Below are 285,727 nucleotides of genomic sequence, written 5' to 3' on the forward strand. Positions count from 1 at the left end.
GGCAAACATTGCTAACCACAACCCGATATCGTAGCACGCATGCTGTTGAGTGATGTAGATTGATCATGCTGTAGAATAACTTTTGCTGTTAAGCTCTCCATTTACGCGGAACGATTCCCTTGACGATACTGAGACCACATACCCTCAAATAGAAATTGATCACCCAATCTAATTACAAGCTTGAGATGAATATAAGTCAGGCACGTATAGTTCAGTTCATTGCAACTCGCCCATTCACCAGCTGATGAAAATGAATGGGCCATGGAACTATGTAATGAATTTAAATCAAGCAAGATACGTATTATACGTGTTGATAATCGATATTTCTACAAGTAATGTCAAATTAGTTTTTCATTTGCTTGTCCATTAAGTGAAGTCCAGCCAACTCGATAGTTTGAATTTAACAATGGTTCGAATATTTCGTACATCACCTAGCGGCTTGTTTTATATATAATTTGACTCCGGCAAAGTCGAACGAACCCACCAATTTTGTAGTATTTTCAATGACTCATAATGGATCATTTCAAATTAAAATAATTTATTACACTGCAACGATGTGGATAAATGATTTTCGTCCTTGCCAACTTCCAGAGTAAACAGACTGAAAAGAACTTCTGTCATCTTATTCATGTATTTAGGTACGAGACATATAATTAACGCAAATCGGAAAAGTCTAGTTTTCTGCCGTCATGTTGAATCTTCTTACCAAATATATACCAATATTTCTCCTTAGTAGTTTGGAACAAACATTCATCGCAGATCCGGCATGCTTTTTTGTGATGTAGTCCTCCTATGATAGAATGGGATGCTCACACTTTTCAAAGCCAGACTTCTTTGGGGGCAGTAGTTTCCACTCAATAAAAAATAATTTTTTTTTACCTATAAACATTTTATTTGGAATACCCCTGACCCTGGGATTGCATTTCACTATATTTTGGTTTAGGCTACATGAGCAATCGCCAGCCGCCCACTGACTCCTTCATAGGTCACATAAGCACACAGACACAATGATGTGTTACCACTGCATCAGGCTCGTCGCTTATAAATCACCATTAAAGAAACAATCCCGAATAACATAGTTTCATTGTATTCAACATACTAACGAGAATATCGGTCACAGACCGAAGACTTATCGATCGAAAGTTAGGGTAACCCCCAAAACAGCGCTCTTACTCCATAGTGACACCTTGTGTCCCATCACTAATTAATTAATAACTCGCTAATTATACGACATAATTCATCCAAAATCAATAGGCTTCTGGTACGACATATGATGAATGTACATGCAAAATCTGGAGCAGATTCAATCTCGCTTTCGTGAGATATCGCGTGCATCTAACAGACAAACAAACAGACAGACAAATACCTATCAACATACTTACTGATTAAAATCGATAAGTAATAACACAAAAGGATTGAATAGAATTAAAATTCATAGTAACCATTGCACATTCGCTACGCTTGTAATTATTATATTTCCGTAAGGATTCCAAATTTTAACATAAACTTTATGAAAACCAACGAAGATCTTCCTAAAGCGGCAAAGCACAATAAAAATACAAATTGAAATACCAGAATGATTGAATTCTTGCGTTTTTTGTTGAATAATTAAATCTACTTAGCACAAATTGTACATGTCCCTCGTTTACGTTTTTTTTTGCATTTATGCGTAAAGAGTCAACATTTCACGAGTTTCTTTGATTATGATAAAATTATTTACAGTTTGTGAAAATAACGCTGCACGACGCGAAGCGCGCACTGTTGTTTTTGACGTGTTTCGTGTTTCACAAGCTTTTGTTGCATCAATTTTCAAATTCTAGACATTGAGGTGTCCCGGAATGATTTAACACAAAGTTGGCAACCCTATCCAATTGCCCGACGCTAAGCGAAACTTTGTGTCCAAATATATATTTGAGCATAGATTTTTTATGTTATTATGTTGTTTTTGTAGGTATTTTTCTTTTCATTGTTCTCATTAACTACTGGACCAACTGCTTTGGAATTGTTGGTGGTTAAAGATTGTATTTTTGCTAGAAAGCTGTTACTTTTATTTATTTTTAAAATTACTGTGGGCTCTATGAAATTCGTCGTTTTTTTGACGTCGTCAAAAATTGCGCACTTTGTAGCGGTTCCACTTTGGCGTTAGTCGTGAAGATTGTCGTCAGGTTATTATACTGTGACAGATTGTATACCCGTACTATTTCGTTTTAACCATCTTGTCTATACATTTGAGCATCGCTCTCTTGTTACTAAACACAAAATGGATCGTTTTGTTATTATGCTGTTGTGCTTGTTGGTATTTTTCTTCTTGTTGTTACCGTATGAAAAAATTCGCTTTGCTCAATAACTACTGGACCAATTGATTTGAAATTTTTAGTGGTTAAAGATTGTACTTTTTGCTTGAAGGCTATCAATTTCATTTATTTTGAAACTTCCTCTGAGCTCTATGTGATTCTTTTTCGCGAAATTTGGTGTGATGACCTCTTAAAAATTGATACAAATTATTTGTAGTGTTTCCTCGATCTCACTCGCTTTCAGAAGTTTTGTGAAGGTACTGGTACTGTAAAAGGTAAGATAGAATGCTGCTTCGCTTTGGTTTTCGTGTCCATATATTTGAGCATCACTCTTGTGTGTTCTTGTTCGTGTTGGCATATTTCTTATTGTTATTGCTTTTCTCATTACCTACGTGTCCAATTGATATGTACTTTTCTCTAGAAGGCTATTACGTTTATTTGCTTCAAATTTTTCTGTAGGCTCTATGGGATTCGTTTTTTGTGTGCGAGAAGCTCGACAAAAATTGCGCTCCTTGCGGCGCTTTCTTGTTTGTTTTCTCCGTGAATACTGCGGTAGTCTACTGCGACAGATTGGATATCGGTACTCCCGTAGTATGGGTACCAGATTGGGCCATAATTTGATTCCGATTTTCCTTATTTTAGTTCTATTACGAGTTCGGGGACTGTTTGTGTTAGCCATGTGAATATGCCCATAGGCGTCCTTCCCTTTACGCATTTATGGCAAGACCATAACAAAAGTCATATTCAGGACCTGGTGAAGATAGGATAGTCCGGGTACTTGTACAGTAATTGTTATACTACTGTTCCAGCTCCAGCTTCCAATTTCAGCTTCGTTCAGATCCAGGATATGATTTTGTTATGGTCTTGCCATAAATTGCAAGTGGTTAAATTGCTTCAAACAAAATTATGTTTATGATCATGCAAACCGGTTTGTAAGCACTGATTCACGATAAACACTCAAAATGAACTTCAAATATTTTGCAATGGTCAAGGCTCTGGAGACAAGCCTCGGAGAAATGTTCATTGTGAAATACTCAAATCCTGAATTGGGTCTTTTTTGTCCACTAAATTCAACTGTGTTAGTCCCAAAGAAACAAGGTAAACATATGAACAAGTTAGTATAAAAACAAATAATTCCATTTTTTATTAAAATTTATCAACAGAAAAAGAACACAAGCAGACAAGCAGTCTCAACATTTGCTGCTTCTTTTTGAAAAATCTAACAAAAAACTTACAAGAAACGCATTGACTGCGTATACATTATTTACACAAGTTTACTCGAAGCGATGTTTTAAGCATACCAATAAAAGTGAAAATCGATGTGGAAAGATTCGCAGGCGACCAGAAGCGCAAAAAAGCTATAAATACATTGCTGAAATAGAGAAGTAAATAGATACGGGTTGAAACAGAACTTCAAACGAATAACACTAATCTAAATTAAGTATGTTCAGAGCATTTAAACGGTGCGCTACATCTATGAAATTCTTGTGGCTGATGGACAAACTCATATTGATTAATATTTTCGCATTATTTGTCTTGTTTCCATCCAAATAGGCTCCGCTGAAAGCCAATGTTCTCTGAAAATAAAGAAATCACTTCACGTCTGGAACCTTTCACTATTGATTTTTATTAAAGCCCGGGGTGATAAAAAAATTCTGATTTGTACCTGCTGAAATTCCCGAAGTTTCCCGTTGAATGAAGGGCGTAGATGAATGAGAAAATTTGAAATTGAATCTGGGTGTGGACGACGAGCTTCTAGGGTGAATTTGGCCGCCAAACGGTGATGTGCTAGGTCTAGGAGAATGATTGGCAGAACCACCTAGAAAAAATTGATTAACTCAAATGACATTGCCATAATTACATGCATTGAAGAAGAAACAGCGTCAAGTTTTAAAGACACAATTCTTGAAACTTAAGCTCAATTAAAAATATTTTGATAAAGTATTTTCCTAAATCAGATAACGAATAAAGTTCTTTAACGTAATTTGATTTTCCCAGCAAATTTTCGTAAAACTAGGACTTTTTCTTTTAATTTATAAACTGCTTGCTTTTACTAATGATATAAGTTACATAGTACAACTTCAAATCTTCAAACTAAATAATACGCGTGAATTAGTGACAAGGCAATTAAAATATATTTTCACTTAACCTATCGCATAAAAATCATAATCAAGTAACAAGATTTGAATCATACTAGTGAATAAAATAAAAACGCAGTTAAACTAAATAGCTATTGATGCACGTCTGAAGTGGCATAAGTCGCAGACAAAGAAAGAAATCCGTTACCAGCTGCCGGAGACGATAGATATCCGACTGTTGAATGGCACGAAAATTTTTGTTGGTTGGTTATCTGTTTAAATAGGTACATCCGCACAGTCTACCCCCTTTAGACAAAGACATTTTTAAAACAAAAACTTCCTTAGCTGCTTTTTGATCAAGTTTATCAGAACTGCTCATACGCTCGCGTCAACGGATATTTACTGGCGAGTAATGCACCACTATAATTCAGTATGGCTTCAATGCCTCTCGGCATTTTAGTGGTCGCCCTTTATTTGTGGGTGAATTTTTCCTAAAATAATATCGTACATACCAACAGGGATGTCAAAAGCTGAGAAAAAATCTTTGTTTCTGTCTTTGATACCACAATCCCCGAATGCCGGAGAACATCTATTTTCAGACTGCGGGTTAAGTGAACTTTTCCCGTTATACCTTGTCAGTAGCTTTTGATACTGCCTTGTCTTTTCGCGCAGTTTCTCTGCAAGCTGATGAAAGTCAAGCATTATTCGTAATTTACACATACACTCACAATTCACAGAAAACGAATTATTTGAGAAAGTCAATTGATTTATAGGTCCTTGAATAAATATTGTGTTATATACGATTAAATATGGTAAAACAGTAAACTAAATTAACCTCTACGTTCAATTTTTTTGCAGATTCAATTTCTGATTTTGCATTTACAAGTTGAGATTTCATTGCCTTAGCCTCAAGTTCCCAAGATGATGCCATCTGATCACAATATCTTTTGAGATTGCTGTATTTTTCCATTACTTTATTGTGAAGATATTCCTGCAAAAAATATAATCATCAGTGTCAAAAAAGTAACAAGTATCGTAATAGAGCAGCACATTTTTAAGTTCTTGCTCTGAGGGCATCGAGAAAATATTACCCTGTGCATCTGTTCTTGGTAATTCTGATATGACCAGGATGACATAGCTCTGCTACAAACATCCAGAATAACCTCTGGTCGTTGACCAACCAAAACCATTGTTCGGTAAGCTTCAGACGGATTTGTATCAATGCGAACAATATCAAGTTTTCCAGATAATTCTTTTGAACATGCCGTACAGATTCTTTTGGCTGTAATGAAAAAGGGCACGTAAAATAGATTTCGCAAGAAGTCATCAATATATTGTTCTTTAAAATATGAGTCGAGCGTCATGTAGAATAAGTTATCAGCAGACGAAAACTTCGCTCCAAAAGGTTTAATAAATGACTATGGATACTGTTATGGTGTTGTACCTGGCGTTATTATGCCAAGCCAAAGAATTTAGTTTGAACCACGAAATTAAAATATTACAGTAAAGTCTTAGTTAATGCTTGAATACATATTAAAATACAATTAAAAAACGCTAATTATTCCGTTATGGACATCACTTAAAAAGTATACGAGGTATTGCTGGTTTCGTAAGACTAAATAAATGATTTGGAAGTATCCGAAGAAAGACAGATACAAATAGAAAATGGTGAATAGTACAAATATTTTAAAGTAAGCAACAAAAGACGAAGTTTGGTATTAATTTTATCAATATAGAGCAAGATCAGAACAACAATATGTTTCAAAAGTCACTGCTTCAATATTGAGAATACAATTTATCAGTGGCGGCTCGTCAATAGGGCCAACCGGGGCAATGCCTCGGTTGTTTTTTAGGTATAATAAAAAATATTCGAAAAATACCTCAATATCGGTTGCACAGACTGTCTACACTAGCCATATTCTCCCGACATGGTTCATTTTTCGCTCGCAAAGCCTTCGCCGAACGTCGACGGGGCGACGCCGATTTTGCCCCGGTTGCTCATTGTATATCGTATTCTCTCTTTTATCTTCCACTCGCCGCGTTTGTCTCGTTTGTTTTCTGTTTCTTTTACTAAATCATCGGGGCCGATCGGGGCTAGCCCCGAAATTATGACGACACAATGCCGACGTTTCTTACAACAACGTGTTGACATATTCACGCATTCCTTCTCGTTCGTTGGTTGCTTGAAGAGTTGATAGTTTCCTCGCCTTCGTTTTTGTCGCTTGTTTCGCTATTTGAATCAGTTAGAGACCTTTAGTCCATTTGCTTGGTCCACACATGGAGTGCTTCTTTACGCCGCGGGCAAACAACGCAGCGTTTGATTTTGTCAGCAAAGGAATGCTGTGACATTCTGGTGAATCAAATAGGCGATCGTCTGCGCACTGAACACCTTGCCGCGTTCTCTTTGATGAACCCCCAAAAAATTTTCAAAATTTGCCCGTCAATTTCCCATCCATTTGTTGGCTACTGTCTCCAAATTTTACCCCATGATAAACGTGGGTAAATTGGAAAATGAATTGCGATGTATATACACCAATCAAAATTTTTTGAACATCACATCAACTTGCGCGCTCTATGGGTTCCTCATAGATAACACTCTAGTAACTACCTTTGCGGCGTCTGCAAAATTTCTGAACATCATTTTGACGACGCCTATTTCTTCCGCCGACGCAGAGCGAACATTCAGCACGCTGAAGCGTATTAAAACGTATCTCAGAAACACAATGAAGTAAGATAGATTAAATTCCTTGGCTGTTTTATCCATTCACAGAGACGTTATTTCTGGGATGCATGACTTTAATCAGCGCGTTACTGAGCATTTTGCTTCCAAGAAACCGCGGCGTGTTGCATATATGTTCAAGCAGTAGAAGTCTAGCAGCATATATATCTATGAGTGAGCGACGCATGTCCTTATCTTTGCATTAACTTTCCTTTCTTCATAGTAACGTTTTAAACCTTATTTTAGGTTTTGTCTGCTTTCCCGAAGTTTCTGTTAATATGTCATTGTATTTATCTGGGTAAATATTGCCTTTCCTTTTGAAAGAGGTTTCAAAATAAACTATGTCTATATTTATTAATCCCTTGACTTGGACCGGTTTTAAAGACACTTTCTTATCGTTAAAAATTGTCGCTTTTGCCGATTGGTTGTTACCGATGGAATGGTTTTTATGCTCATAAAATGATGGGAGAACTTACAGCGCTCATCCTGTCCCCGTAGATGGGGGTGACTTGGTCCCGCAGTAGCTTGCCCCGGTTGTCAAAATGACCACGCGCCGCCACTGCAATTTATGCAATTCAAACGAAACAACTCAATATCCTACAATCTACATTATAAATAATAAACCAGTTTCAGAGGGTTATCCATCAAGACATAACTTACAGATTATTTTCTGTCCATCATCATCGCAAAATATATGAGAGCATGAAGTCGCCCACGCAGTTCCACTTGATAATCTTTTACGACAACTCTTGACATTGCAGAAAAGATCGCCTTCCATTGCTATCTTCTAACTCAAGTTAAAACAGAATCTAGAAAACTGATAATTGTAGTAGTATTTTATAGTTCTGATGTAGCCAACATATTCCAAAACAAAATAATTTGCAATTTGTAGTAATAGCTCGAATAAAATGCTCGTAATTTTATATATTTGTTTTATGAATACATAGTTTATATTCTGCCGAGGAGGAAGGTTTTATGACAGTTACTGAAATCGAAATATCAACTATTATTCTCTTTTTTAATCCATCTTAGTTAGAATACGGTATTTGTTTGTAATACTGTATTCTTGACGATATGTTTTCCAATGCAATTGCTCAAAGAATTATTGACTAACAAAATGATCACGCACTACCACTCTTTCTTAATTTTATTTATTGACTCAAATACCAAAAAGAGTTCTAACCCCTCACCGATAAAGTTAGCTGGATTGGTAGGCTACAGCCTACATTGCGAGCGTTAGCAACACGATCGCGTCGCTGATTACAGAGCTCGATTTCACAGGTTCGAACATCATGCGCTATGTTTGAACTCTTCGAGTTTACAGAGTGGCTGAGGTAACTGCCAACTTCGTGCCTATATGAAACGAATTACTAACGTCAGGCCTATCGCAGCGCCAGCTTCATACTGGACAATAGGTCATCGTTGGCCGTGATATGGGCTTTACGTTCCCAGGAATAGATAGGATGATTCTTAAAGACAACCTCAGAGCATATAAACAGACCTGTTATGCTAAAATAATACATTTATGGAAAATGATCCATTTTTAACAAAATCGAATGTTTCACTAGTTTGATCTCGAATTTTACTTGTGAGTTAGTCTATTGGTAACTGTTTATCATGGTTTGATCAGATGTGTATCGCTATTTTGTATTTAGATTATGTTTAGTTATTTATTGCATAAAATACTAACATGTGGTATTCAATAACCTCATCCAGTCATATAAAATACCGGTAGCCTGGTAGGAACCACAAGCTTTTGTCTGGTAATATAGTCTATTCTAACTTTTTCCTGTCATGTTTGGGTACAACAGCAAAAATACTCCAGATGAAAACATACGGCGGTGTAAATCAATTCATCTGGTTATGAAATCACTGATCTGTAGATGGAAGCCTGCATCCAACGACTAACATACCTGCCTGCATTCTAACGTAAAGTAACGAGTAACGACAAAAATTTACAAAGCAAATTGATAAGTGTTCAATTTTTATCAAAGGGAAGATCACGACCATGACGTAATAATGCATAAACAATGAATATTTTGTAAGATATTTGGGTCTGGCTGGTGTAGTTTCGTACCTCAAGTACTTCTATGGGCGTAGCATGACAATTTTTGCAATTGTCAATACTAACCATCACCTGACTACGCCAATTACGTCACTACGACGTCATAGTTGCCAAACTGTACCTACAATCGCCCAAAATGGCATCTGCGCCGACGATAAATAACTCATTAACGGCAGCGACCTCTCTCATATCGGGATCGCTGCGACGAGAGAAATAGCTTTCTCGATTTCGGGTGATCGTGTGCGTGTTTTGGAATTTGGACGATAATTCGAAGGGCCTTATTACGTCACTGTTACGTAATTTTTGGTTGAGACAGTCGGATGGGGGTTAGGATTGACATATGCAAATACTGTTATGCCACGCCCACTAGAAGTACATGAGGTACGAAACTACACTAGACCCAAATTATTTATGCATCGTGTAGCAAAGTGGGCCCCAGCCCTTTCAGTGACTTCGGCCTCCCCGTAAGTTGTATACCCCGTTTAATAAAACAGATGATATTATTATATACAAGTGTTTCCCACCATAACTGCCTTGGATATATACGATGTGCTTCGCTCTGCCAATCTCCTTTGCATGACGTTCTATTGAAATTGATTACCAGATTGCCGAGTTTATTGTGTGACGACCCTAGTTTTATCTGTTAAATGATTAACACTGAAGACACTGAGGGCGCTGTGACACTGTCGATCTGTCCTTTGGTATCTTGTTAGCGTGTGCTGTGGTTTGTACCCGTACAGTGTGGTTGGATGTTTGGTTTTGAGTGTCTGAGGTAGTGCCTCTGGTCTCCGGTGGGTCATCGGGGATTTTTGTTTGTGGTTTTGTTATTGTTGGATTGGGATTGGTTGGATGTTTTTGTGCTGGACAGTGAGATAATGTTGGGACCCTGTTGCTATTTGCGTCTAATGCCATTGCAGTTCATTTATTGTTGTATTTTCAGTTTTATCATGGAATTAGCTATCATCAGTACTGTTCAAATGTTGTGCACATATAGAATTGTTTATAGTTTTTTTAAATGCCTGTCATAAGTTATTTTCAGCCTATTTTGCAAATTGTAGTAGCTAGTTCAAGGGCCGTCAGTGTTTTTATGGTGTACAGTATATTGATTTCTTACATTTAACTGCCTGGTATTGTTGTTTTTGTTGTGTGCTTTTCGTTTTTTTTTTTTGAGTGTTTGGTTGTGTTAACCGTTTCATTCAACGACTAACATACCGGTTTCATTGGGGGACAATTAATAAATAGAACAAAATAGCATAAATTAAAGTGAATATTGAGAGGAAACTTGACGTCAGACCATATTGGAAGATATTCTGAACTTGGATAATTATTTCATAGACTGCCGGTACGCTACAACTGAAATAGAATGAATGTTTCTGCAATATTACTTGGACAAAAATGGAAAGCGAGTTTACACGTTGAAGAAAATAGCTTTAGATGGTTCACGAACATAGTAACTCATCCAGCCAGGTTTTTGCTGAATCACAAGTTTTCGAAGCAAAGAATCGTCAGCCAAAACCGTTTCGGACTATTATTAAACTCAGCAACCAAAGCCTGCGACGTGAAAGAACGTGTTTAATGAGAATTATAGAGCAAAATTTGAACAAACTCTTAACTGCGGAATTGGCGAGAAGTGTACGATATTTTGTATGTATAGTCTAGCTCGATATTGAAATGAATTAGGTTTGTCGTATTACAGAAATAGCTTTAGATGGTTCACGAACATAGTAACTCATCCAGCCAGGTTTTTGCTGAATCACAAGTTTTCGAAGCAAAGAATCGTCAGCCAAAACCGTTTCGGACTATTATTAAACTCAGCAACCAAAGCCTGCGACGTGAAAGAACGTGTTTAATGAGAAATATAGAGCAAAATTTGAACAAACTCTTAACTGCGGAATTGGCGAGAAGTGTACGATATTTTGTATGTATAGTCTAGCTCGATATTGAAATGAATTAGGTTTGTCGTATTACAGAAAAAATACTACAGTAGCCTATCTTATAATCTATTAAATTTTTACCCTGAAATTGAAGAGCATGTTTATGGTAATATTTAGTGTTTCGTCACATTTTATTGCTGTACGTCTTCGCCTGGAATAACTGAATAATAACTTATTTGATTTCATCAAGTGGGCTTAGTCTAGTCTTAAGTATCTCGCACAAAAAATGGCAAGAAATGTGGGTCGCGAACTGAAAAAGGTTGGGAAGCACTGCTCTAGAGTCTAGACCAGTGATTCCCAAAGTGGGCGATATCGTCCCCCAGTGGGCGAAAACGATACAGAGGGGGGCGAAAAAGTTGAAGGGGGCGATAGGGGGGCGATTTCGCGAAACTTGTTTTATGTTCGGCGCACCTAATTCTGTAATCTGTGTGCATTCGCAAGCTTGAATCACGTGGGCGATTATCACACGCGAAAGGATTTCAGGACTCGTCTTCGCAGTAAGGTACGGTAGTTGCGTATCCCAGTGGTCGGCAAAATACGGCCGGAGTAAAATATTCTGGCCCGGGACGATTCACTGAATGGACCTTCCCCGACCTTTGATCGCAGAAAATTCTTCCCATTTTAAAATTTTCGGTGTTTATTTTAAGTGTGGTTTCGCGAGTTGTTGCCTGTAAAATGGGGTATTTGTTTCAAACTATCATTCTAATACACACCATTCAACAATCTGTTTTTTAAAAGTACCGATAAAGAATTTGAGACTAGTCTATCACAGCTATTTCTACACTAATTTTTGATTCCTGTAATTTAACTGAAACTCATAAGAAGACAAAGTAATCATTGATTTATTTGATTTATATTTAAATTTCCGAAAAACAACTAAAAACTAACGAACATTATTCAAAATCGCGAAACTGAGGTAATGTTCACGACCACGCCTGAGAATCTGTCTGAGTGAGCGTGTCCGAGCGGATGTGAAAGGGGGCATTGTCACGTTTTTTGCATCTTGCTGATTGGCCAATGTTACGAAGTAAACAAGGAAGTCTATGTCCGGGTAAACATTCAAACGGTGGTTTTGACGTGAATTTTTTTTATTTATAATCTACGCTCGAGGAGTAAATTACATTTTTTTACGTAACAGAATTTATCGTGAGACACGTTTGGACTAAATTTTATTATATCCTAAAGCAAAGAACTGGGATTAGTGATTCCCATTTAGAAAATATTCCAATCTTGGCGTCGTAAAGCTATCCAGCGTGATGCAGCAACAAGACAGTGCCACATTAAATGTCATTGTAATATTTTTTTAATAAGACGACTGAGTTGAGTTCACGAATTGTCGCAGTTTTCGCGCACTGTTCCGTTTTAAATTTCAAAAAATTTATGCGACCCGCAAAAAAATGGCAACCCTGAATTTTGTCCCGCGAGCGACATAAAATTTGCCGTCCCCTGGGCCGTAGCCGATAGTCGATCACGGCTTCTTCCATATCCGAGTCCATGAATCCGAAAACAAATAGCTGATTAATTATGGACTGGTGATCGGACTGGAGGCCGTGGTAGGATGAGGAATCGGGGATGAATTTTACCAAAGTATTTTGGTGCATGTCATCATGCTGTACGAATAAATGAGATGTACAGAAATCATTATTATAAGTTTGGGAAAATTAACCTTGTTTTTATTATTTTAATGTGAAATAGAGTGAATTTAGGAAGTGAAATACTATAAGGCAAGAGTACACGGCGGTGTTTGAGGAGGTAGAACCCTGGATTCTTTCATTTCCGACCTATTATATGGTGACAAAGGGGTTTTCAGCCGTGCTACTATTGCTATCAAAACAACAAAATAGCTTTTCCACCAGTAAACGGGGTAATTTTAGACACAATAAAAAAGAAGCTAAAGAACACCAATCTCATCTATTTCATTAAAAAACACTATAAACTATGATTTGTCTTCTTATTGGGTCTGTAATATATTCGTTTCTGACTTTACATTTTTTTGTATTGCCGGGGGGGCGATGAAGTTGTATAAACTACTATAGGGGGGCGATTGTCAAAAAAGTTTGGGAACCACTGGTCTAGACCACGACTTTATTATTTTGCTTTCACCTTAGGCAGGAAAATATTAGACCCACTGAAGTTCGCAGGGAAGCGATCCACAGAGTTCCGGTAAAGTCTCGAAGTGGTATGATGTGTTTTAGTAGCCAAATTTACTCAATAATCAATTACAAAAAAAAAATAGACTAGACATCGAAAAAAATGTCGGAATATATGATTGCCCTGGGTATTGATGGCGCTCCTTGGAGATGTATCGATATCGGCAAAAATTGACCGATATTTCCCATACCTATACTGTATATAAATTCAGCCGTTTGATCTCATTTAAGATGTTGAGACAGGCAACTTCATTTATTCGACCGTAGGTAATTTTCAAATCTTGTAAACGGTAAATGTTTATCGGTTTTGTGAGATTTTTTTTTTCAAAAATATTCTGGAACAACCCTTTACAATTTCAAAACTGAGTGCCCATATGCCTCAGTCTGCTTTGTCTAATGATCGATTCGTAATTTGTTCCGGCTATTTGACACCCACGTGTCGTCTTATCTGTTTCCGCTGTAGCCACTAAAATGCGTCACCAAACTTTGCTAACGAAGGAGGTATTACTTGTCCCAGCCATTTTTTCGGAAATTGCAGGAGCGGAAGAAATGCATTTGCCATTCATGAATGATATCCAAGCATCTACTGTATACTTTTGGCACCACGACGCCATTAAAGCGAAATTTCAGGTTTATCCAAATATATTCTTGAAAATTGGAATATGTGAAACCATATTAAGTAAACTCCTTGGTTTATTACAAGTTGTTATCTGAAGTTTTCAAAGATATTTCGATTTTATTGTGTGCTTATTTGAGTGTTTGTTAACATCCAAGTAAAAAAAATTTGCACACTAAACTCAATTACATACAGAAAATGCGATAATTAATTGCAAATAACAAGTTTATTCTGGTAGCCAATTGTAACAAGAAACATTTCCGCACATCATTTGGTTCTACACAACACTAAGTGATGTGGCAACAAGTGGTGTGGAAGTGATGTGTTGTTATGTATTTCCAGCTATCCCACTGTTATTTAATCTTGTCATTATCATTATAATATTTTGGCTTTTAGTTTAGCTGGGGGAGAAAAAGGACCATAAAAAGCTATAATAAAATAGGCTGAAATCTAGCTGTCATTCATTTGTAATCGAATTTTTTGCCAAACGTCCGGGAAACATCAATTGATTACTAAACATATATTTTGGTTCCGGCCCACTGATCCAGAGAATAATTTTGAGCACATTCATGTTTACATTCAATGAAATTGGGAAGCTATTGTGGTATGTAATATATATACGTGTGATATATCAGAACGTAAGGTTTTGGCAATGGAAAACTATTGACCCACCACCATTAAAAATAAAAAATGTTGAACCTCGCATGTTGGGAAATGTGTATTGTTATTCAGGTGTGAGCCTTGTTCTTTGGTCATCTACAGTTGTCAGCAAGGTTGACTAGATATCAGAAAATATATCGCATTTGTTTGGTATTTTATGTGTTTTATTACCATTAATACAAATAGACAAAAGGCAGCGTGGAACTATAGTCAATTCTGTCTTTGTTCACAAATATTATACATGTTACGTGTCGGAAATTTGATACTTCGAAACACGAGTTTTGTTCCGAGTCCTTAAATTCATGTGTTATATTCACGCCAGGTGAGTGTAACAGCGTCCTCAACAGTCGCGTGACGAAAGGTGTAATGTTATGGTTGTATGTCTGGAATTACTTTGTGAGATCATTTCAAAGGGAAGAGGAGGGATTCTCGCAAACATAGCCGTTAAAAATACCGTATCATATAATATATCTAATTTCAATAAACATGTACTGTATCACGAAATTGCGAATACGTATCTTCAATCATTCTTAGATTTCCCCTAAGACTGCGAGTAAATACAATGTGGCGATTTAAAATGTTGGGGGTAAGTGTATTTTTATTTTATTTCAGAAGCGTCATTCAACTTCATATTAAGAGGTATAGCCTTTAATTAGATTAATTCATAGCTGCAACGACTTTCTGCCATATTGATCAGTATATAACAACACAAATTTGAGGTAACAACGTTATCAATAATACCGTGAGAATAAAATTATCGCGTAACTGTACTATCGGAAAAACATTTTTGGGAGGTAAATCAAGATATAATTTATCCAAATCAGTATCGTTCCTGATACCGCTGTGAGAGTAATTATTGATTTTTGTTCATTTTGAGTTAGTTTGCTGGGTGTTCATTCTAAAATACTCATTTGTTTATTATTATTGGTACGGGCTATTTTCAATGTTTATTAATATTCTACATGTCAACTAACATATAAAGCATAGATCATGAGTAGCATGTTGCGATTGGCTGTTTCTGGAAAGGCTGAGTCACATTGTGTTGATGGAGATATAAAAAGAGTTGCTGGCAACATAAACGAAGCTACACTTGCTTATCTTAACGCCCACATTGCTGATCCACAATTCACGACTGTTCATTTGAATGTCCTGGAATCAGAGCATAAATCAGAAATCACAGCAGTATTAGAAGAATGGTTGAAAACAGATGATGAATCTCGTGCAATCAGGTATGTCAGTTTCGACATGCGTGATGGGTTTATGGACTTTTAAACATTTTGATATTTTTCCGGCAGATGGCAGTTTTTTCGGTAGGTGATCTCCGTCTTAAAAGAGTTGTTTTAGTTGTCGCAAACACGGATAACCACAATGGCACATCAAATGTAATAATGATATATAAAAATTTAACAGGAAAAAGTATGGCGTGAGAGCCACACCAGATGAGATATGGAGCTTCATTTTCAATCTTCAACCGCAAGCAGTAACAACTTGCTTTGCAAGGATAGAACCTTTATTGAAAGAACGTCGGTATCAGCAGGTGACATATTAGAGTATTCATTAGATGGTTTAAAATAAATGAGAGCTAAAACGGAGGTAATGTGTGACTGAAAGGAAAATCGAGTTATGATGGTAATATTGGAATTCTAGGAGAACTCGTTAGAAGAAGAACTTGAAGAACAATAAACTAATTGGTTTATTAAATTGACATTAGTGATCACAATGATACGTAATTTTAATAAATCAGTTTTTACTAAGCAATAGATTTTCATACTGCATGACTTGGCGACCTGGTATAATTTTACAGAAGTGAATATCTCCCGCTACTATGAATATAATTTAGACATGGTGCAGTAAAGTTCTACTCAAAGGCGGGAGAACTATGCAAAGTTTTTAAATAAACCTATAATAAAAATTTACAAAAGGAAAATAGACATTGTTGGATGGTATGGGGCCTCACAAATGTGCTTAAATGCACCAAGCCCTTCACAGAAAGATGGTTCAAATGAGGATTGGGACTATATATCCATTCCTGTATCATTTATCTTATTTTTATTCACACTTTCAACATACAGGTCATAGACAGCTGCACAGCAATTTTGAATCATTATTCTAGCGACACAGCTCCTATTTTACTCCAAAGAGCATTAGCATATACGTTGATGGGCAACCATGAAAAGCTAGCAATATCCGATTATCTCAGAGCATTCATCAAGGATAAAGACGCTACAATTCAAGTAACAATGTTCATTTGTATTACTTATTTATTCTTACCAGATGCGCTGATATATATTCAAAATGATGAAATCTCAGTGCCATTTGGACGTTTACTAAAGTACGAAAACATGGCGAACTGGGACAGGTTCTCATTTTTAAACAATAAAATGATGGGGGAACTTACTGCCGACTTTCACTTTGATCAATACAATTTCTGATTTTGATGATACATTTTTAGGTGGTACGAAGTAAGCATAGCCAACATCTACCACAAATTACAGACACCCTTCGTGACTGTGTTTATTCTCAAGCACCAAATACTTCTCTAGAAAGCAAGCAAATGAAAAAATGGCTTCAACTTACTGTGGATTGCTGCAAGTATGTTATGTCGTTGACGTTTATTTCGTTTTAAACTTATATACTAATGCGTGGTTGATTTTCGACACTTGGGCATAGGGATACCACTTATGGATTATCGATTCGGATAGTCACTATTTCGAATTGATTCGAATCAGATTTCGCGATTCGGAGAAAAAGAGCGATGTACCGACTGAAAACAAATATTGAATGTTCGCTCATCGCTGTTATCAGTGGCAACCAATCTACCGATAGCGTTTATGCGACACTCCCTTTGGGATCACACGAAATAACGGAAAGAATATCCCGAGCGGAATTGCAAATAGATTCCAAGGTATTGACTTTCACCGTGCCGTCGTCATTTATTTTTAAGTTCCGCACAAACACTCCTTCACGCATCACACGATCATTCCAGTGTTGGGCGATTTTCGCCAGTCCAGTACTTCATTTAATGGACTATATCAGGGATGGCGAACCGCTGACCCGCGGGTCACACCTTGTTTTTTTGCTTACCTGCCTAATGACGACAAATGTAAAAAAAACTAAACAGGTTATTTATGTGATAAAAATTGATGATAAGACAGTCATCAATTCAATCTAACATATGTGAACTATAGTATGCCGTTACAATGTTTATGAGATAACCATACATTTATTTTGAGCGGGACAATCGCATTGTGAGTTCATTTAGTTATAAACTGAACGTTTAAATCACATTTCAGGTTGCTGCTCACTCTGGATCCCAATAATTTTCAACTTCAAATGACATACGTTGAGCGATTGACGAAGTGGTCAAAGATTGAACAAGCGGTTGCTGCTTTGAATGAATGCATAGGCGTTCTTCAACTTGACTTAGAGCCGGACTCAAGGAAGCTGGCAGAAGCTTGGCTTCGACTGGGGCAATGTTCCATGATAAAAAATCAAGCTGACCTTGCGACTACCCATATTACGCGAGGACTGAACGAAGCTACAGATAAACAAGTATCTGTTTTTAATAAAGCAGCAAAACAAGCAACTTCTGTGAACTCTAGTACATCAACGAGTCATAACGTTGAATACGATATCACGATGACCTTCTTAGAAGACAATCATGAGGTGCAACATACCGCTAAATTAGCGCGCGAAATACTTGGGGAAAAATCGGGCGAACTGACTGAAGTGTATGTCATCCTCGATAAAGCTGCCTCCCGACTAAACCCTTCGGACAAATTCGGTGGCGTAATGAAGCTGGACAACATACGACAAGCCTTGGATATATACAGAGCAATATTAGTGTTTAAACCAAGACACAGAGAAACACTAATCAGGCTTGCTCTGTGCTACTCAAAGCTAGGGCGACACAACTATGCGATTAAGATATACGACTTTTTGCTATCGAAAAAAGATTACGCACAGGACAACGCCATACTATCTGCCAGAGCAGCATGCTATCGGGAGCTTGGCAAAAAGGTACGTTGGTAATAGTTCTCTAGAAGTAATTTCATCGTGGCTGTTCGTACATAATGCCAGATAGCACAGCTTTGCTTTAAAAATTGATGACAATTCAGAATCATTCACCCCAAAACAATCAAATTAAATTAGTTTACCTCAAATTGCAATTTAATATTTATTTATATGTTATATATGTCATGCCACGTATTTGTAGGTTGAAGCACGCAAGGATTACGACACTCTGCTCAAAGACTCGCCAAAAGATGCTTCTCTACTCTTTGAGCGCTCTCTTGTTCATTTGGAAAACAAAGAAATAGACTCTCTTGTGAATGACTTACAGGTGTTTAGACGTATTATTTTGTCGACCTGTTCAAGTTATATAGAATCAATCGAAAGTGTCAACGGCACTTTTCGACGTAAAGTTATAAATTCTAGCATAGTTGAATTGATGGTACAACATTCAAATGGACTTTAACATATTACACTGTTGTTGCAGGCTGCATGCAAGTCTAACCAGCGAACGGTTTCTATTTGTATGAACAAGCTTCCTCTCGCACAGCGAACGAAAATACGACAAATTTTGTTTGAACATTCCAAAGCACTCCTACAAGAAGCGCAAATGCCTGATATCGGTAATGAAATTCTATGCAATTTAGTAGTCATTTCTGAAGTATATGCAAAGTAAAATCTCAATTCCTATGGCACGTGATGGCGATCAAACGATTTGAATATTCTATTCGATCATTTGTGAAATATCAAATATTGTCTTTCTGTTTGCGTGTTAGTAAAGTTTTATGGGTTTTTCCTATATTTGTTTCAATAATACTGCCAGTGGTCTCCAGTTCTGCACACTGAGACTACAACAAATGCGCAATCCACTTCTGCTCTGATTGTTGTCCAAGTAACAAACTGAACATTATTATTTTATAAAGGGAAAAAAGACAGCATCGATACGAGTCCTAATAGTGCTGGATCGATGGCGCTCACAATATCACAACTTTTGACAAAGCTAAACTCGGCTGATCATGCTTCTCATATTATCAAAGCACATGCTTTATTTTTCGTCGGGAATTTTAGCGATGCTGAAGTTAGTTTGAAACGATTATTGCACGATAATGCAGAAGTGAGCATATTTTTTTTTTTATCAGTTTTCGCGTTCATGTTGTTATTAAAGCTCATTTTCCATATCATCACATTCTCCCTGATTCTATCCTTTGTCGATAGCAAAGGTAAACAAAATCGAGTTATCTCATAAGTTGGCACGCACCACTTGTATTTGCATCAAAGTTAACAGATTGCCCGTGAAACTACAATTTATTAAAAAGCAATGCACTGCAATGATTTTTACCTTATTCTGTTGATGTATCTCTGAATTAGTGCCATTTGAATATTGATCCCGCGTTTTTGTTATCTGGATACGTCACCATCTATTGGAATTTGGAATGATCGTCGGCTGTGCCCCTAACCCATTATCAAATGATGTATAAATTTAATACATTTAGTTTTATCAATATTTTCACTAACTTTCTAAGAATCCGGATAATCACATGATCAAACTTCACCTTGGTTTGTTGAGGATTCTCACTAAAAGAACAGGCGAAGGGATGACATCGCTAGTCGAGGTAGAAATTTCAACTCCATAAGATAATCAATATGCGAACGAAAATAATATTTGTAACGAGAATGCACTTGACCTCTTTTTCTCAATTAATTACAGTATGTATAAAGTGCATATGTATAAATTGCGGTTCAGAACCTGATAGGCAGGCTTGTCCATGGGGCATATTTTCCTGTCCCATTCCCATCCCATCTCATGGGATTCATTCCCATTGAAATAAAATCCAATAAAAATTGTTAATTTAGGTTTAGCGTCTACTAAATAAGACTACATGTACGAAGAGACATGCAATATAACAAAACTTACATTACGTTGACTTTGTATTCATAACGATTATACATGTGTCCATCAGCCCCTTCACGAAGTATTTAGTTAATGCTGAATATTTTTTGCTCTTTATAACTAAAAAGAAAGCTATGCTGAAATAAATGGACACGAAATCCATTACGAAATATTTTACAATCATTTCCCCGAAAATCATACGGTTTTCGTGTCCCATGTTAAATACAAATGTGTGCTGTCCCATCCAATCCCATTCCAGTTTTGATTACACAAACCCAAAATAACTTACCAAACAATAACTGTTCTCGCTAAAGACAGAATACCTCAACAATAATTCAAAGAAATACATTCGTATTTGTCAGGTCTTGTCGTCTAACGGCGAGAGACTCGTTTCAAACCTGCTGAGGGACATCCCGGTTTCAGAACGGGGTCGACTTTCCGAAGAGTCTCATCAGTATGCCATCAATATTCTGCAAAAGAGGAGAGATCAAGACGTTGTTCGATTTGCTGCACATTGCTTTACTATAGCTATTTTGTGTTGTAGAGGAACTGAGCTCATTTTAGAAGGTAAGGTTCGTAAGAAATGTTCAATTTTATATTCTTCGAATTTTGCGACGTTAAGAATAAACGTTAAAAACGACGTTCTGTGATGGTCATTTCGAGAGGTTAAACAAAGCAAGCTCATGAACAATGATTTTAATCGTAGATAAAATATTTCGGCGCAATTCGCATATTCAAAAACTATAGGCTTATTGGAAAGATTCTGCAATTACAAGAAAACATAGTAGTCTTTTGCATACCCTTAACTGTTCCCCAATGCAGACCGCTGGTAGAGGCGATTGGGTGAATCATCATAAAAGGTAAATTTCAGTTGCAATTCGGTCTATGAAGCTACAAAAATGCAATATGGATTAAAATGTCGGACGTGACGAAAAAGAGAAAATGTAGCAGCGATTTTATATCATGTGTAATAGACATTAAAAAACTTTGCATACAATTATTGAAATACTTTAAGTAGAATCTTTTTCTGAGAAATCTGTGGTTATATTTTCGTCGATGCTTACTGGTTTGAGTGTTATGAATGACAGAAATAAGCAATGTTCGTTTTATATACTGACAGTTACAGCATTTCGCCATTTTCGTGTAGGTATGTGCATGAAGAATTACATAAAGTAATGAGCCTCTTACACTGGAAAGCAGCAAAGTACTATAAATTAAATTCCAATTATACTTATGCAATGCGAAAAAAGTATTTTCAATACGTGGAGCTAATATTTTTTAGCATTGGGATTAGGGTGTGGTTTTCTATGTTGAGGTGAGGAAATTTAACATATCTGTCGATTCCACTAGGACTCGGGCCTATCACTTGATTCATGTTCTCTTTCGCTTTAAATTTTCGCTCTGATCTAGGTTCACAAAAATCAGATACGCTTTGGAATATACTTGTGGATTCAGAATGTCTCGTTGGAATAAGGAAAAAATCTAATAAAATGACAAATTCAGCCTGGGCTTTATCATTCGTTGACGTTTATGACGAATACAGACCTCCAAAATGTTCGATATTTTCCGGTGCTAGAGAACGGAAATTAAACTTCAACATTGAGCACATTTTTCCGAAAAAATCAATAATTCATCGTAAGATGCGTGTTGTTGTGCGATTGCTTGCGCTCGTAATCATAGAAAGTAAAACACGATTTCACGATGCGAAATTAACGAATATAAAAATTATATTCGATTTTCTTGCTGTGCTTGATTGGCTTTTTACATAAAGCGGTAGTTTATGTTCCAATTTAAATGATCAAATGACGTAATTTTTTCCGAAGGCCAAAAATACCTGAAAGGGAATGGTGTTTATAGGGTGAATATCAAATACAAAAATCAGAGCAAATTTTGTTTGTATTCAATATGGTGTAATCTCTGATCTCTTTCATATGTAGCGTTAGCTACGGTGAATTCTGTTCTGAAGTGCATAAATCTTCGAATAGTACCAAACCAGTTATATATAATTCATCAAAGTGAATTTTTACAGGTTTAAATGGAGTCACCGGCGTTTGTAGATCGTATTTGGCAAGAGCCGAATGCATGGCACATCTAGGAGATCAACAAAGTGCAGTACTTGACTTTTCAGCTGCCTTGGAGGTTCGAATTCTTGTTTTATAATCTTGTACAGTCATCAGCTTCGTTCAGCAACGTTCGTATTACACTACAGATGCATTCAACGTTTTCATACACCACTTGTTTTTTTACATCGCGATAGTAATTTTATAACAGGAGAAACTTTATAACTTGTCAATTTTATACAATTCGAAGAAAACGTCAAACTCCTCATCACGCTGTAAAAGAAAGGAAGTCTAAAAGGATCTATTAATACCTCATCATCTTTTTTTTGTTAGGTTAATCCAAGTTGCGTGGAAGGATTGTGTGGGCGATCTTTTATGCGTTTGGCACTAGGAGATGAAAACGAATGTATCGACGATATTGCAGTAGCTTGTGAGCTTGACATATTCACTGTTACTGCTCATATAAATGCTCTGCCCGATGAAGCAAGAAATTTGCTCGAATTCTGGATAGGTTCGTACTAACTAATATTTAATCATGCATCAACATTTGAGATACTCTACACTACAGGCTACTCACGAATATTTTGTTATCGTGAATACTTTTGTCAGGTTCTGTCTTCTAATCTTCGTATCTCTAATGTATAAAAAGTGACCTCAAACAGTGGTATCCAATCGACTCCGTTGGTTCACATTGTTGCATGCTTTAACTGTAGCTATGTGAGCACAGCGCAATCAATTTCAGACGTTTATATCCACAACTTACAATATAATTCCCATTTTCAAACCTTTTTTCGCGCATACGTCATTATAGGTATTTGTAGAACAGACAACGTAAAAGAATAGCGCCATTTTATGAAGGAATAAAAAAATTGCAATGTAAAGCCCATAACGCTGTAAATTTTTATTACCGGTAATTATTTTATTTTTATTTAATTAATATTGTACACACCGAGGATTAGCAGGGCCGCGTACTTACATCGTCTCGCTAATTCTCACTACTTTGTTCACGTCTTTTAGATCACAGGGTTGTTGCTCTTCTTCTCAATCACGGATACAAAGCTGGAACTTACGATCGTTTGAATACAAGTGGATCACTTTCCACTATCAGGTATAATATTACATATCATTATCTAGTTTAATATTAGGCTTAAGCACTTACACAGGTTTAGTAAGAGTATTGCATTTTGTTTTAGCAAACAATTGTGATAATAGCATTAAAATATATATAGTAGGTCGGGGGAGAACGGACAGGCGGGGTAATGCGAACACCTTTTTTCGATTTGATCCTACAGCGACACCAAAAGAGCTACGGCCGCGGTTTCACTGCTCGTTTGTTACGTAACTAAGCATAGTTTCGCTGAAGCGAATACGTCGCCATTGCCTCAAATCTCGTCAACATGCTTGCGATTTTCTGAAGGGGTCGATTTTGGAGGGGCGAAAAAGTGGGTATTTACTATCATATTGAGTTTCAACGTCAATTGTGGGACCAAAACACCAAGTATAAGGTAATAAACAATTTGTTTGCTTTTTTACTTTACCTCGTGAGGTTTTAAGGGCGTTTGCATAGTTCGACTGCGCAGATGATTGCTTGTGGGAGCTCGAAATAAACCTCATGACGTCATGACAATTAGGGGGGTGATTTTTTAATTTTTTATCGTAGGCTCTGTGGTTATGCAATTACAAAATAAAAATTGGTCAGATTTATACACTATCTGAGTGGTGTTTATTTGGGATATAAGTTGTTTCATTTCAGTCTAACAGTATAAAACAATATGCTTTCTTATTTTTAGTGTCCACTGACACTGTCTCAGATTTTGAATTGTTGTTCGAGTAATATGTCTCGTAAATGGAAGAGAAGTAGTAATAGATGTAAATGGATGGAAAAAACATGAAAAAAGCAATTGAAATGGTACGAAGCGGAGGAAAACTCCTGACTGAAGCAAGTACATATTCGGTTCCAAGGGCTACACTTCGCTGTCATGTTTATCGAACGCTGAAGAAGGCTTCAGTATCACGGAGTCTTGGTTGTTCTCCTACCTTGGGCCAGAACAAAAAGGATCATTTGCAACATATACTCGAATTTGAAAAGAGACGCTTCCCATTAACGGTTAAAGACATTCGAAAGTTGGCTTATGAATTTGCAATGGTGAACAAAATTTCTAATAAATTTTCAGAATCTGCTAAAATGGCAGGAAAGGCTGGTTTCGGGAACGATATATGAAACTTGATAAATATACGAAAACCGCAGTCCCTGTCAAACTTTAGTAAACCTCGATTTATTAGAGCCTAGCAACATCACTTCCCAACCACTGCTCACCATTACTATCTCGTCGACAAGAAATAATTTTGTTGCATGTGGTTTGCAGCAAGCTGACAATGATTCACCTTGTTGCAGTAAAACTATTCAGCAAACATCAGGTCCCAAGTTTAGGCGGCAAATCTCTACAGAACAACAGAGTAGTTCACCAGCATCTCCAGAGGATAGTTTATTGGATTCGAGTGACACTTCATTTGAAGAGATTCTGCCTTTTCCGAAGGCCCCACCTCGACTAAAACCACCTCGTGATCGTGAGAAAGCGATCATAACTTGTATGAGAATACTCACCAGTGAAGGATATAAGAAAGAACTAGCAGTTCTAGAAAATAAAGAGGACTCTGATATTATAACTAAGAAAAAAAGCAAAAGCAGGGTCCAAGAAAATATAGGCCAGCAGTTTGAATAAACCTCATGTGAGCAAGGTCAAAGTAGGAAGAATTATAAACAGGAAAGAATCTGCCGAGGCTGTTAGAAATAGTGATGTTTGTGGGTTTTGTGAAAGCAGTTTTTACGATGATGAGGAGTATACAATGTCAGCAATGCCTCAGATGGTTTTATGACATTTGTGCTGGTGTTTATGGAAGAAACGTTCAAGCTTTCACATGTGAGGAAAGCCAGTAATAATTTACATATAAATAACTTGCCTGTTTCATTAGGGTAGTTTCGTTATGTTATTTATGGTAAAGGACATTCAGTTGATCAACTAAAGCTTTTGTTCAGTTGCAAGTACATGCCTGGATGATTAATAAGTTTTCATGTCTGATGGGGTAATATGAACATCGTTGCTCGCACCCACTGTAATGCTCGAGGCTTATTATTTATGATTTTTTTAGGCGTTTTATACGCATTCAAATAGTTCAGTAGTGTGTTCAATTAATTTTGTTTAATGTTCGTTTTACCCATCCATGTGTCCGTTTTACCCGAATAAATTTTTTGGGAAAAAATGCTCATATCTAACAAAATATAAAGCGGATTGCCGAAATCGACAGTGGGCTGTAGGGCACGTTCAATTTGGTTATTTTAATACGGGAGTCACGCTCCTATATGGTATAGATTACGAGAAATTGAGATTTTGCTATAGTAGTGTCCGTATTTGACGGGCCTACTATATTAATTTTACTAAATATTATTGCAGTATTACTGATGAAACTGCTTATAAAGCGGAATATCAAGACTGTTCTAGACAATCATCGCTAACATCAATGGCATCACCGACACCGTCCAAAACTAACGAAGCAAACAACGTTACAAATAATCAAACAAGCATGGGAGAAAATGTACGTAATACTGTGAAGAGGTAAAGGTAGAATAGAATATAGAAAATGTTATTGCATGCACTGCGTATCAGGCTGCAAAATCACGTGTTAATATGAGATGGGTTTAATAATTGTATAATCAACTAAATTAGTTCCGTGCTATCTTTTTATTGCCCCGCCACTATGATAAGTTTGGCTAGGATAAGTTATTGTCCTCGACTTTCTGTAAGATAAACAGAAAAAGGAGGGAAAATATCCTAAATTTTAGTTTACATCATTCCTATAAGGTAAACAGAACAAAAGACAACCGATCATAAAATTAGCAGTGAAGCAATAACAGGATGCAGTACCTGGATCTTTCAAAACAAGTATAGTTGATCTTTACTTCAACTGCGTACTCTAATTTTGCTCCGAGTTCGTTTGCATTTTGATCTTCGTTTAGATAGCACAGAATGAATCCCCCAATGAGAATAACACTGGCCCTAAGCCTGTAACTACATTGAAAAAGAATAGCGGGACGGAAACTGTAGTAGCCGATGTACATGCCTCAGATTTTCTTGACGCAGAAACAGGCCTGAAAGACGTGCACGGACGCCAAGAAAATGGATACGCTAACAGACGACTTCATAGGTATTTATCAGTATTTTACAGTTACAATTCTACGTCATTTATACTCGTTTTTCTGATGTAATCCTATACTTCTGTGAAATGAAAAGCCTTCTCCCAAAATCTTTTAAAATTTTACTCTTCTGTTTAAGTTCCTGTAACTTTTCCACGCGTTCACCTTCTAACTTGTTTGTTTACATGAAATTTAATCATGCGTGACTGCTTTCGCCGACTCATTTACTTGTATATTGGAACAACTTGTCTCTTGATGTTATCTAAATTTTGCTATCTGTAATAAAAATAAATTTGAATGCTCTAATTTGTTCAACTTATTTCTTTCAAACAGATCATCGACGAGCTCGAGACATATGGATGAAGAACTATTGAAGAGTAACCCACCAGTGCTGCATGAAAACTCAGGCGTTAAAGATGAAATGTCTGCTCAATGTGGGTATATTAGTAGATTACCATCAATGTGTCTTATTGTTGAAAACTTTGTTTCGTAAAATCTTGGCTCCCCATCGTCTCATCCTCACGACGATACGCGAATTAAATTTCCCATGGTGGAGCCATTGGCACATATCGTCTTTCAGTGGTTTAGTGTCTCTATAACCAAAAATACGACAAAAGAAATGGGGGACAAGTAGTGAGAAAATGCCATGGATTTTAGGCTTTATCGCCAAATTCCTTATTATTTTTCAATGCTGTGTATGAGCGGATTTGCCCTCGAATCATGACGTAGACAAAAGTCCTAACTTGTCCCAATGCAACATAAGCGTGAAATAATTATACAACTTTATTTTACTTCTCAATTATATGCGATATAGAAGTATTGAATTATGGCAAAATTGTTGCTCTACATCTTACCAATATGAATAAAATAATGTGTATTGCATATGCTGGTTGTGTTCGCAGTCATTCTAAATGTAACATCAATCATAGATTCTAAGGAAGACCAGAAATTACTCAATGACAGTCGACAATCAACTGTAACAACTAACGCTTCTTCTTTCGGATATGATGACTTGATATCTGGAATGGAAAAGGCGGAATTGCTCAACAAAGCACAGTTGCTTGGAAAGCTGCTGATAACTCTTGATGGAGCTAACGCGTCCTGGCATGGAATGTATGCGGATATACTTATAGTTAAAGGTTAGTTATTTGATATTGATGCAATTCAATCGTTCAGTTTATTTATACATATCGTTGAGATAAGAGTGAAATAAATTACGTTGATCGACAAGTATAGGGTTGAGGATGTATAGAAACTTTTGATACCTAATCGCGAGTTGTTCGAAAATCTCCCTCCCTGATGGACTGATTCTTAACTATAACTTTGTCTGCCGATATGAAGATCAAAATTTACCGCGTTGGTATGCAGCCATTGCAACTCCATAATAGCGTATCCCTTTAAGCCTTGTATTGTTTCTATTAAAGATTAACGATTAAAATATATATTGTTTTCCCCAACTTCCAATGATTTGAAGGTCCGATTAGAATTAGAGCAGGAAATAGCCATATTCTGGAGTTATGTCTGTATGGTATAAATAAGCTATCAGCAACATGCTGGCATCCAACAGACTATAACAGTGGTAATTGTTTTAGGTGAATTTGACGACGCATTGAGGCACCTACAAATTGTTCTGCAGATCACTCCTTCCGATATTACAGCAATAGCTCGAGCTGGTCTAATAAACGTAAAACAAAACAGATATCGGCCTGCTTGCGCATTACTCAGTGTATTGGTGGAAATTGACAAAAATGGATTGGCTTATGTTTTAAGAGCATTGGACAGATCAAGGCAAAGAAGACTGGCGGAGGTAATTTTTGATCTTCGTTGGTGATAAATTCTACTTTTCGTTGGTCTTTTCATGCATTTTTTTGCCGTAGAGTTATAGCATGGGAGTAACGGAAAATAATTATATTCACAAGTTTGATATTTTGTGGGTTAATATACCAACTGCCTGTTCATAGCAACAAATAAGTAAAAGTCATCCATCACAACGCGACTCAAGTGTTAATCTTATTCTTGTATAATGTGTAATGAGCTTCTGCTCTTACCTTATGTCAGGGGTCTCAAACTCAATTTACCTAAAGGCCACTGAAGCATGGTTTGTGTCGGTCTGGGCTACATCAGGTTTTCCACAATAAAAGCTTAGTTTAAAAAATCTTCTCAAATTTCTTTATTTTTTAAACACAAAACAAGTTGAAAACACATATGAACAAATTATGACTATATAAAGAAATGACTGAAGGCGCGGCGGTGTGGCTCAACGGGCTAAGCTGGTCGGTTGCGGCTTCCTCCACCACCAAGTCCATGCTTCCGAAGACAAACAATATAACTAATCCCATACCCGACTTGGAATGGTAACCGGACGAGAGGCCGTGGTTCACCATATGGATAAGTCGTCTTATCGGCTTTCCTCTCCCCCGGGATAAATATGTAAATCCTATCCTATATTAAGAATTAATATATAATTAGTGATCGTGCCGCCAAAAATCCGAGTACTTATAACTTATATTAAATGCGAACTTAGCTAAGTGGCACACTAACATTAAACTCCCATACCAAGGCGGGGACCACAAACTATCGTCCCACAGGCCGCAATTGGCCCCCGGGCCTTGAGTTTGAGACCTCTGCTTATGTGGTATAATCTTTCAAGTTATGTTGATCCAGAATTTCCGTAACTTTATTCTCATGTAAACTATTTGTCAACAGGAAGCGTTAAGTATCGCCAATTCATTGAGTGCAAATGAGAATTATAGCAAAGCAATCGATTATTACGGACTAAGCTTGTATGCCAGTGGAGATAAACGTGCTGAAAAATTACGTATGAGAGCAAAATGCTTCACAAAAATTCGGGAAATTAGGTAATATCTCATATTTATTTGTATTTCCAAATGAATAATTTCTGTAGAGAATTTTTTTTTAATCAAATCTGCCCTATCTTTGGTTTTGTCAGTTGCCAAAATATGCAAGTACGTTTTCAGGCATGCAGCATGGAACTTAGCTCTCACTGGGAGGTCGCCTTAATACCTGGACTTGGTCGCATAAGAATATAAAAGACTATGTGTATATCCTATAGAGTAGAACATTTCGGAAGTGTGTTTTGAAATTAGTCTTCTAAATTGCACAGTTTGATTCCATCTCAAATGATACTCGTGCGATTTAAATAGCATTGACCAAATTGCGCTTCAACGTTTGCAAACTTCATTTCTTACCCAACGATCAGACCAACTAAATAATTCGATTTGCCATGGATTATAGTATTTTATTCATTCGATTATTGCGTATAGTTGCTCCCTGTATAATAAATGACCTCACAGCACGACATTCCATATTTCCAAGAAGTTTAATGAAGAGCCATTCCAAATCTGCTTCGACGAAACTCCGATCTTCGTCCTTTTAAATAAAAAGGAAAACATTAGTTCCGATCTACACGAGGCAATTTACATGAACTTCGAAAATCTTCTGCACTTGTTCATTGCATAATACAACTACACAATGGCTGTTAATGTTAGTTAAAATGAATCGTCCGATTAGTGATTCGAACTATCTGCAATAGTGCAAAATCAAATATTTACGCTATGCACTGTTAGTTCTCAAATGGGACTTGTAGTTGGATATATAATCATAATCTAATTCTCGATGCTATGAGGTATTACACATTTCAATTTAGATCTCAAATCTTATAACAGTATTTGAAATATAAAACGTTCAAATCGCCAACATTCCCTGACTATAATTTGCAATTTAATTTATTAACACACAATTCGTCTTATTTGGGAAGAGAGAGCGTCACTATAGACATTGTGAAGTATTTCAACTGGTTAATTTGTATACGCGACTGTTTATTATTCAATGACACTCGTGTTCTTAGGAACTCCGATCCCTATATTATTGCTTGTCTATATATATAATATGGTAAAATAAACAATATTTGCTGCCTATGTTACTGAAATGAAGCGAAATTGGCTAAACTTTCTTGGTGTATGGAATAATATGAAATACTTACCTCTCAGAGATTCTACGCCGACTAATACCATTGACACAAGCATCATGAATACAACTAGTTTTCTGAGCACGGTTGATAAGTTTGCCATCTTGCGTCTCTTCGGTTGGCTGGAGAAGTTGTGACACATTCTGTAACATACGTACTCATGTAGGCGTTTCTCAATCAATCAAATATGCGTTTAATATATATGTTTACGCACGGAAGGAAAACCGTTACACAGGATAGAATTATAATATATATGTTAACTACATAACTGTCAGCTCAAACCGTTAATCTGGCATATATGTCATGATGCCAATTTGCCATGATCGCGATTTGTCATTAATCAGTTTTCACTACGCGCTGCGCGACCACTCAAATGGCTGATATGAACCGTTTTCTAATTTAGAAAACGCCTTGTTGAGTGGTATAATAACACAGGCGATGTCTATTTGTGGTATCTGTAAGATTGTGACCATTGTGCAAAATAAATATAATTTCACGACATAGTAACTTTAAATACCATTTATGGCTCCGGAGGGGCAAATGGGTTTAATCTTCGACGGACGAAGGATGAATTCATTTTTATCCGTAAATAAATACAGTGCTTATATGTTACGGCTCAAATAAATTCGGATTATGATTCTGAAACTCAAATTTCTCATCTAAAAAGATTTCCCGTTGAGGCTAGGAAAAAGGATATTTTTTTTTTTTTTTTCCTGGGAAATTACAACTTTGCGAATATTTTATACTGAAGAATCTATTTTTCACCCGAGATTCTTGTCCCAATTAGGCGTAGAGATCAATACCTGTTGTATTTCATTTGAAGTTAAAATATTTTATTAACGTAGCGACTGAAACGCTTTGTATATACGGTATAGCAAATAAAATTTTCTAACACATACTACATATTGTTTTGCCCAAAGGATTACCGTTGACGCAATATTTTATATCTCAATATGATTTTATTTCGTTTGTTATTCAGAATTTTCGAATCTCTGTGGATATTTGAATATAAAAAACTAGTAAGTGAATTGGCCTTAATTTGTGTATGTCAGGCACGCAATTGAAGATATCACAACAGTCATCAAGGAATCTTCTAGAAATATAAAAGCCGGGGATTATTGTACAAGAGCTCATATCTATCTTCTTGATAATAAGGAACGCGAAGCATGTTTGGATTATATGAAAGCTTTGAAGATCGACAGGTTGTATTTAATGTTTAACAAATTCAATTAGGTTTAGTTTGGACCGGTGGTTCCCAACCTTTCTACCTTGGCGGATCGGTAAAATTAATTAAATGTACTCGCGGACCGGCAAAGAATAATGACATATATTTGCGTAATATAATGCAATGTCGGGCACCCAATATGCTTCTAGACAAAAAAGGGCACACTTAAAAACATTTCACAATAAGAATAAATATGAAATAATGTGCCAGCCAAAATTGAAATGGATGAAACATAAAATAATACTATGTATATTTGCGTAATGAAATGCAGTGCTGGGCACCCATTACACGAATAAGAAAGGCACACAAAAAACATGTACATAAAAAAAATTTTAAATAAATTTTTACATAAATAACATATACATGCCAAATTATGTTCGAACACAATTAACTCTATTGAGAATTTTGCTGCTGTTTCGTTTCCAATATAAGATTGCAAACGGTCTTCAAAGAAGTTTCTGCAATACGTATAGCTCTGCAGCGGCGTACAGTCGATTTCTTTGCTTCGTTTTAATTAAAGCTAGTGATAAAATATTTTTTCGCATAACACATAAGTAACTGGTTGAAATACGGACAACAGTTCGATTGCTCGATTAATTAGCGAGGTTGGCATTCGTTATCAAGAGACATCCAAAATTGTTTATTTTTTTAATCTGAACTGTATAGTAGAATCACAATTTTAATCAAGTTTTTTTTTATCCGTCTGCAGTTGATCGAAGCCTCAAACAAAATGAATTCACATTACAATGACAAAGTCGTCGGTAACTTGGCACCAGGCTCAAAATACTGGAAAAGATCTTAGCGGCCCATGCTTTTTTTCGCGCGTCTCGTGATCATCTGCAGGGTCGCAACAAGTTCATATCTTACTGGAATATTATACTGTTATTGACTGTTTTCTGGTTTGAACAAAGAAATATTCAAAACGTTTTATATGTTCATATTAGGCAGGAAAAGCACGCAGAACAGAAAAAGCACGCGTGCCGATTTTTAGGTTTCTGAATCTTGCGAGACAGCGGAAGAGAAATTGCGCAATAAACCAACTCAATCTCGTCCTCGGTTAAGCGATGCCGCGGACCGGCAAAAAAGCTTCGCGGACCGGCGGTTGGGAACCACTGGTTTAGACAATAGCATTTCTACGTCGTTATAAATTTCCCTTATAAAGTCGATTAGTGGAGATGTTTCGTGATGTAAAATATCATTCATTACATCTCATATTTGGTTACATTCAAATTCCGTTGCCTATATTCTTTAAATTGGATTAATATTTTTTTGAATATACTTTTAAATGTCTTCAATTGAAATTTGTTCTATTAAGCCTTTGTCGATAGAAGTTCAGCAAAAATACAAAAACACTGAAACTTATATTCTTTAATAAAATGCTATGCTTCTTTCTGCTGAGAATGTTTAATTTAGAATATGTTTGGTATTCTATGCACCAAATGTCAGAATGTCTGTGGTAGCGTAGGTATTACATATTCCCTATTTACAGAGATGAGGCTTGCCTACAGATTCACAGCAGGCCAGGCCGAAGCGCATTGGCGCGGGTGTTCTATCGACAGGCGCTGGATGAATATGGACATCACCATTATCAGGTACGTTAAATGAAATATGTTTTTAAAAGCGAGACTTCCTATGTAGCTGCCATGTACGCAAGTGTAAGCAAATACCACGTGATTACTATAATTTGTAATTACTTTCTCACTGAAATAATGCGGTGTTGCATTAGCACAGATGAGTAGAATCGGGCTTAGCATCATATTTGCTGCAGTTCATTTTCTAATTTAAACCCTCAAAACGTTCAATACTCCATGATTGAATCATGTTCTTACTTCGATATGCCGAAGACTACTCATTTTAATAAACCATAGAGTGTGATGTGTTAATTACTAGTGGAAGCTTGATTTGTGGCCTAAAACTTCAAAATCTGATCACCTTTTTTTAATTTTAAAACCTTTGTCATAGGATTCTTACGACTTGTGTGAAAACGGTTTGCTCATTGAAGACAACAATATAGATCTCCGTAAGCTACGAGCAAGATCAAAACGGGAGATCAGCAGTTGCACTATTCAGTAGTCTCGTGTAGGCAAACAAACTAATGTGTATACAAGAATTTGTTGCCAACCGTAAACTGGTATAATTCCGCAGACTCATGCTTCACTTCTCAACGACGAATTGCATTGTCATGCGTGAATAATATAACATGACTTGCCTATTCCTGGTGACGATATCAATTTTGGGATTTCAAATAAATACTTACTTTAATATTACTTTATTTCCTTTTTAGTTATTTTTTAAGAATCCAAAATTCCAAAGTGCTGACCATCATTATCATGACAAATATACCTGTATAAAACAGGCATTGCATTTCAATGAACTGTCATTGTTCTGATTTATGGAGTCTATACAAATTTTGCAAAAGATACTAAATAAAGGAATGCGGTTGCACATCTTTTCACTTCCCTATTTCGAAATGAGTATAATCTAATTTGTCAGGATTTGTGTTTCCGGGATCGTACACAGATAATACGGTATTACAGGCAGTGTTATTTCATATTTGCTCTTGAAATATATGTTTTCTATCCTCAAAAATATTCGAGGAAATTGATTTAGTGTATTAATCTTCTTTTGTTAGGAATATAGATTGTGGTTCGCCCGCCTTATATATGTGCGAGGATCGTCTTATTTCGTATAAAGAGGGGGTTGTGCCACATCTTGCCTGTATTTCGGATGTATTCAGCGCTTTATTGTATTCAGCAAAATCAAAATCTTATAAGGTTTATTCCTTGTTTGATTTTTTTCAACTTCGTTTCGATCTAACAGGTATCCAGGCCGGATAGCGACTGTCAAAACAGCGACTGTTATGATAGCGACTTAACTCGTGTTAGGACCTCTCTACACACGTATGTACGCACAAACAGGCAAACACTGCGTAGTAAAAGATTGAAACCAAAAGGGACTTTAAAACATTTTATTGGACTAACCCTAACGCTATCATAACAGTCGCTGTTCTAATGCGGTCGCCATTATGACAGTCGCTGTTTGACAGTCGCTCACTTGATTACGTCGCTACTATGAAGTTGTCATTATGACAGTCGCTGTTTCGACAGTCGCTATTTGAAACCCGAGCCATCTAACATCATCAATAAAGACTGAGTAGCATCTTTTCTCTTGATTATTGTATCTTCTTCAATAATGAGATGATGATTCACGCTGTGTGTGAGGTGAAATTAAAAAAAATCGAAGAATCCCGTGATCAGCGAAGTTTTTAACATCCAACAGAAAGCGTTAAGTTTCGCCAACTCATTGAGTGCAAACGAGAATTATATCAAAGCAATCGATTATTACAGACTAAGTTTGTATGCATATGGAGATAAACGTGCTGAATAATTACGCATGAGAGCAAAATGTTTCACAAAAATTCTTGAAGTTGGGTAATACCTTACATGTATCTGTATTTTTGAATGGATAATTTCTGAAGGGTTTTTTCAAATCAAATTAGCCCTTTCTATGGTTTTGGGTGGTCCAAACCCGCGAAGCAATGTGGCCCGGCACTTCATTATCTGTCGCCCGCGTCGCATTCGGAGAAAAATTAAAAAATCGCACTTCGTGTTGTTTCGTCATAAAATTACCCAAAAAATCTTTTGACATATTGTTGCATCACCAATGTCACTGAATTGACTAGTGTTATGGCTTGCTGAGGCAACTAGCAAAGCTAAACGAGCGAAGTTCTTGGCACTATTATGGCCCGCGAACAATGCAAAAGTAATTTTGTGGCCCGCGGAGCTGCCAATCTTGTACCACCCTGATATATACTATAAAATAAAACAATTCGTGAGTGTGTCTGGAAATAGTCTTTTAAGTTACACAGTTTGATGCCATCTCAAATGATACATACTCGTGCAATTTAAATTGACGGAATTGCGCTTCATCGTTTGCAAACCGCATTTTCTAACCCACAATCAGATCAACTAAATTATCCTTATTGCAATGGTAGTGGTATTTTATTCATTTGTTTATTGCTTATAGTTTTGCTCTGAATAATAAATAACATCACAGTACGACAGTCCAGATTTCCAAGAAGCTTAATGAAATATTTTCGCTTTAAATGAAGTACAAAAGGTATTGATCCCCAAACCGAATTGGGACAAAGATCTTGTGTGGAAAATAGTTCTTTCAGTATTAAATAGTCGCGAAAAATACTCCTTTTTCCTAACCTCAACTTGAAATATCTTTTCAGATGAGAAATTTGACTTTTAAAATCAAGATTCGAATTTGTATGAACCATAACATATAAGCATGAAACCACTGTATTTATTTACGGATAAAAAATAAATTCATGCTTCGTCCATCGAAGAATTGACCCATTGGCTACTCCGGAGCCACAAGTAGTATTGTAAAATTATTATGTCATGAAATTATCTTTATTTTGCGCAATGGTCACAATCTTTTGAGAACACAAATAGACATTGCCTGCGTTATTATATCACTCGACAAGGTGTTTTCTGAATTAAAAAACGACTCATATCAGCCCTTTGAGAGGTCGCCTAGCGCGTTATGAATATCGACTACCAATGATATATGATCCACATCAACGGTTCGGGCTGACAGTTATGCAGTTAACACATTATACTGCTATCCTGTGTAACGGTTTTCCTTCCTTGCGCAAACATATTAAACGCATATTCGATTGAGAATTGCCTACATAAGCACATATGTTACAGAATGTGTCACAACTTCTCCAGTTGACCGAATAGACGCAGGATGGCAAACTTTTCAACCCTGCTCAGAAAATTAGTTGTATTCATGATGCTTGCGTCAATGGTATTTCTCGGAATAGAATCTATGGCCTCTAGTAAGTATTTTATTTTATGCCATAAACCGAAAATTTTTACCCAATTTCGTTTCGATTTTATCTGAAAATGTGGATACATATCATGTGTAATAGCTTATAGCAACGAGAATTATATTATGATTATTTATTCAAATACAAGTTCCATATGAGAACTAACAGTGACGTAAGAATTCGGTTTTGAACCATTGCAGATAGTTCGATAACATGTTGTAACAGCTACTGAACATTAACAGCCATTGTATACCCGTATTATGCAATGAAAATCAGAAACAAACGTAGAAGATTTTAGAAGTCTCTATACAAGTGTATTGAATATTTAATGTTTTCCTTATTCAAACAGGACGAAGAAGACACATGGGCTGGGAATTACGCCGAAGTAGATTCAATATGCCGCTTCATTAATTTTCGTTATGATTGGCAATATCGTGCTGTGATGTAATTTATTATTCGTGGCAAAACTATACGACAAAATCAATTGAATAAAATGTCATAATACATTGCAGTAAGAATTATTTATTTGGTCTGATTGTTGGCTAGGAAATGAGGTTTTCAAACGTTGAAGCCCAGCCCGGTAAATTTTAAATCGCACGAGTATCATTTGGGATGGCATCAAACTGTGCAATTTAAAGGAATGATTTCAAAACACACTTCCTAAATGTTATACAGTATTCTATAGTCTATCTATAGTATAGTATATTCACATGGTCTTTTATATTCTTATGCGATCTTACAAAATATCACGGTATTATTTTTACTTGAAAGTGTTTCATTTTATGTCAATTTTTTGACAAGTTCCTTCCTTTGCTAATCTTTTCTCCAGTCTGATAGATTTATATTTTTAGTTCGAGTTCCACGATGATTCATTCAATAAATTACTTTGAATTACTTGAAGTTTGAATTACTTTTTTGATTTTTGTTCTTATTCAAAATTGCCTCAAAATGTCTAGTACGCCACATATGCCACAGAAGCAATACAGAGTTTTCAGTGGATACGAAGTGTGATCAATAATAGGTGCTGACGATTCTGTCTTTATCAAACAAATAGTTATGTTTTATTCTGTGGGGGGCCTTTTCTGCTGTGGCCTCTACTTTGAAGTATAATAAAGAAAAAAGCAATCTGTGACATTAACACATGTCTCAGAACAGAAATTGCAACGAAACATTTCAGGTTTTCATTATGATGTAGTTATTATAACAATGTTATATTTAGTTAAAGTTTTGACCCCCCAGCCGCTTTAAAATCCAGCAAATGTATTTCAATGGCAGTTAAAGCTTTTTGTATAATCTCAAAACAATGACTAAGATGTAGTAGAAATCATACACCTATACTAACCAACGCCATAAATATATATAAATACTTATCAGTCGCTCTGATGAAATTTTCAACAAAAATTGGATTCTTAAAAAAATTAAATAAAGTTTTTATTCAATTCATTCAACACCCCTAAATCGACATTGTCACCAAGAATAGGCAAGTCATATTATATTATTCACGCATGACAATGCAAGTCGTTGTTGAGAAGCGCTAATCTAGACTAAACTACTGAATGGTGCAACTGCAAAGTTGTAAGTTCCCAGGAGGAAAAACAAATACTCTTTTCCCCTGGAAATTTGAGTTTCAGAATCATAAACCGTATTTTTTGAACCGTAACATACAGGCATGCAAGCACAGAGATTAAGAAAGAATTCATCGTTCGTCCTTCGAATAATTGACCTATTTGCCCCTCTGGAGCCATAAATAGTACTGTAAAGTAACTATGTCATAAAATTATCTTTATTTTTACAATGGTCACAATCTTATAGATAAATAAACATCGCCTGTGTTATTATACCACCCGAAAAGGTGTTTTCCAAATTTGAAAAAAAAACGGCTCATATCAGCCTTTTGATTGGTCGTCCAGCGCGACGTGAAAACTGATCAATAACAGATTGCGAAACTTTATTTGGCATCATGACATACAAGCCACATCAACGGTTCGAGCTGAAAGTCATGTAGTCGACTTATTATAATGCTATCCTGTGTAACGAGTTTCTTTCCTTGAACAACAAAAACATATTAAATGCATATTTGATTGATTGAGAAACGCCTACATAAATATGTTATTATAAACATGTTGCTACCACTTCTCCAGTTAACCGAAGAGACGCAAGATGGCGAATTTTTCAACCCTGCTCAGAAAACTAGTTGTATTCATGATGCTTGTGTCAATAGTATTTTTCGGAGTAGAATCTATGGCCTCTAGTAAGTTTTTTATTTTATGCCATAAACCAAAAAAGTCAATTTTGTTCCGATTTCAGCAGAAAATGTGGATATATATCATGCGTCATAACTCATAGCAACGACAATTATAGTACGATTATTTATTGGACACGTAAGTGGTCCCATGGGTCGTTTTAATATTTATATTATGTTGTTGTTCTTCTTCTTGTTGTTCTTTGTCACACACGCTTCTCTCTTTGATTACTGGACCAATCGCTTTGTAATTTTCAGGGGTTAAAGAATAAATTTCTTGCTAGAAGGCTTTTATTTATTTCAAATATTCCGGTGAGCTGTATGGGATTAGTTTTTGTCTGATATGACGCCATCAGAATTTGCCACTATGTGGCGCTACGTGTTCAAAATTATATTTGAACATAGCTCTCTCTCAAATACGAGTCACATTTGAGAACTAACAGTGGCGTAATAATTTGTTTTAGAACTATTGCAGATGTTTTGATACCATGTAGTTAATAATTGTGATTTTGGCATAATATCGAAAATGGTTTTCTCTTCTCTCATAACATGCCTTTAGACAAGAAACTGCGTATATATTGGGGGCGCTAAAATGTAAATTTGCGTATTGCCAATGGGCAAAAAAGCATTCAAGGTGCATATACCTAGAGCCGCATCGCTCACCCAAATTATTGCGCCCTTTGATTAAAACTATAGGATTTAATGTTTTTCCCCATTTTAACAGGACGAAGAGCGTTTCGTCAAAGCACAATCAGAATGGCGCTTCATTAACGTAGCGACTGAAACGCTCTGTATATACGATATAGCAAATAAAATTTCCTAACACATACTACATATTCTTTCGCCAAAGGATTACCGTTGACACAATATTTATATTCCAATATGATTTTATTTCGTTTGGTATCCCGAATTTTCGAATCTCCGGATATTTGAACATGATAAACTAGTGAGTGAATTTGCGCTAATTTGTTTATGTCAGACAAGCAATTGAAAATATCACAACAGTCACCAGGGAATCTTCTAGACCAGTGTTTCCCGAACTGTGTTCCGCGAGCATCTTCCTATAGTGTTTCATAGAAAAGGGATCAAAACTACGACTTAATTGATCGCCATGGCTATCTCGGGATCGTGAAGTTGTCGCCCAACTGGCGACCGTTCAATATCGCGTCACCGTAGGCCTAATCAAACTAACTATTTGAGAGTAGTGGCATTTCCGTTAACCGTCGGCCTACCTTTTTGACTGTCAAGTTCACTATCAAGTTTACAGCAATCTTTTTGGTTTTTCTCTATGCAAACGTGTAACTGTAGGCCTAAAGAATAAAGGCAAAAGGTCAACTTTTCTTTCTCCATCTCAACCTGGTTTTATATTAAAATGCTGAAAAAATCACTCTTGTTCGCTAAACTCGATCAGCAGATAAATGAACTGCAGCAAGTACGTCTCCATTGTTACGTAACATTAGAGGCAAACCTACCTAGAAAGTAAACGACATAGAATGGTATATGAACTTATTGATTTATATATACAGCATTTAAAATAAGAAGCAATAAAACATTTATAATAAATGCAATATGTAAATTATTCATTCAGATTTTAGTTATGTTGAACACAATTCTGTTAGTTTTCGCGGCGCATTTGGCAACTCGCCGCGGAGCACTAGTAGCGCACTCTTTGAGAATCGCTACATCACACCATTTTTCTTGATCAATTTTACCCTTTCTTTTATTGGTGTTTCGCGAGGCGAGATAAAAAGCGTATTGTGTTCTGTGGCCAAAAAAGTTTGGGAAATGCTGTTCTAGACAAATAGAAGCCGGAGACTATTGTACAAGAGCTCACATCTATCTTTTTGATAAGAAGGAAAGCGAAGCATGTTGGGATTATATAAAAGCTTTGAGAATCGGCAGGTTGTATTTAATGTTTAACAGATTTAATTAGGTTTAGTTTAGAGTAAACAATAACATTCTCACATCGTTATAATTTCCCTTATGCTTTGACTGTAATGTCAATGGGTGGAGAGGTTTCGCGAATGTAAAATATCACCAAATATTCCGTTGTCTATATTCTTTATATTTAATAGATAGAATTTTTTCGCATGGTTTGTCAAATTTGGATAGAGTTTTCCTTCAAGAAGATAACTTTTCATAAAGATCAAGTAGTGATACATCTCTCGAATAGAATATAGATTCATTTCTCCATTGCATAGCACCTCAAAAAATAACGTATAAATATTTTCTGCGTCATTAAACCCTTTGCACTTAGCATCATTTTTTTGCGTTTTGTTGTCATTTGTCTAATTATAATGAAATTATAGGCTTAACAAACTACTAATTGTGAATTATATACTTGTTAGGTTACAATATAAATTAGTCTACACGTGTCTCACAATTCTGTTACGTAAACAATAGAATAGTCAAAACAGCCGTTTTGTTACTATAATACAGTCGCGGGCCGAATCTGGCACGCGGGCCGTAGGTTGCCGACCCCTGGTATGGGTTATGTTTTGTTATAATAACTACATCGTATAGAAAACCTGAAATGTTTCGTTGCAATGGGTTCTGAGATATGTGTCAAGTGTGAGTGTCATAAATTGTTCTTTCAATATACTTAGAGGCCACAGCTGAAAAGGCCCTCACAACAAACAAAGAAACGTAAATATTTGTTTGATAACGACAGAATCGTCAGCACTTATTATTGTCCATATACTTCGTATCCGCTGAAAACTCTGTACTGCTACTGTGGCATATATCTGGTGTACTGGACATTTTGAGTCTATTTTCGATAAAAACAAAAATTAAAAAAAGTAATTTAAACTTTTATTGAATGAATGATTGTGGAACTCGAACTGGAAATATAATTATCAGACTGGAAAAAAGATTAGCAAAGGAAGGAACTTGTCGAAAAATTAACAAAACAACACTTTCAAGAAAAAATAATAACGTGACATTGTCTCAAATATCCAATTCATCAATATCGTCATATACTGTTTGTCTTCTATTTAGTCAGCACGCTTTGCACACTCGTTGGTGCATTATGACGTCGGTTTCAGTTGGTTACTCACAGCGGAAATGATGACCAGTCTATTAAAACATTCTATTTCTTCTACGTAACCACGAATCTTGGGTGAATATCAACAGCGCATGTACGTGAATTCACTCGTCACAAATCTGTGGGTGTTTATCAAGAAACTCCACTTAATCCCGATTTTTTCATCATCGGAGTATGAACAGTTTCGCGCGTTTTTGATTCAGCAGTACTTTCATTTATAGAGTTATTCCCAAGTTGAAATGAAAGTTTTCTTCTTGCTCCCATCAGAAACCGGACGTTCAGGAGCGAACCACGTCGTACTTGATTTGGCTTCACTAAGAGTTCACTTTCGGCAAGTTCGGAATCCTCTGGAATAGAATGTGGATAATCAAGAGATTGAGTTCGTCTTGCAGGTCTCTGAATCTTCGGACTGCGTGATTTTACTCTTTCAGTGTTTGCTCTACGCAATCGCAACATTTTCTTTTCTCTGAATACAATGATAAATTGCATTTAAAATTGGGTAGTAAATACAAGCCGATACTATACTACTTATATAATCTCGTAAAATACTGCCTGACGACATGCAGCTATATATATATATATATTTGAGAAAGTGCGAACGCGAAACCTTAACATAATATAGGGTTAGTTTATTATGTACTTTAGCTGGAGGTATTCTATATGAGATATATACGATGTATATTTTGTAAATCCTAAAGACGTTCTATGGGTGGTATTTTTGTCGTTGTATAACAAACGTCGTATTTTTATGAAACAAATAGATAATCTAATTTTCATACTTGCGATAAAAGTCCTGAATAGTTGGTCCTCTCTTTTTGATGTGAAAAACTATTATTGCTAGTCCAATTGTTAATCCTATTGGAACAAAAACAATCAAAACAATGTAGTTGAAAATTTCTCCTGAAACAGCTCTGCTTTTTGGCGTGAATTTTCCCATTCCCAACTCTCGATGTTCTTTCATTGTGCTCGACCAAGAAAATGCAGAAAATCTGGCAACAAATCCCTGGAAAACAAAAAGTTTGGCGATAAATATAGATATATAATTAAACGATGTAATGTACATTGTTGCCGTTTTACAGGCTTATCCATGGGACTTATTTTTCTGTCTCATTCCCATCCCATAGCAATTATGCCTGTCCCATCCTATCCAATGGGATTCCCATCGGAATAAAACTCAATGAAAATGGCTAAATTTAGGTTTAGCGTCTACTAAATAGGACTACTGTACAAATAGACATACAAAACAACAGAATTTACAGACTTTGTTAACTTTATATTCATAACGATTATACATGTGATCATCAGCCCCTTCACGAAGTATTTTGTTATTGCTGATTATATTTTGCTCGTCATAACTAACAAGAGGGCTATCCTCAAATATATGGACACGAAGTCCATAACGGAATGTTTTGCCATCATTTCCTCAAAAATCATACGGTTTTCGTGTGCCATGGGAAATACAAATGTGTGCTGTTCCATCCCATTCCATGGGACGTTTTCCATGGGAATCCCATTCCCATGGACAAGCCTGCCGTTTTCATAACACTAACATTATTCCCCGATGTATGTAGTGCAAATTTGAAGTATTGAGTTAAAATACCATTTCGTGTCGCAAAAATTGAATTGCTGATCTTGATGAGCATAATTATATTGTCGTTCTCATTTTTATGCCTTATTTAATTCTTGAATTGCTAGTTGCGTTCCAATAGTCGAAAATGAGAACTGATCATTTTAAATTAATTAGTAAATTGAATAGTTAATGCTAGAGGTTGTTGATCATTGTCCTAAAAATAAGATATGTGCAAACGTCTGGTATGGAATGATTACGAACAAGATGTGAGTATAGAATTCTTCAGAGGTGTATAGCAGACAACAGGCATGCAGAAAAGCGCTTGTTTTGTCAAATAAGGCCTGTATGATAGAGGGCAATAAGATAGTGAAATTAAGTTCAAAATATATTTAGTGAGGTTCATATTTTGACCGTGTTTTCCCAACTATAATTCATGAGTCTAATACAAAATCTCATTTCTTACATATTTTCGAACAGTGTGGTGTTCGGAAACAAACGTCAGAGTAACATTTTCGCTTCCTCGTCTCCAATATAAAGTTCTTTTTGGCTGATATTTGTCGCAATATTTTGTGATGACAACGGCATGGATTCCAGCTCTTGGATTCTTTCTCGCCTCTTCCTCAGAGATTTTGCTTTCTCGATAAAAATATGCATTTTTATTTTCATCGCTTGTGAAGTTTGACTTGCCTTTCGTTAACTCCTGCAAACAAAAGTTTGAAATAAATTTTCTACATTTCAGTATAAGTAATCAAGAAATGTACTGGTTCAGATTTTTCTTTGATTAATCTCGCAGATATTCCTAAGTGTTGACGACCATTATAATCACAAATATATATATTGTTTGAAGTTTTTACAAATTAATAGAAGGAACCTAAACCGCCTAAAACAGGCATTGCATTTCAATAAACAGTCATTATTTCTATGAAGTCCAAACAAATTTAGCAGAGGATATTGAGATAAACGAATAAAGTTATACGCCTTTTCACTGCCCTATTTAAAAATGAGAATAATCTAATTCGTTAATCTGTATTTGTGTTACCGATTTCCATACGCAGATCGCTCGGTTTTACAGGCAGTGATATTTCATATTTGCTCTTGAAAGTTATGTTTTTTATCATCAAAAACATTCGGGAAAATTGATTTGGTGAATAAATCTTTTTTTGTTAGAAGTACAGATTGTGTTTCGCCTTATATATGTGCGGGGATCGTCTTATCTCATACAAATAAAAGTTGCGCCACATCTTACCTGCATTTCAGATGTATTCAGCGCTTTATTGTATTCAGCAAAATCGTAATCTTGTGTAGATTCATCCATAGTTTGATTTTTCTCAACATCGTTTTGATCTAACATCATTAATAAAGACTGAGTAACATCTTTTTCCTCGATAATCGTATCTTCTTCAATAATGAGATGGTGATTCTCGCAGTGTGGGAGGTGAAATCGCGAAAATCGAAGAATTCCATAATCAGCTGAGTTTTCAACATCCAACATCCAAGTACAAGTAACGGAACCGGTGTAAGGAATTTCCTCGTCGGGAAATATTGGAGAACGAATATCCCCTGAAATTAACGCATATAAAAAACTAATCATTCTGACAGATAAACATACCGTTGTTCTAGGGAGCTTTGAAAGGGCAAAACTACAAGATGAAGCCCGGTTTAACCTTGAAATTTATTATATTATCCAGTTGTTGTTTTTTGATTAGGCAGGCCGAATCGCGCAAATTAATCTACCTTTTTATCTAAATTCGAAAGCAATCTATATGCAACAATGTGATGTGTAAATCAGCCTTGACCGCAAAATTGTTCACGCGATTTTTGACGCATATATCTGCCACCTTAATTGTCTTTGTACCTCCAAATCTATGTCCACCACATTCATAATAATACATGCTGAAAGGAGTTTTCTTGCTCGTTGTATCGTAATCATATCCGAGACTCATTGGCGTATAGACGACATCAACCGCTTTTCCAGGTTCCGAAATAAGAGAGTATCCAAATATGTGGTAAGTCATCTGCATATTCTGCAAGATAAATAAATAAACTTAACTTAGCTTGCAAGGTACACTCTAAATGAAAAAAGTGGTAATTCCCACCGAAATATTTGGTTCACAAGGTTTTCTACTTCTTCCACCCTTTGGGTAGGTGTTTAACATTTCCACCCTAACAACCCCACCCAAATCGATAGGAAAATAAACCTTCTTGCAAGCCTGGAAACGTACTATAACCACCCAAAGGGAGCATGTAACCACGACAGGTTTTCATGATTTAAACAATTTATTAAAACAGTAAATATTCGGCGAAATTGACTACTAAAGGTCGCAAATAAATACAGTCGTAATGAGAAAGTCAAGTTACGCCTTTTTTGTTTTTTGAATGAGAATTCTTCATTTGGCAGTAGCAGTAGGCATGCTGTGATGAATGTCAAGCTTTTCTGCTACCTAATGGTATTTGTAGATTGACAATCCTGTAACAAAGAGTCCATCACGGCCATTGCTTTTGTGTAATTAAAGCTTCCATTCGAACTGTGATCTAGTGATGATCCAGAGTTCATCATTGGAATGGGCTTACAATCTAAAAATACAAAAAAAGAGATTAGATGAGTATGTCTTTTGCAGTAGAAAAACGATCGCATGATAACTTCGAACATATTCAATAAAAATGTTTCCAACGGAATTGGAGTCCTTGTACTGGACAAGTAATTTATGATAGTAATTTATAAAAGTGCTGAACAACACAGACTAGCTATTTTTTCAGTTTGTCTTCTTTTTACCAAGGTCATATTGAAATAGACGAATTTTACTAAACTAAGTTATATCCCAATCCACTAGGGCTAGACATAAGTAATAAGTATTGATTCCAACTCTTCATGAGTTTAAAGCATAGAGTGATATCATCATACATCTACATATAGGCTATATAGAATCAAAAATTTCAATAAGTTTGTAATGGTGACATTATTTCATTCATTCTTAACACTGTATTTTACACCCAAATACAACGCACTAGATTTAAAAACATGTACCAACCTATCAGTTGTTCACTGCTCATCTGCTATATTTCTCCTATTTAGTTTCTCTGCTATTAGCTACTTGTGAGTTCCAATACTGTGATCATCTTCATTTTCAAGAAAATCAACATCCTGAATAGAAAGTTATTTTCAACAATATGTTTGTAATGGTGACATTATTTTATTCATTTTCGCACTGTATTTTACACCCAAATACAACGCACTAGATTTAAAAACATGTACCATTATTAGACTTGCATGTCGCCGGATGAGAACAGAAGGGGCCTAAGTCACATTTTTGGAAAATCCATCTTTTTTCAATATTTTGGGGGTTTGAGCCATGCTCTACAAGGTGGATGGTCTTGAAATCCTAAAAAATTGCAGCTGGACCTAGGACTATAGTATTTTGTAGAAGTTAAGAACAGAATGGGCTTAAGTCCAGCTTAAATTTATATTATTGAGAAATTCAGGATTTCAAGACCACCACCTTGTAGAATGTAGAGCATGGCTCAAAACCCCAATGCTTAGAACCCCAAAATATTGAAAAAAAGAGTCCTAAGTTCCAGTATGATGAGCATGAACATCAGAAATGAAATGTCCGAAACTTACATCCCTAAAAAATTATTCAGTGCAACTTAGGCCTAAGTCACCTTGTTTTACTTCGCATCCCATACAAAAAATTCAGAAGTTGTTGAGAACAGAATGGGCCAAAATCCTTTATGGGGGTAAAAAAGCTGGAAGGAATTGAAGCTGAAGTGCCAAAAAATATCGATTACAAAGATATTCTCATCCACACTAAAATAACCAGAGCTCAGGTATTTACTAAGTGTGAATATTTAGGAATTCGAAAATAAAAAAATTAAAAATTGTTTTTTTGCATTTTACTTACTCAAAACTCGAAATTGTTACTTAGGCCTGTTCTGTTCTCATCCGGCGATATATTTATTGCATAAAATAACAAGACTCACCTATGAGTTGTTCACTGCAGCACTGCTCATCTGCTATATTTCTCTCATTTAGTTCCTCTGCTATTATCTACTTGTAAGTCCCAATACTGTGATCATCTTCATTTTCAAGAAAATCAACATCCTGAATAGAAAGTTACGTGCTCAGTAGGCTACTAACAAAATGTATGATAGCTGTTAAAATTGTGTAATTCCAAGTTAAGCACAAAAGAAAAATAAATTGTTCCCGCTCGACTCACCAAACATGTTATAAACAGATAAATAAGCCCAATACAGCAATAGCCTGTACAGAATCCCTTTGGCAAGTTTGGCAAATCAAGATTAGTTGAGATAGCTCCCGTTACTGGTACCGTACAAAGTTCAGAAGTTAGACTCGCAATATAAGTTACTGATAACGTTATATTTCTGTATTTATATAGTCTTATCGGGTCTCCTGAAGTATGCGCCGCAAGTACTTCTAGTTTTACATATGTAATTTCTAACCCCCACATACAGACATGACTACGTCATCCGAAAATTACATCACTGCGAAGTGGCAATGACGTAATACGGCCCTCAAAAGTATACGGATGGTTGCACAGACAATCATCCGAAGTTGAGCAAGCTAGCCTATTTCTTGTCGTCGGAACGATATCGATACAACGATAAAAGAGAGATCGTCGCACAGATGCCATTTCGGACGATCGTAACTATACTTTAGAAAGCTCTATGACGCGATGATGATGCAGTGATGTAGTTTCCGGATGACGTAGTCATGTGGGGGTTAGAAATTAGATATTCAAAAATTGTCGAGACAGGCCAACTATAAGTACCTGCGGCGCGTACTTCAGGACACCCATCTTATCTAGGCCTAGTACTGGTGGCTGACGGACAACTCGACTACACGGACAACTCACCAGAGACAACTCGACTACCTAGAGGCCTGGTGAGTTGTCCGTCAAAAACGTCGAAAGACGGACAACTCACCAGGCCTCTAGGTAGTCGAGTTGTCACTGGTGAGTTTTCCGTGTAGTCGAGTTGTCCGTCTCCCGTACTGGTCACTTAACGTTAGCAAACAAAGCTTGACAAGTTCTGAAGTTTGGCAAATCAAAAGTATCTGGGCTAGTTGAGATAGAATACCGTAGCTCACGTTACTTGTACGAAGTTCAGAATTTACGACTCACGATATAAGTTACTGATAACGTTAAATTTCTGTATTTACCGGTTCCGTTATAGGCTACCGTATAGCCTAGTCTTATCTAGTACTGGTCACTTGACATTAGCAAACAAAGCTTTGGTTTGCTTGACTGGCAACGTTAGCTGAACGCAATCTGAATCCACATGAACACTGTAGGCTAATAGTAGAAGTGGATTGACTGATCGATTGTTTAATTATGGCTAGATTAAGGTACGGTACCGTACCGGTACTATAATTTCGCGTTTGTTTATCAGCATCAACTTAATAATTCGAAATCTTACCTTTACCAGCAAGCCCAAACCTCCTGACCTCTCCACACAATGTAACGTTAAGTTTTCCACATATTGTAGCTTGAGACAAGTTCAACACAAACTGTGCCCACCCACTTATTCTATCTATTGAAAACTAGAGTTGTTTACCGCAGAGAGTCTTTTATGCACAGAGTTTCATCGAATCCTCGGCAGAGTGATAAGTCAAGTCACCGCGCATAAAAATATTCGAAACGATTTCAGCCAATAGCGTCCAGCCTTCTCACATCGTCACAGTCACCTCGATATCACGTGACATGACGCGTTCATGCATTTCCACCAAGTTTAGTGGAGAAAGGGTTTGGTAACACACCCTGTGAATGCATTAGCACGGTGTATATAAAATTATGCAACGAAATAAGGCGGAAAATTTATCACCACACCCCAATGGAGGGGTGGAAATGGCAAATATCCTCTTTTTCTGTTAAGAGTGTAGGCACTACTCTCTAGCCTTAATGTTTAATCAAATTAAAAACCTGATGTTTATTAGCCAGTGGCTAAGACCCGTGATTTGAGAACATTGACGGTGACTAATGGCATGGTCCTATGGTCACAAGCGAATGCACCTTGTCGTGCTCATAGAATATCTTTGGCAAGGTACTGTTCCCAACATTATTGGTATTAATATTAATAGGCTACAGTTAATTTAACATACCGCATCGCAGGGTAACAACCTTTTTTCGTGGCACCAGGACGATTCTTTCTGTATGGTGGTGCCATTGAGTTCACTTTGGAATATTTCAAGATCGCCACAACCTCCGAGAAATATGTCGTCCGTGACTACGTTGTCTCGTTTGGCAACAGTTACCTATTGAAAAAATGGTATCTCCAGATAAGCCATGTTTGTCAACGCACAGTAATTGTAAACCGTTGGTACAGTCTTTTATTTGGTGATTTGGTAGGTTTCTCAAATAATGCGCGATCTTATTCTTCTAGATGTGTATGATTTTTCTATCCGTGGGTTAGATTGAATATATTTTATTTGATTAATTTTAAATAAACGGAATTTATAAATCATAGTGATTTAAAAACAATTTTGTGTTCATATCAAACACTTTTTTATTTATTATTTATCATTTGTGATGGTGCAATTGCTAAATTTATAATTACACGGAAATACCACAGAAATTCACCAAATCATTATCGCCGTTGTTTGAAAATTTTCGGGCTTGACCGGCAACACTGTGTTTAGTGTATAAACATGACATGTTTATGTTGAAAATACGCCTGCATCGTAGTAAAACCACTTGCTGTTTTATGTATGACGGGCGAGGCTGATTATTATCAATGTATTATCTAATATATCATTGCAAAAATCCGTAATGCTACGTAACTACGATAGAGTGATTCGCACCGCGTCATACACTACGACTTTTGGCATTTGTGGTTAGTAAATGGACCAGTACACGAACCGGTGCGCTTTATCATCAACCCTCGCTTGGGCAAGATATTCACAAGGCTCATTTCATAGGATGACAACAGAGACACAGTAGTGTAGTAAAATGAATATGTCTTTCAATCACTTTGCTATTTAATGTGGGTTTTGTCATTTAACTGATACAGCAAACTGTGACGTATTTAATCCACCTGATTGCGAATACAAGACCTATCGTTTTGTTTGTCGTTAGGAATGATTTTGCTGCTATATTTTTATTAGATGAAAATAATTTTCAAAATAGAAATATAACTAAATGATGAAAGTTACATTATTAGTTTATATTAACCTAAAATTATTCATTTTGAAATTACAGTAACAAAACCTAAAATCATCCCTTTTCAACAGTGAACGACGTCCAAATACGTCACAAAGCCATTGATTTTCTAAAAATAATCCTGACTCGAGAACGGAAGAATCTGATGTTACCTCACTTATAAAATAAACAATGCTCAAAGATTAAGTGCTTTATGCTCGGAAGTTAATGTTGATAGAATATGGTACGTCAATGAGACTTTCCCAATGATCATGACCGATTCTATTAGAGAAAAAAATTGTTGTTTTGAAATTTTTTTTTTTTATTCATTCAAGACGTTTGGCTTTCATAAGCTGTATCTATCTATTTCATTAATAATTCAGTTATTCATAGACCGTAGATAAATCGGGCATCAGAGTCGCGCTTGACCTGCGGCCCATGCCCATTTGTGCGTAAATTTCTAAATACATAGTTTTTGGTTAGATTTCTCGAAATGACTAAAAATTCGGGAATTTTTTATCACCCAATATAGAATATTATATTTAATATAAATTGATTTTAAAACCGGGCTACTCAACTGGCGGACCGCGGTCTGAATTCGAACCTTTCGGGGGGTATTCGATTCGGACCGCGCCTAATTCTTAATGTTGACCATTAGACCCACTTTTAAAGTTTCCTTCTATAAAATCACTTTATTATAGATTCAAATATATATATATGAAAAGAGCTATAACGCCATAATGAACAATCTTGATTAGCTAATAACCATTAGTCGACTGAGAGAGTGCGTGTTTAAGGATGCCGAAATATAATTTCTGGAAAGACCGGACCCAAATATTTTTGAAGTTTTGTATGCCGATCTTCGGTAAAAATAGTTGAGTTGCCCTATTTTAAAAGTATATATTTATATAAAAATGCATTTTGTGTCCCATTCGTCTGTGACATTCAGCTCAAAATTTTGTTATTTAAAGTTCGTTGTTTGTTTATAACATTATATGGTATATATATAGCATATATAAGTATTTACATTTATGACAATTTCAAAAATATGACTTTTCCATACATGGGCAAGAGGAACATCAGTATTCAATTTCATATAACTTGTTCCAAACAAAATTAGGTAAAATAGGCAGTGCGTTTGGATAGAAAAACTTTCTTACCATATTTGTTAATATTACTGGAAAATAGTATGTTTGTCATTAGGGTAAGATATTATGATTTTGTGAAGAAATTAGTTTTATTTCCATACATTTTTCGCATCATTTTCTGCATTTTTGTACATTACGTTCTACAATATCTTGAAATCTACAAAATCGTGGGAATAATTCTGCAATTGGTCCAATCGTTCATACAAAAGTTACGAATGACAGGACAAAACAAAATTTCAATGTTTTTCTTCTAATTAAACAATCTCATCAATCTTAATTTTCATCGTTCAATCTAGGTAAGAAATGAATCGGTTTATTCCTATTACATATGGTATTTAGATCACGTCAGATACAAACGAATAATAGTTTGCCGACTATCATTTGAAGGACAAGAGGCTACGATGAAACAAACAATTTTTTTTATGTATTTAGGTGTTTTTAAATAATTTTAAATGTTACAGATACTGGATGAGAAACCTGCATTCTCCAGTACTTTCATCTTAACAAGGGTGTGTTAAATTTGGAATAAGATCATTCAAAGATATCTACTGTAGCATAACCTTTGCCTGTGTGTTAAACATAATCCCTTCATCAAATACTTCGGGCCAACATGGATCACATGACATCACATCATATGCACCGCAACTAAAGCTACTAATTAATATCTATATTGTCCAAACTAAAAGTTGAGAAATTGTATATATCAAAATACATACCGATCCGCCTCTATACCAAGGTGCAATCGTCCAGTGATTTAAAATTGGCGTTGATACATCAATTTCAGGAGAGAGAACTTGAACAACATCTGAAGCAGTTAGCGCATTCGATGAACAAATTCCATACGAATCGAAGTATTGGTCTTCATAAAGATAATCATCATCAGAAGGTAAATTTGAATAATTCTCGTCAGTTTTATTATAAGTAATGTCAGAAGTTCCGTTCGCGACATCATCGTAAGCGAAATTAAAGCTTGTGCTATTTTCTAGGTCGGGCGACCCATCGTCTGGTGGTATATCATAATAATAATAAGCGTTGTAGTCGCTGTCATTTGAAATATTTTGTACAGTTTGTTGAAGCAGAGGACTTGATGAGGTAATGTTTATTGCTGCTTGAAAAGATTCATCGAAGATGTATGCAAAGGTGAGCACTGAAAAAGTAGAATATTCTTCAGGTTAATCGGATTATAATTTGGCCTAATGGACGAAGGGCCTTGAGGCGTTAAGATTCGCTAATCAAGGACCGGTGGTTTGTTTTGACGCCAGAATGTCAAAAAGTTCAGCCAATGGTCCAATTTCAATAACATGAAAATTCCAAGGTTCTTATTATCATGGCCTCTGGAACCACTCAACGTGGCAATAGTGACCGTATGACAAATCTCCAAACGACCAATTACTTGTGTTTGGTACTGAGATTTAAAAGCTCTATATTGATTCTTACATTCTGATTGACCAACCATCCATTAGGATTAGAAGCAGCCGTGGAGGTATTCAGAACCCGTTCTAGCAATTTTGTTGTGATCAGCTAATTCAATTTTGTATTTTAGAGATATGATTTCTTCATGCTTATCGGCAATGAGGGAACCCGTTGCTAGTGAGTTCGATACAAAAGAACCCGTTCTTAAAGTTTTGAATACCATCACTGCCCAGTCACCTTAATACCAATTCAGTGGACAAAGGAGCCTGGTAACTAGAAGATCTGGCGCTGGCGTCACCTTCCACATAAGATATTTTTTTGGATTTTTGAATTCTATCCCATTTTATGTATTTTACAAAATACTGCAAGATAAAAAACATATGAAAAGATGAATGATGTTCAAGAAAATATATTTCGAACATTTCAAAAGTCAGTGTTGTGTGGAAATCGTTTGTATTCAATTATTGAATCATGAACTTTTCCTTTTTACCAGATATTTTATACAAGCCACTTAAAATATTAAATTAAAACAAGAAAAGGAAGAAACCTGTGCTTAGGCTGACAACAAAAATGTATAGTTCATTGTCGCTTTTTCGAATAAAAAAAAAACACTACAAAAAAATTCGCAGGCTTTCTCTACGTACAGTTAAATTTAAATGTATTATCTATGCCGCAGTTATGTGACGTCACCTATAACTTGTTAATACGCAAATTTCAGCTTGATCACTTTGGCGAGTCCATGCGGTCAAACATATGCAGAACAAACACTAATTATAGTACAATTTTTTTATTTTCCTTGTCTTGAATTTTGACTTCCTAATGATAGTGTCCGAAAGAAATTGGAAATTCGGAGTTACTTACGCATTTATTCATGAGGCTGATGCTGTTGTAACAGCCATTGTATATACATTTTTTCCGGTTACGTTACTTTAAAAACTTAGACTCTATGACTTACCATATATAAATGATTCCATTGTTGTACTTTGTTTATATTTTAAGGTATTCTTCATGGCGTGACATCTGACTGCTGTGTCGCAATAGCTTTTAGAATTACTTCCTGAATTATTGTTGGTTGCTATAGAAATTCAAAGCAATTAAGTTTAAAGCAGTTCTATAAATGCATTAAAATTTTCAAAACATTTGGGTAAGAAGCACAGTGTTCTTTTATAAATGGTTGCATATCGTAATAGGTTCTGACTCTTGCTCGTGCTGCGTGCATTTTAACGCCGTTTCCAGACTTCACACTTGTGGCCAAACTTAGCTACACTCAAAGTTTTCTAACTAATCACTACACTAGTGATGCACACTACTACTATTTCATGATGCATTTCTACGTTATGCCATGAGATAGCTATGTAAGAGGTAAACACAATTTAGACCGAGAAAGTCACCTTGTTGGGACATTGTATTAATTTGATTAATGTTATATATCTATAAGTAAATGAATGCTGCATTTGTTATTTTGGTGAGAGTTCACTCGTAAAGGGTAACTAAGAACAATCCATCTGACAGTACCAAACAAATTTGAGAAATTATTTACACCGAATAAATTATTTATGACCATTCGTGGTGTGCGGTACATAATATCCGCTCGTAATCATCTAACTTTAAACTACTTTCTGCGGATTGCGTACTTTGACATTCCGAATGGACGCAAATCACGGTTCAAGACATTTTGATTTGAGACCCTGCGGTAAAATATTTCAAACCCCCTATACGATGAATCGTATATAATATTCTCTATACATAATCTTTCACTGCGAAAGATAAAATAACAAAATGATTTAAAGAAATAACTTTACATTGTTTTAAACCATACCCATTAATATAACTCACAAATGTATTTGTTACAAACATTGAGATTCGCAATAATTAGTCGCAGCATTTCGAGCACGGCAAACTCATTGAGGTTGTTAGTAAGATATATCTATCCACAATAATTACTTCAAAATTATATTTTCTTCTATGGAACGCCTCAATTTGTATACCTATGACAGAAGATCATTAACCATCTGATTTTATATTAAATCAGTCTGCATTTACAGGTACATTTTTTAGGTTTAGAATCTTGATGGGCGCTAGATGCTTCCATTCACTACTTCCACTCCATAGAAGTAAAAAATCTGATCATCTGACATCCAATTTTTCGGTGAGAAGTTTGAATAAACTACTCATGTCTTTTCTTAGTTTCTAATCGGTAATCACTAGACCTGCATATCAAAGTAAAGATGCAATTGCACAAACCTGAAAATATGTTTTTGTTATAAAGGTCCTAGCGATCGATAATTCCAATAACTGATTTACGGGTCGCTAACAATGAATGCTTTGGCGTTCTACTGAATTGACGAAAAATACAAGAAAAATTTATATTCAACCAAATTTGAACAGTGTATGGAGATCGCTAAGGCGTGGCAAATAACCTGCGTCCCAGGCTCGTAAAATAATATTATTTCTATTACGATGTGTGTTGTAAAGCAGAACCCACGATTATTGTAAATTCCTAGAGCGTCTATCGACAGAACCCTAATAAATAGGGAAAATGTCAAGAATATTAAAATTCGCGTATAAATAAACACCGTTGAATAAAACCATAATATACATACTGTTAAAAAAACTGTAGAACAAATCGGAATTTACTATAGCCTCGACGGTATTTGGTATACAGTTATATGTACTGACATATTAGGAATTTTGTTAAGCGTTTATATCCTGTATTTTAAGCCGATAATCGTGGCATATGGTGTTGTATTGGCGAATGATTGAATAAATATGAATTAATGTTTATTTATGTCAGATTTATTTTATTATGTAGTCGTCTCATAAATATAATGTACACTAAATATGATAACATATTGTCCATGGAACTCTGTATAAATAGAACATATTTCACACACACACACACACAGATCATGAAAATATATTTTTAATATTATCGGCCGGATAAAAAATTTTATGCTGTAAATTTAGCAAGCCCGACTGTTAGGAATTAACGGACAGTCTACCCAAGATCATAATTTCCGCTTTGAGTTAAACGGTAATCCTATTCTTCCATCCGACATCGGTCTGTCTGAGTAATGGTTACAGGTAGAGAATTAGGTTTTGGTACCAAATCTTAGGATTTCAAAATACTGAAATTTACATCTTTACCGGGAAGAATTACAGGCTTAGTCTCAATATCCATTATTTTTTAAAGAATCATTCCTTCCTATAAAATCTGATCAGTATAAAACAGGGATGGCGAACCTTTTTTTAATGAGTGGGTCGAAAATTATATTAGTATCACAGAGAAAAAGACTGTGAGTCATAGATATTTAATCAATGTCTGTGTGAATGAGAAACCTACTGTTACATATTATTCTCTACAAGTCATACTAATAATTGATATTGAGTAGTTTTAAGGTTTACACATGTAGCACATTATCAAAACAGAGGGGATTTCTGGAAATCGATTTGACGAAATTCATGCGCGGAAACACGGATTTACATTAATATAAATTACCGAAAAACGCTTATTATATTTCTTAGGCAAATTTTTCCAACGGTTTCAAAAGATTTTGTAATGGAATTCCACTTCAATAAAAAAATTCTCTCCTGTCGTTCACTCGCATCAGATACTACCATCCAGCTCAATTGTTATTTTAGATTTCTAGCAATACATTTTGTTTTTTAAACGGCATTGTATGCAGGAAAATAATTAAGTAGTATTCACTTATCGTACATCTTCCAAAAGATTGATTCGTACACCTACGAAAGTTGACCTCTGCTACAAGATAAGTCACTTTGCGGGTCAGCGAAAAAACTCGGTGGATCATTTTGTGACCCGCGGATCAGTGGTTCGTCATTCCTGGTATTGAACAAGGACACATAGTTCTAGTATCAAACAAAGGCAGCTAGTTTGTTCGGACGGTTGTAACGTAAAAGAGTCAGCAAAATAGCTCGCCACGAGAAAATTTATATATATATATATATGAATGTCTCCGATTCCTTGAATTTTAGCGCGTCAAGGAAAAATTCGATTTGCCTGGATCAAATACATGTCAACCTTCCTTTTTTCTCACTGATACGATTTTACTGAAATATTTAAATCATACGTTAGTCCCCACCTGCATTATTCATAACGAATTTAACGATTTATTTGATAAACTTTCAACTATTTATACTTTTAATCTTTTTTGAATTGATTTCTTTCGTTTTGTAATGTTTCCTGAAGATATATTCAATAACAATGTAGTCTGGTAATCCATGAACATTGATTTGTAAAAAGTGCTTCTTAGAAATTATCGGTAAACATCTGAATTTAAATATTGTTTTTTAAATCATTAGTCCATGACGTAATTATGAACAAGAAAAGAAGCAGAATCCTCTTAGTTAAAAGCTACTTTCACATATTCTGTCAACTCAATGAATTAATGATGAACTGAATTGATTTGACTGAGACATGGAATCAGTTATACAACGGAATAAGACTTCAGCGCTACAAAGCATTGTAATTATATTAAACATTGCTTAAATTATATTACGTAAATGTCAGTATATACACTAATCAATGTGTCAAATGTTAGGTCAAGCAAACTTTCTATAACCCAATGAGCATCGATTATTGCAATTCGATAGTATATCAAACTTATATTTCAGGTTTTTTTATTTTTAATTACCATCAGAAATCTGGAAAAAACGTCGAAATACGCTTTTACCTGTCACACTAGATATTTATTCAATATGTTTTCTACGGAGAATGATTAAAATTAACGTTGAAAGTAGTCAACTTTAACCACCTTTATAATTGTATTAAAAATAAAAAATTAAAATTAAAAAAGAGGCAAATGTGATATCATGTACAATGATTGAGTTCTATGGCTTGGGTAGGATATATGAAAATGTTTCGGCATTCGTTTTAGCTTTTTAGCGAGTAATTCTTTACTTCAAAAACCCAGCACTCAAGAGGCAAAATTTTCAAAAAGCTTGAGAAAAGTGATAACCATCACAAAAAAAATGAAAAAATCGAGTTTTAAACTCAATGAATTTAACCATAAACTATATTTGAGAAAATTATTTGTCGACACAAGAGTTGTTACCGAGTTCGCTTTTGTAAAATTTAGGTCAGAAAATTTTACCATGAAACTGATATAGCATTTAGAGTTATACACTATTCCCAAAATGGCATTATAGAATAATAAAACCGTGGTTTTATCATAAGCGTTTTAGCGAAGTGTTCAAATATACTGTAAAGCGTTCAAATATTTTACCATAAACAAATTAATATTTTTCAAATAGAAGGTAAAACACTTCGAAATGCGACTGTAAATAAACCTTAAATTCTTATATAATTTTAATAAATGGGAAGATAATATTTGAAGATGATTTTCAAGACACAAACACCTGCTAATTTCAGAAGAAAAATCGTTATTCGAAAAGGTAAATCGATATCCATGACCCTTAGAAGAGATTATGTTGATTAGATCTATTTATAAGTGACACTTATTGCTTATGGTAATCGTTTGGCTCGGAGATCGATGCGACCAGTTGCCAGTTGGTCTTAAAAGAATCCAAATACTTGGAAACAACAAAAATAAAATAGTAAAACAATGACAGAGCAATAGGATTAGGAGGGAAAAAAAATTATTTACGAATTTTACAATCACTTGACTTCATCTAGACATCTATTTTATAGTGTGTTAAATTATTTGACATTTGTCCCAGTATGTGTTCTCTTCTATTATCTTCACACTCAGATAAATATTCTGTGGTGCATGAAATAATCAAAGTAGATCTGTATTACACTGTTTTGTAATATGTCGAAAATATGATACATTATTCATAAATGTTTTAGCACGTTTTGGGTGAGAATCTATACTTTGTTATTGAAGCATCGCGATTTATTTTTAAAAAAAAGGGCTATAGCATATGTCAAAAAGTAAACGCAAAAAAAAAGTTGATGATTTTTACTATTTAGTATTCTTTCTGGTAGCGCGGCAAATGCTTGATTTATTTTCTGCGAGAAGCAAAGGTGGCGAAATCTGCCGTGTGGCGTCACAATATATGACTTTATCTTCGTTAGAAGTATACCGAAGATTGCGACTGTGATTTTAAAATTTTGGACGAAAGACGAGATCTTCAGAATAATGAATTTTGATACACTAACCCCAAAGAAAAATTAATAAAAAACAAAAATAACATCAAGCATCCGACACTTTGTTTGTTTTGCACCAATTGTGCCACGAAACAAATATGCTGGGTAATTAGTATAATCCGCCTAGCCTGCTAAAATTTCTACAAGTGCCTTTTGTTTTTACGATAACATCTTAAATGCTGCAGAGTTAGGTTAGAGGATGTCACCCACAAAAACAACAAAATACAATGGGATAAAAATCATGCAGTGTTGCAAATTGAATACATACCGTAGAAAATTTACACATTTGTATCGCGGTCCAGAGCGAAAAAGTTTATCAGCCTTTTTGACTGTATCTTCTGGCAAGGTCGATTCATCAGGCACAAGTGGTTGTGAGGAGTTATAACTAGTTCAACTGTTTCGCAACTTGATTGAAACGGTATAGACTACATACGTTGTATCTATGTGGGTACACAGTGATTCATGCATGTAAATCTAATATGCGTAATCTTTTGGATGCAGAAATATTAAACATAAAATTGTGCAGTTAAGTTGATGAATACTGACCAGTAAAAGGTGTCACTGTTAATGGGTCGGTTTCCAATTGTATTTATATTTTATATCATTTCTAATTTGTTACAAACTACCGGCAAATTTTGCAAACCTAAAGCAAAGATACTAGTTGCGTGAATCTACAATAAGCCCATGCTGAACTGATATAAAGATTTCATTGTTTCAAAATCCGGTATAATGATTCAGTCTAACTCTAAGAATGCGTGATATGATCCTTGGAACGTTTCGCATCGTTTGATTCTAATTTTCCAATGTATTCCGGGATTTTATTTGATCCTCTCATTATGAGTGCTAGCTTTTCAAAACCTATAATTTGATCGTGATTTTCACAGCTGTGTTAACAAAAAGGGAATTTTTAACCAAGCTACATATATACTCAGAATCAAACTTTTTGGCTTAGCTAGGCGTACTGATGAAAACATTGTACAAATAAATATCAATAATGTCCATGTAAATATTACATAAATATATCACGGCATGTAAATTTAAAAATAGACGCTGCAATTTTACACTAATAAATATACGTATTACGAGTGGATTCCAAAATTTGCGTTATTCGAAATTATGTACAAGAATAAAATTTGTGATTAATTCATACATTCAGATACGCATGCCATCGCAGTTAACATCTACAACAACCATTAAATTAATGAGTTCTTATGGAAAGTTCGTAAATTTATGTGTTCGTTTTCATAGTGATAAAAATCGGATTGGGAAATCTGATAAAGGACATTTTCTCATTTCAAATGATAATCGATGATTTTACGGTATATATAATTCGATATATATAATACCACAGATACGTATAGTTTCGTATTAAGAGATTAAAAAGATTTAAAGTTTATGTCTTCGCGGATGATACAATAAACGAAAACATATGTAAAATCAGAACTGCATACAATTTCGGAATAGCGAGTAATAATTTTTCGGATGACATCATGTTATGAGGCCTGGATAATATGATAAAAGTTTACAACTGCAAAGCATATCATGATTTTCGCAATATACAATCCCCATTACAAAGCAAAATGACCATACAAACTTGTCGTGTAAGTTATGGTCTCATGTTATAGAGTTATATATTTAATATACAAAAGATCTTAGGCAATGACAATGCATATTGTTGGTAATTATTATGAGATTGAATGCATGTGTCAAATATATCTGTTATACGTTATTTTTGCGTGTTAGTAAATGTAACCTATTTGCTGTTTCTAGTTTAATTTTCTTGTCATGTGCGTGAAGCGATAAATAATTAAACTAATCTTCTTCATTTTGAAAATGAAAAGGGTTGCCGCCCACGAAGTTTACATAAACATAGAGTAAAATAACCACACAGATGACAAGTTATATCGCTTAAAGCAATAACGTGGAATGCATAATCTCGTTTTAATACGTATGCAAATCTAACGAAACACAAAACAAGATTAAGGTTTCTGCCGTGACTCCGTAGGTAATTAGGTAAATGCTTAGGTAAGGAAATGTCATTGGACATGATGAAAAATATTAATACAACTATTGCAAAAAGACATGCAGAGTTTGAGCTTGAAAATTAAGCGGTTAATTATAAAATCCTAATAATATTTATTTCTAATAAACTGTCAAGACGAAGAAAACAAACCACCTCATATGGATCTGAAGGAAAACATGAGAATAGTTTAATAAACAAATTGCTCAACGTTGGTAAATATGATGAATGCTAGTCACTTAAATGTAACTACAGTTCTTTGTGCTATGCATAATTATTTCTAATTACTTAGATACTAATCCGATTACGTAGCGCAAACATTTGTTTTTGTAACAAATAAAGTTTTTTCATTTAATCATGTATTCAAAAATATGGGGTCTTAAGACAATAGCTTTGCGTTATTTCTACGGCAATTAATGCTTAGAACCGTGCATATGGAAATATCACTTCTTCTTTCCCCGACACCGCTTTCACCACTTAGAAAATCCTGTTTTCAAGTTAAAATATTTGCATCATGTCCATCAACGGCCTGTTTTGCTCATCGAAATATCCGCTTACTAAGAAAACCGAGCCAGACAAATGATCACGACAAGCTGATAACTTTACAAATTATGTTCTCTATTTCATACAAAATTTCCGACGAGTAACGTCGCACTGCAGAGAAACTATAAAGAGTAAACCTCGAAAAGAAATTCACCAACGTTAATATTGTCCAATTCCAATTGAGTATTGCAAATGGCTTCTCTTTCTATTAAGACTGCTAATTTCCTGCTGCAGCTATTCAAACGAACGTTTGCTGTCGTAGGCATCTAATTACCCTGGTCTTAGAATTTGATGAATACAACACATCATCGCGCCCGCAAATATCATGTCGTGAGCCATAGCTGACCACTATTTGTCTTTTTATTTTTCGGCTTCGTCTAGCTCTCGTCCGCAGCCATGTGGTTAAAAAGTGCAGACAAAAATTAGTTTAATTTTTAATTTGTTTACATCGAAAGACACATTATAGCGAGAAATACATTTTCTGTTATTTGGTCCAAGTTTTCGAATTAATACGTACATATCGTCAGACGGACAATTTAGTAATTGTATGACAACCGAGCTTCTGATTATATGTAATATTTATATAATATGTCAATGTGCAGTAGCATGTGATAAAGACATAGAGCCGTGACTTCTTCCGTGTTCTGAAATATTGTTGTAATCGTGGCATCTGCGGTTAGTGTGCCCCGTAGTGATAATATGTTCGTTAAATAAACAATAGACCAATGCTCAAATATATGGGCACGTAAACCACAGCCAAGCAGTCTCTACCTTTGACGTTACCGGTACCCTCAAAAAACTTCCGAGTTTCCTGTAGCAAGGATTTTCAGAATCAGCCGTCACGCTTGGCGGAAGCGCTTGAAATAAGTTTAAAACAGTGTTCCCATGCGTAAAAGTCAATACAGCGAAATTTTGAATGAACTATCGGATCTCATAGGGTTCATAGAAAATTTGAAAATACATAAAGTAAAAAATTCCATCTTAAACCACGGGAATTTTAAAGCAATTGTTCGAGTAATCAAGAAGAAACGCGATTTTTTCATAACGATAGGAAGAAGAATAACATGATGGACAACAACAGCGTAAAGCAAAACGATCGTTATGTCCACTAACGTGTCCAACAAATTATTCTGCAATCTCTCATTGATATTCAGAACAATACGCCTTTGCATATATTCTCCACGCTGGACAGTAAATGAATATGCATCAAAGGCCCCACATCGCTTAGTTAAACGTGGTGAACCCCGACTTCCTCATGCAGTGAAAATTGGTGAGCAAGGACCTCATGAAGTATTCATCATTTTTAGTAATGAAATACCCAAATTACGTTCATGATAATAATACCAACAATGGCCTTGGTACATAGGTCATAGATGCAAGTCTTACCACATAATAACGAAATTGTTTGCTATGACAAGTGTAGTGAAGCGGTTGTTACACAAATAATAATTTAATCATGTGGTAGGCTACAGAATTCGTGCGTGGGCACATTTCTCATATTTCTTCTCGTATGACTTTTCCAATTGTTCATCTGCTTCCAAATCTCCCTCTGGATAATTCCTGGGCGTATTCATGGTGTGTCATTCTCAAATCGAGCATTATGCAATCACATTTTTAGGCCTTGTGAAACTACAAAAATTCAATTACGTACATCAACTTACATATCACACAAAGGTTCATCGCGTAGTTCAAATAACATACACGAAACAAAAGGGTCGCAACAATATATTTCGCCCTCACAAAAGATTAATTATCTTTACTTATTTTACTTAAATCTGAATGTTTTCTAAAGTTGATATCACACAATTACGTTTGCAACTAAGCAACTCACTAATAACATTCTATAAATATTTATCGAACAATTGTTATATTATGTAATGCGTGGGCATTAATCACAATGTTTGAATAAAAACTGAATACAATGAAATACAATGATTTAAGTTCCTCTAAGCCAGTTGGTATCCCACACATGAAAGTCCCCTTGATTTTTGTCGATTGTGGCCGATATCGAACATTTAAACAGTCTAATTGGTGATATTTTTTCATGTAGCTTAAACCAACATTTTTCACTGAAGCAACTTGGCAATGCTAGTAAATAACATATACTTTACATTCTGAGAATGGCGGCACTCAGCATGTAGAATTAAGAAGACTTTCTTAATTCATCTTGCAGTGATAATGGGAACGAGTGAATCTTTCGCAAGAATGCAAGCCCTAATATTTATTTAGAACTATGAAGTTAGACCCACATGTGTATATATATATTAGCAAAACAAATGAATAACGCTTATCTTTTTGGGCGTGTGTGTGTGTGTTACCTGTACTTCAACATAAATAGATCATTTAAAATACGAAAATATAAAAGTACATTTCACTGATATCCATTCTTAAGCATGATATAGTTTTAAATTTCCAAGTTTGAATGGAGATGCATGTAATTCTTCAACATTCAAACACACACAATATACAGGGTGTCCATAAAGTCTCTTTACAGTTTCAATTTTGTTAGGAAGTCAGTTATCAATATATCTTAACCAGGTTTGTTGTTTTTCAATCAGTAATTGTTAAAGTATTTTTGCTTCATTTATTACACTTTGAGGGCCAAAACAATATGTCTATATGATATCGATAAATTCCCTTAGTAATTTTTGAAAAATTAAAGACTTTATATACACTATATATATATATATATCTGTAAAGTTAAACCGTGTAGTGTTTTGTACATGAGGAATTATTTAAATAGTTTAGATTTCATAGCCTATAAGATACACTTCGAAATACAGATATGTGTGGTGTGGCGTATCCATTAGCCGGTTAGAATACGAAAGTGGGTGCAATATTTGTATTAAACTGTACAACATGATTAATCGGTTTGTCCAGATATAAAGTTGCGGGTCCACACCACAAGAAAACGTGCCTTTTACGAGTAGAGTGAAGTTGCTAGTAAGAGTTACCCACTTAGGTAATAATTTCACATTAGTATGGGAAATGGGTATCGCGTTTCATATGAATTTTCAAGATAGGCATAAATAGCGTCTGCATAACACACGGAAAATATTCTGTTTCCAAATGAACTGATGTTTCTATCTAATTTCTGATGTCTTTTATACACAACTATTTTTGATTCGCAAAGCATTCGGTTTCATCATCACTCACGACATTGTTTAAACTCGGGGCCCATTTCAAATAAAATGTCATACAAGTATCAAACAATAGTTATAAGAAACAATACTATAATTGATTAACAAATTCCTCGGGAGATTATCATTTCATATTGTATTTTATCCAACACGTTCTTCCATGGGAACCGTTAACTCTTTTGCAACTTGCTTTAGATATCATCCTTGTTTTAAGGCCATCAATATCACAAACGTTAGTCATGTACTATGTATGCACTGCTGTGTGTTGAGGATGGTACAAATAGTACGAGCAGTAGCTATGAATATACAGAAAAAAAATCATTGATTATTTATTTTTAAATAAATTTTAGCTAAATTTAGGTGACAAGCTTTTAGGTTCATGGGATCATTGGGTCAATATCGTAATGTTTTGCACACGCGCCAATAATAAAGTTTGGGACGCAATTTAAATTGCTAGCTTATTCATTACGATATTCCTTTTCTTTGTAAAATTGATATCAGATACTTTAATTATTCAATCCATTTGTTCACGAAGATTTAAATCTATTTCTATATCATACAACAAAAGCATAGTAAACAATGTAGATTCCATTATGCGATCAGACGATTTGATCCGCCTTTCTTACTGATGATAATTCTTGACTAAAGAACGGGGTTGGAGTTGTCATAAACAATTCTAGATACGCTGATACGGGGTATTTTAATTAGTTATGTCATTGGTTGTCTGTAATATTTTTCTGTATTTTGGCTAAATATATGAAGAGAGTTTTTCGTATAGGACAATGTTGCGATATCAACTCAAATGAATCCAAGTTTCAGATCGTAGAGCTCTTGTATTTATATATAAACAAAGCTTAGAGGATATCTAACAGAAAGTTAGAAGTAACTCTTGAAGTGATTAGCAATTTTCTAAAATTTTAAATTCTACAAAGTAGCTTTTTGACGCTGTTTAATAATATTCGTATTGAAATACGATAGTTTATATGCTCTTGATTTTATTATAATATTTAAAAAACCTATTTCATGTTTTATTGGGTAAATTGGCTTTAGTAGTGCTTGTCAAAGACTTGCCCTTGTTTAACTGTAAGATTTTAATCCATGCTAAACTAAAATAAACTAAATAATTAGCAAAATATTTTCAAATAAAGATGCACCCATTTTTATTTACATTTATAGATGAAATAATAGATGTTTTTATGTATTTACCGATATAGTTACTTTATCCATCAGATTTACAAGCCATGCTAGTGTTATATGTTTACCTATAAAACAAAATAGGAACCTATTATAGCTTTTATTTTTCTGGAAACACTAAGTTCTATTTAAGAAGAGTAATATTAGTTAGTTGCAGAAGCGCTTGCAGATCGTAGATACCGCAATTAAGAATTGCACAAATGAAACGACGAATCTTTTCCGATCTGTTTAACAAAATTTTTCCAAATAAAGCTTGAAAAAAACTCTAGATCTAGACATTCGTCATCCATTTACTTTCGAAATGTTTCAGGTTTTAGTAAAAGTAGAATTATGTGGAAAGTTATTCACTTCCCCCTCCTGATTCTACTGTTTGTAGCCTTCCAACAACCATGTTCAAGTCAAGAAACTGGACCCGAATTAGCGAATATCACCGTCATAGGTTACATATTAACGCTGATTTAATACTAGTTCTTAAGCAAATAATGTCAATAATTTTCGAAATACATATATGAATAAAACATTAAATCAATTAGGATTAAACTTCGAAGCTTAAAAAAATAAATATCCTAAAACTCACACATGACGATAAAGTGAATAAATCGTAAATAAACGTCAACATTATCTGCAATTTGTTTATTAAAATTTCATCTTGAAAAGTTTAAATCTTATAACGATAAATTTTTGTTTTCTTTCAATTTCAGTTAACGGCGAAGAACGTACATTTGCAGTGGAGAAACAATACCTCCCATTGTTTAGCGAATTAGCAAAGGCAATTGTCGAAAGCTTGAATGGGGGTAAGATACGTATTCAACTTGGTAATATCATATTTGAGAGAAATAATAATGCATATTTTAGGTAGAGTTGAAAATTTTGATTTTCTTGCGAAAGAAGTATTAACTATCAAGTAATCATAAAAATAAATAGTGATTAATGGGACTTTGTTGGTGTGCTGACTATAGCTGCGACGTGTGCGTGTTATTTATTGCTATTTAAGGGGAGCACAGAACGTAAACGCATTCTAACCTGTTTATACCTCCCATAATTTGAATGAATCATATTTTACTTTTGACCAACTATCTACAATTGATGTAAGTTTGTAAAGATCAATCAAAAAGCATTCATGAACATCAGTTTTTCATTAATTAGACTTGGACGAGTGCAAGTCAGGAGTTCATACTTGCAACCTTACAGCTGAGCATTGTGTAAACTTGGATGGAAATTTTCATTGCCCATGTAAAGATGGATACGTCCGACACACAACTAACGCGACATGCGGTAAGATCTAAGTTACCAATCGTTGTTGTGCTAACTTTTGTAAATATTACAAAATAATCGATTACTTTTATCTGGAAAAGTAGGTAATTTTTTTTATTGTAGTAAATTTTTCGTGTAGCATTACGGTCGGGTTACCACTTGAATGTAAAATAAGCAAAGCATCATTCTAGAATCTAGAATATATACTCATCAACAACGTTGATTAACCCCGCTCTTTGTTTTGGCCTATTTCATCTCTCTTTGTTTATTTATATGAAATATTTTACAAAATATACAAGTTTAAAGCTCAACTATTTATTAATTATTTTTACAGAATTGGATCTTTGCAAACAAAGTGGTACAAATTGCACCGGACTAAAAGTTTGCAACAACGATGCTGCTGATTTACGATGCATATGCAGGGACGGGCATGTAGAGAATGGCACCGAATGCGTGGGTGGGTTGACGTCAATTTTTCGATATAAAATAATTGTTCAAGTCAGTCTTATATATAGAACCATTATGGTTGATGGTTTATTAATTTTAAATGTTATCCAGTCTAACGCTTGATGATTTGAATATGTTGAGCATCAGAAAACTTAGAAAAAAAATGTGTGTATGGGGTGTATTCTCAGAGATACAATAATGTACTTTCTTTGTTTAATAACTTTTTTCAGCTGGTAAAAATCTGAGTTATCTTACTTATAAAAAGATTCTTAGTATTTAAATAAAGGATACTATGATATTGTGTATTGAACTACAAGTACTTTCTATCTGTTTGCTTCTTACCTCGTACCCGTATGTGATCGTTCCAAAAAGGAGGATTGAACGAAATAGTGTTGATAAATAAAAATAACATATATATCAATTCTTTCCACGAAATAGCAAATATAACTCGAGCATCGGTTCTAGATCATATAGGTGATGAACGTGTTCTAACTCAACTGTTATCTAACGAAAGATTACAAATACTTCTTGAAACGAGACTTCATTATTTCCCTTTTTGGAAAATTAGCAGCAATGGTTGAGCTCGCTCATAAAAAGAAGCTTGAAAGGAAGAATATTAATAAAATGGTCTGCCCGAATTTTACTCAACAAAAGTAAAAATGAATATTTAATATACGCCAGAAAACGGAGTCGTCTTAACCGATTGGGAATAATCATTTTAAATACATCCAGATTTTCAATGATTATAGTCCTTTTTAGTCGTTACGAAAGTATTTATTCGTCGTAATGAACTAATATTATTTCACGCTTCCCGGTCTTTACACACTATGCAAAACTTTTTTACAAAAGCTACGTAATCGGACGTTTATTTGATATTCCTTCTCCCCATCAACTAAAAAGTTTTCATTTTTTCAGTGATAACTTCGTGCGACGCAAATGACTGTCCAGTAAATTCTACTTGCGTAGAAGACGGCCAGTCTTATAATTGCATTTGTAACAGCGGGTATGAACTCGAAACCGCAACGGGATCTGGTGGAATGCAGAGTAGTTCGTGCGAAGGTGGGTTCTGTAAATATAAATCATCAGTCTGATTCATTGTGGTTTTATATTTTGTAGGTATTATTATTTTTGAGTTAACATTTTGGATTTAAAAGTATTACCTCGAATTATTGATTGAAATTAGTATAAGGATCAGATTATTAAAAATGACCCGAATCGGATTTGATACATAAAAGGGGTCGACCGAGTTGTCCGCAGATTCCGTCTGATATGATCTCTTCAATTCTCTCGGTAGAGACGGACAAATTGGCATACGCGGTATCGATTCGACAAACATCTCCAAAATATGTATATTTATTTATTTATATTATAATATCCTTAGACATCGATGAATGCACTGTTGGTACTCATTGCGATAACAATGCTGATTGTAGCAACACAATTGGTTCATTTACATGCATGTGTCAGTCGGGATATACTGGAAACGGGAAGAATTGTACAGGTACATTAACTAACGCCAGAATATCAAACCAACAAGTACTGCTAAAATTGTCTGTAAAAACAGATTTGTTTCAAAATTAATTTATGTGTTTCAATTTTATAGATATCAATGAGTGTGCTTCAGATCTTACAAACGACTGTTCACAATCATGTACAAATACAAAGGGAAGTCACACTTGTGAGTGTTACGATGGATTCTCTGGCGATGGTATTAACTGTGAAGGTAAAGAATTTCATTGTATACTCCTCATTCTTCGTTACTGCCATTTAAGGTATCGGATATACTTTAAGACAAATGCCCAAGAATTATTATATCGCGGTTCCATTCATTCAATCACTGGTCAATACAGCTGTTGCTGAGGCGATTTCAAAAATCTAAAGTCATATCATCAAACATGAGATTCGAACTAGTTTTTGCAGTATATTCGCAATGATCTTGTTGCATGAGTCAAAAAAATAAAACCGAAAAACTTTAAAATAATCGATAGTAAATTATATTCAGATATCAATGAATGTTTAAACGGGGATGCGAATTGTCACGCCACACTTGCAACGTGTAAGAATACACAAGGCAGTTCAGAATGCCATTGTAATGAAGGATACTCAGGAGACGGCGTAACGTGTGCAGGTACCCTCTATGAATATGGATATATGAAGATATTTCGTATGATATCCATTGCATGAAAAACGAATTTCACTTAATTAAAACAATGTGTCATGGGATTATTACGAGATATTGCAAAATTAGCAAAATGAAATAAAATATTAATGTCGTGCTCGAAGACAACGCAGCTTTTTATTGCGTACCAGGGTATTTTTAGCGTTTCAAAATTATGATTGACGAGCGTGATAGATTTTTCTATGTCTATGGAAAAAAGTTGTATGTTTTTGTTAAATAACAAAAATGGCTTGTAATTGAAGTTAATGTTGATCATATAGTGATCGACGAGCCGTTTCCAGAAACGATGATTATCAGCTATATGATATTATTACAATTGTCCTTAGATATTTATGTCCCGTATATATAAGAAAATGAATCATATATTCAGATGTTAACGAATGTACGACAGCACAAGACAATTGCAACGATACTCTTGCAACTTGCGGTAATACAGAAGGAAGTTTCGAATGCACATGCATGAATGGGTATACAGGAGATGGAGTTGACTGTCAAGGTATCACATTTGGGTCACATATCACAAGTCCAAAAAAGATAGCTGTGCAGGCCTACGAATAGACATGTAGACAACGGAGGAAGCACGCTGAATTTGTATTCAGTCTCTGTCTATAAATACGTTATGCTGTTAACTTTTTTATTGCCGAGAATTTTCAATGATTCGTGTCATTCATGTGTTTCGAAGGGCTAATATTTGATTAGTGTTGAGATTATATTTAGAGGTTGTAACTTTAGAGGTTGTTGATTTAATGAAACGCATTTGCTTTTTCATGCTTAGATATTAATGAATGTACAGACGATACGCACGACTGTAACATGCAAACAGAAGTATGTGTCAATTCACCGGGTGATTTTTTTTGCGAATGTGCGCCAAATTACGAAAGACATAGTTCAGGTCTATGCGCAAGTAAGTATATAATAATGATGATTTGATAAAAATGAATTATTTTCTTAACTTTAAAAAGTCGCTTGTTTTTGTTTGTTTTTGGACTCTTTAATGAAATAATTTTTTGTACCATAGGTATTTTTTTCAAACAGCCATGGAAAATTACATAATAACGTGTCCAAAAACGATACTATTAAACTCCTCGCACACGGTCATCTTCAATTATACTTATATTATACATGGCTTAATATGTAAAACTACACTGCATATTATTTTCAACATATTCCACCTGAAGCATAAAGCCTCAGCCCAACTTAAAAACATATTGTCATTGAGCATTCCGCAGTGATTTTATCTATTAACAGTAGAGGGGTTTGCGACAACGGCATCGATAACCACTCGGCTAAGCTCAAGTTCAAGAAAACGTCGACAGACCTCTGATATTGCAACAGAAGTAAGTCTAGTCTGGTATTAACATTAAATGATATAGTGGTGAATTTTACATTCGCATCTTCGGTATAGTTACTATGTACTGTATCTATGTTGAATCTGTCAATATATCATCAAAGTAAATGTTAAATACCAGGGTAATTAAACAAAATTAACTGCTTCTGAATATATCGGTATACCTACAGTCATTCACCTATATATAGTCACGCCATTGCGGAATACGAAACTTTGCATAAACGTAATAAAATCATCGTTTCAATAATAAAAGACCGCTAATCAAATGCCACATATTGTACATATGCATATTTGACCTAATCAACGATATTTTTTTTTAAAAAATAGCCCGAGCTAATGATGGAATAGTCGTAAGCTAAAGTTTATTTTAAGTAATTGTTTTCGTTGAAATGAGTAAAAGAAGAGCGTTTAGTATTTTTTTTGAAATGGACATCAAAAATAGACAGCTCGGCTCATTTCTCATCTATGTAGTTTAAAATTCCGACATTCACAATTCTATAATTAGCTTTTTTAGCACACACTTTTCGTTGAAATGAGTCACTAGCCTAATTAATACACATACTGACTATAGAAACGGAAATAAAATTATATCAAATCCATGTGCAAAAATGATACGAACACTAAATTTGACTTTAATTAAAGAACTGAAAGCATTCGGCAATTTCTCAATTGTTCTCGGGTAAGTCAAAACTCCCATTTGAAACGTCGTCATTCTGACAAAATTTTAATTGTTCTAATTGTTATATCAGAAAATTCTTTTCTATTAAAATTCCTTGAATGCTTATTTTCTCTTTAGCTTGAAAAATTCCTTACGAATTTGTTGAGTGTCAGAGGACTTGACGCCGACGTGAGTGTGCAAGTGATAAGCGAAACATTTAACAACGCTGACAATTCAACTATATACGAACTTTTAATTTCGGCTGATCCTCAATTGGCAACATTTCTTCAAGAGGCCTTTACAAATTTGGAAGGGCAAACTCTTGGTGGCCTGACTATTGCAAAAATATCTTGTAAGTAGTAGTAAATCATTCATTTCAATTGTGGCATTGCGTATAACTGACGTTGTAGCTAAATGTGAGACTTTTTCTCATACCACAGACAAAGAGTTAAGCACTGTAATCGATTTTAAATCGTAATCGAAAAATGTGAAGTTAAAAAGAAAGCCGAAAGAAGTGACTTACCTACGTATAGGAATCTAAAAGTTTTAGGTACTCGTGCTCTCCATTCACTATATTCGATCAACGTATTTATGTTGATGTAGGTAAAATAAACGACAAACACGAAACCGGCGAATGAAAGTTGAGTGAATTGTAATATTAAATCCTAAAAATAGTGTCTTATCGACTTTTAGGTGTATAAGAGCCGCTTTATAATACGTGGACAAATACGCACCATGCGCTCAAAGTCTAGATAGTATTTCTATTTCTTATTAATTTAAATCGCCGAAAGTATCGTTTCATGGCACACCTTGATAGTTTTGGTGCAGCGTTGTAAGCCTTTAATTTTTTGAGCTTAATTATTTTAAATTCTAAATTAAGAAGAAGCTGGTGGAAAATTAGAGGAACATTATAGCGTCATTCCAGGGAGAGAGCAACTTGACTTGTCCCATAATTGTCATACCATTCTCTAGGAGCATAAATATAGTTCATGCTATATGTTCTTGATCAAGATTGATACGTTACTTTGGCAGAATAATATAGTGTTCATATCAAGTGAGATTTATACAATTGGGTGCTGAGACAAGTTTAGAGCATGTGTGAGAAAAAGAGACAATTAAGATCAAAAGGAAAAAGAATTTGGCATGTATAAGACAAGTCTGGGGCTAGATATTTTTGAGACAAAATACCGATGAAAAAAAACAAGCTGTGTTTATTGAAAAGTTGAAGAACTATTTCCTTGTCTTGTTCTGAACGCATAATGGTATAAATACGTACGAGACTCCCAAGCCTGACATTTTCCAACGGTTACTTACCAACTTCATTTCCCACTTTTTTATCAACTGTATTCGATAGTTTCAAAATGAGTTAAGCTTGCCAAGGACTAATACAATATTAAAATGCTACAACACATGACGTAGTTAAACACGTTTTTATTCGGAAGTTATTCCCGCATCGATAGGTCGGTTTATTTGACATCTGAGGTATTATATCAAACTCTTTCATTTCAGACAAAGAGACACTGACATTTGAAGGAAGCGTAAATCTTGCAGGGACTGGTTTAACAGAGGATGATATTTGTACTCGGGTCTGTTCTTTTTCTGTGCATTGTAAGAAAAATTGCAATACCACAAGTTGTCGATTTTTATTTGTTGTTTCTTAGGTTGAAGATTATGTTCGAAATGATCTCACGTTATCCAACACAATTACGGCTACCACCGAAGTTTTCTGTAATTCTACTGCAACGGGGAATGTTGTTGATTTCAACCTCACAGTCGCTGGTGCTGATTCCGGAACTGTAGATCTGGGATTGATTTTGCAACAATTTAGCAATTTCACTATCAATGGTAAGATAGCAAGATTGAATAAATAATAAAATTAACTACCGTGTTTCTTTTGTTTCAAACAAAATTACAAAGTAGAGAATTACAAAATTTTCTAATATACAAAATATGAAAACCGATTTGAATTTACTAAAAATTACATATTTTCTATTGAAAAAAATTACTGCCAAAAATAGATTATTCAAAAATGAAAAATGATTTTCTGGAATGTCTTAAGTCACCATATTCATAAATTTCATCAAACATTCCATTTAACTGAATTTTCGGGCGAATTTTTGCACCTGCAGTTTCACGTCGAGCAATAATTCTTGAAAGTTTTCCTCTTTTACACGTTTTAGATTAATCATTTAAAACGTGCAGGAGAAATTTCTTGCTATCGTACAAGTCAAACAATAAATAAAATTCGTGTTTTCGACTAGGGGTTATTTTAAGGGTAGGGTTCAAAATCGTTTTTAAAATTCAGGCTAGGTCTTATTTTGGAGGAAACATGGTCTGTATATATAGCAAGATAAATGTTTGAATGGCAATGGTCTTCAATGTGGTGAATATTCAATTTACAGCGACGGTGAGTTGTCTGTTGAGCCCTTGTTTACCTGACGCAACCTGTACAGATGTAGGATTCGGTTCAAGAAAATGTAGCTGCAACCTCAATTTGTATGATAACGACATCACTGAACCCGGAACAAATTGCGGTAAGCATTCGTTTTCAGCATGAGCGAATGAACTCACCAGATAGAAATTTCACAACAAGATATATTCTAATTTCACAGAGACCTACATCAGCTTTACATATCCCCCTATACTATATGTCAATAACGATATCACCATCGTTTTTGCGAACAGTAATCTTTCAAAGCTGCTTCGATTTTATTTTACATACTTGACATTGTGCAATCTCATGTTTGCGCCTGACTTGTGATGTTAGGATCGTTCTCTTTTGCAAGTTCAGTGATAGTAATAATTGACGTTGTCATTCAGAAGGCATATTGTCTTTTTCACATGCGTATTTGAGTAACGCTATGCGTTTGATTCGAAACTTACGAAACAGGTATCGCACAGAAAATTTCTTGTCCTCACATTGTCAAAGCATTCCATCAATTCGGTGCATATGTTGATGTGGTAAAAAGAGGGTAGGGTAGTTAGTATCATGGCGCAATTTTTTAATTTACTAATTCAAGGTACTATTTATAACGATAAATCTAATTTGTTTCTAAACCTGAACTCATTATTTTTCATAGTTAACCCGATCCACTCCGTATACTGCAACAAAGACCAAATCGGAGTCGAGTTATACGCTGCATATTTCACCGACCTTGGTCTCGAAGCAGCTAATATTCATCTGATCGATGAAACTTGCACTGGAGTAGTTAACGTTTCCAACCTCGTCTTTCGCAATAATTTGGGAACTTGTGGCTGGGTGACGGTAAGTTTGCTGAATAATGATAATTATACAAACAAATGTCATTTTGACGTTCAAAAAACTCAAGATTAACTATAGCATATTGGACGTGGAAGTGGACGACATTAGCGGTTGGACGTGTTTTAACTTGAAAGTGTTTCTAATAGGATACCAACACTAAAATTAGAACTAAACTTAAGTCATAACACACAAAAATTAGACGACCTGTCGTTCCGAGTAATGACATTACAGCGCCCTGTCCTCCGAACGCCAAAACAATCATATAAAATGCTCATTGGTTCAGTAAAAACAAACAACGAACGAGTCAGCAGAGAGACTAATTACTACGACTCGGCGGCATATGTCCATTGCAAACTGGATTTTGTTTGGCTGTCAGCATGATTTGAACTGTTTACGTCGTATTCAGAAATATATAGTGTGTCCAGGAAAGCTTGAAGTTTTCAAAATTGCAAAGGAAATTTATCGGTACCATATATTGTTTTGGCCCTCACAGATGTATTAAATGAAGTAAAAACTTAACTTAACAATTACTGATTAAAAACAACAAACCTGGTTAACATATATTGAGAACTGACTTCATAACAAAATGGAAATTGTAAAGGTACTTCATGGACCCCCTTATATAAATACATGTCTCCGGAAACGGTGTGTATGCAGTATCTTCGTAAGATTCAGAAATAGACATCACCAGGAAATACAACAACAGTTTAGCAACCACCCATCAGCAATAGATTTGCTACATAACTTTTCCAAAAATCTGTTTCGTGCAAATTTGTTCTAGTGTCCGTTATTTTTTGTTGGTTGCCACTTCTATATCGATGGCTAGAAAAGTACATTACCAGAAAATCTTTTCTTATTTGCAGGAATATGACGGAGATCAGATCATCTATAAAAACAATGTAACGAACGTGATAAATAGTGTTGCAACACATCAAATAGCAATAATATTTCCAGTCAGTTGTTCATATTCGCGACAGTTCGGAACTGGAGACAATGATCAGACATCACCATCGATTACTGTTCTTCCATCGTGAGCACATTTTATTAGAATATTTTATATGGCCTATGTATTTGATTTTCTGTTGTACAATATTGTTTAATTTTTCAACGTATATCCAGGTCCTCACGAATATACAAACCCTGTTTGTAAATTCTTTGACTCCAGCATCAAAACACTTGCAAGCGCAGGGTAACATGTTAGGGTCAACACAACAAGTTGCTTCCTGCCATAAAAGTGTCATTATTTTGTTACTTGTACAGTTGACGGTATATTATACTGGTACAATATGTGTATTCTTGACATGCAATCTACCTTAACCTTGACAATCATATGCACACAATCCAACATACGATGCCCTTTACTATACCTTAGCTACCTCACCACGACAACATTGTGAGACTGTCTTGCAATATAATATCCATGGTTACGTAGACTGTGGTGCTTGGAGTCGACCTTTTTTTTAAACGGCGACTGCCTGGCATGTACCAGGTCGCCTTAAAGTACCTATTGTTTTTTTAATTTATTTATCAAATAACATATTTTGTTCGACTAGATTGTATTTATCTCGTTTTGTTATACTTCCCCAAAGGCGCCGCCGCTAGATAACCAGTTTTGGTTTTCGCGTCTCCTTTCACCCTGAAATGTGTGTATGTTCGTATTTTAGCATGGTGAAGAAATAAATTATTGATTACTGATTACTTGATTCCTGGGAAACCACATTATACACATAATATAACATTCTCCGGACTCCGGAATCCGGAAACGCAATATTTGTTCGAAACAACCCCAAACTCATTGTCAATAATTTATTGGTACAAACTTTTAATGTTTTTATGCCACGACACAATTAAAATGCCTTATTTTGCGACAACCGCTTTTTACAATTTTACGACTGGAGTTCACTGAAGAACTATGTAAGTTAAGAGTTATTTTGGTTTCAGAACATTTTCAATGCAGGTATAAATACTTAATTAACCAATCCATTTTCGTGGTCATTAGAGTAAAACAATCTTCTATTTAAACACTTTATTATTGTAATTATATTTTGTTGAAGGACGGTAATTATAACTGATGCATCTGGTACGGGGGAACTAGAGGTTACGCTAGCAGTTTTTGATAACGACAATTTTTCATTGGCTCTGGACAGTAATAAAGTTATGGAATTTGGCGACCCACTGTTCGTTGAGGTATGTGTTGCGTGTCAGAATTGCAAGCTTTCCGGTTTATAAAATACACAATACATGAATCTTGTATTATTTAACATTATGAAGTTTTAAAACAGAATTTCTTCTGTAGCTCACCCATTCCGCGTCAGCTACGGATAACTATTTGAAAGCAACAGACTGCTGGACCACACCTTCCGACGACCCAGATGATACAACAAGACATGATGTGATTACGGACGAGTAAGCTTGACTGATGTTTGTTTGTGGTTCATTCATTGCTATTTGAAACGTGTATAAAATTGGTTCGTGTATCTTGAAATTTTTCAATTGTCCGAATATTTCTTTTTTTCATTTTTATGTGTGAAAATCCGTTTTACGATCTAGCAATATGGTTTATCAACTCGTGTGCTGTATCTATCTTCAAAAAGCATTCAGAATTTTAAACCAATTGTATTCTGAAGTTTTACCGCAAAGCCTGGGATGCTGATTCGTTGAAATGCATTTACTGGATTTCCTGTCACCAATATCACCAAAGTCTTGGTGATAACAACTTAAATATCGATTTGTTTATCAATCGCTTTGGTGAATGAATTTAGCTAAACTTTGTTATGTTACCTTTGTTAAATTGTTGTTATGTTCAACGCACAAGTGTTATTGAAAATTTGAAAAAAAAGCTGTCTACAGTCTCTAATATGAAAATATATTACAATAATGTGTTCAGAACTAAGCTAGATTCTTTTTAAAATTTTACTTAATACACTTCAAATACATTTACATTATTTTAGAAAAAAATCTTTATTGTCTATATTTTTAACAATCAAACCAATTCGAAAGGTAACCAATCTCTCCTAACCAGTCTCTGCCCCCCAGCAGTAATCAGTTTCAATTTGATTCAAATTTGATTTCGAGTCACAAAATATCTTTACAACATAAATGGGTCATTAACATATACCGGTATATTTGTCATCAACATTCTTCAAAATATTTTTCTGACATCTTACCATGCCTCAATTTTTATGCCATGTTCAAAGCATCTGAGCGAATATATATATGTATATATCTATAATCAATAACATAAAGGCGCAACATGGGCTTTATCTGTACAAATTCATCTGGGATTTTCAGGTGTCCAGCTACCTATGCTTCTGTTGACATAATATCCAACGGAGACGGACAGACGGCCAGGTTCAGGGTGAGCGTTCAGCCCTTTGTGGATGAAGATAAACTATACGTTCATTGTAATGTCGAAGTCTGTCAGTCATCCTGTCAGAAGGTAAAAAAAATAATACAGATTTTTTTAAATGAAACAAAAGTATGTAGAAAAAATCAACTCTCTGTTTTACTGATAGTATTTTACTAACACACCTCGAATAGCATAGAAATATAGAATACTATAATCGAATTAATAATTGAACAAGAATACAAAATAATTTCTCAAAAGTATAGAACATTATCATTTATCTTATTGCATTGGTAATATTCCCAGTGGTTCTCAAACGGTGAGCGCGCCCCACAAGGAGGGCGTAGACATTTTTTTTGAAATGTTGTGAAGCTAATTAATAATAAAAATATTTGTTATATTTGACCTTGTCCGCCTTATTTTGGATATATACATTTCTTTATTTTGAATATTTAACTTCAAAGATTTTTTTTAAAACATACTTTTGCCTTACTATCTGTTAATTGTAGTTTATTGTTAGCTAGTTATTTTTGAAGTGGGACACGAGACTTGACAAATTCTAAAGGTTTGAGAACCGCTGCTCTAAACACTTTTATCATAGTTGGCCAAAAGATGTACAAGTTCGTCATTATTACTTTAGTTTTGCACTGACGATTTCTTGGGTCTTTCCAACATTGTGTTTTTTCAACACAATACTTAACTAACCATGCGATTTGTCTGATACAGACCTGTACTACAAAAAGGCGAAGAAAGCGAAATGCAAACGATGGGAAGTCAAATACCGTTTCAGTGGGTCCGATTACAACCCAAGGTAAGCCCTTGTTGGTGAATACATAATACTAAATTCATATGAAATAAATATATCACACTATAAATAATATAGAATACAATTTTTAATCCTGCAATTTCTTCCTCTTTTTAGAAACAGAGGATAATGAAAATGTGTCGGCCACAAGTTCCAATACTGCGGCTATTACATTGGGGTGTATTTCGGCGGTTCTTCTCATTGGCCTGACCGTGCTTGTCGTTCACCGAGTTCGAAAGAAATCCAACGAAGGAGAAGGCATAACAATGCGAAGATTTTGGTGAAGAGAATTAAGTGAAAAAAGTTTTCGAGATTTAAAGTATCGTTAAATTTTGAATGTTTTTTTTATACTTCACGTAGCCATATGTATTTTTCTTGTATAACATTTTCGCTTACGTTCTAGGAAATTTACCTAAACTGTCAAATACAAATACAAGAAAAACTTTTTTCTCTGTAATGTGTTACATATAAACCGTGTTTGCCTAAAAATAAGACCCAGCCTGAATTCTTAAAAGGTTTTTGATATAAGCCATCCCATTAAAATAAGACAATAAAATAAGTCGATAGCAAGAAATCTCTCCCACGCGTTTTGAATGATTAATCTAAAAAGAGTGATGGTCATTTTTGAATAATCTATAATTAGATTTTTTTTTAATTAAAAACGTGTTATTTATAAGTAAATGGATATCGGATTTCATATTTTGTATATTCGAAAATCTTGTGATTCCCTACTTCGTATTTTTGTTTTTGATAAATGAAATCACCCCAAAATAAGCCCTAGTGTTTGGAAGAAAAATGAAATAAGACACTATCTTATTTTCGAGAAAACACGGTAGCATACATATGACATCACAACTATATGTATATAGTATATTTTTATCAACCTGTTGTTCAGGTAGTTTAGAACTGAAATTTGTTTCAGACCGTTTCACTATTGCACGTAATCTGTCATAATCTATCACATGTATATACCCATATAAAATTGAGATATTTTTTTTTATTTTTCTTGCATTGTAGAATTAAATAATTACATGTTTTTTGTTAAATCTGATAATTAAAAAGTAAGAGTGGAAAACAGAATTGAATTCCTTCGATATTTGTCATATATAGGTCTTTGTTTGATTCATTGTACATATTTGCAGACTTGAGATAAATTTGATATCTGTTTTGCTGAAAAATTGCATGAAAATAGTTTTGTATTGAACTAATAAGCAAGTACATTACAATAACTTTCAATCTGTTTGTTATGAATATTTGATGCAAGGTATTGTTGTCTCGTATATGATATTCATTCAAATTTCGTATCAAGTCTTTTTCGGGTTCAATCCACTTAACTATACTATAAGTTTACTTCAGTGCTCAACAATATCGACCAGTTACGTAAAAAGGCTGCCAATAGCCCGGTAAAAGTTTCATAAAACAAAACAACAAAAAGTTGAGTCGATTATTATTTCTATCTGAAATAAGAATGTTTTCGGTGTAATACATGTGTTCGAAAAACTTACCATAAAATACTACAACAAATACGGTGATATCGTTTTTTTACTTACATCCATCCACATCTTCAATCCTCCGGCGGTCTACTTCCGCATCTGGCGAGGGAATAATTTTTTTTGAATTGCATGTCCACGCACCTGTTTCAAATTTTCTCATACCGTACAGGCTAGCGATAAAGTGTTGAAATTCACAACACCCAGTCAACAGTTTTCAGCGTCTAGGAAACGGAGCGTCAGTGAAATTGAAAGCTTTTTCGATCCATTCTTCTTCCTGTCTTACATGAAATGAATGCCGGAGATGTTGTTGTTATGGCGAATCTAGCGTTTATTTAGTAATCGATACTATACTGGCAGCGATTCGAAGACGCCATTCTATACCCAGAGCTGATTCATTGCCAGTTGGCTCAGTTGAACGGAACTTGTTGTTTTCATGTATTGTTTGAATTTCGTGTGAAAAAAATGAAAAGTGAATGAATTAACTGCTGATCGATTTTCAGGGGGGCTGAACATTGTTAAAATGTAATTGCTTTTTATAGGCAATATAATCTTTATAGAGAATTATTAGTTGTTTTGTTAGAAAAATAGTATTTTCCGACTTAGGCCTATGTTCAAGGGTTTCGAAGACTTATGTTTCGAAAGCAAGTACACCTCCACCGTATAAAATGAACCGGTATCTGCGGTTGTATTTCCCACTGCATCACTGAAACCAACCAATCAAGTTTTCTATCTTGATAATGATCACACTCATATATTTTAGCAGACATAATACATGAGAGCATTTGAAATTCAAGTATGAATATGTATGAAACAAGTATTGGTTGGTAACAAGTCACCTGAGTCGCCAATAGTTGCTTCAATTACATGTTTGCAAAGTTACAAGTGAAAGTCAGAAAGCAAATTTAGGACATTTGTTGTTTGTGTCATTCGTATCCGAAATTATCCTCTTCAAGGCTTTGTATTTTCAACCCGACGACAGATTTCATTGGTGCAGCATTTCGTTTGATTGCGAGGCATGCGATGATGCACAGCGACACCACGAGTAGAAACACAAGGGACATTGTGACAGCCCAGAATCGAACGTCTAAATGCAGAAATAGCACTCTTGAATTTGAAATTATAAACAGAGCATTTGACGGAAGTTCAGTATTGTATAACATTTGATTAGAGATTACGTAATAGCATGAAAAATAGGTGGAAAACAAGCTGTTACGATATTTGATTCTGCGCCTATATATTGTGATGATGGTGCATTCTATTACACAGCGATTGTACAACAGGCGTGACAGTGACACCTACCAAAATGTCACAGAGGCTCTCCACAGTAACCTTTTTAATAGAAAATGAGCCTAATTAAATCTATAATAAGATTGTTATACTGTTGGACATGGTAGCAGGCTCGGTCGCCTCTTCAATCACGGCTTATAATTTGTGTGATCATAACTAATATAAACTATTCAGTTAATTAATAGTGAGAGACATGGATTTGGGCATTTTCATGCAGAATATCATTTTTGTAACCATAACAACGTACCTATTATTTCATCTTCCACACGATAGAGAGGCCCAACAGTCTTGTTATGTACTTTTGTTTCTTCTGAAGTTTCTCGTCTTTGTCGATATAGCGATACGTAAGAGTAATCGCTATAAATAGAACGCCTTCTTCGGCTGTCGCAAGTCTAAAAAATTTGAATGAACATCATTTTTGGTGCAAGAAATAAAGAAAGTTAAGATTGGACTAATTTAGTTAAGAAAAAAATGAGGTAATTCTTCCGCCTTGTTCCTATTAAAAATAGCCAATATATTAAAGTGTTTGTGATGTAATATGAAAGTGTCCACCATCTTTTTGATCTGTAGCTATGGAAAGAAAGATTTTGCAGTCACTCGATGTTTACGCCCAAACCGCTAACAAAATAAGTCCAGGTTCCACACAATTGTAATATTGTAACATACTCCTTCTATACATTACGGAAAATTCATACATACTCTCGACTTTCGGTATTTTTTGATACATGTTGGAATTTGATACATCATGTTAGGATTAAATATTAAATTTAGTCGTTAGGCTATATTAATGTCGATCATGAAAGCAGAATTGCCGAATTTGGCAAATGTAGCTATTTATATTTTAACCTTTTTGCGTCTCATGACAGTAGCCTGTTCTCTTTTAACGATAGGTCATTGAACATTGGACATTGGTAAAGAAAGAAATAATCTTATAATAAAACCGGCTGATAACAGTTTTTGGAAATTTCTGCGTCTGGATACTCACTGGTCTGCAAGAATTTCCGTCAGCAGTGGAACAAACGACTATGCGACAATGAATGTATGTTGTACTGGCATCAACAAATTTGAAAACTTGAACACTGAAACTTGATTTGCCAATGCCACCGTTACTGAATACATTAACTGTACCTCTAACAGCAGATGCATCTTTACACCTGAAAAATACAACTTTGATTTCATTGCCAGTAGCGAGAACATCTCCTTTAATACCTGTCTGTAAACGGCCTATATAAAAGTGTCGAGAAATAAAAGAAATTTATGAAACAAAAGGTCATAGCAACGATAGGTGAGCAAAAAAATTATATTTCAATTCAAGATTCATAAACTTATATGGCGATTGCTATGATTGAAAAGTAAGAATGACATGCGATATAATTATAATTGCTACTCAATAAAACTTCAAAACCAAACATCCAAACGTTTGCTAATCAGAAGTGGAATGAATAACATAAATCCATAAACAACGATGATAAGTTTTTCGGTTTAATGAACATTTGACAAATTTATTTTCTAGAATTCTTTCTAATACAATCGCATACATACATATTTATATATATATATATATTCACTTATTACCCGTCCTTGATAATATCATAATGTATTGAATCATTGATTGTAGAAGTTGGTGTTGCCCAACATCTGTCAAGTACAACGGCAAGGATTGTGTCTTTAGAGTTCAATTCCGCTTGCAAATACAAAGTATCCGATGTCTGCAAATAAAAATAATCAAGTTATTGAATGTATAGGCGCAGTATAGTCTATCGCGGTGATAACTGATCATTTTCGTGCCATGGATCTCCGTTATAATTCATGTATATATAACTGATAACCCCTTCCTTTCAATGAAAGTTGTTGAAAATGCTATCTGCCCATAAAAAACAGGCAACGGTCTTCATAAATCATAGAGTATTTATAAATCCAATCAATATATTCGTTTTTCAAGCCTTTCATTAGAAGTTTTGACTCGTTAAACAACTCATCTATCTCGTAAATTAGAAAAGCATAGTCAATAGTTCAGACGAGCCCTAAATTAATTTTAAATATTATTTATCCGATTTGGGCCTGCAACCCGGGACAGGAACATCTTGTTATGCAATTGACCTTAGGTAATTCATCATGTATACTTTACGCTACAGGATACACAGAACTCAATGTCTTATATTTCCGGGGTTGATTCTGATACTTATCCCTTGAACAATTTGCAATAGCAATTTATAATTTGAGAGAGATTATGTTATAGATTAAAACCCTATTTTTATGCGCGTCATGTGTTGATTAACTCTAACCCCCGATGACAAATTTGGTTCCGAATGTTACCAAAAATTATTCATAGAACTTGTCGTAAATTAAGTGAAGCACCCCCAAAATTGTATGCATTCTGGTGAAATATGAGCACAATCAGTACCTTGAACTCGCGTTTCTTTTCTTCCACTTCAAATGAGGATGATTTGTACATTTTGAGATCGACGAAAAACTTTCCTTCACCGGCAGTTGACGAAATGTTGATCGAAGATACCTCGCCCTGTAATGCACCGAAAGAGCAAAATATGGATGTATATCCATGGACCATGGTACCGGTATGTTTGAACGATATATACATTTTATATTTTAAGATATTTCTATATTTTGTCAAAAAATGTGTGAATATCAAACTCAATTCAACTGTTAATGAACATTTTAACATAGACCGATGTTTACTAACTGCGACGAAATCGTTTCATGTAAATTGATACGTTCCATATATTTATATATATATAAATACACTGCAAGGTTGTTTTGTTAAGTAGACTTGGTTGTCCGTCACGTTGCTATAGTTTATTCCAAGTGCATACGTACAAACTTATAAATACAAAGATTTAAAGACAACAAAAAAAGTGAATTTACCTCGAATGACATGGAAGTTGTGATATTCTTTGGATAACTACAACTAAAGGGAATAGACAATTCGGAACCTGTCATAATAATGGCTGTTGATTTCGGTTTGTTGCTGAGAACATTGGAGTAAGTCACGTGAGTAGTATTGTCCTGGAATAAAATTGGATTGGCAAAAGTTTAAGTAATCACACATCCCCAAACGATGCCAAGTACTTAATCTGTTCCTAATACTTACCTTCCTAATACTCCCACAACTTGCTAAATCTTTGGTGATGGCAAATTCGTATTCATTTGAGGTAGAGTTGAGAAAACCGGCACAACTTTCGTTCTGTAACCGAAGATCACTCAGTCGAATTGATAGACTTTTTGCGTATTTATATTTGAGTCTCATTTCCATCTTGTCGGATTCGCAATTCACCGATACTGGAGTAACTAAGAAAATCAAAAGTAAGCATTTCACAAAGTGTCGAGGTAGGCCGTGTAATACAGTAGCCTACTGGGAAATCACAGACAATCACGCGATCTCACAAAAACATGCGGTGGTGAAAAGAAAGTGGAAGTGATGAATGGGGAATTGTAAGCGGTTACTCTAAATTTTCACTTTATTCTTCGGAAGAAGTTGCTCAGGTCTGGGTGATGTCCTGTATAAAGATAGATAGCAATATGATTCGACAGAACCGTATATTGTTATATCTTACCGCATATTGTCCCGTTGCCTGATTGGTCGAAATATTCAGCAGAGCAGTTACAAATAAAACTGCCTACAGTATTGACACATTTGGCAAATTCACTGCATTCTGTTGAAGTCTCTTGACATTCATTCAAATCTGCATAAGAAAACAGCACGAAAGGAATCGAAAAAAATCTTTACATTCAATATTTCTAGATGAGTTTATTCGGCAGCTACAATTTTTAATAAGCGCCAGCATATTGAGTCAACATTCACCACTATCCTGAAATCTCACGATGAACAAAAACCTACAAACTTCGAGCTTCGATTTCCGAATTGGAAACGAAGTGTTGTGGAGAAAACAGAAAAATTTGGTAAATATATTATTAAGTAATCATTCATATCACCAATTTGTTATACTCGGCGGAAGGTCGTTGTAACCAAGCAGCAGTAAAAGTGATCTGCTAAGTGCTAGTGAACAGTTGGTTCACACGCGACCAAGTGACCCAAAGCTTGGCTTACTCCGCACGAGATGATGTTCATGATGATGACCTTACTATCAGAATAAAAATTCAGATATCAATCTGCACCCCTGTATAGAATACATACTAGCCTGACTTGTTGTAACAGACTAACCGTCGGACCACTGCAAAGGTTGGTTGATTTATGCAGTGGCCAGTGGAACAAAACCTACATACAGTTGATAAATATATAATATGGAGTTCCGAATTACCTTCAATTTGACTAGACGAGAACTTCCCAATAGTAGAATCCTCGGTGGCACTTCTGGCTGCTTCCAACAATTGCCTAACCGTCATGGACGTCCCATCAATCACCAAAATAAAAACTACATTAACACTCCCACTCGTGAAATTTTTGACCTCGGCGGTTACTTTAGCGAAAGGATACCGTTTCTTCTGTAATTCGCTCTTGATTTCACCAACCAACTATAATGTTGATAAAAATTCTTAATAATCAACTGTAGTGCAATATCTAAATTTTGAATGAATTAATATCCAAAAATGTAGGTTAGCCTGAAATGAAAAGCAGAGGACGAAAAGGATAGTACGAGATAAGTCTTAGTTACATTTTATGTATAACATGGAAAAATTTTGTAGTTTTACGACGGAATTGATCTTCAGTGATTGTCTTAAATATTATTATATTTAGATCCATCGTTTTCACAAACTCTATGGTCTGTAAATCGATAATTTTCATGCATATCTCACATACTCAGCCAGACGTCAGCCTTGTACCACTATAGTTACCCCTCGCAATAAGCTTGCATTTTGGTATAGATACCTGGGATGAAAATCTACGTATATGTTTTACATAGTATGACGTAGAATGTTGACCAAATTGACGAAACGCTTGAAAGTATTTGAATTCACTACCGCCTTGTTATAGCCAGTAGCTTTGAAATCCATGATGATTTAACAGAAAATAAACTTAAAAATTTGCAATACGGTAATTAGAAAAAGAACTTACTTCGTCCTCGAATGAATCTTTCAGAGACATGTAAACCTGCGACTGTGGATCGTTCAATTCTGAAGTGAAGGTCTCTTTCAGAAGACGAACTTTTCCAGTGAAAGAAATCGATTTCAAATTGTCTTCTTCTCCACTCTGTGCCATCACTGTTGTAATCACAAAATACTTACATAATTGATTTGTTTTATTGTGGAAAACTGCATATGGCAGAATTTTGAACGACGAAGAATTTAATGAAAATTTTCCTGGCAATTTATGATTCTACAATATTTTACAATTGCCGAAAATAGAAGATGTTTGTGATGGTGAAATAAGAGTAAGAGGCAGTTTAGAGACACATAGTACTCTGATGGAACGTTCTGATAAATTGCTTCAATGGTTGTTGCTATCTGGGAGACCGTTGTTGTTGTTGTTGTTGCGAAAAATTCGCTCTTACATGGAAACTAATGAACTAGCTAATTTCAAATTTTCTTTTCCTAAAGTATTGTTTGTCCGCTTTTCTTATTGCCAAACCCGCCGTTGTCAGGCCCTCGTAACATATTTGAACAATATCCTGTATCGTAGTTACATTGGTAGCACTTCTTCGTCATCGTGAAATGAAATTACAATTTTTTGAGTATTATTTTGAAGATATATATAAAACATTTTTCCACGTTTCCCATATTTTTCCTAAATACGTTTTCTCTACAGGTCATTTGTTGAATGTTGATTCAGTTAAGGAGTAGGCAAATATTCGATTAATCAAGCACTTTAAAATTGTAAAGACAGCATGATCATTCATCAAGTTGAAATAATAATCTTATTCGAAAAAACCGCATACACGTTACATCATGAATCTATTATCGATGTTATTGTGATGTTGGTGAATTTATAGAATAGAAAGCATATTAACTTTATCGTTTGTTAGAATATGAATCCCGTACTGAAGTGTTAAGATTTGAGAAAAGGTTGTTGGTTTTACCCAAACACATGCATAGTTTACAAAACTAACTGTACACTCTGTACAAAATAAACGATTGACAATTCTGTTTTGTGATGATACCAAAATAAGACAATATGTTGTACACGTGAGTGAAAATATCTTACACAAAAGTTGGGCAATTATCTACATACCCCTATTATATTTGTAGTCTGAAGTAAGTGGGCGGAAGAAATATAGGGGGATTTCCTATTAATACTTTTTTAGGTTTTAATCAAACAAAAAGTTTTCGCCTCCTGTAATCTGAATGAATATGTTTTTACAGTTATTCTTCATTTTGCGGTAACCTATCTCTGATTGCTGCCACACACGTTGTTTACCGTTAATCGTCTTTCATGCTAAAACGTCCAGTGAAGATTAAAAATAATGTGTCCTCGATGGGGTCCCAAGATTGTTATGTAATATCACTCAAACGCAATGAAATAGTTTATACAAGAGTGGCACTCGTTTTATTTAATATATAATGTAATGATAAAGATATGTATATGATCGCTCAAAGTAAAACTAACGTTTTTCAAACCCTTTTAAAAAAATTCTGTTTGTCCTTTGTTGTCATAACCACAAAAACACAAAGCCAGTCATTGTATGCTGCCTACTGAAAAACACTACCATTTTATATATATATCTCCCAAACCGATTATATTTAAATTGGGTAAATTTAACTGGGGATGAAATAGTATACGTACTTGATATTTGTAAACATTTAGACTAGAATGCGCGACATTGCCTATTTTGTTTTGTCTCATTTCCGTTCACTCACAAATCACAATGTTCAACGCGATTTGAAGTGTAACGATGTTACTGACTGTAAATGTGTGTATATAGAAAAATATTTTAGAATTCGACATGTGTAATAATCGTAAGAATTCTGTGTCATACCATTGGTCGATGAACTTCACTTAAACTTCTTGCTGAATATTTATTTCATGCCAAAAATGAGCTACGGATTACACTTCAAACATCACGCCATGCACCCCGAATGTCAAGATGGTTTGAAGACTTGATGCGTTTCATTTGATTTTTGAAGCTCGTCCCAGCCTCCCATTGTCACTCACGCTCGCTGGTGAATATACTTTGCCCATTATAATGAGAGTAAATGTGTGAATAACGTTTCAAATCTTATGGCATAGTTTTCGCTAAAGGTTTTCGACTGTACAAAATCTCTATATCACACATGGGCAAAGTACGGCCCGCGGCCGAATACGGCCCGTTGTGTTACTCAATCTACCCCGCCTGGTGCTGCTACAGCCAAACTGAAATCATATTTTGATATTTTAGCTAAAAATAACTCAAGGAATTTGTTGAGATTGCGGTTAATTTAGTTTCGACACGAAGCGTATTGTTTTCCACCTTTGCTTTGTAATACTGTACATAAAATATAATGTAACTTCTTACGTCACACTTTTATGGCCCGCCAGTCTGAGTGGGCAAAATTTTTGGCTCCTCGTTTAAAAACCGTGCCCACCCCAGCTCTATATCCCCTTGCCCAGAGCTTAGTGTGAAAACGAACTAACGATAAAAAAAAATGGACTATATACAGAAGGAAGGAATAAGTTAATATAATTTTGACTGAATAATGTATTAAAAACAGATGAGCACCATTAGTACGTATCTTCGTATACTGAGTTGTATTTAGCATCATCCACTCAACATAACTTGCTATTACAATTCAGATAACTTATTAAAGTTGTGTATTTTATCAGAGATAAGTTTATAAACAAGAGAAAGTCGTTACAGGTGCGACCGCATATGTGGCATATTTTGTGGACTAAATAGTTGAAAATGTATCAATTCAATTTTGTTATTTTACGACCAATCGCCGCGGTTGAGCGGTTGTACATGCTAGACCATATATGATAATATCGTTGTTTTTCTCGAAAGCTTTGTATTACTGAACGTTAGTCACAAAAGCGATCAAAACACCATAATGGACGTTATGAACGCCGTGCCAGAACAGACTGCTGTGTCGTTTTTGATAAATACCAATAGCATCCAATAAACATTTTTTGAGCATTCATCATTTTCTCTCTATGTTTTAAAAAGATATTGAAGCGTCTATCGAAAATCATGATCTCATTCCTATACGCGGTTCTTAGTGTATGAATCAACAAATAATTAATCGTCGGAACGGATTATATATACTAGTTATGAAAACCGGAAATAAAAAATTTGGCAATGGCGCGATTGGGGCCGGCATTTCCAAATATGTGATATTGAAATTAAATCGAATTACGGAAACACATATTTGCCAATTACAATTACACCAGTGAACAAATATAAAATAGGTATTCTCCATCAAACTTTTTAAATCAAAATATTACGATATTCGGGAAAGAATGTAGATTGTTATTTCATATAAAGAACACCGGTCTATAAACGCCAAACATTTTATTGACCTTGCAATAAAAAAAATGTTTTGAGAACCACGGAATGCAAATTTATCCAATGCTAATATGCCAGAAATTTTATTCAAATTTGATACATAGTTAAAATATTTGATTATGATTCCAAACTTACCGTCGATGCATGCAGTGGATGCCAAAAGTAACACTGCTGCCAAGTACATCATGTCTTTGCCTTTGCAAGAAAATCTTCTTCGTTTTTGCCTATTCAATAAATTCTTCTTCCGACTTGGATATATCTTGCACAAAATTGTAATTGATGCACGCCGCCCACAAAATCAAGTGAATCGTTTCTCCGATGGAATCTTCTTTTTGTCGAAAATGTTGATGGTTTTCTCACAACGTTTCTGTTATTATTAGCCATTGTGTTTTGGATTTTTAATAAGAATCTCACTTTTGGTGATTTTCGTTTATATGTTTCGCATTTCAGTGAGGAATTTTAATATACTCGATTTTATGGCGGTTTGAGGAATTCGCTACTCTCTTTCTCTCATATTCAAATAAATAAAATGCCATCATAATACTTAAAAAAATATTCAGTGAAATATACTGGCAATAATTTTTAATCGATTTTAGGGCCAAGTATTCAGTTATTTGAAACTAAGCTCATTTACTGTATAGGATGATTAATAATTCGGTTAATTCAAAATACGTTTTGAGATTTGAGGATCGGGTCTTATTCAGTGAAGAAGTACATTTTTGTAAGATGTTTACTCGCATTTCGGTTCTAACATGTCTAATCATTCGCAAAACTGAAAGCATGTAACTATTCGCAGTTGAAATGACTGAAATCAATCCATATATTCACTAATTCCGAAACTATAAATTAGTTAAAGGAAAATCTTCTAAACAGTAAATTAGTCGTGGAAGATGATCTTCTTCGAATAGCAAACTAAGCTAATGGCAATATTATACGCCGGTGCATTGTAATCCTATCTGATATCTCAGAATGTCGGGATTTTCTCTATTCGAGATTGGAGGTTGAAGCCAGAATATTTTGTATACATTTTAAAATTGACATTGTCTACCAAAATAGATAAAGCAAATGAAAATTTCCAGACACCCAGATATATTGCGACTGACTTTCGCTTGGCAAGTTTAATCTTGTTTGGCAGTTTCGTCGCTTCTCGCCACGCATTATCTGCAGTGGTTCCTTGTCGTTCGTGTGTATCTCTGTTTTATGTTAGCTGGGACTTAATGTCTCGTTATATATCCATCAGCCCATTATCAGACTGATTATTGACATTACATAACTGCCATTACCTATTTCGCAGGCTTGTCCATGGGGCATATTTTCCTGTCCTATTCCCATCCCATAGCAAAAATGCCTGTCCCATCCCATGGTATTCCCATTTGAATAAAATTCATTAAAAATTGTTGAATTTAGGTTAAGCGTCTACTAAATAGGACTACATGTACGAAGAGACACGCAACACAACAAAGTTAACTTTATATTCATAACTATTAGTATTATGCATGTGTCCATCAGCCCCTTCACAAAGTATATTGTTAAGGCTGAATATATTTTGCTCTTTATAACTAACAAGATAGCTATGCTCAAATATATGGACACGAAATCCATAACGAAATGTTTTACCATCATTTCCCTGAAAATCATACGGTTTTCGTGTTCATGGGAAATACAAATGTGTGCTGTCCCATCCCATCCCGTGTGACGTTCCTCATGGACAAGCCTGCCAATTTGTAATGTAGAATTTGAGCAAGTTATGATTAAATTGGTTGATTTGGGGTTCCACACAGCATTCGTCGCAACGCGTATTCGAATGATTTTCCAATTAGATATTTCAATCGCCTGCATTTGTCAGTACATATACTTGGAAAATAAGTTACACTTTCCACTAGGCATACAACAATATGTCAGTAAATAGGAATATATTACTCAATACTGGTACAAATTGGGTTAAAATTAATAAAAAATAAATAAAAAGTCAATATTCATTTTAATTGAATTTACATGTACATATAACAAAGTTTTAATAGCAATACAATCGGGTATTCAATAATTCAACCTGTGTTGGAGATGAGTTCAATAACGGGATAGTCAACGAAATTATGTGACGTTGTTGTGATAGTTGTTTGTGATAGTTGTGATAGATGTCAGATAGCTGTGATAGTGATTGTTGCTTGTGATTCTCAGTTCGAAATTAATCTCGGATTTCGACATTTAGTTCATGTGCTTGGCTGGTAAGTCGATAGTGCGAAGCAATGACTTATTGCTTTCAATTTATTCAATCCTGTGCGCCGTTCTCAGTAGTTCTTCGAGTTGCATGATGGGTAAAAACAACGACCCGGAAGTACAAGCCTGAGATTAATTAAATCCCGCACATTTTTATCCCTAATCTGCTACATCAATCCATAATTCTGTGTGAACTGTGGAGTAGACGATGTCACAAATATATATATAGCCTATAGCGTGCTGTGATGCACAATATCATGCTGCTTTCATATGGTTTGGAAAAGACATCGGCGGTGTTTCGCTTTTTATGTATGATAAATAAACCTCTGATATGACTATTGAATTGCTCTACTGGCACTGCCGGATGTACGCTAAACTCGTATTCAAAGGTGATGTTCCTTTCTTCTCTCCAGCTAATTAAAAAACAACAGTTATATATATATACATGATTACTGATAATATACATGTAATCATTTTTCGGGGAGTTGCCGATCTAAATTTTGATCATGTGTGTAACTATAAACCAATGCCTGAGAAACTAACCATTAAGCGCTTTTTTATTTCTGGCATATGCAGGTTTGGTAATTTAAATTTTGTGTGTTGTAACCCATTGCCCGAGAATTTTAATTGCTTTAGGTTTATTCATTTCTGGCTTATGCAAGTTTCGTGCCTAAAACAATGCTAGTTGGTAAATAACGTACACAATAAATTTTCGAAATCGCCATTCACACAAGTCGTTCATACTAGAGATGTACTGGTGTATTGGTATCGGCCATGTATCGGCCGATATTCCCGATATATTTACCTTTTTGATATGATCCAGAATGTTTTAAAAGATAAGTTGGAATACTACTTTTTAATTTATTTTTTTTGTCTGGAGAGATCGTGAGCTATGAGCCATACATGTCCCCACCCCCGCGAGAGGTGTATAGGATTCACGTGTTTTTAGCTATTTATCAGCCAAACTGGTTCAAATATTTTGGCTATTTTCGCTGTCAAATTTTTATATTGACATTTTTAATAATACATAGTAATTATGAAAAAAATGTATCAACCCAGCACATAACAAAAAGCAACTAAGCGCCCAGTTTCAAATCATACAGTGGAATTGGGGTCCTTATAAACAGCACCTGGACTTTTGGCACGGATATAAATTCTGACTGTTTGTCGTCAAGTACGAGTGTCATTTAGTCCATCGACATCGATAAACTAAATTCCAACACAATTACCCCTCTACGCAGGTATTAATTTTAATTTTGTTTAACTACACAATTACTTTATAGATATATATATATTGATATGACCGCCTGGCCCTAGAACCAGGGGTGGGCAACCCCTGGCATGCGTGCCAAACTTGGCACGCGAGACCATTTATTTGGCACGCAAGTGAGGCCTCGGAAACGAGATCATTCTCCTACAGATAAAGAGTTTCAAGACTCTGAATTATCTGATGAAACTAGGTGTTCGTTAATTCGTTATCGTTTGTTAACAATACGTTATTTATTTAAACTCTTTTTGTCCTTTCATGACATATGGCTACAATTCAATCAGTTATCTTAATCAGTTAAAGCAAACACCAAACATTAATTTCATATTATGTGATATATCTTTTTTTTCGATCTGAAATAATGTGTACTATGTATGAACAACGCTCAAAGGCCATTGTTTCCACCCGTCTGCCCTACACAGCACACCTAATTAAGTAATAATTACATAGTATCGGTATCGGAATATCGTTAATATCGGCCTCTTTGTAGTATCGGCATTGGTATCGGCGTTTTAGCTGGTATCGGTATCGGCGACAAAAGTGGTATCGATACATCTCCAGTTCATACAGCATTCGCGACATTCGAACAAGATTACAAAACGAGAGACAGAAATTAAGAAAGTTATGTCGAAGCCCGTCGCGCTGTCGGCCTCATGGCCTAATGGATAAGGCGTCTGACTTCGAATCAGAAGATTGAGGGTTCGAGTCCCTCTGGGGTCGTGTTCCCTGTTTGACTTTCTTGCACATTTCAATTTCCTATCTTATTTTAATAAAGACAGTTTTTCAACAGTTTCATCGTTCAACTTTTCAAAATTATGTTTTTGAATCGAAATGAGTGATAATGATCGTAGCTTTAGAAAATATCATACAGGATTTAAAAGACCAGCCAATATTATAATGTTAGTGTGACGTCACAAGCAACAAGCAAAATGATAAATCTTCTTCAACAGCTGTAATTTTAGTTAGCTTATTGAGCATATCATGTCGTGAGTAGGTTTATTTGGGTATCATTAATATGGAGGTTAACTCGTCAAAATCTGCGACTAGTATTGATGAAAGAACTCGACGAAACTACACAATGATGGTTCCTTGTCTGAAGAGAACCTGTTTATCCGCAGAGAGTGCCTTGACCGGACGGCCAAATGTGGAAGATGTTCCCTTGTGTGCTAAGTTGCCTATGATTCCTGGAAATAAACTACTGTTGTACACAACAAATCTTTGCGAAAAGGTTCGTAATTTGTTTGTAAAAATATATATTTCAAAGATTATGTAGTTATACGCCAGACAATTAATGGCAATGCTAAGGTCTTTGTTCTACCGGAATCTGAAATAAGAATCGGAGCCATGTGTTGTTCGACATTCTGCCTTAATGTAGCCATATTTTCTTTCTTGAATATGACTTACCACACAGCTTCACCGTCCGTCCTGCGACTTCGATAGAACTTATCCAAGTGACGTATACGTTAGTAATGAATATAGATGTTTGCATGATCCACATTTGAGAAGTTTTTTTCTTGATCGACCTGCGATGAGAAGAAGACTACGAAAAAATAATTATATCACTCCGGAACAAAAGGTGAACAATCGTTGTAATCAGTTTTGTAGTTATTCTAAATGACGACAACACTTCAGACTATTTCCCACATTTTTTGTAGGTTATTTGTTCACTTCGAGAATATAACCTGTATCGCCAGTACCTGAAACATCTCAGTATTGAATATTTGAATAAGAAATATCTAGAGCAATATGAAAAAGAACGTCAGAAAAATAAAGAAGAGGCAGCTCGGACAATTGAAGAAAAGAAAAATGTAAGTATAAATCTCGACCCTAATGATGCAATAAGTATTAAACCTATTGGAAATTCATGATTATATAATTTAAAGTATATAAAATACATACCGAAGTAAAATTCAAAATGAAAATTCGTTGCGGTCATTTATCTTAAACATGTACCCTTACCCAATGTCCTCAGCGAATCCAGAGAATTTTGATACACCAATGTTTTAATAGGCCACGAAGCCCGCCCTAAAGCAGTGCTTGGTTTTACCCACATTTGCTTGATATCAGGAAGTCAGTAATAGGGCCCGACCGATATATCGGCCTTGTTTTTCGTAAATTTCGAACTATCGGTATCGGCTAATTTTACCGATAGTTATCGGCCAATTACGTGACTGCCGAAGTGTTAAAATTGCGCCGGGAAAGCAGTTTTATCGCTTGCTCATCGGGAGCGGTTCAACCTAATCTTCTTTTTCTTGACTATTTTCATTTCTCCTTTATCAAAAAGCATTCTCTCGCCTTCATTTTGCGGTAGAATTTTTTTCTCCTGGTGCCCGGTGGCAAGAAAATAGCCATTTCATGCATGGTCGTAACCTAAAAGTTTTTATCGGTAATGACTTTCTGAGAAAGTACACAAAGCGAAAAAGGCAATTTAGCATCGTAGAAAACGCTAGTTCTATAAATGGAATCGATTTGGAGCTGTTGAGTTAGTAATCAAAGGAACATGGTACAAGCAGCTCAGGGCTGAAACAGGTATTGTTGAATCCTTATGATGGTGATACCTTCTTTCAATGGAATTTCTCATGATGGCAGTACTTTGTATTATCCATCTATTTACCAAACCAAATAATTGCCTTCTTGCATTTGGATGGCTGTTGTACAGTAACAATATTATAGTCATCAAATAAAAATTTCATCAAACTAGTTCCGATTTTGTTCAATGCAATTTTGAATTTCTTGAGCAACAGTTTTATCTATATTTTTGGTTGTTATCATTTTGCTGAAAATTACACACAAAAAAAACAACATGATAATAGGATTAAAATAGCATCTACGAGCTTTGCATTGAAACTGAATCCATCAGAATCAAGTAAATTCCGTATTGAAAGTCTGTGCAATGTTCAACTCTCAACAGTTTCCGAAACCCTGATTTTGGAGTCCTCTAATTTTTTTGACAGTTCATAGAGGCGTGTTATCTGCTATTATAATTCTGAAAACATAGTTAAAGAAAATATCAGCTGTAGGTTTGGTGTAACTGCACATACGTTATCGCAACATTGAAGGGGAAGCCTTAATAGAGACAGATTCAGGATTGCGCAATATATATGGTTTGATTCGACAAAAATATTCGATTCGAATCGAAAAAATATTCAATATGGAAAGAGAATACCCTCATTTGAATAACAATAAAAATATAATAGAATTCGATCAACGTTTTGTTATGGATTTCATTCCTTTTGCAAGAAAAACACAGAATTCTCAGAGTCTTGTTTGCTACTTGTATCCATCTATTTATGCGAGGAAACATCGGTATCGTTACCGGCTTATCGGTCTAGTTTTAGAAAACTATCGGTATCGGGATCGGTTTAAAAATGCAGTATCGGTCTGGCCCTACTCAGTAATACTCTGCATGTATTAACTTTAGGATGTTGACAATCCAATAACAGTAAGGATAGAGAAGGCACGTAAAATCCGAATGGCTATAGAAAAAGAACTTGAGGGTAAAAAGAGAGAAGTTTTGAGGGAATCACAAATCTATAAAGAAAGGAGAGCCAGAGAGAAGAGAGAAGAACGTATGCTGAGAATTTTGAACGAGGAAATGAGAGAAAGAGAAAGAGAAAATATAAAACATCAGAAGGCAGCAAAAGAAATCGAAGTGAGTAATCTCCATTCCAGAACAACGGTTGAAACAAGCCTTTTTTACCTAAAATTGCTATAGGCACTGGCAGATTTATGAGCGAATTTACCAATCAAGACACTTGGATGAAACAATACAGGGATATGTATCATATGCTATCTTCAAGGTACAGCCTCTCAGACGGAAGACGATTTGTTCCAATATACTTAGCCCAACCCGTATACGGCCTTTTCTTTCAAAATTCAGTACATTTTGGAATGTTTCATTATTGAATAAGAAATAGAAGAACGAATAAAACATTCGTTTCAATGCCGCCCAATTCGGAACCAATTCTCTATTTTCTTGATATATTTAGAACATATGTATGAGGGAGGCACTGTTGGATTGGAAACATAAAGAAGACCTGAAGCGAAGGAAATTGTTTGAAGAAAAGTTGAAAAAAGAACGGAAACACAAAGAAAGGTTATAAAGTGTAGAAAAATTTCACCTTTGCATATCTTCGTCCCAATGAATCCGAAGTGTTGAAATTATATCATGGAACAGCATATGACGTTTTTCATTTGTCCACGTCTGACGTACTTTTCTGATATATAGTTTTACTACAAAAAAACACTTTTTCAGAATCCTGATAACGAATTATGAAAAAAAGAAACAGTTTCACCATCTCAAAATGATCGAGTTGAAAAGGATACTTTTCGATGAAGAAACAAGACGAAAAGCGAGGGTTTCTCGTTGGGAGAAATATTTTACAAGAAAACAGAAAGCTCTATCTGGTAAATCTTGTTCGATCTCACGTAAACTTCAACCTTCATTCGTCCGACTAATTAATTTAAAATAAATTTGTATTATGCTTGGACTGTCCGCAATAACAAACCATCAATACGATTTTTCATCTAATTTTCTAACAATAGAATTAAAAATAACCTGTTTCGCGTTTATCATCATATGGCGGTATGTGGTGACCATACATAATGTATTCAGCCGCCCTGGAAGATTTAAAAAAGAGAGAAGCAAAAGCTAGAGAACAAGAGAGAAAAATATTGGATGAAAGATTAAAAGCTAGGGGGTGGACGGGCATAGCATGCAGACCGAAGAAACCTACATCGATAGATGGGCAAAGAAGGTATACTTACGATTGAGTTTTCAATTTTGACTAACACTTTTTAGTGGTGCCCTCTACATTACACATTGTCTCACAAATTCAATTCGCCTATTTGTTACTAACGTGACATATCGATTGTATCATTTACCATGGCTTGGTCGAAGAATTTATATATTTAATTAAGACAAATAATTGGAGGAAGTCAAAAATTGTTTTGATGAATAAAAAAAAATTGAAACGGGCATATATAAATAACACCAATTCTACAAAAATACAAGTATTGCCTACGGATTATATTTACTTAGTAGATCATAGCATTTAGTGCAAGGTAAAAGCAATCCAGTATGAGGTCAAAAACATCGCGAAATCTGAGTTCCTTCTTGGTAATTTGTTATTTATGTTTAGTCTTTCCGAATCGGCCATTTACAAAGTTGGCGATGGAAGTAAAATGGCGAAAGCCGATCTTGTTCGTCAACTTAGTGCAATGGGATTTCATAACGTCATGATGACGCCTGACATATTGAAGGCGATGTGGAGCGTAAGCAACGAAAAACTACTGGGTATGGTTCACGAATGTATACAGTAATCGAATTTCTATAATATGATCTATCATCATTTGAATGATGGCCAAAATGCTTTGTTCGGATCTTCTGCGACGTAGTTAATTTAATGCATACGAAAAACACAAATAAATAGTAAGGAAATTTGCAATCATTATGTCTTGCATAAAGAATTAGCATCAAAGTGTCAAGTGTATATATATGCTTGATATTACCACGGAAATACTAATATGAATATAGGTGTTTTAAAACATGCCTTTCGCTAAGCATTCTTCCAACATTTACTGGCAAATTTGATTGATATGCGAGCAAACGAATCTCCAGCGCAAATGTTTTTTCGTGTATCTCCAAAATTGTGGTGTGGCAGTACTCCAGCCTACGGAGACAACGATGCGCCGCTGAGAGTTGATAGCATTAGTACGCAGGGTCATTATACTAAATAAACAAGCCAAATTTAGTTCACTTAATTATTATTGGAAAAAGAACTGTGTAATTCAGTCAAAAGCATATAAAATAATGTGTTTTCATGACTTTCATGACTGACCGTGAATTTTTATTGGTGTTTGCAACAGGGATTTAGAGGCAGTATGTGACCTTCTGAAGGATGTGCAGTCGACTTTTCCTTCAGATCTTCTTTAGTTTGGTGCCTATGCCTATCAAAGCCAATTAATTCCATTTTCTCAGTGCCTCTGTTGATATTCTGATATTATTTTAAATTACAGAAAATGGGTACAAGTAAGGTAATGTCCAGACTGCCTGACTACCGAACCACGGGTACCCTACTGGTATAGACTTTTGGTATAAGGTTATGAGGGTTCACCGGTACTGATACATAGCTTATTTAACCTATGGAACAGGTAAGTTGATAAGACGGCTTAATTTCAAGCACTTTGTACGCGCGTTAAAATGTCGTTCGTTTGAATTACCTTAGTATACCAAAAAAGTCATGCAATGTCCTAACGATACTGAAATCTACATTTTTGTGGAGCGCCGATATTATGTTCAAATTTTGCCTCGGTTTTATTATCAGACTCAAAATTTATTTACTATGCAGAGGATGCACGCTCATCTGGAGACGCCGTGCCAGTGAGGCGAACATTATCACAGCAGGCTCGACAATTCTGTGACGAACTGATGAAGCACGGCTACGCATCTGAGTACGTACGTCACGTCATTGAAATCGCCCATGAAATGGAAGAAACTTCACGCAATGTTGTCTCACAGGTTATCGACGTCAGTAAAAATGTTCTACTACCGATGCTTGAAGCGTACGAAGAAAAGACTGGAATCAACGTATCCACTGCGCAGGTATAAAACAGGTCTCACACCGAGTAACGCTAAGAATTTCTGTATTTGCAACGATAGTTCATTTGGGTTCATATTTGGTGAGTATAATCATTACATGTTTCACAAATTTGCTTTTGTAATATTGAAACAAGGAAACCCGAACGACAGAATCGATAAAAATCTCAATTTCTTATAATCAGATACCAGAAACCTTACACGATTTATGCTCTGGTGTTTTCGACGAAGAAGAAGATTTTCTTCCACAAATAGTTTCTTTCAACGATCTAGGAAGAGCAACTATGAGAGCGGGACAAAAAGATTCAAATGTTAGGTAAGCGAATAAATATGATATATTATCCCACAGACTAATCTGCAACCAGTCGTAGTATAACAAGTCTTGTTTCCCATTTTCATCAGTCTGATATATGTTTAGCTTTGTATCATTTGTCACGCTTTTTCTCTGCCTAAATTGAATGCTATCAGTTTGCACATTTACCGCGATTTCACTTTAATTTGGAACGCATTTATCTAATTAGAAAACATCAGCTGCACTAAAAATCACACTATTTTTTTTACCTTGCGCTGAAATAATTTTTCGGCTTTCTATATGATTTTGCATATTTTTTCATACTCAGCTTTTCAACTTTTTTGCGTGAAACGCGGCGAAGTATAGTTTCTTGATAGATCGAAAAATAAGGCATCTGAATGCTGTCCCAGGCCGGAGAATCTATTCAAATATAACGACTAGATGCCGTTCTTATGTTCTTTAATCCTTACTGTTATATTCAATTCATAGGTTCGTTGTGTCGAACACGGATTTACCTTTAGAGTTGAAAGGTCACCGCAATCGACCACCGACTCCTAAGAGGCGAGTGAAGTTCTCAGATGACTCTCCTGATGAATCACTGGTATGTTTTATGCTGCTACTTATGTCTAATTGCCAATGATTGTTTCAAGGCGGGAAATAAACATTTGAATTAAAGTATCATAGGAAGTATTAGGTTGGATGAGAGTGCTGTAATTCAAATCCTCGTGAAGTTAAAATCTAGTAACATTTTCCGAATATGCGTAATATGTTTGTTGTTGTCTTCCTACCTATATTTTAATGAAACTTTGTCCAGATTTAATAGTAATGCTCTTGTAGATTCATATATAGATATATATATATATTACGTAGTCATATAAATTGAGTTGAGTTGCAGTGGAACATTCGTTTTAAATTTTTATGTATTTCAGAGTGATTTGGACATTAGCGGAGACACTCACGTAGTACTTGAGCAGACTATCAACAAATTATCAGAAAAAATAGTCAGAGAAGTTTTTGTCAATTGCAATCTTATTCAGCCTGACATGACAAGGTAAGAAAATGTACTAAAACCCCACAAGGCATTGATCACTGTTTACTCCTGGCTTCTAGTTGTTAACAAGTTGAATGATTGCTGACAGAGGATTATTGCTACCAGACTCATGCACAGTACACAGAGAACATAAATAGTAAATCTAATGGACTGAATATCATTGCCTCTCACCCCCCCCCCCCCCCCCCCTTTCCCTGGTTACGACTATGTGTGTTACACTTAATCTAATATAGAACCGATGAGGAATTTGGAAAGCCATTGAGCATCGTCCCAGGGCTGCGGCTGGAAGTGCCAAGCCTACCAGCACCCCGGGTATAGGGTGTAATGAAGCATCTTTCTTGATTTACTTACCATCGTTATGCATGGTCGCTGTTTTTTTGCTGATTCTTCGGACCTCAATCGGCGGGGCCCGAACTCACGTTTCTCTAAGTTTATTCATTACCAATCTTAAATAGGATAGGATTTACATATTTATCCCTGGAGAGAGGGAAGCCGATAAGACGGCTTAACCATATGGCAAACAACGGCCTCTCGTCAGGTTACTATTTCATGTCGGGTATGGGATTAGTTGGTTATTTGCTTTCGGAAGCATGAACTTGATGATGGAGGAAGCCGGTTATGTAAACCACCCTGCGACGACGAGGAGTTCAGCAATCCTCTCGCACATAACCATCCTTGCATGGGGCTCGAACCTGCGAACCCACGCAGATAAATCAGTGGGACGGTGGCGAGCGTATTCTTAACGCTTAGCACGATGAGCCACATTGCCGCGCACCGCACGCTTTCGTCGCTCCACACGGCCGGATATTACTTTATTATTCTTAGCATCCTCCCAGTTTTTTGAATTATAAAAAGTTTCTCATGAAATTGATCATCTTCTCACTTACAGAGAAGAAATGCAAGAACGTATTAACGAAGTGGCAAAATCTATTCTTGACGACGTTTTAATTTTCGGAATAAACAATGTAGAAACCAAGAATGAAGTAGTCGAATCCAGTGTTGAATCTGTTAGCGACGACTCAGGGCATTCATTAGAAGAAAAAATCAGTCATCTTGCTCGTCAACTCATCAACGGCGTCATTTGGGAAGCCAAAGAACCAAGAGGTGATTCTGATTCTGGTATTCAAGTATAGGAATAGCCTTTCATAAAAGTTGATAAATTCAGTTAGTGCCTAAGGTATATGCAGTAATGACGAATATTCAATAATTAGGCCGCAATGTAAGTAATCAATCAAACAATAAAGAAACTCAGTGACGTCGGTAATCCAATTTTTTTCTAAAGTCTTGAGATAGTGGTTTTTAATCGGCTTTTCGGAGCCAATGACGCTTTTGACGAACTTGTCAAAAGTACTCGTCCAAAGGCCACACTTTTTCAAAAGACGGATGCGCCCTCAGATGAGTGTATGTAACAACATTCTCCCGAAGGACTTTCACATGAACACTATTGTGAAACTTGACAATGTTTCTTATGTAATAGTGAAAAAACGAACACTAAAGTGTTTAGAAGTGTAATAACATTTTTATTCATATGAGCTCGATCTTGTGTTATCATGTATTTTGCTAGACCACGTTGGCGGGTATTTTCGTTTTCATTTTTTGAACGCTTGTGAACTTGGGGTGATGCTGTCATCGTCACACAACCAGGACAATCTCCAAATGTTTCCCTTCAGTTGTCGTCGAATAGTGTATAATGCGAAGTAGGGAAGTATATATAAAAATATAAATGCTCAACATTAAGGGGAAATTTATTTATTTCCTATATTTTAAATTTCAATACTTTGAACTCGCATGACATGCCTACGTAATGAATACAGTCTGTGATCTCCTATACTTATTTTCAAGTCACTAACCTTATTATCATGACGTGCTTTTTATTTGTTTACAGATGTAGATTCGACTCGATCGTCTTCTGGAAGTTCTTTCGTATCTACAGGGTCAAGTATGAGCGTTTTAGCTCTCCGTGTTGTCAGGTCCATTCTAGGAACTGTTGACCCGAACACTGGAAAGTCGATTAAAGAGCACACAACATCTTGCGAAAGCCTTCAAGATAAAGTTGCAAAATTATCTGCCTTAGTTGTGGAAGAGGTGCGCATCGTATAATATTTTTGAAAGAGCGTTAAATATATTCTAAAACTGATAGACCAGCTGCCATTAAAGCAAAATCGTGTTTTTGTATTCGAGTTTCCTTTCCAACTCAATTTTTTGGCCACATAGTTGTACGCTCGACCATTTTTCTTCAGTGCTAAAATTAGGCCCTTGTTCCAGCAAGCTTATTCCAGTTAAGATCATTCCATTGATGACATTAATGTTTTTTTGTTATAGGGACCGGAGGATAATAACCTCAATGACAATAATAATTCATATATCATCATTTGCTATCAAACTCCATGCCATAAATGCCATTTCTGCTCCCAAAGATTTTTTCGCGGGTAAAGTCAAGACTAATATGCAATACCCTGAGCACTTCGATCACGTAACCTGTATAACAACTTTTTTTTCTTGTAATAATTTATATTGCCCCCTTCACAGGTTATCAAAGAAAAGCGAAAGCAAACTGGAGTAAATGTTGATTCGAACGGATATGCTGAACTAGAAGAAAAAATATCGAAACTTGCTCTCAATATTGTGACGTCAACAATAGAAGGTATTCGACAAATAATAGTACTAAGTGTCTGTTTAACTAAATTTTTACGTTTTGATCGTCCCTCATCCTTCATTAAAGTCAATTCGAAGATAAAGAGTCATTAAAACTTGGTTTACAAGTTACACTCTCATAGATTACAAAACATAGCCAACTGGGTTTAGATATATATAACATTGAACATACATCGCTTCGTTTGATATAAAAAAAAAACTAGAATTCTAAGAGTGTATATTGTCGCGAATAATAGTAACAAATATTATCTTGTAATTACCTTATCAATCAAAATATAAATTTTACTTGACAGGAAAGCGTCCTCATTCAACATCATCCACATCTTCATTATGCAGCGCCGAACTGGAAGAAAGGGTTATTGAATTATCAGCTCACATCGTAGGAGGAATCATATCCTTGAAAAAAATCCTTCCAAAAGACGGCAGACGCAGGGAATCATCAGATATCAAACCTAGTAAGTAATATTTCAAATCATATTATCAAGTTAGAGTATAGGAAAGCCTCAACTGCGTCACCATGAGTTTAATACCATTTTGTGCCTTTGTGCGGATTCCGGTTCGGTATAGGTTATAGTGAGAAATAGAGGTGGCCTCAACAGCCATTTGGATTGCCTCCTCCGTGAAAGACTATACTATACAGCTGCCATAAGACAACTAAGATAAGACGGCGGGCATTACCTGAGACAGAATCTATTCTCGGTTTTGATACATTCAAACAATTGTTCGGTTTGTTCGTGCGAACCCGTTCTTGGAATGTTGTTGCTATCAGCGAACCACAGCGGACGACAAGAGTTCTATTTGACGTTTCGAATGTTATGTATTGATTTATATATATATATATCGTAGTAAAGCGTGCTATGTTAATGTAGCTTATGTAGTGGACAAACATGCGTTTTACGAAATGAGGAAATCAGTTGTTAGTACGTTAGAAAAACTGTTATTACGATTTTGAATCACATCACTGCGAACAACCATTTATTTTAGGGGTGTGCAACCTATAATACATAAATGCCAGATACAAATAACTGGGTAAAACCGCGGGCTGCAACTTTATTTAACATAGGCTTTCTAGTAGTCACACAAGTTTCGGTTATTGATCTTATGACATGCGTTGTTCGCTTCGCACAAGCTAGCTGTTAGGCCATTGTAACGTCATAGGCATAGATAATAAAATGGACTCAGGTATAGACTTTGCAACGCAAAGAGATTGGAATTACTCGCACATACCAGATTAAACTAAATTAAAAAGCTCATTTCGTGGGCCGCACACAATTCAAAATTGGCACTTCTTCGCGGGCCACACAATTATTCTTGTGGGCCGCATTTTGCCTGTGGGCCGCAGGTTGCACACTCCTGATCTAGTTTACCATTTAGTTTGATGGCAATATCACTTGCTGATTTATCTTGTACTGTTGAAGGTAATAGTGTTGAACGTGTCCTCAGAGAAATATTCAACTTGGACGCATTAGCAAATGCACCAACGAATGTTCTTCAGAGAGTTACGGAAAGAGATGTTCGGAGATTATCTGATGATATTGCAAGGTACTTACTTTATTGATGCAATAGAAATAGAGACGTGTAAATATTTAACATGGTTTCTATGTCCGCCAAAACGACGAAGGATACTCCGTTAAGTTGGCATTTTCACCTCAGACCGCAATCGGCATGTAAGTATACAGTAGTTTGAAACGAACTTGCTTTTCAGACGTAAATCCGATTCAACACCAAAATAAATTTTCTTACATATTTGAATCTCTGAAACGACAATCATTTATGAATAAATATGACTTCTGTTGCAACAAAATGCTGGGTTAAATTGTTTGTGTGTTCGTTTAATTAATTAAATTACAAATCGAAACCGGAACTGGATAGAGCCGACGTGATTTTGAGATTTAGAGTTTATTTGCTGGCGTGAAATCGTTTTTAAAATCGGAATCGTAAATTAAAAAAATTGGGAGCTAACCTTGGGACATTCAAATTAGTGAAACGTTAGATTCGAAGACTAAAAATTTCTTAGTCATATTTCGTAGTAGTACCAAAGTGGTGATCTAGAATCAAATCAAAAATTTTTCAACTTGATGTCGAAGCTGACAGTTTTGCTACCGGAAGTCGGATGAACGTATTCTCCAATCTGGTTCCTTGGTGAATAGCCAGTTACGATTTCCCATTCCCAAATTAATGTTTTTCTCATTTGATTTGCCAACTTTTAATGTACGTTGCGAAGCTTGCATAGTAATAACATTTCGCTGTTACATTTCAGACGACTTGTACCTCCCAGAGATGACTCCTCTGCTATGTCATCGGGAATGAGCAAACTAGCTGAAGCCCTAACCGGGGAAGCTATGGCAAAATTAATGGATAGTAATGAAAGTACCGTAGGGTCGTCTATGTCCAACGCAGTAACTGCTCTAGCAGACACTATTGTCGTGGTAAACTTTTATGTTATTTCTAATACATATTCTTCATTTGGATAGATACGAAATCTTTTCAAGCGTTGTGTAAATTCTAATCTTAACTGAATCAAAAATGAAAATCAAACGATATTTTCTTAATTAGACAACAACCAACTTTGTTGTAGTGGGAATGGAGTGAATTGTTTTCACCTAGAGCAGAGTTTTGGACACGAAGTGTACATTTTTATTCGAATTCGCGTGCTTTAAGTAGGACGGACACGAAACTGCCACGTGTTTCCATGCAATCGAATATATTTATTACACACTCTTGTGCTTTATGTATGGCGTCATGAATTTCTAAACACTGGATGCTAAGACTCCCTACGCAGACCCAACAAAGAACTAGAACTCACATCAGCGCATTATTGCATCAATCTTTCCTAGTAATATTGGCCATGAAAACACATTTTACCAGTCAAAGATTTCCACAGCGGCTGTTTGGTTGCGCAGATATAACTGTATTATAGCAAAATGCGGGTCACCGTTCTATTTTCTTATGCTCGAGAAGTAAGCGTAAGAGTAGACCACGCATTGCCTTATATATATATATATATATTACTTTAATGAAATTTTTGTTCTTAAAATATTAAAATGATGTTTGAATTGTACTCACAGGAAACACTGACTGACCAACAACTACTTTCTGATGAATCCAAATTGAGTTCGGCTATCAGTGAAATTGCACAAGTAATAACCGACAGTGCATTGGAAAGCAAACTCTCTTCCCAATCTGCCATAAGTTCTGGAGCTAGTAGACTAGCTGGGGCTGTCATTGGAGAAACAGTGAGCAATGTAAGACAATATAACTTTAGAATACTATTACTCAAATTAACTACGTATAGCCAACTATTTTTGAACTGGCTTTATATTCACAAACTCGGAAGAAAACTTCTCATTCACTCGATTTAATCATTTAAATGTTGGTTTCTAGAATTGTTATAACTGGGAAATTTATGTTTCGTATTTTTGACTTGGATCTGGTATATTTTATATCCCCTGTCAAGTTGTAATTTGCAAAACTAAGGCCCCAGCAGCAGTAGCGCACGGATTTATGGTCAAACCCACCATTTGAGTGGCCTCTCCGGTATGGGAAATTGGGGTGCTATATACACATCGGGTTTGATTTTTAGCCAGTTAGAAAAGACGTGTAACGCGAATGAAGCTCACTCTTTGGATGATTTCAAATGAGTCTAGCGCAAATGCAAAATGGTGATAAATGGGTACTCCCGCAGTATGTGTACCAGATCAGGGTTAAACCATAATTTTATTTCGATTTTCTTTATTTTAGTACCATTACGAGTTCGCGGACAGTCTGTGTATGCCAAGTGAATAAACTCCCTGCTCATAGGTTTCGGTCCCTTTGCAGAACTTGATGTAAAATAGGCGAACAAAATAAGTTACCTCCATATTGGTACACAGACTTCTGGAGCGGCGATAAATGTGCCCAAATTCGTGTTAAATTCGTCGTAAAGATTCCGGATTGAAAAGAGAGCCGTGGTTATATAAAGTGTTGAAAAGTATAACAAAGATTAATACAATCGAAATCGAAATAAAAGTAAAGAGAAAGGGGTGAAACAGATCACATGCACCGAAGCATATTGAAGCCAAATAAAATCTCTCGAGACCACAAAATGTTGACTAACCACGTTTAATATGACCTATATTTTGCCTATTTAGCAGATATAGCGACTTGAAACCTGGACTTTTAATATTATAACAGGCAATTGATCAGACGGTGAAAAGTTCGACTGAATCAGTTATCAATAGTGGAATAAGCGATCTTGCTGATACAACTGTAGATGAAACTGTACATCGGGCTTGTATCGTGGATAGTTCAACTAAATCTGCAATAAGTTCTGGTATAAAGGTTAGCATAAGTTCTAATAAGTGTGTGGGATTGACAGCAAGCCCTTGGATCCATTTGCCACAAATCACTTTCTCTTCAAATATCGTTTAAAATAAATATATTTGATCAAACTTGAGAGTGTACAGTAGGGGTTTTCGTGAATTCCTGTTGAATTACTGCCTATTTTGGAAATATTTATTCTTACTCCCCCTTATTCATAAAAATACTTTATTTGTTCAATTTTGATCTTTTGCTAATGTTATTCGCAAGTCACTCTCCCGTTTTTGTACAGTTTAAGTATTCTATAAGGTGTTCACGAATAGGTATTATACTAATTATAAAAAACTAAAGAATGTTACTGATACTACAGCGAATACAAAGCAAAATCCCCAAAACGGCCTCCATGTGAAATTTTTCCCCTGTTGGGAAACGTTGGTGTATAGAGATGAACTCAGAGTAGCATTCCTTACAATGTGAAAGGCTAGAACAGGACCAATCCGTTGCTGATGGTTCTTTTATCATAAATCACATTTAATCAAATAATGTCCTGAGCGAGCATTGGCAAATAAGTAATGGTCACGCAAATTAAAAAAATACTCATTCAAAAATATTTAACATTGAAGAAAATTTTAGCGTAATTTATGCAGATGTACAAACTTTGCTATTGTTTGAACACCATCCTACTCACTGACAAATAAGAAGTAGGTGTTCTAAAAAAATTAGTAAAATATACTTAAATTGAATACTACTGCTACGTATAAATACAATTTGGAGATACACCTCACCCTTTCAATATCTGTATTGAAAAAGTTCTGACCTGTCAACTTTTTTGTAGATGTTAGCAGAAAAAATCACTCAACAAGCATTAGACATGGCTGCCGCAGATCCTGAAGGAATAGGAAGTTCAACTCGTTCAGCGATTAGTTCAGGTGCAAGTCAACTTGCTCTTCACATTGCACAAATGATAACAGGACAAGGAAGGTTTGTATGAAATTGTATGATCATTGACAAGAAACAAACTATATTGAAATTTTGATAAAATATTGATGCTTGATATATATATATAAATGCTTGATAAAATATTCGGTCAAAAATTTAATAAAAGATAATGATATTTTACTTTAAAATCGTTTCATACGACACTCGCGTAGAATTTCAGTGTGCTCGATGACCCTGTGGGTAGAGCGCTGTAATTTAACTGTGTTAGCATCACTGAATATCCTCGCATATGAGACTCTCTAAAAACGGTCATGAAACAGTGAATTCATAAAAATTCGCATATAAGCCGACCCTAAAATTCGTACGCTCTTATCGTGAGAACTTATTATAATACTCTTGTTACATTAACATACACGCTGCTTCATATTTAGGTATCTTTTTATGCTCTTAGTTATAATGCGACACTGATTCACTTACTCAATATCTATTCTACTTACAGCATTTCTGCTTCTACTCTGGAATCGGTCCTCAGTTCTGCAGTGAGTGATCTTGTAGCGGACATGATTACTCGACAGGTTCTTCAGAAAATAGGCGAGAAAGACAATTCAATACAAACTCCTCATCTTGGTAATGAAATAACAAGACTCGTGCAGAATATTCTTGGTGTTCATACAAGGTAAATATATTTTACAATATTTTTGAATGATTACTAACCAGAAAGACTGAAAGAATATTTAGAAATTTGAATACATAGAGCAGCGGTTCCCAACCGGTGGCCCGTGGCTTCCCAAGGGGGCCACAATGCAGTTGGAGGGAGCCACCATGATAGGCGCGAAACTGATTTTACTTTTGCCTTTACAAGAAAACTTCCTTTTCTTCCAAGTTTCATTGCTTGACAAGGTTATTTCACCGAGTGTTTTCACTTTTTTGTGCAAGAATTGGTTGAAGATAATGGGATTCAGAATCTATAATATTATAATATATTAAGATTCAGAATAAGCTGGACAACTTAATTAGGTTAGGCCCGGATTTGGAAATTTGAAACTATTCGTTTTCCAAAACTGGTGATATTGAGCTACGGGAAAAATGAGAAGTTTTACCAGTTTACAGACTCGGCGATATAATATACAATATAACCTTTTATTTAACTAACCTTTTTTCAATTCTCCATAATATTTACGATATCTTACTCACTTCTCATTTTACATCTTTCATTCAGTGAAAGCAAAACATCAAAAACATCTTTGGACACGAGATCAAGCAAAGGTAAATTTTAAAAATATTTACAACGGTATTCGTTCAGCATATTTTGCATTTTGAATTTCAGCACATTGAATCATTTCAGTTATTCACTTGATCGTAATTACCTGATACATAAATCATAATGGTATCACTCCTTCATGGAGGAGACTTAATGAGAATACTTAATGAGAATAAGTTCGTTTATCCAGCCTTGTTCTATAAACCCTCCTTTCCTATTTGCCTCTAAAATATAGCTTTATATTTTAGGCTTAGGTACCTTAGGTGTATATACAGACAGGATGGATCTTTTGCCGCTAATTCACCGTTGAAAACTTATATATAATAAAATACAAAACCACACGCGTGAAATACCATTCACTTATGCGAACTCAAGACAATAATCTTCGAAACCGCATATTCGGTTTTGTTTTGATCTATAATCAACCAACCGTGACCAGATTGTTCACGTTTTGTCCCATTTTTGTGTTTGTATGTTTCATTGGTCGTAAAGGTTGAGCATAGTATTTGCACAATTTTGGTTGTCGTATGGTCCGAGGTCTACCAAGAGCTTGCAGTGATGACAAAAAGTAACATAGTGTTGTTTTCACTATAACTGATCAGTCACATACGATTAAATGCACAGCTTACCTCAACACGTTTCTAATTACCTATGAACTTAGCTTGTATTCTACCAACATTGTCTGAATAACATTCTACAAATTAGATATTGTACACTTTAATGCTGTATTGTAATATGGCCCAAATTTCTGAATCGTTTTAAGAAAACTTGTATACTACTTGTAGAGCATTATTGTATTATAGTTGTTTGTATTGCTAATATTACTATAATACTTAGCATGTCTTGTTTTGTCTATAACTTGATAGAATTTGTTTTATTTTTATCAGATGTGAGCAGTTCAAGTGCACTGGAATCTGGAGTTAGTGATCTGGCATCTGATGTTGTCAAAGAGTTATTGTTGACTAAAGATTCAGAGGAAAGACGTAAGATTTACGTTTATATAGATCGAGAGAAAATTGGAATAAGTCAATTTAGTTTTAATTGTGAAGTGTATCAGTTATCCATGAAGCACAAGAATACAGGTTAATGATGGCAGAAGAGGCAGGGGTTATGATGATTTATATAGAAAACAGTTGTAAGTGTTAAGGACAATACCAAATCTGCCCTACATCTCGGGTGTTTGTGCCCATCGTAAAAATACAGTTTTATAAGAAATGCTCATTCGTGATTGCCCAGTTGTCGAGCGATGCAAAGAAAAAAATCCTTATGTTTTTCTTATAATCCAAAGATATAACGCCCATAATAAAATACCCAACAATGTTTAAACAGTCGACGAAGTGCCGTAAAAACTTCTAATGCAGTATACTTATGAACAAATAATCAGTTATAACTTGTACTAATGTTGATAAATTTATTAAAATTCAAACAAATAACTAAAATATATTTTCATCCTGGCCTCGCCCCACGAATTCACATTCGCCAACAGGCGAACGCTACCTGTACAAGTTAAACCCGTAAATAACTCGGCGAGCTGATTATAACTGAAGTTCTCGGTCTTTCTGAAGTCGCGGTCTTTTACGCTTGAGTCTGTGCTTGCTTAGAGAACCGTTGTCAGGCGCAAACTTCTAAATTTGTAATTTTCTGTAATTATAATTTAAGTATTGTATTATTTTAGCGTCTGATGAAAGTGCTGCTTCTGCGATCAGTGCAGTCGCTGCTCGATATGTTCATGAAGTACTTGGTGTTGTAATTGATGACATCAAAGTTGAAGATGATATCATTCCCGTTCACGTTCAAGTAAGTACATATGGTTTCAATAAATATTAGTTTACTGAATTTACTGTGATTTTATTTCGGATGTACTGTCATATAACAATATATAAGTACACTTGAAAAATAAATTATAAGTTCCTTCAGTTCATGGGCATAGCTATTGTATCATGGGCGAACCTATAGCCAGTTTAATTACTTCGAAAATTGAAAAATTTACCCGGTCAAATTCCACAGTTTTAATCAAGTGGTAGTAATACTGAACAAGTATTCGTTGTAGACCACTGTTTATTATCATTTTTTATATTTTTAATTTTTTTTTTATTCATTTACACTTTCCATAATTTCACTTCAGAATTGAATTAAAAACAAAACGCTGCATATCCAGTATTTTGTTACTTTTGTCCTTTTATAATCTGGTATGTCTTAGAAGTATAGCATTTACCTAGTATTCCATAACTTCCTTTTGGTGTTATTCATTAGCTAATTTTATGGCCATAGTTCACCACATGTGACCAGCAATTGGGATGACTTGAATGTTGCATTCTTTTCAATCGGCATCCCCATCCAAAGCAGCTACTGGCGCTAGATCAGGGGTGGCCAACCTATGGCGCATGCGCCAAACGTGGCGCATTGCATGATTAGAGGTGGCGCATTGCATCTTTAACCCTTTTCATGCCAAAATTGTTAATTGCACTTGGCTTCTCCACGCCAAGCCGTTTTTTTTGCGATTTACATGGTGACTTTTGATTGTACCTAAAATCTATTCTCCTTACTCCACGTCGCCCACTTACGGCTTGTTGGAATTAGAAACAACAGGCGATTATCGACGTTAGCTTTTGGACGGACTTTATGACATTCATTCTAATTAGTAAAATTTACTATTTTTTCCCTACTGAAGTAAAAAGTTCAGAACTTTTGGAAAAATTGAAAATCGTCATTTATCAGCTTGAAACATGGATTTTCCATTGCCCAGACTTCCCAAATATCTCCCAATAACCATTGAACAACCAGTTGAATTGCCCAAGCCTAAAAAATTTATTATAAATCAATCCACAACATGCTGAAAATGACCCCTAAATACCACCTTTTTCATCCAAACTTCAAATGACCGTTGTCAACAAAAGTGGAGCGTAAAATCGCTTGCTGTGACGCAAGTACTAATCTCGAAGAAGCCTGGAGTAAAATCACGCGACGCTAGGCCAAACAGCTGATTAGCAAAGGCCAATTAGAATCGAGGGTAGAGTAGAGTAGATATAAGTATAAGTATAAGTATAGTATAAGTTTATTTCGACTCCATAATCAGCATAACAATACATTTGACAGATAAAAACAAATAAATAAAATCTGATTATGAAATCAGGGGAGCAAACAAAACCTTAGATAAGGTTTATAACGTACAAAATATAAGATGAAAGGTTTTGCCAAGAGGAAGTGGTACGTGTTTACTCACCTAAAATTATCAAGTTATTTCACACACGCTCACATGCACCCACCAGCCACACACACACACAACCACTGAGAAGTTATTTAGGTAAGAATGAAACGCGATAAATTTAGGGTATACTATACAGTAAACAAAAAAATAAATAAATAAATACTAGAAAAGAAAATTATCTGCCACACCATATTGATATTTTTGTAATGGTTGCCATTGCCAAATTGATCGATCTTCTAATCGTTAATTAGGTATATAAAAAGAAGATTCTATTGAAAACATATTGCCAAGCTGATTATAGTTGGAGTCAAATGCCAAGTTGCCCAACCAAAGTTGCCAGAATTGGGTGCATGAAGAGGTGGGCGAGACCATTTCATTCCCCAAATTAGAGCCTATTATTGCCAAATTATAGTCCAGATTGTAATAAGTAATTAAGTTACCGGTAACAGTAAAATTACTATAATTAAGTAAAGTAGGATGTGGAAATAAATTGGTTACAAAGGGTCTAAATGAGGTTTTTCATTCTTGGTATTGATTTCAGACAAGGATATGGGAATGAGGTTGTTATTTCACAGGATATCGGGAGTCTTTTTTTGTTTTTTTCCTTATGTGTTTTACTTCATTTAATCACTTTGAAGTAACCTGAAAAACAAAAAATAAAACTGCGAGTAGATGTTTCAATGATTGGGTGAAGGGGAACGCTCTGAACTATTTATTACAGGCAAAAATAATTGTTTAATTAAATGGGATGTATTGTCATTATATAGCGATGGATAGATGATCTATGATGACATTCTGCTTGGGACAGAGAAAAATTTATCACACCATGCAAAAAACACACAAAATTTTACTATCTATACCTTGGCCCACAAGTCAACTCAAACACCATGCCTTAACATAAAACGCATGCATACATAAATGATATAAAAACCACATCCAATTACAATGACCCACAGCAAATAAAAATCTGAAGGGGAGAATCCAACATAGCTCTACTGCTCGCCTAGTTGCAATAATTAGTAACCTTGCAGGAACAATATTGTACTATCTACAACCCTCATACCACCACTCAAACATAAGACCAAGCGTGTATGATAGGGACATCACAGCTAGAAAAAGATAAAAACACGAGCGTGAAGTGATAGAATGTGTGCAGTTATTTAAAGAAAATATCATCCGAGTACGTTAGCTACCTATATATTTAAAAAAATATATATATACTCATGCATGTCACAATACCATTTCTTTGGTGCTGGACTAGTTCTGGCCAAGTCGTGGCAAGATATTATTATAGTCGTGGCACAATATTATTATAGCTGTTCAACATTTTCATTAAAACAATAATGTGCAAGTGTGGAGTGTCCCAAGTTTTTGTCATCGAATACCACCAGTAGTAATTTTTAATATTTAATATTTGGAAACTAAATGAGACTTGACTTGTTTTTGAAAAGATTTTTTGGACTTTAACGTCTTCAAATTTAAGGGAAGAGAATTCCAAAGTTTGGGTCCAGTAAAAGACAAGGAATGCTGACTCACGGATTTACTCATGAAAGGTACGAATAAATCAGAACTACTTCTTCGGTTGGAGGTATTTTTGACAAGTATGTCATCAAAGCAATTGGGCAGCGCATTATTATGGAAGTCGTGAGCTAGAGATAATATTTCAAATTTCATCATATCTTCAACCTTAAGTATATTTAGTGATTTGAAGTAAGAGTCTACACTTTCACGTTTTCTTTTACCAAAAACTATTCTTAAAAAATTATTACAAATACTCTGCAGTTTTGAGACAAGTGTTTTATTACCATGAAGCCAGACTGAACAACAATATCGAATATGGCTAAGTAGTAATGATTGAAACATTGCTAGTAGAGCTGATTGGTCAACACACTGGGATACTTTGGCAGAAACTGCTAGGTTTCTTTTTGTTTTACCAATAACATGCATTATTTGTGATTTCCATGACAGATTTTCATCAAAGATAACTCCTAGAAATTTTATTTCTTTCACTCTTTCAATTTCATTGCCATTGAGCAGTAGTTTTTTTGAACAACTCACACTTTTATGCTTGCTTGGATGGAATAATACAAATTTAGTTTTGTTAGCATTCAGAGATAATTTATTAACTAACATCCAGCTATGAATGTTGGTTAGTTCTTGGTTTGCAACTGTGAATAGATCTTCAAGGTTTTCCCCATGAAGAATCAAGTTAGTGTCATCAGCAAACATGATCGACTCAGAGGATTTCAGACACCTGGACATGTCATTAATGTAAGCTAGAAAAAATAATGGGCCAAGTAAAGATCCTTGTGGAACTCCGTGCTTCATGACACAAATATTTGTAGAGAATGAGTTGTAATATTGCACAATTTGCTTCCTGTCTTGAAGGTAGCTCTTGATCCAATTGAATGGAACGCCTCTAATTCCATAGTGATAGAGCTTACTTAAGAGGATGGAATGGTCAATGGTGTCAAAAGCTTTTGAGATATCAAGAAATATTCCAATTGCATGTTGTTTGCATTCAAACGCATTGGTCAGTTTGTGTACCAAAACATTAGCAGCCATAGCAGTGGAGTGATGCTTGCGGAAACCAAATTGATGCGAGTGGAAAACATTGTTAGTTTCAAAGTAGTTTGACATTCTACTATACATTATTTTTTCAAGAATCTTAGAAAACGATGGTAAAAGACTAATAGGTCTATAGTTTCCAAGATCTGAAACACTACCTTTTTTAAACAGAGGAAGAACTTTGGATGTCTTGAAGCTTTCAATGAATAATCCACTAGATAGTGAAAGATTAAATATATATGTCAGGATATCAATAATATGTTCTGGAACATATTTCAATATTTTAAATGGAATACCATCGATTCCAAAACTTGACTTGGGCTTCATATCGCGTATAATATTTTTTATTTCTAATGATGTAGCTGGCCTTAAGAACATGGATGAGGATTCTTGCTTCCCAAGATATGAAATGTAATTTTTGTCACAGCCAGCTGGTTGTGGCATACAGTCAAGCAGGCTTTGTGCCACTTGGGAAAAGTGTTCATTAAATTTATTTGCAGTTTGTGTATTACTGCAATCAAGTCCAATCAAAGGACAAGAATTTGTTTTATTTTTACCAATAAGCTCATTAATTGTTTTCCACACTGCCTTGATGTTGCCTTTGTGAGAAGCAAATTTAGATTTGTAATAATTCGATTTCTTTTTGTGGAGCAATCGAGTATAAAGGTTCCTGCATTCATTGAACTGTAATTTGTGCTTGTCATTTATGTTTTTATTGTTTATTAATTTCTTATAAAGTTTTTGTTTGACTTTGTTGAGTTTGCGTAACTCAGTATCATACCAAGGTTTGTTTGATCTGTTTGTCTGTTTTTTGTAAGGAAAAGATTGAGAGTAAGCAGTGGAGAATTTTTCAAAAAAATTTTCAAAGCAAGTGTTGGGATCCTGGATGCTGCTGAAGTCATCAATATCAATAGAATTCAGTTCATTCTTAAACGTATTCAAGTTGGACGAACGTATTCAAGTTATTCATATTGATACTAAAGAACTGAGAAAATTTGCCCAGGGTTTTATATGTCGTTTCGGAACGACATATAGATGTGAACAAACATTTTCTGCCATGAAACTAATTAAAAGCAGAGCGAGGTCAAGACTTACAGATTTAAATTTGAAGAATGCACTGCTCCTCTCAGTAACAAACTTAACTCCAAGAATAAAAAAAACTGGCGAGAGTAAAACAGCAGCAAAAGTCTCATAAAGGCGGTACTTAAATAAAATTGATCAGTTTTATTTATTGTACTTCCTTGCTTAATTTCTATTCATGTGAAGTTGTAAATTGTAAAAACTACATATACGTGTGTATATATGTGTGTGTATTATAAATTTATATAATTTCAACAAGAAGCGGACATTAGGCGTGGGAATAAAAGAGATTTACGGCGCATCTGAAACATTATGTTTAAAACGTGGCGCATGGTATGTGAAAGGTTGGCCACCCCTGCGCTAGATACTAAGTGCGCCTAGGATTACATTAAGAAATTGTCGTTGTTGGAACTAAAATTAGTTTTTCCTTACCTGCTTGACCAACTTATCCAATAGGTGAAGTGGGTTTTTCCCAACTAAACTGTCTGGGCCGCCGTTTTGCCCCAACTCTTGCTAAATTTTTGAAATTTCGTGTTGTACGATTTTAATGAACAAGTATTCAACTAACAAAATATGATGGTACTGATACCAGCTCTGGTCCATACATTTTGGCATCTTCGATTTACTGTCATATACATTATTTTTCAGTCTTTTCATGCTGTTCCTCCTAACCGCAGCTCAGAAGATTTATCAAATACACAGTCTGTTGTTCAGAAAAGATCGACTGATCAGATACCACACCCCCCTAGGACACAAAAAACACACCACCGTAAAGGTGCAAGAAAAGTTCGAACTAAAATGCGTGGAATGTCGACAGGGAGTTTGCTACAAACGGAGAGTAAACCAACTCGACGTCACACTAATTTTGCTTCATCTTTTACGGACTGGCGTAATAACGGTTGGTTTTATTGATGCTTACGACTCATCTCACAACTCTGCTGTGAACAAGGCTATCTACCATAATATTATATGTCTCAGAATGTTTCCGTCACAGCCATCTACGAATTGATAAACAAAGAAAATGTTGTCATATATCTTTCTGTGGCACTCCCATAGTATGTGTACCAGGTTGGGGTTAGGCCATAATTTTATTCCGATTTTCCTTATTTTAGTTCTATTACGTGTTCGGCGACTGTCTGTGTTAGCCAAGTGAAGGCTCATAGGTTTCAGTCCATTTTTACAACTTGATGTAATGTAGGCGAACAAAATTAGTTACCTACATATTGGTACATACACTTCTGGAGCGCCCTTTTTCTTCTACTTTCCACCGAATACATATATTTATCATGAGCTGCATTGAATCTATCTGACGAAGAATGAAATTGTTTGAAAGTTTTACTTTTCTTACTAAGATGATGTTTTATATTTACAGCTAACAACACCAGAGGCAAATCATTGAATCAATTGCAGGAAAATCATGCACAACAATATAAACTGAGTAGTCAGTGAGTAAAGAGTATTTTAGTTCGTATATTTGTAAAACTATTTAAAATTGTCAAAAGAAAAAGCATAAAATGAAAAAATGTTGTTATACAGGGCATTCATAAAATTCCTTTACAGTTTCAATTTTGTTATGAAGTCGGTTCTCAATATATCCTAATTAAGTATATTTACCTCATTTAATACATCTGTGAGGGCCAAAACAATATATGGTATCGATAAATTCCCTTTGCAATTTTAAATTTCAGACTAATGGACACCGTATATTACCCTTGTAACACTTTGGGGACACACGGTAGACTATTCATTCACAATAATCACTTTTGTTTTTGAGACTTACATCACTTATTGTTCTGGAGAATCAGTTGTATTAGATTAGGAATTTTGATGTTTAAACTTTCATTGTATCAGTGGTGGCAACCAATATCAACGTTTCGTAATAGATATTTGTGCTGAGCAAGTCTCATCGGAATTAGTTCGATAGCCTATTTTGAACGCCTAAAATTGTACTTGTATTTTGATAAATATTTGATTTATAGTTATCACATTAGTCTGGTAGGTTTGGAATCTCAAACTCGGTTGTGGGATTTTCGAAATGCCATTTTTAAATCATTGTCAAGCTTTCGAGAATTTTCTTTAAATTGCATACCCAAATTGTAGTTAACTGAAATCTTTATTTACTACTTGAATGCTACAAGACGCGTAACTAATCCATCACATATCTGATATTGATAAACATTTTCTATACCAGAACCCAATTTGCTGGAGATCTAGGCGCAGGGACAACTTCATCCGAAGACTTCAACAATGTCATGGAAAGTCTGGCTGCACGTATCGTTGCGTCTGTTGTTTTAAGACACAATGAAGGTTTGTATGTTTGTTATTTTAATCTAATTTTTGTACTTTTGTGTAATTGTGTAATTATCAGGGATTTTTTCTGGGAATTCTAGAAATAGATTCTAAGTTTGATAATTATGATCATGAGGGATTTCGATGAATAAACTTCACAAGTAATGTACGAAATAACTACCAACATTGTCTAAATAACATTTCACAAATTACATATTGTACACTTTTATATTGTTCACTCATATATATGCTTTTAAATAGCCTACTTTCAATTTGAGAGTTTTTGAAAGACTGGTCGGAAGAAGAGACCCGAAAGACCCGACCGATGCTTATCAAATTAAGCCTAATAAATTTCAACCGGGTATAACTCTTGCATGTATATACACAGATGAACAACCTCAGTCAGAAATCGCTCAAGACTTGAACGAATCTAACAGCGTTGAACATTTGGTTGGTTCGCTCGCTTTGGGGGTTGTGACGTCACTTCTAGGTCTCGACGTGTTGAGCGAAACTGGCCCAGTTGATGCAAATTCATCACCAAGCCGGGATGACGGCACACAACAGTCGCATCAACATATAGGAACAAAGTAGGTAGTTCAAAAACGCAATAGAACTGTATTCTGGATATGGCAGTCTATTTTCACCTACAATTGTTCACGGACTTGACAGTAAAATTTAAAAAGATTTTATGATATATTACAAAACGTATACACGATTATTTAGGTAATGACAATAATTGATGTTTATCAGACAAAATTTAGAAAATTTGGGTTGCAGATTTTGTAGAAAAAACATCAATTCGAACTCATGAACTCTTTTTGGAGCTTTACTGTGGCCGGTTCAATATTACTTGATAATAATTGGGTAATTAATTAAGTAGGTATAAAGTTGATAATTTACATTGCTCATATCGATGTATGTGGTAATGATTCACTTAGGAACTATTTTTGGTTTTTCTTGTTCAGTTTACTAACTTCCAATGATTCATCGTACTCGTACAATATTTATTTTAATCACATAAAAAAAAATTGGACGAATCTGACCTTTTAAACACCGTAATTTCAGTGAAAACGAAGCTGAGGGTGCACCTGGACCTTCAGCAGGCAGCAATATCAAACAGAATAATGTCGCAGAACATATAAACAACGTGAAACAAAAGAATGAAGATCATACTCAGCCCATACCAAAAATATTGAGCATCCTTTGTTCGGAAGATGGCGCTGGTAAGTTAGCTAAATTTGCACTGGAAAGCGTCCCTTATCCGAACATAAGAGTTGTGCGTCATCATTGGACTTGAGATGCAAGCCAAAAATACAAAACGGAACATTGTTGTGTATTATTTTTATATTGCATTGTTTATCATGACTCGGATGTTTAGGGTTCGAATTCCAGACAGGAGTCACACTTGGTATTGGAATAAAACAAGACCGCATTAGGCCGTTAACGGCGATGTTACGCAACTTTGTGACCAGTTTTAAACTTCGAAACCAGTTACGTTGATTATTTTAAGACAAAACCATTGTTTACACCAAATAATATTCATTCATGTTCATTCAGATTTATTTTGCTATGAACGAAATTTTTTATATATTTCTGAAGTTATTTTTAGCAAATTATAGGTTTTCTAACATTTTCAGAACTTTCAACTCGCATAAGAGATAATTTTGCACGAATACGAATAATTAATACTCTTTTTCAAAATATTTTGTGAATGTATAGCCAATATCTCGTATTTTCTAGATTTAGAAGACAAGAAAGAAACTGGTATACGTTACTGTGAAGACAGTGCTGTTGAACATCCACACAGGTAAATGTTTCAAGAAATTTAGAAGATTGTATTACCTCTGTGATAAATTATCTATAAATCTAATCCCAATCCTGGATGGATGAGTGAACTAGAAGGTCTCTGGAATCAATGATGCCGTCAAATTGTGTGAAAAATTATTAGTATAATTCAGTGGTTCCCAACCTTTTTTTCAAGCGACCCGAATCATTTGAAAAAAAATTTTTTGTAAAATTTTGCGATATGTAATGCTTATTCCTTATATGGTCTTAAGACCTGACTAATATGAAAATCATTTTTACATAAAATTTCGTTTTTCAAAAATTAACTCAAAGTGAGAAATCTGCGCAAGTTTTTGAAATCGTGGTGTGGCTTTAGCAAAACAACAGATGCCAAATTTTTACGCTATGATATTTCTTTCATATACAATTATTATTGAGCAACACTCCAATAAAATATCGAAGAAACTACAAAATAAAGGCAGCAACCTTTGGGTTTTCGTTGAAGAAACACGCGACCCAAGAAAATTTTGGGTTGCGACCCATAGGTTGGGAAACACTGGTATAGTTCATGAATTTATATTTGCATTTTTATGACAAAAAGAATATTTTATTATATTGTGAAATGATCGATATTTTCAATATATCAAGCGTATAAATATTTTCACTTGACACTGTGTGTAGTATACGTATATATATATATATATATATGATGCCGCCGTTCTAATGAAAAACTAACGTTATCATGGCGAATAACGTCAAAATTTCATGTCTTTGCGTGAAACCCTTAAATATCTTCTGTCATTTTGCTAAAACAATTATCCAGTTGCTATATAACGGTACATCTGTGATGTTCCAAAACGTTTTTTTTTTACTTCAGAGTGCGGAGCCCGTCGACTAAAGACAGAGAAATGCGTCTTCGCTCCAAAAAGAAAATTGCACCAGGTGATAATGTGTTCTCTCTAGATTATTTCGCATTCGCCAAATTTCCTGCATTCTTGTAATAAATCCTACCTTATTTCATTTACCTTGTTGCCAAAATCGTGTTTATTATTATGTTGTCCAATTTTAAAGGTATATTTAAATTTGTATGCTACAACAGTACACAATGGGACATTTATAAATAAAAGTTTAAATCGATAATTTAATAGAATATACCTAATCTAAACAGTTTTGTCTGTCCTATGACACATATTTAGTTCTTATTTTGATGAAATTCTATTTTCAGTATCTGGCAACACTACATTCCAATCTTCTGGTAAAGATAAAACTATTTCGAAGGCACACCGACGTAAAAAATCCAACTCGAGCCCATTTGAAAGTACGCCCCTGAAACCTTCTGCCGGATTTATAAACAGGTATATTGGATTTATCATGACGAATTCGTTTCAAGACTGTTTACGGAAGCTTTCAGACGGTAGTTTTGATCATGTCGATTTCCTGGTTGTTACTCTGATCAAAGCAACTGTCAACACTACAGCATCCATTTTTGGAAAGCTACGGATAAAGAATTCACAAAATGTTACAGGGACATATTATTTCAAAATTGAAAATCTATTTAACAAATCCTTTTTAATTCAACTCCCAAATTTATACTAATATAAGTGCACGACTACTATGTAGTTATGATGATGAATCGTCGGAAACGTTTTCATGAATGCATTTTGAGTTGTGGTTTTAGGGCATAACAGGAAAATAAAGTTGTTTTTGGCAATACGGGTTTTACGATAAATCCTATATCGTGAAAATTTGGAAATGAATTGAAGTCGATTGGGATATTTGAGTTTGGTATCGTAAAATAAACGTTTTATTCGAAACACTTTTAAAGTTCACCATTTTGTTCAGTAGTCATCCAAACTATACGTTATTCAATTAATCGGGTTACTCCAATGTTTGACATAGTTCTGGTTTTCGAATAAATAATTCATCGACCTGCATTTCCAGATCTATATCCTAATATGACCTCTTGACAACGCAAGATAAATTCAAAGTAAATTTTTTATTATCAATGTTGCACGACGGTTTAACCAAATTTACCCAACTGTTAAAGGTACTTGGTTATTGACAAACTTTGATTTTTTTCATATATACTTGAAGACAATCGATTGAAGATAGACATAGCAGACATTGTCGTCCAAATGAATACTCCGACGCAAAATTCTTGAGAAAAACCACGGAAAAGTTGTGAAAGTTGCACTTGATATATTTTATGTTTTTATTTTTATGTAGGTATAAAGATATTAATAGTAATAAACTTAGTTCCGCGTTTGGTCTCGGGTTATATTTTCATTTGTATTTGAATGCCTGTTGAAAATGGAAAAGCTTTAATTGTTATAGAAATAGAAGATAGATTGGTTACTCGATGTTTGACTCCAGAAAATATCTTCCTTTAGTTTATACCATTGCGAAAGTATTTATGTTCATAATCACAACTGTGATTCGAAATAATCGCTCACCGTTAAAAAGTACCGACAGCTAAATTTATCCCAGTATATCGCAGCTTTCTGGGGACAGTTTTTTTGGTTAAACCGTAACTCTTCCAGAGACGAAACGATTCTTAAATTATTTGATTTGTACCTGAATATTTGATATATCTCAGTTGAAATGACAAAGACGAGTCAGCATTTACAGCCATGCTTGAAAATGTGTTCGAGTGAAAAAGTGCATGTGCGGCAGAAGAGTTTTCTGTTATTACGTCGCCGTTAAGTTGTTATTGATAATTACCCACAGTCAAGGAAATGGATGCTAGGGGTAACACACGTTTCAATTCATTGAGGTGTTACGACATTTTTGTTCGTATTCACTTGCATTGATTCCTTGACAAGGACGACTTCAAGGATAATGTTAAACTAAATTTACGTCGGAATATTAATCCCGAATAAAGCATTTTTCATGAATTTATGGAAGATGGTACGAAATAGGCTAATCTGTAAAGCATTGTCTAGGCGGATCGTATAGCATCGTTTATTTCGACGATTCACATTCCACTTGCTGCTGTATGATCCGAGTGAGTTTTTACAAGAAGAAATTGTATATAATCGTGATTTGATTCATATAAAATGAAATCTTTGAAAGTTGTATGTTTTCAAAAAAGAAAATCATGCATACTGAGGTTACAGTTTATCGAAGCGTATTTTGGTCTAGAATTAAACCCATAAAAGGCCCTCTAACAATCTTGGAGACAAGAAGAATTGGACCGAGAAGACTTATTTTAGCTCAATTTTCGTTCTTCGTCGTTATTGGACAGCATTCAATAAAATGTTGGACGAATTTGAAAGAGTGTTGCATCTGAGGAGCAGTTTTTCAACTTCGTGAGCTTTCTTGACGACTTTCATTTTGTTGACCGGTGTGACAGCATCAAATGGACACGATTTTGCATCACGATATTCTATCTACGTTGATGTAATATGTTGCAGTCCGTTTTGTGGTATTCACTAAAATAATTCAGGGTTCAAGATCATGTCCGATACTCGTATCAATAACTAGTTATATGGTCTCATTACTTTTAGTACAACAAAGGTAAATATCACACACCTTAGAACTGGTTAATCCGTGGGATGCGAGGCGTGTCGTCGTGCGTTTTCCCCGCGTGACGACGAATGGGTTGTGGGTTAGTTTAGATCCGATGCAAAACAATGCCGGAGAATCGACGAACGGTCTTCGGCAAAACAGGTTACACTACAGGTAGTCAGAAGTGTTTTGTTACATAATGCGAAAATTTTCAGTGGTGATCGTCAGCTTTAATATGTTATAAGAAACAACTTTAGATATTAGATCACATAACCATGTCTCTTGACGATAAATTCGTTATTCTACCGATATTCTCAAGGTAACGCACTTTTGTATATACATGTATATGATAAGCCAGGCGAGCAGGCCAGTTTACTTACAGTTCTTTATTCAAAGAATCTTGGTGAAAAAAATGATCTTTGGAAATGATTCGAGCGATATTAAATATTATACGTCAGTTAGTTGCGTATTACTCTCTGAACACAACAGTCCTGATGCAATTATTGATAAACCGTTAAATGGCATTTAAATTACACTGCATAATATGTAAACGCGAAGCATTGAAAAATTTCAACAATATTTGCTTATGATATTCATTCTGTTGAATCTTCATCACTTTATTGAAGTAAATTTAGTTTATCTGCTATGAAACAAATTTATCCGCGCCATCCGATTGCGAAAACGACTGAATCTACTTTCTAAATTGATTTCTCTCCGACTCGTCTTGTCTGACTTGAATTCAATGGAACTGTGTTGACATATTTTATTTTCACGTCATTTTATCTTTTGTTCTGATTTTCCACTTGATAGCTTCCGACTAATGAAAAATATATTTTTATCTGAAGAAAATGAGATACATTCAACGTAGGATAATTAAAAAGAAATAAAAAGGCCGGTAATTAGTGACGTGTACAATTGTTACATGAGCAAAAGATTTTTTGTTTTCATAATTCGAATAAATAGAATTGGTGGTAACTTAGCTTTGCCTTTAAGGTAAAATATATCATGTTCAAAAATAATACATTTTTCAATTCAATAAACATCCTAATACCCTACGGCCCACGCTATGAGAAAAATAGTGCAATGTACCACCTGGGCGACGCATCTGTAATAAAGTTAAAACGGTCATGGTGTTTTTGTCGCCATGTTGTTATCATGTTCACGTATCAAAATGATATAACGTAAAAATGGCATTTTTAAGAATATCAAGTTGCGTTTATGTATAATTAATCGCCTTAAGAAGCCATTGGAGTCATCATACGTACGTTTGTCAAAAATAAAGATGTTTTTCTTAGATGAAATTCTGGATATACTGAGAGATTTTTATTTTTCGTGGCAGAAAATGAAAATTTTTTTATGACTCACGACAGGAAAACAATTCGTTATCGTTAAGCGCTACACCTCCACGTTGGTATTTGAAGATTAACACTTAATTTTATTCTATTTATCCATTAGTTAGGAATTTGTTGTTTCGAAGAATTTTTGCAAAGATAATATCGCCCACGAAACATTATCTCTTGTGCGGCCTTCTTAAGTAGCGAAGATTACAATACCGCAAAGCACGCGTCAATTAGCGATAAATGAACAAAATGGAAAAAAATTGCATTCGATCCCGCAGCCGAGGGCAACTAAATTCCAAACTTTTATACGTGGCTATTGGGCTGAAAATCATTTAATTGCAACTGCTCGCTTCGTTTGAACAACATAGCCCGAATTGAAATAAAAAAAATTGTAAGTTGGATGGCGATGATGGAATATTCGTTGGGGTATTGTTGTGCGTTCAAACAAATTAGCAAGCGAAAGAAGAATTTTCCAAGATAGTTTTGTGGAAAAACAATAAGTGTGGAAATGAAATAAATAAAAAAGAAACGGTATTAAACTGAATAAACGAGAGAATATCCAGGTGGTCTTAGTTCAGCTCGGGTTTCAGTAAGTCAGTATGCATATTCGTCATCGGTAGCAAACATTAATATTTAATGTAAGAAAGGTATCCTGGAACCCTAAATTAGGAATTTTCGAGGCAAATATACTTGGGATAATACCGCAAAATTTGCATGTACAGGCATCCTGATAATGGTATTCTGTTATTTCATTTAGTTTACTAGATGTATCATCGTATCGGGTGCTCTTATATAACAATACGGTGACGAAACCTTATTGGTAATGTAACTTTGATGATATCAAGAAACAACCACCTATTATCTTGTATCTGTAAATCTTCGAAAGTGTGGAGCGAGGTTTTATCAGCTGATGTGGCCATGAATCAACACAAAACGTAGACGACACGCATAAAATATTCATCGATTTAGAGCACAATCATTAACTTAAGACCACTTCGAGGCAGACGAATATACATGATGTATTTAAACTTACCCTTCGTATTCAAATTGTATTATTTTGCCAAAGAAATAATTACGCCATCTTTTGCCTCGATCTATCTTTCAAAATATGACAATGGGCGATTAATATTTTGAATAAAATCTCAAGCCAGTAAAAATAATTAATTCGTCCTATTAAAAAATAAAGAATGAGAAAAGAGTAAATGCATATCTATAATTACTATGAGTGATGCCAATGTTCCGTTTTACAGTTGAAGAGATTTGTTTTTCAACTTTGAAATATCAATTTGGCAATAACTTGTATACCTACCCCCGTATTTATCTACAAATAAAACTGGTCTGCCTTGAGCTTTACGGGTTTAGAATGAGTTTTTTTAAACGTCAGCCACCTGACATTACTCTGTAAACGCAACCTTCATTTATGAAAGTTCTGGTCCAAAAAAATCGTTCGGGTGCTCAACTGAATTGTAAATAAAATAGTTAATATCATTTTCTTATATATATATAATGGTGAGTAGTTGGATACCTTTTGTCGTGAAATAATAGCAATGTGTTAGAAAATAATCGTTTGTAAAGAATATCATGACGCGGAAGTTAACGACCCACAAACCAACTTAGGCGATCCGATCTGGGCCGCGCTGGGGTTTCGCAACAAGGTGACCTTATTCTGACCCGCGTTTTTTTTTAAGAGAATGTGCATTTTGCCACATGTCTTCTCTGTTAGTCAATGCTATTGAAAGCTCTGATTTCACCGAGCAGTATTTAATTTTTTGATTTAGATTGCAATTGGTAATCTCTTTTATGAAAAATTTAATTTTAATGAGGCAAACCTTCAACAATTTTGATATTATTAGTAGAGTTCTGTGTATTACATATATATTGTATTTTGTTGAGGTTGTTGAAAAATCTTGCTTATTTTATATTACAGGGTTGTTACGTACGTATTTACAGCCCAAAGCTAGTGTGTATTTCTCGCCAAAAATATCTTGCTCGCAACAAATAGCGAATATGGAAAATGAAATTAAATTTATTGACAGTGCTAACTATTAGTCCACCATACTATCATTCGCCATATACTGAAGTTCGAGAAGTCAGCAACATATTTAGAAAATAGCGTGCCAGAGGAATTAGAGGAAAGGGAAGTTAGAATTGATGGAGTGTCAAATCATGAAGTTTTGCTAGAATAGCCACGCTTTCATATTAGAATATTATAAAATGGGAATACTTTTCAAGTTTCATACATTATATTGTTGTCAGAACTTTGACGTGTGTTCGTGTGAAAATTGGAATATGTTCTATTGATAGAGTCAGTGACAAAAGCTAGTGAAAGCTCAAAAGGTTGAGATTATATTCAGTAATAACATGTTATGTCATAAATAACGATCTTTCCAGCGCACCATTTATTCGAAATGTGTTATTTTAAGATTAATGAAGTCTTGAAATGGGGCGATATAGAAAATCGACCGATATCTATGTATGCGTACATATTGCCTAAAGAATATTTTTTTGCAATTTACCTTTATCAAAAGCAGTTTCAATAATCTTTCTTCATTTAATGTTAAATTTTGTTACATTGTATAAGTGCATATTTAGCAAAATTTATCCATTAATTCACCTTGCAGAAAAGGTTACCAGGTCACTTCCGTTCTAATGCTATTAGCAGTTTTCTGCATTGAGTCACAAAAAGGACTTGAAGATATACGACTTTAATCAACAACACATCTCTCACATACATAATTAATTCACCACATCAAAAATAATCTCAAACCCCATTAGAGAATTGAATGAAATATCATTCTTTTGCAAAGATAGTCATGAAATATGTATCACATCAGAAGGGTGGTGGACATTATCAGTCTTGGAATATTTTAAATTGAATTGTTGCGGGGTTTTGCCGTTATTTTGATTGACAATTTGAGAAACGAACATCCAGACTTGTGCATAAATATAGAATAGATCGGAATGTAAGAAAACAAGACGATGAAAAAGTAACAATGACGCTCTAAAATATATCACAGAGAAATGGGATAGTCACAAATACTAATGATAATCAACACAGAAAACCAAATCGATTAATTTTCAATTCGGAGTGTTGAATTGAAGTATTACTAACAGACAGAGTGTTACATGTTATTATTGACAATCTGTAACAAGACTTTAAAAGCCAGACTATTTTGCGACCAAACGGTCTTGAGCGATCATGTTTAGTAAGGATTAATCTGTTACCGATATCATTTTGTGGAAATGAGATACGTCGTAATGGATATGGTGGATTAACCATGATCGATGAAGTATTACTGACGCCACGGTGCAGATTTCGTATCCTGTTTAATTTTTTACAAATTACAAACAACTATTTTACTGTCTTTAATAGATGTCTCGTATGCTGAATGGAAAATTAAAAGAATACCAATAACTCGAAAATGAGTAAATTGAATATTTGACGTTCTACCCAAGGTAAACTTAACTACAATATGAGTTTAACGATGTTGAGAATAAAATACTAATATTAATTAATATTTCCAACCTTGACCCCGAGTTACGAGTTACAACTTTTGTTCCATTCATTTCTGTCTTATAAAACATCCAAGCAACGGCGAAAAGGTGGTATATGGATGACGGTGCACAATGCCAATACTGATTTTTTTATATCAACTCACTGCGTTTTAATTACCAATAATTTAATAAAAAAATCGACTTTTCATTGAGACGAGTAATTTCATGATATGTTACTCCAATGCGATATATATAAATGATCGATATAATTTATAGGACCAGTTTTGTTTCCTGGACTCATTATCTGTGGAAATCACCCCCGTTTCGAAAGTGTAACAACAACGCTATTATTTTGAAAATCATATTTCAAAATAGAACAACGATAAGATTCGAAGGAATTTGCATAGATAATATCTAATCGTTACGTCTCAAGCACGGAGGTTCGCATCATCTTACTGCAGTGCGGATAATAATTAGCAATTGGGAACAGATTCCGAAGTTAATTCAATTAGTGAACCCATGATAAGACCGAAATTGTGTCAAATTATGGTAACTATAACACGGCTATTGACTTAAACGTGTCTCGTTACGCACAGTTTCACTCATTTCTGCGTATCTGAAAATATTTTCATGCTCACACTTGTTCGTGGAAATAGATTGTTGAATCAGCATACTTATGAGGGTAAAAAATCCATCGTCCTATCAATATTTCGATTATTTATATATCCTATTCGGTCTGATTATAATTAATGACTGATTACTCTAATTACTCAATCTTACTATTGATTTCTTGCAATGTTCGTTGCAAATTAACATATTATAAATTATTTTTTACATCACGTGTGTCATGTTAGCAATGTCTCATACGTTTTTGTCGTGATCTAATGATCTAATCTTTTATAATTCTCCATAGCTATCAATCTTTGAGTGACAGTATGAAAATAATATTCTGGACGAGGGAAAACGCGTAGTTGCCTGATAAAAAGTGAATCGTGTAGACTGTAGAGATGTATAAAAAAGGCTCGATTTTTAGATGAGCGAACTTGTGCGCATACTGTTTATAGGACAGGCAGATTGATAGTCGCTACACGTCGTCAACGATTTTTGAGCGATGCCGCTATTTCTACGTTTTAGCCATATAATCACTTTTTAGGTTTCTGGTCTGCCTTAAATGTCCATTTTAGTGTTCTAATCTAATTTGAACAGAAAAATAACATACAAATTCAAATTTGTTAGGGCTATTGAAATAATTTGGATAAATACGGGCCAATTAATTAGTGGTCAAATCTGAAATTGCAGTAATCTGAGCCAGGAAACACTCGTTAATAAAGTAACATGTTGCATGACTTTTCGATGTTTTCAAATTGCTGGTGTAAATTCATTTTAAATACGATGGATTTTAGCAATAATTGTGTGATTCACTTTACTGTGTTTTTTCTCTTATTCTATCGAAAGATATTGGATAATTTATATTTTCTTTACAACAATAATGGTAAGATCTTTAGCTATTACAGTGCCATGCGCTACATAAGTCAGCGCCGATTTTCTCAAATAATATAATCTTCACCTAATTTTTTCTACAGCGTAATATACTAGTCAAAATTTACGTATGGCTTAAAATTTCATTTGTACATTGTAAAATATTTGAAGGTTGCTTCTGAACCAATTTACTTTCGGAGAACGAGGGAATTATCGAGTAAGTCTTCGGGAATATTCCTAATGTGGAATTCGTGGATAAAAGTGATTCTAATTTTGTTGGCTTCCATCATCAATCAAACGCACGGTAAGTACGGTACTTTCGTTTCAACGAAGTGTTTTAATTTGACTACAAATTATCACATTTATCTGTATTCATTTTTTGGACACGTAGTGGATATAACGATCGTTTTGTTGTTATGTTGTTCTTGTTCTTTGACACGTTTTGAAAAAACCGCTTTTCTCTTTGATTACTGGACCAATCTTGAAATTTTCAGTGAGTAGAGATTATATTTTTTGCTAGAGGGCTATTACTTTTATTTTTAGCTATGACGTCATCAAAATTATGTGGCTCCACGTGTCCATATATTTGAGCATAGCTCTCTTGTTTTTAATAAGAATGTGCGTAGATGTATCATTTTTACCGGTTTCCGATGAATACAATTCCAACACTCTTATGTTAAAGTAAAAGAATAAATTGTGCGTCGTCCAATACTTGAGTCTCGCACAAGGCCAGAATCATTTTTTGAGAAATGTAAATGTTTTGAAATCGAAGGATGAAGAATTTGGCTACCCGATATTTTGTTGTAATGGTCGGGGCGGCCGACCATAAATACCCTTCAAATTTTTCACGGCCAAAAGTATAAGACGCAATCACTCTATTACATCGTTTCCCAACCTTTTTTGATCGCGGACTATTTTCTCACCCGCAAAACCTTTGCGGACTCAACGTGCGTTTATTGCAACCTGTGCGAAGAAGCAATAAAATCAAATACAACAGAATTGTAACGAATTTCAATATCGGAAATTCACCGCAATTACGCGTTCGTTAAAAAGAGCCGACTTTTTTAGTGTATAATTGGCTTTCTGTCGCACAATATTCAATCCAATGTCTTTCTATATTAATTTAATTGTGTTCATGGTAACTCGCGGTTGCGTCGACTTACGACAAGGTGAAAGCATTTCTTCTTTAAAATGCCATTCGGCAATCTGTGAACATGATAATGTGAGACTATATCGCCCGATTATATTTAGTTTTGTTACATATTTTTGCGATCTTGCAAATTTGTTATCGTCGTTAGAAAAATCTCTCTAGCTGTTATAAATTTCCAGAAAGTACAACTTGATTCAGTACTTAATAAAAATATATTTAAAATATATTAGTAAATAAAAAATGAATATTCATCACCTTGCTTTATTATTAATTTCATTGTGATCATTTTAATCTGTGATTGTGATGGCGAAATAAAAGCAATACTACTTAGAAAATATCATGACAATCCGTGGACACAAAAATGCGTGATAAAGGGCCCGATTATATTTTGTTTTTATTCGTATTTTTGTGAATTCAACAAATCTGAGCTGTTCGTACAACACTTACTAGACTATGCGGCGTATCAATGTTGAGGCAGTAAAGCAAACAATTCTAAGGGAGGATGCCCTAGTATACGTATACTACGGTAGCACCCAAAATTTTGCGTTTTGCAATGTATAAAAAAGCGTTTTTAATCGGTCGCGGACCATCATAAAACGAAACTTATGGTGTTCTCCGTTTTGTAATGCCGCTTTTCAATTTGGAAAATTCGGGTTATTACCATCTATCGACGCGTGTGCCGACCTGTGTGTTTTCGTCGAAAATTCGTGAGTGAGTTGTGAAATCCAATCGTTTGATTAGGGGACGCGCACAAGTGCAAGTGACCTGTCGCGTCACCTGTCACCAAATTTTCTAATATTAAATTGCTATTCTAATAGTTAAATATTCGAATATATGCCCAGCCCTACTCAGTAACCAATAATAATTATTGACTCGATTAATGTTATGTGAATAAACTTGCTTTTTATGTTTTATGTAAATTCCAACGTAAATTGGCCGATAGTTAAGTTCCGCAAAATCGTTTGCGGCTCGCACGAATTTCTGGCTCGTTGCGGACTCGGACAAACGCTCTGCGGACTCATTTGACACCGCGGACTCGGGTTGGGAAACACTGCTCTACCAGGATGTGATTTGCGTTTAGTCCATAGCGTTTTTAAGGAAGAAATGGCACGGCAGGAGTCAAAATAGCTCGCGATCGACTGATCTGTGATAAGGTCATGCACAAAAAACAAATGAGTACTGAATATGTGAGTAACTGCACACTTGTATACAAAAAAATCCACCGCTGCCAATAAGCTCGGTTCTTTGGGCGCATTTTTTTTATGAATCGCCATAATTTTGGTTTTATCTTCTATTTAATTTGTTAACTAGATTATGTAATTGTAACCGAAGTAAATGCTTCATCATTTATTTAGGATTTATTTAAATCATACAATTCTGATTCAAGGCCTGCCTAATCTTCAGTCGTAAGTGTTGAATTCCTTAAAAAACATGAATTTCCGCCGAGTCCGATTCTTCGCTCGCTTGGAATTAGAAAAATATGTCGTGAATAAAGTTTATAATACTACTCTCGGAGTGAGACAATTACTTTCGCATAGAGTGCAAGGGTTATTGTACGATCGTAAGTCAGTCAAGGCACACGATATTCGGCGAATTCATTTTTTAATATCGGCATCTGCGAAACTTTTCTTTTGTTGCGTAATAATATACTCTATCGGCCTCGACAGGGCTCAGTATACTATATATGTGTGTATATCGTATTTTGCGCATGCGCAGTACTGTATTATTCCTGTTTTAAGACACATAACATGCGTTGCATGAAACTGGTTTTGAGGCATTTTTTTGAGATATATATATATTATGTTATCAAATTTTCTCATCAGACGCGATCGACCACTTGGCCACCCCTGGTATATATGACCGACCGCCATTCGGTCACTCTAATTCATCATTCGCTTGTCTATATACAGTTGGTTATACGCCATTGTTAATTAATAGAAGCCCTAAATTGTCAATCGAATCAATAGTTTTCTATACGATGTATTGTGACTCTCAGTATGATTAAAGTTTTACTTTTCCAAATTCTATGTTTTCTTGTGTAGCTTACTATAATGTGATAATTTTCACAGTAAGTAAATGATCCATCCCCTCGTGACTCTAAATATAGTTATTAGCGTATCGTGATTACATAAAAACAGTAGGTGGACGGAATCTACTCATATTACCCATTACCACGTAAAACAATGCAAAAATGCTTCATGCGAAACTGCGTGGGTGAAAACCGCATTTCATATGTCAAGACAGTTTGCGAAACAGTTGTCACGAAAACTTATTTCATCAGATCATCTAAATAAGTGGGGACGCCATTTTCAGGAACATCATTATGCTTGAGCGTAGCGTGCAGAATCAGTGCGTTTATATTCCCGCTTCGCATTGTAAATAATAAGAACCATCGTCTATATAAAAAATAACACACATGAGTAAAAACATCAGTTTGAAGTATGTAGAAATTATTTGCAACCCTTGCTATGATAAACTATTTTTTACGCTCTGATTGTTTTGTGCACTCTGATGACCGTTTCATTCATATTTCATTTGTAATCAACAAATGTTTTTCATTTGGCTGAAACATAAGGCTGACGGTTTCAAAATTGCAGATTTCTTCAGACATTCGCTTTCAAAGGAAGGTTCCCGATTGAAGTATAAATAAATTGTCACTTTTTTACTAATTCGTATCATATTGAAATGTGGATTAATTAGGTATGGTGTCAAAACCATCTTTCAAAGCAGTGGCAGTTATTGTTCCTAAATTACATGATTCAGAAAACTAAACATTTTCAACAATCCATGCTCGGATACAACACTCTGAAATATTGTTGAACAAAAAAATGAAGGATTGAAGTCAATGATAAACCCATTCCAATGTAGCAAAAATAAACAGAATACTTACCGTTGACATGCTTCGAGTTCTCTCACAAAACATATAGAAGTTACGAGAAAGCCAAAACAATTAGTTTCCCATTAGTGCACTACAAAGCGTGACGTATAGGAGATACATTCCAACTACTGCTATAACAAATCGTAAAATAAAGTATAATTCTTGTTTTTTTTTGTTTGTCAAAAAGCTCTAAATATTAAGTAAAACACACTACAACTTGACGTTTTTTTGTAATGATTTGTTTGATAGGTAGGGTACTAAATACTGTGAAAAATCTAAAGTGGCCGATACTCGGTATGATAATGGAATATTCCCGGCAACTTTGGGTATAAACCTGCTACAACATTTCGTCAACCCACAAAGTAAAACACACTTCAACATATATGAAAAACCTTGTAATTTTTAAATATATGTTGCGTTTTATATAAAAGACGAATACACACATTTTAGATTGCTCAATGACAGACTATTATGGGCAGACACACACAATCGTTGTTTTGTCCAATTACGGGTGAGGTGATGTAAGTGATGATTGAACACCGATAATCTGTTTTAGATCCGTTTATCATTCTAGCAAATTTTCTTTGAACTTCAACTTTTCGAAATATTCTCATACGAACAATTTTACGCCTTGTCCATAAATGACGACATACAAGAATACCATTCCGTTGTTTATATTTGTAACCTAGCGACGGAATCGTTATTTTTCATTTTCGCATTCCCCGCCTTTTTGTTACATTCAAGTCCAGCCTGACGTGGAATTGTTGGTTCTATTTCGCAGCCAAACCCAGGAAAGAATCCATCGTCATAAACGATCGCCACATTAATCCCGTCCGGTGTATGTGCGTGGGTGGCAGAGGAAGGCTGGTCTAGAATGGTGGAAAAAACAAAAACAAAGTCACTGTATCGTTTTACGTGGAACTAACTTTATGGTTCATATCTGATTTGTGATTTATAGTTTACCAGTCACATTATTATAAAATAAAAAATTAGGAACAAAATAGTATTATAAAGTAGTCCATCTAGGGCAGGGTTTCCCAAACCGGGGTCCGCGACGACAACACAGGGTGTCCGTAGCGATATTAAGAGTCTGAAATATATATATTTCACTGTCACATGGACATTCGTAAACGAGATAAAGACGATCCTTGCTTTTAGCGTCTGTGAGGAAAAACTCGGTCACAGAGCTACACAGAGCGTTATTGAGTTATCACCAGTCGAAAACTTGTGCGATTTTGCCAAGGTCATTTGAGCCCCGTTGCGACATGGAGGAAGCGTGAAACCAAGTTAATTGTGTGAGCCTGTCCAAGAATACACAATTAAATTAGTTGAATGTTAGATTAAAACGTGTTGAATTAGTAGACAGTCCGGGCATCGAGGTACAAATAGATCATAATTTTATCGCATTGCCCTTAGCCTACTAATATTTAACGTTAGTATGTATGAATTCAGACTTTCATGAGTTTTATTTCGGCCAGGCATATGTAAAACTGTATGGAATCGTTGCCATGGAGTCGGGTCTATGATTTTTCTTGTCACAAATTGATTCTTCACATTAATGTCATTTGTGTTGTTGTGTTCTAAATCCAGATGAAACATTATTCATCCTCGTTGGTTAGGCACATGAATTGATACGCAGTGGATGGGGTTCCGTAAAAATAGGATTCACAAACAGGGGTCCGCGGCCCAAAGAGTTTGGGAAACATTGATCTAGGGCAGGGGTCGGCAACCTTTTGTCGCTCGCGGGCCAAAATTAAAGTTGCAAGTCATTGGCGGGCCGCACATATTTTTAGAAAGTTGAAAAACCGAACGGGTAGTACTTTTATAATGAAAATCAAGCAGTGATACATCTCTCAAATTGAATATAATTTATTTCCTCATATGAATGAATATTTTCAACGCCATTGAACCCTTTGCACTTAGCATCAACTTTTCTGCGTTTTGTTGCCATTTGCTTAATTATAATTAAATTATATGCTCATTAGACGAGTAATTGTGAAATATATAATTGTTAGTTTATAATATAATTTAGTATAAAAATATTCGTCAAAATGAATGTTTTGTTTTTATAGTTTAGTGAAGCGTTGCGGGCCGGATTATAGTGCTCCGCGGGCCGTAGGTTGCCGACCCTTGATCTAGGGCAGGGGTTCTCAAACTTTTGGTGTTGCGGAGCCCTTGAAAAGGTTGACCATTATTCACGGAGCCCCAAAATAAATGTTAAAATTGTTACTTTCCAATTAATATTCCTGAGTAAGTTAAAAGTACTTTACTTAATTTGAATGCAACACCTTTTTAATAGGGTTAATACAAGTCATAAATGAATCTAAATTTCAAAGATAAATTATATATACTAAAGCTATAAATTCGACACTTGACAAACATATTAATAAATTAGGGGTCGAATCTTTTCCCTTTTGACATTTTTGGAAGACTTAAAAGGCCGCTAAAAACGCGCGCGATTGCATTTTGTTACAATCGCTGATTGTTTTCGTCAGTATGGCGTGTTTTAAACCTTAAACATCTTTACGCCGATGTTTATTCTTCCTAAATCAAAAATTTCCATTGACATATACGTGTATTGTTCCACAATGACAACGATAATTGCTTTTTTGTTCTCGTGGGGAATTATGAGTTCAATGTAAAAAAAACATGTTATCATATTATAGTCATCGGCGACAAAATACTAAAAATAATAATTAATAAAGAGGTAAATCCGCAACTCGAATTTCTTGATTGGAAAGCGGCATTCTAAAATAATAAAACTAAAACTTAAAATGGGAGATAACACTATAAGTGTTGTTTCAGCAGACTTTTATAGACATTGTGAATCACAAAATTTAGTTTTATGTTAGGTTTACTTTGGTTATTCATCATAGTAACTGCGAAATCGAAACACAGTCAATTGTGCATGCGTTGTACCTTTTAGCCGCATACAATAAATAAATTACAATCGTTCATATTTTTCCCAGACCTTGGGTATTTTATGTTATTTTAGAATAGTATTCTTTCATTTTAGTAATCCTAATAGTAATCTCGAATCAAACGTGAGTGACGATGAGCACAATTAGAATTATTACGACAAGACACTTTAAATGCAATTTAAATGAAGAATGTTGCGTAGAAATTTCCAATTCCAACTTTGAACCCCTCCCTCTTAAGAATCCTGGCTGTGCTCCTACTTATAAATAATGTCATTTTTTAATTCCGCCTTTTTGCCATATTTCGAGGCTATATTGTTGTCCAATTTTATCAAAGCTGTTATTGCTTCTTTGAACAGTTACAAAATTAGCCAAGCCAGTATTTTGAAAAGTAACCGAATAGCTCGCGGAGCCCCTGGGGTTCTCTCGCGGAGCCCTGGGGCTCCGTACGGAGCACTTTGAGAACCTATGATCTAGGGTATAATCAAGACCAACTCCGTCAAGATCAACCAACGACGACGAATTGATATTCTGCTCGGTGGCGCACAAGAGTGCTTGTAAATTGTCGTAGCAGAATCAGTGGTTTGCGGATTAACTAGATACAGAATCCGAATCCGTCCGAAAATATTTTTACCGTCCGAATCTGGATTCTTCGCTCCTTTTCAAGTAGATATCTCCAAACCTCCGTAAATTCCCCGGTGAATGATAACATCCCGTATATTCCATTTGTGCACATAATATTATTTTTAATTAAATGGGTAATGGGTAAAAGATGACAATTATATATAAAATATTCCTAAAACACTATAGTCCAGTCCTAAACGCGGAAATAGTTATGTGTAATAAAATACTATGTTAATTAACGTGTGAATCGAATGTCAAAGTTACAAATTCATTTCAAATTTAATTATGCGGACAAACGGGGTTTGTCCCACAGCTGACCAAACAAAATCGCCGAATATATTCCAAATAACATTTTCTTTTGGTAATATTGAAACTCATTTTATTGTATTGGTGCTTCATTGATTATTTCCTGATTAATAGTAGCATTTTTACCACCATAATTTTCATTTCAGGATCAACTAAGCTTTTGTTAGAAATAACAGGATCAAATACCTCCACTGCAGATATTATTGCGTTCACGAGAAACGTTGTAGAGTTTTCGAATAGCACATCACTCAATATCTCGATTGCAGGTAAATTAGTTGAAAGTTTGTCATGAAAAAATATATAACAAGTTTGATAACTAGTGCAATAGTCGATGTTTTGGGTGTCAGTATCTTGGTTGGTAACTTCAATAATATTTTGCCCTTTTGTAGGATGAATCATTTATCAATGCATTTGATATCTGATTGATCAAAGAAAGATCACAATTACCGATTTGAAGAGGGGCAAATTACTATATTGTACCGCATTTGCCAGTAGGATTAGAGTATTTGGATCGTCTAATTCGGTCCTCAACTCATGTCCTAAAGCCTAAAGGTAATCCTATGCCAAATTAAGCCAATTCAAAGTCAAGTTTGGCCACCCAGAATAGCGAAGCTGATCTCGGGTAGAAGTATTGCCATCTCACAATCATGACTCTAGTAAAAAACAAAGTACAACATAAACATCTTCTTCAGGCCACTGATATTTGGTGTCTCCAATACATTTGGAACCGAATTTGCCACCATGCACTGAACCAAAAGAGGCAATGCGCGATCCCGCGACCACCCATTACAAAATATCAGTGACAAGCGATGAGCCAAAAAGGCCATTAGGCAATAAGCCGATCTCTATAGAAGTAGTTTTATAAGATTTTGAGCGATGAGCTTCGGTATTCTTTATTGAAATGCATTTTATATATATATGGTTTTTTTTTCAAGACGTAAATGAATGTGAAAGTCTCTCTATGAACACATGTTCCGAACACGCAAACTGTACAAATATTGAAGGAGGTTTTACTTGTCAATGTTCGGACGGTTTTATCGATGTTGGTGGAGAAAATCCAGGAAGAAATTGCTCTGGTGAGATTTTATTTGATTTCGTATTTTTTACAGTTGATATAGGACACGACGTTACCCTTATGGCTCGATTCGTTAAATTGTAGTTGTTCCTTCTGTTGTGCACTATTCCCTTGTTAGGCACGAAGTGTACCTATAGATTGTTTTGTTATTGTTGATCGTCTTGTTAGTATATCTTTTCTTCTTCTTGTAAAAATATAGCTCTTTTCATTAACTACTGGAAATTTTCGGTGGTTAAAGAATTGTATTTTTCGCTGGAAAGTTTTTACTAATTATTTATCTGTGGCCTGTATGGGATTCGATTTTTGTGTGTTATGACGTCAGCCAAATTAAGAAATGCGCTTCTTGTGGCGGTTCCACTTTCGAGCAAGTCAAATATGCTGCTCAGCTGCAATACGGTAGGCTACAGTGGCAGATTGCGTACCCGTACCATTTCGTGTCCATATGGTTCTCTTGTTCTGATTTGTGATTATGTGCTCATAATGATTGGTCACGTACGTATAAGCCTACTAAGCATCAGTTGTCGGTACGAGTAACGCTTCTTCGAGAGCGCGGGGCCAACTTCCTGCATAAGGTGTCACTTCTCACGCTGGTAACTTTATATTTACTGGAAGCACAAAATTACTGGAGCAAGAACTAAAAACAAACGTTAGGCAATGGTGCATGGGATTATTACCATGTAGCCATGCAGAAACGCATTTTTGCAGTCATTACCCTCACAAATATTCATGATCTAGCAAAAAAATTTAATGGATTTTTTTCGCCTTGACCATTGCTGGCGTGAATAAAATGGCGTATTTAATAGTTGTGTTAATAAAATTGGTATATATACTAAATTTATTGGCTTGTGAATCCGCATAGCTAAACATTTGTGGCGTTGCAAAATGCCGTGTATCAAATTTGTGCAAGTTTTTGAAAATGAAGCAGTACCTCAGTAACGTTGAGTGCATATTTGAGACGACCAACGCTTGACTCAAAACAACCCACATGGGTTCCTGAAAATAAATATGCACATATTGACCAGAAAATTGTAGTAATGATATAAAATATATCGGAATATGTTAATACCATCGAGAGGAAACAAAGACATGGTATCTCGCGCAATGTCGGATGTGCTCGATCCGAATTGAGAAGATTTCCAAACTTAGTGTATACAAACTAAGATACGCCAATTAGCAGCAACTTTCACATACAAGAGTCTTTTGGAGAAGACGCTATATTTGTTCTAATTGTGATTGATCCAGGCTTACGCGATGCTTTATTCAAGGAAAAACATGGCTCCACGTCTAAAACCTACAGTTTACTGCTATTATGTGATTCTTAAATTTCTTCTCAAAATATGTTTATTTCTTCTTCAGATTATGACGAATGCACTACTGGAATCAACAACTGTCACCAGAACGCAACTTGTACAAACACCAATGGAAGTTTTTATTGCGTTTGTAAAAATGGGTTTACTGGAAATGGGACCACATGCTCGGGTAACTATCGTATGTGCTAATGCGTGATACCCTGAACAATATAAGTATATACGGGATGAAACGATATGCTTGATGAAACGGATTGCTCGACAAGTGGTTTATGAAACAATATTGAAAAAATGTTTTATGAAGTATCCAGACTCAATGTCAGTGTTGCTTTGGTTATATTTGTATATGTGTTAAGTATTTAATAACGAGATACCGTCACCGAGCACATTTATTATTAGATTTTGCTCATATCTACAAAAGAATCTACAAGCGAATGATAATCTTTCTGATCAGGTATCACTCACACACAATAAATTGACTATGGCGTTGAAGTGCAGAAACTTTACTTGGTTTATCACAACCGTGGGAGCAAAAACATGTTCAACACAAATTTATTACACAACTTAAAAAAGAAACAACACTTCAGTATGGTGGAGTAAATATTTGTGGCGACAAGCGCTTGCTTCGAAACTCGTCGCCCCCACAAATGGCTACTTTAAAAATAAGCTGAATCATGCACATAATGACCACAAACTTGAAGCAATCATATCAAATATATCGTAATATGTTTACACCCCTGAGATAAAACAAGAACAAATAATTTTACATAATGCATATATTTCGAATGTCCTTGACCCGAATAGCAAATATGTCCAAAAGTGGGGTATTTATAGAAAACCAGTTGGTATCAACTTTCGCGTAAAGGCAGACCTTCGCGGAGCCCTGGAGTACAAGTGTAATTGTGATCGATGACTCCCATACACGGCGCCACGTCCTAAAACGTGCGGGGCCATTTTAGTCATAGATTACGGTATTACTGCGCTTGTTTACATTCTTTTCATAATATTTTTTTTACTTTTAGATTATGACGAATGCACTACTGGAAACAACAACTGTCACTTGAACGCAACTTGTATAAACACCAATGGAAGTTTCGATTGCGTTTGTAAAAAGGGATTTACTGGAAATGGAACCACATGCTTGGGTAACTATCTTATGTGCTAATGAGTAATACCCCGAACAATATAAAAATGGGATATGGCAAAATGCGCAGGATTGATGGAAATCGTTGTTTGACAATTACTTTATGAAACATTAATAATACCCTTGTTGTATTAAACATCGAGACTCAATTTTAATGTTGCATAATGTTCTTCTGTCTTTGTATACAGTATATACAGACTATTTAAGTTAGGTATTAACCAACGAAATCCTTCACCGACCATATTCATTAGATTCTGCTGATATCTACAAAACAGTTCCGTGAAACAATTAATGTGAATTGAGTTTATCGTAAACATTATTATATATCATAATAATTTTTTAGAAAAATGTAGGTTTTACGGCTCATTTTTGTATGAAGCATGATAATATATGGAATATGAAACTTTTATACGCTTTTCAGATATATCAGTTGTATATTATAGACATATGTTCATCTGCTCATATTTTTGGTTTTCGGAAAAAATTTGTATCACCCACCTTTGAATAAGAAATAAGATCAGGTTTATATTTTCGTAATCTTGTCATACCTAATTCCGCCTATAGGCGAATAGACGATGCCATAGATGTGCGCGGCAAATTCCCAAAAATTTAATCTGAAAGCTTGAACGCTGAATGAGACAGTTCAGATACTACAGTGTTATTAGTGGAACTTAGATAAGTACAAGAAAATTAGGGTTCCATTACATTGGAACCCACGTACATTTGAACCCATGACAATTGCACCTGTATGCTATTGCACCTATGGAATTTTTTTTGTTTCACGGATAGTTAAACCCATACTAACCCTAACCCATGGGTTTTAGCACCCGCATATAGATTGAACCCGTGGATATACGCATGGGTTCAAATGTACATGGGTTCAAACGCACGGTCACCGAAAATTAGTATGTTGCTGTGCTAAATTAAACATAACTTTTTCAAATTATCGTACCAACATCAATTCTATCCGCTACGATTTGTTTATCTTTTACCTTAATATGATTACTCGCCTACCTTCAAAAACATCAACCACGTGTTTCACACAACGCTCTAGAAATTGTAAAATGTCATGAAAATGACATAAGATATAGCTTCTCTTGAAATAATAAATTTCGAGATTGAAAAATTGATTAAAAAAGAAATGCTCAAATTGGCGCAACAGGTTGTCAAAAACTGAACTGTTTGTTCACATTCAAAACTATGAAGATAACCGCAATGGAGGTTGTCGACCGAAAATTTTTTTGTAATGCTGTTATTTGCATGCATCTAATCCAAGTTGAAAAATATTGTTTGATATAAATGCAGTCAACCGTTGAGGGAGATAAAGTTAGATTAAAATATATTATGAAACCGTCATACATATACATTTTTCTATTAGCTCATAATTTTCACCAACTGAATCAAACGTATGTGTTAAGCCGTCGTGACTAGTGATACATTTATATTTTATCGACGTTACAGAAAGCACCAAATATTCAAATATGAATACACATCCGCATGAATTCAAAGTATTAAAACATTATAGCTTCAATCTGAAAATAATGTATGTACAATGCACATAATACATTTTTACCAATTGAACATAAATAATTCGCTAAACAGTTACAAATTTACTGATGAACCAAATATTCTGCGCCGGTCGAACGCGATCTCCCGTTATTCAGCAATAAAAGTAAATATCTTGTCAACACACAAATTTTAGTTCAGAAGAAAAATGTTCAAAAATGCGCCCGTTTGCTTGGAATTTAGAATGTACAATAGACATTTTCACCGATATTCAGATTTATCATTGCTCACTGCGTGAGAGATGTCAGTATGCACTAACTTCAAGTCTTACTTTCATTGAAACCGTAAGGAGAAGAGAATTCCACAAATCGGTATTAACAAACCAAACCTTCGATTGACCCTGGCCCCCAAGAGATCTTTGGAATTTCCAGTTTGTATACCCGTTTAACCATTCTATGCTATTTAAATACTAACCTGCTTGGGCAGTTTATGCGGAGTAAATAGAGAATATCGAATATTCCGTATAAAATTTTCTTCAATTGTGGTGATATAAGAATTTTGGAAGGAATTTAAAAAATTTCTCACTGCGATGGAACACGATTTATTTCCTGTGTTACAATCTGGTATAGATAGAATAACTCGCGAAATGACAAACAAACAAAACGTGCGCATATATGAATGTACTGCAGGAACTAGCCTTAAAAACATTGCTTTTTAGAGTCAACGATTAACTGCATGACCGATATTAAATACTAACATACCCAAAACTGAATAACGAATCCACATTTGAATTCATTCGACGATTTAGAAATACACCCATCATTGAAGTTGATGACATACATCATTAATATGGCAGTATCATGACTAGAATATGAAATATCATTACAATAATAAACGTACCCTAACTTTATCATAAAATCTCTCAAGCAAAACATTATAGAATCCATAATAACAACCTGTTAGAAATTAGATTGCAAAAATTGATAACTTAGAATGTTTTTGTTTTATATGTTACTGTAACTATTCATTGAATATTATCCCACATTTATTGAATAGACTTCATTGACCCATGACATGATCCCAGTAAGACATCGTCCATTAGATCCACACCGAACATTATCATGCACGAACAGTATGCAATGTACATAAAAGAGATATATTTTTGAGCGCGTAAAACAATCCCCGAGCTCTTTGTGCTGACTGCTGATCACTGATACCAATTTTAATGCAGTAAAGGTTGTGTTCATTTATTATTACCGTTACGAAGAAGTATTTTATACCGTAGTACCAATGATCACTATGATGTCCAAAATGTTGTCGGCGGATTTGACTCTTTAAGACAGGGCTACTCAGCTATTTTTACCGAAGATCCGCATACAATACTTATTTGGGTCCGGTCTTTCCAGAAATTATATATATCGGCGTCTATAAACGCGCACTTCCGCAATTGGCTTATGATCATTAGATACTCAAGTTTGTTTATTAGGGTGTTATAGTTTTTTTCATTCATATTCAAAACTATAAAAGTCACTTTCAAAAAAGGAAACTTCAGAAATGGGGGGCTAATGATCCAAAATAAAGAATGAGGTGCGGTCCGAATCAAATACTCGGAAGGTCCGGATTCAGACCGCGGTCCGCCAGTTGAGTGAGTAGCCATACTCTAAAACATTTCCTAGTTATTCGTCGAAAGAATGCACAATATTATTCAGTGTCGGATCCGATCAGTTGCGTCAAATCAAAAATAAATTTTTATCGACTGTAATGTAATCTATATATATATATATACGTCCAACGGACAGTCCAAATTAAAATGTCACGGAATAAAGTTAGCAAGACAAAGAATAATAATGTTAAACAATGCAATGAAGCATTTTTAATAAATTGAGGTAGCTCAACAAGCACCGAAACCAGTTTAGCATAACCCTTTTCTTCATTGCTGCAACACAAATCTTGGATTTTGTTTACAGATTGTTGATGGTTGATAACGAATAAAAATGAGGTCAAAAAATTATCATCTTTGTTTATAGTTTTTACATAAAGCTCCTGGTATTTTCTAAATTAAAAACAAACGATTTTTTGAAAACTGAAACCTATTTTTTGACAGCAATATCAATGACTAACACCACTGAAACCTTATTGTCTACGACTACGGAAATATTTGTTAAAAATGACGCAACAACGGTATATACGACCACGACACAATCGACACTACCTCAAACAACCACATATTCAACAGAAGCGATACAGCAGTTAACGACAGTGGAGACAACGACCAGATCAACCACAGGAGATACTAACTTTAATACTTCTCTATTTTCGACTAAATCCCAAACTGTGAGCGACTTAACAACTGAAGAACAAGCACTTGAGACTACATCCGGGGTCAATAATTCAACGATATTAAACACTGATAAATTGACAGAAAATGCTACAACATCACAACAAACTACGGTTACGACCGACCAGTCATCGAGATCGGTTGGTATAACAACGGTCTTGGGAAACACTTCTGTGACAAAAACCGATCAATCTGATACAACACTTTTGAACATGACACCAGGTATTTCAACGATTACTGAAAATATGATTCAGTCTCATTACTGAAAATATGATTCCTTCGAAAACTATCGTAGCTAATTACACTGCAATACAAAGTATTGCAATGACAATGGTTACTACAACTTCAGCACCAGTTATCCGATTGTCCAAAAGTTTTAAATTGATCGAAATTATGATTTAAAACAGAAATGTCTGAACGCGACGTTTACGTAAATCTACCCAAGATGAAACCGTTCTCTTGTAACACCTAACATTTTTGATGGTTACTTGAGTTACTTTTTTTGTGTTTGACGGATTATAAAAAAATGAACTTCTATCCATATTAGTAGGAAAATGATTTCTATGTAATAAAAAAGAAGATATATTGTTATTACATAATGTCGACTTCAAATGGGATGAAATAAATTTAGCTAGACACATAATAGTGAATAATTATGTTACGCAATGCAGCCAACTATAATAAAGAATTTTTGACAACTCCAAGTAGTTTAAGAACTCTGAAACCAGATTTTATTCATTAGTTTTGCATAACCTTTAATCTTCTTTCTCTATTGCTGCAATTGCAGTTTTGGATTTGGTTTACAGAATGTTGATATATTCAACAATGGTATAAAATGAGGTCAAAGCATCTGTGTTTACAGTTTTACACAATGCTACTTGTATTCTCTAAATTGAAAAAAAAACAGATAATTTCTAAAATATTGAATGTCACCTTTTCATACAGAAATATCAACAGCTTCATCAACAACTAGCGCCAGTAAAACCTTGTCCTCAAAAACTGATGAAACTTTCAATAAAACTGACGCAACAACAATATATACGACCACGACTTCAACGCAATCGACACTACCACAAACAACGACAGATTTGACTACGGTGACACAGCAGTTAACTACAGTGGAATCGACAACTAGATCAACAACAGGAGATAATATCTTTCCAACTTCTCTATTTTCGGATGTCACTGAATCACAAACAGCGAGCGATTCATCAACTGAAGCACGAACACTTGAGATTACATCCGTGAACATGAATAATTCAACGATATCAAACTCCGATAAATTTACAGAAAAAGTTACAACATCACAACAAACTATGATCACAACTGCCCAGTCGCCGAAAGCAGTTGATGTAACAACGGACCCCAGAAACATTTCTGTGACAAAAACCGACCACTCTGATACAACACTTAGGAGTATGACACCAGACTTTACAACGAATAGTCCCTCTACTAACAATATGATTCCCTTGACAACTGTCGTATCTAATTATACTGGAATGCACAACAGTACAACAATGGTTACTACAACTTCAACTACACCGATGCAGAATACGTTCACTTTAGAAACCTCTAACAGCACACAAAGTACGTTTGTAATGACCCCAACACTTACTGAAAACACATCAAGCGAAAAGGCTGTCACGACACCCGTGCAGCCAAGTTCGACTTCAAACGAAACAACATCAATTTTACCAGAATTATTATCAACATTGGAACCTAAAACAGTATCGATAGATCATTCAACAATAATGAGTACATCTACTTACAAACCAACAACAACAAACGCAACAATAGCGCTGAAAGAGACTTACAAAACCACAACGCAATCCACCTTGTTAACGACTTCCAACCAAACAATCATACAGCAACCAGCAACAACACTACAACAATCTACTGTAAATCAACCAGGCTCGATTGCGACACAACAAAGCACGACCGTTTCTACACCAACAACAGTAATCGGGCGAGTGGATACAGATCAATCGACGGGCTTACCAGGGCAAGATTTTACGACTCCTGTTCAAACTATTTCTCACGAAGCAACGAGTTTGCTGGAACAAACCAAAACAACTCCAATTCAAATGACTATCCAACAAAATCAGCTGTCTTCAACATCGAATAATGGATTGAAAACAACATTCAGAGCAACAACGAAGCAAATAACAACAATGCAGAATCAAACCAGGCAGATGGTGGCAACAACCAAACCAACATCCCAAACCACTATGAATATAACTACATCTCAAGCACCTTCGTCGCAACAAACTAAAACCATATCGACTGACGTCAATGCATTAACGGACCAAACACCAACAACACAAACTGCACTTGTTCAATCAACTTCCCCCACAAACCAAACTACAACATTCAGAGATTCATCTTCGAGCACTACCAATACGGATAGCATGACAACTACGGACCAAACAACGAAACAATTGATTTCGACAAATCCTGAACAAAAAACGACATCGACAGATCAAACAACATCAATAGGAGACACAACGACGAAGTCAGCTCAACCTATAACAGAATCCAAACAACCAACATTTATGGTAACTGGTTTTGTGACCGGGACGATCGAGCAGACGTCCGATGGTAATAAAACAACTAGCCGCTCAGCAACCACGGTGAGCCACTCAACGTCACGGACAGACCAAACAACATCGATGGGAGACACAACGACAAAGTCAGCTCAACCCATAACAGAATCCAAACAACCAACATCTATGGTAACTGGTTTTGTGACCGGGGCGGTCAAGCAGACATCCGATGGTAATAAAACAAATAGTCTCCCAGCAACCACGATGAGCCACTCAACAGATGTTCATCCTACTCAACAGACAAGTACTATTGTATTTGCAAGACAAACAGCAACAATAGTAACTTCTTCAATAGAGACCAACGATAACATCACACTTTCAGACGCATCTGTTTCATCCTTGTATACACGGGCACAAGAAAATGTTTCAAATCCATTTTTGACGATTGAGATGCCCACAACACAATCTATTACAAATAATGCAACAACACAATTGTTAGTAGCAACAACTCTTGGTATGTCAAGTAAATCGCCGAATCATACCATGAATAATAATCTTACAATCACTGCGGAAAACATTAGTAGGACTGGCAACACTACGACCTTGCTTGTCGAAGTCGTAACAAGGCCAAATAACCTTACATCATCCGGTACAAAAGCAGATTCATTGGTTGAGGAAACAACATCTAACCAGTCTACAAATCCTACAGTGTATTGGTCGGCCCCAGTCAATAGCAATCAAACATCTACACGACTCTATTCGACTGTAAACGTAACTGGAAGTTTAGTAACTTCTTCAGTTGGCGCTACGGCAGCAAATTCACAAACAAACGTAACTGATCAACTCGGAATAACTGAGACCAAAACGACAACACAATCAACAGAAACAACTAGCATGATATCAAATATTGTTTTGTCTTCCGCGACTGTTGCAGCCACAACAGAGCCTATCGCTGGATTAACAACGCCAGACGACAGATCAAATCTGAACTCGACTTCTAATTTTTCCCTCCCCAATACTGAAAATAATGCTCTCAGATCAACCTCAAAAGTAATAATTAAAACTACTGAAAGTTCACGAGCAACCGGAACTCCTGTCCCTCAAGAATTAACCACACTCGAATTGAAGTCTACTTTAAATACAGGAATCTCAACTACAACTGGAATGCTAAAAATATCAACGACAGCTGAAACATTTGCAGTGAAATCCAAATCTACTGAACGTACAGAACAATTAAAAGAGGAAACTACTGAAAAGGGGAAAGAATCAACTACAATTAAATCGGACAATACTGAAAGAACAGAATATTCAACTACGTCTGAACTGAAAACAACTAATAGTGCAGAAGAAGTGAGTGCAGCGGAAACTGATTTTACTACAGCTAAGTTGGGAACTACTGACAGTAAAATGACTACAACAGAACCAGAATTTACTGAAATTGTAGACACCATAACTACATCTGTATCAGATGGCACTAACAATATGATGAAATTAAGCACATATGCGTTAGAAACTACAACAAACGCAGAAGACTACACTGCAAATGAAGAGGAAACTACTGAAATCGTCTACAAAACTACTGAAAGTTTGGACACTACTGAAGGAGATGAAACTACTACAAGTGGAGAAACATTTACGTTAGAATCCACAGAACACTACACTACACATGATGCAGAAACTACTGAAGAAGAGACTACTGCAAGAGGTGAAGCATTTACTTCAGTCAAACCAGAAACTACAGAAAGCACAGTGTTTCTAACTTCAACCATAGCTGAAACTACTACGAGTACAACAGAATCAATTTCCATTGCGTTGACAACTATCAGCTCCGATGAATCGACAAAGTCAGCAGCAGAAACAACAGAAAAATTCACTACACTCAAATCTGAAACGATAAGCAAAAATCAGGGAATATCCACCATGGAATCCCGGTTTGTGACAACAAGCGATTCATCAACCATGAAAGACAAATCCACTGTAGAACTGCCAACACCAGCTCAAGTTACTACATCTTTGACCAGCATGTTTTCAACAACCGAAAGTATACAGGAACAATTAACAAGTAAAGCAATGACAAATGTTGTATCAACAACTACAGCGAAAGTAAGTGTGCAACAAAATTCTTTTTACGCTACAAATGGTTAACAGTTACTCCAAGAATCAAGTCCGCGCATTCGAAATGTCGAGGTGAAATAAGACTTCATTCATGATATCAATTAGATTCCGCAGTTGATATTCGCATGGTATAGATATTGATTTTCGAGCTTTTTCCACTTCTGCAATGAGTGCATATCCGCAATTCCGACCAGAATAAACTTTTTTCAATGCATTTGGTAGGCAGATTCCATCCCAAAACTCTTTTCCCTCAAGTGGCTGTTTGAGTTAGAATCATGCTCAAAGTGAGGTTAAAGTACTTGTTGCAAAAGTATATCTATGAGAATTTTCTTACATTTTGTCCAACATTTTACAGCTGACGACAACCGGTCTCATGAATGCAACGAGCAATATTCCGGACATTACCAATATAAATATCACCTCAGAAAATATTGGAGAATTAGTCAATCAAGTTGCCAACAGTATCATCGGGATTGCGAATGAAGGTAAATAAAGGTCGTTATGAAAGTTTTGAAAATTGGACTTCACAATTGACCCAATGAGTTATATAGATAATAAATCAACTATTAATTAATTATTATTTTGGTAACGTATCAAGTGAAACCAAAATCAATTTACGCAATCCCCTTTAAAAAAATAATTTTCGCTGCAAGTAACAAGTACGAAGAACTGTCTTCGAACTGTTTTTACATTAGATTTTGCTACACGGTTAAATATCCACCACCCACGTGCTTAAATTAGGTAGTAATCAAGGTAGTAACCCCTAAGTGAATGAGATTGTGCCACATAACGTGGTAGGAAATCGTCATCTGAGTTTGTTCTTATTTCATGGGTGCACACATTTTCAATTCTAATTTAGCCTACATTGTATACATTCTCTGTGCATTAAATCCTAAATTTTCACAGGGAACCTAAATGTAGCTGATGCTGGTTCGGTGGCGGACAGTCTGGAGCATGTATTGAAATCTGGTGTTCCCATTGGATCAGATATTGCTGGGGTTATGTTCGACGTTGTCGATATGTTCTCCGGTGCAACTGGCTCAGGTGAATTCAAATTGCACAATAATTATGCCGGTTAATTGTTGGTTAAAATGAACTGGTCCCAGGAATACTACTAGCCATCATGAAATGAAACGAATTATTTAAGAAAAATTTCCGGTACTCCCGTAGTATGTGTACCAGGTTAGGAATAGGCCATAATTTTATTCCGATTTACTTTATTTTAGTCTGAGTTCGGGAACTGTCTGTGTTATCCTAGTAAATATACCCCTGTCCACACTCCACAGGCTTCAGTTCCTTTACAAAACTTGATGTAAAGTAGGGAAACGAAATTAGTTCCCTTCATATTGGTACACATACTTCTGGAGCGCCAAATATTCAAAAACTATTGTTTTAAGGCCCTGTAAAGAAATGTATTTTGTGACTTTACTTTTGTGTACACGGAAATATAAATATAGCTGCCTTAAATAGAAAGTGCAAAAAAAAATTTTCAACTTCTTCATTATGTCTACTCTACACCAGGGGTTCTCAAACTTTTGGTGTTGCGGAGCCCTTGGAAAGGTTGACTATTAGTCACGGAGCCCCAAAATAAATGTTAAAGTTGTTACTTTCAGATTAATATTCCTGAGCAAGTTAAAAGTACTTTACTTAATTTAAATGCTGAACCTTAGGGTTAATACAAGTCATACATAAATCTAAATTTCAAACATAAATTATATATACAATAAAGCTGTAAATTTGACACTTGACAAACATATTAATAAATAAGGGGTCGAATATTTTCCCTTTTGACATTTTTGGAAGACTTAAAAGGCCGCTAATAACGTGCGCAATTGCATTTTGTTACAATCGCCGATTTTTTTCGTCAGCATGGCGTGTCTTTGAACCTTTTAACATCTTTACGCCGGTGTTTATTCTCCCTAAATCAAAAATTTCCCTCGGCATATATATACATGTATAGTTACACAATGACGACGTTATTCGCTTTTTTGTTCTCGTGGGGAATTATGAGTTCAATGTGAAAACATGTTACCATATTATTGTCATCGTTACGAAATGCTAAAAATAATAATTAATAAAGAGATAAATCCGCAACTCAAATTTCTTGATTGAAAAGCGGCATTCTAAAATAATAAAACTAAAACTTAAAATGGAAGATCACAGGTTTGGTTTCAGCAGACTCACCTCAGATTGAAAACGTATTTATAGACATTGTAAATCACAAAAATTGGTGTTATGTTAGGTTTTCATCGTAGTAACTGCGAAATCGAAACAGAGTCAATTGTGCGCGCGATGTACCTTTTCCCCCATTATGAAACTACCGACGGAGCCGCACGCAATCAATTGTGCGCGTTCCGCGATGTACCTTTTTTTTCATTCTGAAACTACCGACGGAGCCGAATGCAATAAAATAAATTTCAATTGTTCGTTAAATGCTCGCATCGGTCATGGATTAAATATTTTACGCAATAAAAATCTCGTTATCCGTTTTTTTTAATCGCGAAGAATGTTGCGCGGAAATTTCCGATTCCAATTTTGAACCACCACACTCTTAAGAATCCTGGCTGCGCTCCTGCTTATAAATAATGTCATTTTTTAATTCCGCCTCTTTGCCATATTTCGAGGCTATTTCGTTGTCAGATTTTATCAAAGCTGTTATTGCTTCTTATTAGAACAGTTACAAAACTAGTCAGTATTTTGAAAAGTAATCCAATAGCTCGCGGAGCCCCTGGGTTTCTCTCGTGGAGCCCTGGGGCTCCGTACGGAGCACTTTGAGAACCTATGCTCTACACTACATATTATTTCAGCTAATTATTATTTCAGCAAGTATTTATAGCTTTTTGGTTAAATTCATTAGTTCATAACCGTTTTTACTCCATTTAAAGCAGATGAACAACAAATAGATCCAGAAGCAGCATCCAAAATGACCAGATTTGTTTCAGGATTATTGGAAAACATCGATCTTAAACCGGGCGAAGTTTACATGAAAGAAACTTCAACATTAACGTTGGAAGCAGCCGATTTTTTTCTCAATGAAACACAAACAGGTTATTGCTATTTATTTATTTCAATTAGTGTAAACCTAGTTAGACTTATGTTAGGGTGAGTCGCGCGTATGTTATAGCTTCTGTTGCTTCTCTATGTGCGAAGTTCATAGTGGAAGTGCACAAGAAAATTTAACAGTTTCGTTTATTGTTGTTTAATGTGTGACATCCATTTACTTGCTAGTTTGAGTTTTTTTCTCGAGTTAATATGAATTATTCGATATTCTGTTGCTCCATTGACGAAAGCATAAATGCGGATTCAGAGTTTTTCATCGACGGTGCAAAATTATGTGCGTGTGAGAGACCATATTTCGACAATCATTCTAACATTTGTCCACTAATTGTACCTTAAATGTCGTGGATAAATGCCCCATTCAAATTGTGAAAGCCGAAATCTTTTACTTTTTTCGTGTGGCCATGGTTTGATTACTCATAAATACGGAATTGCAAGCATGGGTGACTCACAAACGAATCCAACACAGATAAGTTAGCATAACATCATCTTACCGAAGCTTATGTAACAAAAATGAACTATTTATCTTCATCTCGTTTTTTTTAATACAGGCTTCGTTGCAACTGGAAGCCAAATAAGTATGCCAGTTGGTTTTCTTCAGCCAACCACAACAAATAGGAAGGTATGAACTAAAATAAAATAATTCTATATCTATTTTAGATTTCCTTTGTATATTCCTTTACTACGTACTTGCAACTGGCGTCATCCTGTAAACTGGCATCGTAAATTTCCAATATACCAAAGAAATATTATCAAAGGATAATGTTAACATTTGTGAAAGTGGCATATCCATTAAAATGAATTTTGATTTTATCAGAATGATTGGACTAAATCCAAATGACTACTTGACTACAAACCTCAGTCAAATGACTCATAGTCACATGGTAGAATACGGTTATTTAACATTGATTGCTGTTGATCATTGTCATGAATTTGTTAAATTGAATCAAATATTATGATCCATTTACAGAGAAGAGCACTTGGAGATGCTGAAGTTTTGAGAACAGCGTTTACAGAATACACGGATGCCAGATTATTTGTTGAAATCGAACCAACAGTAAAAGTAGTTCTTTCCGATGCTGTTCAACAAGACACTAAATTACCAAAGAACACAAGAATACTCAACACGCCAGTTATTGCGGCGTCAGTGGCTCAGCAAGAAATAAATAATTCTCAAGAAACTGCCCAGATCACGTAAGTTTGGTGGAATCTAGGATAGCACAGTAGTAAATATGTCGCAGGTTTAGTCTTTGATCAATATTTCATTCTTTATCTGCATCAATTATATCAGAAGTTCACAAGGTCCAACTGATTGCCATATTACAAAACTACGCAAAGGGGCATATTCAAATCAAGGCTAGACTCTTCAAATTTTCTCATGAACTAATTGAAACCATTATCACACTTTATTAAAAGAGAGTGAGCCGAAAGATAGCAGTCTAAAACTCCTATCCCAGTTGTGGACAGATGACTGATTAAAATCATAGTGTTTGCGTAACTACTTGCAAAGAACAAAGTCTAGCAAGGTCATCTAAGCTAAGTTGTCCCATATTATTTGCACCGTACTTCATGGTCTGGTACAAATTGTTTTCGACCTAATTTACTTCAGGCAATTTGAAAATTGTTTTTCTATACTCACCTCGAAACTGGAGTGTAAATTATAGGTTAAAGCTGTTTTTGCTCCCCCATGATGGTCATTTAGGATAAAAATTGTTTGCTGTAAAACATACAAGAGGATTTTAGTTGTCATGTAACTTGTACTTTATATATGGTCTATTTACTTCACAGGTTGAAAAAAATTATCAGCAAAGAATCTCGTGTAAATAATAACAATGGAACCTATGAAGTGACTACATATTCGTCACCGGAATGTGTATTCTGGGACTATGATATTATGACGTGGTCATCGTCTGGTTGTAAGCTTTCTGGCGAATCGGAAGATGAAGTCACATGCGAATGCAATCATCTGACCAGCTTTGCGGTGATAATGGTAAGTTTAATTATGTTGGATTTAACTTTTGATTTTTTATTCAGTGTAACCGAATAAAAAATATATATTTAAACATAATACTTGACACGACTGTGCGATAATTACAGAGATTTTCTAATTGCGTGCACATAGCAGTCTATAAATCTCGATAGAAGATATTGTAAGAGCTGACTATCCTTATTTAATGTATGAAATCAATTTCACTAATAGCTTGTTAAAATAATTTTTTACAAAACGGACGTCGCTTTTATGGTAGAGCATGTGCTTTTCTTGCGAGAAGCATGTGATCGATGCCCGGTGTCTCCAGAATATTCTGTGACGTTTTTTCTATTTAATTTTAAATATATAGCCAAAAAAATCAAGACAGCTTGATTGTAACTGCCTATCTCCCTACATGAGGGCGCCTGCGTTTCTAAATAAAATGCCCCAAAAGTTTTAATGATGGTGTTTTAGTGTGCTATAAATTACTTGTTGGTTATCTTTTTCACTTAGTTTTTTGGCCATGCGAAGTTTTACCTAATCGCAAAACCAGATAACATCTTTGAAAAATAACGGATGCTTGTTCGGGGGATGCTTTTGTCACCACTGAATTAATGTTATATCCTCTCCATCAAACTTTTTTCTATCCCATTTAGAAAGTAGAAGTGACCGTGGATGACACTATTCTAACATACTTATCCTTTGTCGGAGCTGGCTTATCAATAGCTGGTCTAATTTGGACGATCATAACTTATTCTATATTCAGGTAACTACATTACATACCAATATGCCTTTTTTGTTTTTACCTTGTTCTTATTGCTAATTATGGTCAGTGTCAAAAATTGGTAAAGGTGTACTAAAAACCATTTAAGTGGTTGTGTTTTACTATAAGACTGACTGAAAGTACCAAAAACTATATTTGAGTAAGCATAAATCAGGGATACACGACCAATGTTGCTTTGTCTGATATTTAATTCATTGGAAATTATTGGTGGATGTCAGCTTTTTCGAGGTGGTACGTCTCGAGACCACAACTATTGTTCAACCAGACTGCTTCTGCAAGATTGCAGGATAACACTTTGGATATCTCGTTTAGGTTATTACTCATTACCTCCTCTAGCATTTTTTCTTTATATATGATTTATATCTGTACTTGCGATCAAATCCCATTTACCTCCAAGATAATTAAACAATGTAACGTACAATTATTTGTTGAGCTTTGCATACATTAGCACTATACGATACAAAAAGGCGAATACAAATTAAATGCAAGATACATATCGATATCATATTAAAAAGAACAATTACATTATGAGTTTATTCGATTATAAAACGTAGGTCTTCCTATCTATCAGGTCTCTGAGAGCTCATAGGTCGAAGAAGATTTTGCTCAATTTTTGCCTTGCGTTGTGTGGAGTATATATAACATACTTATTCGGAATTGCCGTAAATTCACCAGCAGACCAAGCACAGTGCATTACGGTACGATTTCTTTTCTTATCTATCGCTGAAATTTTAAAATTACGAATTGGCTTACTATTTCTATCGATATAATTTTTTTTCATAATAGTATTTTGGATCTACTTACCAAGGCTTTCTTGTCAACGTTTTATTCTTTTACAGTCTGGATTCTTCTTACACTACTTTACGATGGCTGTAATGTCTTGGATGTTCATCGAAGTACTCGACATGTATTTTATGTTTGTCAAAATTATGTGGACTTCTTTTCATAAATATTTATTGAAAGCGTGTCTTTTTGGATGGGGGATGCCCTTTATTCTTGCCATAGCAACTGTGGGTAGCCATCTAGGATTTCCAGATCGAGATATCTACCCTGAATTTAAAGATGGTGCTGTGTAAGTTGATTTAAACTACTTTGGACATTACATGCACTAACCGTTCACGCAACAATAAAGAGAACAGTGAATGATATTTAGTGAATTGAGATTTCATTAATGACTTAGAGAGGTGTAATAACAGGAAATTTATTTTATTCACGAGATAATTTTTTTGAACTTTTGACAAACAATGAATGGATTTGCGTAGTTACTTTTCGAAAAGACATAGATCATTGATTTGGTCATACCCCCCTGTATACTTATGCCCTGGTTTTGGTATTTGTTCCAGGCTTTGAAAAATATTAGATATAAAGAGTAGCAATTTGATAAAATTTACCATATATATTATCATCGAACATGTCATCGTAGTCATGACTCAAATATAAAATTTGTGAAACACCAAATATTAGATTGTATAATAAAATTCTAGAGTAAAAGCGCTTCATTTTGTTGAGATTCACATTTTTTGCATCGTAAATTTTACAATCAAGATTTTCTTTTGGTAGTTGCTGGCTTGGAACAAGTGGAATGTTGTACGGTTTTATTATTCCGTCCAGTATAATTTTGATGACTAACTTGATATTATTTGGAATTGTGTTATATCACATCACATGCAAGCGGAATAGAAAGAGATTGAGTAGAATACGAAGTACAACCAAACAAGTAAAGGTAAGTGTAATAGGAAGGGATGAAAATTTTGTCAAATCGATAACATATCGTCTACCATGACCATGATGAAATTTGAAATCTTTTATTTGTTATTATGTAGCAACGTTAGTACTTTGGCATATTTGATTACCTACATGGAGAAGTTTAAAATAAAAATGTAAAAGTATCATATTTTATAAGACGTTTTATTCACGAATTTCGGAAAAGGATTTTTAATAATATCCATTGACGTATAAGGAGCTACTACTATTCTAAGAAGGACCAAAATGTTTCTGGCTCAACATTTCCCGAATTTAACTTCGGCATCAAATTATCGTGTTTCATAAACCACAAATTTCGCATATACCCTTAATTCAAAAACAATACATGTTTTTTTTTTTTGTGAATACTCGCCTGTACTGTGCACTATTTTCCCAACTTTTTTTTTATGATATTTTTGTTCTAATAGGCGGGTCAGCATATTATAAATGCTTTGGCATTATTATTATTGGCTGGACCGACGTGGATTATTGGTTATTTTATCAATGTTCAACCGGTTGAAGACGGTGTTTTCAGAAGAGCATTGTCATACGTGTTTGTTATTTTAAACGCTTTCCAGGTAAGATATTCTTATTGACATTAGACCATGTATGTAATACCATTTCCGCCAAACAGCTGTGGATAACATCAACATTTTACTGACAATAAACATAATTCGTTACGGTTTCCCGACGCAATGTGCTGTAGGCAAATTCATTTCTCTGACTTTTGCGATTTTTAATTACCGGTACATTAAGTTAACGCAAACGTTTAAACTTCATACTGCGATATTCAATGTCAGACATTTGAAAATTTCCAATTTATTGTTCTTAATATTCCTCAACACCTATTGTGTTTTTTTCACGTGTTTATTATCAAATAGGTTTTCTCATAAATGTCGAACAAAATATTCTCCAAAGATTCATATTGAGGGCAACTAGACGTTAGTTATCATACTTCAAGTGCTTATATTTGTTTGTTTTCAGGGCTTCTGGATATTTATTGTATTTTCAATCCGACCTGCACCGGTACGGAAGAGATGGCGCGTCTTATTTACTCAAGGGAAATTTGCAGAGAAGAGTACAAGTATATCATCTGTATCTCACAGAAACACTGAAAAAACTACGCCATCAAAAACACCCCGTTCAAGTATATTACCATCCGATAATACAGTGAATATACAAAATTTGTCAAAACGAACGGTGCAATCTACAGTTTCTAGTAATTCTTCAAACTGTAAAAATTCGACAAACGGTTCGAATTTAATACATCCTCATATATCAGTGAGAAATTCAAACTCAAATAACTCGGTTTCTCTATCTGAAGATTTTTGTATTCCCGAGGAAACTTATAGAACGAGTAACAATATTGCGATAAAATTCCAAGCAAACAAAGACTGGGACATCGACTCCGGTAAAGGAACCGAGAGCGTTAAAAGTGTTTCAGACGAATCTGAAATATCGACGACCAGAATATAGAACTTTTTTTTTGTTTTAACAGTTATACCAAGTCACACATGAACGCGTATTTAATCGGGCTGTTCAAAATGACCAATCTATGCAGAAACTCTAAGGAATCGATAATAAATTCGATTGTGGCGCATCGTTCGAGACAAACGAAAAAAATAATAGCGTTGTTAAAATGTTTGATTTCAGGAAAAAATGATTTGACTGCCACAGGTGTTAGTCTGTGATTGAATAGTCTGGTAACTTATAATTTATTGCAGATGAATATTCTTTTAAAATGAAGTTTGAATCAAATTCGACCCAAAAGCGAAAATACGAATGAAAATCGGAATAATTTAGTTATTAATAATGTGTATAATAGTTAACATAAAAGCAATACTCAAATATGTGGACACGAAAGTCAAAACGAAGTAATACGGCACGGTTTAATCTTTCATTTTACCGGCACGGTAAATTGCCGTAGTCTTCCCGAATTCGAGTGACTACCAACACGGAACAATCGTGGACGCAAAAATGGAACCGCCACAAGGTGCGCTATTTTCAATTTTGCTGACGTCATCGTATAAAAAAAAATTTCATAAAGCCCAAAGGAATCTTTTGAATAAATAAAAGTAATAGCCTTTTAGCGAAAAATACAATCTTTAACCACGAACAATTTAAAGCAATTGGTCCAGTAGTTGATGAGAAAAGCATTGTTATTTTTTCATACCAACATAAATAAGATTTCTGACAAAAACATAATAACAAATCGATCCATGTGTTCATTTCGTGTCCAATGGGAGCCCAGAAGAAACAAGAAAGAAAGTATTAAAGCAAATTAACACGCTATCTAGTAATTTATCATGTAAGTCAGTCTCTTCCGTATTACTAGATTTGACAAGACAATCTAAACATGAATCGATTCGCAATATTCACAAAAGCGTACGGATCTCACGTGCAATAAAATGCAGTATATGATTTGAAATACTTAAATTCCGGGATATTGTTTCTTGCATTATTTCACAATTAATTTTCTGTCAATACGGATCTATAGATATTCAGTGACTTGGTTGGAAGACAACACAACCCAAAATATCCTGACCTTCAACATGCACTTACATATGAATTATCTTTGTATATTTATGACCTGGAACACCGTCGCGACACATGACGGTACAATTGATACCCGGTTTTTCGCGTTTTTTTTTTCTTCTTTTTTTTTCTTAATTTTATTCTAATACAAACATTACAAATAAATTTATTTCTATTCAGTAAAACATTCCTTTAGTTTCAAAATATTTTAGCTATACATTCATTCATATGTTAGATATCGCTTTGAGTATTTTCATTTCCTGCACGGTTTCAGAAATAAAATTTAAACGATAATTTCTGATAATTATATCAATCTGGTTTATGGCAAGTCAAGATTATAATCACAATAAGTTTGAAATCAGCAAATCTGCAAAACAGCGTCAAACCTGAGCTCAAGAAGTGGTTCCCATCTTTTTCGACCCTCTGGTCCCTCTGATAAATTGTTTGATGACTTTAAATTGAACCAGTCAAACTCGATATGTATCTGTTTCTTATCAGACTTTTACGACAATACAAGCTGAACTTTTGCTGGCATATTGAGATACTCGAGAACAAACGGTGTGCCATTCGCCCTAAATTTCTCGAGTTAATAATGGCGATGAAGACCACTATGGCGAGTAATTACAATTTGCTATTTTGATTTCATGATATGCACCAAAAACCATCGATCTGCCAAAATCCTACAGTGAGCCTGAAGTTGGAAACTACTGTTCTAGGACCGGGGGAAGGGATGGCGAACATTTTTCAATGAATGAGAAGCATATTATAATTTACAACACGAAAGAGAAAATGTAGGTCGCCAATTTAATCAATGTCTGCAGATATGTAACTAGTTTTTCTGAAGCTCCAGAAGTATGAGAACCAAGATGGCGCACAATCTGAACATAGTATGTGCACCAGGTTAGGGTTCAGGTTGCGCGCCATATTGGTGCACATACTTCGGGAGCGCCGTTTTTCTATCTTGTTCGAAAGTTTCATAATCCTGGCTGTGTAGTTTGGAGCTTTTCACTTCTAGCACTTTCATAAAGACTGACACTAATTTTTATCAGTATTCCTGGTACTCGATTTAATGAAATTTGAAAGGGGAAAACACAATTACAGAGAGCCAAAAAGCGTTAACAACCACAGCTACCTTGTATTGTTGTGTCATAAACGTAGTAAAATTAATCAGTTATGGTTACTCAAGACGTTGAATTACTTTAAGTTAAATGAGGTTCGAGCCTGCCTCATTCGGTAGTAAGATAATTAATATGATCGGTGGTATGATAATCAGAATATGCAGATAAGATGAATATCGAAAAGTTTATTTGGTTTTTTCTATTGAGCCTATCAGCATATTGAAAAAGTTCGTCACGGATCTTGTGACAAGGCTCATTTGTGCGATCGAGCAATGAAAATGGGCGAATATTCAGGAAAGAAAGTGTGAAACACAACCCCGAATCACATAACTTTGAGCTATTTGTAAATTAAAATTTTTCAATTTCCATTCAATAATTTGTAATACTATTTTTGTGTTATAGACAATTGAAAACCATCTGAATAATCTTATTTTCATTATTTAATTTTCATTCCGAAACGTGCAGAGGATAATGTTTAACATTCGGATGATTGCCTACCGTGTCTCGTATTTACGCTTTGGTAAACACATATGTGAGAAAAGAAGTATTTGACCTACATGCCGCAGAAGACGTCTTTAATGCAGTAATGCATATCCTGATATCAGCCTTCGCATGCGTTTGCGTCTGATTTTATTCTATTTCTGTTAAATAACATGTTGAACGTAATGAAGTTGAAAATCGTGCTTTTGCTGCATATATTGTTAGGTGTAAATGAAGGTGAGTTTCAATGATACTAGCAGTGAGAAAGTGGTACTCCAGTAGTATGTGTACCAGGTTAGGATTCCGATTTTCCTTATCTTAGTTCTATTACGAGTTCGGGGACTGTCTATGTTAGCGAAGTGAATAGCCAAGTGAATGTTCACCCTGCCCATAGGTTTCAGTCCCTTACACAACTTGATGTAAAGTAGACGAACAAAATGAGTTACCTCCATATTGGTACGGATACTTCTGGAGCGCCGAGAATGTAACTCATTAGTGTTTTAGACAATTATATGAGTTTGGAGGTGAATACCCAAGTTGTACAAAAAAATTTGAGTAAATAATTCATAACATTGCGTGAATTTAGTATAAAAAACAATAATACGCTACGCTAGTAATTGTCTTAAATTTGTGACACGAAGAAATGATTTTGAACTCAATAGAAAACGAATATACCCGAAGTTCAGAAGTCGCATTGCATGTGAAAATGAAAGTAAATTTATTATCAAAGACAGCTATCATAACTAAAAAAAGACAGCCCATACCGAGTAATTTTGTAATCGATAAGGTTTCTGTCATTAAACTAATGCTTATTTTAATCGATTCACGCACAATATTGTTATATTTTTAAAAAATAAATCAAACTCAATTAAAGAATAATATGTAGCATAAAAAATAAATATAATAAAACAAAAATGTTCACCTTAAAAAAAAACGATAAAAATAGAGTTTAGACAATATTTGTGGCCGTGAAACCGTCTTTCGCCCCAGGAATGCATAACTTACGTCAGCATATTATGCATTGTTTGCAAAAACGTTAATTTGGTTAATCCGCGCGCCTTTTTGTTTTAGCGTTCCCCCACTGCGACATTCTCCCAAAGGTTTGTTTGTTTTGCTTTTGAAAATTTAACCTGAGTGGTGTCTGAGCGGAACTCGCGTGTGGTTTGAAATATATTCGGGTACAAAAGTTTATAATATCAAACTCAGTGAAAACCTCTTCGCGTTCAGATTTTTTTGTAAGAGTTTCTAAGTTCTGTCACCGTCCTTCCGTATTCGTGAATGAACGGAAACAAGGGGAAGTTATTCGCACTGACATGTGTAACGTCACTTTAATTGTGGAATTTATTAACCTTATGTTGAATCCTTCGCAAATACATGCAACAAGTTTGAACTGGTTATTTTGAAAAGCTCGTATAGTCTTTTATGGCAACTATCCAAAATTGTAAAAAGACACATCAGACAGTGATAAGGTATATACAAAACATTGTATATAAATGTACATCTCATCACCAATAAGTACAGTTTATGTCACATAAATTTCACGGTAGGAGCGTGCAATCTTAGAAATTTGGAGGTGGCGCATTGAGTCAACATGCGTGGGTATTTAGCACAATCCCAAGTTGAAATATCTAGGTCCGAGTCCATTTTTTTCGTCAGTCGGTTCCATCAGACAAATGTCATATTTTCAGCCGGTTCTGACACAAAAGTCATGTTTTTTTTCAGTAATGCTAACCAGTTCGCTGATCTCATAAAATTCCGTGAGACGGTTCCACTAATGCCTATAACCACCTGTGTGTAAGTTCTTTTGGTGCGCGTATTTGCTTTTATAACACGCTGAAAATATAGCCCTCATGCTAAGACCGTTGACTAAGTTTATTCGAGAAAAGTATCTTCGCTTACTTCAAATTTCATAATACACGTAGTAATCCATTGCACAAAAAGGATCACATTACCTAATATTAAGTTATGCCAGTCGTTTTAATAGCCTATACCCGATAATCAATGGACTTCTGACCAGTATAAAAAAAAATTGTTTATGATTCAGGGATTTCCGATAGTCCGTTTATAGACAAAAAAGAGGCAAGCAGATTCCTTGGTCGAACAAAGAGAAGTAACTCATTTTGGGAAGAAATAAAATCTGGAAATCAGGAGCGGGAGTGTATTGAAGAAGATTGTTCAATGGAAGAAGCTTACGAAGTTTTTGATAATAATTTTAAAGCGGTAACTATGCACTTTTACGCTATCGGTTACATAAAGCAGGTCATAAATTATGACACCTGCTGTATTCCAACAATCCTATTCAATTCTATGGGTGCAATACGCTTGTTTTTCAATAATGAAAGATAAATTAGTTTAAAAAACGTTATTTTGTTTCAACTACATTTAAAACATGACAAAAACTGAAAAAACAAATCTATGTTTATATAAATGATTTTCTTACCACGGTGATAGGATTACACGCTTCTACTACTAATACCGCTATTGTAACATATTTTCTGACGAAAATTCATCTAAAATGAATTATTTTATTACTTTCAGAACCAATTTTGGAAGAAGTATTTGAGTAAGTGCTAAAATAACCTTAATTATAACCTTAATATTGATAATATATCGCAACAACCGATCTCGAATTTTCTGGTAACACAATATGAACCGAGAAAACATAATTTGTAAACAATATCATTTCTAGGAAGGGTGCGTCTAGAAATTGTGAATGAGAAAATACAGATGAAATTTCCCTCAAAAAATTCACATTAATACGAATGTCAATAGCAATTGCTAGAGTAATTATTTCAGATCATTCAAACATTATTGCAGTAATACCGATTCGTGAACAAAATTCTCAAACAACTTTTACTAACTTTCATTGATAAATATCGATTTAAGCTTAGAGATTCTATTCTTATTTTATAATGATTGTTCCAAAGTGAATTGAAAACCACTCAACTTCATAAATTTTAACCTTTTCTCCCAGGATGCAATCAAGCTCTTCCGCGGCGTTATAAACAACAAGGAAAGATAAGAATTGCGCGCCAGGCCTCACGACGAAGCGAAAGGGAAAACGTGAAGTTGAGAGCTTGTATTTCAGGCATGTTGGATTTTTGTTTAGAACGTTTGACAACAGGTTGCTATAAAAACAAATATTTGCACAATTATGAGCACTTGGTATTTAACCGTAAACAATTGAATATTTCAAATATATTATTAGGCCAGTATAATACGTTAAATACTGCGTCCTCTAGTGTAAAACTAATGGTAAAATGGTGACCTTCGGGTATAAAGTGGCCTGGGTATAAAGAATATTTGTCGATGTCAATCAGTATGTCCGACCTATGTCCATCAGTAACCTCCCGTTTATGGTCACCATATGAAATAAAGATAGTTTTTTCATTGATTTTAAGTTGCGAAATTCGAACCAATTTAATTATAACTGTTATGTAATATACATCGCTTCATTTCGTAACTAACGTCTGACCAGACCAATTGTTACTATTTCAAGTAAATAATCGATTGTTCTGTAGAAATATATCTGACATAACAAGTATATAAGCCGGTGAGAGGCCTCAAGATAATCACCTCATGGAAAAAGCAAACATAAATTAACACATTTTGTCTTCTGTACTATCACCTTTAAATATGGCTATTTTTACTTCCAGACGAAGACCAATGCAATCCTTTTCCTTGCGTTCGCTCAAATACCGCAGAATGTGTCGACACAGTCAGTTCCTTCAAATGTGTTTGTAAGAATGGTTTTGCCGGAAGAAAATGCGAAAGTCGTGAGTTTCAAGAGTAATAATGTGATTAAATAATTAATTAGTGACGCAGGTTGTGTTATCAATAATTAGTAGCCATTGATAACAATCTCTTAAATAGTATTGTTTACGTTGACGGTAAAATATCTCGTTTGCTACAAAATTAATGGCATCTTTGATTTCGGTATTGTATTATAGATATTTGTCTTTCTGGCAAGTTAGTCTTCATAAATTCGGAGTACAACAATTCAATTTGTGATATGAAAAATAACACCACTTTATTTTATCTCAGTCAATCTGAATCTGGGATACTTATCAATAACAACAAGTCAGTAGAGCCTTCGATTGAATTTTATTGCCCCTGCTAACCTTTACGTCAGACATATTCGGAATAATGACATAAGCAGAACGCCAATTCTAAATCTTTTATGAAATTACTAGGTATATTAGTTGAATTATTCAAAAAATTTCTCTAAAATCTTATTGATTTTATGTCTTTCAGCGCTGAACGAATGTCTCAGCAATCCGTGTCAAAATTCTGCAATCTGTGAGGATGAAATAGGAGGTTTTACATGTTTTTGTGATTCAAATCACGAAGGCATTTTTTGTGAAATAGGTGAGGATCTGAATGGTAAATTATATTTGACAATGTTGCATTTATATCAGAAATTACCCAATTTCTCACAAGTTTTCACAACTTAAATAATATGTCTTTATCCATGCTACCTGAATACTTGAACTAAAATTGTAATGTACTGTTATCCTAATTTATCTAATAATATTCAACAAAATCTAATGAAACCCAAATCACCATCTCAGAAAAGATTTGATATTCATTTACAAAAAAAATGACCCATCTCAAAATATGTGACTGAATGTTATTTATATTCCAGAGGTCAACGACTGTAGGAACACGGTTGAAAAACAATGCAGTGCAGCGGGTGGTATATGTCAACAACGTGACGCAGGAGATGCATATATATGCGTATGTAACCCTGGTTATCAAGGCGAACTTTGCAAACATGGTAAGCAATGTAAATTAGCGTTTAATACAGAGATAATTCTATCGGATTGTTATAATATGGATGGGTAAATAATCTCATATTAGCAGCACCAGAAAAGTTTGGTGGCGTTGTACTACTCACCAGATATAGATAAGAAGTCTATTAGACAGACGCACGACTGTTGTATTTATACGATATTGAGTTTTATATTATTTTTATTGCTATTACAAACTTTTCATTCTTCGAAATTATAGTGGGTATTATTCAAGACAGCGAGTTATCTTTAAAATCAACACATTTTAATTGTTACTTCTTACCATTAATTAACTCACTGCGAACTTTTATGCCAGACGTTGATGAATGCCTGAATTCGACCTCATGTGAACAAGAATGCCATAACACTGTGGGAAGTTTCACATGTACCTGTGGACACGGATTTCTTATAGATACAACTACACGAACCACTTGCAAAGGTAATCACTTCTGATCTAACATTTAGAATATCTTCACAGAGTGGTAAAGCGGTTTGACTTTAAACCGTAGTGATGTAGTTGGGAATTTATTTTTCAAATGCAATATAATATTTGCATTCGGTTTTCTTTGAGTGATTTATACTTCAATGGACCTATATTTTTAGTTAACTGTTACAGTAAAGTAAACCTTTTTTCAATCGTTATACCCAATGAATAATAAATATTAAACATTTGATAATAATTAACATTTTCAAATGATTGATGAAACAGATTTCCTATTTCCATAACTTGTAGCAAATTACTATAAATATTGATGAAGCCGATATCCGATTTTCTTAGTCTGCACAAACAACAATTTATGATCGTATATATTACATTTACGACAACTTTAACAGCTATAGGTAACTAACTATATAGTATACGCTGACTTTTTAGATATAGACGAATGTAATGACGTATCACACGGTTGCATATCCCAGGATTTCTGTCACAATACTCCTGGAAGTTTCTATTGCACTTGTAAGCACGGCTTTCAACTGGATGAAACTTATAGGTAGGTGGTCTTATGACAATTGCTAACTAAAGATTTGGTTAGCCAAGCTTTTTTGCTTTGATACTAACTTTTTTAGGGATGTATTTCAAATTTTCTCGCACAAGAAAACTCCGAACAAGCTAACGAAAAGATAATAGGCTTTGAAAGCTGGATCTCCAGTGAGAGTTTGTGTTATCAACAAAAAATCATAGTCATTTAATCAACATTACTTAAGACTCTAACAGACACTAAAAATATAATAAAATGAAAACAAGTAATTTTGTTATTTTTGCCGTGTGTATCCCTAGTTTTAAAATTTTTTTACAGACGATATTGTGATGACATTGACGAGTGTGCTGACGAAAACGGAGGTTGTCCTATTATTGAAGGAGGTTGTGGACCCAATGGAAAATCTTGTAAAACCTGTAATAATTTCGACGGAGGTTTTAATTGTTACTGCCCATCGGGATTCAATAGTTATGTAGAAGGCGGGGATTGCACGGTAATGAATGCGTTTTCAAATCCTACTATTATTTTTGGTAATGACTCAAAAATCAAGATTACAGACTGAAAATGAGTATCAATACAACATATCCACTAAAAACATTTCTCAAATAAATTTACTATTAAAATAAAAATAAATTGAAAAATATATCGTTGCAAATACATATACTTATTCATTTCATCTACTTTTTTATAATTTTCTCAGATCTTCTATAGATTTCATCTATCACAGTCTTAATTGTGGGTTTCTTTCATAAATAAAATTGTGTTTTTTTGGTTTCTTCCCAGGACATAAATGAATGTGAGTCCAGCTATCATGGTTGTCAACAAGAATGTGAAAATTTCCCAGGTGGATACAGGTGTTTATGTAGCGAAGGATACATGTTGAACTTCAATGGCAAGACATGTTCAGGTCTGTATATTTTATGTTCCTGAATTGCTATTGCGACAAACACTATATAATCGACATTTCACAGTTTCATATATGATATGGCATTAAAGCCGGCGTAGTGAATTTCCGATATTCTACGCGGAGAACTGCTTTAATCTAGATATGGTGTGGTGTCCTCGTGTAGAAAAATAGTCCTGTTTGGTGAATACTTTTTGAAGTGCGATTGAAGGTTTTAAAAGTCCTGGATATACCGTGTAAAAAATTCTACATTCAGTATTTTAAATTAATGACGTTTTCGAGCTGCTGGCGCATCTTTAATTTTCGTCAAAGGCACCAATTTTATAGATACACCGCTATTGATTAAACGCATTAGTTTTCTTCATTTCATGTTTTAGATATCAACGAATGCCTAAAGGATCATGGGTGCTCATATCGATGCAGTAACAATGTTGGATCATATTATTGTACCTGTAAAAGAGGATTTGAATTAGACGACGTATGTATTATTAAAAAAACATTGTTGATAATGCATTGCTCTATTTCAAAGCATAGATGCAAAAGTTTCACGAACACATAACAAAAACTAGATTAAAAAATATGAGATGCAGGTGCGGTTAAAGTTATTGGACGAATAGACAATAGACCGGCCTTAGGTTTCATCGTGACTGTTCATTCCCAATTAAACAATATTTTCTAGGACCAGCGAACTTGCATCGATACAGACGAATGTCAAGGGGTAACAAAATGTGATCAAACATGTATAAATACCGATGGTGGATATAAATGTGGATGTAATCCTGGATACAGATTACTTGGCAAATACAAATGTTCGGGTGGGTAATCTCATCCCGATTTATTATATTTTTTTTATCTAAAATACCCTTCCTTGCACTTATGACAACTAACATTGGTACTTGGTGCCGAACGCTGTCTTCACAGCTTCAAGATTACAAATCGTTGACAAATTCTTAATTGTCTGGTGGGAATTTGGAAGTAATCAGGTTTTATGACACTATATTGTACTGAAAACTATGATTTTGCTCGAAAAAAAACGAGTTTCAGGTTTCAAAAAGAAGTCTAAAATGGGTGCAGGTTCGGATAAACCCGGTGCGGAAGCCTTAGTATCTGACGGTATCGACATAAGAGTACAAGGTTAATTCGTTTCCTTGCGATTCAAATTTTACCTTATACAAGCCTTAGTTAATTACATTTAATTACATTAATTTTATTCGGCAATTACAGTACAAAATGCCTAGACCTAGATAGATCCTTTTTTTAATCCTATTCTTAATTAATTCTTCTTAATTCTAAGAAATTGACGAATGTCGTCCAAGACCTTGCGGTAATAATGGAAATTGCATTGATGAAGTGAATGGATATCGATGTGAATGCTTTGAAGGATTTACAGGAAAATTATGCGATGTCGGAACAGATCCATGTGCAGGAGATCCCTGCCTAAATTCCGGTGTTTGTTCAGCATTTGACTCCGGGTAGCTTTTATGTTTTTATATATACGCAAACAACCACAGGACGATGAACGCTAAGTTCTAAAGCATTTTCATTATTGACATTTCTACTTTATAATTCGATTAGTGTGCTTTAAACATTTCTATATATTAAGGTACGTTTGCCGTTGTGCCCATGGTTATATCGGTCCCCGTTGTCAAACTAAACATATTGAGATGTGTGATATTGGTTATCGAAGAGAAGACGGACAATGTGTGGATATAAATGAATGCGCTGAAACGACAGGGCTGTGTCAACAAATCTGCCACAATACCGAGGTCACCTAACGCATAGATATCATTTTTTTTTTAGACGTTGAAATTTTCATTTCTAAAATGATCTGACTACTTCGGGCAATTATGTTTCATCAGTACTTTGTTTAGTTGGCTATATTAATTAGTTTAAGTTGACTTTTATAGAAACAACAAACAAGATATCTATTATTGCTATAGGAGAAATTGAGAAAGATATAAATCATGAGCTGAAATATTTTCTAATACCATATCCTACAGACTCATTCATGGTTATCATTGCTTTCAAAGACATCGATTGTTTCTACCAGTATTACTCAAACGTCCTGGTTTGACTTACTTTACCCGGTGCAGAACTATTTCAGTAAATTGAAGTCAAATTTTACTAATAATTTTTCACTATAAATTTATAGCCAAAATTTTTTTTTACATTATGTAGAGCTTGTTATCTTGTTATATTCACTCAATGGCTATAATCAAATGTATATTAATTAAGAAAATAATAAAAAACAAAATCAGATAAAGCAATGCTTATTTTTAGGGTTCATATACTTGCACATGTGATGCTGGATTCAATATGAACGGATTGAATTGTGAAGATATCGACGAATGCTTGAATAGTCCTTGTCAGCAAGTAAGTATGAATTCAGTACATGCCTTGTGCTATAATAAAACAATCCAAAAAAAACTCACGCTCAATTAGTAGAAACGCGTAGGAATTGTTTTGTTGCCAGTAGAAACAGACAAAAGTATAGATGCTATTATTATTACGTCAGAAAAAGGGAATCGACATTTTAACAAGGAAAATAATAGGTTTTGATTTAAATCGTTTTTGAATATCAACCGACTGAAAATTACAATCGTTCGTGATAGCTGGTGCAAGTAAAATAGCATATGATATTCGTGTTTCCTTTAATCTGACATATTATATCCGTCATGTTTATACTTCATAACGTTGCACTCCGGGCAGGGCAGCTATTACGTATTTACTTCTAATTAATTAATTAAGTAACATTGTGTTATTGAATTCAGGTTTGTACGAATTCGATCGGGTCGTATGAATGTAGTTGTAGTGAAGGTTATTCATTAAATGAAAGTGATGGCACTTGCGAAGAATTGTTTGCATGCGTTGGAAATTCACCGCAGATGTTGCCAGAAAAACATTTTCTGTTGGGAACAAGGAAAAACGATTATATTTCACAAACCTTCGTCGAAAGCAGCAGCTCGTAAGTTAAAGATTTTACCGATTCGAAAAATGATGTATTTGTTTCGTTCAGTAGGCCTACATGATATTTAGCGAGCTGTTTCACATCTTCACTACGGAACCTTTTCTGTACAACTTATACACGGGAAAATGCCGAGATAAAATAACAAGATTTTTGCTGCATTCTTTGCTTATTCGGTACACACTTGGTGAGGTTACTAGCGGGTATTAACTTCCCACCAATTCCCAGACCTTGTACCGGATACCCTGTAATGTCCGCATAGTTGATAGTTGGCTAATCCCTACTCAACCATCCTGCATAGCAGGTACCATAATAATTTAAACATATTCCTAACAACTGTTTAAAAAATCCACTTTAAATCCTAATATTCACAGGTTTCAAATTGGCTTCGATTTTCGTACATTCGATACTGATGGAATGCTTGTTGCAGTTGTATGTAGTGATGTTGAGCAGCACTACATTTTCTTGCTTCTTGCTGATGGGCAGCTCACACTCGCCGCATTTGTATCTTGGCCGCCTAAGATAGAAATTACCAAACCGAAAAATGCTCTTGTTTTGTCTGACGGACAATGGCACAGTGTAAGTAATGAGAATATATTTTAAAATGCACGTACAAGGCGCCAGTTACAAACGCACAAACCAAAAGAATTTTTGTTTTTTAAAATGGAGGTAAAATGGAACAATAAATTAAATCATTCAAGTTTTATTTTTTATGCGGATATTGAATAAAAAAAAATCTGATTTACGTATTTATTTCGCCAGGGAAAATATAATTTAATTTGTTTAACTTAATAAATTAACGATATACAATGTGTCGCAAAAGTCTGTGCGATTCAATCAATCAGCGACACTTAACGGTTAAGTTTAGACAGCAAATGACGACCACACAATTGAAAAACCGATTTGAATTATGTGCTTCGTAGTATGTTGATATACTTTGATTGAAGGTCTATTTATTGAAAGTCCTTTTTCTTGTTTATTAAAATCTCAAACGAGAACACGCGAAAATACTTCATAACATTGGTAATTGCCTGCCAGTAGTGGTATGTACTAGTTAGTATTTGTACTACATGATACAGCTTCAACAAAATGTAAAAATTAGATTCCATTTTTAATGGTTATACGTAAAACTACAAATTTTTAATAATACTTCAGATAATTCTCCGAAAAAGAAAAAATCGTGTGACGGTTATGGAAGGCAAAAATAAGTTACTTGATCTCAAATTCATGAAAAACAAATTTGGAAGTGCAGGTCAAATATATTACGGTGGCATTCCTGGAGATGTAACAGTGCCAACGACGATCAGAGTAAGATGGTTTAATTTTATCATTTGTGATGTTGCTGGCAGCCAAATATAATATAGTTGTATCGAAGATAATTTATTATCAAAAAAAAAGTATCGTAGTAGGGTTTTTGAATTTCAACATTTTTTTTATACCTTGCTGACCTAGGCATTGTGATTGCACGAAAGCTTGCTCGACAACAATAAGTTTTGCATAAATTTTGCAATGCAATAGGTATTTCTTATTTGCAGACAATGTTGAATGTCGGAAATTGGGGTCGATTAAGTAAGGAAGGTCAAGATGTCATAGAAAGGTTTGGGCGCACATTGTCAATGGTGTTGATGACGTACTATGTATATATATACATAAATACTCAATTCAATAGGCATATACAGCCAATCGAATTATACGCATTTACAGGCATCTGCTTGGTATCGAAGATGTCCATTGAAATCACAACGCATTCAATTGAATATTTCTTTTTCTTTTTTGAATGAATTGCTAATACACAGTCTCCAGTAAAACGTGATCCTGATGTTTTATTTTTGAAGCATTAATTTTGTATTTTCAAAATGGTTTTTCATAATAGCGCCAGGAAATAATCTTACGTGAATTTAAATACGCCAAATCATCAGGAGCGTTAGTACTGAAACCGAGGAACATTGCACCGACAGAGTCGACATTGCGAATTTGTACAAATTGGAAATACCAATGGAATTACTTTTTCGATTCGCCACACTGTCCTCCCCAATGAGTTTCATCTCGCACAAGTAAAATTTAATGTAACAACACAAATATACTAATCTATTCTCAAATGTGACAACTAAAAAGGTTGATATCTTATGTATCAGTTTCACTTATTTACACATACTATGTTACCTATATTTTCTAGAGATAAAACAATATGAGGTAAAAGTATATTTGCTGCAAGCGACGACACTCTCTGTTCGCGGACCGCACAGTCCTCCAGCATTTCAAGATTAATAATTTTTTTTGCGCTCTATATAAAGTCGAGAATGAATTCTTAACTCTTTACAGGATACGGATCTGTACTTTCAAGGATGCTTGAAAGGTAATTACACACATGGTTTCACCATTGCGGGCGATAGCAAAATGCCAGGAATTCACAATGGATGTTTTGAATCGATTGAAAAAGGAATGTATTTTGATGGATCAGGATTTCTACACCAAAGTAAGCAAATATAAAAATAATTAAATTCAATAAATGGTACTACTACCATGTTACATCAAGCAGTTCCAAATAAGAGTGCTCCAATACCCAAAAGGGTTATTGATTGCACATGGAAAAAATGACAACTCTCATCGAAATCAAACGTAGCGTAACACAAAGTTGTGACCATAAAAATCAATATAAATTTATGATAAATAAGCTGTAATATTAAGTTGTTACCAAGTCGTTTTCTGGTGATCCCGAAATCACGGACATTCTATCGGTATTTATTTTATCGTATTTTCTCTATACTTTGTTTTTGTTTTAAATTCCGTGCATGGTCGTCGAAAACAAACGTAGGCAACTCCAGTGTGCTAATGTTCGTCAGGTAGTTTTCTATCAGCTATCTTTTAAACGCTAAGCACCTTGCTCCAAGCAAACTTGTAAAAAATCGTCGAAGCGATCTTTACAACATCCCCGCCTAAAATGCTTTTAATATAATGAACCCCAATTTTATTTCACAACCTTGATAATTATTTATTCTATTTTTTTTATCCAGGCGTTGAGTTGCAAACTAATTTGCGAATGAGATTTGAATTCAAATCATTATCGGCCCAAGGAGTGATTATATTCGCTGAAGATGCACTCAGAAGTAGATTCTCTGTGACGATTGCTGGAAACCAGGTTTATTACTGATTACTTATACAGATTACTTAAAATTTTGGACAAGAATATGAATCCGAGGGGAAAAGAGGAATGTGACATTGATGGAACATGTCACAAATGGAGCCCCGGATTGAAGTCATTCATGTCGACTATGACATATTCGTTTTATTATTACAGATTATTGCAAGTTTGACAACTTCCAGGAATGAAACCCGTTCAAGCACGTTTACCACAAGTAACAGTGAATTATTATGCGATCAAATTTGGCATATTTGTGACTTCACAATAACATCAAATATGGTAGGTACGACGTCTGCGCAATTTCATTGCACTCACTTCAATATAACAAGTTGAACGCCAAATCATGCTTCGGCCCTTACCTGACTTCAAGCTATACCGGTGCCAGAACATTAGCTAAGAGATTTAATAGCGGTATACACATTTTGAAAATACTGACGGAGGTTCCATTCGAAAGCACGGATTATTTTTATATAAATTACAAGCGTAGCAGAACGTGACAATCTACAATTCCTTCCATTTTTATCCCAGTTATAATTTGTTATATGAAACAGCAGCGACACAAATGGCAGCAATAGTCTGCAGCAGCGATAGACTGCTTTTTCGAGACTCATTATATGAAAAAGTTACAGTATATAACTTAACTTAGGATATTTTCATGGCGATAGCATAATGAACGGCACTCTGTTTCATACTCAGGTGCGACTTCATGTGGATGGGGTAGCTGCCGGACAAGATAACATTTCAGATTCGAAAAGGGTCCAATTCACTGGTCTTGTCGACCTTTACATCGGCGGCCGTCCAGGTAGGTTCCAGAATATTATTTGTTAGTTAACCTATTTGGTTTCGGTTATTTGCTGAAATCATGGAATAGAATATAAAAATAGGTTGCCACTTGTGTCAATAAATTTATTGTAAAAGATTATTTTAGCCTTGTCGAATGCTTATATTTTTCGTTCTTCATTCAGGTGCTACATCAAGGAGTTTGTATACAGGAAGCCTTCGTAATATAAAAATAAACCGCAAGGATCTGAGCCTTGATAATATAGTAGAGATGAATGGTGTCCGCTTGCATTCTATACCAGCATTATAGAACCGACTCGGAGATGGCGATTAGCGTATATTACGCTTGAGGAGCCAATCACATGAGCGATGCTAATCAAAGTCAATCATCGAATATTCTTGACGAAATCTCGCGTTTTTATATGTTAAATGTTATTCTGCAAGCTTTTTCGAATTTTCAATTAAATATCGGACAAATGTAAATGGTTATTTATGTATACAACTCACCTGACTTTTTAATTATTATACAAATCATAGCATGGGTGTCATTCTTTGAACCCAACTTGTGGCTGATGTTTTTGAGCCTGAAATTCCACGGGAATACGGATTGACCAACATACGCACACATTGAAGACACAGGTGTTGCCCAGTTGAAGAAGTCAAACTGTCCACACCTATGGAACCTGTATATGTAAAGAAAGTAGCTCACGTTAGTAGTTTACGTTTGGAACCAGTACAAGCCTCTCACACTTAAATTACACAAAATCGACGCAGACACGCTAGTAGTCTTATTCTGTAACCTAACCGTTCCTGCAATCTCCACGTGTCGTAACCTAAGTTTAGTTCAGTTCAGAAGCAACTCAAAGCAGTATATACAAATAATAATGAAGCACCAACAAACATGATAAAAGCATGTCATGTATGACACAGCAGATAAATTACGGTTGCCAGTAAACAGAAAAAGTTAGAAATACCAAAATGAGCAATATTTATTACATGAAACATGCAATATAAATTAACACACCAGATTTGATCTACAACTCGTCTCGGATTTCACAAGCCACTTCTTTTACACCAAGTGTGGCGATTGTAGTTTTGTGCTGACGAGTCGAGTGAACGTGCCGTGTCTTTTCAGGCTTGCTGCATTTTTAAGGCACGCCTAATTAATTAACTAAGGTGAATCTGATATAAAACCCAAAATTCTCATGTAGCTTGTTTTCGTCATCATTACGCGGTTATTCAGGCCGTATACTATATTTCCACAAACGTACCATATTTCGCAGGTAAATCCCTCTGCACACGTATTTCTTGAACAACGAGAACGTCGATAGACGATAGTTAGTTTTTTTCTAGTCTAGAACTGTGATTCCTGCCCTGTGTGAAAAACTAGGCGACAAGACGGTAAAGAGAATTGAAGGAGTGAATACGCAAATCAAGTTTCTGACTAAAAATAAAAGAGAGAATATTAAACTGTGCTATAAAATGGTTGTATGGGGATTCCAGCGAAAGACGAACAACGATAATTTGGGATTTATCACAGATCTTGAGAATGGTCTATCGGTGAGTAGAGACAGAACAACGCAAATTTGAGGAATTCACAATGTCGCAAAAACATGAATAAAAACCAAATATATTCGGGCAGTTAACCACGCATTTTATGTCTAAAGGTTCGTAGTCCGTAGTATTTTAAAACAAATATGCTTTTATTTTGTTGCATGTCCTTTAATCGCGATTTACCATTATCACGGCAAAACAGTCCGTAATGTATAAAATATTGTAAGGGGACGACACTGCAAAAAAAATGTGAGAACCGCTGGTCAAAGATCTAGCTAGATCACAGCGCCGCCACTGTTGATTTGTGATTTCTCATGCCTACATTGTTCCCTCGGGGCTGTTCATTTTGAACACCCATTGGGAATAAGTAGACGTGACTTTACAAAGCTTCCTACTCAAAAGCCTTTGTTTTTTAATATTCAACTTGATCCGGGCTCAGTTGTGTCACCCCTAGAAGCCAATTTTTATGCAGAGGTCCGGGATATTAGCCAGATTTCCTTGCATATCAACGACGACATTTTGTTGTTGTCGCCACTAGTGATCAATACAAGTCTCCAAACTTCATTTTTTGAACGCTCTTAAAACTTGAGGAACAAAATAGCGTTTCCAAGATAATCAATCTATTTGCGATATTAATTACTGACAACTCAAATATATATAAGTACAGTGGCATATAAATCTTTGTTACAACTCCACAATTTTGGTAAGAAGTATATAGTAGACTAAATAGATACAAAAATAAATTAACAATACTATAAAAAAAAAATTAAAAAGAAACACTTTATGGAAAGTGACATGTTCAAAATTTATTGTGTTATAAAACATCCTAAAATCCTCATAATTGATCTTGGACAGTTAGTAATCAGATCAGAAAACTAAAACATAAAACTGTTAGATAGTGGATATACGAGAACATTTATCCCTAACCTACTTCTAGCAAATCTCCGCTACACGGTCTTGAGGTAAAGAATGTTGTTTCTTGATATCAGAATTTGATAACTCAGTCTGTTTGGGTAGATGTAGATTTTCTAACTGCTTATTATGCAGCACTAAAGATTCTCGATACTCTCTCTCATGTACAAATGAAGGTGAAGATTTTACTCTACTCGTACGCTGCCCAGTTTTCTTCTTGTGCAATCGATGGGAATCCGTAGTAAATTCAGATTTCTTTGAAGCGAATTTTAGTGAAGGACGTGTCAATGGACCACCAGGTTGCAATCTTGACTGAGGGGGTTTTCTATTACCCAATTCTATGTTTGAATTTTCATCAGAGGTATTGGTATTAAGCCATGCTTGTTTTACAACTTTACGTAAATGAGGTGGCGGTATAGTTGGTTGCTGAAATCGCTTTGGATATGTTCTTACATTATGATCAGAGAGTGGTTGAGTAGTCGGTCTGATGCTTCCACCAGTACGTACACTTGTCTGATCCATGAATCCCTCTGAAACAAAGACAATGAAGTTGGGTCATTGAATGAAAAAAGAATGCCACAGGTAGGTGTGTTTACAGGTTGTCGCTAAAAAGGCGGTTCCCAAAGGGAACGCGATTTGCTAAGTGCGCCCCGAAAATTAACATAATTGTGTTAATTTAAAGAAAACAAATATATGATAAAATATTTTACAAATTGTATTCATTATACATGTTTTCTTGTTTCTTGTTATAAATGCTGTCATATTATTCAATAAATCCATTATCCATGTCACCTTCTCTGTGCCGTTTACTTTCTGTTACATAGTGTTCTGTTACGATCATGAAATTTATTTTTATTTAGAGGCCGCAATTTTATTGTTTAAGTGCGCAATGAGTTTATTAAATCAGTTTATGAGTTTATTTGAAAATTAAATTTAATTCCCTGATAATTTGGCACCACATGAACAGAAAGTTTAGGAACCGCTGCGCTAAAGGTTATAATCTTTATTTATGTCCAAAATATCTATGGGCTCTGCGGGATTCAGTGGATAGAGCAGGCCCCAACGGTCTAATTATAAATTTGCAAAACAATGCAAAAGCAGCTCAAATTGTTTTGTAATATTTTAGTTTCCAAACTTCTGTTGTATAGACATCTTCACTCATTGAAAAAAATCTTATGAAACAAAATACATCTATATTGGCTGTTACAGACAAAGTTTCTTTGTTTTATTTTGCATATATTTGACCCGGGGTTATTTCGAGAGAAATCGGTCATTGCACTTTTGTCGAATGACCGCTAATAAACTACTCCCTTCAAGGCGATTGCACCATCTGTTCGTGGGTAGGAATAGGCCTGTCGGCGGGAACAAAGTCTTTTATCGATTTTTCTTTTCTCTCGTTTTTGTGTTTGTTTATTATTTCAAATCATTGCCAGTCGGCTGTTTACAATTTATTTGTGCTAAGAGTTTGCCGGTTAGTCTGTTAGTAATGCTAATTCATATGCCGTAATGAGCGGATTTATTCGCTTGTCTTTAAGTTAAATAATAGGGTTTGATTTGTTTTCATATTGTAATGTTGCTATTGTTTGCATCTTTAGAATTAAGTATGTTATTAACCTGCCTGTTGGGTTGGTCGTAAACTTTAGCAACCCTCAACCTCAACCTCAACATAACTTTATTTGGACGTCTACATTCTACAATACTGTGATCGTTTGTGTCTCTACAATACTGGAATTATTTGTTCTTATCATCACACAATTTCGTCGTTTATTTATTCGTTTATATCGTACTTGTGCATGTAGACTGGTATTTTATCGACTGCATTACATTTCGTTCATATTCAAAGTTGTGGAGTTGTTAATTATCGAGAAACCTGGCAGGTTATACATCAGGGGAAGTTAATAGCGCGAAGTGTCACCGCCCAACACGTTATAGGCTTCTTGTAGAGCCTCATCATAAGTGTTAAGTCGCTTATAATCTACATTTGTTGCTAAAATATTGGCTTCGTGACACTCGCCGTTCGTGGATACTTCGATCCTGTGAACTCTATCTTCGATTGAAAGGAAATTTAAGCGTCTCTGCATTTATCGAAATGTCGTCGTCTCGGACATCTAGAACATCGTCGTTGAAGTCTGATCAAACCATGTCCGAGCGTAATCTACGTTTAGTGCAATTAAAGTTGGAGCGGGCGAAGAAGGAAGCTGCGCTTGAGAGCGAACGTGTCGAACATGAACTTGAGCGCAAACGTGTCGAACATGAACTTGAACTTGAGCGCAAACGTGTCCAACATAGACTTCAAATCAAACGAAGTATATTGGATGCCGAAACGGAAGCAGAACAAGCGAAGATAGAATTGGAAAGCGTCGCGGCAAGATCAAGCAAAGGCTCAACGCGGGATGACGAAGAAGAAGATGTGGAATCCTTTACTACCTTATCACCGAAGAGATTGATGGAATACGTGAAGACACCAGGGGGGAAGGGACTGTTTTCTGTGCCAAGTCATGATGCACAAATAATAAATAAACATGATGATAAATCGGAAATATTAGATTTTAATGAGGATTGTAACAGGAGTATTTTCAAAATTGTAAATACGGATCAGGATAAACATTCTACTGCGGAAGAAATTGTACAGCGGCCTATTTGCATGTTGGATCCAGGCATACCTATCCATTACTCAAGCCCGGAGCATGAGGTGCCTGTGACTCAGAAGATATTGGTGAGTCCTATTTTACCTGATAATTGCGAGCAACCACTAGATCCACAGATTAGTGCGGAGCAATTATTGTTGCCTAATTACGTCAAGCCAGAGATTAAGCCTGATTTCAAATCTGCCAAGCATGATATCGTGTATGATGATGTTAGGGCAGGCATGAGGGCGCCAGATGTGGCCAAGCCTTTTGCTACTGAAATGCCTAACATGACACTGAATGCTGTAGCGCAATTGACCAGGGCGATGATGGCGGGCATGACTGATGTGGCAAATATAATCAAGCAGGGATTCACATTACCTCAGATTAAGCTTTCTGTATTTGACGGGAATTTACTAAAATATCCTGAATTCGTTCGTGAATTCAATAACTATATTGGATCATGCAAACTGGATACTGCTACAAAATTAAATTATCTAATATCTCATTGCACTGGTGAAGCAAAGGAAGCTATAAAATCATGTGGAAATTTACCATCAGAAGAGGGATACAATTTGGCTCGTAATATTCTTCATAAAAATTATGGTCAAACTCATTTAATTATTGACACACATCTTAATTTGTTGTGTGAGGGACCCGCAATAAAGGTTAATGACATTGAAGCTTGGGATAAATTGCTTACTCAAGCAAGAAGTACATTTATAACATTTTCACAATTCGGTATTAGATCCAATTTGGATGACTTAACTGTACTAAGGAAAATTCTCAAAAGGTTTCCATCTCAGCAATTGTGGAAATTTGCAAATTTGGCCAACGATCGTTATAATGCTGGAGATTTGGTAAACTTCGATACACTGTTATCATTTATGGAATCTGTGTCAAATGTCAATCGATCAGGATTTGGCAAACTTGCTCGTGAATCACAAAGGAAGAAGAAAGTTGACGACTTGGGAGGTACTCGTAGTAATCGCAAGGTGTCATCCTTTCTCATATCCGAAGAAAACTCTAGTAAGGACATTCCAAAACGTAAAAGTCATGAGTTGAAGTGCATGATGTGTGACGGTAGTCATCGATTGTGGAATTGTGCAAAATTCAAAGAAAAAGAAGTTTCATTCAGACACAGGTTTGTGCGACAGAAGAATATCTGTTTTAATTGTTTGATTCCTGGTCACTGGACAAGCCGGTGTCAATCTAAAATTCACTGTAGAGTGGAAGGCTGTGATCTAAAACATCATACACTGTTACACTTTAAGCATTCAAAAAATGGACAAACAAACTCTAAAGTTGACTTGCGTAACTCAACTGACGACACTCAGTCTGAGAAACATGAAGTCAGTAGTTATTCATCATCGAAGGAGGCCGGGTCTGAACCAGCTGAAGAGACTGGGGCTCATGTTTCATCATCATTTTGTTCATCAAGGGAGACAGCATCACATATTCGTAGGAAGGTAGTACCAGTTAGATGTTGGGGATCGGATGGCCGATCTTGCGACACGTATGCCTTTCTAGATGATGGTTCTGATGTATCGCTATGTACAAATGATTTGATGAAGAGGCTTGGCATAAAAGGTATCAAAGATGAAATTGTTTTGAAAACCTTGGGTGGTGTCGTTAAGACTGACAGTGCTCGAGTATCATTGAATATCCGTGGATTGCGTGAAGTGCATTCAATTCACATCAAAGGCGTCAGAGTTCTGGATAGACTTCCATCCGATCTGGAGATTAACATTCCTTCGAATGCTGATTCGTTAAGATGCAATCACATTCAGGACTTGAATTTTCCAACGCTGGAAAATGCCAAAGTTGAGATTTTGGTAGGCGTGGATGCTCCAGAGGCGCATGTAATTTCTGGAATGAGACGCGGGAAAAAGGGTCAACCATATGCCGCAAGAACCGCTCTAGGCTGGGCGTTGTTCGGTCCTGATGATACTTACAATCAGTGTGATGAATCTCATGTTGACAACGTTTCATGGATTTCTTTGAACAATGAGAGGCTACATGAGCAAATGGAGAAAGCGTTTGAAACGGAGTTTTCAGGTTGCAATGCATACGATACTGCTCCTTCAATAGAAGATAAGGCTGCATTATCAATTATGGCAAATACCATCTGTAAAGTGGATGGTCATTATCAAGTGAGCATTCCGTGGAAAAGGAAAGACGCAGAATTGCCAAATAACATAAAAATTGCTGAGTCACGTCTCAACAATTTGAAGAAAAGATTGCTTCGTGATCCAGAATTGCATGATAAATATAAGAAGAAAATGGAAGAATACATATCGAATGGTCATGCAAGCAGAATTTCGGATAACAAGCTGGAACACACCAAAAAGACGTGGTATCTTCCTCATCACTGCACAGGAGGAAAGTTTCGGATTGTTTTTGATGCTTCTGCTAGATACCAAGACACGTCTCTTAATGAAAATATTCTATGTGGACCTTCTCAAACTAATTCGCTAATTGGTGTCCTGTCAAGATTTCGACAAGAGAAGATTGCTGTGGTTGCTGATATCAAAAGTATGTATCACCAGGTTCTGGTCACACCTGAAGATCGTGAAGCATTGAGATTTTTATGGTGGCCAGATGGTGATCTCAAACAACCAGTAGCTGAGTATCAAATGAACGTTCATCTTTTTGGAGGAAATTGGTCGCCAAGCGTTGCATGTTACGATTTAAAACGAGTAGCTGAAGATAGTGCGAACCATGAAGATGAAGAAACCTTGAATGCTATTAGAAAGAGTTTTTATGTCGATGACTTAGAACGATCTGAGCCGACTGTTCCTCTTGCATTGAAACGAATCAAAGAAGTTTGCGGTCTATTAGAAAATGGGGGTTTCCATCTTTCGAAGTTTTCTGGCAATAGCATTGAAGTTATGAATTCTATACCGGAAGTTGACAGAGCTGTTTCATCAGAGAACTTGAACCTTGACAAAGTGTCGTCACAGAAAGTACTCGGACTGTCGTGGAATATTCCACTAGATTCCTTTGTATTTGAAGTCGATATTCAACAGAAACCACATACTCGGAGGGGATTGCTCTCAATGCTGAGTCAAGTCTTTGATCCGTTGGGTATGCTGGGCCCATTCCTGTTGCCAATGAAGAAGTTATTGCAACGCTTGTGTGCCCAGGATCTCAGCTGGGATGATGACCTTCCTATGGATGCAATTAAACTATGGGAGAATTGGATTGGACAATTATCTGAATTGGCAAAAGTGAGGGTACCAAGATGGCTGCATGGAACTAGGTATGAATCATGCAAGATGCAGTTGCATACCTTTTGTGATGCCAGTGAATCTGGTCTTGGAGCAGTTTCTTACGTAAGAGTTGTCAGCACTTCTGGAGCAGTTCAATGTGAATTTGTCGCAGGAAAATCTAGAGTAACTCCTTTGAAGGCGGTATCAATTCCTCGATTAGAACTGTGCGCAGCGGTGGTTGCAGCAAAACTAAGTGCTATGATTCAATCGGAATTGGAATATAAATTTGAAAGGATCGTCTACTGGACAGATTCAATGTCTGTTTTACAGTACATCAATAATGTGTCAACCCGATTTAAAGTTTTTGTTGCAAATCGAATTGCAACCATTCATGAACTTTCAGAGCCATCGCAGTGGCGTCATGTGGGAACGAAGGATAATCCAGCTGACGTTGCTTCGAGGGGAGTAATGCCTAGCAAATTGAACAAGTGCAACATGTGGTTTCAGGGACCAAACTTTCTTTGTGATTCGGAGGAAAACTGGCCTGAAAGACCAAAGATATTACCACAGGTTTCAGATAATGATCCAGAAACAAAATCGACACGTCAAGTGTGTGCAACAAGTGGAAAATCGAAGCCAGCTCTATTCAAATTCTTGGAAAGATATTCATCATGGACGAAGCTATGTAGAAGTGTTGCCTGGTTGTGTCGCTTCAAGAAATGTTTTCTGTGGCAGTATGGTAAGAAGGATGAACCTAAATTTCATCAAATTGGATTGAGTGTTGATGAACTCAAGATGGCATCAACTAATGTCATTCGACTTGTACAAGATGAAGCATTTTCTAGTGAAGATGTGAAACTGACTAAATCATCAAGTTTGAAGAGTTTGACACCATGCTTGATCGATGGAGTAATTTGCGTTGGTGGAAGACTTCAGCGCTCAAGTTTATCTCGAGAATCGAAGCATCAACTGATTTTACCATATCATCATCATGTTACAGACTTGATAATCGACCATTATCATCATCAAGAAGGACACAGTGGTGTATTGCACATTTTGTCTGTGATCAGGGAAAAGTTTTGGATAATCAAAGGGCATTCTGCAATCAGAAATCGAATACGAAGATGTCTAAAGTGTAAAATGATGCATTCTAAGTCTGGAACACAAATTATGGCACCATTACCAGAAGTTAGAGTAACACCAGGAAATTCTCCTTTTGCAAGTACAGGAGTAGATTTGATGGGACCGGTATTGATCAAGTCTGGCCGGAGTGAAGTCAAAAGATGGGCTGCTATATTCACCTGCATGGCTACTAGAGCTCTCCATATTGAAGTTGTCAATTCTTTGGACGCATCAGCATTTCTTGAGGCCTTTGATCGTTTTACTGCAAGACGGGGTTTGCCTTTGGAAGTGTTTTCTGACAATGGTACAAATTTTACTGCATCTAACAAATATCTGAAGGAGGGTGTGCAAAGATGGAACGAGTCGGTTCATCAGAGTCTCAGCCAAAGAGAAATAAAGTGGAATTTTAACCCTCCTGCTGCCAGTCATTGGGGCGGTTGTTGGGAACGCATGATACGCTCTGTCAGAAAAGTGTTAACTGCTCTTGTTGGGGAACGGCAGCTGACGGAGGCATCTTTCTACACATTCCTGACACAAGTAGAAAGGATACTGAATAACCGACCAATCACAGCCGTTGGAGATGACCCTAAGGATTTGAAAGCGTTAACACCTGGAATGTTACTGACTGGACGTCTAGATCCTTCATATCCATCTGATATATTTCTCAAGGCTGATGGATACAGAAAATCATGGAAGTTGGTTCAGTGGATGGCAGATCAATTTTGGAATCGTTGGGTGAAGGAGTATTTGCAAATACTACAGACTCGTCAAAAATGGCAACAACAAAAGAGGAATTTTGCTGTTGGAGATTTAGTGCTGGCTATGGATGAGAACTCTCCTCGTGGGTCTTGGCCTAAAGCTCTTGTGGAAGAGGTTTATCCAGACAAATATGGAAATGTTCGTCGAGTTCGCGTTAGAACAGCAAAGTCGACTTACATTCGGGACATAAGGAAGCTATGTTACTTAGAATCACCTTGATTTGTACATATTTTGATTTACACATTTCGTTTCGAATTGCACCAAATGTTAACTAGTGATGGGAAAGAAACTTGTCTGTATTTTGTTTAAATGTTTGAAAATAACTTTTGTTCAATTCGTTATTTTGAGGCCGGGAATGTTACAGACAAAGTTTCTTTGTTTTATTTTGCATATATTTGACCCGGGGTTATTTCGAGAGAAATCGGTCATTGCACTTTTGTCGAATGACCGCTAATAAACTACTCCCTTCAAGGCGATTGCACCATCTGTTCGTGGGTAGGAATAGGCCTGTCGGCGGGAACAAAGTCTTTTATCGATTTTTCTTTTCTCTCGTTTTTGTGTTTGTTTATTATTTCAAATCATTGCCAGTCGGCTGTTTACAATTTATTTGTGCTAAGAGTTTGCCGGTTAGTCTGTTAGTAATGCTAATTCATATGCCGTAATGAGCGGATTTATTCGCTTGTCTTTAAGTTAAATAATAGGGTTTGATTTGTTTTCATATTGTAATGTTGCTATTGTTTGCATCTTTAGAATTAAGTATGTTATTAACCTGCCTGTTGGGTTGGTCGTAAACTTTAGCAACCCTCAACCTCAACCTCAACCTCAACATAACTTTATTTGGACGTCTACATTCTACAATACTGTGATCGTTTGTGTCTCTACAATACTGGAATTATTTGTTCTTATCATCACACAATTTCGTCGTTTATTTATTCGTTTATATCGTACTTGTGCATGTAGACTGGTATTTTATCGACTGCATTACATTTCGTTCATATTCAAAGTTGTGGAGTTGTTAATTATCGAGAAACCTGGCAGGTTATACATCAGGGGAAGTTAATAGCGCGAAGTGTCACCGCCCAACACGTTATAGGCTTCTTGTAGAGCCTCATCATAAGTGTTAAGTCGCTTATAATCTACATTGGCTCTAAGGTTAACCCAAATAGACACAAGAAAAACAATGGTCAAAAAAAAATTTGAAAGCAGTAGGCATGAGGAAATAGAACTAATCAAATGCTTCAAACAACCAACACAGAGTATTATTTGGTTTCAAGAAATATATTTAACATGAATCATCTTGTATCTTTCTTCCTTGACTTCTCAAGTGAAAAATAACTGGCTCTCGTGATCTAGACTATTTTACTCACCAGACTCACTGCCATTATCGAAAGCATCTCCGCCTTTGTAAGTTTTGAGGAAAGTTCCAAGAGGATTTTTCCTAGGTACGTACAAGCCAAGTCTTGAAAACGATCTTGAATCCATAAAGTGAGAACAGTTATATCGAGCTCCAATGATAAAAGCATGTGGACTCTCATTCCCGTGGCAAGGAATAGGCAAGAGACTGAATAAATGCAAAAAAATGAAATTTGGCAATGGCAATAATCAGATAACCGGAACAAGAGGAAAATTATGATTTCATCTGTAAATACCATCCATAGCAATTATACAAATATCCAGGACTGATAAAGGAGCAAGCAATACCCATTCTGTTGGCACACAACTACCCACTCAAGCAGCCCAAATTGGGACACCATTTTAAAACAATCTTGAGTCCGGTGGGTACTATTACATACATGACAGTGTGATATAAAGTTTTTTCAGATACAAATATACTCACTCTTTATTGAGGTTTTGTCTTGTTGGCTTCATTTCCTTCATTCCTAGAAGTTAAAAATAAGCATACCAGTCATGAATTTTGACAAATTGAAGACCTTTGAATATGAATTCATGAATGCGCAAAAAGAATCTCATAAGAGATGATTATGTAGGAGGCTCAATGAGACAGTTGCTGAAATCACTCCTTTTTGTCGAAGGGTGGCTGGTTACATCTCCCACCAAACAATTTCCATACCCAACCTTAACTGGTTTCAAAGAGGCAGCGGCTTGCTTTATAATCAAGCTTGTTCGTCGTTTTTTCAAGAAAACAATGAAGAATGCCATTCAATTGAGTATATATATGTTTAAAACATACTTTTTTAAAGTTCTTTCTTATCTTAGCCTGCCACAGCTATTGCATCGGGGAGCATACATAAGAAGGCATACTTAGCAAAAGTCGATAAAATAATCATATTTCAGTAAAATGCCAATATTTCAATAATCTTTTTCACAATTTAGCATGGAACACTCGTCTCATCAAATCCTTGTAAATATCATGTCATATGCTGCGGTAGGCGGGCATGTTGGGCTATGTAATCAAAATATATGAATTGTTTTTGTTGTGTCCCAGAGCAACATGGAAATAAAATACAAGTGTTGAGCTCACACACAAATAACAATAGATTTATCTCAATGAGGAGCCTGTGGAAATTGTGTGTTTAGTCATATTGAATTACCCATGTAATTCTGAACAAAAGAAAACATTTCGTGATCAGGGCAGTTTTTGAAGTTGCGCTGATTTGACATGTTCATACCACATTAAAAAAATATTTCCAGTAAAGAAACAAGGTGACCTGTCAATGACTGTTTTGAGTTCCTGATAACAGAACATAACCAAATGGATATAAAACCTTATTGTTTTGATGGAGATGGTACTTGTAACATAGATAAAAACTATTCGGTATATTGAAATGTCGGCTAAATATAAGCTAAGTTAAGAAATGAAATGGTAGATTTCAAATTGACATTTTAAATAGGTATGGAAACATGACATTTGGTGGACACTTTCCAAGGTTACAACATTTTAGAGAGCTCTTATTTAAAAAAAAATTGTAATCATCATGCAATTTTGATAGTTTTATAAATAACTTGATTCATATTAATTAGACATTAATCGACATCAAACATATCTTACATTTCCAAATTTATTATCGCTATGAGCTAAAACATAATATCAGTACAGCAGTTAGAAGTTAGATTAATATTTTTCACTTACTTTTAAATTCATCTTTGGTCGAGTCTGATGGAACACCAGACATTACTTGTGATCTGTGTTTGTTTCGAAGTTTTGCTGTTCTCGTCATCCTGTCTTCCATTGCAGAAGCAGGACGTCGCGAAGCCTGTCAAAAAGTAGTACAGATGCGATCACATAAAAAAAGCCCAAATAATATAGAAAATATTAAGATTAGTTCAAAAATCATAGAACGTTATGTCTAAATTAAATTGCCATATATGATTAGAGCTCAATATAAAGTGAACAAATTATATTGTATTTAAAAATGGGAAAACCTAGGACATATCTCGATAATTCATATTCAGTGAACTACTGACTAATATTTCATAGATATTTAGGTATTTCTAATGTTATGGTAGAAATACTCTCACATCTTATCATACAGGGTGAACCCAAAGAAACATAATTTCTCGATAACTTGTATGTTAATTACTGTATATGATAGTACCCGAAAGTTTCAGTAATTTTGGACGCTTTGTACAAAAGTTAGAACATTTTCCAACTGATTTGGGTGCTGTTTTTTGGGTAACCCTGTATACAATAAACAACAATAATAATTACCATACCTGTAGAAATGTATGCTTCTTAGTTTGCCTATAATACATTGCACCATTGATGATCACAGGTGCACTCTTTGTTGAAATTCCAGATAATGGTCTTGCATATGTTATTTGTGAGTCTTTGATTTGTTTTTCCTAGAAAAGACGAGGTTGATAATTTGATATAATGAAACAAAAATCCTAAAAACCATGGCATAAACAAAATTTTAATGCCAACTTCATTAATTTTTTAAAAATGAAGGTTCCAGGCAAGCTTCCAGGATTTTGACAATGTTATCATACCATACAAAATTTGCCTCCTAACAAATTCAATGCACAATGGTTTCAATTGTTATCTGAACTCATCATTATAATATGTAAGTTCCAGCAAACATACCTTGCTCGGTGGCAGAAAATTTTCTGTAAATAGTGGTGCCTCGCCGCTATGTTTCACAGTACTGGAATTGATATGGTTCACCCAACCTGGTGGTCTTGCAATGTTTTCCACACTTTCTGGATTTTGTAAAATTTTCTGAACAGACTCCTCGGTATCGGGCCGATCGAATGTGTATGGTGATATTGGATGACCTTGCTTACCTTCATGAAAAACAGAAGATATCATTTCATATCAATACAATATGAAAGTAAAGGAACAAAACAGCTGCCTCATTTTTTTTACAAATTGAATACGCAATAAAAAATTATTCTCTTCAAATATGATATTACAAGTTACAAGATTCCAAAATCAAGAATTTACTATATATAAATTATATTATAAATATTATTAATATATATATAATATTAGAAAATGCAAAATAAATAAGAGAAAGATCATTTGATACCAAACTCAAATATTTAATTCTATATGAAAATCTTCAATATAAAGAAGCTATAAAATCATTCAAATCACATGTTTACATATATTTCTAAGCAAAGCAAGTCATGCTGACATTATTAAAATCAAAGCATAAAATTTTCATTACCAGACATAGGAGCCAGAACATAAATCGGCGGAAACCCCATACTTTAACAAAATATAAACTAGTTTGACGAGATCTCACTTCGAAATGAAACATTTTCATCCCACACAGAGAAATATCTGGCCAGAGTAATGTTTAGTAAATTTTGAGTCAAACAAAAGGTATCTTTTGTCTAAAAGTAATTCCACCATTTCTTGTGTAATCAAAGTAGTTGACAAGGCAAACACACCCTGAATGTTGTTTACATCATAAACATGGCCTTTCAACTTAATATCTCGCGTTAAAAACCATCAGGTCGTATGTCTGAAATCTCAATCTCCATTTTACATGAAAACAAATGATAGACAAAAAAACTTTATGATTGATGATATTATCGCTCACTGATTTATCACAAACAAAGTATCCATAAAAATTTCAATCAAAAGTAAAAATGCGTTCACCCAGTATTGTGTGATGTGAGACTTCGTTCACAAAAAATGAGATATAGAAATTGACTTTTGACATGTTGTAAAGCTTTGAAGAGATGTAAAAGAAGAAGAAAACATATACTCAACTAGACTTAAAAGGTTTAAAGTCTGATACAAATGTTAATCTCTCATCGTCATAATGTGGTTTCTTATTTATAACTTCACTTCAACAATTAACAACCTTCATTGAGTTTTCTTCACTTCAGAGTTAATCAATGCATGTGGTCTTACTATAAAATATTTACTTCAATAATACTTTTTAAAAATATTTTAGAAAATTTTAATTTAAACACACTTTGCCAGTGTGAATGTGAATCATAAGGTTGGCCTGAAAATCCTCTTTAGTAAGTGTTGACTGCAAAGTTAACTAGATATTGAAATCAATAGGCATCAAACATTATCGGTCCACTTTAAGTTGTTAGTCTTTATACTCTTTTTTTCGATCCGTCACCTGGTTACTGTCGATACACCTTTTAGGATGCATGGTCAGCATCCAATTAATTTTATCAAATGCATGAGTCTCGAAATTATTTGAAAAGCAAATTTCATGCAAGATAAGAATTGCAATAATACAGTAATACTATAAAACATAACTGATTCGTCCATGCAAGCAACTGGAAGCGAAAGCAAAATCAATCTGAAACCTTTGAGCATTGCAAAAACAAAATAACAGCAAGTGGAGGCGTGTGGCTTTTTAACGCGCAGTGCAATGATGAGCTGATGGGTGGCGAGCTATGAATTGTGCAAATACCTTTTTTAACAGACATGTTAATAACATATGGATCACCATACAGCACTGTCTCACTGTGCGCTCTGACGGATTATGTTTAAGACATGTTCAGATATCGGCGTGCCTGTCGCATGTAAACATGTTTGTTTTAGGTTTTTCCAATTCACTGATATTGTGTTGTAATTTTCGAGTATTCAATATTTGATTATGCACCAACAGCCATATGTTCATCCACAAGAAAGCAATACAGTCAATGTACTTTACAACTCTTCACCTGTTCAATGTTGGTAATTCGAAGCTTAGGCACAATAAAATTGATTTATTAGGAAACAAAATAACAATTGAAACTTAGGCTATATATCAATAAATATTCAGATTTAAACCAAAACTTTTGAACTTGATAACTGTATAAATAAAGCTGCAATAAAATAGATAATACTCTATATTATTTTCCCCATCTATGGCAGCAATATAAAACATGAAAACTCGATTATAATCATACGTACACCATACATAATCATGCACGCGTCACTATATAAATATCGAATCATCTTTAAACAATCCAAGACAATTGACCAAAGTTGGGACTAATGCCAGAATGCCACGTACAGATACAGAGATATAGTCTATGTAAAACTATTACTCAAATTGCAAATACTGAAATATATACTGATATAGCACACTTGTAAGTTACCCGTAACTGATTCGAAAACAACTCACCTCTATTTGAAACACCATGATCTGCAAGATTTTTTCTTGTTCCCCTCAGAGTCAAATCCAAATAGCGCTTCAGGGCTAACGCAGCATTTCTGTTTTGGTCATTTTTTGTTGATCTGCTGGATGCAGAAGAACATCGACTGCTTTGGTGATTAATTGTCATTCCGCATTTGTTTAACAGCATTCAGGTAATCGTACAAAAATTGCATTTGATCTAATATTTGAGTATAGTTAAATTATTCCAGTGCAGATATGTCATAATATTCGAGTCCGATACCGCATCGCACTTCTGCACTGTAAAGTGAAGAACTAGTATCGTACCGGTTAGATAACGCAGGTGATTTACTACTAATCGCTGCTTGGCAAGTTCTCCAGCGCAATGATTTCCTGGTTTAATTCCGTAAAAATGACTGACCTGAGAGAGGTCAACCATAACGTAACAATCAAGCAATCATTTATTTCTGCACTCTGGCATAAAAACAAAACAACACAAAAGGTACCGGTATACCGACAAACAAAATACAGAGATACCTGGAAGGCGAGCATAACTTGAAATAATTTTATTTAACATATTTAATCTATCGCTAAGACAGTAAGACGCTTTTTCATTCAAACAAAAAAAAATTCCAGAACGATTCTAAACGTTGATAACGCCCAGAAAATGAGTTTCGTAGCGCACATCTGGTAACTAAATAAATTCTTAGTTTGTATGAAAAGAAACATACTGAACCCATGACAGCTTGTTCCACAATTCTGATGCAAAATTGAATATAAGGGGTTCCCGGAAATTCAATAACCATGGGTTTACAACAACGCAGCATAAGAACTATGCAATTCAAGAGCCCTACAGCTGTACAGCACACTGACACAAATGTATTTCCGTAATTTCTTGCCTGACCAAAATCAGACTTCCTCAGTCAATTATAATTTATTAGGTAGATTACAAAAAATATGCCATACATGTAACCAACAACAAAAAATACTTTAATTGTGTGACAGGACATAGGTGTCGCGAGGGAGTTACCGCACCGTACCTATTTAACCTTAACAACGTCTTATGAGCTAGTGCTCAGCTAAAATTGCTATTCATGGTAAGGATATACAAGTGTTTAATATCTTACTTATACTTTTTTAGCACCTTCTTAGAATAACTGAACTACTAATAACTGAAAAAGACTATGGAAAGGCTACTCAACGCAAAAGCGAGCAGTAGTTCATCTGATATTCATCCGACCACGGGGGATCCACCTACAGCTGACAAATTTGATTGTTACGTCTTGTAGAAGTCTGCGTTCATTGGTCCATGATACCGGAAAAGCAGAGAATATAGGACCAGAGACAATGCATAACAATGTAAAATCAATGATAGGACAGATGGTAACACATATTTATTGTTGTAAAAGCGTCTTTTCCGTAAAACGTGCAACTTTTGGAAATGGGAACAAGTCATTATTTGTTACTAAATTTTTAAGGAACATTTTAAAATCATTTTCAGGTAGTTCCTTTATATGCGCTAGGAAACTGAAAGATAAACGGCCTAGTCTCGCGGCCAATGGACCTTTCCCCGACCTTTGACCCACGAAAAATTCTTCCCATACATCACCATTGCAAAATTTTCGGGTCTATTTTAAGAGTGCTTTTGCGAGTTGGCGCCTGTGAAATGGGGTATGTGTTCAAACCATCGTTATGATTCATCGCATACAACAATCTGTTCCTTAAAAGTACCGGTGAAGAATTTTAGCCTAGTCTGTCACAGCTATTTCTACACTAATTTTTTATTACTGCAATTAAATTGAAACTCCTAGGATGACAGAGTGATCATTGAATTATCTGATTTATATTTGAGTTTCCGAAACACAACAGAAAACTAACGAATAGATTTCAAAAACTCGAAAACGAGGTAATGTTTACGACCACGCTTGAAAAATCTGTCCGAGTGACAAAAGTGTCGGAGCGGATGCGAAAGGGCCTATTGTTACGCCACATTATGCATCTTGCTGATTGGCCAATGTCACGAAATGAACAAGGAAATCGATGCTCGGGGAAACATCCTTTGGAAAAGTTCGCCATTATTTTCGTGTTATTACGGGCCAGATGAAAGGACGCCACGAGCCGGATCTGCCCCGCGGGCCGTAGTTTGGTGACCACTGTGCTAGCGGACCCGTATGCGTATAATGCAGTGATGCTGTAGCTGGAATAAACAGGACTATTCTATCCAATTAAAGAGTCCAGCTGCACACTAACACAAATATATTCCTGTAACGTTTCGTCCGACTTTCTCAGACTCAATGGCAGGATTGTAAGTAGTTCATATATTGAACTAAATACCATGAACCTACACAAAATTAATTTAGGATGACGTAATATTGATTATAATCCCTAGCGAGAATGAGAGAAATTCAAAACATGTCAGTTTATTGCTTGGATAAAACAGCACTTTGGAATGTAAAAAAATTTAAAAATATATACAAAACGAACGATAAATTTTTTTATGTAAGCATGGCGTTCATTGTGGGAGCATAATCAATGGCAATACTTGCTTCTACATAAAACTAATTTGCCTTTTTTTCTTAATTCAAAGCAAGCAATAACAAATTTTAATGTTAACAAGTCTTGAAAATTCATAATTTTGCCATAAGGAAAGGAATTTAGAACAATTTACAAAAGTAAAAAGCAGTAAGGAAAGTAAAATGGTAATAAAACATCTTTGTCACAAAAAATTTTATGTGATGCTACGACATAAAATTACTTATACCATCACAACAATAAATTTCTGAATACAGCAAACATCTGACACTATACCTACATAAAATATGTATTGTTGGAACGATTCATTCGCTGTTCTAAACATGACATCCTGACACTAAAAAGGAAAAGAAACCCCTTAAGAAATTATGTTCTTGATCAAGTAACGAGTTTTTTTTGATGAACAAAATTAAAAATTGGTAGTGAAAATTGGTTTTTATCGAATAAATAAGTCACAGAATACATAACCGAAGTCCATATTCTCAATAAATTTGAAACATGTATTATTTCCACATAGATTTCAAGTGTTATTCTTTCTTTACAAATATGGATGACATACATTAGATGGACAAAAGCAACTTGATCAAGTTTAATCAAAATTTCTTAATGAGGCAGAAAATGAAAATACATATATACAAAAGTTTTGAGACGAATAAAAGTAAGATGAAGTCAGAAAAGTGGAATAGCAGCAATCAGAAACCTCATCACTAAACCTCAATCTACTGCTACTTCTGCATCTTACTTTTCACCACAGGCAACAAAAAATAATAAAACAAGGATAAAAGCAAGCAATAAACATGAAAATATAAGACTATGTGCACCAGGTATACATGGCAGGACTAAACAACACGGCAGTTTTAAAATGAAATACATTTTGGGCCAGTGAAAATTTAAAAAAAAATGATCGACTTTTAACCATAATGAATATTACAGTTGTGCCAAAAAAACTGACACATTGACATACGTGGACCAAATTAAATTTGCGATGATTGCCTCCTATGAAAATTACAGGGTTGATACAGATGACCAATGACTAAAACACAGCTACAAAAGTAAGGTAATAACACATTATTAAATTCGATACATTTTGAAATGTCAGAGGTAGACAATTTTTTTTTATATAAAATGCCAATTTATGAGGATTTACATTTAAAATTATGCAGCAAATCAACTATATACGGAGCCAAACAAAACTAACAAACACAAAACATGAGCATCACAATTTAAGTGAGTCAAGAGGCTATTTCATCCCCCAGTTGAGCCATCATTGGTGATTCTTTTAGCCTTACTCTTTCTTCTTCTTTTTCAAGCTTTTCCTTTGACAAAATAGGCGTCTTTGCAACTTCATAAAATATTGGATGAGAGTATTTCTGCCATACGGTTTGTAATTTTTTTCCTTTGGATTCCTCGACCATGCTATTTAGTCGAGTAGCTAGTTTTAGAACTTCAGATTCCATATGTGAACTGTAGTAAACAAGCGTATCTGTCCATTCTGCGTTGTCATTCATTTTGAAAGCTAACCATAACGCTCCAGCTGCTAAAAGCGAATCACTTACTGTGATCAAGTCATAACATTGCAAACTGAGTTCGAGAGCAAATCTTGCTAAAGTCAAAGTCTGCATGTTCGTTTTTGAGCATTTTGCATATCTACGCAGAAATCTGTATGAAATAGGGATGTTTATATCGAACCCAACTATATGAAGCAATGATCTTTCCAGTGACAACATTTGCTTACGAGTGTATGCATCATCACAAATATATAAAAAGTCATCAATATAAGGAGGGTGACGCTCATCAAATTTAGCAGCAATGAGAAGCGAAGTTGCTCCGATGAGTTGCAGAGCGTCCCTTGCTGTTTGCTTGTTTTGCAAATATAAATCAACTAGTTTTACAGCAAGATATAGTGTCTCATGATTCAGTTCAAAATTTTCTTGAACCTCAACCATCCAATCCACTAGAATTGCCCTCATATCTGCTGAAATCTCCTTCTGTGTTGACAAATATTGACCAATTTGAAATTGACTTTCTCTCGCACGCATATATTCAAAAATGACTAAAGAATATACTGGTGCTTCATTAGGATTGTTGATATTTTCTGCATCTAAATCTTCGTAAAATAAGTCCTTTCTCCTGGGGGACAGATCATGTTGATAAAAGGCAGTAGGGAATTCTGACGAGTCAAAGGAATCTAAAGCATCTGCAAATTCTTGTGTATCCTCTTCAACAGCATCAAGTGAAAATTCTTCTTTGGTACTTTTTTGTGAATTTGGCAATGAGGAAATGCTGCTTTGCATTTTTGGTAAGGATAAGGTTACATTTGCAATTTTTTCAATTATGAGTTTTTCTGAGGAATCTTCATGTTTGTTCTGAACTCGCAATGACTTTCGTGTTGCAACTTTTGTTTTTTTGGCAATTTTTTTCCCCATATTTTCTTTACCAAACCCCACATTGCTTTTGACTGTCAATGCATTTGTAATATCACCAAATGCAGATCGTTTTACAATGTCACCCTTTGCTGGGGAAGTCGCCATTCTTTTTTTCGACGTTCGATTATTACTTGGATCTTTGTTCGGCTTTATCGCATTTTCATTATTAACACGATTTGCTGACTGGATATCACTCTTTGACATGGCTCAGGTATCAACAAAAATATATTGCTAGCTAATCCAGGACAAGTACAGTATGGCAGAAAAAATCTGAAAAGTAGAGATATATGAATTGTAACACTGTCAACATATGCTTGGAAGTACAGTGCAGCTCACTAGGAAATGGTTTGCATTAATTGTTTTCTTATATTGTTAGATAATTCTCAACATCAAACAAATAGAAAATTAACTCACAATAAAATATGTAACATTTTTGTTATCGTACTTGGTACAGACAATAAGATTTCAAAAAAGCCTCAAGTGTTTAACTTTAGCAAAATGATTCCGGATACATTCTGAGATATCGAAAAAGGTTGGTGTTCCAAAATTATATCTAGCAATCTGAAATAGTATCTAACATTTGACTTATTTTTAGCATTCTCTTTATAATATATATATTATATTTTCGTTCAAAATCAATAAACATATAATATATACAACTGAATTCGATAAACTATTGTTCAATTGAAAAGCTTTTTAAAGCGTCAGAGCGTAAGCATATTGAAATTTGAAAGGCATATTCTGAAACAAATATTCAACAGTAACACACTTTTTTATCAAATATTCATTTTGCAAGAAAACATTAGATATTTTAAGGTAAGAGTATACCAAAACATATATTCTGATGAAATTATCATCACAAAATTATAACATTTAACTTATTTGTCCATAAACAAGAGTAAGTTGAAAAGAAACCACCAACCAACTACAACACAGTCTTAAAAACTGTGTGAAAGTATAATGAGCTCTTGAAAAGTTGGGGAAAAGTTTTTGGTAGATAAGTTTTTTTACATATGGCAATATTTCTAATTTCACAGTTGCACTGATCTAGAATAAATCGAATCGCTTAATATTGGCAGTCTATCCATTGCTGCAATTCGGCCATTTTTGAGGTAATGAATTTGTTGCAGATTTCGAGAAAATAGTACAAAACAGAGGGAAACAAGAAGGCATACCGTAGCTAAAAGAAACGAATGATAACAGCAAGAAACACACAGAAAAGAACAAAATTGTCTTTCAGATCACAATGTGACATCATATCAGTAGGGCACAATTCTGCGATTACAAGATGTCCCAATAGGGTGGCTTACCCACTTTGCGGCCACGACCTATTTGCGACTATCAACTTCATCGATTAAATTAGTGCCGAAAAAATTAACGAACCGCGACGATATTTCTCACGCGCTATCGTCCCCCATCCCTCGTAGCTCTGCGAAATTACACTAAAATGCGGCCACAACAAAAAAAGTTACGACCGAAAATCCGACGGAATAAAAAGAAAAAACGGACCTTTTCCCCATGTCGCCAACTAGCAACTACCCATTGTTCCTTTAAAAAAGCTTGAAAATCCATACAAATATAAGAGATAAAACTTGGCAGGTGGGTAGAGTTGTGTTTCTTTTAACCATCTTTAAAGCTTCGCGTTTCTACATTTAAAGGAGGGGGAATAGGGGGGTGCGCATTTCCAATACGTCGATAATATCTTTGTCGACCAATTTGCGACCACCGTGTTTTGGACTGTTTGATTGCTGTGATGCAGTGCTTTATTTATAATTTGACGAATTTGGTTCGAAATAACCGTGTTCTTAAAATATATGACTGTCAGAAATGCAATTAGACATTTATCGGTTCCCAGCGTCGCCAAATTTATTAAGTGATCGACTTCAAATTTCCATCCGAGGTTAAAAAGCAACCGAAGTTGTTAGAAAAATTGGTTTAGCGTGTAGAATAAATGCCAATGCACCTACAGTGAAAAAATTAACGGGTTAGAACGGGTTTGTAGCCTACTCACTGGTACCATAGGCTATACCAGTACCTAATTGACGTCTTTTAATGTGGGGCTATTCTTGTAATCGCAGAACTGTGCCCTACCGCAGTACGGTAAGTTATAAGTTAGAAACCCAGGGTACCGGTACCGGTACGTACCGTAGTCTACTGACATTTCTTCCGTTTGTCTGTTCGTTTTCTTTATGCTTATGCTTTTACATTCATTTTATGGTTTTGCGCTGTTTACCTTTGGTTATTTGCTGTCTTTAAAAATCGTCTAAGCGGTATTTTAAAAAGAATAAAATCGTCTCAGAACAAACTCAGACCGACGCAGGCATCTCCAGAGTTCAGAAGTTTGGATGTCGGACTCGGAGGCCGAGAGCCGCTTCCCTCTAAAATTTCAAAATAAGATTTGTTTACAACTGCGCCCTCCTTTTTATGACGTCATTTCCTCAAGATAATATTCACTTTGACATCAGAATTTGTATGCATATTCTTTTCTGAATAAGTCTACTGTAAATAAATTTAGGTTTATACTAAATTATAAAAAATATAAATATATCGTATTTATTGGAGGTTGGTGATTTTTCTCACACTCCAGTGACTACATAAGACCTTATAGAATCGGGACGTGGCGTTTCGTACTCGCTACTGCTACGTTAACCTGGGGAATAAATAATTCGAACCGAGTAAGAAATAATATCTGAACACGAGTATCTGCTGTTTGATTAAGAAAAGGTGTCTTAATAAAGAAGTTCGCCGTATATAAAACAAGGGAAAATGGATGACAATCGGAGTCAACAAGAAAGAGGACAAATACCGGTAAAGGTTTATGAAAATAGTGAACATGGACAGCATCAATCAAAAAATTTGATCAATCGAATACAATACAATTTTATTTTTGATCTTCCGTCTACAACTTGACAACAAAGAACACAAAATAAAAACACAGACAAGGGCGACGAAAAGATCGGGAAAGTGGGCAAAACCTAGAGCAGGGTGGTCCAAACCCAGGCCCGCGGGTCACAAATGGCCCGCCGACTCATTATCTGTGGCCCGCGTCGCAATATTCGGGGAAACAAAAAATCAAATTTGGTGTTGTTTCGTCATAAGCAGAAAAATATTTTGCCATATTGTTACATCACTAATGTTACTAAATTGACTAGTGTTATGGCTAGATGAGACTACTGTACTAGCGCAGTTGTATAGTTTGCTTGCCCAGTCAAAATTGTAGACTGGCTTCCTTCTCTTGTCGGGAATATATGCTAACAAAATAGGCTTCATAAAACACTAAATATCGAATGAGTAACATATTAGCCTAGGTTGGTTATGTCTGATAACTGAATATTAATGTAATGGCCGATCAATATAATTTCTGCCGGGTGTTTTTTTGCAACCAGCCTGAACAGTACTACAAAAGATGCTGCCTATATGTCAAAAAATTTAGTAATTACCTTTCTGTACCTCACATTTGGTAATCAATCAATCTGCAGTTATATGTAGGTTATTTTGTATAAATGAGTTTGAAAGGAAAGCTGACTAATTCAAACAGATTTTTGACTGGATATGGGTGAGGAAATATCACAATATGCTTGCTTAATATGTCTGCAAGTTGTGTCGGTGGCAATCTAAAAGGACATTTTCGCTTTATGACCCTTTCTCCCTTATGAAGAGTTTGAAGTCTTACGCTAGATATAGTAAAGTAAGATTTTTGCACGTTTTAGTGAGTTTTTCGGTGTGTTTTGCGTTTCTTAGCTTGATGAATATTGATCAATGTGTTTTTACCTATTCTTGGAACAATACAAAAATAATAGTGTAGTCCGCGATGACGACAACCTTGGACCACCCTTACCTAGAGAAAGGTTTATAGCGAACGCTGCAAGCGTTTGTGCCCATTGACCCACACTCACACACAAGTGGAAAACACATCACAGCAATTATACTGAATATTATTATACGGCGTGTTCATAACCACGAGAAAGTAAAATTCACGGGCAAATCTTACTTGTAGAATTATAAATAAATTTTGATGAGCGAAAGTGTTGAAAACAATTTTAAGTCATGTGACGGTGCCTGTGCCGAAAACAAAAAGTAGACAGCAAACATAAAAACTCGTTTCGGGCGTTGCTTCTTGTGGTTGGAATTTAGATAGTTTTCACTCCAAAATTTGAAATCCTGAGCATTGGCGAATGATGGTCAGTCATTAACTTAACATAGTCAGATAGATCTGACACCAGTTACCGACCCAAAGTCTCGAGTATGCATGCCTTTTCCGTGAAATACATTGAATCAGGCCTCGCTCTCCCTGTGTCCAGTTCAAATACCATGTTTCCTCAATATTATTGCCGGCACTATGTAGAATTATTCAAATTTATTTAACAAAATTCTTCCGTTGTTTATCGTTCCGAGTATATTCGGATTATTCCAAATAAAGTCAAATTCAGCAATAAAGTTCAAAGGTGATACTCTATTTTAATATTTTGTTGAATCCCCACTATTATTTTTGCCATAGAGGACTTGAGACAAAATCATAGATGAGACGACCTTACACATATCAACCTCAAGGGTGCTCGGGAAATTTTAGATAACTATGAAAAATAAATGAGATGAGGGGGAACACGTCTTACACGAAGAAGGGTGTTATCCAGTCTAGAAGCGATAAGATTTAAAATCCAAATACTGCAAAGTGCGTACATAGCAGGTGAAGATTATCACAATATTACAACTTGAACTGATTTAGGTAATTTTCAATTTGCTCTTGTATTTTTGCCATTTAAATATAGCAATTTAGTGCTTCATACCTTTAGAGTAAATGAGCACGTGAACTGGACTTATATTCGAATTCTGTCATACACGGTTAAAAGTATTAGAAATGAACCAAAATAAGTAGCCATGTTGAAATTACTTTAAAACAAAAATAAAATATAGTATCTCTACAATAAAAACATTGTGGGTATAAATTAGATTTAATGCTATGGAATAAGGTCGGTGATGCATTTTGATTGAATATTGATATCCAACAGTGCCAATTTATTGGCAATAAAGAGGGACGATTAATTTTACGCCATTTCATATAGCTGAAAATTGTACATTTATTTTAGTATATATATATATATTCACCAAATATATTGCAACATCGACGGGATACATTTATTTTGTTAGACCAATAACTTGATCAATTTACTGAGATAACAATATTTGTAATAGCTTCAAAATAATATTTGGTGGTGATTTTAAGTGTATTTGTAACTTGTTAGACAAAGAAATTGGTGCAAAACATGTTGCAGATAATAGTGTGAAGGTGATGGAAAGTGTTGTAGCCAAATATAATTTACTGTTTTTTTAGCGAAATACTCACCCACATGCCAAGAAATATAACTGGAGGCAAATTACTATCGGCCAAGGCAACCCAATAAACAAAGGCGATTGGGTAGAAGTTATGTTTCAGAAATCTTGTAATCAAATATTGAGAATGTGGTGATACTGGCACAATGTGTATCAGACCATGATATACGTATAATTCACATACATGTGAATGACAACATTAAAAAGGGTAGAAGGTACTGGAAATTGAATGCCAGACTATGTAAGGTTGAACATTTAGTAAATGGTATTAAACTTATGACAACCCAATGATTTTTTACAAAGTCATGATAACCTGATATATATTTAATAAAAGGGGGGATAGGGCTGAAAATAAAATTAAACATCGGGCATATCCTGTGGCAAACGCCTGGAAAATAGGGGAGAAGCAGAAGAACAGTTTGTGATTGATAAATACCAGAAAGCTCTAGTTGATTACAAAAATGTTAAGTTTAATAAAGAACAAAGATATGGGGTTGGATTATTATTAGAAGAGTTGGATAATTTATCCCAGAAGAGAGTGCGAGCAAAATTGTGAAAGGAGTCAATTAAGATGGAACAAGGCGAAAAATCTGCTTCTTATTTTACCAATTCAGAGAAACATAGGCGGCGAATTAAATTTTTATATACATAATTCAGGCTTAAGGAGACTTTCATGCACGGTAATTGTTGTTTAAAACAAGTAGGCTATGCGATGATCAGATAAATGAACACAAAAATGAAATAACTACGTCAATGAGCCTAACTTAGTATGAACAATGGGGATAGGGATGAAGTAACTCTATTTTCACAAGCAATTATTGTTTGCTTCGCATGCCTAATTATCGAAAAATCTTTGAATGCGATAATTGTTTGGTGCTTAGGTGAGACATTTATCGGTTCCCAGCGTCGTCAAATTTATTAAGTGATCGACTTCAAATTTCCATCCGAGGTTAAAAAGCAACCGAAGTTGTTAGAAAAATTGGTTGTAAACTGCTTTTTGAGGAAGATTGACTCTGGTCGGACGAAATGTTACAGAAATACATTTGTGTTAGTGTGCAGCTGGACTCTTTAATTGGATAGAAGTTATTAGATTTGACGGCTCAATGAGGGAAAATTGATTACGTGTCACTGTTCAGTTTCGTCATCATCTTCGTGTTTCCAAACAAGAGAGCTATGCTCAAATATGTGGACACGTAGAGTCACATAATTTCGATGACGTCATAGCGAAAAAAAAAGCAATTGCCTTCTGGAGAAAATTTTTATCTTCAACCACTGAAAATTTCAAAGCAATTGGTCCAGTATTCGAAAAGAAAAGCGATTTCTTCAAAACGTGTTGATGGAGACAAATAATAACAATAACAACAAAATTTTGAAACGATCGTTATGTCCACTACGTGTCCAATAAGCACTTTATTGCAGTTTCAAGGAAACGTACTCAAAAAAATGTAAGCGACCTTTTTTGTTATTTTATAATGTGTATCAGCCTAGTTCAATGCCAGTGCAATTTTTTATGCATTATTATCGTTCGCACCAACGACTAACATGTTCGCACTGATTAAATTGAAAAGTTACTCATGAAGCGTGGATAACTTAATTTGATGTGCTTGATCATAAACTAATTGCAGAAAAAACAAAAGAGCAATGCTTTGTTTATATGCTTAAACAAAGTATTTATCCACAGCGGCCATTCTGTAAAAAAATGCTCAAAAACACCGGATTAACCGGACAGTAAAATAAAATACAGTAAATACAGGATATTGTCTTAAATCAACATCTGTGTAGTAAACCAACGCCGTAGACGAAAATGTGGGGTTATAAAATAATATATCAGGACAGATTCAATCTGGTCAGCAGGAGGTAAGTCGCTTTTTCAGTCACGATATGTGTGCTATTTTTTTTTATCCCGCTAGTGTATATGACTATTAACTATTGCACAATACAGGAGGGAGGGTAAGTTCCTGAAACAGAACAGCGGGTCTCGTGACTGTTATTAGTTTGTCACTCGTGAGCAACTGTTGACTAGCAAAACTTATTTGACGCCCTTTGAATAACGCACGAATTGCCAGATTGAATCGTCTCTTGTCTTCTTTTGTTCCATTGTGTACGGTATGTGATGCAACAAAGGACCGAAACGAAGCTTCGTACATGATTATATAAAGAAGGGAAAGATTCGTTAGCAAGTTAAGGCCAGAAAAGTCCTCTCCTAGTCTTTGACACTTGTCACCTTGTTAGTATGTTAGTTGACAAACCCTTTTACTCTGTCACAGTTATTTTTGGTACCCTAAAGCCAGAATTCATGGATTTGTTTGGTTGTTTCTGATATCATAGACTAATATAAATTAGTAATTAGACTAATGAATTAGGATTCCAGTAAAATTGTTGGTTGTCGCGTTCAGACGTTGCCCTTTCAGCCTTTGGCAGTTCAGCAGTTACAGAGCTAAGATGGGACGGTAGGATGAGATTTACCGTATATTATTATCCCGCGGGAGAGGAAACAGCTTAAACATAGGCCTATGGCGAACCACGGCCTCTCGTCCCGTTACAGGGTTAGGTATGGTACCAGTTCATGTCTGCATGTACAGATGTGGAGTAGGTATGACTGTATACAGGTACCTAGGCTATAACTATAAGGTATGGAGTTGGTAGCCAGTCACGGTATTCTGGTATTTGTCCCAGGTGCATGGACTTGATGGTGGAGGAAATTCGAAATGTGCGATATAGTCTACTGTAAAGAGCGGTGAATTATTTCTGAAAAAACAAAACATCGTACATTTTTATAACAAATGGCAAATCTGCAAATGGGTGGATCAAAAAAAGAAGTACAAATCATGTGTAATCAATTCGCCAACTAAATTTTCAACTAAGCAGGTGTATCCAATGCCAAATAGGACATAGCGCTCCAAGCAAGAATGTCTATTTGAAAGAAAAAAAAAAATTAAAAATTTGAGCTGTGTTCTTAAATCACATTTTTGTTGGCGTTATTTAAACAGGTACCGGTACGGCATTTATTTTCACAACTCATTTTAGTTTGGCGTTCTTCAAGCACTTACTGTACGGCTTGTGCCGGTACCGATACTTCTTTAGACCCCATTATTCAGTTATTACGGTAGTACTGTATTATGGTACAATAATACCTACCTGTGCAGTATCAAAGTCAGTGTCAACAGTTTTTATATCTCTACCTGTATTGCCATCATATGCTTTCATTATCACACAATTAAAGTTAGTTGACTAGATTTTTTTTATGATATTTGACATACTTTGTATGATACAGTGATGTCTTTACAGCTTTTTATTGCAGTATTGTGTTGACAAATACATATTGATTGATTATCAATACTGCAATATGGCAATCTTGTATGCCACATACTGACAAAGGAAAAAACTGATATTTTTGAATTTTGTTTTTCCCAAGTTCCATACATAATACAATTTATGTTTTGTTTTTGCTTATTGTAAGCGAGACAGGACTGCCATGGCTGTCACACAGGCTTTATCTGTTTTATTCCACATAGTATACTTTTAAACCTTCTATCAATTTTAGCGCGAGACACTTTATTCTTACTCTAAACTTCAGTCTGTCAGTGCTAGCTTTCCTCTTGTCGGGGTACATGAAAACCACCTACAAAAATACAGCAATGCTTTATTACTGGTATTAGTTAATTTGTTAATGTTTTCCTATTCTGTTTATTGTCCGATGTTATTGATTTCAAGATAACCTAATGATTTTTAGATGTATTCATTCCTACAGTAGGCTGAGAGCATAATATGAAAGTAGTTTAACAAATGTTGTGGATCTCCTAATTGATCTTAATAATACTTTTAATCCACAACTCTTTTCTGCTTTATATATATGTTATATCTTTACGATAGTCATTTTAGAATCAAAACACTATCTTCATATTAGATATGATCGGTTCACATTTGCAAAATTAATATAGAGCTTAGTATTGTGAAATTCTTGTTGGCAACTGCAACTATAAATAAATCATGAGATAACTGCCATGAAGATAAATTGCTAAGAAATAATTCATATATCTGAATTGTTTATACATAAATTCCAATATATAATGAATTTCAGACTCTATACGTGAATTGCAAAGTTGAATATAAAATAAAACTGTTTATTTATATATTAACATAAATCTTATATAGTCAAGCGTTGAAATTGACTATTTAGTGGTAATCAATTTTCTACATCTACTCATACAATAAAAACAAACCAGATTATGTTTGCTTTATCTATACTGGTAGCTGTTTAGATGTATAGGGATTTGCCCATTGGCTTTTATTAATGTTCACCAGACAATTTGTGTGAACACCTTAACCCAGAACCTCATTATTGAGCTAATATTTTTTGTTATCTTCTTTGCTGCTACAGAAATTTATTTAAGTGCTATTTTATTCATAAAACGTTACTGAAATTTGCTGACGTATAAAAAAGGATTTTCGACAAGGAAAATACTATTCAGTACTAAGAGCCAAAGAAATGAAATTCCTCATTGTTCTTATTGCTCTCTTTTGTGTGGCAGCTGGTGAGTTCCTCTACATATTTGTATTCAACACACCTTGCTTTACAGTGGGAAAGTACACTATTCTTAATGGAACTTCGGCTGAATCGTCAATTGCTTAAAACATGATTTGATCTCTAGGAATTTTATCAGCTTTAAAAGTTGAATGTTCATTTTAGTGATAAATCATGCTTTCAACTAATTTTATACGATTCAATCATTGTATTTGATTTTGTTATAGATGTAATTCTCAAGTAATTGTGATATATACCTGATTACGTTCTACCAAGAAACATAATAATGAATTTTAACTATTGATTGTTAAAGATTTTCTGATCAATATTGATTCATAATAATTGATATCAATTCAAATTTTGCAATGGGTACAGGTTACCAGTACTATACATATTGTAGGATTAAGTTGTTGAATAATTTAGGCTAGTTTTTTATAATTTTGAAATATCACAAATCTTCTGATCCACAGGACTATCTGATACTTCAACAAGTACATCCAGCAATGGTTTCACTACAACTCAAGAACCAATTTCATCCTCAACATCTGTTAATAAACAAACTACAACTGCGGATGAAACCACAGCTGTTGTCACAACGAGTTCATCTTCTACAACCCACTCTCCCTCGATCACAACTGGTTCATCTTCTACAACCCCCTCTCCCACAACCAGCCCCATTCCCAATAATTGGGAGAGTACCAATACCTACAATTACACAAAAAATGGTACGGTGTGCTTGTTAGCTAAGTTTGCTGCACATTTTAAGAAAGACAATGTAAGTATGATTTAAGAATGATTAGATAATGAATTGATCTTTGAAATAATTTTGTTCTAATTTCGTGCATAAAGAAAATCTGGAATGTGACCAAGGATGCTGAAATAACCGATACCACTGGATGTGGTAAGCTCTCAGTGAAATTTGATGAAAATAAGTTTGAGTTGGTGTTCAACCAAACTTCAAAAGGGGCTTTCTATCTTCAGAGAGTAAACGCAGCTCTTGTTAATGGGACACAAGGTAAGAATAAAGCTGGTGTTTTGTGTATCAAATTCAAAATTTAGAGATTCAAGACATAATGTTGTTCAGAAATCAATGCGTTCAAAACTGGTCTCGCTTTGGCAAAAGCTTCAAATGGATCCTCTTACATGTGCCTATCTGGATTCCCTGTCTCACTTAGCGAGAATGTTACCATGTACCTGAAAGAAGTGCAATTCCAAGCATATTATGTCAAAGGTGCCACATTTGCCACAGGTAAGTCATGCCTATTATATTTTGGAATTGCTTTTTTCTACCATGTTTCATGTATATAAACACCTTTCAGCTCAAAAATGTGACTCGGATCTCAGCCCACTAGTTCCAATCATCGTCGGAGCAGTCCTAGCTGGCTTAGTTATTATTGTGGTTGTTGCTTACTTCATTGGCAGGAATCGTAACAGAGTCGGCTATGAAGAAATATGATGCTGGCATGCCATTCCCATTATTAAATTTTTTTTCCTCATTTTTCCACTCTTTTCATATGTTGTATTGCGGCCTTCATGCTCTTAAATTTTTTCATTGGTTGCTTAAAGGTGGCTTCACAATATGTCACAAAACTATTTTCAAGTTAAGCTATTATTGATGAAATAATAAATGAAAAAATGAATTCTGATATTAGGTTTCGGTGGTATCCAACAGTATATACTCTGTATTCTGTAAAATATGGAATGTGCTACTTCATGTTTGCTCCGTAATGTATAGTTGAGATTAACACATTGTGTAAATTTTAAATGGTTAGTTATACTATGATGCTGTGAATAAGTAAATGCCATCACATTCTATAGAATAATCCTAGTTTATATGTGCAATAGATGGCGTTTGCACTAGATAAATTTAATTAATCGGGTCATTAAATCGTTTGTGTTCGATGTTGGATTGTATATGTATTGTTTTAGCAATGAAATTTGAGTCAATCAAGCCACAACAACACTGGCATTCCTGAAACTTTTTAATTTATTGCAGCTTATGAATGCACTGGTGATTTCCCAGACAACATGTTGGTGCCGATCATTGTAGGATGCGCTTTGGGTGGACTCATCGTTGTGGTTCTACTTGCCTATTGTGTACTGCGCTCGCGAGCAAATCGCAAGTATGACCCAGTAGATAACACCATCTAAGAAACTGTATAACTGGGAAGGACGTCCTTTTCACCTTTAAATTGCTCTTCAAAGCACATTTCAGTAATCAGCTCATTCAGAACTTGTTTGGCAACTTATGATAACCAAAAGCACGTAGTTATGACTTCCAGTCACTGTGTTTGATGACTATTGATTGAAAATTATTTTTCTTTTATTGCGTGGGTGCTTGTACGATTTAGCTCCCATCGTGTAACATGTAAAATTACATATCGCAATGTAATGTGTTGATTGTTGAATACGTGTTTGCATTCTTGTGGTTTCTCTGGCTTTGTCTTTCATGCTGATTTTCTTTGTCATCCATTTAAAATGGATATGTGAAAAATGTCGGTCACCCTAATAATTCTTCTGATTATGTCTTATATCGTTAAAATCGTGAACATTTGGTCCATTTGTGGCAGAAATTAAACACGCTAGCTTCGAATTTTTAAACTATGATCGGTGACATGGTCCACTGTGTTTTCATGAATATCCGAAAATTAAATAACTGCATTGTACAAATATCAAAGGTTGCTTTCTCATCTGATTGATCATTTACAAAAAAATATGTTAGACGCATTGTCGCACGAGTTGTTTGTAATGATGATACACAGTCACGGGGTAGTACTGCACGTGTTAAGTAAATAAGTCTTTGCATGCGCAAATACCGTTGGATACCACCATTATATTTTCCCTTGCGCAATTTGTAATGTTTCTATGAATTCAGTTCAGTTTATATAGTAATATCCATTTATTGTATGCTGTGCTTTTGATTTTCACCGTTTTCAATTGAATTTGTGTGTATTATGCATAAAATTTGGAAATAAATTAAAAAGGTATATTGATGTTCTCAATACCCTGGGCATTGCGGTTTTAATTAATAAAATACTTGAACAAGATTAGCCTGGGCTGGCTTCCGCGAAAGCGAAACAATACTGGCTTAGAACTACTTTTATTGGAATAAATTTTGTTTTGCGAAACTATTCTATTCGTACATACATCCGATCCATGTATTGTGAAATACGCCGCTGATTTAAACAAGGTATTTTGAAGTTCTGTAAACAACATGATTTATATTACAATGGGACGTCACGGACTCACTTAACGTTAAACCTTCAGGTCATCTATTAAAAACGTGCTTTTACAAAAGGTACATAGGTGATTATTACAAAGGTGAAAGTGATCATCAATCGTGTTCATCATTGATTGCAGTCTTGATCGATAAGTTTTATTATTTCTAACGTTATGGATCATGAGCTAGTGTGCGAGACTGTGCTTTGCCGATGAAAACCAATATTAAATCATGCCAAATAAGAGCATTTTTATAGATTATTTTAATGCGCTATTGAGGCATCTGCTTAATACGCTCTTAAATGAAAAGCGAATAACAAACGGAATATTTTATTCGATGAAGATGTATTAAATTGTGGGCTATACTTTTTGCCGCACCCGGTATCATACCTCCAATGAGGATTTCAAAGATCGCGCTAATTTTATGCTTCCTTGTCAAAGCTAAGTTGTCATTCCTAAATTTTTGAATGTTAAAAAAAGTTCTGTACCTATATGTGTCAAAGCGCAATTCCGGATTTTAATTTATGTCCGCGAGCGAATATGCAACATTTCGATTTATTCGCATCGGCACCGTCCTGGGCGCCTAGGTAATGGATATTTGCGAGTTTGAATATACATTCAGGAAAATAGCAGGTTTGAGTCAAGTTTCCGGGAACATGACTGCAAATCTGCATTGGTTACGTTTTTGGTCTTCAGTCATTCGGTGAGTAACACTAAACCGACTTAAGTGAGCACAATAAAGCTGATGTGTTATTTCGCTATGAAGATTTTTCGGCATTGGCAGATAGTTACAAGAACGCTGGTGAACGCATCTACCAGTGAGCAGTGACTACAGCTATACTCAATATATATACTTAAAATAAAATATTCCGAATATATACCCGAGAATTTTTCTTGGATATAAAATTGTACATTGGCCATTATATATTGGAAAATCTATTCATACATTACAACATATATATATATAATTCCGTACAAATGCAGTTTTTTTCACTTATACACATATGAGCCTATATATACTTAATTCCGTAGTTTTCCATCTCTCTTTGATGAAGCGCACAACTGCTGTTGTGTCGGATTTCTGTCGTTGTCCGTCTGGTCATAGTCCTTGTTTTTGCACTGTGTTCATTTTATTTCAGTGTCAAAATGTCTGAGTGGTTGTAGAAATCTGACTGCTTAATCCGTCAATTCTACCGATATCGGATAGAGTGGTAAAATAACATATTCGCGTTGGATTGTAACTTTTGGTGCTGTGAAGGGTATTTCTAACGACTGATATCCTTTATGGGCGAGCAGAGGCGTAGCCAGGAAGCGAGTCCATATCTCTCAGACTTTACTAGTATAAAAAACTTTTAAAAAACGATCGGGTAGAGAAACGCACCGGGTGATTACTATCGAGGACTGATTGTATTCGGTTTTTTGTCTGATTCATCGCGTTTTTGTGTCGAATACCGCTTACGAGGAGGTGCTTGTTCTAACACCATGAAATTGAGAAGTATGAAAAGTACGGTAGGAAATGTGCATTTATAATTTGACATAATGTATTCTTATAATTTGCATGTTACTGCGATACTCTATTAATGAATTAAATAGTCATTAATGTATTTATATATGGATTGGATGTGCGATAGACGATGCGTCACGCTAATAACCGAATTGCGTAAGTCATTTTTAGCAGGTTTGAGAAAAACGTAGAAAACTTCCCAATGATATTGTTATGCCATTGAGAGTCAATAATTTGCCATGGTTCAATTTTTTGATCGTAGCCGGATTTAAGTTAATTTGTATGACGCAGTTAAGTGACGTCATACTGGCGCAATGTGACTTGGGCAGAAATGTGTCTATGCCTTGGGGACATACGCAATTTTGCAACTTTACAATATCCACCAGTCCTGAAAACTAAACATTCCAAAAACGAATGCAATTGTCAGTATCTACAATGTCTAATTCCCAAAATAGCTAATCAGTATCAATTACATTATTTTTTAAGTTTAAAAATATATATTTCATCAATATAACACGATCTGCACACCCACCGAAATAAAACTAAGATTAAGTATAAAGTATAAAACAGCAATGCACCCAATATAAAAACCAACCAAGGTGAATTGGACTCGGGCAGTGAATATCACAAGTGCACGTCTTCCTATACTGTAGTATAAATTCAAATAATACGCGCTAAGCTAGAATCCGAGATGCAAAAACTCGAAAATACTTCGCCTAGGTTATCTTGCCTTTGCGACGTCACAATAGTCCCGCGGTAACAATGATAATTCATTATGACAAAACAATCGCATAAATGTGCATGTCATACTAAATCTCCATTTTTATGGGTTTCGGAATTCTTAAAATAAAATCTGAGTTAACAGACAGGTGCGCAGCATTACATAAGTACCTATTTTATAAAAAAAAAACTCAAAATCGATAAAAATGACTTACGCAATTCGGTTATTAGCGTGACGCGATGTTTTTATGAAGCTGCGTTTTTTATTAATTTTGCATTGGAGTTGGGCGGCTTCAGTTCCGACGTTAAAAGTCTCAGAATCTGTGGTTCTCAACCCCCTTTCTTTCGTGGCCCAGTTGCGTTGCACTAAAATTTTGTGGCTCATGCAAGGCAAAAACTACAGGAGAAACAAAAAGCGATTCCGCAAAAATAGACACTCCACTTAATAATTAAAACAAAATTGCCACTCCCTAGCAAAAACAGCATCATCATTCATTTTTACTACACTCAAATAATATAGCAATAATATTAGAAACATTGATTGGAATTTTCTAGTAGGTTTGTGGCGCACCTGAAAATGTTTCTGTGACCCATCAGTGGACAATGGCCCACTGGTTGAAGACCGGCGCTCTAAATCGATAAGATATTGGTATATGGATAAAACATAAATTGCACGTCTGATACAGTTCGGGCATTAATGCATAACAAACACCATACTGGATTTCTACTCATACGCAAAATTTTTACTTTACAGGTTCATCATGGCCAGCTCCAACACCAGGTATGCATATTACTATTTTATATTTGAAACGGAGCCTAATATAAGTATGTGAATATTTAATATTCTATATCGGGTTCGAGTCAAAATTAGATATCATTTAATACCCATCTAAAACTTGTATTCTGAAAGTACAGATATGAAATCGAACGATGATTTCCTATCCCCTTATTTTCAGGAATATATCAATTTGTCCTAAAGATAAATAACAATTGTTACGCTATGTGACTTAAAAGTCTTAGATATGGGTATTTTGGTCTCTGTATCACTTGAGATTTGATTCAAAAATGCTATCATTTTCAGTGGAATGGGAGGCCAATGCCGATGATAAGACGTATTTTAAGGCCGATATGGCGATTCAATGGCATATCACGTACAGCAAAAATGCCACTCCAACGGTGAGTAACCGGTTATTTCATACTTTTTAATGTCTCTTGACAAATGCCTCAAATTTACTCTTAACAAAACTAAGCTTTTAATTCCCGAGATCAGGGTTGTTTCAATGTGTTTCAAATATGCGTGTCCGTGATATAGCGTGATAAGGATCTTCTCCAATCTCCATATAAGTTTCGCTATGCGTTATATACTAGATACTGGTGTGCTTTCGCCTTCAAATGTATTATTTTTTCTAAACTGTTGTTACCACGCCTGTTATTCAGATAAAATTATAAAAAATATTTTGATAATTTTTTGCCATTTTACATTTAGATGATTTTTTTTTGCGTTCCTGCGATATTCAAAAATAGCACCGTTATTGATAAACGAACATTGAAAAAAAACAAGAGAGTTTTAAATAATGTAATTTTAGGATTTGTACTTCGAGTTCAAAGATCCGAAAAAGTTGTCTGTGGAAACACAAGATGAAAATACTACCACGGTAATGTTTATGGACGATACAGGGGAACAGACCCTGACGTTGACGTTTATGGTAGATGAGGCAGGAGATTTCTATAAACTTTCTTCTGCTCAGTTATCTTTTTGTGTAAACAACATGGCTTTTCCAGATGCCGACAGTAAGTATCAATCTGGGGTATACCGTAGGCTACTTTTGCTAGAAGTAATATATATGTATTGATGACATAACACGTATGACTGTAACGCGTACATGTATGTAGTAGGCCTATTATAAAAAGAGAAAAACAACATCAATTCAAGACAACCCTCTTATAATACACATTCTTATTATTGAATATCTTATTAATACACAGTACACACATTACAAACTTTTGAGTCTTTTGCATAGTAAATAATCTTCATGCTTGCCCCATCATATCATGTATATCTGGGCCTTGTAAGAATCCATTAGGGCAAAAGCATATATCGAGGATTGGTTGTTGGTTTTGTGGAAAACTAGAACGTTTTCGTTTTAATGCTTCAATATAAAAACTTTGCCGTTTGTCAACCCAGGAAGTTATCAAGCAGAGTGCTGTCATGTAATACAGCCACTAGCGCATCGAACATACTAGAAGCGGCGTTACCTTTTTTGCACCATAACGTTTTATAACAGCTATAAGCTTTTTAACTAGTTTTTGAAGTTCAAGATCGAAGTTACCAAATGTACTTGCAGGATTAGCATACATATATGGCTGTGGCTAAACCGAGATTTCCGTGGCACCACAGGATCCCGCCAACACAGTTCAGACGTTCCGAAGTTTACCATTTAAGTCCGGGTCTTTTACATGGGTTCCCCTCGCCTTTGGGTTGTTTCATTGGGATACCGATTAACTGAAGAGATCGAAACCACTGATATATAGTTAAAATTTCATTTATTACGTCATAGTTCATTTGAAATATTAAAAGGTTTATTATGAAGTCACAAGGTGTTCACGAGACGCAATGTGGAACCACAATAGATTTTCCAAGCTTGCAAAATATCACGTATGAGGATATCACACAATTTGCATTGTTCCGTTGCTCCTCGTAAATGAAATCCTGGGTACGCCACTGAACACAGCAATACGGCTTCAAAATTCATGACGTGTAATTTCATTGTGTGTTTCTTTCGAAAAGACTGCTATTTGTGTTTGTGAGAATTTTTTAAAAATTCGCTAGTTTTGGAGGAAATGAACAAAAGTTTCAATATTCAAATTATATTTTAATAATCAATTTATTCCTATGTTTTTCGAATTAAATTAATACATATCTTCCTGATAATTTCAATTCATATTTACAATATTAATTCCAATGTAGATATGAATAAAACTATCGTTGCTTCGGCGAACTTGAATCTTATGGAGACCTCTGTGGAGATGTCGTATATGTGCTCGACTGAGACACAATTCAGACTTACTTCCAATGATACGACCAATGATACATCCATATACGTCCGATTTACCTCGCCAAGCAAGAAATCTCTTCAACTACAAGCAATTAGATTTAAGAAAAAGTCTGAGTATGGATCATGTAAGTATATATACGGTATATATATATACCAGGTGTGAAAGCTCCGAGTTCATTCTTCAGTTTAGTAATTTGAAAGAATTGTTTTATTTTGCAAAAACCACCGATTAAATCAGTTAAATTCACTGGCTTAGATTTCCTAAATTTCGCTTTGAATTTTAATAAATATGGTACTACTTTTTCATTGAATTCAAGTGTGTTTCACGACATGAAAGCAAAAACTTGTATAAATATTTCGAAGCTGCTGAAATATGCTTCTCCATAATAAACTCCATTTTTGGTTTCACATCTTAAAAATTCAATCATCTCTGACAATGTTCATCAATTTCAGCGGCCAAATGTCTCACGGATATGCCTCCGACAGCCATAAATATGTCGTACAAAGTTTTATCTGACAAAGAAAAAAACATATGTGCTAGAATTGACTCAATCATCAATCTGCTAAATATTCAGTACATGGCCATTGATGGATCGGTAAATATATATATACTTATCAATTTATCATACTCTTTTTAGTATTTGTATAACTTAAGGGCGAAAAATATTTCATTCAATCATATCCCATACAAAACCGTAAATACAATTCTAGTGGAACTGTCAAGAATTCACTATCCTCTAGGACCGATGTACAAACGTTTGCTCGAGATATTTTTCAGCAAAATATGTTGAATTTTTTAGAGGAAGAAGTTAGGTCTTTCTTTTAAAATACCATGTTTCATTCACCGTGAAAATCATATAAACTGTGAGAAGAAATGTTATATCGATAGCTTTATTTTTCATCGTAGATGCAAATATTCGAATGATTTCTATTTTTGTTTTTATTTAGAGCATGGTAGCCAACGTACCGTTAACGGCCGATGCTACTGCAACTGGCTCCTGTGAAAAGAATTTAACAACTGTAATGATTGACCTCGGGAGTAAACATGGAGTTTCTACAGGAAATTTAACCCTGTACTACGTTCTTAAATCAGTGACTTATGCATATTACGCCGATGATGTACTGGAAGCAGTTTTGGACAACATCACATATGTATATGATCCAATGTCGCCGTATTTTCCTAATCATGGATGTAAGTTTTGATATCATAAATTATCAGTGAATATCGGTAACATCGATATTTACTGAAAAAGTAGCAAAATGACAAAACCCGATTTTAAGCGGAAAAAATTTAAAAGCAGAAGTTGACCGAAATTTATTTAGTTACTACCCCAACTTGAAAACACTTGCTACCATGTTTACTTTGGCTAAGTTATATTCATTCGAGTGCCAAGTGACGAATTTTTACATATGGTTGCTGGGACAAAATCCAAGGAAACTGGATATATATTTTACGATGACATTTTTAACTCCCTTTGCCAGCTATGAATGCGAACGAAACCATAACTGCTGCCGGTCTCAATGCATTTCAAATTCCTGCTACCATGTCCTATGAATGTAGTGCCTCAACTGGAGTTAACGTCACTGAAAAAATGATGGTCAATTTCACCGACACCAAAATGCAAGCATTCAATCTACAGGGCGGAAATTACAGTACAGGTACGCGCTATCAACTATTTGGGCTAATATATTACTGGATGGGCTGTCAAGAATCATTTGAAATATGGATGAGTTTCCTTTTATCGACTTCCTCATTTCTGTAACAATCAGCAAGATATCAAATGCGATGTTACAATCAAAATTTAAACAGAGCTCACTTCTTATCAAAGACAGGTTTTTAAACATGACTGTAAAACTAGGACTCGTTTTTGTAATTTTGGTGTTAATTATCAGTTTTTCCCAAAGTTTTCGAAGGTTTAGGTAGAAATCAAACTGTCCTCGGAGCAGCTTTAGTTTAGCTTTTGTTGCAGTCCAGAAAAAGGTGTAATAAAACTAGCTTTAATTGAATATGTAAGGAAACTAGTAAATGGCAGAAAGTTCTGTATTTTGTATCAAAATGAAAATTTAAACACGTTTGCGCCATCTCGCGATAACACTTTCAAAACTGAATCAAACAATTTGTTATATATATTTTATTTTAATAATGCTGATTAGGCGTAAAATTTTCTTACAATTATCTCACTTTCATTTTTAATTGCAGCTTCTAATTGCCAAGCCACCCCCACCACCGCCATACCTGGTAAGTATGTGCTGCAGTTATTTTTATTACGAAAGTGCAGTACATGATTTTATCACAACAGACATCACATTCATCATCCAAATGTAACGAATGTAGTGTGGATACAAAAGTCAGCTAACTTGCCAATTTATGCTCGAATATCGATTTTTCGTACCATGAACACTATGTGCGCAAGATAATCTCAGGAAAGAATTTGTTTCTTATATGACGAACATACTGTTTTGTTCACTTCTATTATGTACCTGAATCAAACCTGGAATGTTACACACCTCACTTAAATCGGACTTGGTCCACGTTGCTGTCTGTACGATGATATGGGTTGAATCGGAAATTTTGACAAGAAAATAAAAAAATTTTCAGCTCTGTTTTGTTTGCGTTAAGTACGCCGTTTATTGATAACAATTTATATTTTGCAGTTACGACACAACCTATTATACCGGATCCCTCACTGCCGACATCAAGTAAGTCAAAAACTATTTGAGTAGCTTTGAAGATATTAAAGTTAGAACTCGACCGATATCACTTTTTGGCACCGATACCGATATATCGGCCAACTGGAAGCCGATAACCGATATTAATAATAAATCATATTGTAAGCCACAAAATGGGCTTTTACGATGTACGTCGTAAGCCTGTAGTTTCATTTTGATATTTATTATCATTGCAGTCAGACTTTTATTTAATCAACTCCAGTTAATGTTTGAACAAACGTTATTCTGTAACTTTTCCTATGACTTCAATCTCAGTCTTCCCTTTTCCAGGTACAAATTGATATATTTTATATAAATTGATATATTTAAAGTGAATCTCCAAAATTAGGGTTTTGAAAACTGTTGAGAGTTGAAATTTCACAAACTCTTAATACCCTATTTGGTCAATTATAATGGATTCAGTTTTTTTTTTTGTGTAATTCTCAGCAAAATGATAAGCAACTCTTAATATGGATAAAATTGTTGCCCGAGAAATTCAAAATTGCATTCAGGGAGGTCATAAATTCGGAATTAATTTTAGCTTTGAGTTTTCTGTACAATGCTCCTGTGATCACTAACTCAACAGCTTCAAATCGATTCTCTTTATAGAACTAGCGTTTTCTGTCATACTAAATTTGCCGTTTTCTCATTGTGAGCTCTCTCAAAATTGTTACTCGGATAATAACTTTTAAGTTATAACCATGCATGAAATGGCTAATCATCTTCATCATCTTATTTGGTCAATTATAATGGATTCAGTTTTTTTTTGTGTAACTCTCAGCAAAATGATAAGCAACTCTTAATATAGATAAACTTGTTGCCCGAGAAATTCAAAATTGCATTCAGGGAGGTCATAAATTCGGAATTAATTTTAGCTTTGAGTTTTCTGTACAATGCTTCTGTGATCACTAACTCAACAGCTTCAAATCGATTCTATTTATAGAACTAGGGTTTTCTGTCATACTAAATTTGCTGTTTACGCATGTGAGCTCTCTCAAAAATGTTACTCGGATAATAACTGCCATCGGGCATTAGGAGAGACACCTATTTAACGCAAAATGAAGGCAAGAGAAATATTGGAAAACCAGTTATGCACGGGCGAGAGCCGTTCAAGCACACAGCCCGACGCTGGCCCGGCTAATGCCGATATATTTCGGCGGTTTACTGCCGATATGATATATCGGCAAACACGCAATATCGGCCCAATATATCGGTCCCGCTCTAATTAAAATTAAATCGACCCAAGTCCGAAACATTCTCTTTCTTTGCCATGACCTCACATACTGATACATACGTCCAACACTGTGTCGTGTCTGATCAGTGTCGTATAAAGATTGACGAATGAAAAGTATCAAATAATTAGAGTATGCTGATTAATTAAACATAATAAAAAACGTACAGGCCCCAAATGGAAAGTGCGGACACTGAAATTTTGTTTAGTGTATGATATTTTTATCCCAGTGACGGCAGTGAGCATACTTACAGCACTTTTACATATTATCATAATTTACGCGTCGTGTTCCGTCTGATGGAGATCTTCATATCAGAAAATGATCATTGCATTTGGTAAATTTTTATTTCAGGCGAAAGGAGGATCAAAGATGGAAATGATACGTGTTTACATGCGGTCATTGGTCTGCAAATGAGAGTTTTTTATCAAGAAAAAGATAAACCAGATGGAAATCTGACGGTTTGTAATTTGTCGACGAAGATCTGCATACATGTCGTTTATGTTATGAGCGTACCATCACAATATGTATCACTTAAATGTGTTTATCTGTATATTATGACAGGCTCGGCGGATTAGCGCATCTTGCTAACCGTTAGGAATACACTATCCACCGCACCTCTGATTACTTTGCGTAGGTTCGCCGGCTCCATTCCCTCCACCATCAAGTCCATGCTTCCGAAAACAGATAACTGACTAACTAATTCCATACCCGACATGGGATGGTACCTGGACGAGAGGCCGTAGTTCGCTTGAGCCGTCTTATCGACTTTCGTCCCCGGGGGATAAGTATGTAAATCCTAACCTTATGCAGTACTATAAACTGCTAACTGGACGAGAGGCGTGGCTAGTCAATATGATTAAGCCGTCTTATCAGCTTGCCTCTCACGCGGGGTGAATATGTAAGGCCTATTATTATGCAGAACTATAAATCTTCACCAAATTTTTGAATTAACTCTCCCCTGTATAAATTTATATAATTCCATTATAACTGGGATTAGTGGCAAAAGAACATGTGGGTCTTCATTACCGAAATTAAAACTTTGAGTAATTCTTTAAAACCTAACATTGATTCACATAAAAAGACGACTGGTTGAAAGAATGTATGTTAATTTCACACCTCATAAAAAGTACGAACACAATTTTCTCAAGGCGTTTTTTGTTGTGCTTGAAATTGTTTGTATGGAATGGAATGGAAAATTGGGTTAGGGGAACATATATACCATTGAGCCCAATTGTTTTGCTTTTTTTCTAACCAAATTTTGTCAATTTTGGAAAACTTAAGATAGGTGTGATACCAAAAAGTCTTTCGCCAGCATTCGATGCCAGTTGGAATTGCGCCACATAGTGAAACTAATCATTTCATATGTCGTTGCTTACGTGCTTATGTAGAAACTTAGGATTTATATATGTAATTGATAAAAATAGACTTGGTAAGTAATTTTGTTTTTGATGAATATATATTTTAAATTTCAGGAAATATTTTTCAACTTTGATGCGGATAACTGTACACAGTCCGCAGTTTGCACAAACTCTTCAAATGCTGTCATTACTTTTGACCGAACCGCGGACTACGAACAACAGCTCGCTTTAACATTTACTAAAGATGATAAATCGAAAATGACTTATTTAAGTCAAGTTGATTTGGAATATACTATCAACAAATATTTTCCGAATGCCAAGGACACATCAGGTATATAAAATCGAGAGGTTTCCGGTACTTAAACTCCAGTATTAGCGAGTTGAGTTGTGGAATGACTCAGACCATCGTGATAGAAAGATTTCCGACTCTGACAAGTTGAAAATTCAGACTTCCGACTGTAACTTCAATAGCAGCAAAAACTTTGTAATCCGTGTCCTATTTCACATCCATCGGTTTCATATCTCTATAATGAATTGTATGTATTCTTTATAATTCTTTAAATTTACAGGAAAAAAGAAGACATACACCAATACGCAAATGTTTTTGAGTGCTTCGGATACTAAATCCTATCAATGCAACAGCACATGGACTGATGTGCTAATGAGCAATGATGATAATGTTGTTGTACGAATTGTACCTTTGAAAGTTGAACCATTTGCTACATCAGATAAATTTAGGCCAGGTAATTTTTTCAACTTTTAAACAAGACACTTGTTGAAATAACTGTCACAATATTTGAAATTGAAATTATTTATTCTCTTATCGTCTCTCATGCGAACAATTTACTGAAGAACTTACACTACTCATTCATTTCATATCCAGCTTTGTGTAGACAGTCGATGATACACGGTTCTATCACAAAACTACAGGAACATTCGATATCTCTAATCCACTGGTTCTTTTTTTTCTTTGCGGCCCATTTTCGTTGCTCAATAAATTCTGTGGTTCAATAACTTTCTCATGCAAGGGAAAAACTACAAGAAAAACAAAAAATTATTTTCGCAAATATAGACACTTTGAATAATGAAATTGTGAATTACCACCCAGAGCCAAAAAGCAGAAGCATGATTCATTTCAATCAAAGTTAAACTAATTTAACCAATAACCTTGGCAATTTTTAATAGATTTGTGGCCAACCTGAAAAATTTTGTGTAGCCCAAAAGTGAGCTATGGCCCACTGGTTGAGAACCTGTGCTCTAATCCAGGGGTTCTCAAACTTTTGGTGTTGCGGAGCCCTTGGAAAGGTTGACTATTATTCACGGAGCCCCAAAATAAATGTTAAAGTTGTTACTTTCAGATTAATATTCCTGAGCAAGTTAAAAGTACTTTACTTAATTTAAATGCTGAACCTTAGGGTTAATACAAGTCATACATAAATCTAAATTTCAAACATAAATTATATATACACTAAAGCTGTAAATTTGACACTTGACAAACATCTTAATAAATAAGGGGTCGAATCTTTTCCCTTTTGACATGTTTGGAAGACTTAAAAGGCCTCTAATAACGTGCGCAATTGCATTTTGTTACAATCGCCGATTTTTTTCGTCAGCATGGCGTGTCTTTGAACCTTTTAACATCTTTACGCCGGTGTTTATTCTCCCTAAATCAAAAATTTCCCTCGGCATATATATACATGTATAGTTACACAATGACGACGTTATTCGCTTTTTTGTTCTCGTGGGGAATTATGAGTTCAATGTGAAAAACATGTTACCATATTATAGTCATCGTTACGAAATGCTAAAAATAATAATTAATAAAGAGATAAATCCGCAACTAAAATTTCTTGATTGAAAAGCGGCATTCTAAAATAATAAAACTAAAACTTAAAATGGAAGATCACAGGTTTGGTTTCAGCAGACTCACCTCAGATTGAAAACGTATTTATAGACATTGTAAATCACAAAAATTGGTGTTATGTTAGGTTTTCATCGTAGTAACTGCGAAATCGAAACAGAGTCAATTGTGCGCGCGATGTACCTTTTCCCCCATTATGAAACTACCGACGGAGCCGCACGCAATCAATTGTGCGCGCTCCGCGATGTACCTTTTTTTTCATTCTGAAACTACCGACGGAGCCGAATGCAATAAAATAAATTTCAATTGTTCGTTAAATGCTCGCATCGGTCATGGATTAAATATTTTACGCAATAGAAATCTCTTTATCCGTTTTTTTTAATCGCGAAGAATGTTGCGCGGAAATTTCCGATTCCAATTTTGAACCACCACCCTCTTAAGAATCCTGGCTGCGCTCCTGCTTATAAATAATGTCATTTTTTAATTCCGCCTCTTTGCCTTATTTCGAGGCTATTTTGTTGTCAGATTTTATCAAAGCTGTTATTGCTTCTTATTAGAACAGTTACAAAACTAGTCAGTATTTTGAAAAGTAATCCAATAGCTCGCGGAGCCCCTGGGTTTCTCTCGCGGAGCCCTGGGGCTCCGTACGGAGCACTTTGAGAACCTATGCTCTAATCCATACGTGTCAGTTTTATTTTAAATAAACCAGTCTTCTCTCCAAATTCAAATTATTAACTTTCCAATACATTATTCTCCATTCAGGACAAAAATGCTTCAGTGACCTTCCAGTTCCTAAACCAAATACAGGAAAATGGTACGTCAACAGCACGGGCAAGAACGACTCTGTTTGCGCTGCATTCGAGTTCTCTTCATCAGTAAACATCACGTATGGATTGTTAGTCGATCCGAACGTTAGTATAGTTGTTTTACATGCTTTTCTTATGCAAATTTCTGTCGGGTTATATCAAATAATTACATATTTTTGTTGCAGCCTAAAACAGTCACTATTCCTCTGGACAGCGTTAAGCATAACGTAACTGAAAGCTTCGGTGTTTGCATGCCAAATACAACAGTTTTAATGATTCCGATGGACAATGGAATGATGAATTTTACGTTTGAATTTTCCAAGAAAAATATCAGCAAAGACGGAAAATCGTTCAAATTCGTCATGACAACCGCTACGATAAGTTATTCAACCAATACAAAATACCTTCCAAATCACGAATATGTTGGTGAGAATTTAAAAAAAAATTGTATAATTTGTAAACATGTTAAAACTGTTATGAGATTCAGTTGTTTTATTGCGAACAAAATCATATGCGAACATCGATACTTTTATATATTTCACTAGAGATTCTACATCTTACATGGACAAACTACGACCCGCGGGCTAAATCCAGCCTTTTATGTAATTCAATCTGGCCCGCCTGATACAGCCACAGCCAAGCCAAACTCAAACTAAATTTTGATGTTTTAGCTAAAAATAACTCAAGGAATTTGTTAAGATTGCGATCAAATTTAGTTTGAGCACGAGGCTTATTGTTTTCCACTTTTGTCCTCGTAACACTGTAAATATTGTTCATAAAATGTAACTTATTACGTCACAAATACATGAACCGCCAGTCTAGGTGGGAAACATTTTGGCCCTTGGTCCGAAAACCTCGCCCAGCCCTGTTCTAAATGCTGTATTGTGAACTACAAGATGCAATCCAAATATATCTCCTGCAAATATATGGGCTATAAAACTATATCTGCAGGAGATACTAATCTATAATAATGTTTTCACCACTCGGTTTTAAATATTATTGCTTTATCCTATCTGTTGTTTTCAGATGGAGGAGTGGTAATGTTGACCAACAATACTTTGGAACTATTTTCCTCTGATCAGGCTCACTCATACAAATGCACTACAAATGTTACCACCGGGGTACAAATGAAAGCATGGCTTTCTTTCAGCGATGTGCAAATTCAGCCGTTTGGCGTAAGCTCAACAGATGGTCAATTCTCAGCAGGTAATATAATATGCTCATTTTTCTTTGTTATTGGAATAGTAAGTACTCCATATAGTTCTTATTAATTAGGTCATTTTTATAATTGTTATATGAGGTTTTGTATATTACTGCTCAACGTATAATATACATTGCGTAAGAATTTTTATTCCAGAAAGGAAGATGCGAATTTATGACAATATGTGCGTCATGAATTTACATATAATTAAAATATTGTTTCGATCAAGGACATTAATCAAAAGAAAACATGTCGTTGTTACTACATATCAATCTTCACTCTGAATCGGTTATTTTTCAAACTACAAAGGACGTAAAGTTGTCTTAGTTGCGTTTACAGATGAATTTTAAATATCAATATTCCATTAAAATATTTCGTCGCTATCGTCGAAAATAATTAGTGAATTTTAATATTACGGACCAGCATGGCTATGCTATTTTAATCTTTATCGCTATTCTGAACTAAAAGTAAGTGATCAACTTAAGAAGGCGGAGAAAACAAAACGAATATCATTTGGTTACCATTAGTAACTACACATTAATCTCAGGCCTTTGTTCACCACAATAGGGCACCAGGCACTAAAATATAAAAAGTTGAAGGAGATGAAAGTGATCCTAGAAATTTTTATAATCACGAGCAAACCATTTCACTTAATTGTTAACAGCTGATGATTGTTCTGCGGATGATAAGTTATCAAAAGCAGCAAGAATTGGAATTTTATGTGCTATTGTTATAGCTGGAATTTCCTTGCTTACCTGCGTCTGTTGCTTTGCATACCGAAAATATAAATTGAAACAATCCGGCTATAAAGCATTCCGATAATTTTTGTATTATTAATCACATGCTATCAAAACGCCATATTACTACAATTCTAAGATAAAGTAATTTTAAACACAGTTAAAGTTTATCGAATATGAAGCATATTGACTTGACCGTCAGTGAGTTCTCAGCATTAACTACTATAGGATTACAGTGAATTGGCGTGTTTTGAAAGCATGTGACAAACTAAACGTTTATTTCTAATTTTACGTTACTACCATTATATGTGTTATGCATTATCCGATAATTGCCTTGCACCTTTGTCCGGCTATTTGATTTTCTGTTTTATATATATATATATTTGATCAGCACGCTTCAAAATCATTGTCCCTTTTTATTTGCTCGAATTATTGTTTATTTTGCATGATGTGAAATGACGGTGAATAATTAGCGACAGAAAAAATATTGAATAGCCGGACAATACTGCTAAACTGAACTAACATTGAAAAAGAAAAAAATTATAATGTATTTTTTTTTTATGTTTACCCGCTCATCATTCACCGTCATTCAACCCTTATCTTACTGCTCTTGCTTACTTTATGACCAATCTTATATTTCTACCAAACCGTGCTATTATATTTTGACTTTATCTGTGACCAAAACCCACTCCGATTTTCTCTATTCGAATTCCATTCTTTACCCTACACACTCCTCAATTTTGGAACAACAGCTGACGACTGTGCTGCTGATGACATGAGTCCGTTGATTCCGATCATCGTGGGCTCAGTACTTGCCGGTTTAGTCGTCGTCGTTCTGGTTGCTTACGTCATTGGAAGAAGGCGAAATTCAGGGGCTAACTACGAGACGATTTAACGAGGAAAGAGTTTCGAAAAGCTTTGGTTTACATATAGAATATTGTTCTTTGTTATCTTAACTTAGGCTTGTGCTAATAAGTTGTAAGTGTAATATTAGTTTATAGAGATGATAAAAATATTTACGACCAATTAGTTTCTGCCAATTTTGGATCAAAAAACCTCGATGAATGTATAGTTATGGTTAAATAAAATGCCAAATTCAGACTTAAAATTGGTGATATTTTAGTCTGTCAATAATTGTTATGTTTTGATTGTTATAGTTTGATTATTGCGCGCATTCTGTGAAATTAAAAAATTCAAATCTTTGTGCATTTTCTTTTATCAAGACATATATTTGTAGTGATAAAATGATTTAGTTTTGATTATACAATCCATGTTGTTTCCCAATATGTTTAGTGCTTCGATTATTCTTGCTAAAACCCATAAAATATGAATGTATGATAAAATTTTGCTTTTGATGTTTCAATATATTGTAATAAAGATCATGACATTAAGTTATATACAATAAACTTTTAATCATAAAACGATGCATGCCTTCTTTTTTTATTTGTGTAGCCATGTATGCTTTGTTAATATCCCAAAGATCATCCTTACTTCCAAACAGTGGATATTTCTCCGGCCTGTGACCCCAGGAAAATTCTTCCTATACTTAATTATTGCGAAATTGGTAATAGCTATTTTGATAATATTTTCGAAAGCGCATAGATTCATAGAACTGGTTTACATCTTTAAAATCAATATTGATTTAATTAAACATAAAACACTAACGTCGACAAAAAGTAGGATGAGTTATCTGATCTGTATTTAACATTGGGACATAAAAACTAACAAATAACAGTGAAAACTACGAAATTGGGTCAATCATGCTTGAATGCGTGTCTGTCCGAATGAAACGATATCTGAGCAGCAGATTAAGTTTCCAATTTAAGGAAATTAACGAAGAAGTCGATGCTCAAGGAAAGCATGACTGTACTTAAAAGGACGGACAAAGTGAGATTTTCATGTTGGTTTCTATAGGGTATAACTGTATCTATATAGTATAATTATATTTTCTTAAGTATTGCAGAACATCTTCACATCGTTGATTGCAGATTATTTGAATAATTTTGAAGATTACCCTCCTTCGTAAATCTTCTTTATCTGAATAATCCTATGTTAAGATGACGCAATAAACAAATCATTAAAAGCTTTACACATCATTTTATGATCAAAAGAAAACCCGCAGCATCCTTTCCTGAATTCTTATCATAACACATAAATTGGCACTAGTTGAGTTAACATGAAGACTGGTCGTGCTTTTCAACCTCATTTTATCAACTCCAAGAATGGAGACATCAAGTCTCTGGGCGAGTTTCCGTCTGTCAATAACCAATGTAATCGAATGCCTGACAGTGGATGAATAAAAATCATGTTGCCTCTTCAAACAATTATTATAACACTATAATAAGCAGTTAAGTCACCGCCTCTCCATTGAAGTCAGGATCAAAGCTAACAGTTCATATTTTTTGTAAGGACTCGTCCATAACCGCACGCCAAGAAAAATAATGACAATTCTTATTTTGAGACCAAACACTCGACACATGAGCAAACAATAGACGTCTACGGAACTGTTGATTTAAATGATATAATGTGTGAATTATGCAGTAAAATCAGGTGCGTCCACAAAAATACACCCAGAATTTTCCGAAATTGCGTGACAATTAACATAGTAAAGCCTCGGAAAGTAAAACACGAAAAAGAGAGAATTTGTTGAAGTAAAATTCAGAGAAATAGTTCAACAATTAGTTTTCAATTTGCGCAGGAAAATCAATTACTTTGTTAAACGCAGTTTTGTTAGGAATTGAAGTTGTTTGCTACGATTGCACTGATTTGTATTTATATATATATATATATATAGTATATATATATATATAGCCGCATATATTTCAAAATATTGTTGAAAACAAACAAAAAAGCTCAGTGTAACGAGATCATCTCACACCTTTTAAAACTTTTTACAATTTTAGAAACGAGCATTTGAAATGATGTTCACGTCACTGGGTTACAAATATGCTTGTAGCTGATTTGCAATTATTGAACATAATTTAGACTCAGGGGTATTTTTATGTTGTTTTCGTCCAATTTCATTTAAAATCCTTGGCCCTCTAAGTTTCACGCGTAAATGTAATTTGAGGCCATTTGTGTCGATATTTGCTCACGTCATGGTAGTCCTCGTGTACACCTTTGGCGCAGTACAAGGACAATTGCTTGAAACAAAGCCGCTTGAAAATATGAAATACGCCGCTAAACTATATCCAACCCTTGTATATTTATTTGTATGTGCGCGACCCAGATCGCCCGATAATTGAAAGTGACAGTAACGAAGATGTGTTCCGATGTGTTCTGGTATGTGATACATATTGTTCAAGTCTTTTTGTTGCCATTTCGTAAGATCAGCGCATGAGACTTCGTTGCACAACTGACCCAGAGCTATTTGTTTCAAAGAAGTGTCGTATCTGCCTTTGTTAACGAGCACGTGGGAGGTATTTATGACAAAAATAACACAAAAGACAAAGTTATATTTGCCTTGTCTTCATTGGTGGACAATGCTCCTCGGCGGAATACGAAACCTGAAACACATTGCGCCGTATTGTTTCCAAAAGTGTTCTGGGTCTAATGATTTTTGTCGTGCCCTGCCGTGAAAGGACTTTTTTTTATCGATCGTTCCTAGCGCACTCGAATGACTTGAGCTAGGTTGGGGTCGAGTACCGACATTTCGATGCGTCATTATTCGCTGCTCACATCTCTGCTAAACTTAGCACTTGTCAAGAGTTGGCTATTTTACGCAACTCTTCAATGTATGTAAGTAATTCATTCAAATGGAAAGTAAGATGAAGTCATAATTTATGATTTTTTTGCAAAGTCTTTGCGCAGGAATGAAGACATTCGTTAAGTAAATAATGTAATCTATGATTATGAATCTCTTTATAGTAAATACTATGTAACCGTGTATATTTAGCATCAATGTATGTATTGACTCAATTGTACCGAATTCCTGAAATCGAGAGTGAAGATTAAAATATACCCATGGTAATTTAGGGTCAGTTCAGTGTTAATGTTAATGAAAGTTATGTAACCTTCGGAAACGTTAGTACTGTAACAACAATAGTGACCGTCGGAAGCCGGCGAATAGCAACGTCGCAAACCGGCGAAAAAGTCTTAGCTTTAGTGTTAGTCTACTTTCTGCACTCCAGTTTGAGATGAGAAGAAACCAGACCATAACTATTATTGATTTACTAACTACAGGAAATATAATATTTCCTTTAAGGTGGATAGCAGAATGTGTGGAAAAGATTTAAATAGGATATATTGAAGTTCACTACAAGGTTCTTTATTATTTTATTTAATAGCACCTGTCCCATAGTATTAATAGTTTTTATATATAAATTTGATTCCAAATACTGCAACTGAACTAAAAATAAAATGTAAACTTTCCAATAATATAATAATAATATTAGCTTACATCTGTATTCTTTTGCTCGCAGCAATTAGAATCTTTCTATTTTGACGCCAAAATTTCATTAGTTTTGGAACTTAGAGAGTTGGTCCAATGTGAAAAAGTCGTGAAAGGAAAGGATATATATCGGCGATTGAACCTAAATTACACTAATATTAAAAATGCTGATTATAATCGTGGGATTGTAAATTTTTCGATATATGACAGTTTATTTACAAAACTTTTAGTGTTTCAGCATCTGTAAAAAGTAAAAATATTATTGCTGACGCTTTATAGATATTGGATTCTAGAATGTTACGGGGCTACACTAATTGTAAATGTTCAGGGAAGCATATAAAAGACATCGCATGTCGCTGCTATAGTGGGATGCAGGAATGTTGTATACCGTATATTCTGTTAATCATTATGGAAGTGAGTAATTCAGGTTTATTTCTGGGTTGTTAAGGCATAGTGTTCACACAACCAAACATTTTGAAAATTTGTTGACACTCTGGGTAGTTCGTCGAGCTTTGTACAATTTTCAACAGGGCGTGGAGAAAACTCAGTGAATACCAATGAAATTCGTGCATGCCATACTACCATCCTAAAAATGACAAAGTATCTAAAAAGTAACCAATTCACGACCAACAATGAAATAAAACTGACGGGAATTGCGATGTCAGTCTGTCACCATTATCCTTTCAACATTAAGTAAACTTGGGGAAGAATGAGGAGGACACATGAATAGAACTAAGTCAAAGTCACACACGAGAAAGTTGTTTCAATGTGAAACCGCAAAACCAAAATATTAGTTCGTTGTGATGGAAATATACGAGTATATTTATGTTTTTTCCTACGGAGGTTCTCACATTATTCATTACAAATTGTCTGATCATGGCTCAAAGTAACCCGGTCTCGTTTTTTTACCGAATTCAATAATATATAACTCTGGGCAGTTTCAAAAACAATTTCCATATTATAACAACAACGTGTTGGAAGTGATTCAATTCGGTATAAGCTAAAGGATTTGGTAAACATAGTCGAGTTGTCAATTTTGATTAGTCGAGTAATTTCATTTTTACAGCTTATATTCCTGTATATTCGTTTATTCAAATCCTCTTTTTCGCTCAACTGAAAAACCTGCTGCGGTATTAAAAATGTACGATTGAAAATATTTACTTGGTTTAGGCAAAAATTCCTAAATTCCCCTACCGTATGTTTAGCATGATTTGATCTTGTAAGTACGACAATGAAAACTATTTACTTCTGTCAGTGTTACAAGTTTATCTATAATTATTCAAGTGAAAATGAAATACTATAAAATTGACGTCTCGTTGAAAGTACTTGAAAATAATTTAGCCACTTGAACAGATACAACAGTGATAAGTGAATTAGTGAAAACATTTTTGTCTCGCGAATCTTGTCTGCTTGATATGGCTGAAGTAGTATTCATAAAAAATAGTAGTTGAACACAGACTTCTCTCCTGCGTGCGTTTATCTAAAATCAACTACTGTTAAAAACAATAGCATGTAAGGTAGTATTGTATGTATTCTAACGTGGCGAATCTTCGCAACGCCAGAACATTGTTATCTTCGTAACCTACTGTTTTAATATGTAGTTCGCTCTCCAACAACAAGAGTAAATAGTTTGGGGATTCAATTAGTACGGCGCGCTAACCGATTGCCACAAAAACTATATTAAAATAAAATCCTGCTTAATTCCGGTTTTCAACCAATATCGCAGAAAAGGGATACAAAATTAAATTGAAAGTCTATTACAGTAATAAAATTAAAACGAAATTTAACGTCAACTCGCTGTTTTCCAGCACGCTGGTTCTAACGCGATAATTGTAATTGTATGGGTTATCGTACCTTTGTCTTCATGCAAATAAGAAATACTTCGCGTGACAAGTCTGCATTACGTATAGAAAGACGTGAAGTTCAGTAGATATGCTTGCGGCCAGAATATGTTCTATGTAAACATTTACATTACATATCAACCACTTTCCTACTCAAAAATTATTCAGAGCAAATACGAATATCTTAATATTGACACAGTATTGTTAACAATTCTCGAGAGTACTATAAAGTGAGTCTTTTTCGCCCGCGGTATTTTATTTCAAACTTGCATCGTTTGTAGGTAAGAATGAAAAATATTTTCAGTGCGATGACATAGATATGACATTTTAATTAGTTTAATATCTAACGTGTCTAGAAGGGCAAGTGTATACAAGCAAAATGACAGTTCTAGGATAATTGCTCGAAGTACAGGTATTGGATATAGTCATAGAAGCTGCTAGGAACGAATCATTTATTACCTACAACATGGCCATATCATTCTTAATATGTATTTGCACCAAGACCATTTTAAAAAGGTAACGGGTTTGAAGCGAATTCTTGCTTATTCTTTATACTCAGGACAAGTGTTTGCTAGTTTACCATCCAATACCATGTAGATCTTATCACTTTATCAAGTTGCTTTCAACTTCACTTTAAGTGTTTTTCTTTGGAATGGGACTCGAACTCTTTTTTCAGTAAAATTCATGAAACATCAAGCTCTGAGTAGAAAATGAGATTGTATTATTATTTTTCAGTATTATTTTAAACGATTTGCCTGCGATGAACATTTAGGCACATAATATGGTAAGAATAGGCAACGTAGTTCGTGGAAACAGCAAACTCATCATGAGACGATCAAAGACAAGCGTTCAGCTGAAGACTAACGCGCAAAAAAAAGCTGGCATGAGGTCACCCAACATCTTGGGCACCACATGCACCAAAGACGATCTTGCAAGAAGAAGTTTGCACACAGCACACAACGAAAGTCCAAATCGGAGGCGATCAATCGACTGCACATATCACGTAAGATTATTTACATTCATTCATTTTTAGTATGAAGGTTGGAGTGAAACCAAATTGGCATACTGGAGATTCCTTAAATGTTTTACAACAGAATTGAGCGCATTTGTCAAAGTTGTGTTCCCATTTTTGTGGTTAGAGCTTTTTAGGTTTTTGATATTTTATTTCAGATATGGAAATTATCAGACGCTTCAGAGGGAATGAACAATCTCAAAATAATTGACGTCCCGTTGACGGCGAGGGACAGCACTAGAAAATCAACTAATATATTTCCACCAATTTCTAATAAGTCATTGAGAAATCCAAGACTCCTATCGGCAAAATCCACAAGCTCGAAAAATTCACCTCGAAAACAAGTTCCAAACGGCATCGACTATCCCAATAAGCCTGAAAACAACAATATTAAAGTAAATGATTTTATGGCGTCGGAACGAGACAACTATAATGATTTTTGCCATGGGTTGCCAAATGATACAAAACAACCTTTGTCTGACTCAAGACATGAAAGTAACAAAGCCGTATTCACTTTTGGCAACAAGAAAAACGACGCGGCAGCAAACCGCTCTTCTCACATGAGAACCTCCAAATTAAAGGCGTCTAGTTTACATTCACGTTCAAGTGAAGGCAGTTGTAATTCAACGGCGTTTAGGGCAAAATTTGCTTCCAGAAGGAGACTTTCATTACCCGTGAATCCCACAATTCCAAGCTCATTACTTGTTCCTGGAAAAAGTCGGGAGTTCCACAAAGCTATCAAAGAGCTCTCGAGACAGACTGACGACTCAAATGGGAGATTAAAGAGATCTCAAACAGTTACTAGCATAATGTGAGTATTTTTGATTTGGGTCAAGTTCAATGGGGCTCCGAGTGCACTTAAGAAACCCTTGATTACAATAACATCTGGATAATTTATGAGATAGTGATGTTATCGCCTTTCATGCGCTGAACTCAATTAACTCAGGTATTTTTGCCATTCCATTACCTAACTACAAATTAAGAATTGAACTAAAATTCTTATTATTATATATGTGTTCTGTGATTGAGCGAGCACAATACTGGCTATTGTTACTTCTGTCGTATCCACACAATATGTGTCCATACATATTGAGCAAATCGTCCTTATCCCCAAATATAGTTTCAATGTGAAGTATCAGCGAAACTTACAATTTTCTATTCCATTCAGGTCGCAGTCTGATAAGTTAAGCACACCGCCGTCGTCAAGCACGACAAGAGACGCAATGAGTTCACATCCAATTTCGCCCGGCATCCGACGTGACTCGCTGCAGCGAATTGAAGAAATTCCTACAGAACTCCAAGGAACGCCGGTGTTTTCCATAAACGAAATTCCCACAAGGGAGAGCGATCTAGGGAGTGGTGCTATGTCCTTGTCGCGTAACAATTCTCTATCTTTTATTAATGAAGATACACCATACTATAACTCTGCGGATATTAATACCTCAAGTGGAGATGAAAGTAGATTACGAGACCAAGCAGTGTCAATCCGTGCTACCCCTACAATGCCTACATATGTATCGTCATTAATCAATGGAAGCACGACTATAGATCCGTCTGTAAATGACATAGATAACATACCCGTAGTGGAAAATGATAATGTTGATACGAGCACAGACCACAATACGAACGAACACGAAGACACTATAGATGAAGTTGCACAAAACAATCGCTCTAAAATTGGAGAATTCTTGAACACACGTATACTCATAGATGACGAGGACGATGATAAATCTGTAATCGATGCATCGGTGCTGCAGGAAGAAGATGATGATCTTTGTGATGCAGATTTCAGAGAAAAAAGAATTATTCAGTGGATACTAACAGCAGAAACGGGTGACAAAGTGGAGCAGCAAGTAGAGTCATCGATCAGTCCTTCGCCAACAAACGGTAGCAGAGAAACTGCAATTACAGTAATTTATAGCGGATGACATGAACAAACCAAATACATAGTTTGCAATCGTTTCAGTCATCAGCATGCAAAGAATTTTGCGGAAAGTATTGATGCGTATTACGTCGTAAAAGAAAATGAGACGACGCAATAAAGGAACGCTTGACGCAAGAGTCAAGCATAGATGATAGACTATATTTTGACTGATATCAAGAATACACTGTGAAATGCATAAGCTTCGAAGTTCTATATTAGTGTCTTCCTAAATGGGGCTATCATGAAATCAATAATAAAGTACTACACGCCCCAAAAATGAAAATGTGTTGTTTTTAATTAATATTTGGACCTTTAAAAGTATGCGCACCAAGATGGCGCACAACCTGAATGTGCTATGTGTGTACCGGTTAGGATTCAGGTTGTACGGCATCTTGGTGCGCATATTTCTGGAGCACCTAATATTTTTTCTGAATTCATAATAGTGTTGATGTCACGTAATCATACCCAATATGGAAGGAAAAGGATATTATATTATCGAACATTTATGTTAGGAAGGGAACTCGCTGCAACGTCTCCTTTTGCAAAACATTATGTCAATCATATCATGATCTTTATAAAAATATCACAGACAAATCGAATCCATCGTCCGGCAGTTCTATAGGTCTGTGGTTACAATAGTTCGGTTTGGAAACAACGTATTCTTAGAAAGCCGACAATGAACGCTGAAACAACACGTTTGCGCGGGATCAAACTGGCAAACAATAAAACAGAAGATGACGTCTGTTCGTATGAATTGTTTAACTTGACCTAGGCGTTCGCGGAAGACTTAACCGCATTGTTATGTGAACTAAAGAAATTGTTGAATTTGGCACAATCTGCAATCTTAAATTTGATGTTGACAATTTGGCATTATTCGTTCAAACTTCCGCGGCAATGCGTGCAAAATGCGGTAAATATTATACGCTCATCGATTTCATTTTTCGTTTTGTATTGCTATTTGAATGATATACTGTAGAGCGTAGAGTATTTCATCTCGAGAAAAGTAATAACTTTTGCTTTTAAAACTTCATATGATTAAATATTTAATTAACTTATAATATTCTGAATGTTGTTGGTGGAAACAAAGCACTTCGTTATATTATAATATTCTTTTGATATAATGGAAACCTACGATATAATGCTAAAAAAACAACATAGTTTCAAGTTTTTCATTATTATACTATTTCAGATACCTTGTTAGATTTTGCTATATTTGTGTAGCAGATACAAGTCTTGGTGGGACTGGTTATTATCTCCCCACGAATTGAAATTATTTTATTTTCGCAAGTTCAACCTTTTTATTTAATAAATTACGATTAATTTTTTTTGTTATTAGCCGACATTAAATATTTCTATTACAGATATGACATACTGGTGGCGTAGTAATACAATAATATATGCATGCTTACGTTACGTAAATAAAGGTGAACCCATATGCTGTGCGTATTGTCTTGGAGAAAGGAAAAACGGAAAGCAATCCTATATTCTTGCGAATTTCAATTTCGACGTGAAGCGAGGGAGCAATTTCAGCTTAAACATTTTAATGGTATTTCGATTCTTGAAATCCCGACAATAAGCTGGCCAAATCAAGGGTCCTTTACCAACTGTTCTGAAAGCCAAGGTAATGTTCTTTAGCCCGGAATTTCGCATTGTTATTAGATACTTGACGACGAGGACACTGCCTGAACAAATAAAAGTCGGCTACAAAGAGAAAATGAGCCGTCTCTTTCGATTATGATCTCCTTTATTATTTATTTAAAACGAGCTTACAGATTGGTGGGAAGTCACGTAGGGGTGGCATGAACAGTAAATTTTGATACTGAATCCGATTTGTCTGGCCGAATGCGACAATCCCACTTTATTAGAATTATCGACCACAGGGGATATCAGCGCAATTGGGTCGTGAATATAAAACGTCATAAAACCTTTATGACTAAACATAATTTGAAGTTTCTAATTTTGGATATATTCAATCATGGGCATTCGTTGAAACGTAGCTTTATGGAGTGGCCGTATATAATTATATGCATGACTCAGTCGCTTTTTGTTAAGATTAAATCCGTCTTTTTATCTGGAAATATCAAGACATATTGACGAACAAAACGTGTCTATGGGCGTGAATTCCCATCTGACAATGTATAAATCATGTCAATGTGGTTATGAATTGTCAATCTTACATAGTTTACTCACGACGTATGATATACAATCGTACAAAAAACCAATATGCTAAGTTAAACAAAACTGCTCCCGAGTTACGCTCACGAAATCCTTACCTTCGATCCCGGACGCATAAGTAACAAAGTTTGTATCACTTCTACGGCGAAAATGATGACATCATCCCAATTTAAAAAATGTAATATGGGATATTCAGCTAATCTCAGCATCACATTTTTCAGTCATGACTGGTTATATCAATAGCTATTGTCACTTGCTAAGACATTAATATTTCTTTTCATTTTATGGATCGTGATATTGACCATGAGTCTCATGATTCATATCAAAAAAGTGAGCATGTCTTGATTCAGGACTAACTAAAGTACCTAATCTTCAGATTTATAAATTGATAAAAAGCCTCAGTGGCGTATCTAGAGTGTGGCAGCCATGGCCATGAACGACATTTGGATAGGGGCGCAAAAATGAATTCCACAAAATATTTTTATCATCAGCTCTTTGGGTTTGAACAAAATGGCAATATAAACTCGAGTGACATCTCATGTGATTTATAGTCCATAGAAAACAATACAATCTCGCTTCAATCAATTATTCTTATTGAGGATGGGAAAACTTTTTTAGTGAATTTAGAGGCCACTTCCGTGTCACATACCGTCATGATTTATACCATCCTTAACGCTTGTTCGTAAGTTTCAAGTTTTGAAGAAATAATAATATAAGAACTTACACATACAGCACACACAAATGAGATATTTAAGTCCATTGGCCCTTGAGACGGTTTAGTAAAGTATAGGCATTTGCGGAAGTCAATTTATATTGAATCTGGATTTTTCCCAATGTTCTTTTTGTAAAGCAAAGCTGTCAAGGGATTATTTCAAGTGTCCTTAAACAGGAAATGAGCCAAAAAGATCAGTGTTTACCCTCATTCACTTGTGGCTTTTGTATTACACCTAATAATAGGGTTACCATATTTTTGTGACTTCAAATCGGGATGCCTCGGAAGACAACGACCCCTTTAGCTGTGATTTTGTAACTTCACATTTTGTGATTTTACTACATAGGCCTACATTCCTACTTTTAAAGCTGTCTCGGCTGTCTTTATTGGCCATATTGTTATCGGAATTTCATGCGCATATTCTCTGTCCAAATATCGGGTTCAGTTCGAAAAATAGGAAGGAATTGACGTTAACGATACCGGTACAAATAATTCGAATTCAGACGAATTAGTATTGGTTTTACATGCGATACGTCTGCCATTAATGAGAATCAGCGGGAAACGAACGCATTCACCTTCAGTAAGTAGGCTAGCGCTGCGCTACACATAAACAACAGTAACGAGAACATGTTTGTGTATTAAGCTGGAAAAGCAGGACTTTTGGCTGACTTATCGGGACGTCGGGACAAAACGCTGCAAAGCGGGACTGTCCCGCCTAAAGCGGGACGTATGGTAAGCCTACCTAATAATCACATGGCTTTGATAATATAAATCTCAGGTTTTAAAGCACCAAAATCATTAATTACATAGATGGTGGTCAGGGAACGATAAGCAGCTTTGAATTTTTCGGTCTCATCCCGCCGTGACGTGTAATTTTGGTGCGATTTTTACGTTTTATATCTGCAGTGTGTATTTTCAGTTTGGTGAAAAATCTGATTGCTGAGTTACTGGAGTTTAACGAATATGCCAATTGCCAAACCTCATACAAAAGCCTATGTTTCGCGCCACGTCGAATCAATATACGATGCTATCATACGATGACGAATGTACACTATTAAGATTAATTGAAGCTCAAGTCCGTTCACGTTTACTGAAGATAATAGAGATTGCAATAAATCTTTGTTGATAGCCAGTATATATTAATAATAAAAAAAAACGACAAAAGCTGAAAAATCACGACCGTAAAATATTGGAGTATCTATCGCGTAGTATTGCAAATACAAAGTTGACTCGAATAAAATGGGATCTGGCGCAGCTGTCCAAGCCAAAGCTTAAGTAGAATACTTTTTTGTCAGATTACTTATTCAGCAAAAATCAGTCATATTTGAAAAATAAATACTTTTGAATCACAAATACTAATATATATATTATATATCTGAACCAGTGCTCTTCAACGGGGTATACGGTATACCCAAGTGTATACCGGACTATAAGTTGGGTATTCAACTGGTAACGGGTATACAGAGGGTGTACAGCCTAAGTCAGGGATTCTAAACTCTAATATGATAAATTATAAAATATTCAAGCGAAGACAACAATGCAAACGCGGCACACATAAAATATAAAATGTCATTTACGCAAAGAACCGACGTGAGCACATTGTTACACCACAAATTATATAGATAATGAGATCACATGTCTGGGTTGGTGATTTCGTCTGTCATGCACTTCGTTTGATTTACGTTGAACATTATTCCCGTTGACGCTAAGACCGTCAGTCAAATTTATAACTTGCGGACACTAGCATATTAGATTGCATGATGCTATTGCAGTACAATATGTGTTTGAAATTTAATGTTTATTTAAGCCTTAAATAAACATTGGTATTTGTAAGGTATACAAAGTTCTTGAAAACTTGTAAAAGATATACCACGATAAAAAAGGTTGAAGAACACTGATCTAAACGGCATTGGCAATCAGAAATGTCATCATCACCTGCCTGAATAGGGGAAGGTGGGGCACGTTGGGACATGGGGCACAGTGGAAAATCAGCTCTCACACTAATACTATATTTGGAATCCGGTTCGCGGTTTGATGTTTCAATCCGCCCTTCGGCGAGTTACAACGTCCCCGCAAACGGACAGCGGACGGGTAGAGCGACGCAAGCTATGAGGTGAAATTGGTTTTGGGGGCCACCGTCTGATATCTTTCAGCTATTGTCTACTGTGAAATATTTATAACGTTGGCGAGTGGATGTGCCTTCCGAATTTTGCCGTAGGATGATCTGAAGATATTTGTTTATTATGGGGAACAATGGACCGGGGTTCAGTGGGACATGCCCTACATGGCACAATTCGACAGTGTTTGATACAAGTACCTAAAGACCTAGAGCTGCGTCATATTTTTATGTAACATTATGGTATCTTTCGACTCATGGTCCAATATGAAATATATTCGAGAATCAAAAATATTTCTAGATTCAGATTAGGAAATAATTTAATTTGTATGCGAATTTTTTGGTGAAATATCTGAAATATTTCGGTTGAACATTGATTTTAAAAATCTCAAATCTTCAAATTTGAGGTCTCCTTGTTCTTTAGACGATTATGCTAATTAATTTCTTATTTTTAAGGGTATACTTCGTTGAATTTTGACAGAGTGACCCATTGTTTCCCAGGGTCTGTCCGAATGTGCCCACAAGTGGGGTACAGTGGGACACTTGACAAACGTTTTTCAAATCATTTTGGTGGTGAGATGTGTGTCGCAAGGGAATTTTTTAGTCGCTGAATAAAAACTACATTTACCCCTCTCTGCATTAATCCCGCAAAGTTATATGAATGTGCAGAATAAAGGGCTCAAAATATGCAAAAGAAAAAAAGTGTTCCAACCTTCCCCCTACGTGCTAATAGTATTACTCTAAAACAATATTTTTTTGAAAATCATTCGTAATAAAGAAGTTTTACTTACTATTTATGAATTTGAGAACGATTTTTGCCGTGGTAATCATACCCCACACGAGAGTGTGGTTGGCTATTTTGGAAATTTCCATCAACTTCAAGTGAGTATATAAACATTTTACTTTTATGGAAGTGAAGATCAATATTTTTTCGTAACCAACTGGGAATCTTTTCTATCAAATGCAAATTAATAGACGATGAAGATCTATTTCAGAACAGCACCACTTAGCCCAAGTGAATTTACTGATAAAGCGAAATACATCAGTTCTAGTGAAAATAATCTGGACCAAAAAACTGCAATATATACTGCACATTATAGACACTGTTTGCTTTGTCTCATTAAAAAAAAGTGATGCCCCATATAATGATTGCCAACGAATACATCACATTAAAAATCTGTCTACCATTTATTAAGCCAATTTAAACAGCGTGGTTCAATTAGTGGAAACACACCGTGTATTCCCGACAATATCATTCAATAATAAGTATCATTTATCGTAATTAAATTACTATCGGGCGTATAAGAGGATGAATATTGTATGCAACTTTGTAGTTATCGAAGGTATTTTACGGAGATCAGCTAAAATGCCGAAAATAGTTTGTGTACCAAGATTACTCGGATCTGTAATATCTCGCCTACAGTAGAATCGGGAATAACACGAAGTAGGCCGGGTGACGAAAGGAATTGAGCTCAAATGAAGAATTAAAATAATGCAATAGCGTCCCCACGTGACCGGTGACTATAATCCGGCAAATATGCATGAACATGAGCTGTAGAATTAGATGAAACTTCTGGAACGACAATCTGAAAATAACGAGTGGCCAACAATAGGGCTTACTATATATACAACACTAAATATCTGCGATGACAACAAAATTACTGGTCTGGTGGTTAGCTCTGGTTCTTAAACCTTGGAAGGACAGAACCACCCTGTAGTCCTAAATGGGCTTGTGCATAATGCGGTTAACAAGAAAACTTCCTCCTTGGTACGATACGGAAGATGTGCTGATGACACTGACATCTGGACCAAGGCAATGGTTGGAATGTGCCCCATGGCTGCATAAATGAAGTACGATTAGCGAGGCAGTCTCAGACTGTAACTCAATCTACTGCCAAACGAAAACCGTTGGCTAGACGGCGTGGCGCATCGCGCTAATCGTTATTAATACGTTCGCCATCGCACCTCTGATTGTAGGCTGTGGGTTCGCATTCCATGTGGGGTTAATTATGGGCGAGGGGATCGCTGGACTCCTCGCCGCCGCATGGTTGTTCACGTAACCGCCAGTCGGTCACGGCTTCCTCCACCATCAAGTCCATGCATCTCAAACTAAACAAGTAGATGGGTAATTCCATACCCACACGACATTGACTGGTTACCGGACAAGAGGCAGTGGTTCAGCATATTATGATTACGACCTCTAATCGGCTTTCCTATCCCGGATAAAAGACACATGCCCATAACAGAGACCCTGATGCCGAATAATCGAGTAGAAACGACGCGTATTTTTAACTACAATTTACACAGTTTTCCGGATAAGCCACTGAGAAATCACATAATTGTGCATAGCACGGGTTTGTAAAGATCTGCCAACTAAATGACAACGCTCCCAGTATTTATGTAATGTGATAAGTAACTTCAATCGTGTTAAGTTCAGGATGATACGGTAACTCATCTTCTGATGCTAGTTTTGTGAATTGTCCCGAGCTGACAGTTCATTCTCCTTTAACACAAGCATCTTGTTTACAGTAATACATCATATAAGTTACTATGTTATATCAATGGACATGCATAAACAACCTTCTAGGCAGATTTGCAAGGTGTTGAAAACTGATAACATCGCGTTCCAGGAACAGTGGCAATCATTTTTCTAAATGCCCTGTGATCAGTATGTTGCAAATATGTTACCCAAGAAAAACGAAATATTAGAATGTAATGGCAGGCACAAATGAGTTAAAAAGTGTACATCAATATACACTAGTGCAGTGGTTCTCGAACGCCACGCAAAGGGGGCATGGACAATTTTTTGAGTGGGCGTAAAGCTAATTAAAAATATTTGTTAGATTTGATCTTGCGTGCCCGTATACATTTCAAATAGTTATATACCTTCCATCCATATAGTGTTTTTGGAATAATACATACTTTCACCTTACTATCTGTTATTTGTAGCTTATTGTCAGCTATTTATTTTTGAGATGGGGCGCGAGACTTGACAATTTTTAAAAAAGGGCCTAAAAAGTTTGAGAACCACTGCTCTATTTGTTTCCCGTATTTGGGCATCTTTTACACTCTAATATACCACAAACAATGCTGGGCCACGATTGTTGGCCGAACGCCAATGCGAAAAAATATAATAAATATTCATCTATATTATGAAATATGGCTCTGAATCTGGTAAGTTTTTTTGATAATTATAGATTACAATCTTGTTGGATTAGTGCTAGATGTAAAGCAATGAAAAATATGACCTTTATCTGGAAATTGCCAAAAATCAAACATAAATCCATCAATGACCAATCAAGTTGTCCAACTCAATTGTCTACATATAAAGTCAACATGAGATAACAAAATGAGTAATCAGTGAATTAGTTGCACATTCATCAACAAGCAAATATATAACATTATATTCTTAAGAAAAAGTTAATTATAAAATAATAAATAGGAAAAACGGCACCAAACCAACAAAGGCTTCGATAAATTCATAGCAGTCTTGTGAAAACCACTGTTTGAATTGAGTAGCAAACCGTTATTAACTGATCATGCTTTAACAAACTTTTTAAAATCCAGAACACTAGAAATGACCAAAATTTGGGATGTGTATGGTGTAAATTGATTAGGTTCCACATTCAGGATTGCGTTAGTAAATGCAAGATTGCGCTGCATGTATTGGATAAAAATTGGGATTCTATGATATATATTCTTCAATACAGCAACACTTTTCAAAATCATGGAAGGAATAATGAAGTATAAAATCTGATGACGCTAATTATTGTTACGCAATAGTTTGCTACTAAACAAGGCTTACCATCTGTTAGGACGGATTTTTCATTTCAAAATTTACATCATGCATTGTCTTTGCAGGGTTTATTATATTTTCTTGTGACATTTGAGCTGAAGGTTCGGATTTATGATGATCAACAGCAACATTTTGTTGCGAGCTTGCCACGTGAGCATGCTGCTGATGTAATGATGGCCCAGGTTGCTGTTGCATAGATTTTGGAATAATATTCGGTTGACTTACACTTGGAAGTGATACATGTGCTTGAGATGCACTTCCAATATTCGGCGGTTGACCCACTATAGAAGCTTTAGTAGCAGTAGGTATTGCATCCTAAATAAATATAACAAAATTTTTTGAATTATTATCCCACATTTCATAAATAAAAAAATTTGTACTCCCGAAGTATGTGAAGCAAGATGGCGGACACCGGAACATAGTATGTGTGCCAGGTCAGGGTTAGGCCATAATTTTATTCAAATTTTTCTTAGTTTAGTTCTATTACGAGTTCGGGGACTAGCTAATCGACTCCCGTAGTATTTGTACCTGGAATTATGGCCTAACCCTAACTGGTACACATACTACGTTCCGGTGTCCGCCATCTTGGTTCACATACTTTGGGAGTACCAAAAAATTATGTCTAATACAAAACATGAAATTACACCGACCTGTCGAGTATGGAGAGCAGAAGTAGGAGGCATATTCACAGCCGGTATTTTCACTTTACCATCTGCCTGTCGTGGAACTCCCTGTTTAAAAGCCGTATCAATGTACCAAGTGTTAATTATATATAAAATTTCAATATTTCATAAAAACATACCAATTACTTACCACAAATGTAGAGTTGGTATTATCTTGAGGCAATGAAGAACTCATGCCTAAAGAAAATAAAGGATCAGCATATAGTGAAAATATAGCATTATTGGCATCCATACAAATGATTATATTATTAACTAACTATATTATTCAGTTGACCGTACCTTTTTGCCCGGGATGATCAAAAGCAGTTATGGATGAACTCGATGCAGCACCTTCAGTAATCTGTAAGCACAAAACAATGTTACCAATGTCATTTTAGAAAATGGTTATTTTGGAAAGTATTTCAAATTATGAATATTACAAATGTAACTAGAATATTCAATACAGCAAACAACTGATCTCTGATCTCGGCATAAGATATTGAACAGGGTGTATTGTACACCTTGTTTACAAGCATTCTCACCCCAGTTACTCCTTAAGTCTTGTGGCCGAGATCCATCCATTCATAGAGCAATTACTAACCAATGCCTGGTATCATTTCTCCATTCGGTACTCCCGAAGTATTAAGGCCTAATCCTAACCTGGTACACGTCCTACATTTCGGTATCCGCCATGTTGGTTCACATACTTCGGGAGTACCCCCCATTCATTAAACACACCATCATGAGATTGTATTGATAAAAAATGAATTATATATTACCATATTTGAAGATTCAATATTTTGCTGAGCTTCTTTGGGAGTATCCTGAGAAATACAATTACACAAACTATTACGTGAATTGTAATAAACACAAATCACTATATAATGTAACTCTTTAAAATTGATTGTAGCTTGAACAGTGTAATTTAAAAAAAACTTAAATTACATAATTTATGCTGCATGTCAGCAACAGCTTTAGAATTTAATTGTAATAGCTATTTTGTTTGGTTTTTATGTTTTAGGAAAAGATTTTGAAATATCAATATCGGAATAAATTCGGAGCAAAATCCTAGATCAGTATATGAACACTAAAGGGCGCTCCAGAAGGTAACTAATTTTGTTCGCCTGTTTTACATCAAGTTGTGTAAAGAGACTGAAACCTATGGGTAAGGGGTATATTCACTTGGTTAACACAGACAGTGCAGTGCCCGAAGTCGTAATAGAACTACTAACACTTAGGAAAATTGGAATAAAATTATGGCTCCAATCCAAACCTGGTACACATACTACGGGAGTACCCAATAAAGTGTATACAGTTTTGAATGAAGTGTTCACAAATAAGTTTTCAGTTTATTCGCATGAATTGCAATGGCAGAAGCCAAGAATTCTCACCTTAGATGCTACAACAGAAGTTTGAATCTGTGATAAAACATCCGTTGGTAACACTGATCGTAATTCTTTATTTTCACTTTTCAACCTATTGGTTTCTTCAGTGAGATCTTTGATTTTCTCTTTGAGTTCATCAACTTCATCGCGGACCGCTGACATCAGGTGTTTTTTCACCAGATCCTAAAAATCCTCCTAGTTAACATATGTATACACTGATAAATAGATGGCAGAGGACTGGACAGATTTTGCTACTTGTGATGAAATTAAACAATACTGAAGATTCATAACCTAGAAACCAGTAACAAAAACACAAAATATAATTTGTAAATCCTTGCAAACAAGATGGCAGAACAGATACTCCAAATAAAGATGAAACGAATCCAAAAAATTCCCCTCTAAAGCAATCTGTGGAAATATAAAATGAGATTTAACTTATAAAGCTAATTTCCCCTACATAACCTTCGCAATAACAAGATCTGAGATAGTTATGCTCTATAATATCAACACATTCATGATGGAAAATTAAATTGTGCATGAAAACCACATATTTGAAAGAGGTGTTTGTATAAATAAATATGGAAAACAAAGTCATGTTATGAGTCCCATGACATTCTATCGCTGCTCAAGTGATTCATATACCAGAGAATGACAAAATTGTAGCTTCAAATAATAAATACAACTTCTGCTCTCTTACTACTATTATAATATATCCAGCAAAATATTACCGGTAATAACGAGTTGTAATAACAGATTGGAATAAAGTCAGAAAAATACTTGTGCAATCACATACCATCGCAGCTTCGATCTTGTTGTCAATTTTAAGAGTTCTTGAGGAAACACTGAAAAAATAAATATTTTGTTTTGTAATATAAGATGGATTATAAAGTGGAAATTATTTTGAATATTTTAACATGTTACTAAAAATTGACTGAGATTTAGGAAACTTATATTGGGTACCAATAAGCTGTGGATTTTGTATATGGACCAAACCTGTAGCAATAGATATTCTATTTCCAGGGTAAGAAAAATGCATCACAACTGAAGAGAGAAAAACTAAAAAACTGTACATGATAAAAAGTGGTAGAAGTCTCTTTTCAGGAGTAAATATATCTATCAAATGAATGTATATCTAAAAAAATTTGTGTTGTATGAGTTGATGAATATAATTGGTAATTGCCTCGAGAACAAAATAAATAAAAATTCGAACCAATTTTTGGTCACTTGAGGATGCGAATTAATGTATGTATAAATATATAGTTGATTCAAGATGATCACAAATTAAATAATATCATAAAAATAGAAATAAATATTTTCATGTATCGATGGGTAGGCCTTGCTGTCCTGAGTCACATGATTATAAGTCTCCATAATTATATAATATATAATTGAAATATGAAGTATACAAATATCTGATATTTGGTCTCAAAAATAAAACAAAATAACAGACATAAACATTATTTAATCATTGTATATTAGGTACATTATTGTATTGTACACTGTGATTACCTCATATCACCAGTAGATGGATCACCAGATGTTCTTGTCACATAATCATTCATTGCACTTCTCAATGGTCCAAGAGACATTAATGGCACATCTCTAATTAATAAAGCATGAATGTAAAACTGATTTCCAAAATACACATGAGATAAGCCAGTACTACTGATATAACATGAAGACATTATGATAACATATTTTCAAATCTTGAATGTTCAACAAGAAACCTACGGTAATATAAAGCAATATGGAATGGCCGGTTCAAAATTGAAAAGTTGGTCAATTACAATAAATGAAGAATTCATTTTTATATGCACATGGAACAGGACAGCTGCCTGAAATCCCTCGAATAGTCAGTTAATTACCCGATTTAAGATTTAACAATTTTGGTTGCGGAAAAATTAAAAATAAAGTGGTCAGATGACTTACCATGAAGTGACCAGATTTGTGTTTATGCTAAACTTTACATATGTTTGCTCAAAGGTCTACTAACCTTCCATCAGTTTTCAAATGTTTTGCTGCGAGTACGGCTTCCAAGTTGATAGATGAAGAAGAATTGTTTGAGGGAAAACCGGCAGAATATAACTGTTGCTTAAGAAGAGATGAAGCGCTGTCAGATGGTTGCAATGAAAAAGGTACTGCAGTTGGTGACATTAATGAGTTTGTGTATGAGAAAGTATGAATAGATGTAACATCACTTGTAGTTCGTGTTTCACTAATAGATTGAGCAACTCCAGTCATTGGCGCCTGTGTGTCTGAAAAATCATACCAATTCCATCTGCCACGCATGCGCTTAACTGGGTGTGCAGTCTCTCTTTTTACCACTTTATATACTCTTGTGCCAGGTGCTTTTACACCAGTCACCGTAGATGGAGTTGATACTGGCTTTGTCGTTGCTGTGATGGTCGGTAATACTGTAGTTGTAATAGGAGCTGGCACTGCTGATGATTCAGTTGTATCAGAGGAAACCTTTTGTAGTGACTGAGAAGAAACTGGAATATTTGAAGAAACAGTGGTTGAAGGTTTAGAGTTTTGCTCTGGTGTGTTCTGGTCATCATGAGGTGACACTTTCGAGGTAACTGTGGCTTTATTCTGAGATGATTCTACCTGAAAATTTACAGTTGTTGAGTGAAACAAACATTAGTCATCTGATAAATACACACTGTACTTGCTGGAAAATGTGCAAGAATACAGTGTTCTCCCCAAAGAGTTTTTGCTCTCATTGTTAAATGGGGCTTAATAATCCTCTTCAAATAAACAATTTTATTTGAGGTGTTTTAGGTTTATGTACCAACCTAAAGTATTTGAGCAATTCTTATTCTAGCAACTTATTGATTGCTATGGAACTGTAAAAAAGGAGAGCATAATCTCTTTCCACAAAATAGCAAGTATGTTACTAATGTTAGTAAGCTTTTGTTAGATCATTGTCTAACTTCTTCAGACAAAACAAGATATAACTGCAAATATGAAAGATCAAAATTGTCAATTCAAGTTTCTATAATATACTTCCTAATATAGGCTACTTGATATTTCATGGAATAAGGATTATGCTATTCCTATTTATTTTTATATTACCATCTACTCCAAATATCCTTGTGGCAAGAGACACACACAAACCCAAAGTAGGAAATAGACAAGGAGAAAGAACCAGCAGTTCAATACAAAATACCCTGGTACCCCCTGTATCAGAACTTTCAAATGTAATGCTAAAAAGTCAATACCATTTTCAATATTTCACAATATCATTCAATTCGTTTTAATATGATATGGGCTCGTTTGCTTGGTTGATTTAGAAAATTTTCAAACGAGACGTACCCTTTTGTCTGAATCAACCAACTTTTTGTCTTTCACCACAGAACCAGTTGCATTGTCATGCGGTAATTCTTGTGGTGATTCCAAATGTTCACTGTGTTGCTTATACAAAGTTGAGTCTGTGGAAATAGTTGTAACAACAGCTGGTAGTTCATGTACTTTTTTGACATCATGGCTAACATCCTTTTGTGCAACTTGCTTGCTCGGAATATTAAAAGTATCATGCATAGTCGTCTGTCCCACGTGAGATGGTTGCTGTAAATGGGGATGGTGAGCACTATAGTGATTTAAGAGTCCACTGCCATCGGGATGCACTGCGATTGCACCATCATGTGCACTGATGTTTAATGTGTCTTCTGAAGCAGTACTCTCTTGATCATGATCGACATCAGTCGCTCTGGAATATGAAATGTCAGAATACGATGCATGTGACTCATCAAGGTCATCGGCACTTTCTTCTCCATCTCGAACAATTGATGCGGGCCGACCGTGGCCACTGTCAGTAACACTGGTGATTTGAAATCCACTTTTCTTTTTAGTTGTTGGATTGGCCTGCTGACTGGAACGACTGGATGAAATGAAAGATGAGTATATTTAATGCAGGATTAGGTAGGTAGTTATTAGGAAACCCCTATTTCACTTTTTACTCCGAAATATTTTCTCTTGGGTTATACTAGATAGGTGTGGACAACCTCATGCTTGACAACAAGGTGATCTACTAAAAATACTTTTGCATATAATTCACTGACACTGTATATACTCTAAGCATATTTTAAGCAGGCTTCAACTAAAAGTAGAAAGAATATTAACAGAATTACTAAGATTTCTTTTCTATACAAAAGATGTTACTACTAAGCTAGATTATCTGAATAGTATTGTGCAATTCTTCAAAATTACTTCAATTACTACTGGTTATTAAGAATATCATTCAAACAACAGCTATCCTATAACGAATATTTTCAATTTATATAAAAGTTAATTGCTCATGTTTCATCACAAGCAATGTTTTAAAATAAGAATAATAATATTATCTTACTTGGAGTCAGCCTCATCCAAGACAATTTCAGGATTATGATTACTCATGACATGCTACAACTAATTCTACCAAACCTGAAAAAGAACAACAACAACAGAGACTGTCAAGTGAAACATACTTTGATTCCATAGCTATACATGCCTAATTTACATTACAGTTTGTTATTTATGTAATATCATTTTCATGCTGCTAAGAATGGGATTTGGACCATATTGTTTGATGAATTGACCTATTGAATTCCATGGATGACAGTATGACACATCAAACGCCTTTGACGATTTACTGAATTTAAAAAAGGGGTTACAATTATTTGGCTAGTCATTCTGGGGTCTGGTGCAGTTTCGTACCTCAAGTACTTCTAGTGGACGTATCCTAACCATTTTTGCACATGGCAATTCTAACCCCAACCTGACTAGGACATCCGAAAATTATGTCACATCGGCGTCACAATCACGTCATAGAGCTTGCCAAAGTATACCAACGATCGCCCGAAATGGGATCTGCGCTAACGATAAAGAACTTACTAACGGCAGCGATATCTCTCATATCGGGATCATTGCAACAAGAAAAATAGCTTGCTCGATTTCGGGTGATTGTCTGGTTCGTATAGTTTGAAGGGCCTTATGAAGTAATTTTTGGATGACGCAGTCTGGTGGGGGTTAGGATTGACATGTGCAAATTTTTTTATGCTACGCCCACTAGAAGTACTTTAGGTACGAAACTACACTAGACCCCAATTCTGTATATTACCCAAAAATTATTTAAATAATGGTAATGAGTTTTGTAAAAATGGTAACAATGGAGAAAAGCTCTTTTAGTAGAACTTACTACCTGTTGAAATTGACAATCTCAAGATAAAAACTTTCTCTAATTTTAAGAGTACTTTCAGACTTTCAATTAGCATAACAGAATTGTTTATCTATGACGGGAGTGAAGGACCAACTAAATACATCAGACCATGAGTTGCCCAGTAACTGAATGTAGTAATTGATATATCTGTATATCGTAATTCTTAACAGCCTACATATGATATACCATGGGTAGTTTAATCACAAGAATTTAATTGAAACAAAATCCCAATGCTCGCTGGAATTGTGACTCAGGCGAGCAAAACTCACTTTAATTCCAAGCAATCACTTCACAACTTGGTGAAACGCATTTTTCCAGCAACTTCAACCAGTTCACGTCAAGCAGATAAACTGAGAATAGTCAGATGGTAGTAAGAACATGAATAAAAACATTTGGCAGGAAAGTTGCTTTGAAAGCTATACTTTCAGAAAACAGATGGGAACCTGGAAACAACCTTAGCTGAGACAACTTGAAATCTCTCTGGAACGAGGGCATCTGGCACGGCATAGATGCAACAGATGGTGCCATGCTTGTCTCGATAATAATTTAAATCAATTGCAATATCTGAATATGCGTCATGCGGGTGCCACATTACAAAAATTGTGTTTCTTTCTACTAAAAACTTTGGAATGCTAGATTCATTCAGTAATTGTGAATCATGATATACCCAAATAAACTAATAGTGAAAAGATGATTGTATAGCAAATATAGAAAACAAGGTACGGTATAACAACAACAAGTATGCAGCACAGGAATAGGCACGACCCTTCCTTATTTTTTGATGAGTTCTACAATTTTCTAGGCATTAAAATCTATGAAGCATGACAGGCAGCATTTAGTTACCGTATGGCAAGAACTACCCAAAACAGTTTGCAATCACCTTCATTCTTACAGCTGTACAGCCTTAAAAGATAAATTTGAAAAGCATAACCCCACCATTCTGTCATTTTGCATCATCTCAATAAAAATATTACAAAGTTTTCCCTAATGGCTAATGTCTGAATGTGCTTACCATATCATGCCCTGTTGAAGTTTTTCTGAATAGAAATTCGGAACGTCGGCAAATTATATCGTTTTGCTAACACCGGTTGTGCTTTATTTATTATCGATAGTCTACCTACTGCTGTAACTGGAAGTCAACATCGCAATTATATATTTACGAATATAGCCTACGGTACACATCGCTTTTTTATTTCCCACTGGCAGACAGGATAATATTTAAAACGTTAAAAAAATATATCTAACGTTAGATTTTATAGCTAACATCTAGACTCCAAATTTTACGTCTAATTCTCAAACAAAACATCTAGTACATCTGGCTATAAAATATCTTAAGTGGCAGCCCTGCCCAACAACGATGAGCATCCTATATAACTAAACCATTGGCGTAAGTGCATACGGTACCGTACGTTCGGGCCACAGCACAGGTCACTGTTTTCAGAACGTCGTCAAACCTAGAATCCGGAGGACAACGACGTAAAATGGTTGACAGCGAAATATATAACGATGAACTTATGTACTGTATTGTATATGATAGCAGCGACTAGAAGTTTGGAAGACATTTATATTATACTCGCTGCGCATCGTGTTAAGCGTCTTGAATATCCGCGGTGGGTACGCAGTCCGCTGGTCGTTTACGGCTTCCTCCACCATCAGGTCTTCTAAAAAATAAAACTGGCTAACTAATTCCATACCGGTACCCGACATGGACTGGTAATCGACCGGACAATAGGTCGTCATTTGCCATACGATTATTGTCTTTCCCATCCCATACTTACTCCACATCTGTCAGTGCTATTCTGTTTCCCGTGCAAAATAGGAGTAGAAGCATATATATAGAGAGAGAGGGAGTTTATTTCGTTTCGTGAAACCAAGAAAACAATATATACATACATATATCAATATCAAAAAACAGATGTTTTCGGTATATGACTGGGAAGCAACGATACGACCTTCGGGGGTCATCAGAGTCATTTGTCACCCTATTCAATTCAATTAAATAAGCATAAAAATAAATAACAGGTTCAGTGTCAATATATAAATACCTCTCATTTTTGTTTACTATACAGTGTATACAATATTTACATGTAATTACCATTTTTTATTATCAATTGAATTTCAAAAATATAAAAATGATCGAAACGAAATAGATTGGAGCTCAGGTAATTAGATACAAAATATTTGGGAAATTAGCTATTAGCTTGGCATATTAACTTTATAAAATGAAGAATGTAACATTTTATAACACGATTTGGGACAATTTGAATGTGAACATCTAATAGTCATAATCGAATACGTAAAATTATATGAAATCATTTTACAGAGAAAGTATCATGAATGCAATATAAGCTTGGCATATTAGCCTTATGGAATAAAAAAATGAAGAATGCAACATTTTATAACATGATTTGGGACACTTCAAATATGACCATTTAATAATACTGTAGAAATTTAATATAAAAAATAGAGAGTTAAAGTTGCTTATGAAATATCATGGTAGCGATATAAGGTGAAATTTTGGTTTAGAGCAGCAAAGTAGGCCTACAACACACGGTATGTAACATTGGTGAATAAAGCGAAGGATTGCGAACAAAAAAAAAAACAGTAATCTCCAAATTCACAATGAGAAAACAATAACAAGTCAAGCACGGAATGCACGAGTCAAGCATATTAGAATTGCAAGTGTATATGGATTCAAGGACACAGACACAGTAGGCTATATATTTTATATTTACACCTGACTAGGCTAAAAGCAAACATATAAATATCATACAACAATTGTTTTATATGATGGTATTCAATTTCAAGCGGTAAAAGAATATCGTTTTAGATGGCAAAGCAAATACCATACTAAATTTAAAAAATGAAGAATGTAACATTTTATAACATGATTTGGGACACTTTAAATATGAACATTTAATAATAGTAATCATTCAGTGGCGGCGCGTCAATAGGGCTGACCGGGGCAATGCCCCGGTTGTTTTATCGGTACAATAAAAAAGATTCGAAAAATACCTCAATATCGGTTGCACAGACTGTCTACACTAGCCATATTCACCCGACATAGTTCATTTTTCGCTCGCAAAGCCTTCGCCGAACGTCGACGGGGCGACGCCGATTTTGCCCCGGTTGCTCATGGTATATCGTATTCTCTCTTTTATCTTCCACTCGCCGCGTTTGTCTCGTTTGTTTTCTGTTTCTTTTACTAAATCATCGGGGCCGATCGGGGCTAGCCCCGAAATTATGACGACACAATGCCGACGTTTCTTACAACAACGTGTTGACATAATCACGCATTCCTTCTCGTTCGTTGGTTGCTTGAAGAGTTGATAGTTTCCTCGCCTTCGTTTTTGTCGCTTGTTTCGCTATTTGAATCAGTTAGAGACCTTTAGTCCATTTGCTTTCGATTTTCCACATTCCTCCTCCTCACTTCTTTCCGGCTTCGCATTTCTTAGCCTTAGACCTCATAATGAATAATGCACTACTTCGCACTCCGTTTTCGCAGCTGCCGCTGGAACAAAAATTAGAGGTACAACGTCTTGGGCCTTATCAACCAAAAAATTGTTCACTGAAACAATCCCATGACCGAGGAAAGCGTCGGCGTACATTCTGCGCAGAAACTTGGTATAAAAAACACGAATGGTTGTGTTACAGCGAGGACAAAAATGCACTTTTTTGGTTTTTATTGCCTACTTTTTGCTACCGCCCGTGACTCAAGTTGGTGTAAATTTGGTTTTGGAGATCTTAAACATCTTTCCGAGCGTGCCAGGGATCATCAATCTTCTATGGAGCATCTGGACAATGCAGTAAAATACCGAACATTCGGAAATGTTAATATTGCAGCACAGTTGGATGAAGGACACGCGGTTTCTATTCGTCGGCGCAACCAAAACGTCGAGAAAACCCGCCATGTTCTCGATCGATTGATAGATGTTTTGAAGTTCATTGGTTGTCACGAGCTGTCCCTCCGTGGGCACGATGAACGGGCTGGCTCTTCTAATAGAGGGGTATTTTTGGATATGGTGGAATACACTGCATCCCTAGATACAGTATTGAGAGATCATCTTGATGCCGCAACTGTTTCGAAAGGGACATCTAAGGATATCCAAAATGATTTGCTCGACTCACTGTATAAAATTTATTTACAACATTTGGCTCTGGAAATTGAGAATTGCCAGTTCCTTTCGATTCAGTCTGACGAGACAACTGACATCACGTGCGTATCCCAACTGGCTGTGATTTTTCGGTTTGTGAAAGATGGTAAACCTACCGAGAGATTTCACAGCTTTGTACCAATCGTTGATCGCACGGCTTGTGGGATATCGGCTGTACTGAAAGAAGTGTTACAGCCTTACAACGCGAAGTCAAGATTGATAGCTCAAACCTATGACGGCGCGGCAGTCATGAGTGGGTCGAAACATGGCGTTCAAGTTTATATAAAAAAAGATTTTCCTCATGCGCATTTTTTTTACATTGTTATGCACACCAATTTAACCTCGTTATTAAAAATATGTGTCTTGATACCCCTCTCGTCCGTATATTTTTTGCAAATGTTTCGTGGTTTTCTTCATTTTTTTTCGTTTCGCCGAAGCGCTCTCACCTCCTTCGCCAGATATGTAGCCGCCGTCTCCCAGCTTGTGCACCAACACGTTGGAACTTCCAATCACGCGTGGTGCAGGGCGTGTCCGAAATTAGGTCTGAGCTCATTGAGTGTTTCAATGGCATGCAGAGCTCTCCGGTTTGGGACGAACGCTCTGTGAGGGAGGCGGCAGGTCTAAAGCGTCTGCTAGAAGATGGTGAGTTTTCATTTTTTCTCCACAATATTCTATCACGTGGATGTATTATACGGCGCATTGCAGTCAAGGCTAATGGATGGAGCGTCTGTGCAGTCGTGTATTTTAGACTTCTGCGATGCTGTATCTCGTATCCGGGAAACAATAAAATACGACGACACGTGGAGTGCTTCTTTACGCCGCGGGCAAACAACGCAGCGTTTGATTTTGTCTGCAAAGGAATGCTGTGACATTCTGGTGAATCAAATAGGCGATCGTCTGCGCACTGAACACCTTGCCGCGTTCTCTTTGATGAACCCCAAAATTTTTTCAAAATTTGCACGTCAATTTCCCATCCATTTGTTGGCTACTGTCTCCAAATTTTACCCCATGATAAACGTGGGTAAGTTGGAAAATGAATTGCGATGTATATACACCAATCAAACTTTTTTGAACATCACATCAACTTGCGCGCTCTATGGGTTCCTCATAGATAACACTCTAGTAACTACCTTTGCGGCGTCTGCAAAATTTCTGGACATCATTTTGACGACGCTTATTTCTTCCGCCGACGCAGAGCGAACATTCAGCACGCTGAAGCGTATTAAAACGTATCTCAGAAACACAATGAAGCAAGATAGATTAAATTCCTTGGCTGTTTTATCCACTCACAGAGACGTTATTTCTGGGATGCATGACTTCAATTAACGCGTTATTGAGCATTTTGCTTCCAAGAAACCGCGGCGTGTTGCATATATGTTCAAGCAGTAGAAGTCTAGCAGCATATATATCTATGAGTGAGCGACGCATGTCCTTATCTTTGCATTAGCTTTCCTTTCTTCATAGTAACGTTTTAAACCTTATTTTAGGTTTTGTCTGCTTTCCCGAAGTTTCTGTTAATATGTCATTGTATTTATCTGGGTAAATATTGCCTTTCCTTTTGAAAGAGGTTTCAAAATAAACTATGTCTATATTTATTAATCCCTTGACTTGGACCAGTTTTGAAGACAATTTCTTATCGTTAAAAATTGTCGCTTTTGCCGATTGGTTGTTACCGATGGAATGATTTTTATACTCATAAAATGATGGGAGAACTTACAGCGCTCATCCTGTCCCCGTAGATGGGGGTGACTTGGTCCCGCAGTAGCTTGCCCCGGTTGTCAAAATGACCACGCGCCGCCACTCTAATCAAATATAAAAATTGAGGGTTAAAGTTGCTTAGGAAATATCATGGATGCAAGATAAGATGCAATTTTGGTTTGGAGCAGCAAAGTACAACACACGATATGTAACATTGGTAAATACAGCGAAGGATTGCAAACATAGAAAAAACATCAATCAACAAAATCACAATGAGAAAACAGTAACAATTCACTGTGAATGCACAAGTCAAGCATATTGGAATTGCAAGTGTATATGGATTCAAGAATACAGACACAGTATATATTTTATACTTACACCTGACTAGGCTAAAGCCAAATATACGGTAAATATCATATAACAACAATATTTTTATATGATGGTCTTCGCTTGCATCAAACTAAGTGAAATTTTGGACCAACAGATAATCCATTTATATATATATAAATGAGTTTCATTTTAGATGGCAAAAGCAAATACAAAACATAGATGTAAGCTTGGCATAGATCAGGGGTGGGCACACCGCGGCTCGCGAGCCGCATGCGGCTCGCCAGACTTTTTGTGCGGCTCTTCTCGCTATCATAAATTATTATCCAAATTTTAACTAAGATAAAAACTTTAATGTAAACTCTTTAGATTTATTAAAAGTCGTAAAGAAGTTTTCGTCAATAATTAGGACAAATTATGTTTTAGTATGAAAATCGCTGTAGCGTTGAATTTAAGTCAGTCGAGTCAGCAAATCTTTCGTCACAATGGTCAACGTTTATTGATGCGGCGTCGGCGATATTGCAGCTTGATTGCGGTTAGTTAGTCTAAGCCAGTGTTTTTTTTTTTTATCGAAGTATACCTTTTACAGTTTTTCAAGAACTTTGTATACCTTACAAATACCAATGTTTGTTTAAGGCTCAAATAAACAATAAATTTTAAGAACATATTGTACTGCAATATCATCATGCAATCTAATAGGCTAGTTAGTGACCGCAAGTTATAAATTTGACTGACTGCCTTAGCGTCGACGGGAATAATGTTCGACGTAAATCAAACAAAGTGCATGGCATCCGAAATCACCAACCCAGACACATGCCCGTATTATCTATATAATTTGTGATGTAACAACGTGCTCACGTCGGTTCTTAGCGTTAATAACATTTTACATTTCATGTGCGCCGCGTTTGCATTGTTGTATCCAATTGAATATTTTATAGGCTGTACACCTTTTGTATACCCTTTATCAGTTGTATACCCAACTTAGGGTCTGGTATACACTTGGGTATACCGTATACCCGGTTGAAGAGCACTGGTCTAAGTTACTGTGCGATGTGTCCAAAATTAAAAAAAAAACGAAATGACGAAGATGAAAACAGAGTTGTCAGAGTTGCCTTGTTTATCTATTTATTGATTATTAAACTCTTGTGTGAATTTCTTTTCTGTTCATAGTATTTCGATAATATTAATAAATTCACAAATTCTGCGGCTCTTTTAAAGTTCTGACTTGCAGCATGCGGCTCTTATACTAAAAAATTGTGCCCACCCCTGGCATAGATCAAGGCTTGCAGAAGAAATTTTTGAAAGGTCATCTCTAGAATCAAACTGGTCACTTCGAACCACAGCTAACAGTGCTCTCAATAATGGAAAAACTTTATCATGCGCAAATTTGCAATACAATGGTGGCTTTGTCGTTCGTGGACTACACATCCCAAGGCAAGTATGGTCAAAACACTGTCGCACGGACACATCTGACAATTAGATCGAACCGCTAATCTTCGTTCAAAATTGTTCCCACGTTGCAGCGTATATCCCGTATAACAACTTGCTTTTATTCGTGTGGGTTGAGCAAATTTTGTGCTCTAAACAGGGTCGTGCAGTGTGCAACCCATTTCGCAGGCGGGCCAAATATCAATATATAACTGGGTAAAACCGCGGGCCCCACCTCCATTTAACATAAGCTTTCTATTAGTTGCGGGCACAAAATAGTGTCTTTTTGATCACATGCCGTCATCATTAGGGGTCCTTGCAAAAATGATGAGTTAAAACCAACGACTAACATACAAAATGCATAAATTTCTTAAAACTGTAATTCAAATATATTGTCACACCCAATTTAAACGAATTCAGTGAGAAATTTGCTGCTGGATTCTTTTCCCGACTACTTTTATTCAAATTTGCTCAAATGGAAGTGCTAGCAATTCGATATGACGCCCATTTTAGAAAAAAAATATGTAACCGAAAAGTGCCATATTCGAAGCCATGACTTCTTTCAAATGTGGAAAGTTATCATGGTTGTGATGTTTTTGGTATAATACGCCAAGATTCATTTCCAAATATTTTGCTGTCAAATCCTATTCTAGATTAGATTTAAACAAAATCAACTGATAGGCTGGAACCAAAACTCATTTAGCTTTTGTATCTCTTAAATAATATCACCTTCAATATAAGATTTAATAATAGCAGATGGCTTGAAAGAGATCAAATAAAACAATTGATATACAACCAAATTGGCCAAAGAACGATAAAAAGTATTTACATAATTTACACCAAAGTATGGAGAGTAAAATTCAAAAATAAAAAAAACGTTCCGAATGTCCTTACCAAAAGTGACAAAGGGATCCAGTAGATATTTGGAAAATAAAGAATATAACACATGGAGGCAAAAGAACGATAAAATACAGAACTTCACACTGAAGAGTACATATCAGATGTAGAAATGCTGCATTTTGGAATGTCAAATCTCAAACGTTAGTAAAATTGAAATTTAGAAAATGTTCTGTCTGATCACCATCTGGTATTTCTATAAGTTTCTTCGATGAATAGTTTAAAACAGGTATCTGGTTACTGGAAGCATAATTCTCAGTTAAATGAATATTTTTGCCTAGAAATAAAAGCGATAATAAAATGCGACATTTTGATAAAACAATATCGATGCAACGGAAACGGTTATTGCTGGGATAATGGTGAAATGAAATTTGAGAATTTGGATATTTATTGTTCTAAATTGAAAAAAATACAAGGAAAACGAAAAAAAAAAATACTTTGCTAAATTAATATGGGGAAAGCTTCCCAGGAATGGCAGTATATGCAAAAGTAGAAGGTACTAGAATCAAATTACAAAATCCTGAAACTGAATTAACACGATACGTAAAACAAAACACAAGAGGGACGAACCATAATTAGGACTAGAATCAAATGGACAGAAGAGGGAGAGAATATTGTTTTATTTTATAAAAATTTATTAAAAAAAGAAGAGAAAAAGAAATTATCTAAATATTTTTGACCAAAAATGATTTGATTTGAAACCAAATTGATTAAAACGATAAAAAATGGATAGTATTATTGATGTTTATGATCAGAAAGAAATTCAGAATGAAAGTATCCCATATTATCACAAAGACACTGAAGTATATTTTATTGTACAGGAAACGTTAATTGGGAATTATAATAAACAAATAACAGATGACCAGAAAGATTATTTGGATAATGAACTTGAGCATGTGATGACAGAACTTAAATATAGCTCCTGGTTTAGATGGGTTAACATAATAATTATACTCAAATTTTTGGATTAAAACCCATATTACTGTTGCTATATTGCCTAAAAGCTACCACCAAGTGAGAGAAATTAACGAGAGTCATAAACTCATATATAAGAATGCGACAACGAAATCAGCCATCTGAAAAAAAAACTCATATATAAGAACGGAGTAAAGGAAGACATAAACAATTGGCATCCTATTACATTCCTTAATTTCGATTACAAATTGATAGCTAAAATTATTAACAGAATGAAAAGCGTATTACCAAACCTAATTGATAATAACCAAAGTGTGTTCGTTCCAGGGAGAGCAATCCATGAAAATCTTCTTTCCATTAGTAACGATATATTTTAGTCAAATAAAGAAAATACTTGTAAAATTACTGAAAAACGGATTTGGAAAATACATCATAAATTATATAATTACTTTATATAAAAATACTTCATCAAATATAAATGTGGTGATGTCCATAAAATACTGTTATATACTATTCTTTATGTTTATTATATGACGTAATAATATTTGAACATGTAGTGATCAGGTCTAGACCATGTGATAGAACATTTCGAAACTTAGACTATGTGACAGCAGACGTGTGTTGTAGTTCAATTTAATATATATTCTGTGAGCAACTGAAGTCTGTGTTCAAGTCTTTGGATAGCAGCGATACAGCACAAAAATGCGTTTCGGATCAAATCAGTTAACCGTGACAAAACGCACAAAAATAGCAATGACTCAGTAAAAATTTGTTTTTATTGTGGTGACTCGTTTCCACACAAAGGTCAGTGTCTAGAATACTTCGTAAAACAAAGAAAATGGGAATTATCATCACTAAAAAACAGCAAATAAAAATATTAGTCACACCGATTATCACAGGTGAATAATATCCAGTGGCGTAGCATCTACCCCCGCAACCACCGCGGCCCACAGCGCAAAGGGGCCCAAGCGGTAAGAATTTAGAAATTTAGGCCGCAAAACCAAAAGCTGCATTGCAAAACCAGTAATGCACATATTATAACGATGGTGTTAGTTCTGCTCAAATCGTTTTGTTACGTAACAATGCCAGGGAGTCGTCGATTTTCGGCGTCTTGTGGTTTGATCGCACCGGCAAAATTACGAAGGCTGTCAGAATGATGTCGAAAGCAAAACCTCTCAGTGACATACAGAAACGCAGCAAAGGGCAGAAGAGGAAGCACGTATGAAAAAAATTAAAGTAATCAAGATAAACGGCAAATTTTAGGTTACCATTGCCTTTTAATAGCGACATTTTATGCTTTTTGATGAAATAAAAAATGCGTTGTTTTAGCTTATGTCCGAGAGTTTTGCTACGCCACTGATAATATCCAATGAATGCACCTGAGCTGGTAGTGATATTTGAGAATAATAAATTGCTACCGGTAGACACTACCGGTTGCCGAATTTTTTGGAAAATTTAGTGATTTAAAAATGTCTTACTAAGGAGGAATTCCTCCTTGCTAGAAAACGCTGATTTAATTGTTTTTATCCTTTTTCGGATAATTTACCTCGGCATCAAATATTAAGGCAGCTTTACTTACAGATTAATTCCTGCTATGAATGTTCAAAATTACGATAATTTTAAATTGATTTCGATAGCACAGTGTGTTTGTTTTGTAAAATAGTATACTTTCTCCCCAATCACGATGCCCTGATATATCAATTAATCATGGCCTCGAATATCACTGATATATGTATAATATGTTGATAGCGTGATCGGATAGCTGCGCGCTTCCCATTGTGTTCAAGCCAAATTTTCCTTATTGTGCAAACGTTGAATTTCAGTTCTATAAGTTAGAATATCTTATTCGATTTAGATGCAAATGACAGTAAACTTCTTTATCAAATCTTCGTAGTTTTGGAAGTTATATTTCACTTCGAAGTAAACGCGAAATTCGACACCTGGCGAATTGACAATTACTTTTAGCAAATCCATCTAGGCTGCAAATATAACAATGTCTTGTTTATAATGGGAATCGTTTATCGCAAATGGCAGTCATTTTTTTATTCCATTTTGTATTGCGTTTGCGTTTTTTTCAATAGTCTGTCAACTCCATTGTATATTTTTTCTACATACAAAATTTCATTAAAATAAAACCAAAAGACAAACATTGATTCACGCTCATACTCGGATCATGCAGAATATAAAATGAATAAGAAAGTATGATCACGAGTGCTTCACAGCTTCCAGGTTTCGCCGATATATCGTACAGTGAAAATATAGTAGAGCGACATCAATATTATACAATAGAGATAAAATACTTCATTTTACCAAATAAAGTACCTTCCAGATAGCAAAACTTTATTAGATGTTCGTCTTCTATGTGAGTTTGATAAATGGTATGTTTAAAATACTTAATGTCATATATATATAATAGTTTTATTGGTAACGCCCACTTTGTCTTTGATTGCTAGAATGCGTAAAATCATTACAAACTCAGTGTATTTTTATGACGGTCTCATTTTTTTTAAATGTTCAATCGAAAACATTTGCGTGGTTCTTCGAGCGTCATTATTAGATTTATCTGATTCACAGCTGGAATACTGTGTTTTTCACTTTTTATTTAAATGTTTCATGGGAGAAACACAAAATAAACTATATACATATGCATGTTTAAGCTTTCTTCCCATTTCCCACAGAGCCTGCGACTGGGCCCTGTACCAATTTACCATTTTTTAATTGAAACTACTAGAATCAATTGTATACATCGGATATGCGCCTCGGTTAACGGATATATATATGACTGAAATTCTTCTTCCCTGATCATTAGTATGTGCTGCATAAGCAAGCCAAAAGAAGTGTCTTGCGTATGGGATGGTCAAGTGTGTGCGAATACATGAATGTGAGAATGAGTGTATATCGACTTCGTAATCAGCAAACCCGACAATAAATCAATTGGTCAAAAAAAAAATATGGCCCCGGATACCTATTATGACCAATATTTATTTCATGTCCTTTTATTGGGGATAAATACCATTTTCTTTTAAGAATATCAAGCGCGACTCCGTCTAATAATACATTTTGAACCTCATTTATTGGTTTACTCATTGTACTTCAAATATTTAACATTCAAGTTTTGTAATGTATTTAACTAATTTAATGTATTTAACTAATTTATTATGTTTCCAGAAGTTATGACACCCTTTTTCCGAAACGCCCAATCGATCGTGCCTGCCGGTACCAATTTATCAATCCTGAATAAAACAACTAGGGACAAGTGCCTTCATCAGATATTCAACCAGGGTAACTAATATTTTCATTTCTTGGTAGTTTATTAGTAATGATCCACTATCTTTTTTGCAATCCTATTAGTCATCAAGTTCGTGCGACTCCTTCTAATACTATGTCCTCACCCTCATTCTCGTGTAACGGCTCCTGAAACGGTCTCCGCGTTTGGTAAAAATACCGGCTTTTTCGTGTTATAATAAATTTTTCTGTCTCATAATAACTACAATAATTCAAAATGTCTCTCTATTTTAATTCATTTGTGTTCAAGGTAACTCGCGGTTGCGGCGACTCACGACAAAATAAACTCATTACTTATCTAAAATATCACGCCAATCCGCGGACATAATAAAGTGTGATCAACTGCCCGATTATATTTAGTTTATATATATATTGCACTCATGCGAATTCGTTGTCGTCAATAGAAAGATCTGATATAATATCCCAGAAAGTATATTTGATTTAGTACGAATAAAATACATGTAAAGTATATTAGTAGATGGAAAATACATATTCATCGAAACGAAATCCCCGCGGTACGGCTTCTGAGTCAGTCCTCGAGATTACGCCAGTCGTTAAAAGTGCCGACTTTTTCAACGTTTTTACTGTTGAATAAAATACACAATCCATGATTGATATACTTATTTCAAATGGTTGTTTTATTCATTTAATTGTGATAAATCAAATCTGCGATTGCGTCGATAAAATAAAAGCACCAGTACTTCAAAATAACACTGTAATCCGTAATCCTAACAAGGTCGATTACATTTTGTTTTGATTTGTATTCTTGCCAATTTCACCAATATGTCGAGGGAAATTTCAGATTTAGGAAAAAAAACCACCGAAATCAAGATTTTTAGGGCTTAAATAACACGCCACGTTGACGTAAACAATGGAGATTCAAACAAAATGCAATCGCAAACGCCTTAGCGACAACAATTGATTGAAATTTTACGTGTGTTATGTAAACGTTTAAGCAGAAAACACATAGGTTTATTGCTTGTTTAGTTTTACCTAATAATTAGTTTGACTTTGCCAAGTATTGCAAACTGAGCGGAAAAACGAAAATGTATGATGACCAACCACTATTTGGCTTTATACATACGACAGTGAATGGCGAAGTTGTACTCCGAAGCGTTTTATGCCTAAACAATCTGAGCAATGACGCTATGAGACCAACACTCAGTTATAGCGCCATCTTAATATCGTCACGCTAATAACCGAATTGCGTAAGTCATTTTTAGCAGTTTTGAGAAAACGTAAAAAACTTCCTAATGATATTGTTTTGTCATTGAGAGTCAATAATTTGCCATGGTCCAATTTTTTAATCGTAGCCGGATTTAAGTTAATTTGTATGACGCAGTTAAGTGACGTCATAATGGCGCACTGTGACTTAGGCAGAAATGTGTCTATGACTTGGGGACATACGAAATTTTGCAACTTTACTATATAAAACGAATGTAATTTTCAGTATCTACAATGTCTAATCCCCAAAATAGCTAATCAGTTTCAATTACAATATTTTTTATGTTCAAAAATATATATTTCAATAATATAACACGTTCTGCGCACCCACCGAAATAAGACTAAGATTAATTAGCCTACCAAGGTGAATTGGACTCAGACAGTGAATATCACAAGTGCACGCCTTCCTATACTGTAGTATAAATTCAAATTAATACGCGTTATGCTAGAATTCGAGATGCAAAAACTCGAAAATACTTAGCCGAGGTTATTTTGCCTTTGTGACGTCACAATAGTCCTACGGTAACAATGATAATTCATTATGACGAAAAAATTGCACAAATGTGCATGTCATACTAAATCTCCATTTTTATGGGTTTCGGAACTCTTAAAATAATATCTGAGTTAACAGGTGCGCAGCATTACATAAATACCTATTTTATAAAAAACTCAAAATCGCCAAAAATGACTTACGCAATTCGGTTATTAGCGTGACGATATATAACAACTTGTTCATCAAAAAAGAATTATTTCAAAGCAGAAAAGGGGGGGGGGGTCGAAGTTTGTAAAATTTTTCAAAGGGGGGCGCGGCTCAAAAAGTTTAAGAACCACTGGCCTAGCATATGTGCTGACCGAACGCATGCGACTCTTTCTAATACTGCGTTTTGAATATCATTATTGGGGTCACTTGTTGCACTTTGCGTGCTCAACATTTAATTGGAGTATTTTTTCCGAATTCATTATATTTTTAAAAGTTATTACGCTCATTTTACCTTCTTTCCGAAGTGACTAAATAAGAGCCTACCGGTAACAATTTATTATTCTCAAATACCTTTACTAGACTCAAATGCATCCATTGGATATTCAGCTAGGCTAATCATTGTGACTAACATTTTATTTTTATTTCCTGTTTTTTTATTGGTGATAATTCCCATTTTCTTTATTTTTCGAAGTGCCTAGCATATGTGGTGATCGAGCGCGTGCGCCTTCTTACAATACTACGTTTTAAATACTATCATTGGGTTTTTTGCAATTTGCATGTTCAATATTTAATTTGAATATTTTTAACTAATTCATAATATTTTTAAAAGTTAGTATTACGCCCATTTCACCCTTTTTCCGAAGTGTCTAAATAACTGCCTATTTTTAGTTCGTCCCGTAAAAACGTGCGATTCTACTGCAATGTTTAGGCATTAGAGGGCAACGAATATTTTCTTCATTATCAGCAGTTGCTGCGCTTGAAATGCAGTTTTGTAAAAAAGACAGTGTGAAAATGCAAAGACATTTATTTTGGAATAGAAAACAACATGATGGTGAATTGATAATAGAATATGTCGCTGCACTCAGAGACTGGAACCTGATACGCTGCCTTTGGATCAAGCAGTAAAACGGGCTTGTCAAATTGAAACTGCACATGAAGAATCACATCGTATTCAGAAGGAAAAACTACCAACGGTTCAAAAAATAAGAACGTCCTATTGTGCAAAGAATTCGGAGACAAAGATATCACAACCAATAGAAAAATCAAACAGCAAATTCATCGTATAGTAAACAACATTGTAATGGTTGTAGATCAAACTCTCATGCTTCGTATAGTAGAAGTTGTTGTAATAAAAATTATATTAAGAAATTGTTTTCGAACTATGAAGTTTGGGTTATTGATTTACCAAATCTTCAATATGGAAATGAGACCGTTGATGTATTTTCATTTTTTGTAACTGAAAAGGAAGTTAGTCTTATGGGAGTTGATTTATTTGATCGTTGAATTTTAAAGTTACGTTATAGTACTACTGTGAATTCTATTGATTTTCGTGCTAAGTATTCACGCAAGCTAAAGTATCCACTGGCCTAGGTGAAGTGTCAAAATTCCAACATGATCTTATGGTTGATCATACAATCAAGCCAATATCTCAAAAACTGAGAAAGTTACCATTTTTAGTTCGTGCTCGTGTGCCTACAATGACAGAGCTCACAGCAAAATTTCTTAGCTCTTCAGTGTTTTCGAAACTGATATACGTCGAAGTTATGAACAAGTACCATTAGCTAAAGATAAAATATATCTTACTGCTTTTATAACATATGATTCTACATATCAGTAAAAAAGAATCCCTTGCGCCATGGTCTAGGCTCAGTGCCCTCTTAACTTTCAACAAATTTTGTCATTAATTTTGAAACAGCAGATAATGTTATTATGCTTGGTATAAATCAAGCAGACCATAATGGAAACTTGATAAAATTCTTAGAAAACTTGCTGAGTATAATTTAACATTAACAATTTAATGTGATAAATGTCAATTTTTTATAAGTTGTATTAATTTTGTCGGTTACAAAATTCCCGGTTCTCGTGTACACTTGAAGCAAATGTTGAATCTGTTTTGAATATTCCCACGCCTAAAAATTTAAAACAGTTACAATTTTTTCTTGCAACTACTAACTTTATTTGAAATTTGTGCAAAATTATGCAAATGCTGCTGAACCACTGAGAAAACGTTTACGAAAATATATTCTTTGGGAATGGACTGACTTACAGTCAAATGATGTCAATAAGCTAAAAGAAAGCATAACACTTATACTTGCTCATTTCAATCCAAATGCTCAAACTATTGTATCCACTGATGCTCCTGGTTATGCTATTGATGCTGTATTGTCACAGATTGACAGACAATGCAATGAAGGGTCTGTCGCATTTGCATCAAAACCTTTGAATAGCACAGAGAGAAAATACTCAACTTGTGGAAGAGAAGCACTTAAATCAATTTATGCATGAACACTAGCATATTTATTTGTATGTGAATAAATTTATACTTTTTACTGATTATGAAGCTTTTAAATCATTGTTTTTAGAGTGGATCTTGTCACAAACCATTGAGAATATACCTATGGACCGATAGATTGCCCCTGTAAAATTTCAAAGTATAGCATGTAAGTCGAAAATTGAAGTAGCTGATATGCTACTTCAGTAGATTTGTGCCAGATTATGTAAAGAAATCTGAAAATAAATATGATTCAGATTTCTTTGAAATTAATCTAGATAGATAGGTTACCAAACAATACCCGTAAGAAGAGTCTAAAATTGATCCAGTGTTTCAAGAAGTTGTAAAATGTTCACTACAATTTTGCTAGATAGTTCTCTAATTTATAAACTGGGACATGAATTAAGTGTCTGGAATGATGTTTGCCTTGCAGAAAGATCTCGTGCTATAGTTCCAAGTTGACTGAGAAATCGAGTCCTAAAGATGGCACACAGTGGACATACTGAAATGGCCAGAAGTTGCAGAGAAAATGTATGGGGGCCGAGATTAAATGTACAAATCGAAGATTTTGTTTGCAATAGTCAATCTTCTGCAATGAGTGGGAAATCATTCGAACCTGTCGAATGCCGAACGATCACTCCAATCAATACCGTGACCTAGTGAGCCTATGAAAGATCTTTCAATTGATGTTTTTGGAGAAATGCAAATTGCACCATTAAAAGACTGATTTGCTGTTGGTATAAATGACCTTCATTTGAAATGGCCTGAAGTTGCTTTGATATCTAATGTAACATCCACATATCTAATAATCACATTAGAAGAATTATTCGCTAGACGGGGAATTCCTGAATCTCCCAAATAGCTCCTGATAACGGTTCTGTTTTTTGGTGACCGTACATTTGAACAGACGTCCATTTGAATGTGTATATCGGCGGATTCAATTTATATGCGGGTTCTAAAACCCATGGGTTAGGGTTGTTATGGGTTCAAATATCCGTAAAACAAAAATAATTCATAGATTCAATAGTATGCAGGTGCAATTGTCGTGGGTTCAAATGCAACGGAACCCTGTTTTTTTTTGTATCTAATGAGTTCAAACATTTTCTTGCAACACATGGCATAAAACAGAAGTTATGTGCATTAGAGATTAGACAACCCTACGTCCAACTCTGTCACAGAGAGGTTTGACAAAGTTCTGAAGGAGGGACTGAAGACTTATTTGAGAGAAGGGAAGACAGTTGATAAAGTTATTCGACCGATTTTACGAAAGTGTAGAGCTGTTACTGAGCTCATACTGTTAGTTCGAAAATTGGCATTGTCTACTATATGGGGATTTTCCCAAAGTGAAACTACAAATGGAAAATTCCAGATGTCCATACATGTTTCCAGTCGACTCTCGCTGGACAAGTCTAATCTTGCTGTTTGATTAAGGTTTAAGATTGAGCGAAATAGTTACTGTAGGCATTAAAATATATTAACGTGTGGGGGAGATGGGTGACGACGACGGCGATGATGATGATTTTATTATCACACATAGAAACACCATTAATGTGAAATTATCAAACAACCGATGGCTGAAAGGAGAAGATGTAAAAAAGCTTATATTTTTAGTAAATTGGACCTAAAACAATATCTAGCTTTTATGCAATTGACAATACCTGGCGTATAAAATTTAAGACGAAAGAAGCATTCAATAAAGTATTGGAAGAAGAGATAAAATATGAATATAATGAGGAATGTTTCTCAAGGCCATGCCAGAAGAGGTAATATCTAATGTAACAAAGTGACTAAAAGTATAAGTCACATACCAGCAGAAGTATCAAATAAAACAGAAACAAAGCTCTTGTCAACGTTTGCTGGTGAAGTCAAGGCAGTAACAAGAAATGATGATGAAGACGGTATAGATCAAGGGGTGCGAAGATGTAAAGTGATTCTCAATACAGACATCCCTCCAAAAATCAAGCTTCCGGAAAAATATACTGGAGATGAAATTGAGATAACGTACTAAAGTAGACCAAGAAATATGAAGAAACTCATAGATTGGTGGTATATATATATATGTCATTCAATAAACCACCAAGTGGAACAATGCATGCCCAAGGAGGAGAGATGCAGATTTTGTGGTGGGCAAGGCAAACCACAATTGGAAAAAGACTGCCTTTTGAAAAAGAAACAAGAAAAAGACCAAAATGTACAAACACGAAAAGATCAACTCTAGGGCATTAACAATCAAGTACAACAACAGAAAGAAATAGAGGCAAATCCACAACCCTAGAAAAACAAAGAAACAAGTGACGAAATAGCACAAAATATTTTCGAACAAAAGGCACGGGAACAAAACCAAGATGCAATAGCAGAAATACAAGAAGAGCTTCGTAAACAATCAACAAAAGTAACTGCCAAAATCCTCAACTCATTTCGAAATAAATACAGAGTCAGCATCCAATACTATAATTCAACCTTCAAACATTCAGACAGAAACTAGCGGAATTGAAGAGATCTTCAAGACAACAAATTCGACTGAATCAGCAGAAGAATCTGAAACGCAACAAATCAATCCTAATATATAAGAATCAATATTAATGATAGGGAATTTACAACTTAAACGTATGGCATCGAAAATCGATACAAAAAAGTTTGTATCAAGAAAATACCTAGAGGAAGATTTTGTGACATAGGAAAAGCTTTACAAAATATCAATTACAATGAGGTGATCGTATATGTGGGAACTAATGACATAAAAGACACCTCATATGACGATACCAAAATATTTATCAGAAAGACAATTCAGGAAGCGAAAAAAATTTCTCAAAATATATATCTATTTATGCGGAAGTGTACCAAGACAAGGTATTAGCCGTGGAGATGAAGGTTGTGATTGCCTAAATAAAGAAACCCAATCAGTAGCATTCCAACATAGTGTTTATTATATAACCAGACCCGAACATCTTTCAGAGGATATGATAATAGACAGTTATTTTGAAAAAGATATGATTCATTTAAGTGAACGGGGTGCGACAGAAGTTGTGGATACAAAAAGTGAGTTCATAAATATCAAAGATTCATTAACAAGGCAAAAAGGACACATAGACAAGATGGTCAAGAAGTTAACAATAAACACAAGAAATCAGACGAAGAAATCAATTCTGAACCTACAGCAACAATACATATTGAAGAAATGGAAACATCTGAGCAAAGTTCAAAACCTAACCCAGGACTTGAAGGTGTGCCTGATGGGGATAAGGAGATTACTCAGGATAGGCATACAATGTCACAGCCTGTTTAACTAAACTGAATAAATAATATGAAATATTACCATAGGGAATTCTCAACACTCGTAACTAGATATGGTATTTATTAATGATTTGTTGTTGTGCACAAAAGACCTATTAATTGTACATATTAAAGAATTTTTGGGGGGATTAGGAAAGTCAGATAGTAATGTGGGATGGCCAATATGCATAGTTCTCAAGTAGTAACATTTTTAATGTAAATGGGATGCGTCAACATGGAAAACGTAAAGCAACATTTGACTTCATTGATAAAAACAAATCGGACACAACTCTACTGCAGGAAACACACTGGTGGTACTGCAGAAGAAGCAGATATTTGGAAAAACGAGTGGGGAAAAATGCAATATGGGCCACTTTCTCTAAAATTTCATGTGGTGTAGCTATCTTGTTTTCCAATAAAGTTGATCCAGATTTGAATTATATTGATATAGATGATTTTGGCAGATACATAATTACAATTTGGAAATCTGTCGATACTCAATATATCTTAGTCAATATTTATGCACCCAATAGATGCAATGAGAGGAAACAATTATTTGAACTGATGGAAAATAAAATCAAAATCCTTATGGAGCAAATAGGTCCGTTCCAATTTGAATAAAATACTAGGAGGAGATTTTGATTGCGTCCTAAATAAAAATGATAAACACCATAATCATCATTTTAAAGATGACAATAGCACAAAGCAAGTAAGACATTTTGTACAAAAATGGAATTTAAAAGATGTTTGGAGAAATTTCAATGACAGATCTAAAAATTATACTTGGAAACAAAAAAAATTTGATAGTTACTCAGTAATGAGCAGATCAAATCGTTGGTACGTTTTGGCAAATTATTTAAGCAATATACAAAATTGTGAAATCCAAGTATGTCCAATATCAGATCATTTCTCCGTCAATCTAAAAATTAAGTATATGGAAAATATGAAAAACATGGGTCTGGATACTGGAAGTATAATTTAAAATTAGGAGAGTACGAATATTTTTGTAAGGGTATTACCGCAATTAAAAAAAAAGTGGTTTTCAAGAATTATACAACATGCTATGGGCAGAGAGGGGAGCTTACTGCGATAAATGCAAAAATAAAATTAGATTCTGGGCAATATACTGTGCAAAGAAGAAAAAGACAGCGGAAACAGAAAAAGAGAGTCAATTGATCAAGCAATATAAAGAAGTCAATAGCGAGATAGGAAGATATGTGGAAAATGAGGACGTTAAAAAAAAGTTACAGAAGATTGAAACTGAGCTATACCACAAAAAATAAAGGGGGCTATTATAAGGCGAGAAGTCCACTAAATATTCTAGGGCCAATTCAAAAATGTTCAGATCAATTAGAAAAACAGATGGTAGTAGGCCTATGACATCCAAATTAGAAGAGATTCAGGCAGAGCAAATTAAATGTTATAGAAACCTGTATAGGAAAAACCAAAATTTAAATACGGATATACAGTCTACTCTAGAATAGATTATTGAACAATATATCAAGACAAATAACAGAAGAAGGAAAATAAATTTTAGATTCGGAAATTAATGCTGAAGAACTAGACATCGCGTTTAAAAAATTAAAAACAAACAAAGCTCCAGGATTGAATGGCTTGACTAAAGAATTTTGTTTACAAGTTTGGAAAAATATTAGACCAATTCTTATAGTGCTACACAAAGGATACCATAGTCTAACAGAATTGACAAAGGACTCAAATATAGGGGGAATTACCATGGAAGAACTGGCGTCCAATAACACTCCTCAATTTTGAATACAAATTAATGGCTAAAGTTATAGCAAACAGAATGAAACAAGTGTTACCGAACATAATAGATGAGGGCCAAACAGCTTTCGTCCCGGGCAGATCTATTCATGACAACATGCTTGTGATAAGAGATGACATATTTTAGGCCAATCAACAAAGTCTTATCAATTGATCATAGTGAATATTTATGTAGACTGTGCAGTGTGTGTTTTAATGTTAACTCTTGTTCTTTATTTTTCATTTCAGTTATTACTGAGTTTCGTCATTGTTTACTAATAAAAGTGTTATAAATGGACTGTCAATCCTATCTATGGCGGAACTCTAGCTTAATATCTAGTTATCGACATTTGGCTAACGTGACTATTGACTAGCACCAGTGCTTACATTCATCATGCTCGTCGTCCGTTGCCCCATCGAAAGCTGTACATACCAAACACCAGACCAAAGCGATGCCATCATGGCTGCCTTGATAACAGCACATTTCATCACCCACAACTCATCGCCGGTTGCAAAAGTGGAAAAAGTGCGTAGGCCAACAATCACCATGGCTGGAACATCGGAGAAATGAGCATACTTTGAAACGAGATGGAAGGAATATGTAGACGCAACGAAAATAGAGGGTAGCGATAGAGTAATGCAGCTACTGGAATGCTGCGAAAGACATCACGCAGGCAGCGGGCGGCAGGTAAACCAGAAAAGGACGTTATAGCTGCCATAAAACGACTGGCAGTCCGCGAAGAAAACACAATGGTTGCAAGAGTGGCATTGCATAACATGCGACAGGTCAGAGATGAAACTGTCCGATCTTTTGGCGCCCGCCTACATGGAATATGCAAATTCCAGATTAAATGCCCTTCTTGCGAAGTAATTGTCAATTATACAGATGCTATCTTACGGGACGTGCCCACGCGAGGCATAGCTGATCAGGAAATACAACTCGATCTTTTGGGCGAAAGAAATCAGGACATGACACTCGAGAAAGTCTTCCTAATCGTGGAAACTGAGGAATCTGGAAAACGATCAGCTACACGCCTGTTCGACTCGATGGGTGCGGAAGCTGCGCGTAGCAGTTCCTACAGACGAGATAAGAGGAATGTTCAAAATAAATGCTCGTACTGCGGCGAACCGGCCATGGCGCCAGGGCAGTCCCAAAAATCAGGCAAGCGGATTGTCCGGCATATGACCACACTTGTGGACACTGCGGTCTCAAACACCACCTGCCCAAAGACAATACACAAGGAAAGAGCATTTGGGGAACGACGTGACACCATCGGGGGAACACGACGAATCGATCGAAGCCAACGATCACAAAACACAAGCTGAAGTCACAAATCCTAACAGCCCGCCGACAAAAGCAGGAGTGGAATATCCTTCATGGCCTACGGACGCTGACATAGATGTTGACACGTCACCTGAATGGATGCCCCGACGTTCGAATCGTGCTTGAAATGCTCCTAGATGGCAAAAAGACTATGTTATGACTTAAATTCCCCGGAAATATAAACATTTTACTGTATATACTCAGTCTTACATACCCCGCTACTCCTAAGGAGCGGCGCACAAAAGACTTGGGGGAAGATAGTGAATATTTATGTAGACTGTGCAGTGTGTGATTTAATGTTAACTCTTGTTCTTTATTTTATTTCAGTTCTTATTGAGTTCGGTCATTGTTTACTAATAAAAGTGTAACAAATTAACTGTCAATCCTATCTAGACCAAGAAAAAGCATACGACTCAGTGGATAGACATTTAATACTAAAAATTATGAGAAAATTGGGATTTGGGTCTTACATCATCAAATGGGTCAACCCTTGCTTACAAATACTCGATCAAATATTATCACCAATGTTTTTTTTATCACATGAGTTTCTATTAACTAGGGGTGTTCGACAAGGTTGTCCAATTGCTCCTTTATTATACATATTGGTATCTGAATTGCTGACTTCAAATTTAAAAATTAATAACAACATAATCGGATTTAGAAATAGCTCTAATAAAAGAGAAGTTCTTAAACGGTATGCTGATGACACCACTTTCACTGTAGTAAAGGGCGAACGCTGACATAGATGTTGACACGTCACCTGAATGGATGGATGCCCCGGCGTTCGAATCGAGCTTGAAATGCTCCTAGATGGCAAAAAGACTATGTTATGACCTAAATTCCTCAGAAATATGAACATTTTACTGTATATACTCAGTCTTACATACTCCGCTACTCCTAAGGAACGGCGCACAAAAGACTTGGGGGGAGATAGTGAATATTTATGTAGACTGTGCAGTGTGTGATTTAATGTTAACTCTTGTTCTTTATTTTATTTCAGTTATTATTGAGTTCCGTCATTGTTTACTAATAAAAAGGTAACAAATGGACTGCCAATCCTATCTAGACCAAGAAAAAGCATACGACTCAGTGGATAGACATTTAATACCAAAAATTATGAGAACATTGGGATTTGGGTCTTACATCATCAAATGGGTCAACCCTTGCTTACAAATACTCGATCAAATATTATCACCAATGGGTTTTTTTTCACATGAGTTACTATTAACTAGGGGTGTTCGACAAGGTTGTCCAATTGCTCCTTTATTATACATATTGGTATCTGAATTGCTGGCTTCAAATTTAAAAATTAATAACAACATAATCGATTCAGAAATAGCTCTAATAAAAGAGAAGTTTTAAAACGGTATGCTGATGACACCACTTTCACTGTAGTAAATTTATCATCAATTGATGACATACTTAACGTAATTAAATTATTCTACGAGGGTTGTGGACTAAAAATAAATAAATCTAAAAGTAATATTCTATTGTGTGGAACCGCAAGAGCATGGGCCATAGATGAAGATTTTTGCGAAATAAAAGTAAAACGGAATGAAATTAAACTACTGGGAGCATATTTTGGCAATAGTACAATATTTCGAGATAAAAACTGGCAAAATGTAATAGATAAAGCAGAAAGGGTATTCAATCTTTGGAAAGAACGAAACTTGACCATGATAGGGAGGATATTAATCACCAAAACTTTAACGATGGGCTTAATCAAGCCTTAACAAAAGGCTTGATTAAAATTGTGATTCTACTTTACAGTTCAGGTTTTAAAAAAGAATCACTGTCACAGTTTTGATTATCTCGTGATAACGAATACCCATCGCTAAGTAATCGAGCAATCAAACTGTTGTCCGTATTTTCAACCAGTTACCGTACTTGTGCGTTATGCGAAAAAACATTTTCATCACTAGCTTGACTTAAAATGAAGCAAGGAAATCGGCTGCACGCCGCTGCAGAGCTACTTGTTGCAGAAACTTCTCAGAGGCCTCGTTTACAATCCTATATTGGAAACGAAACAACAGCAAAATTGTCACTATAGAGTTAATTGTGTTTGTACATGATTTGGCATGTACATGTTTTTTCCTGTGAGATGTTTTACGTGTGCGCATTTCTTACGAATAATGGGTGCCCAGCACTGCATTACGCAAATATATGGTATTATTTTATGTTTCACCCATTTTAATTTTTGGATGGCACATTATTTGATAGTTTTTCTTCGTGCGAAATGTTTTTAAGTGTGCCTTTTTTGTCTAAGCATATTAGGTGCCCGACATCGCATTATATTACGCAAATATATATGTTATTCTTTTCTGTTCCGCTCATTTCATTTTTTTGCCGGTACGCCAGGGTAGAAAGGTTGGGAACCACTGTTCTTAGTGTTCTAGATGGCTTCTCGAAGGGTCTATGTTGACTTATTTGCGGATGATGTTACCTTTGGCAACAAACGACCATACATACACCCAGGTAGAAATAAGTAGGTGGTTGGTTGTTCCATCAATTTATAGTATACACAGGCAGTGGTATATGTTTATTGGATGTCTAACAAGTGATACATCAGTAACATACTAACATAAATACATAACTAAAAGGATACATATGAAAAAGACAAATAGTACAACTATATATTTCCAACAGACACCATGGATAACATCTCAATTCTCAACGCATGAGATATAGATTGTGGCCATACAGCAAGGTTAGTGCATTGAATGTGCAAATTTACTCAACACAAATAAAATAAAAATTTTAACAACAAGCCTCATTACATATTTACAACAATTTGAACTCGAAAAATAAGCGGTTAAAACAAATAGTTCGCATGACTGAACTTCCAGATCAAAAATGATGTGAAGAACATGGTGATCTATGTTAAGATTTTTCTTGCTGGTAACGAATACATTACAAGTCCCAATTCATTCCAGCATATTTAAAAAATTGTATCAATGGGAAGCGATAAATATATCGGTCTTTTATTCGAATTATTAATATATCAACCATGAAAAAAAATCATCCAGCAATACAAACATTTAATTGAACACCATAATCCTAATGCATCAACAACAACAGTGATAACTATCAAAATATTGCACCTCTTATTAAACGATATATATATATATATATATTTCACATAATTGTAAAATTCTTGAGTATTGCTAAAATGCCCAGCTTCAGTTTGGTCATTATAATCCAACAGGACTACCAGATCTCGTTCTATATCTGATTACATGTAATATTTGCATCCAGTTATCCAAATAAACGGTGTAGATACAGCCGAATGAGAGATTCAAAAGGCGTCTCTAATATTCTTGAAAGGTCTAACAGCCAAGTCCACAGGCAAGTTAAACACACATGAGTCTAGTCTGCCCAAAATAGTAAGTGCTCCTTCAAAACCAGTTTGTGCGACATAGCTAAAATCTGTGTAGTGGTTTACAATTAACCATGATGTTTTCATTATTAATCTGATCCATAGAACTAAGCGACCAGAGTTGAGTCCAAGACAAATAAGTGCTTTCAGCATCAAATCATAGCTCCTCTTCAAAGGACTATGTTCATTAAGAACCATATGAATTGCTTCTAGCAGTGAATGTTTGATGCTTATCCTGTGTACACCACCACTGGACACCAATGGCTCCAGATCAAACGAACGTGTCAACATCCTAGATGGCGCTCTTGCCAAGTCTGCTCCCTTTTTTGCCTCATAGTATTCAATGAACAACTCCCAAGGATGAAGAGGTGTCGTGGCCAGAGAGCCATTTAACTTTTTCGGTAACAAACATGATATTGGTGTGACCAAACTGGTGCTAGTAGAAATGGTTGCATCTACAACTAGTCCATGTGCTAGCAAGCTAATAATTGCTGGACATAATTGCTTCCGAACAACCTGAGTCAATTCACTATCCACTGCAAGTACAGCTGCTTTTTCGTTTTCTTCTAATTCAGCGTAATATAGTTCTCGAGTGCTCACAGAATCAAATGCACAATCATCACTATCAGAGTTATTGGTTGCTGTTATGCATCCTTTCACAGCACTGACCGCTTTTTTCAGGTCTTTCAACAAATGATCAGTACCAAGTTTTCTATTCTCCTCAATTGTCTCGGCTTGCATTGATTTTGTACCACATCCAAGTTGTGTAATAGCAAATACTTGAAGAATGCTCAAAGCCCGCCTGAGCAAAGCCAAATTCTGTGATTTTTGCTCTCGCCTTACATCATCATCCATGTTACCAGGGACAGATCCAGATGATTTTGGTAGTGCTCCTTCTGATTCAACCTCAATTTGTAAAAATTTGACAAAACGCTCAAGATCTTGAATTTGTGTCTGGAGATGATCAACTAATTTTTCCTTGATCTTGGCAGGATTTATAATTTCATCAACTGCATCATTGACTCTACCTTTGAGGTCATCAATCGATGATTGAGCAAGTTCTGTCCGATTTACATTCAAATTCAGCTTGCTTATGAGCTGATCCAATACGACCTGTTGCTTCTGTAGCATTACAGATTGAGGAACATCCCCAGAGCCATGCTTGAAAGCATAATTTTCCAGATCATCTAACTGGTTCTTCAACTCGCGTATGATTTCTTCATGATTTTCTAAATGTTTTTCCTCTGTTATTTTTTCATCATCCGCTGGTTCATTCACTCTGTAAACAACGCTGCTGTCAATACATCCTTGATTTGCAAGTGCGTCCAACTCTTCTAGTAATTTAGGTTTATCTTGTGGGTCAGCCTCTATAATCTGTTGGAGCCGAAATTGTATTTGGGCAAACCGTGAAGTAAGTGAAAATAAAGATTGCTGAAGGTCTTGTTTCTCCTTTTCCAAAACTTCAATTTTTTCCTCGCTGCCCCCTATCCTTTGTGGTTCCGTGAAAATTACTGGATCGGGAGATGCGGCAGCTCCAAGAGGTGCCCACCTTTCATGCTGTGGTGGCTTGAGTTCATCTTGCGAAAAAAATGGTTCATCATCCATATTAGAAGATTTTCTTTTGATATTAGTAAATTTTAATTACCATAACTATTAACTTCTGGAATATAATGTCAATTAGACCCTATATACAAATCTAAATTGACAATCAGAATGCCTTTCAGGTAGTTCAAATATCTTGTTTCATTTTTATACATGGTGCATTCTCTTTAGATGACTGACAGTTTATTTAAAGAGTGCTGATCAATTGAACTCTTTTACTCAAAATTAGAGTGCTCAGGCTCAGGGATGGCCAATTCGAATAAAGTATTTGAATGTATTCGAATATCTCGTCATTCGAATATCGGAATTAGCGTTCATAAGAATATCGGATATTTGTGTGACGTCACACATTTTCGACGGCGCCCTCAAAACGTTTCCGTTGAATGAAAACATTCTCGATAGAAACTTGCGCGTGATTGTTTTCATCACTCATCAGCGTAACGTGTTATTTTGAGGCCGCAAACGCCTTTACGTTTGTGTTATTTTCTTTCAAACGAAAATTTTCCACAAATTTGTTCCACGTAACGAAGACAATTATTTTATTTTGTACGCGCACGGAATTGTGAATCTGGTAAATACGTTCATCGGCGGCGAGTTTCTAAAGACAACGCAACTTTTTGATTGAAAAGCGGCAATTTAAAATACTAATAATAAAACCGTAAACAATATAAGTTTTATTGAGGCCCGCGAAAATTTGAAAAACGCTTTTCTAGGCAGTGAAAATCGCAGAATTTCGTGTGCCTCTGGCACACATCATGTTTGGTCGGCGTTTAGAAACATATCGTCACGAATTGAGGGCGGGATTTGCCTGATTATCCATTACTTTAAATTGCCGTCGAATATTTTCAAAGTATATTTAATCAATTTTATTTTGATGAAATAAATTTCACTCCGAGATGTTACAGAAGATTTACGGATTTTTCGAACGGTTTTATCTAAAAATAATCAGAGTGGCAGCATTTCGATTGAGCGGAGACACTGTTAACAAGTACATCTAAATATTTGCCGAATTCGCAAAACATTACACGGATCAAAACATTATTTAATCGGGCAGTTTACCATACGTTTTTATTTTTATGACCGCGGATTGCAATGGTATATAAGAGTGGTGAGGATTTTATTTTGTCGACGCAACCGCAGGTTAAATTGAAGACAATTAAATTAATAATGAAGCAAGACATTTTAAATATGCCCGTATCGGTCACGAATTCATCACTTTGCACAACAGAAAAATATATTTTTATATTATTTGTTGTAAAAGTTGACTCTCTTAACAGGTGGCATAATCGAGACGATGAATACCTATTTTCAATTTACTGCTAAACTTTATATTTATATTCATTGTATGAAATGAATTATACTCTACTACACTCAACAGGATTTTATATCATTATTTGAGATTTTTCTAACGGCGATAACGAGTTGGCAAGATTGCAAAAATACGTATTAAAATTAAATACATCAGGCAGTTTATCTCGTACTTTTAGGTCACAGATCGCCGTGGACCGAATAGTAATGTTTTTTTTTTTGACGTAAAAAGAAGCAACCGCGAGTTACGTTGGACACATTAAATTAATATATAAAGATATTTTAGAAACTCGTAGTTGTCATGGATTGAATATTTTACGTAATAGGATGATCATTATACGCCGAAAAGACGGCTCTTTTAACGATCGCGGAATCGCGGTGGGTGTTACCAAAGTCACTTTGGGTGTTACAGGCGGCAATGGGAGTTTCCGATTTCGAAAATCCTGGCTGCGCGGCTGGCAGTGGTGGTCATTTATCCTCTACTAATTTATTTCTAATTTCAAACACAACAATATGTTACACATAATAACAATATGGTTCACATAGATTAATATACAAATATACTGGTAGGTAGTAGAATACTCTATGCTTAAATATTAGAATTTTTAAAGGCATAATGGATTTTCGATTATTGTTGCTTGTTTCAGTTGCCTGTATTGCCAATAAATTTTATTACTCTCAGAAAATATACACAATTATCTGAATACAAGTAGTATTTTTGTCAACAGACTTGACTATTATCATAATATCATGGTACCAATGATAGAAAGCGTCAGACAACTCCTTGGCTATCTTTTCATATGGTCATTTGTACAAAGTGAATAATTTTAATAAACTGACTGTGTCACAAGTTGCTATTATTTTTTATTGATAGCTATAAACTATCAATTATCTTGTGTACATATATTGTTGGTTTGTGGCTTTATTCTGATATTTTTATTGAAGCTTATTTCCTAATTTACTGGGTTTTAATAAACTAAACAAAAATGTGTTATTTTCGATTTTAGAATGTATTCGGAATTCCAGATTCGAAAACATTATTTTAGAATGTATTCGGAATAGTTTAGTATTCGGAAATGGCCATCCCTGCTCAGGCTGTATATTAATTGAGGACTTATATATTAAAATATATTAAATTACGTTGAAACAAGTATTCCCATACAAATTAACAAAGTTGCTGACTTGTTGCCACAGCAACATCTATTCAGACTCAATAAAGCATAGCATAACGGAATAATCCATGGATGTAATTTCATCAATAACAAATTAAAAATCACCATACCAACTATTTAGACTAGTGTTATTAAATGGAATAATAAAAGGAGGATAAACTTGTGTTTACGCCTAGCCAGGTCATAAACGCTCACAGGCAAATAATCCAAATCCCCATCTGACTACCAAATTTAAAAATTATGCTACTGCGACATCACAACCACCTAATAGAGCTTACCAAAGTATAGAGATGATCACCTGTAAAATCACCACGCAGGGACAACAAATGCAGAAATGTGATGACTCTTGTATGGTACTACACTAAACCCTCTATACAGCTATATTACAGATACTAGTGGTATAGAGCAGGGCTACTCAACTATTTTTATCGAAAGTCCGCAAACAAAACTTCAAAATTATTTGGGTCCGGTCTTTCCAGAGCTGATATTTCGGCATCCTTAAACGAGCATTTCCTCGACCGACTAATGATTAGTAGCATATTAAAATTGTTTATTATGGTGTTATGTTTCTTTTCCTATATATTCAAAACTATGAAAATCATTTTATGATAGGAAAGTCAAAAAGTGGGGCTGATGATCCAAAATAAATAATTAGGTGCGGTCCAAATCCAATACTCGAAAGGTCCGGATTCGGACCGCGGTCCACCAGTTGAGTAGCCCTGGTATAAAGTATCTGCTCGGCCTTTGGGGCTAAAAAAAGATTTAAGTAGGCTATGGATGAATGATTCAAACCCCATTCAAATCAAATAAAACATTGGGCAAAACCTTTATTATTATTATGATGATATGTTTTTATTAACGCAAATTTCACATAAATTAGAAAAAAGGTAAATAAAGAAATTGTACAACGACTCTATCAGGGGTCTTACTACTTACTGAATACAGCGCGAAACAACACAAAATCGCGCGAAATAGAGGAAAACAGCGCGAAACAGAAGGAAACCAGCGCGAAACAGAGCAAAACAGGAGACGCAGTCATTACCACCTCCTGCCACGAAAGAACCACAGCGCCTCTCGCCATGGTTTTATGGCGCTATTTCCGGTATATTTACAAGGTTATGTACCAGATTATAAGTCATCATGTGAAATTTTATCTACCTTTTTGGTGCTCCAGAAGTACAAGTGCAGTTTTAAGTATTCTGTGGCATCTGCAGCTGCCGCAAAACCATGGCGGTATTTCCTTACCATGGCCGCTACGGCCAAACTCATGGCAACTGACTTTTTAGCTGCCACAAACCAATGTCGAGCTGCCGTTACTGCGGCAGCAAATTGAAAACCAATGGCAGGTAAAATTTTGCTGCCGTAACCGCGGCAGGTGGGCCGTAAAGACAGGGCTGTCTATTATGGTGACAAATATTGGGTAAGTTGGAACGTTTTTCTTATGGATACAGTTTTGATTGATTTGGGGTTAGGGTTTAAGTAGATATAATTCCACATGATCAATTAAAATCTGGTACATTAATTTGTGAATATACCGTGAATACTGAATAGCGCTATAAAACCATGGCAAGAGCTGCCGCGGTTCGTTCGTGGCAGGAGCTGCCATGAAGTGGTGAGAACTGCGCCTCCAGAAGTATGTGCAGCAATATGTCGCACAACCTGAATCTGCTACACACACACATACTATTTTCAGGTTGTGCGCCATCTTGGTGCACATACTTCTGGAGGTCCCTTTTTACCTAACCCTAACCCTAAAGCCAACCATATTCATATGGAAAATGTTCTAAATTATGGTACCCAAAATGTGTCACCAGCAGGGGCAGACCTGTCATTACAGCATTACTGGCACATACGTTGGTTTGTGTTTTTAATTTGTTGCCGTGGTACTCCAACTCAAAACAAGGTGCCCCGAACTCATTGCAAAATTTTTTTCTGCTTCACACTGTTTCCCTCTGTTTTGCGCTCTTTCCCCACTGTTTTGCGCTGTTTCCCTCTGTTTTGCGCTGTTTCGCGCTCTTTGCGGTGTTTCGCGCTGTATTCAGTACGGTAAGTAGTAAGACCGCTCTATCAGTATTCTAATGAAATACTTTTAATGTAAGGCATTACAGGAGTGACCTAAATTTTACAAATATTCAAAAAAACATTAAAATCTGAAAATGGACTCGAAAATTTGAAAAGGTCTTACTGCTGTACTGCGGTACTGATTTGGAGCCTGAACAAATGTTTTGGGTATGGATGGATAATCAAACACCTTTCAAATCAACTGAATGAAGAAAATGGAAAAAACTCAATCACTGTTCTAACGAAATGCTTAATACAGTAGGTAGGTACCTAGCGGTAATATAACGAATTAACCTAAATCCGAGCAATTTCGGTACGGTACCGTACCGGTAGCCTAGTACAGGTACGGTCTGACGGTATAGCCAAGTACCTGCGAATCATGGATGTCTCTCCTTGTTCTACAATTGGTACCGCTATTGCCTGTCAATGCTGTTGAGTCTTATTATAATCCGGTAAAATTATCGCAGCTTTTTCGTCGCCGAAAAGATCGCGTCAACTCAACAGTCGACTTGCTGGTTTGCGCAT

General features: G+C 35.3%; 15 protein-coding genes, 3 long non-coding RNA genes and 1 other non-coding gene across 26 annotated transcripts; 10 read left to right on the forward strand and 9 right to left on the reverse strand.

Moving 5' to 3' along the window:
* Nucleotides 1-3,413: 3,413 nt before the first annotated feature.
* Nucleotides 3,414-9,014, reverse strand: LOC120328438 (E3 ubiquitin-protein ligase CCNB1IP1-like). 2 transcript variants are annotated; one of them, XM_039394921.2, is made up of 7 exons: nt 8,782-9,014; nt 7,752-7,908; nt 5,464-5,654; nt 5,208-5,363; nt 4,885-5,056; nt 3,961-4,113; nt 3,414-3,871 (listed from the first exon to the last, which is right to left on the reverse strand). In XM_039394921.2, exons 2-7 carry the CDS (start codon nt 7,867-7,869, stop codon nt 3,822-3,824), a joined length of 840 nt encoding a protein of 279 aa, XP_039250855.2. In that variant the 5' UTR covers nt 7,870-7,908; nt 8,782-9,014; the 3' UTR covers nt 3,414-3,821. The 2 variants fall into 2 exon arrangements, with proteins under 2 accessions (XP_039250855.2, XP_039250854.2); XM_039394920.2 differs by lacking the exon at nt 8,782-9,014 and having other exon boundaries at nt 7,752-8,189.
* Nucleotides 9,015-14,945: 5,931 nt separating this feature from the next.
* Nucleotides 14,946-35,023, forward strand: LOC120328794 (uncharacterized). 3 transcript variants are annotated; one of them, XM_078114604.1, is made up of 24 exons: nt 14,956-15,102; nt 15,499-15,745; nt 15,927-16,053; nt 16,589-16,750; nt 16,969-17,108; nt 17,810-18,536; nt 18,733-18,858; nt 19,015-19,150; nt 19,451-19,641; nt 20,051-20,140; nt 20,781-20,985; nt 21,829-22,053; nt 22,448-22,557; nt 22,812-22,989; nt 23,496-23,586; nt 25,931-26,072; nt 26,494-26,681; nt 27,004-27,104; nt 27,600-27,809; nt 28,263-28,477; nt 29,377-29,528; nt 31,711-31,860; nt 33,373-33,475; nt 33,846-35,023. In XM_078114604.1, the coding sequence occupies exons 2-24, from the start codon at nt 15,507-15,509 to the stop codon at nt 33,954-33,956; spliced, it is 4,119 nt and encodes a 1,372-aa protein (XP_077970730.1). In that variant the 5' UTR covers nt 14,956-15,102; nt 15,499-15,506; the 3' UTR covers nt 33,957-35,023. The 3 variants fall into 3 exon arrangements, with proteins under 3 accessions (XP_077970731.1, XP_077970730.1, XP_039251271.2); XM_078114605.1 differs by lacking the exons at nt 33,373-33,475; nt 33,846-35,023 and adding an exon at nt 32,593-33,345 and having other exon boundaries at nt 14,946-15,102; XM_039395337.2 differs by lacking the exon at nt 21,829-22,053 and having other exon boundaries at nt 14,962-15,102; nt 33,846-35,022.
* On the reverse strand, nt 29,909-30,831 carry LOC120328795 (uncharacterized). The gene is made up of 2 exons (XR_005567687.2): nt 30,674-30,831; nt 29,909-30,060 (listed from the first exon to the last, which is right to left on the reverse strand). It is a non-coding gene; the product is annotated as an uncharacterized LOC120328795 (long non-coding RNA).
* Nucleotides 35,024-36,519: 1,496 nt separating the features above from the next.
* Nucleotides 36,520-39,762, forward strand: LOC120328248 (uncharacterized). The gene is made up of 3 exons (XR_013477355.1): nt 36,520-36,735; nt 37,076-38,977; nt 39,693-39,762. It is a non-coding gene; the product is annotated as an uncharacterized LOC120328248 (long non-coding RNA).
* A 700-nt stretch (nt 39,763-40,462) lies between these two features.
* LOC120328141 (uncharacterized) lies at nt 40,463-59,908 on the reverse strand. Its single transcript, XM_078114761.1, has 9 exons — nt 59,692-59,908; nt 54,249-54,368; nt 52,597-53,027; nt 49,697-49,849; nt 45,437-45,605; nt 44,828-45,141; nt 44,045-44,281; nt 42,791-43,014; nt 40,463-42,477 (listed from the first exon to the last, which is right to left on the reverse strand). Exons 2-9 carry the CDS (start codon nt 54,301-54,303, stop codon nt 42,144-42,146), a joined length of 1,917 nt encoding a protein of 638 aa, XP_077970887.1. The 5' UTR covers nt 54,304-54,368; nt 59,692-59,908; the 3' UTR covers nt 40,463-42,143.
* Nucleotides 59,909-66,631: 6,723 nt separating this feature from the next.
* LOC120328838 (uncharacterized) lies at nt 66,632-81,590 on the forward strand. Its single transcript, XM_039395383.2, has 22 exons — nt 66,632-66,759; nt 67,022-67,114; nt 67,467-67,595; nt 67,909-68,031; nt 68,937-69,080; nt 69,403-69,522; nt 69,625-69,744; nt 70,024-70,149; nt 70,571-70,696; nt 70,976-71,104; nt 71,449-71,537; nt 72,345-72,558; nt 73,716-73,792; nt 73,868-74,051; nt 74,609-74,740; nt 75,287-75,471; nt 76,332-76,498; nt 77,523-77,655; nt 77,765-77,874; nt 78,760-78,907; nt 79,541-79,625; nt 79,737-81,590. Exons 1-22 carry the CDS (start codon nt 66,651-66,653, stop codon nt 79,901-79,903), a joined length of 2,910 nt encoding a protein of 969 aa, XP_039251317.2. The 5' UTR covers nt 66,632-66,650; the 3' UTR covers nt 79,904-81,590.
* Nucleotides 81,591-81,749: 159 nt separating this feature from the next.
* Nucleotides 81,750-91,071, reverse strand: LOC120328839 (uromodulin-like 1). The gene is made up of 11 exons (XM_039395384.2): nt 90,928-91,071; nt 87,432-87,577; nt 86,677-86,890; nt 85,972-86,100; nt 85,509-85,705; nt 85,283-85,423; nt 84,804-84,920; nt 83,975-84,108; nt 83,385-83,553; nt 82,647-82,791; nt 81,750-82,196 (listed from the first exon to the last, which is right to left on the reverse strand). The coding sequence occupies exons 1-11, from the start codon at nt 90,977-90,979 to the stop codon at nt 82,036-82,038; spliced, it is 1,605 nt and encodes a 534-aa protein (XP_039251318.2). The 5' UTR covers nt 90,980-91,071; the 3' UTR covers nt 81,750-82,035.
* Nucleotides 91,072-94,923: 3,852 nt separating this feature from the next.
* Trnar-ucg (transfer RNA arginine (anticodon UCG)) lies at nt 94,924-94,996 on the forward strand. Its single transcript has one exon. It is a non-coding gene; the product is annotated as a tRNA-Arg (tRNA).
* A 243-nt stretch (nt 94,997-95,239) lies between these two features.
* On the forward strand, nt 95,240-124,587 carry LOC120328681 (uncharacterized). Its single transcript, XM_078114189.1, has 34 exons — nt 95,240-95,504; nt 95,688-95,852; nt 95,932-96,084; nt 97,698-97,928; nt 98,266-98,372; nt 98,532-98,683; nt 98,892-99,033; nt 99,418-99,572; nt 100,627-100,880; nt 101,060-101,190; nt 101,656-101,767; nt 102,096-102,217; nt 103,107-103,321; nt 104,103-104,302; nt 104,747-104,861; nt 105,166-105,327; nt 106,291-106,414; nt 107,133-107,301; nt 107,941-108,117; nt 109,046-109,192; nt 110,007-110,152; nt 110,610-110,786; nt 111,330-111,376; nt 112,259-112,354; nt 113,047-113,168; nt 118,876-119,125; nt 119,600-119,672; nt 120,419-120,534; nt 120,905-121,103; nt 121,582-121,739; nt 122,257-122,323; nt 123,179-123,243; nt 123,527-123,656; nt 124,396-124,587. Exons 1-34 carry the CDS (start codon nt 95,292-95,294, stop codon nt 124,484-124,486), a joined length of 4,983 nt encoding a protein of 1,660 aa, XP_077970315.1. The 5' UTR covers nt 95,240-95,291; the 3' UTR covers nt 124,487-124,587.
* A 7,643-nt stretch (nt 124,588-132,230) lies between these two features.
* Nucleotides 132,231-162,408, forward strand: LOC120328836 (uncharacterized). 2 transcript variants are annotated; one of them, XM_039395380.2, is made up of 19 exons: nt 132,231-132,426; nt 140,145-140,264; nt 140,934-141,074; nt 142,430-142,552; nt 143,403-143,525; nt 147,135-147,590; nt 148,314-152,014; nt 152,382-152,511; nt 152,933-153,070; nt 154,912-155,073; nt 155,635-155,705; nt 156,054-156,277; nt 156,872-157,073; nt 157,709-157,818; nt 158,408-158,534; nt 158,676-158,908; nt 159,397-159,559; nt 160,008-160,157; nt 160,564-162,408. In XM_039395380.2, the coding sequence occupies exons 1-19, from the start codon at nt 132,363-132,365 to the stop codon at nt 161,053-161,055; spliced, it is 6,930 nt and encodes a 2,309-aa protein (XP_039251314.2). In that variant the 5' UTR covers nt 132,231-132,362; the 3' UTR covers nt 161,056-162,408. The 2 variants fall into 2 exon arrangements, with proteins under 2 accessions (XP_039251314.2, XP_039251315.2); XM_039395381.2 differs by having other exon boundaries at nt 154,915-155,073.
* Nucleotides 162,409-163,730: 1,322 nt separating this feature from the next.
* Nucleotides 163,731-177,775, forward strand: LOC120328837 (uncharacterized). The gene is made up of 24 exons (XM_039395382.2): nt 163,731-163,949; nt 165,757-165,932; nt 166,251-166,275; nt 166,687-166,800; nt 167,369-167,488; nt 167,967-168,080; nt 168,358-168,489; nt 168,819-168,941; nt 169,377-169,494; nt 169,801-169,975; nt 170,266-170,389; nt 170,764-170,864; nt 171,066-171,201; nt 171,681-171,858; nt 171,990-172,152; nt 172,667-172,759; nt 173,158-173,351; nt 173,726-173,930; nt 174,507-174,659; nt 175,674-175,827; nt 176,366-176,490; nt 176,650-176,772; nt 177,190-177,295; nt 177,459-177,775. The coding sequence occupies exons 1-24, from the start codon at nt 163,886-163,888 to the stop codon at nt 177,581-177,583; spliced, it is 3,141 nt and encodes a 1,046-aa protein (XP_039251316.2). The 5' UTR covers nt 163,731-163,885; the 3' UTR covers nt 177,584-177,775.
* Nucleotides 177,776-179,430: 1,655 nt separating this feature from the next.
* LOC120328841 (uncharacterized) lies at nt 179,431-194,437 on the reverse strand. Of its 2 annotated transcripts, none has more exons than XM_039395385.2 (7): nt 194,005-194,437; nt 191,505-191,704; nt 191,135-191,263; nt 190,551-190,674; nt 189,297-189,339; nt 188,827-189,020; nt 179,431-180,269 (listed from the first exon to the last, which is right to left on the reverse strand). In XM_039395385.2, exons 1-7 carry the CDS (start codon nt 194,183-194,185, stop codon nt 179,761-179,763), a joined length of 1,380 nt encoding a protein of 459 aa, XP_039251319.2. In that variant the 5' UTR covers nt 194,186-194,437; the 3' UTR covers nt 179,431-179,760. The 2 variants fall into 2 exon arrangements, with proteins under 2 accessions (XP_039251319.2, XP_077970316.1); XM_078114190.1 differs by lacking the exon at nt 194,005-194,437 and adding an exon at nt 192,091-193,533.
* Nucleotides 194,438-196,399: 1,962 nt separating this feature from the next.
* Nucleotides 196,400-201,243, reverse strand: LOC120327989 (G2/mitotic-specific cyclin-B3-like). Its single transcript, XM_039394362.2, has 2 exons — nt 201,099-201,243; nt 196,400-199,223 (listed from the first exon to the last, which is right to left on the reverse strand). Exon 2 carries the CDS (start codon nt 199,155-199,157, stop codon nt 197,760-197,762), a length of 1,398 nt encoding a protein of 465 aa, XP_039250296.2. The 5' UTR covers nt 199,158-199,223; nt 201,099-201,243; the 3' UTR covers nt 196,400-197,759.
* A 7,404-nt stretch (nt 201,244-208,647) lies between these two features.
* LOC120328234 (lysosome-associated membrane glycoprotein 1-like) lies at nt 208,648-211,796 on the forward strand. 2 transcript variants are annotated; one of them, XM_039394668.2, is made up of 5 exons: nt 208,648-208,819; nt 209,280-209,584; nt 209,659-209,824; nt 209,894-210,058; nt 210,806-211,796. In XM_039394668.2, exons 1-5 carry the CDS (start codon nt 208,774-208,776, stop codon nt 210,958-210,960), a joined length of 837 nt encoding a protein of 278 aa, XP_039250602.2. In that variant the 5' UTR covers nt 208,648-208,773; the 3' UTR covers nt 210,961-211,796. The 2 variants fall into 2 exon arrangements, with proteins under 2 accessions (XP_039250602.2, XP_039250603.2); XM_039394669.2 differs by having other exon boundaries at nt 210,129-210,835.
* A 2,719-nt stretch (nt 211,797-214,515) lies between these two features.
* On the forward strand, nt 214,516-228,638 carry LOC120328803 (uncharacterized). 2 transcript variants are annotated; one of them, XM_039395342.2, is made up of 16 exons: nt 214,516-215,033; nt 215,334-215,428; nt 215,839-216,043; nt 217,221-217,433; nt 217,762-217,904; nt 218,257-218,500; nt 218,791-218,967; nt 219,509-219,547; nt 219,964-220,008; nt 221,601-221,707; nt 222,722-222,938; nt 223,177-223,350; nt 225,231-225,379; nt 225,460-225,700; nt 226,301-226,480; nt 227,140-227,881. In XM_039395342.2, the coding sequence occupies exons 2-16, from the start codon at nt 215,381-215,383 to the stop codon at nt 227,295-227,297; spliced, it is 2,340 nt and encodes a 779-aa protein (XP_039251276.2). In that variant the 5' UTR covers nt 214,516-215,033; nt 215,334-215,380; the 3' UTR covers nt 227,298-227,881. The 2 variants fall into 2 exon arrangements, with proteins under 2 accessions (XP_039251276.2, XP_039251277.2); XM_039395343.2 differs by lacking the exon at nt 227,140-227,881 and adding an exon at nt 227,965-228,638 and having other exon boundaries at nt 214,518-215,033.
* Nucleotides 222,945-225,267, reverse strand: LOC144425218 (uncharacterized). Its single transcript, XR_013477382.1, has 3 exons — nt 225,133-225,267; nt 223,467-223,857; nt 222,945-223,131 (listed from the first exon to the last, which is right to left on the reverse strand). It is a non-coding gene; the product is annotated as an uncharacterized LOC144425218 (long non-coding RNA).
* A 5,541-nt stretch (nt 228,639-234,179) lies between the features above and the next one.
* LOC120328050 (uncharacterized) lies at nt 234,180-237,814 on the forward strand. The gene is made up of 3 exons (XM_039394436.2): nt 234,180-234,446; nt 234,614-235,266; nt 235,624-237,814. The coding sequence occupies exons 1-3, from the start codon at nt 234,225-234,227 to the stop codon at nt 236,381-236,383; spliced, it is 1,635 nt and encodes a 544-aa protein (XP_039250370.2). The 5' UTR covers nt 234,180-234,224; the 3' UTR covers nt 236,384-237,814.
* A 6,066-nt stretch (nt 237,815-243,880) lies between these two features.
* On the reverse strand, nt 243,881-253,775 carry LOC120328245 (uncharacterized). The gene is made up of 13 exons (XM_078114464.1): nt 253,435-253,775; nt 252,692-252,772; nt 251,574-251,647; nt 250,541-251,105; nt 249,219-249,832; nt 248,735-248,827; nt 248,019-248,067; nt 247,232-247,408; nt 246,620-246,664; nt 246,141-246,201; nt 245,992-246,038; nt 245,829-245,909; nt 243,881-245,493 (listed from the first exon to the last, which is right to left on the reverse strand). Exons 3-13 carry the CDS (start codon nt 251,618-251,620, stop codon nt 245,194-245,196), a joined length of 2,079 nt encoding a protein of 692 aa, XP_077970590.1. The 5' UTR covers nt 251,621-251,647; nt 252,692-252,772; nt 253,435-253,775; the 3' UTR covers nt 243,881-245,193.
* Nucleotides 253,776-278,207: 24,432 nt separating this feature from the next.
* On the reverse strand, nt 278,208-280,881 carry LOC120328426 (RUN domain-containing protein 1-like). The gene has a single exon (XM_078114364.1). The coding sequence runs from the start codon at nt 280,662-280,664 to the stop codon at nt 278,979-278,981; it is 1,686 nt and encodes a 561-aa protein (XP_077970490.1). The 5' UTR covers nt 280,665-280,881; the 3' UTR covers nt 278,208-278,978.
* Nucleotides 280,882-285,727: the final 4,846 nt, after the last annotated feature.

Source organism: Styela clava, chromosome 7 (assembly GCF_964204865.1).
Source record: "Styela clava chromosome 7, kaStyClav1.hap1.2, whole genome shotgun sequence".
NCBI classification, from domain to species: Eukaryota; Metazoa; Chordata; class Ascidiacea; order Stolidobranchia; family Styelidae; genus Styela; species Styela clava.

Bases quoted from the DNA above. Each gene is read 5' to 3' on its own strand.
- LOC120328438 (XM_039394921.2), bottom strand. From the start codon at position 7,869: ATGGAAGGCGATCTTTTCTGCAATGTCAAGAGTTGTCGTAAAAGATTA. The intron at 5,655-7,751 runs GTAAGTTATGTC...TTTTCATTACAG, and splicing joins TGATGGACAGAAAATAATCT to CCAAAAGAATCTGTACGGCA. The intron at 4,114-4,884 runs GTATGTACGATA...AATTTTTTCTAG, and splicing joins AGCTTTTGACATCCCTGTTG to GTGGTTCTGCCAATCATTCT.
- LOC120328794 (XM_078114604.1), top strand. From the start codon at position 15,507: ATGAGTAGCATGTTGCGATTGGCTGTTTCTGGAAAGGCTGAGTCACAT. The intron at 15,746-15,926 runs GTATGTCAGTTT...AAAATTTAACAG, and splicing joins GATGAATCTCGTGCAATCAG to GAAAAAGTATGGCGTGAGAG. The intron at 16,054-16,588 runs GTGACATATTAG...TTCAACATACAG, and splicing joins AAGAACGTCGGTATCAGCAG to GTCATAGACAGCTGCACAGC.
- LOC120328141 (XM_078114761.1), bottom strand. From the start codon at position 54,303: ATGAAGAATACCTTAAAATATAAACAAAGTACAACAATGGAATCATTT. The intron at 45,142-45,436 runs GTACAAAGACAA...CGTTAATTTCAG, and splicing joins TGGTGGACATAGATTTGGAG to GGGATATTCGTTCTCCAATA. The intron at 42,478-42,790 runs GTATGAAAATTA...CATTGTATTCAG, and splicing joins ATTCAGGACTTTTATCGCAA to AGAAAAGAAAATGTTGCGAT.
- LOC120328838 (XM_039395383.2), top strand. From the start codon at position 66,651: ATGTGGAAAGTTATTCACTTCCCCCTCCTGATTCTACTGTTTGTAGCC. The intron at 66,760-67,021 runs GTTACATATTAA...TTTCAATTTCAG, and splicing joins AGCGAATATCACCGTCATAG to TTAACGGCGAAGAACGTACA. The intron at 77,875-78,759 runs GTAAGCTTGACT...TGGGATTTTCAG, and splicing joins CATGATGTGATTACGGACGA to GTGTCCAGCTACCTATGCTT.
- LOC120328839 (XM_039395384.2), bottom strand. From the start codon at position 90,979: ATGATGTACTTGGCAGCAGTGTTACTTTTGGCATCCACTGCATGCATC. The intron at 85,706-85,971 runs GTAAGATATAAC...TGATTTTCTTAG, and splicing joins AGGCAACGGGACAATATGCG to TTACTCCAGTATCGGTGAAT. The intron at 84,109-84,803 runs GTACTGATTGTG...TTTTATTTGCAG, and splicing joins AAAAGAAACGCGAGTTCAAG to ACATCGGATACTTTGTATTT.
- LOC120328681 (XM_078114189.1), top strand. From the start codon at position 95,292: ATGGAGGTTAACTCGTCAAAATCTGCGACTAGTATTGATGAAAGAACT. The intron at 97,929-98,265 runs GTGAGTAATCTC...TGATATATTTAG, and splicing joins AGGCAGCAAAAGAAATCGAA to AACATATGTATGAGGGAGGC. The intron at 109,193-110,006 runs GTTAGCATAAGT...ACTTTTTTGTAG, and splicing joins CAATAAGTTCTGGTATAAAG to ATGTTAGCAGAAAAAATCAC.
- LOC120328836 (XM_039395380.2), top strand. From the start codon at position 132,363: ATGTGGAATTCGTGGATAAAAGTGATTCTAATTTTGTTGGCTTCCATC. The intron at 143,526-147,134 runs GTAACTATCTTA...ATTTTTTGACAG, and splicing joins AAATGGAACCACATGCTTGG to CAATATCAATGACTAACACC. The intron at 155,074-155,634 runs GTTATTGCTATT...TTTTTAATACAG, and splicing joins TCTCAATGAAACACAAACAG to GCTTCGTTGCAACTGGAAGC.
- LOC120328837 (XM_039395382.2), top strand. From the start codon at position 163,886: ATGTTGAACGTAATGAAGTTGAAAATCGTGCTTTTGCTGCATATATTG. The intron at 170,390-170,763 runs GTCTGTATATTT...TTCATGTTTTAG, and splicing joins CAATGGCAAGACATGTTCAG to ATATCAACGAATGCCTAAAG. The intron at 171,202-171,680 runs GTGGGTAATCTC...CTTAATTCTAAG, and splicing joins TGGCAAATACAAATGTTCGG to AAATTGACGAATGTCGTCCA.
- LOC120328841 (XM_039395385.2), bottom strand. From the start codon at position 194,185: ATGCTGTTAAACAAATGCGGAATGACAATTAATCACCAAAGCAGTCGA. The intron at 191,705-194,004 runs GTGAGTTGTTTT...TTTTTCATGAAG, and splicing joins TCATGGTGTTTCAAATAGAG to GTAAGCAAGGTCATCCAATA. The intron at 189,340-190,550 runs GTAAGTGAAAAA...TTTAACTTCTAG, and splicing joins GACCAAAGATGAATTTAAAA to GAATGAAGGAAATGAAGCCA.
- LOC120327989 (XM_039394362.2), bottom strand. From the start codon at position 199,157: ATGTCAAAGAGTGATATCCAGTCAGCAAATCGTGTTAATAATGAAAAT.
- LOC120328234 (XM_039394668.2), top strand. From the start codon at position 208,774: ATGAAATTCCTCATTGTTCTTATTGCTCTCTTTTGTGTGGCAGCTG. The intron at 209,585-209,658 runs GTAAGTATGATT...TCGTGCATAAAG, and splicing joins CACATTTTAAGAAAGACAAT to AAAATCTGGAATGTGACCAA. The intron at 209,825-209,893 runs GTAAGAATAAAG...AATGTTGTTCAG, and splicing joins TCTTGTTAATGGGACACAAG to AAATCAATGCGTTCAAAACT.
- LOC120328803 (XM_039395342.2), top strand. From the start codon at position 215,381: ATGGCGATTCAATGGCATATCACGTACAGCAAAAATGCCACTCCAACG. The intron at 219,548-219,963 runs GTAAGTATGTGC...TATATTTTGCAG, and splicing joins CCCCACCACCGCCATACCTG to TTACGACACAACCTATTATA. The intron at 223,351-225,230 runs GTAATTTTTTCA...TTCTCCATTCAG, and splicing joins ATCAGATAAATTTAGGCCAG to GACAAAAATGCTTCAGTGAC.
- LOC120328050 (XM_039394436.2), top strand. From the start codon at position 234,225: ATGGTAAGAATAGGCAACGTAGTTCGTGGAAACAGCAAACTCATCATG. The intron at 234,447-234,613 runs GTAAGATTATTT...ATTTTATTTCAG, and splicing joins CAATCGACTGCACATATCAC to ATATGGAAATTATCAGACGC. The intron at 235,267-235,623 runs GTGAGTATTTTT...TATTCCATTCAG, and splicing joins CAAACAGTTACTAGCATAAT to GTCGCAGTCTGATAAGTTAA.
- LOC120328245 (XM_078114464.1), bottom strand. From the start codon at position 251,620: ATGAGTAATCATAATCCTGAAATTGTCTTGGATGAGGCTGACTCCAA. The intron at 248,068-248,734 runs GTAATCACAGTG...TTATTTTTTCAG, and splicing joins CCATCTACTGGTGATATGAG to TGTTTCCTCAAGAACTCTTA. The intron at 247,409-248,018 runs GTATGTGATTGC...GAGGATTTTTAG, and splicing joins ACAAGATCGAAGCTGCGATG to GATCTGGTGAAAAAACACCT.
- LOC120328426 (XM_078114364.1), bottom strand. From the start codon at position 280,664: ATGGATGATGAACCATTTTTTTCGCAAGATGAACTCAAGCCACCACAG.